The sequence below is a fragment of the Numenius arquata genome, chromosome 8 (genome assembly GCF_964106895.1).
Source record: "Numenius arquata chromosome 8, bNumArq3.hap1.1, whole genome shotgun sequence".
Taxonomy (NCBI): domain Eukaryota; kingdom Metazoa; phylum Chordata; class Aves; order Charadriiformes; family Scolopacidae; genus Numenius; species Numenius arquata.
The window spans coordinates 31,061,454-31,345,191 of record NC_133583.1 but is presented as its reverse complement, the minus strand read 5'-3'; the positions used below and the strand labels follow the sequence as shown (position 1 = coordinate 31,345,191).

Below are 283,738 nucleotides of genomic sequence, written 5' to 3'. Positions count from 1 at the left end.
CTCATTAACTCCCCTAACGCTCGAGTCAGACGCGGCCTCTGGTTAAAAACAGCAACCGCCCTCATGCCTCGCCTGTTTCCTGGGAGCTGGCAGCCAGACAATAACACCGATGGGATCATCTTCATCAGAAGATGTCAGCCCCTCTGTGAAATTTAAGTAACTGGAACTTGGAGTCGGGGGGAAAAAAAAGAAAAAAAAAAAAATGCCGGAAAAAGAAGCAGAAAGGAAAGCTGCTGTTTGGGAGAGGGTGTTGGAGAAGCTGCCTCTCTGCCTGTCCTTCCTGTGGGCTCTTTTGGGCAGGTATGAGCGTCTGCTCTTGGGATTGCAGGTGATGTGAGTTATGTTGCTGCATTTCCCTGCCTTCCCCCCTGCCCAGTTTGTGAAATAAGCATAGACTTTCTGAACCACTCTGATATCTGGGGGTGAAAGTACTCTGTGAGAGAAGGGTGTTAAATTATTCTGTTGGAAACAAAAGTCTCAGCTGAACGTTGTTTTAAAATAGCCAGCCGAGGCCACGTGGTTGCGTGCGGTTTGAAGAGCTTTATTAAGCAGATAAAAACATTGTCTCCTTGCTTGATATTTAAGCATAATGGGGGTTTCCAGAAATGTCTAACATAGACACTGCTCCCTGCAAAGCTGTTAATCTGATTTTGTTTGGCTGCTGGTCCATCCTGGTGGGAATCTGGTGTCAGCCCACCCCCAGCTGCCCAAGGAAGGCACAGCGTGTAAGGAGTAAGGGAGTGCCATGAGCTTGAGTTAGGGTGACACTGCTGACCCCCAACTCCTGCTTGAAATGGCTCCTTGCCCAGGGCCAGCCTTCCCCATGGCACCCGTGGGGGTTTCTCTGTAGGGTTAGGAAAGCTGTCACCCACTGCTTTGGTGTGAGAGGACTTGCATCCTCTTTGGGCACCTGGGATAGGAGGGTCCTAAGCTGCCTGGAGGAAAGTCCTTCAGCTCTTGCTGTCAGGGGAGGTCAGTCTGGTGTTACGTGGCCCTGTGTCTTGGAGTGCTTATTGCTATCATGGCTTCTCTTTCAAGGTCTGTACATTGGTCTTTTTTTTAGTTATTGTAGCTCCTAAGATTGCAATGGAGCTAACATTTGTGCCAGCAGCAGCAGAGGGTATTGGTAGCTGTCTGGGGCCATTATGTAGAAGTTCAGGTTCTGGCCAGTGTGATGAGTCGTAACAATCCCTGGCTGAAGACATGTCCAGGAGATGTCAGGCAAAACTTAAAGTCTTTGTTTTCTGCCTTTTTAAATGTGGAAGCTGCTAGAAGATGCTGTTGTGTGGGCTGTGTGTCCAGGCACGACAGCGTAGCTTTTTCTTCCTGCTTTTCCATCACCTCAGTCTCTGCTTTTTTGTTTGCTGTTGCTGCGTCTGTTTTTGTTTTGCTTTCCTCCCCCCTACTTCATTTCTAGCATAAAAAGTTATTTAGCCTGCGAGTGTGCGGGAGCTTATTGTACGTGGAGAGCAGCAGCACAAAGGATTCCAGAGACAATCTCGTTTCCTCTCGCTAGCGCAAGCCACCCGGCCAGATGATTCAGAAACACAACATCTGTGAGTCTTAAAAGGAGTTATGCTCTGTTTGACTGCAGCTTAAAGCACAGGGAATGGGGGAGAGAGAAGCTGTTCAGGAGCCTGGTGGGTTTTATCAGACCACTCATGGTCCTGTGTCACAGCTGCAGCCCAGCCTGTACAGATATGTTAGTGGATGCCTGTGTTCAAGCTGGGGCTTCAATTTGCAGCTGGTCTGTAGATTAGCGATGGGCAGACTTTCCCCACGAGAAGCCCTGGTTAGCGGGGCATTGAGATGCCTCCCCAGGTAGGCTGCAGCTTTAGCACTGGAACGGCTGCCCTGTTGCTATGTCGGCACTCATTAGTTCTGATACTTAGCAGGGCTCAGAAGTCTGGATGCAGACCCCTTTAATGATGTGGTTCTGCCCTCCCACAATGGCAGCTCTGAATGGCATTGTGCCATAGGGATGGACCTGCTTTCTCAACAGTAGCTACAGATTTTCCAATACTTCCATTGCCCGGAGAAGTGTGAGTAAGTCCTCTTGAGATTGCCTCTGCAGGGACCTTGGGAGGTGTGTTGCAGCCCAGGCACGAGGTGGTTGTCAGGGGGATGAAGCACAAGGCAAGTTGAGGAGACAGTTGGGTCCCTATATCTGCCAGCACTGTGGCAGGTAAGGATGCTTGAATGCTGTCTTGATGCTTGGCGTTCCCCAGCCTCCAGAGCAGGGATGGGAGAAGCTTGGGTTCAGCAGAGCAGTTTGGTCATTGATGCATCTGAGTTTTTCTCTCCAGCTCAGTACAGCTCTGGTCCGACTGGGGCATAAAGGGGTGTTTCAGACTTGCAGCGAAATCCCTTTTCCCTCTCAGGTGGCTACAGTGCATTCTCATCTCTGGATCTGCGCAGAGGGGAGGGTTGGTTAATCCCACTCCGCAAACAATTCCCTCCAGTCTTGCAAGACAAAGCATTTCCAAGCGCATGGATCAACCTCCCAGCTGAGACGCACTCCATGATACATTAGGATTTGGGTGACCTCTTCCATTTCTCCTTGGGTGCTGTTGTAGTTCAGCGCTGCACCAAGTGGGAGAAGAGGAGGTGTTCAAGCAAATGGCAGGGACACGCAGCCATAAACCACACCCCCCCGTGTTTGCAGAGCGCTGTTTCTTTTAACCTTTAAAGTCTCTGCTTTGCTTCCTTTCAAAGCCTTCTGCTTTGATTTCCCGTTCACAGTTGTCATTCTGGCAGCCCCTGGAAGAAAGCAGAGGTGCGTGAGGGTTAAAGAACAGATGCAGGAACATAATTAATGCTTTGCAACATTTCTGAAGGCCTTTAGCACCTTGCCGTGACCCAGCCTGTAACATCTGTGCGTTGGCAGCCGCCAAGCTGTAAAACTTCCCTCCTCCAACTCCTGCACAAAGCAACTGTCGCCTGCCCAAGGCGTGCAATCAGGGCAAAAACTTGATAAATCAGTGCGAAAGGCAGCCTGCAACGCAGATGGCATGTCCTTGGGTGCTGGGATTGGCAGTGGAAAGGGCCTTCCAGCTGCTGATCCTTGTAGGTGTCCAATGGGGGAAGTGGGAAACTGTTGCTTTTGGAGAGATTTGATAGGAGAAATAGGATGTATGCAAATCTGAGCGTAACGCCAATCTTTGCTTGCTCTTATTCTTAGCTGCTGAATGGATCTGGGCAGAAGCCAGTGCCCAGACTCTGCCTGGAGCTGTTGGGACAGCTGTCACATACCCCAAGGGACGCTGAACGTGTCCCCATTTGGATCATGTTTTATCAAGGTCTGTCTTTTGCAGCACTGCTCGCTTTATGTGGCTAAATGGGACCTTCAGGGCTTGCCACCCTCACTTTTATGTGAGCTGTAACTCAGTACAAAGACAACACGTAAGTGACTCCAGTTCCCAAGAGCTCCAGCGAGTGTTTTCCTTTCAGGGCTAGAAAGCAAGTCACAGCTGGAGCTACCTTGGTGACCAAAGAGAAGATAAACAATAATACTTTCTGGTTTTGAAGATTAACTTTTTTCTTCTTCCATATCTCCATTTTCCTCTGTATTTTACTGCAGCCAACCCTGCTGAGTTTCCAACCTTCAAAGCCCATCGTATCCAGCTGGACAAGAGCGAGCTTGCCAAGGGGAAGTGTTTGTCCTTTGCTCTTCTTTGGTTTTCTGAGGCCCATGACTGTAAGGGATGCCAAGCAGCCCTGACCTTCACCTGACTGGAATTCCCAGCTGCTACTGTGTTATTACAGCTTCTCTGCCTGACACAAATTCAGCTTGGTTCTTCCTACCTGGAAATTCTATATGACAAATGGGTCTTATTTTTGATTTTTGTCTCCCTTTGATGGACCAGACTGCTACCTGGGAGAGGTTCTTACATCTGAAAGGCTGGAAGGAAGCATTACATTTCTCTCTTTTGCCTCCTATTAACAGTGTGCCAGAGACACCAACCAGCATTTGAATTTCAGCCAGGTAGCTGGAAGGGACTGTATCTCAGCACCCTCCTCTGATGGACTATCCAGCATTGCTTTTCTTCACGCCATCCCGTGCTTTACTCGCCTTTGGGCAGGAGAGAGGTGTTGCTGCAGAGAGGAACTTTCTTTAAAGAAATCTCTTGCTTCACAAGTCAGATGAGGATGTTTTGCTGCATGTCTGATGAAATTTCTTCCCTTCAGAAGGAAATGTGGTTGGGTTTGCAATTGGCTCCCTCCTGGTAATAAAAACGATGGGGTTACTTCAGGGACAGCACAGCGGCTGGTGAATTAGGGCTGAGTAACATTATATTATAACATCTCAGGCATCTTTGTTTATGCAGCTTAAACAATGCATGAGCCACGATGTCCCTGTAGGCTTGGTGAGCCCTACAAGCTGTACGGGCATCTAGGGCACCTCTGAGACATATCTCTCGTTTTGCAGCATGGTTTGTGTTTGACTCCATGTCTATTGCTACGTGCTTATGTGCTGCTTTCCTTGGTGAAGAGGAATACGAATTACTGCCTCACTGAGATGCAGCTTTGCTATGCTTAGATTTTTGGTGCTGAATTATTTTTCCTTTGGCTGGCATTTGCAAGGAGGCATTGTTTGTTTGGTTTTTTTCTGGTGGTAGTGCCTCAGGGTCCTAATTCATGACCAGCTCCTCGCAAGAGGAGCTATGCTATGCAGTCACTTTTTTGTCACCCTACAATCAGTTTGTTTAAGGGATCTCCAGGAAGCAATAGAACATTATTTTAGTTTGGGAATTGCAGCTGAAAGAAATTGCCTTGCTCTGAGGGTCAGTCCAGTATCATGTGTGTCCAAGTTATGCTAGTTGGAAGGTGGTAAGCAAGTTGCTGCAGGCTGCATGAAGGTGAAAAGAGAGCACAGTGATGGAGGAGCGTATCACCACCACTTGGTTTCTCATCAGGGATCCCCATAGCACTTTATCCAGAAGCAATCTCTTTACGCACAGAAAAAGAATCTGGTCACCCCTCTGACTCTCGGCTGGAGTCCCCCAAGCAGGTAGAAGCTGGAGGAGAGCAAGTTTGCTGCAGCAGCAGGCCAAGGACTGGAATAGCCCTGTTTGTCAACTCACGGCAAGCACCTGTGCCTGGTGACCGCAAATACAATTAGCAGTTGGAGATACGCGCCTGCGGCTGGCTGTGCTGCCCAGGCTGGCAACCGACTATGCCATGGGGCTGCTGCACCATTTAATTCTCCCTGCAGGTCTTTCTGGGCATAGAAAGCCTTTGGATCACGGTGGAGGGCCCAGTCTCCAAACCACCAGAGCAGCTGCTGAAGCACGGGCACAGAAGAGACCTTGTACCCTGCTGAGAGGATTGTGCAAGGAACAGCTAGGCCTGCAGCAACTCTTTTCCAGGTGTGGGACAGGGATGATAGAGGGCCACAATCTTCCCTTGTGTGCGAGCTAAGATCCTCTCACAGATGCATGGCTCATTCTGTGTGAGCTGTTCTCCGTGATGAGCCAGAACAAGGCATGGTGACCAGAGAAAGAAGCTCTGAAAGGAGGATGCTCGTCTGGGAGATGGGAGGGATGTGTGAGCCACCTGGGGCTCCCCCCTCCTGGCTGCCTGGAACAGGAGGGAGCAGCACCCATCGAAAGCAACTTGCAGTACGTGTACCATTGCAGTGACAGACAGCATGTGGCCTGGGAGTGTGAGAGCTCCCCAACCAGTGAGGCTGGGGTCTCGCAGCATCCAAGCAAGGAAGGTTCTTGACTAAGGAAAGAAATAGGATGCAGGAGAAAAAAAAGGCAGTGGATTAATAAATTATACAAACTGGATTGCCATGGCTCCTGTTCTTGGTCTTATCCCCCTCAATTCCAAGACAGTGATTTTTAAAAGAAAATGAATGCCAAGATTGTATGTATATGGAACATACACAAAATCCCAAGTGTTTTATTAGGAAGCTGCTCTCTTCTCCCAAGAATATTCTTTCTCTCTGTGCAAACGCATATGCTCTGGGCAAAGCCCCTTAAAGTTATTTTGTGGTGAAGGCTCTCGAATACTTGTATTTGAAGGCGAACATATTTCATGTTTGCACCAAAATTTCTGCTTGTATGGGGGGAAAAAAAGCCCCACATTTCTAGCCAATTTTCCTGAAGTCAGGAAGCGTTCCTCTCCTCTGCCTCCTATTAACAGTGTTTCTAGTGGCACTGAGCTCCTGTATTTCCGACTGACAGGAGCAGGGACAAGCAGCTCTGAAAATTAGATACATGAGCTTTCCAAAGAGCCCAGCCCCCTGTTTGCTTCCTTGCTATTCCAGTGCATCCTGTGAGACCCGGTGTGTTTGCTATGTATGGGCTTGCCACAGGACCTCCCATCTGCATTATAGCCCTGTGCAGTGAGACACTTAAACCAGCGAGTTGCCGATCAAGCTGGATGATGGGGACCTGACCCAAGCGCTATTGCTTTTGGGTGGTGGTCGTCTCCCTTTGATTGCTGGGCTTAAATCTCCTGGGGGTTACAGGCAGAAATAAATACATCAGCGAGATCCTGGCTGTGGAGTCGGAGCAAGTGTCTGAAGCATCGCTTGTGTGTTTGTTCACAGTCCTGTTGATGTGGCAGGGTGCAAAGGACTAGTTAATCAAACTGGAGAAATTAGGTGCCACCAGGCTGTTTTTCACTTGTCACCTGGTGATCAGACTGAGCAGCTGCTCTGACAGCCCCAAGTACTCAGATGGTGGTGTTTGACAGTGAATTAAACAGCAGGACCATGTTCTCTGCTCCTTCGCTCTTACAAATTGGGACTGAGTCCTCAAAACCACCATTTGCCTGCACGTGGGAGGAGGAAAAACCAGAGTTGTAAAATAAAATAAAACAGACCAGTCAAGTAATTTAATTCTTAAATCTTGTCTCCCTTAGGCTAATCTCCTCCAAGCCATTCTTTGCTCAGGTCAACTGCTTTTAATTAGCAAGCTTCATTGATCAGGGCAGGAGTGGGAGCTTGTGGGTTGCTGTTCAGGTCTTTTTAATTTAGAGGTTTTTCTTTCTTGCTGGAGGGATGGTATTACCCAGAGAGGAACCTGGCAAGAAGACCCTGGAATTGTTTGAAGGAGGCTGACCTGCAATCGCCTTTACTGCATCTCTTCTGGCAGTGTCAGGGATTGGATAGCTTTCAAGTGGAGAAAGGGGGAGGAAAAAAAGAGAATTAGCCTGAGAGCAGGTTGTGGTAACACTGGGAATCACTCTATGGCTATAGTTTCAGGCAGGGGTGTGCGTGTGGTTTTTGTCCTTCCTGGGGAAATGCAAGAAACTCAAGGATCATTGCAGACAGCACCAGTCTCCCCAGCTTGGGAGGATGCTCTCAAATGTGAGAGCCCAGCAACATGAGGAGTACCTTTGCGAGAAGGAGAGGAACTGATATCTGCTCCCTGCCTTGTGAAGGGGTTCTCTGCAGTCTCACAAAGTAGTGATTCTCACTGTGTCTTTTCAGCCTCTTACAGTGGTGCTCTGGGGCATTTCTACTAAGGATGGGGCTCACCATGTTAACTGTGCCTTTGGGCAGGAGTGGTGGTGGTGGTGCTGACTGGCTTCTCTAGCTGGTGTTTCCATATGGAATAAGGCTAAACAATGCACTCCTAGATTCTTCCACCCTCCTGAAGGAAGACACTTTACTCCTTTTCTCTGCAAATGGAAAATAACTGTATACCTGATACTAGTCCTTCTTTACTCCATTACTAGAAGCGGTTGGACCCCTCTGTATTAAGTGTAGGTGTGCACACTTAAAGGATGTGGATGCACCAGCATCTCTGGTCTCTGCCAGGTCCCCTCATGGTATGGTTGTCCTGCCTTTTAGATGAATTCTGGCACAGTTAGTGGGTTGTATGATGACTGTAGATGCAAATCTATGGGTCGTCATTATGTGGTCACTGGGTGATTATGCTCTCTGCCCCCGGACTTCTCTCAATTCATGGTTTAAGGAAAATATGTCTGATAATTAATTATCACAAATTTGCTATTTTATGTATTTGATCAACTAAGCCATGAAAATTCTGAAATGCAGTTAAATCAAACAGAAAGGAAGTGGCTTTGTATCAAACTATTGAATTAATATAATTATCTTATTGATTAAATCATCAAATAAATGTACAGCTCCTTTATCTGCTTTACTTTCCTGTTTGGGAAGGCAACTGCCTGCTTCAGCTCTCAGTCCCTGAAGTGCCAATCTCAATGCCAATGGCTGCCTTTATATTCCAGTCATATAGCTGATCCCGTGGAGGTGATCTCTGGCTGAATCTCCTATGGAGAGCAAGGCTCTGATGTCCATTATAGCTGTCAGCCAAAATTATATATATTTAGGTAAGAGGTGATCTCTCACATGCCCACTCTATCGTGAATCACTGAGCCTGAGCTGGCATTACACAGCTTGTTACATTTCAAATTACAGGATGAAAATGCTGGTGAGCCATAACTTTTCAGGGTTAAACGTGCCACAAGAACATGGGCACCTGCGTTGCAGGCCAAGGGCTACATCAGGGGCTGCTTTTGGAACTGGGGAGGTGCTCTTGAAATGTCTTCTCCAATACATTGGGTGGTTCTTTCTCTGCAATGGGCTTCTTGTTCTTGCATCTTAAGGGCGAAGTGTGCGAGTGGAAAAGTATTAATACTAGTATTACTAGATACTAGTATTAATAAATGCTAACGTGGGCTGGTTTAGGGAGAGGTCCCCAAAGGACTGATGTTCTGCTGCGAGTAATTTTAACCAGTGGTTTTAGTTGTTCAGCTGTTTAATGTATCAGACTGGTTTACTGGCTAGAAATTGCTTTCTTAGACCTATCAGTTACAAGACTCTGCCAGTGGTCCTGCTTCTTGGTGGCAGGCCAAAAGAGAGAGAGAAAACAGCCATGTCAGAAAGAAGGTATGTTAGGTAGAGCCTAGTAGCTGCAATGTGAAGCTGTAATATGTGGGCTTGACTTTAAATCAGGGTCAGCTTCCCATTGGAATAATCCAGATCTTTAACCAGGCAGTCAGCCAAGAGCTGGGTGTGATTATTCAGAGACATTATGATCTGTGAGTCCACCTCCATTGACCCCGCAGGACTCCCAGCTTGAAAACATGAAGAACTTGCCTAAATTTGGTGCCAGAATTGTCATCGAGCCCCCCGGAAGTTTTTCTGCTCCATAGGCAGGTGCAAGAAGCAGTTATTGGCTCTGGAAGCAGATGTTTAACTTGGTTTTGGGCTTTGAAGCAATGCTGAGCTTGCATAGGAATTGGGCAAAAGGTTGGGGCTTTTGAGAACATCCTCGTTTTGAGCTCAGTTTCCTAATGCAAACCTCAGCCCGTCTCGGGGGGTCCTGCAGCCACCTCCCTGCTGGCTCATTACTGATAAGCGATGCAATTTCGTCCTTATCATTCCAGCTGAGAGCAGCAAAGATGACTCATCCCCAGCACTGTTATTGGAGTGTGAGTTTAGCCTCCAATTGTGCTGTGAAAAGAGAAGAAAGAGGACTGGTACCTGAAGAGGGCTATATTGTGCCTTCCAGTTCAGGGTTGCTGGCTTGTGGCTCAGACACTACCAATATTGCCAGTCTCTTTGAAATATTACTGCTAACCTGCCTCAGTAGAGCAGAAGCAGTAAAAACCAAGAGGTGTGATCCAGGTTTGGCTTTGTGCTGTGCTCAGACTTCTCCATGGTTCTTCCTCCTTCAGGAAGCAGTCATTCCAGGTAAGGTGTGAAATGTGTCCACTGAACAAATAGAAAGAGACTCTCTCAGTGAGGGAGGGATTTGAATAACCTTGTGCTTCTGTCAGTTTTTTTTTTTTTGGGGGGGAGGAGGTTTCCAGCCTTCCTCGCATGCAGATTTCCCAGGGGTGATGCTTTTCGTCCTGCATGTGATTTTTGCTTTTGGCAAGCTGCCCTTGGCGTGCTGCGTCTTGCTTGAGATGAAAAGCTGGAGTGAAGCGTGTTCTTAACACTTAGGAAAGCAGCAGCATCGTCAGGCTCACCTTGAAATGCTGGCAAACAGCTTTGCAGGGGCCAGCACCAGTGTTACCCCGCATTGTCTGGGCTTCTGCATTGGCTGCAGTCTGTAGAGGTGAGGAAGACCACGGCCTTACTTCCTGGTGGAGGCAGCAGCAGGAGTTAAGAGTTGACTGAGGACACAAGGGAGGAACAGTTTGGCTTCAGCCTCAATTTCTAGAAATCTGGCTCAGCGTTTGAGATTGCACCCTGTGTGATGTCCCCTCTGTGGCATGCCAGTCATATCTGGGCTGTCCCTGAGCAACACCACCTCTCCTGGTTCTCTCCTGCAGAGCTGTCATGGTCACCTATTGGTGTCAGCTGGTGGGGTCTTTCTGTAATCTGCCAGGAATGGCCTTTCTCTGATGTTGTTTTGACATGCTGGACACCTCCCTGGGCCCTTCTACTATCTACCTTGGGGAGATAGTTTCAAGTTGAATGCCTAATTTCTAGGAACAGGTGGATGGGAACAGCTGAAGAAACATCTTTTGAAAATGTGTGCAGGTCAGGCACTGTCAGAGCATCCTTGGCCTGTGTAACTGGCATTAAGGTCAACATTTCTGTCTCTGTACCTGCAAAGTGATGATGGGTTGTTCATTCCAAGCACCTGCAGGGTGAAGGAGACCTTTCTGCTGGAGCAGGTCTCTCTGTAGTGGGTGTATGACACTCTGCTGGTGCCTGGTGTGGTCCATATGATCAGTCTGGTGCCAGATTTATGATACTGATGGTGCTATGGCAGCCGTGCTGCAGTGTTGTGGGACTCACTGTTCAGAGGTCCCTCCCCTTCTCCTCTGCTGCCTTTCTTGCTTTGCACTGACAAATTTTAGGAACTACTCCTGTAGACTCATGTAAGGTCAGATGCCTCGTCTTCCTCCTCCTCCTCCTTGCAGTATGCCTGAACAGCACGCATCTGACAGGTTGATCTGCCCAAGGAAGACCTCCCGTCTGTTCCCTATTGGGCATCAAATCCTTCCCTCTTTGCTCATATCAACCAGTCAAGGTATGTGACAGGGGAACGCTCTGACCACTGGACCGTGTTGGTGCTCAAGTGTTGCTGGGCTATGCACGAGTTGCAGGCAGGAGGATGTCCCAGGGTGCTTGATGCCTTGGCTTTCCCTGTACATCCAAATATGGCATCTCAGGAGGATGCAATGGGACTTTGCTCCCCTTCCTCATCTGTATTCTCTCACCCAAAAGCAGATGCTTCAACCCAGCATTCGGTGTCAGTGCTGGCATTGCTTGTGATATCGCCTGTGGTATCAGCTCCAAACTGCTTCAGCCCTGCATCTCCTTCCCTTCCTAGCCCTCCTTGGGCTGCCACATGCCCGTACAGGGCCATGGCCATTTGCCCTGTGGAGTATGCTGAGGCTGGACTGCTTTTTTGGCAGAACAAAAATCTATGCTTAGGTCAGCCATAATTTAATCGAGTGGTACAAAGGATTTAGTGTGCCTTGCAGATGGAAATTGCCTTGGGCTGGACAAAAGAAGTACGTATGCCATTCCCTCTTTCTTCTCCCACGATGGCTTAGTCTGTGGTTGTTTTTTTTCCCTTTCTCCTCCCCACTCCGTGACATACAACTCCAAGGTAGTTTGCATCTTAGTGTGTCTCGAAGCATTACGAGGCTTCTTCCCTAGCAATGACGAATTCGGTGTATAAAGCCCAGAACCGTGATTTCCCTCGGGGTCCCTTGTAATAATAATTTCTGTAAATAAAGGCTGGAATCAGGATCTCCGTTGTAATAGGATTTTGTTTGTGCAAGGGCTGGTAGGCCTTGTCCCCATGACGCTGCCCTGTAATAGGATTGTGGGCTGTATCACAGCATTGCAAGTGGGCTGGGGGGGAGGCACTCTTGCAGGGAGGGAGAGGGGTAGAACTCACATTTGGGATGCATTGGGAAGTTTTTTTAGGCTGTGAACCCAGAGCCTATGGGCACCTCTGATGGTCTCTTGAATTGCTGGATCTTGCCAGTCTGGTGAAACGTCTGGTTCGTATTCCTGGTGGGTTGCAGGGCGCTCTGTAAAGACCACATGGCTGAGGTGAAGCCCCTCTTCCCTGTAAGGTGCCAAAGCCTGTGAGGCTGGGAAGAGAGGGAAGAGATTGGGACGATGGGGCCTGAACTGGCTACAGAGTCCTCTTGCTGCTGCTGTAACTGCATTGATCTGCACAGAGAAATGCTGCAACCTCTTCATCCGTCTCTGGATTCCCAGAACTTAACGACTGTGTGTGCTGGCTACTGTGGTGACCCACACCCCGAAGCAGCTGCCTTCCTGCAAAGCTCAGGTCTATAAAATACATACCGTTGCTGAGAGAGCAATTTGGCAGCTTCCCGAATGAAGGGTGCTAGAGAATGGTGTGCTTAATTACACCTGCTTGGGAGAGAAACGGGTGAGGAGGCATGTGTGATTGCAAGCCTTTGGGGCTGTTACATTTTTTTCTCGCCTATTCTAGCAGGAAGAAGTGCACAGGGGAAGCGTGCGTGTGTTTGCACATTCATGCTGCTACCCCTGTCGGGTGCAATAATTCTTCCTCTGATGGTGAACGGAGGCTGACGGAAACTTTTCTTCAGCAGGAGGACCAATAGGTGTGCTGAAAGTGATGGGGATCTTTGTGTCAGGGCTACTGCAGTGCTGCAGACTGTCATCGCCGCAGGATCCTGAGTGGCTGTGGGTGAAGGCAGCATGTTTTGAACAAACACACCTCAGGCACAGTGGTAAATTAAGATTTCTAGCCTTACACTGACTGCGTTTTGTCCCAAAAGCCTCCCTGCCTGAATTGGTCCTATACCCAGAGTAGGTGGACTCAATACCATCTGGTGATGTGAAGAGAGGCCAAACCATTTCTGTGCTATGGAGGTGAGAGGCTTTTCCCCAGGTAATTGTGATGGCAAAGGGCTGGTGCCGGGTTCAGTGTCACGCAGCAGTGAGTTGTGTTATTCTCAAAAATAACCAGGTGCCAAAACTGTTTGTCACTGCTGCTTTGTGGAAGGTGTGCTGGCACTTCACATCCCTCCCTGGCATTGCGGGGAAGGCTCAAGTTAGCTCAAACAAAGCCTGCACACCATTCGCAGTGTAATTAGCACCACAAGTCTTGCTAATTGCTGAGGGTTTTTTCTCCCCCCCCCCCCCCCCCTTTTCTCCAGCATAAATTTTCTCTAGTTATCTTGGGTTATCATCATGGTAGACAGCGTGCTAAGCCTGGATGCTCCTTCTGAGGGCTGGTGTCAGGAATAATTACTGCTGTAGTAAGCTGATCAGCCCTTCATTATTAGCTGCTGTTGTTGTTACCCGACATTGATTAGTAATTTGTAGCTGCCAGTGCTTTCCTCTGCCCTCAAAGGCAAACGTTTGCTGGTGCCGCGGTGCTGTTCTGCCGAGGACAAATGAACATCTCCCCCCTCCCAGTGCTTCTCTATCTGCGCTTTGGTTTTTAAATACACAGTTTGTGGCTGGGAGAGAAGCACCAGCCCTGTCTGAATGCTAACTTTGCAGCTGAAAAATTACTGATGGTCCCAGCTGGCCACGATGATGGAAGATCTTGTGGTGAGTAACCCAGTGGTAGGACAATATTTGTAATTTCAGGCTGAGTGCCTCGCAGTGATGCCCTCAACACCCCTGTCATCCCTGGGTCCTGCCAGCTAGAGAGGGCAGCAGAGGTGCCACCATAAATATTAACTCACTCCAGAGCAGTCCATGATATTTGTAGGTGGCTGCTCACGTGTGTTGATGTCTGGGCTGGTGAGCAGCAGCAAAGGAGAAAATACGGCTCTAGACCCTGTCCCGTTATGAGATGTTCAGGGTTGCTTTAAAGTAAGACCATTTAGTAACTTGAAACTGCAAATACTGGGAGAAGGAGAGATTCCCAGCCATGTCCTGGGATGGCCAGGGGTCCTTTCTCTGCGGAGCCGTGCTGTTTCACTGTGCTGACTCCCTCTGCCCTCTCCCTGTGGCTGGGTCTGTCTCTTACGTGTTTCTTCTGTTCCTCCCCAGCTCTGTGAGCCATGTGCCTGTGCTTGTTTGTCTGATCTGCTGATCTGTGGGCTGGCTGTTCCTGTCAAAGCAGGGTCAGAGAGCAGAAGGCAGGCTCGCAAGCCTGTACTGGGACGGGGAGGGAAGTTTGAGAAAGGGATATTGGGAGGCAAGTGCCTTCCATGTGACCTGCATCCCGGCTGTGTCTCTTCTGCTGGCGCGTTGCTGGCTCTCACGTTGTCTCAGGATCTCAGCAGCAAATCTTTTCAGCGAATCGGGTTGTTCAACATGGTCTGTTTCAGAGCGGCATCCCAGGAGATGGTCTTGTGTTACAAATATCTTCTGCATGCAAACCGTAATCTACCCTGGGCAAGCCTAGCATCGCTGGCAGGGTAGGGGGGGATTAGCTCCTCTCCGTGGAGGGCAGTGGTTGGAGGAGGTCTTGGACTGGCGTGGTGCAGACCAGTCTTCCCACCCGTCTCCGTCAGCTGTGCCACCGCTGCTGAGAGGCAGCATGTGCAATCACGCCAAAGTATGTAAATGTCCGTCTGACACAGCAGGTATAAATCATGCATGGGCAGCCAGAGACGGCAGGGAACACGCCTCCTGTAACCCCTATTCTGACTAGCGTCCTTGTGATGCCAAGGGGGTGGCAAGGGGCAAAGCTTGATGTCACTTCTTGGCACTCCAAGAGGACGTTATTCAAAGAGACGGTGACCTCTTCTGGCATGCAGAGCGCTGCCGGGGACCTCCAGCCCCACGTCTGCGGCAAATCAAATGATGTGCTGTGGGAGAGGAGGGTTGGGACTCAGACATCCATCACCAACCTGCTGACCGTGGAGAAGAGGGAGAAAAAGCTGCCAGGAAGCTTCCCCTCCGTCGATCCTTGGAGGCGCCGGTAGCTTTAATCCTGGGGTGTCTACTTACTCATCCATTAGTGGGTAATAACCGTGGCTCCCTGAGCAAGCACCTTAATGGCTGCCTGGCCTGGACCAGCCGTAATTAAGACTGAAGAGTGGTTTCTTTTCAAAACCTGTGCTCAAATGTGTTTTTCTAGTCTCTCGCCTTCCCAGATGAGATATCCTGGGCTCAGGGTGGGCGTTTTTTTTTTTCTTTTCTTTAGTAGTTCCAGTGATTCACCAGTTTAAAAATGTGAGAGGACTGCGGGACACTCGACCAGACTTTCTTTCTGATCAACACATTCAGGGGATTTTATTATCTTTTCTCTTCCTCCCCAGACAGCTCAAGCTCCGAGGTAGCTCAGGTAGAAAGCTGCAAACTGCAGAAATTAATCTTTGCTGACAAAAGCTTCTCGACTAAGCACTGGTCTGGATTTGAGGACGTGCTTGAAGTTGCAGACCGTGTGTGAGAAGGGCACTTCCAGGTGAGCTTGAAAAGGTGAAGATAGCACCAGGATGTGTCCCACCACCACGGTGGTGGATCGCAGCAGGGTGTGTGCTTGCTGTGGGGCAGAGTTAAGGGTGTCTAGGCCATTTTCTGGGCATGACAATGACTGTGTAGTGGCACAGCCCTTGCTATGGCTGGGAATTGTGGAGGGTGAGACCAGAAGCTGAAATGCCAGCCTGCAGAGATCTGCATCTTGCTTGCAGGCTGCTCTGTAGGGCTGAGGTATCTTCAGCTTGGAGGATATGTGCTCCAGCTCCTGTTCTTTGCTGGTGCAATCCATTCTATTACCACTGATTTCAGTGGGCCAGCCTCAGTTTACCCGAAATGAGAACATTAATTTTGACCTCAGCTGAATTCCCTGGTGCATCCTCTCCCCTGTGGTCTACCCAGGCCCATGCTTTCCTTGCCTTGTTGGCCCCCAGCTTCATGTCCAGCTTGCCCCTGCTGTTAGGGTCACCATCTCAGCCACAGGAGCAATGCTGGGCCTTGGCCACTGGCTGATGTGTCATTGGGAAGGACAGAGACTACCATGCTCTCCCTCTTCCTCGTGCTTGTTTTGGCACCCTTCAGGGCTCGAGAGGGAGCATCTTCTCTGTGTTTGCATGCTCTTTCCTCTCACAGCCTTTGTGACCACCTGCAGACCTTGGTTAGCCCCTCCAGCCTTCTATGCTGTCCTTTAGGTTTCCTTGGTCTGGGATTCCCATGGCTTTTGGTGTAGGTGTGATCCTTGCAGCACTCAGTGTACTAGTGGAGGACGCTGCGGGCAGTCCTGCAGGGGACACTTGTTTGCTGCCTGAACCATACTCCTCTGTGGAGGACCTGCCTCTGTACTGACCAGGAGGTGCTGATTGATGTGCCATTATGTGGCCTGATGTGCCTGTGGTCTTGTGTGGTGGAGACAGAGCAGTGTGTGAGGGACTGTTAACTTGGAGAGGAGTGTGGGCCACAAAGGCATTCTAGAGAATGTCTGTGCTGTGGGCCTGGTCCAAAGTGGGGTCTGCTGGGGTCTGAGCCCACCTTTACAGAGGATGTTGCTGGGTGGTTGGTACTTCCTTGAGTGCAGAAAGGGCTTGAGATCCACAGCTGAGCCAGGTACTTTCACACCTGTCTCCATTTCACAGACTCTCCAGTAAGACTCCACTGGTGTCTCCCCACAGGACAGCTCGGTCACCTCAGGATGGTCTGCACATGGGCGTAGGGAAAACTCTCCAGCTCACGTGTCTCCAAGTGGGTTGCTGAGCGCAAGACAAGCCTTCAAACACACCAAAGCAGGAGGAACAGCTGCCTAAGCTCTGGCCAAGTTCTCCCAAGGAGAAAAGACATTGCAAGTATTGCAACATCCCTTCAAGCTCTCTATCCGATGTTGATTGAAATCTCTTGGAGTCTGGCCCATGCTGCACTCCTAAACCTCTGGTTTCCTGTCCCTGCTATCATCTCTCTCCCACGCAAGTGCCAGGGAAAGGTGGGAATTCCTCCTGAGTTTTCCCAAGCCCTTCCATAAACAAGGCAAGGGGCCTCTAGATGGCAATGTTTCTGTTCAGGACACCAGCAGCTGCTTTTCAGGCAAGCTGTAATGTTCCCATTCGTGCAGAGCTTTGGAGAAGCTCTGAGATTTACGCTGGGCTGAAGTGGACAGCTTAGTACCCTGCTGTCTCTTATCGCTTCCTCAGTGAAAGTAGCTTGGATTTTGTGACCTTAGGGGACCAGTGGTTTTAGCAGACTGGATAGTAGTTTTCTGACTGTCCTTCCCCTCCATGTGATGAAATTGGCTTGGACTTGATTGCTCAGGCAACTGCCTGTTGGTTGGGGAGGTACCAGGGTTTCTGGACGTGGTGGGAGTCCCTTGCTGTGACTGGGAGCTGCTGGTAAAGGGCTCGGTGTTGTTGATACTTGGTTTGTTTCCCATGTGTGCTTGAGAATGCAGACGATGGAGTCTACTCCCTGCAGTGCAGTCAGTGTGTGTGGAGGGCGTGTGTGTGGAAATAGGGCTGAAGAATTGCTGGAAGGTTAGGGAAAGAAAATGTTACTGGTGAGAGGACTGAAATTTCTCCTGCACACTGAGAGCCATCACTTACTACCTCCTCCCTGCACCTAGCTCTGCTTGGTGCCTGAGTGATGGGGAAGCTGGGCACAATACCCTCTGTCTTTCCCAGGGCTTCTGCTGTGATGCTGGATGGAGACTGCTTCTCAGAGGCTGTGCCCGTGTTTATCATCTCTCCCACATGCCAATGCAACAGGTAGTTTCTTTGTTCATCAACATTAAGGGAGAAAGGTTGGAGAGAGGCTTGGAGGCCTACCAGAAAGCTGCTGATCCTCACTGGCTGCACAGGCAGCCTGGGTTCAAGCAAAATTGGAGAATAAATCTTATGAAGAGCGATTGAAGGAGCTGGAACTGTTTAGTTTGAGGAAGAGGAGGCTGAGGGGAGACCTCATCACCCTCTACAACTACTTGAAAGGACATTGTAAAGAGGTTGGTGCTGGTCTCTTCTCACAGGTGATTAGCGATAGAATGAGAGGGAATGGCTTCAAGCTGCAACAGGGTAGGTTTAGACTGGACATTAGGAAAAAATTCTTCACAGAAAGGGTGGTCAGACACTGGAATAGGCTGCCCAGGGAGGTGGTTGAGTTACCATCCCTGAATGTGTTTAAGAGTTGTTTAGATGTGGTGTTGGGGGATATGGTGTAGGGGAGAACTTTGTAGAGTAAGGTTGATGGTTGGACTCAATGATCCCAAGGGTCTTTTCCAACCTGAATGATTCTGTGATACTATGAAAATGTTTCTTGTTTGTACTGCAGAGCCCTCCAAAAGCAGTCTGGGTGATGGGCTGCCTGAGGAGCCAGCTGCCGCAGACCTTTGGCCTCTCTCTGAAGTCCTTGCAGCTCCCAGGGAGACCGAGCTCACTTGGCTTCTCCTGATCGTGTTTTATCACAAGCTCAACCTGGTCAAGAAGAGGAGAAGAAGACATGGAGAGCCAGGGATGTGCTTCCTGGCTCTGGGCACTGTGAAATGCAGCACATGTGGGCTGGGGTCCTGTAACTCTTTCCTCTTACCGTCCTCCTGGGAGCTGGCAAGAAAACGTAGCCCCTTGCCAAGGTCCGCAGAAGAGCCGAGCAGGGTGGACAGCAAGCACCATATTCAGCAAAGGTCTGAGCAAGAGATCAGATGCCCCATTTTTACATGTTGTGGCTCCTTGGAGTTTTATGAATCCAAGTATACCCTCATCTTGGGAGGACTAGGTCTGCTTTGTGGACCAGAAATAGAGGCTAGACCCAGATTTTCCTTGAACTTCTCTGGCATGGTAACAGCTGACCTGGAGTCTGGGGCCGCCTCCTCTTCAGCTTTTGGTGGTGGTTTGAACTAATTCCTGCCACTTCCACCAAGGGAAGCACTGAGGTGTGTACAACAGTGTTTCCTACCCACCTAGCAAGAGTGGGAGTAGCAAGCCCTGCGCCTGAAGCTCTCCCCTTGCTCTCCATCCCTTCTCTCTCCCCTCTGCCTACCTGGCTTGGCTCTCCCAGCCCTGGCCCTTCACCCGGGGCTGCTCTTGCTCCTCTTCGTCAGTGTTTTGGAGGAGGCTGGAGACAGTCCTGGGCAGTGGAATGATGCCGGTGCCGCAGACCATGGAGGGAGTATGGGGTGTGAGGGGCTTGCAGGCGTCGCCCGATCATTTCCTAGCTCTGCCACAGCAGAGGAAAAATTCTTCCTATCCCCCTGTGCTTTGTTTCCTGCTACATAAAACAGAGACAGTGATCCTTTTCTTGGCTCCTTGAATTGATGCCAGAGGGGAGAGACTGGCTCCTCCTTCCTGTTTTTTCCCGTGGCATGCATAATAGTCTCTTTGGAGTTGGCGTGCTCATGCCTGGGCTCTCCAATCCACCGAGAGACCTTGAACCCTGGCTTTACAGGAGCACAGCAGCAGGGGTGAGCTGGCTGCCTCCCAGCCTCTCCATGCACTCAAGGCCGTGCGAGAGTTCGCTCTCGTCTCCAGCCTACGCAGGCGCTTTCTCTGCCAGTCCTGCACCTGCAGCCCTGGGAAGACGGCTATAGTCATGCTGCAGCGGGCATGGACAATTGATTATAAGCGGTCGTAGATTACCTGGAGCAATGCTATTAAATTTAATACAGTTCTCCACTGGCTCTTGGGGCACAGCCTTGGGTTGTGTAACTGACATCTTGTTGCAAAGCATTTTGGGGACATTGCTAGGGGCGTGAGGCAAAGAGATTCAGCTGCAAAGCGGGAGAAGAAGATGAGTTTCTGTTGAGATTTATTTCCTGCCCAATAATTGCCCAGAAAAGCTGTGTAAACCTTCTCTGTTTGTGGAACAAATACTGCAAGAGTTACTACTCTGACCTTTTTTTTCTTTTCCACTGGACAATTGTCTGTGCCCTTGCTATTCAGAAGCCTTGATACGCTGCTGGCAGATTTATGCCATGTTGAAACCCACCTCTTATTGCCTCTGAGTTGATTGGAAGAATGGAAACTTGTTTGCTGAAAAATAAACCCACTGCCGCACGCCCTGCATGCCAAGCTAGGGTTGAAGTTTAAAAGAACAATTTGGAGGACTGACCTCTTTTCCTTGTCATCTCCTTGTCTTCTGTCACCATGTCATCTGTGAAAGATGGGTGACCAGCTCCAAGCAGGATCACCGCTAGATTTAGGCAGGAGTGAGGTACCTTATGGGCAACCCACACTGTGATGGAGCGAGGCCACTGCTCTTTGTGGGCTTGATGCCTCTCGAGGGAAGTGCTGTTCAGTGTACGAGTCCTGCCCTGGCTTAACAACAGCTTGTGGCAAATCCCCATGTGAACGCTCTCACAATGACTCTGCGGCTGCTGAATTTGGAAGTAAATCCACCTTCCTTGGCAGCAATAGTAAATCAGATGAGGCATGTCCAGCGAGGGTTTGGAGTCCATTGAAAATGCACTTAGTTTGTGTGTGGTTCAGGGCTTGCCCATGCTGAAGAGGAGCTCTCTGGAACAAACCTCTGAGTTGAAATCCTGTCCTGGGTGAGATCCCAGCAGTTTGTTAGTGCTTTTTGGGATCTTATTGCTCTGTGAGCCTCTGATAGTGGTGCTAAGTGGGCCTTTCCTCTGTATCAACACAGAGCTGATAAGCCAACAGGGCTGTGTGGTAGCCAGACAGCCTGGAGAGGCTGTATGAGGAAGGCCACTTAGAGTCATTGATCCTCCCCTTGGATGCCGCACAAGAGCAGATGCCACTTGTAAAATAATCCTCAGCTCCTCGTATGTGTTGGGCGGCTGTGCAGGCCCTATGTTTTCTGCACGCCATCACTATTGGGACAGTTTGGAGCCTGCGTCCACCTCCACCCTGCCGGCTCGCTTCCAGAAAGCAGCCCTGTCCAAGCAGAGATGGTTCTGCCTGTAGGTTTTATTCTTGGTAACGTAGGATCTGTGGTAGCTGGTAAATGTCAGCCTTCATTAGGAAATATATATCGTGGGTGTGTTTCTCCTCGCGTCCAAACCTGTTGGAGGCTGCTGGTACTTCACCAAGTGTCTGAGTGGAGAATCAGGCCTGTGTGTGTGTATATGTATGTATGTATGCGTGCATTTCCTCCTGCAGGTGACAGGAGAGTGGAGGGTGTGGGTTTTAATCCGCGTGTGTGTGGGCAGCTCTGCTGATGCTGTTTGTCAGCTGGAATCCCAACACAGGGCTCTGCGGCATCAGCCACGCTTCCTTTTTGCCTTCTGTCACATTTGGAGGGAGGGAAGATGTAGCTGAGTCTTGCAATAGTAGGTCAAAACACACTGCAGCACTAAAGATCAGAGCAAAAGCTTTCTTGTACAAACACATGGTTTTATTCATCCTGTTGTTTTCTTTATCAAATGCTTATGTGCCTTTACAGAGCAGCTTTTAGCCCCAGGGAAAGGAAGCGTCTTGTTGGAAGGAAAGCTGGACTAGTGACTGGAGTGGGTCACAGTTATGGAAGATGGGCGATCTGGACTTTTATTCCTGGCTGTGCTCTGGCCCCTTGTACTCTGTATCTCTGTAAAGACCTTAAGAAATGGAGAACAGGGACTGTCGCTGCATGTGTATGCAGCACATAGCATGGTGGCACACCCCGAGCATCCGTGGCACAACAAGAAATGCTAGTCATGACAATTGCGCTACTATCAAGGATTGTTATGCTACTGAAGTACAGCTGTTTCTGGGTGGGTAGCTGTCTGGTTAGGGTACAACCTGGTTAGAGTGCTGGAGCAAGCTCTGTTAGCCAGACAGAGCTCTGCCTCGGTTTCTTCAACGTCCAGACATGCAGACAGCTTATTTTTAAGGTCTCATTTGAAAGTTGTCAGCTCCCCCTCCCTACTCTTCCCCAGGCAGCGAGAGCAGAAAACTAAATTTATCTGCATTGGGACAAAGAGAGCTGAAGTAAACAAGCCAGGAGCTGCTCCAGACTTGCTGGGTAGAACAACTGGCAGACAGCTGTCTGTCTGTCCGTGTCTGAGATGCTCGGGTGCTGCTGATGCTGGGGTGACAGTGACAACTATACAGCATTTTCCATTCCAGCCCCTGTGTTTCAGAATTTACTGGAAAGTTTGCCTTGTGGGCGTGAGGTTTTGTCTGACTCGGTCACTGGCTTGAATTATTTTTTTACATGTGAGGCAAAGCTGTCCCTCTGCTTTCTGGGAGAAAGGTGAGGAGCTACACTCTTCGACTTCCTTCCCAAGACCTTGTGAGGACCCCAGCGTGGAAATGGTGCCAGAAAAGAGGTTGAAGCACAGCCTACGAAGAGCCCTTGTTGCTCAGGGACTTTTGAATATCCTGTAGGTAGTACACAGGAATGTGAATTGTGAAGGACTCAATATTTTCAATTTAAGCTTAGCTACCCACAGCTCCCTTTTTGGGGGTTGTTGTTGACTGATGCAGATTGGTGGAAGGGAACACAGGACAGATGTTTGAATGGGTGTGTGCTACACTGGCTGCTGTGTGTCTGGATTAAAGAGGAGATTCTTCAAAGTGAGTCCCTTCCTGGGGCTATCTGGGGGATGTGCTTTGTCTGGGGGCATGAGCAGGTGAGGACGGGGTGGGATCTGTTGTTCCTTTTCACCTCCTTTTAAACTGGAGCATCATTCTCTGTTAGACTGCTGCTAATGAGTAAGTTAAACAGCATCTCCTTACTGGAAACTCTTTTCAGTCCAATTAAGATCTTGCAACATGTCAGTTGTGACAATAAAAGTGAATTAAGTCTCATTTCTCCTTTTTTACGATGTTTATTAGAAGATGGGAATGCTCATTTAGAGGAGCTAATAGTGGTTATTTATTTGTCAGTGGTACCAAGAAGCCCCTGCTCAGGCTAGGGACCTGTTGTGCCAGATGCTGTGTGTGCCTGCAGAAGGAATGGGAGTCAGCCCCAGAGAACAGATTGACTACGCAGGGGGAGCCTTGGTGAGGTAGGCAGACTCTCATGGCCATTCAGCCCCAGCTCCAGGACTTGCTGCTGCTTGGAGATGTTTGGGAGCCATTGAAGCCAGTGGAGATGTCTCCACCGTACTGCTCAGCAAAGATTACTCTGAGCCTCTCCTCTGGCCACTTGTCCTTCTTGTTGCAATACCTCTGTCTTCACCAGCTGGTCCCAGAACTAATGGGGAGCATGTGTTGGGGAAGCAGGTGGACAGGCATATTGCACAGCTGTATAGACCTCTTTTCCTGAGAAAGCCAGGGTAGAAGTGAAAACTGAAAGCTTTAACTCTGGAGTACGGTTTGATGGGAAGGGTAAATTAAGGCAAGAGGAGCAGCTGACAGTCCTGTGGGTCCCTTCCGTTTCAGATGGCTCTGTGCCTCACCCCCAGGCCTCTGTTTGCAGGCAGAGGAGAATGCTTAATTCATCTCCCCTCTCAAGCTGTTTTGATTCAGTGGCTTGGCCAAGACTTAAAGCAAGCTCTTCCAGGGGCTTGGGCTGCTAGTCAAGATGCTTTCCAGCACATCTAATGGGGCAAGAGAGTTATTATTTTATTGCCTTGAGGAACCCACGCAGGAGGATGCAATAGAAAAGGCCTGTAGGAAAGTTCAGTGCACCAGCTTGTTTTCAAGGGGAGTTTTGTTTGTGCTTCTCAAAAACAGTTAACTCCATCCTTAACTGATACGCTTAAAGAATCCAGCAACCGGGAGCAGAAATCAAAGGATATGGAGGCACAGGGACTGAGAAGCAGTCCAGGAAGGAGAAAGTTATGTACCAAATTGCTGATCTTCCCCTTCTGTCTGTCCTGCAGAGAGCTGAGTCCAGAGTCAACCCTCAACGCCCGTCCCTGTGAGGGAGACCCCACGCCATTGCTGGAGGAAGGGGTAAAGGTCTGTCCCCCCTGGCCCTGAGGTTTGACAGGGTCATGTGGGTAGGAATGTGCTGCTAACAGACTTTACTGAAGGTAGATTTAGGGGGAGGTGTTCATGACAGCAAGACAAATTGTCCTGTGTGTCGCTGCAGACCCATGACTGAGCTGTTGGCTGCTGGGCTCTGCCCCTATCTCAGGTTTTGGACTTCCAGCCTGGCCCTGCCTGCACTCCTGGAAGTCTGGTGGACTTGGCAGTGTTAGGTTAATGGTTGGACTTGATGATCTTAAAAGTCTTTTCCAACCTAAATGATTCTATGATTCCTGCCTGGCTCCTGGGCTCCTTTGTCAGGACTTTTTGCTTTGCACTGTTGATGCTCCTGAGTGTTACCCAGACTCAGGATCCATCCTTGGCTCTAGCCTCATGTAAATGTGAGTTTGGGTTGCCTGTGAAGGCTAACACATGGAGGACAGAGGTGGGGGCCTTTGAAGATTATATTGGAGGTGAGAATGGGGAGAGTTGGGGGAGGCGAGGCTGGAGCACGATGTGCTGGCTGGCTCCCCAACTCTCTCGGCAGGATCTCCAGGCTGGGGTGAGCCAGCAGCAGCTATACCACAGTCAGGGCTCCTGCTTTACTGCCTTGTGAGTACGACATGCTGAAGCTCTGTTCTGTCCACCAGCCCACCTCACTGCGTTGCAGCGGGCTGAATCGCTGTCTGTATCGGAGAGGAAAGCATCCTTCTTGTTTCTGTCCCACAGCTGTTGATGTTTTGAAGTTAAGACAACATTTAAATGATTAAAAGAAAAAAACACCCAGCCTTGGTTTATCAAGGGAGCTTCTAATGAGCAGAAAGGGAGGGAGAACAGACATAGGAAGGGCAGCAGAGACTAACAGCCTGGCAGAGCACTTGTCATCTTGACAACACAATAAGTTTCAAACTGGGCTCACTCTTGACGTTTGCCTGGAGGTATATTTAACTAGTGCAGGAGACGCTGGAGCAGAAGTGTGCACCTTTGAGCCCAAGGAAGCCTCAGTGGGGGTTAGCCAGGTTTTGGAAGGCGGGAGATGTGCTCCAAATGGAAAACGTGCATCCTTCCCTCCCTCTCTGTCTGTGTGTAGCCAGACTGAAAGGCTGTGCTCGCAGCTTGGTGAGAGAGGATGCTAATGAAGCGTGAACCGGCTGCGCTCAGTGGCGGCTCCTGTGCTATCTGCCACCAGCCTGCCTGCCTGCCCTCTTCTTCTTTTCATTCTTTCTGTATTTGCTTGTTGTGTTCGACGAATGGAAATGTGGGATTCTCTTTGAAGCAAGAGGGATGGCGAACAAGCAGATAGAGTGGGAGCTCAAATTCTCCTTTCCCTGGGGTAGGCTAAAATTTGGAAGAGGTAGAAGGCATCTGGGGGGGATTTGCAGCCTTTGGGACCTTGGGGCTGATTGGAGGAGACCCTGGGTTTTGGAGGTTGTGGGGTGCAAAGAAGGGGTTTTTGAGTAGCTCCTAACTCTGCACAGAAATCCTTACTGGTTTGGTTTTTTTCTTTTCTTTCAGTCCCTGATCATAGGCCCTGACTTGAGGTGCTCCAGGGCTGCTGCTGCTCTGTACATTGTCCTGAGCTCCCGATCCTTCTCACCCCAGAGCTTCCAAAACGCACCTCCCACTTTCCTCAACCCCCCTGCAGCTCTCCTTGCTGGAGCAAGACCTCCTTCTCTATTAGCCCAGGTGCCCCTGCCCTTCTCCCCAATAGCAGCTGGCACTTACCTCCCTTTCTTCTCTCAACATTTCAACGCTTCAGCCAGGCCCTTGCTCACTTTCTGTCACCATACCCTGTGCTGTGGGATTTTGGAAACCAAGATACAAACTGTTTTTCCAGAAATCCTAACGTGGTGCCTACAGATCACAGGCTTCTGTGTTGCGTCCTCATTATATGCACACAGGAGTGAAAAACATACTCTCCCCAAACTCTTCTGCTACCAAAATAGGCCAGGCAGTCACAGGAGAGCAGGACGCTTCATGTCTGGTCCTGTGTCACGAGAAGTTTCTGTGGCAGAGCTTAAGGCTGATGTGTTGACATTGCATGCTGCTGAAAATGAACGCGTTTGGGACTTTTTATAGTGAGTGACTTTTTGGCATTTCTGAGAAACGCACCCCTAATTGGAGGCAGAGCAAGCTGGGCACATGAGATGGGGTCGTGCAATGAGCCAGAGCGTCTGCTGCCTCACAGGGGTCTGAATTGTCCTCCTGTTGCTTTCATCGCATCCCCAGGCATCTCTTGGCACGTCACCTGTGTGCAAAGAAACATCTGGAAGGGTGCAAATGCAAATCTGTATTGGCATTGCAGAACAAAGCCAGCTGCCTTCCAAAATCAGTTACAGCAGGAGGAGATTGAAATACAGTGTTAGAAACTGGAGTGGGGGCCCTGTGCAGGAGTCTTGCCTGGGAACGGGTCCCTGTGGCGGTGTGGGGAATGGGCTAAAATCAGGGATGTTAGTCCACGCTCATCTCTTGTGACAGTGTGGTTTTATCTTCCTTTGCAGATTGGCTTTAAGATATGGGAAAGCATTGACGTTCTTCCCACAGGAGCGATTTGCTGAGATCCTTAGCTGGTACAAATCAATCAAGCTCTAACTCACAAAGCACCCTATAGGGACGCAACTTCGATAGGAACCTTCCCTCTGAAGTTTGATGTGATTTCCTTTTCTTCCAGCCACATATTTGCCTCTTTTCATCACAAAAATAAAAGCTGTGACAAAGACTGGTGTAGCCCAGGAGCTGGTCCTCACCTCCTTTGTCCCAGCCTTTATGCCCTCCATCAGAAATCCATGAGTCATCACCTCTTGGCTCCACCAGCCTTGTAATTTTTTTTCTCTTCCTCATCCCCCCCCACCCCAGCTGGGGTGAAGAAGTGAGAAAGCAAATAGGAATAAATACCTCCAGCCATAAAAGTGAAATAAATCAATACCTCTTCTCTGAAGCCAGAGATGCTTAATAGGCAAGGATCACTGCCAGATTGTAAAAAATGTGTTTAGTGTGCGGCTGGGGCAAGTTTAACCCTTGGACATAAACAGCTGAGCAGCTTCTCTCACCTCTGAATTAAATAACTTTAACTGCGGAGGGCTGTGATTAATAGAGGTGCCTCTGGTTGGGATGCATCAGGTACGTTGTGCCCGTGGATCATCTGGGCAATTGCGTGGAAGGGAGAAGTTGTTGCCAGGTCCCTTCTGCAGGCACAGTGATGCTTTTTTCCTGAGGGGACAGCTCTATTTGTGGGTAAGGTCACTCCTGGGCACTGGGCTGAGCTGGTGAGACTTCAGTTTCCATTCACAGGAATTAAAGACCTTTCCAGCTCTCCACCCTGCCATTCTGTGGTGGGAATGCAAAGGAGTAAAGCTAGGGTGAGGCAACCTGTATTGCCCATGCTGGGGAAGAGCAGATGGAAATCCACGCCTCAGATGCCTGGGGCCTTTGCAGCATGCAGGTGAGAATACCTGAGTGTCACCGTGCTGAGGGAATGAGAAGAACTATCCTGGAGTAATAATCTGTTTCAGGTGGATATGAGAAGTTCAGTTTGTTTTCTTTGCAGGGCCACGTCGAGGTTCTGCTCTGGAAAGGGTTTGGTTATCCTGCACAGCTCTCCAGCATGCGTTTCGTATCTTCGTCTGGCTGATGGAGCTGGAGGGCAGAGTAAACCTCCTGTGTCTCAAAGCTGTGGTGGGCTGGGACTCCAGTCCCAGTCTCTAGGATTTTTAATTTTTTTTTTGTTTGCCTTCTAGGAGAGCCCATCCCAGGATGTTCCTAACTTTCTGGTCAGTTTTCCCGAAAGAGTATGAGGCACCAGGATGATGAGGTGCAGCCATGGTTGGAGTAAATGGTATTGTAGGAAGCCTCAGTGAGGTGTTCCTGATAGACTGGGGGAAGTGTTAGCACTGCAGTCAGCTAGTTTGGTGAGACCCCATCAGGAATGGTGGGGATGCTCTGGCCGCTCTTTCTGAACATCAGTGAAGTCAAATGGGAGCAGGTATGAAGAAGCCTACAGAGAAATCCAGGGACACAAAGATCCCATGATACTTAGAGTTTGGCTTCACAAAAACAAGACTGAGAGGTGATGTGCTGCCTGGATATTGGGGCAGAAATAGTTGTTAGGAAGAAATATTTAGAATAAGCAGATGTTGGCACAAGGACAGCTAATTACGTACTGGCCATGAACCCAGGAGGTTGGTGAGAAGCAGAAGGCTCCTCCATGTTAGGTGCTGGTTGCACTTGCGGTGATCATGGAGTGGGAAGCATCAGGACTGGTTTAAAGCGAAGCTGAGCAGTCGTAATTATTTGATGTGACACCAGCACTGCTCAGAGGCTGGATGCAGGGATGTGGGGTTTCTTAATATTCTTATTTATGATGGTCCGTGTGCCCTTTGTTGAGGCTGGGAGCTCAAAGATAGACAAGGTATTCCAAAGAGGATTAGGGTCAGTTTATGGCAGTCTTCCTGCACCTCTATAAGCTATTTGTTTTCCTGGCACACAGACTCACACTCAGTTAAATCCTGCCTGAATGTTTTCCTGAACTACGTCAGAAACCTTTTTCTGAGAAAAGCTGTGTGATGGAAGTTAACTTTGTATTTAGGAGCTGGTGGCATCTGGTGCAGCTCTGATGAAGCTGGCTGCTTTCTGTGTGAAAGGAAGGCAGGCTGTACTGGTAAAGGCGATCCTGGAAACACTTGCATTTGTTTTGATTTTTCTTCATGCGTAGAGGAAATTACATCTCTTGCTAAAATACTTATGGCAAGCAGAGGTTATGGGAGTTACTAAAGTAGCAATGGAAAAGGCTATTCCAAACGGGCATGATTTTGCTTTCCTCCCATGGACAGTGTGGCCCTTGGTTGGGACAGTACAAACAGGTTGAGGTCATGGTTGGCGTAAAATGGGCAGGATCTGTTCCATCAAATGCACAAGGCATTCTTTTTGAGCAGGAGGGGAGAAGGCCCCCCCTAAAAGGGTATTTTCTGACCCTTAATACAATACCCTGTCTCTACCTTGTTCTGCTGTCTGTCAAGGCTTGGCTTGATTGGCAGCTCCTACTCCTCTCCACCAGATTCTAGGCTTTCCAGTTTGGACCTCAAGGTCCTTGTAGTTAGAGCAGGTGCAGTCACTTGTAGTTCTCCACACTTAAATCTACTTCTTGTTCTCAGCCCCTCAAACCCATCAAATAGATGCAAAGGATGGACAATGTCTGTGAGAGCCTACTGCATTCAAGACCCCAGTTTTTTGGGTGAACTATTATCCTGTGGACAACAGACACCTTCTGCGTGGCTTTGCGTTTGTCATTCCTTCCTTGCGCCTTCCTCTACCTCCAAACTTGGGAGAAAATACTCTTGGTGGTGCCTGGAGAGCTGTTTGTGAAAGTCAGGCCGTGGAAGAGCTGGTGAATTGCTTTTATGCCCAAGGCAAGCAAAGTGCTCCTGGTAGGGTAGTCAATCTTCCTGAGAGCTCCCCCAGCTGAAGGCAATCGCCCTTATTTTATGGAGTGTGTAGTGTCTCCCCTGTAATGGCCATGAGTCCCCCTCCCAGCCAGCAGCATGCAGCAGCTCACCCATGGGGTGGAGAGTGTGTGTCTTTAAAGGTGGTAAATTGCTTTGTGGAGGAAGGCTCTGGCCATTACATGTGCCAACAGAAGAGCTCCCAGCCCTTCAACTTCCTTGGCATAAAATCACAGCAGCGGGTAAATCCTGGGGAAATAAAATGAAGCCAATTGAATTTACTGTGAGGGTGGTGAGACACTGGAACAGGTTGCCCAGAGAAGCTGTGGATGCCCCATCCCTGGAAGTGTTTAAGGCCAGGCTGGGGACAGGGCTTTGAGCAACCTGGTCTAGTGGGAGGTGTCGCTGCCCATGGCAGGGGGGTTGGAACTAGATGATCTTTAAGGTCCCTTCCAACCCAAACCATTTTACAATTCTATAAATTAGCCCAGGACCGTGCGCAGGGGATGGGGAATGTTTTCCCAGTGTTTCATCCTCTTGCGGATGATCAAATCATTGTGGGTAATTTTTCAGCTTGCTGCAGTTCAAATCAGCAAGGGGTCTTCATTGATTAATCCTAATGAGGGAGAGAGGCCAGCCCTTTGATGGTCCAATAATACCATGTTACTCTTGTGTTTCCTGAAATGGTAAGAGGAGGCACTGGCTGTTTTTTTTGGAGTGCCCTTTTGCTTCCTCCTCAGACTTTCTGATGCTGCATCTGAAGACTCAGGGTTTGGGAGAAGGATGCTCCCTAATGTCAGCCGGCATTGGGCTGGGTAGGCTCTGGCTTGACGGCTCCCCCAGGGCAGGAGCCGTCACCCAGGATGGGATTTCTCCAGGGGCTGGGAAGTAGCTGCCAGGCGGGATCTGGGCTGGGGGAAGGGAAAGACTTAGTTTCTTTCAGCATCTGAGGGTGGATTAAGTGGAGCGTTCCTTGTTAGCTAATTGAAACAGTCAAAATGTCAAATGAGGCATTTCAATAATAGTGATGTTAGGAGCTTTACGTTTTTATTTCTTTCCCTCTCTCTTCTGTATTGTGCCTTCAAGACATAGGGACCTAAGTCCCTGCCTCTACAGAAACCCTCTTAAACAGGGGTTTCAGGGGGGATGGGGCAAGGACAGGAGCCATTTTAATCCCCTCCAATTCTAACATTATTGTGTTTCAGCAAATATTTTGCAAAAGGATTTTCAGGCTGAACTTCAAACAGGCAGATGCCTCACTCCAGTGACTCGGGGAGCTTTGCAAATTTAGAAAAGAAAATGAAGATTGTTTTAGCTGACATTTAAACCTCGTCTCTTCTCTTTTCCCAGCCTGTCAGGAAGCTTCATACACTTCGGGTCAGACGCTCTTTCCCTGAAGAAGAAAAGGATATTTATAGCGGTGTAGGACCATAACGGGGAAATCTCCAGGCTGCAGTACCTGTCAGATGAGGTTACTTATGGCCCCAATAGTAACAGCCAACCTGGAATCCACTACAGGGAAGTAAAAAGGTGAGGGTCCAGCGCTGGGACACACAAAGGGGTCTAGCCCAGGTAATTGGGCCTATTTCCTTGAAGGTTAGGGTAGGCTTGGCCAGAGTGTGGTATTTTCTGGACAAATGTTTCCCTTATGTCTCGCTATGCTTTGTTGTCCTTCTGAAACTTGGGGTATGCCGAGGGAAATGATGCAGAGAGATCTTGAGGGGTGGTCTGGATCATTCCTGTCCTTTGGGGAGGCAGGGAAGGAGTTAACCAGTGATGCTGAACCCGAAAAAAAATAGCTTATCACACAGGGAGGCTGTGACTTTCTTGCCTTGGGTGGTTAGGAGTTCCTGAGGGGCTGATGGAGCATCTGGCTGCAGGTCTTGGTTCCTCCTTGCTCCCTCTCAGCCAGGACTGAAGCCAGGCCAGCGACACTGAGCAGTGAGCAGCTGTCTGGGCTGTGGTTGGAGCAATTTACTCCCAGGAATTAGAGTGATTGGGGTTTTTTAAGGTAAAGACAGCTTGCAAAGAAAAAGCAGTGTGTCTGGGGACAGCAGAGCTCTGCCACAACCTGCTTCTTGTGTCAAACAAGCCGTGGGTAAGATTTTTTGTCTGTACATCACCTCTGATCCACCACTGGTCTGGAAGGAGAGGAAGGGGCTGGGCAGCTCTGCTGCAGCCTGTAGGGAGCTCACTGTGTGGGCTGGGGCTGGGGAGTGGGGTTATGGTTGTCTTCCATGACAAGCTGGTGGGGCTGCACTGGAGGTTTTGGCATAAGCATTTCTGCATCCTGAGCCCTGGGGCTTGATCTGAGGCCCCAGGTATGATACTGAGGACATTTTGATGTAGCTGGAAGCTGGCTGAAGGTTGGCATCAAGCTAATGTAGCCCTGGGGCTGCTATTTCTGCGTGGCATTGGCTCATTGGACTATAGTGTGGAATGATGAGCTTAAACTAGACTTGGGAGCATCTCCCATGATGTAGGTCCATGCCTTCTCCTTTTGGCTGTCGTGGACCAATCTCTTTTCCCATCTCTCCCTAAGCTTTAAGGGAAAGAAATCCAGGTGCAGTGCCTGGAGAGGAAGCCATGCTGTTGTGTCCTTGTTCTGGTGGCGATAGGGTTAATTTTCACAAGGAGCTGGGATGGGACGCAGCCAGGATGGCTGACCCAAATTATCCAAAGTGGTACTCGATACCATGTGGTGTCATATTAATATATATCTGGGGGAGCTGGCTGGGGAGGCAGGAATCGCTGCTCGGGAGCGGGCTGGGCATTTCGGGTTCCTGTCGGTGAGCGGTTAAATTGTGTATTAATCATTTTTGAATATTCCTCTATCAGTATTATTACTCTCTTTATCCCAACCAGTGAGTTTTGCCTTATTCTTACGATTGTCCTCGTGTGGTTCTTTGTTGCCAGCTGGGGCTAAACCACGACATGCGGCCTGGCCAAGAGTCCTGGTTTAACCAAAAGCGTGTGTGGACCCATTCTCTGTGGAATGGGGGTGTAGGCACCGTTCCTACTGTGTAGGAGCTGTGTAGGGTGCTGCAGGCACACTTTTCTTGTAGGACGACCTGCCTGGGTGAAGGAATAACACAAACCCTCTTACAGGCCACCTTTCATGGAGATGAGACCCAGAGGGATCTTCCCTGGAGATCGCAGTTGACTCTCAGCTGATGTTGCTCCTCTGGTCTGTCTAGAAGTGGAAGAGCCCAGGGCACTGTGCAGGATGATGTTCTGGGGGACATCAGACTTTCTCTGGCCATGCTACTGGCTCTGCTCCCCTGTCTCTTCTCATACCAGCCCCAGCAGCGTGGTCCTAGAGTGAAGCTGCCCAGGTTTTCATGATCTCCAGAAAGGAAAGCAACAAACCTTGTGTGTGATGAGTTTTCCGCCATGGTTTTCCTGCCATCTGCCCACCTCGGTGGCTGTTAACAAGCTAGTTGATCTAGACCTGCTGTGCCTTGATAGAGAGATTTATTTTTAGGACCTTGATATTTAAAATGATCTGTTATAATTTCATGCTTAAATAACACTAAATAATGTTCCCTGTTTGCACAGTGTAATTGGAAGAGGCGAATAAACCAAACAAACCAGCTATGACTGAGCTTCCTTAGTATTTTCAAAGTGAAACAAACAGTAAAAAATGAGGGCTTGGCCAATTGAACACTTTGGGGGTATTTTCTAGTTGGCATTCCACTTTGTCATTTTCACAGGCCAAGAAACACAAGAGCTTTAAAAAGCCCGTGGCTTCTTGCCAAAGAAAACTCCGTTGGTCTTAGGCTGAGAAAAATAAAGAGAAAAAAAAGAAAAAAAATTTAAAAGTGAACTTATTTGTTTTTTAGGAAATGGCAAGGCTAATGATTCTGGAAGCGCCATGGGATTTTATGTGAGTACAGAAAAGACTTCAAAAATATTCAGCAAGTTCATTTCGGCTCCTTTCATGCTTCTCAAATCCTGAGGCTTCTTTATTGCTGCTTTATGTCAATTTGACACTGCTTGATTTCACTGTCGCTCTTGATATTACTGCGATGGCATTGCCATGCTCGATGTGGAGTGGGTCCTGCGCTGATCAAATCTGTAACATCCCATGTAATCTGCATGGGCTTTTAGGTAATAGAATTAAAACGTCTGGGTTTGGATGACCCTGTTTGGTGATAGGAAGTTCAGGCCAAGCTGATGTTACCTACGTGCAAAGCCACAGGTGTATCATTTAAGTGAAGAGATTCTATGATTAGTCATGAGTGTGTTGTATTCCCTTCTGGAAAACTGCCATCAGAGAGGGAATATAGCTGGGGCTCTTGAAGCTGCTGCACGTCAGCTCATCAGTGTGTCTTTAGCTGGAAGGATCCCGTCTGTTCGAAGGGCGAGAGTAACTTTTCCCTCTGTCCCTATGCTCAGATGTCGCATGGAGCAATGTTCCTGCAGGTTCAGGCTGTGACAGTGACAGTGCTGAGACCCCTTAGCAGCCCTGTGTCCTGCTCTTGGTTCTTCCTTTTCCCTCCAGTGCCCCGTCTTCCCCCTGTCCCACCTCTCCTGGGTGGTGCTGGCTTCCCCCCAGTGTCTCCTCTCCTTCCAGGCTGGAGAAGTCCTCCATCTTCCCCTCCCTCTGCTCCTCCCACCCTTCTGCTCCACACAAGCCTCGGCTCTGTTTGTGCCCACATTAGCATTTCTGCTGACTGCAAGGATTGGTTTAATTTCATGGGTGTCATTTCCTTCAAGAAATCTCTCTCTGAGCAGCAGCCCGACGAATGCCTGATAAAACATATTTTCCTACGGTAATGATTTTATGGACCCATAAGTCATGAATTTATTATGATCTCAGCCCCTGCTGCTGATTGCTGTAAAATGCAAAGTAATTAACAGCAAGCGGTAGCAGCTATTCCCACCTGGTAGCGTGTTCTTGGGTACGCTGATGGTTTTGATTAAAGTAATGGCTAAAGTGTACAGCCCGGCTGTAAAATATTAGCATGATTAATGCAGTATCCTAAATAAGAAACAAAACTAATGGGCATGGTTTAAGGAATTAAAAATATATATATATTCCTCTCCCTCCCTCTAGCTATTGTTCTGGCTCATTTATGCTTTCTTTTCTGTTAAATAATGTATGGGCTTGAGGACCAGGGGGCAGGCTAGAGATGTGTATTGCAGTTTCATAACATCTTAAGTGCTTGTGTTAATTTTTCACTCCTCCCTTCTCTTTCTCTTCAACCTTCCATCTCCCATCGGATAGGGGGAGAAAGATAATCACGTTTCCTGAACTTGGCCTGAAGTCAGATGTGATTTGATTTGGATTGCAGACAGCCCGGGGAAGTGGCTCAGAGGCAACTTGGAGAGTTGGACTCGGTTTCTGGCCTCACGGAAGAGAAACACTGATGCTGTGTTCGCATTCTCATGGCTGGGGGTGATCTCCGGTCTGCCTCAGCAGCCTGGAGCCCGTAAGTTTTTTGCACATGAAGAATAACCACATCTGTCCAGAAGCTGCAGTACTTCCACTGAGAAAAAAATGCTTTTTCTTTTCTTTTTCTGAACAGCTTAAAAGTCAGACAGTGACTGGGGTTGAGTGAAAAATTAGAAAAATAACACTTGAGACACAATAACCCATGTCAGATTTCTCCTGCCCTCCCAAAACCATGATAAATTTGATTTCTAGCATTTTCCAATGGGAAAGATCAGAAATTACTTGGGTTTGGGGATAAGAATAAAATAGAAAATAGGAATTTTTTTTTTTCATGTCAAACACCTAGAGAAATGTATTTGGAAATGGAGAAAATACCTGATTGCCAAAAAAAAAAAAAAAAAAAAAAAGGGCTTTTTTGACCTACACGTTTTGATCAGCTCTTCTCTTCTTATTTCTAAAGGTGCATACACCCATGTCATCTAATTCCCTCTGATCTGCCTCTAACTTTTCAGGTGCATTGATCTGCTCTGGTTTATGAAGGTACCGACTATTGGAAAGAAGTGTTTATAAATAACTACAGAGAAACGGGCTTCCGTATCACAGGAGTTCCAGCAGTGGCGCTTTTGTTTATCGCACAACACACATTTTTTTGAGAACTTTTCTTAGTCGGGAGATTGCAAAAGGGAGCTCAGCGTGCCAATGTCACTGAGAATTGTTGTGTTGTATTGTACTGTGCAAATGGTGTTTTCTCCCTCTTGGGATGGAGAGGTTTCTGGGTTTGTTTTTGTAGATAAGATACAAACTCAGTAGTGGTTCTGCTAGTAAATACAAGTAACCCCAAGCTCCAGAATATGTCTTGTTGGTCCCTCCAGTAATTTGACAAAGTATCGTTCCAGCAGCCTCCTGAAAGTACAAAATGAATAATTTTGTTGATCCTTCAGTACCTGGAGTAGTCATTGTCAAGGTTTAGGCTGCGCTGGCCACTAAATGAACGACAGCGTGTGTCCTTGTCCCTTCCCAGAGGGGAGAGAGAGACGCATGGGTTGAAAAAACCACTAAAACAGCTTTAATGAAATATTAAAAATAAAAAGATAATAATATTAATAACCAAATAATGAAATAGATACAAACATATACAAAACCAATATCGAGCTCTCAGGATGGTGATCATGTCACCAGCAGGCACTGGGACTGGACTCGGCGGCAGATGGGAACAGGATTCAAGTACTGGATTCAGGAACACGTGGATCCTGGATCAAAGGCAGAAGAACGGACACAGTTATCTTCAGACGCTGGCCTTTGAATAAGAAGAGCTGACCCCTTGATCTCTCAGCTTTATACTGAGCATGATGCAGATGGGATGGAATACCCTGTTGGTCAGTTTTGGGTCACCTGTCCTGTCCACTGCAGGTGTGTGACCCCTTTTACACTCTTTGGCTTCCAACCCTCCAACTTGGTAAATAAGAAAGTTAGCTGACCTTGGTTGTTAAGTCTATATAAGTAAGGAAAAGTACAAGAAAGAGGCTCTCTGCATACTATTCCTTAGTATTATCAGGTTATCACTGCTAGAAGCAGACGCTGTCTGAAAAACATACCGTTAATTTCAGAGAGTACAGTCAGTCAGAAGAGACTTAACTGAAAAGAAAAATTACTGAATAGAAGACAAACCAGGACAGTTGTGGCAAAGGGGTGCTGGGCTCCATCAATAACTCTGCATGGAGGCCAGCTCTCTGCCAACATTGGCATGGGATTTAGATGTCTCACCCATGTTCAGTGGTGGTCAAAACAGGAATAGACATGTTACCAGGAGGATGAGAATTATGTTCTCTCTCTCTGAAATTGCCACCACTGGAATTGTGACTGCCTTCTCTTGGGAAGGATGTAGGAAACCTCAAGAAGATAAAGACTGTAATCAAAGGTACAGGGGAGCTTCTGTGCAAGGAGAGATTAAGCAGATTGGAATGTGTTGCTTGAGTAAAGAGGCAGCTGAGAGCCACACACAGTCCAGAACGGAGTAGAAGTGGCACAGATGATTGTTTGCATTGTCTTGTGATTCAAGTTCTGCAGGTTACGTGGTGAACTCATTAAGCAGAAGGTTTCAAGCAAATGAAGGAAAATCCATTTTTCTGAAGTGCATCATTATATATGTGTTTCATTGCCACGTGCTGCATTGGAGTCCAAAAGAGGAGAATAGATGTGAAGCAGGACTAGATCATTATGGAAGTCAGATCCCAGGGGGATGCTGAATATAACCAAAGGGTTTGCAGCAAGAAGAGGGCTGTAGATATCCCATCGCTCATTTGCTTCCTCCCTCCTCCCCTTGGCAAGGCTGTGGCCATGTTCTTCTACCTGCTACATCCCCTTGTCTTGAAATGGGCTCAGAGGCTGAGCACCAGAGGGTGTAGCTGCTGTGGTTTGACTGACAGTGCTTTCTCTCTTTAGGGATGGATCTCCTCAGAGTCTTTTCCCACGATGCCAGACCTTGTGCACTGGATGAGGAAGCACAGGGCAGGTGATGAAATAAGGGCCGTGATCCTACATTGTGGCCCTGAGCAGAAACATCCAGGCTTGGAGAGGTGGAAGACACCACAAGCCCATGAGGCTGAGGCCCGGCAGTGGGCTCAAGAGGTAAGAGCTGAACATGTGAATCGCATCCCGCCTATGAGACGTGATAGTGCCGCAGCAAACACCAGCATGTGAGGATGGTGTATCATGGCTGGGCAGGGGAAGACAGATCCTTTTCATCTCTCGTTTACGTACTGTTGGAGTCGGCTGCCGCAGTCAGCCAGCGTGGCTGCAGGGTCACATTTGGAAGGCTTTCTCAGCAGTGCACACATGTTAATGATGTTTGAGAAGCAGTTTCTGTGGGAGACCTGGGAGCCAGGCAGCTCTGCGAATCAGCCCATTAGTATTTTTAAAAGAAAACCTCCATCCTGTAGGAACTGCTTCTGCCTCTGGAGACATGCCAGAACTGTATCCCAGGCTGCACTGCATCCGCTTCTCCTATTAGATCTTTCCCTCTCTCTTTTTATCCACCCCTTTTCCTTCCCTCCTGGCTAGAGCTTTCTATTGCTATTCTATCCAAAACACAGTTTAGCTATTGCCTTCTGTTCTTCTTTTGCCTGGAAGTTTGCACAAGGATAGGTTGGCGTTGTTTTTTTTTTTTTCCTCCTTTTAGAGCTAATCACCCTGGTGAAATTGAGCTGTAATGCAGTTGGCAGTGGTCAGATTGAGCTGAACGTGTGTGCTCCAGCACATACTCAGATTCTTACATCAATAAAAATGAACACAGACAGCTGCAAAGCAAAAGAGATATCACACGGCCTTGTTTAAAACACACTCGCGCAAAAACGTGAGCAACCTGAACAAAAGCTGCCTGTCTTTTCTTTTGAGGTGGGTGAAAGAAGTTACCGGGCTTGATGTGCACAGCGAAAGGAAAGGACCGTGTTTCCCCACCTCCTCCCTCTGCCATCCACAACTGTGCAGCAGGTAGAGGAGATTGCGTTTGCCGGGGAGGATTTATAGCTGTCGTGAGTCAGTCAGAGTGTCAGGGTAAATCAAGCCTGACGTTTTTAACATCTTCCCCACACAAAGGAGGGGCGAGGGGGAACGGAGGAAGCAATTGTAATTTTATGTCTATATCCTGCTCAGCTAATCAAGGTGAGCAAGAGACATGCCAGCCAGCAGAGATTTTCCTCTTGTTAGCTTGATCGTTTCTTTGCTTTGGCTTTTCCCTTCCTTTCCTGGACTACTATAGCAGTCTCCTCTGTGGGGGAAGAAAGATCCAGCTGATCAGTGCTGGAGGCTGTAGACAAATGGTTCTTGCTCCTCCAGACTGGCTCATGGAGTATGTTTCTAATCAGGTGAGTGAGAACTCAGGGAAAAACACATTTTGGCAGAGGTTTGGCCCTGGCTGCCATCTCCACACTCCTATTCAGACCCCAAATATACTGCTAGCCCTGGGATGGCAGTACTGTGGTGTACCATATCCACCCCTGGTCCCTACCTACCCCTCTCAGCAGCACCCTGCTTGGGATGGGCAGGCCTAAAGGCGAACTACAGAGGGAAGGAATACTGGCATCATGAGGGGAAGCTAATTCCAGGGGATTTCCAGCAGCAGCATGGCTTAGGAGTTGTGCTTGGTATGCCTCTTGTCTTGCCTCAGGCATGTGCTGCTGCAAAGCCTCCCCATGCCTTTTACCTTGCTGCCAGCGCAGGCTGCTTCCTCTCATCCCAGGTAGGCTAATCCCCTTTGGTGAGTAAGGAGAGGCAGGGAGGCAAAATAAATACATAAATAGGTGCCTGTTCCTCACCAGTCCTATGCTACAGTCCAGAGTATTGGTGTAACATATCAAGAGCATTCTGGTTCAAATACTGGGATGAGCAGGGTGCTCTACCTTTTGCTGGAAGCGAAGACCCAGGAGGCTGGGACACCGTGTGGTAGTGGAAGGGCTTGTGCCCCAGAGAAGGACCCTGGCAGCTTCAAAGCAGTCTTTTAGCCTGTGGCATGGAGCGTCCCAAAGGTGAATGAGTGGGAGCCTGCACAGTCCTGAGTTGGAGCTGTTGAGCAGCATTAAAAGCTGCCCGCTGGGTCCAAGTGCCATCAATGCAGGGCAGCATCATTAAAATTCCTTGTGTGCACAAAAGTGGGCTAAATCATCAGCAGAGGGCAGGGAGCTTCTGAGCTCTGTGGGCTCCTGCTGATTTACACCAGCTGGGGAACTGGGCCAAATCTGTCTCATTCAATGAGTGATCATTCAATTTTTCTGTCTGCTATCAAGCCCTTAAACAAAAGCCAATTGAAATCAATGGGAGACTTTCATGATTTTCAGGGTTATAGGCCTAAAAGATTGGATCCCTGGGGAAAAAGCAGGCAGAAGAAGAGAAAGGGAAAGGAAGAAGGAATAAATGCTACTGTAACGTTATGGCTTACAACCTAAACAGATGCGAGTGAGAAATGCTTTAGTTATGATTCTCCAGCAGCCACAATTCAGTGAAGCTGTACATGGAAATGTATACATTGAAGAGCATCCTGCGTTATGTAAACCGCTCTACGGGCGCAAAGGGAGCTCGTCCCTCTGTGAATCTTATCTCTGCATGTCCTGTTTCTATATGTGATTAAGTTCTCTGCTATTCCAGTGCAGTTAGGGTTCTTATTGTGGTAAGCACATGCTCCATGGGATGGCTGTTACACACAGAAATGCAGGAAGAAGTGCCGCCTTCTGCTGCCAGAAACCAGCAGGATTTTTTTGCAGTTGCTGGAAGAGAGGGAGGTTAATATCTTGTCCAGCCTCTGGCTGTATTTTGAGAAAATCCTTTGTCCAATGACTGCAAAGTATTTTGCAAGTACGGCAGGGTAAATCCCCTTCAGACAGGTATTATCTGGCCTGTTTTTACAGCTGAGAATTTGCAGCCTTCAGAGCCATCTAGGCAGTGGCACCGTCTTCACCTTGCAATCTCCTCGGCTGAATGAATATGTCAGGATCGGTCCTTTCAAATCCAGCCCCAGTTCGAACATAGCCCTCCAGTACGTCTGGGTACAGTTAGATCCTTCCTACCTCAGCCTCCCCATCCGTATAACAGGTATGACAATCACTCTTTCCCCTGGGTAAACATTTCATTATGCGATGCTGCTGAAGTACCTTGGAGGGGAGAGGACCTACAGATAAGTCTGCATTCTCATTTTGGCTATATTTGTGTGCGTGTTTTCTGCTTTAACTGCCGTTCTCTTGCTTTGCCTGCTCATTAGTTCTGCCTGAGTGCAGGACCTCTCCAAAAAATGCAGTGTTGGCAGTGGGCATGAATTCTTAACGACTCCTGTCTGTAATGACAGAAACCGGGGCCAGGCAGTCGGTTTGCTTGCTGAGAGCAGGAAAGGCGGACTAGACCGTAGCTCTGTGCGGCTTTCCCTTGTTGTGGGGGTGAGTTTGCAAAATCACAGGAGGATCTGCAAAAATATGCTCAGGTGTTGGCCTGCTTCTCATGCTGCAAGGAGAATTGCTTGGGATGACAGATGCAAAGAGATGCCTCTCGGTCTGTGGAAGGCGTTGAATTTGTTTTTAAAGCTCACTCTTTCACCTCTCTCTGCTGTACTGCCCAAGAGATCAACAACAGATTTTTGCTTTTGAGCCAAAGCTGGAAATCCCGAGCCTTACTTGCCCAGTGCCCTGTTGTGCTCTCCAACTTAATGCAGAGGGAAAATATTAAACTGGTAAACAACCCCAAATGAAACAACACAGCAATCAGTTCAAAGAAAAAAATGCCAAGGGTTCCATTGTACCAAACAGGAGATGGACTTCTTTTAATGCGAAGCTAAAAACTTATTTTTAGTAATGTTTTCCTTGTCTTTCATTTCTATTCTGTGACTTTTTGCAAATGCAATTTTAAATATAAGCTAGCTTTTCTTTTCACAAACTCCATATATTTTGTTTATAAAATAAGGAAGTCTTGGCAAGTTAGAATAGGTGGGAAGGGAAAGGCAGGTGAATCCCACCTGGGTGTCATTGATTCTGTTTCATTTAATGCTAGGGGTAATAAAAAATAAAAAAGCATCAAAAAGTCTTGTCAGGTCTTTGCTTTTTGACTCTTAAAAGCCAAACCTCTTAGTTGTGGTGGTGAAATCATGAATTTTGTTTTGGTGGATTCCTGCTGAAATGTCATTTGGAATTGCTTTGTTTCTGATGAAATCTCAGTATGCACCGAGAAAATTTCAAGTTGATTTTGGGTTGTCCGCTTCCTCTTAGAGCTCTGGTTATTTCTTTGGATTTGTCTTCCTTTCTCCTTTCCACCTCCATCCTTGTTGATGCCTTTCTTCTACTCCTGTTCCGCTAAAATTGCCACCACCAAGATGGTTAAAGTGGCCATGAGGTGTTTCCTTCCTGGATAGACTAATTGGGGTTGAGGTCTTTGTGATTCCCAGATCTGTTGTTTTGGGCTGACCAAGTTGCCTTCATTTCACATGTTGCTGCTGGCAAGTTTTTTTTGTTCAGCTCAGGGTACCTCCCTCCACTCCTTATATATAGAAAGGCAGACTCTGGCACTGGGATATTCCACATGGCCCATGGAGGTTGGTCAGGTAGGCTGGATCTCTACTTGTGTTGACTGGAGAGTCATTCCAGCTTTGCAATAACTGAAGTTCAGCTTCCTTCCTAGCTTTCTGTTCCTCTGTAGCTCAGATCAGTTAAATAAATAAGTAAATAAATTTAAATGGTGGAAGCCATCTGGAGAACCTTTGAAACCACAGGTTGATCTTTGATTTGGAGTAAAGGAAAGACAAAGCTGGGAGGTGTCCTGGTCATGGGTGTACACTTTGGGCTTTGCTTTCTGTCTCAGTCACTTCTGTGCCCATGGACCCAGGTCAATGAACTGGTTCTGATAGACAAGGACATGCTGAAACACCAGCATTTTGCACCTCTATTGCTGGTCTTGGCAGAGTAGTCTGAAAATCAAATGGCCTCTGGAGTCTGGAGCTCTTTTCAGAGCTCTAGGGGAGCTTCTTCTATGGGAAGCCTGTGACATCATCTTGGAGACATGGCCTGCCTCTGTCTCTGCAGACCAGAACTGTCTGCAGAGGAGTGGAGCCGTGACCTTTTGTGGCACCCTGATGCTCTAGATCCTGGCTGAGAAATGGGATGCCTGGCAGTGCTCTCTTACTGTGTTTGTCCATTATCTTCCTTTTGTGTGGTGAGTCTGAGCCACAGATGAAAGTACCTGGCTGTGTCTGTTCCTGGAGCCGGAGATTGGCTTTGGCAGTGTACCACCCAAACGTGTGAGGTGTGGCTGTAGCTCTCAGTGGGGCTTCCAGAACTACTTCAGCTCATCAACCTCATGGCGCCTTTAGGCACAGGCTGAAGTTCGCTTAGACCAATTCCAATCCCTGTCTAATAAGTGTCAGGCTGCCCTGTCCATTGAGAAGCAAAAAGGACACCTTCTGGGAGGAGAACAAGAAGACAGAAGGCTTAGGCAGGATGCTCAGCTACCCCTGGCTGAAATGTTCGGGATCATACTGGAAGTGGCTGGGGTCTGGTGAATGTGCAGTGCACCCCTGGGGTGAAATATCCAATATCCGTTTGTAAGGAGGTCTTTGGGGCTCTCTGCTCCGTGTCTCACTGGCAGGCAGTTCCCTACTTGTCTGTCTGCGTACTTCCAGCCTTGCGAGAAGGCATGTTGATTCCACATTCCACTTGTTCTTGTGGATGGCTTTTGAAATCCTGTTGTAATTATTCACGAGCCATGATTGGAGCCCACGCTCAGAAACGCTATTTGCATCCAGGGAGGATCTGATTATAATTGTCACAGGGAAGTTTGTTTGAAACGGATTCCGTGTCAGCTTGAAATTTCTTGATGATGCTCCTTGGGCAGGAGAACTGTGCAGGAACAAGGTCCAGGGAAGGATAATGAAAGGGACTGAAGGTGTCAGGCTTGGATATGGAAATTGCTTTTTCTTCAGAGTAGGTGAATGCAGTAGGACTGCTTAGCTGGAGAAAAAGCAGAGCTGTAGAAACTAGAATTACCTTACTGACCTTCAGGGTACCACTGTCTTCTCCACCCTGAAGACTTGAGGAAGATGCATGTTTTGTTCAGGGTAGTTGATTTAAATCACCCATTTTAATCATTATTTAAATCAACAAGCAGGAAATCTTGATTTAAAAAACATGTTTTAATCTTGTATTTTAAAGTTCATTTCCTAATGAAACATAGTTTCTCATTGGTTGGTATAATTTGGTACTATTTTTGGCAAAGCAGAAGGGGATGCGACACCCATACATATTTATTGGCGCGACTGTATAGTTTAACATATATCTATTCTGATTTGGAACTTTTACATCTTTTTATTACATTGGAGAAATGGAAAACATGTAATTTCTGATTTATTAGACATGGATTCTTTTTTTACACTTGTCTCAAGCTATATGAGAACAAAAATTAAAATGCAATTAAAAATGCATGAAGAAAAGCATTTTCAAAGTTTGTTGTTGGTATCACAGAGCAGAGGGCTGGAACGAGCCTCTGCAGATAATCTACTCTGTACGCTGGCAGTGAGGCAAGATCAATTACACCTTTCCCCTCTGCACAGGTGTTTGTTTAACCTTTCCGTAGATGTCTCTGGTGAAAAATTCTGCAACTTTCCCGGTATGTGTTCTAGTGAGAAAGCTTTTTTTTTTTTTTTTTTTTTTTTTTAATGTCTAAACTTGAGCTTTCTTTGCTCCAAGTTAAATTATGTCTTCTTCGCCTGCCACTGTGAACACAGAGAACAACCAACTGCCGTCTTAATAACCTGCTAGCTACTGGAAGATTGTTATGCCTCCATGCCTTAGTCTCCTTTCTTTGTTTTTTTTTCTTTTTTTTTTCCTAGGCTGAATGAACCTAGTTCACTTAACCTTTCCTCACCAGTTCTTCTTCCTAAAGCTGGGACGGTTTTATTTCTTCTCCTCCGGACTGCCTCCTGCTTTTTCATCTCCTTCTGCATCTGCAGTGAAATGGCTTTGTGGATGCTTCAAAAGGAGAAATTGCTTGCCACAGTGCGTAGGCAAACTGTGGAACTCATTGCTACGGGATACTGTGGATGCTAAAGATTAAATGGGTTTGAAAGTGTTTAAACAAAGTAATGAAAGATGTTCCCGCACTGTGTGTTGCTGGAAGGCTTTGTGAGGCTGGGGTAAGCCAGATGCTGAGGGAGGTGGGTTAAATGCTACTGCTCACTCCCATGGTGTCATTGCTGTTTGTGAGGTGCTGCTAGCCCTGTTGGGGTCACGGTGCCACCAGTGCACTGCTCTGGGTCTGTGCCGTGCTGTCGCAATGCACCAGGAGCCTGTCCCACTGCTCTGTTTCAGAGAATGCTGGGACATGCCTGTGTCTTCCCCCTGGAGCTCCTCTTTACAGCCTTTCCAGCTTCTGTCCTCCGACTAGCTGTAAAAATGCGGGCCGGCTCTGACTTGAGCACAATGAGAGTCAGAGCCTTGGAAAACCTGGATGGCAGCAGGGGGTGTATGAGTTTGCTGGGATTTGCATGTTAACCAGAGGCTGTTGGAGAAATGTTCTGCTCTTTCCTATGGCAACTACGAGTGTGGGGTGGTGATGGTAACTTTGCTGGAGCACAATGGTGGTTAATGCTATACCAGCCAGGCTGTGCTAGTGCTGTAAACAGCCGTTGGGAAACAAAATCTCTCTCTTCCCCAGAATGTACTAGATTTGACAGCTCTCCTTTTATCTGTTCAGAAAGTGCTGAAGTGTTTCTAGCTGCTCTTCAAAAGCAATTCTGCACTGCCCAGAGGGGGCTGTAATTCACGTGGGGAGCCAGGAGAAAATGATGCTACTCATCTCAGCAGAAGTGTGTAAACCACTTAACTTCTGGCTTCAGCTCCTGAGTGAGATTTAAACATAAGGATGGGAATGTGGTTACAAGGACTCTGTGGGTCACCAGTAGGGTAAAGGTACACTGGGAAGGCATCACTTTTGGAAAGGCAAGGTTTGAGTAGAGCACTGCTTAGTCCTGTGGCATCTTCAATGGTGTTCAAAAAAGGTAATTGCAGTCTTTGGCTTTCCTGTTTGCTGAGACCTCATGATACTCTGTGGTTTTCATGAGAATGCCCTGTTATTGAAGGTCTTTAGAAAACAGTCCCTCTTTGCTCCCATCTGTTCTTGGGCTTCCAGATCCTTTTTTCCTTTTCAGTTCACCTTGTGGAGGGAAGTGCTCCCTAGAAAGACCCTGCCTGGACTCTGCTGAGGCCACTGGAGTGCAGGACGGATGGGGTAGGTCCATCGTTCTTTGGGTGAGAATGAGGCCACTTCAACATCCATGAGGAAAGCTGGTATGTGGCTGCTGGTGGGCTGAAGATGGGCAAAGCAAAAAGTTGCTTGTCCAGCCTTGGAGTCCTCAGCACGAGAAGGACATTGACCTGTCAGAGAGGCTATAGAGGAGAGCCACAAAGATAAGAGGGCTGGAGCACCTATCCTACGAAGACAGGCTGAGAGGGTTGGGGCTGTTCAGCCTGGAGAAGACAAGGCTACGGGGAGGCCTTATAGCGGCCTTCCAGTACCTAAAGGGGGCCTACAAGAAAGCCAGAGAGGGACTTTTTACAAGGACATGTAGTGGTAGGATGAGGGGTAATGGCTTCAAACTGGAAGAGAGTAGATTTAGATTGGATATCAGGAAGAAATTCTTCACTATGAGGGTGGTGAGGCACTGGAACAGGTTGCCCAGAGAAGTTGTGGTTGCCCCGTCCCTGCAGGTGTTCAAGACCAGGCTGGATGGGGCTTTGAGCAACCTGGTCTAGTGGGAGGTGTCCCTGCCCATGGCAGGGAGGTTGGAACTAGGTGGTCTTTAAGGTCGCTTCCAATCTAAATCATGTTATGATTCTATGATCTCCCAAATGATGGTCCCAAGAGGAGGATGGATCTGGAAGGGGCTCATCATAGATGCTGCATCCCTTGCACCTATTGAAAAATATTTGCACTAAGTGATGTCTTTGTTTCAAGATATAATAAAGCTGGGCAGCTTGCAAGCTGTGGGCTTGTGCTTGCCTTCTCCCTGATGTTCATGTGCTTGGCAGTGTCTTTGCTTTTGCTGAAGGAGTGTGGATTTGTTTTTAACTCTTGCTGCTCTGTGAAAGTAGAGAGCAAGCAGAGAAAGAATAGGTTTGCATTTTGCAGGTAGGCAGGGGGTGGGCACCAAAACCCGTTCCTCTTCTTTAATCGTGGGTGCTGAAGGTGATCAGAGTTTTTTATATAGACCTTTATCTCTTGGCAACTTAATTAACTGTGGTCCCAGAAAGCTCTTACAGAACAATTGATTTTATCCACTTCAGTATCGTTATCTCTGTCCTATCAGCACCCAGGCTGTTGCGCAGCCAGTTCTTGGATGGTGAAAGCTGGACGTGGTTTCCTTTCCTGTGGATATATCCATATATCCTATGGATATATGAATAAAACCCCTGTTGATAAAAAACATAGGTTTGGGGATTAGAGATTTAGATTTAGAGAGAAAATAAAATCCTCCCTGTCTGTAGCTGTGTGGGGAACACGTGGCTGCAGCTGTAACAGCCTTAGAGTATGAATGGCACAGGGCAAGGAAAACATGATTAGCATTGTTTCATTGCTGCCTTGCCTCACTGTCTCTGCTCCACACCTGACCTGGGGATACACGTGAGAGCAATACAAGATGTTCGGCCCCTTGTCATGTTGTGTCTTTTCCTTGCCTCTGGCCTGAACCTAGGTCTTTTGGTTGCTAGCTCTTGCAATTTTACTGGTAGCCCTCCTGGTGATACATGTCATGTTGGACTCCTGTGTCGTGGGAGCATGTGACAGAGAGAATCGCAGCCCTTATTTTAATAAAACTTAATTCCCCTGCCTCTATAAAAGCATATATGTAAGAAGACACAGCTGAGCCCTCCGGTCTAGATATGAGAAGGTAGAGGAAAGATCTCTCCACAGGGGGTGTGTGTGTATTTAAGCACTTTCCTAGTGCAGGGATGTGGACTCCTGGGGTCATTGGATTCACTGAGGCTGCTGCAGTGGGGATTGCTGGGGTGAACTGAGGTTTGAAGAGATTTGAAACTGGCTGTGAAAAAAAGTAAACGACCCAAGTCCTTCTCCAACTTCATACTAGGTTAGTTTTTGCATCTTCTTTCCAAGAATAGAAGAAACTAATAATGGCAACTAGGGCCAGAGCAAACAGCTTTAAAGCTTGATGCAGGTCGTCTCCCTATCCCATCCCTTCAGCTTTCCCAGACCCTTGCTTGCTCCCCTTCCACCCATGCAGCACAGAGCCCACCATTAACTCAGCAGCTCATCACCTGACCAATTAAGCACATCCACCTCTGGTGCCTCTGTCTGTCCCCATGCCCTTCCTACAGCATCCATGACCCCATAGGCATCATGGCAGACTCCTTTCTGGAGCTAAGGACAGTTGGGTCAGCCCCTCCTGCATGTGGTGCTGTGTAGCAGAGGGAACTACTTCTCATTTTATTAAAGAGTGATAAAATATGCCAGCACACATGGTGGTGTCTCCATACAGATGAGTTGATGGTCCTTCAGCCCACTTCCCTCCCAGAAGTGAGCTGAACCCTCCTTTCTGCCCCCACAGACCCTGGGCCAATCAAAGTTGACTTTGTCCCATGTTTTACACTGGCTTAGTACCTTAGTGGGTCTTTCTGGACTGCTGGTGGTTAGGGGGATGATGGGTTTTTTTGTTTGAAACCCAGAAAAGGTCATTAAGTCAACCTGTTTGGCTTCCTGCATGGCTAAGTGAGAGAGCCCCAGAAATGTAAAGGGCTGCTCTCATGGGCAACAGCTTATGCTTGATATTTATAGAAAAATGGTGCTTTGAAAAGACTCCATTTTTTGGTCTCTCCTGCTGTTCTCTAGCTAGGGCTGAGTCTTGCTGTTAATAAGGGAAATGCAGACATCTCTTCACAGTAAAGGCAAAAAATAAAACCCCTTTGCTTTCCTTCCCATCTTGTCAGGAGCACCCTGCTGTTCCCCTCTGCTTTCTTCCCATCTCACAAAGGGGGAGTGGATTCTCTCTCTCGGTTGTTCTCCTCACTAGAGGGTTGGTTGCTGAGCGTGTCCATGCGGCCATACTGTATCCCTTCAGTTGGCTTTTAATGGCAAGCAGAAAGGAAAGTGCAATGGTTTGGGAAAGGGTGAGTTTGGAAGACCTGGGGGCTAAGTCTCTGTTGTGCTTTGGAGTCACTGTGTAGCCTTGGAAAAGTAACTTCTGTGGATCTGCTCTCCACCTGTAAGTGTAGCCTCTGCCTGCATCAATACGGTCTGGTCGACTTCTTTAATATTAAATGGTAGTCCTGTGTCACTTTTAACCATATTCCATCCACGGAGGAAAATATGCGGGTGTTGAAATAAGGGTCACTTTGAAGCTGAGCCTCAGATGTTTGTGTTTCTCAGGTGCTTTCAGTAATATGACCCATACTTTATGATACAGGCTGAAAATACTGCAAAAGGCTATTTTGAGCCCTGGTAGCTTTAATTGAGATCCAGGCTCCTACCAGCCCTTGCAAAATGAGCCTGACAGCCTGCACTGTGTTGTTCTGCTGAAAACGTGTTTCTTAAGCTTTTTGGCTGTGCTTTGGATAGACATTTGTGGTCTGAGGTGCACATAACCTCTGTCACCAAAAGAATGTGAGCTCTGTCTCTGCAGGACTTATTGGATGTGTGTCGGAATTCTGCTTTCATTGTCAGCTCTGGAAAATCACTGGCCATGCAAGAATCTCCAATGAGAAAATGCTTGGTTAAAAACTCGGAGGGACACTCCATGGTGAACCTATGGGAGAATCCATTTCCCAAGTCTCCTCCAGTCTGCAGGGGCTATTAGGAGATTCATTTATTCTGCTCGAAGCCTGCAGGTTTATAAAAAAGGGCTCTTTTTTTCAGCTGAGTTGAAAGGAACAACTTCCGTTTGATTTCCTTTGGGACTGGAGCTGGCTGTCTCTATTCCTTAGTTCAGGACTGTGGAAGTGGGGAGAAGAGGGCAGTGGGGAAAGCCAGCAGAGTGCCAAGAGGGTCTTGGTTTGTGCTGAACTAGGAAAACCTGCATTTTGGCAAGGACGGGTAGCAAATCTTGTGATTACGTGCCCAGTAAAACTTGTGCTGCTGCAGCGGCGGTTTCCTGCCGGAAGGATTAGCTCTGTTGGAGCTCTTGCTGCAGCATCCCTAGTGTAGGTGAGAGTATGAGGAAGGGGCCGAGGACATGATTCATCTCATAGGCTTAGGCTGAACTGCTTGACTTTAGAAGGTGAAGTCAAGGGGCAGCTTTTCCTGGGCTGGTGCAACACTCAGAAGAACACGCTGGCATTTCTAGGGCCTCTGAATGCCACCAGTATGTTGAAGGTGGCTTTGGGCTCATGACCGAGAGATACTATGACAAGGAAACCCATAGTGTCTGAGAGTTTGCAGAGCTCATAGCAGGACTGAGATTGGAGAAAACAGGTAGGCTGGCTTCTCTTTCCAGTTTTCTTTTTTTCCTATGTCATACTCGTGAAGATTCAAATACTCCTGGGATCTCTTCAGGTCTGAGGCGTCTTGGTCACTCTCTAGCTCGTGGGGTCACTTTCACCTGCAGAATGGATTGAAAGGCTTTTCACTGGAGCTCCTCACTCTCCTGCACAGGGGTCGAAGGGTTGTGCTCCTTGACTTGTGAGACAGAATGACTGAAGGTGCTGCGAGAAAGCAGGAAATCAACTCTCTAAAGCTGTCCAGAAAGCCTTGAATTCAGGTACAAACCTCATGTTTATAGGAACATAAAAGGAACCATGGAAACTAAATGTGGGTCAGAGCACCTGCAAGTAGAAAAATAGGAGGGATTGCAGAGTTACTCTAATTTCTCTGCCTTTGGATTTGCTGTGGTGGTTTCAAACCTGCCTAGGATCCTAGGCAGGTTTGAAGGAGTCTTTGGGATCCACGTGAGGAAGGAATTTTACTGGGGAAGGCAGCAGGCAAAAAACCTCATCTAAATGCCTGTTCCACAAGGGTCACATGCTCCTCAGTCATACATGAGGTGCTGCTGGCTGTGGTGTTCCTGTTGAGTGCCAAAGGAGGTCAGGTACGTGGAGAGGAGTGAAGAGCTTTACATGTGTCGTTGACCTGGAACTTCAACTTTGCCACCCTCTGCTCCCTTATCCAGAGGATTACCCCGTGCAGCTCTGTGCATGCCCTCCTGGGCCCTTAGCAAGCATTCAGCTGCTCTGCAGTCCCCAGCTTCATCACAGGGAAACTTTTTCACCTAGTTGCTGCCAGCATGCTTTTGGTGACCCTGGGTGTCCCGTCAGCTGTTATAGGCCATTAAAGGATTTGTTTCTCAGTGTATGAAAAGGCTTAATTCAATTCTCATTCTCTTCTGGCATTCCTCGGAGGTGAGTGTGTCCCCTCGGCATGAATCCTCCAATGCCGCTAATTGACTTGAAAGTAGCTCGTGTCTCCTTGGAAATGTCACCCAGCCCTTTTCAAGTGCAATTCCAGGCAATCAGGATCAATATGTTTCTTTAGCTAAGGGTATTAGCACATGACTGACAGCCCTGCGGCATTAGCTTATTCATATGGACTTCCAGATGCTCATTTTTCTTCCCTGTCTCAGCTCTGGTCCCAGGAAGGGGAGACAGAGCTTGGAGTGGAGCCATCCCCTGGGCTGCAGTTGTTCACAGAGCACTGGTGGATACACTGCTGGCTCTCCTGTGCCTGCCCCAAATCTATAGGGTGCTCTCGTCCCCCGTCTCCTGGGTGAAATCTCCCCCTCCACTTGTTCATCACGTCATGGCCTCGAGAATTTTCAGAAAGGCAGGGGCTGAATTTTTCTGCCCATGTTAATCAGCGCGGCACTTCGTTTGATATAAGAAAAGGTGTCAGCATATTTTTACAGTACCTTTGCACAGAGAATATTGTCAGTGTAATTAGCTCTCCTCAAATCCCTACGCCCTCAGCTCCTGGGGAGGCTGCGGTCCACAGCAGAGGACTTCCCTTGCTTTCCTGGTCATGTGGTGATGCTGGGGTGGTCCTGGTGCTGTCCTGAGCCAACATTTGGGGTGTTGATTACCGTCTTTCCCTCCTCCTTTCTTGCCTAAGGAATGTTTGTGAATTTGTCTTCTCAGCAGCCCTGTGTGGAAGGGGAGTGCTGCTCTTTCTGCTTAGAGGTAGCGGGGTGAAAGCACTGGGAAATGAATTTAGAGGAGCTTACAAAAGCACTTGAGGCAGTGCTTCTGTGATTCAATTTGATCTGGGCCCAGGTGCCCTCTGCTTTTCTTGCCTCCCCTCTCTAATAAGGCTGCCACGGCTGACGCACCCACACTGCTCTTCTGGAGAGATCTCACATCCCTTCTGCACCCCAACTGTACCTCTTTCCTTAGGAAGCAGAGGGCACCGATTCAGAGAACTTAGGAGCAACAATTCAGAAGCAGATGAAAGAATATTTCAGCTTTTCAAAGGAAGAAACTGAGGTGCCGAAAGACCAAGAACCATGTCCTAAGCGAGACGATGTTTCTCAGACAGAATTCTTCTGGGTGCCCGTCACCCTGCCTTGCGGCTGGTGGTGCTCCCAGCACTTGAGAAAAGCTGCTCCCTGGCATCGGTACACGTTAAAGCCGTAAGGAAAAAACCTGAAGTTAGCTCCCAAGCATCAAACATTAACATACAGAGGAATGAAGTGTGCTGCACTGTGGTACTGGGAAAACTTTGAGGGCTTCTCTGCCATGCTGTGAATTTGAGCGTCTCCCTTGCAGGGTTGGTGAAGGCATGTCATCTGCTGCCACCTGGGATTTGTAACTGCTACAGAGGCAGAGGTGGGGAATCTGTGTCAGGGAGCTGCTGAGAGCATGTTCCTGAAAGGTGCATAAAAAGATAAACAAGAAATCCTGGAAATTTTAATCCGTGAGGCTGCCCAGATACCTGCAGGTGCCTCTGACTGAATTTTGTGTCCTGAAGTTAGTCAGGAAGGAGTTAACATGCGTGTCCTATAACACAGCCAGAACAAGTGCATCCGAAACTCTGGCAATCAGAGGCAAGCAACAATTATTAACGCCTCGGCATTTAATGTGGCAGATCGTTTACGCCCCCAGTTATATTGTTGTTCAATTCCAGAGCACTCGGAGTTGTCAGTCAGCAGGTCCATAGATCATGGCGACCTTAGCATCATGTCAAGGGGCTTCACTCCATCAGGGATAATGAACATCTCCCACCGGTTTCTTCCCATCATTCATTTGAGATCCAGAAGTTCGTCATGCAAATGACAAACAATGTTAATTTTCTGCAAATAATTCCTCCAGATGTCCACGGGATTCCAGCACTCATTGCCCAGAACAGTAAAATATGTTTGTCTTCCTCCCTATAATTCATCACCAGGCCCACAAATCTCCTCAAACTCTCTTTAAACAAAGCGGGAGACAGAGCGCAGAGGATAATAGTTCACTGCAGATGTGTCTTGCAGTCTCTCCATGATGCAGGCGGAGAAGGGAGTGGTGGAAGATGTCAAGAAGTTTGTTCTCAGGTGAGCTGACTTGGACTGCTCTTAGTCTTGCAAATACAGTGAATGTGATGGTCTGAGCCAAGCCTCACCCAAATGCAAGTCAATGTGGGAGGAGAAACCCACAGGGAACGTTTCTGGGCTTAAAATGTAGGTCTGGCATGCGGGAATGGCTGGATCTGGAGTGAAACCTGCTGCAAACCTTTTCTGCGTCACTAGGGGACTCTCCATCGGTTAGGCTTTATCATGGATCTGTATCAAGCTGTCTTTTCCGATGAGTACCGAGGCAAACGGGCAGAGTTTGGTTTCTCCAAGCATCTCTCAGATCCCTCAGCTCCAGATCCAGCCAAAAATGAAGATGAAAAACTTAAATCCAGGGAGGTTTGGGCCATGGAGCACAAGAAGATTTGGCTTGGACAAATTTGAATATCTGATGTGGGAGTTAGCTCCAGCCAATGTATCTGGAATAGGGCAGGCCCATGATGAGGCAGCCAACAAAAAGGCTGTATTATTTACTTGCACAAGAGGTCAGCAGGCAGCCAGGACAAAAATCCAAGGAGGATGGTGTGAGTCTTGGGCTCCTGCCCATTTTCCAAGGAAAGTAAAGTTCAGGAGAGTTTGGGGGCACCCAGGTTTGCCTCAGGCTTGAAGAGTTTCTGTACTTCTGGTTTATTTGGTTTGATATATAAAAATATATATTTAATTTGATTTGATATGTATAAATAGATGTATTGTTTTATTTGGTTGGACATGAACAAAAATAGGATAGGACGTTGATGGGATAGGATGTTGATAGGAAGAGGGGTAATGGCTTCAAACTGGAAGAGGATAGATTTAGATTGGATATCGGAAAGAAATTCTTCACTATAAGGGTGATGGGACAGTGGAACAGGTTGCTCAGAGAAGTTGTGGATGCCTCGTCCCTGGAAGTATTAAAGGCCAGGTTGGATGGGACTTTAAATAACCTGGTCTAGTGGGAGGTGTCCCTTCCCATGGCAGGGAATCACAGAATCACAGAATCTTAGTGGTTGGAAGGGACCTTTGAGATCATCGAGTCCAACCACATTAAAAAAAAAAAAACCAAAACCACACAAACAAACAAAAAAACACAACACAAAACCAAACAAACAACAACACCCCCCCCCAAAAAAAAAAAAAAAAAAAAAAAAAAGCAGCATCCATCAACTAAACCCCACACCCACAACCTCACACACAACACCCCACCACAAACCAACAATCCCGGGCACTAGAGCATGCCCTGAAGAGCCACGTCTACACGTTTCTTAAATACCTCCAGGGATGGTGACTCCACCACCTCCCTGGGCAGGCTGTTCCAGTGCTTGACCACTCTCTCAGTAAAGTAATTCTTCCTAATATCTAATCTAAACCTCCCTTGCCGCAGCTTCATACCATTTCCTCTGGTCCTGTCGTTATTCCCTTGGGAGAAGAGGCCAACCCCTGCCTCTCTACAGTTTCCTTTCAGGTAGTTGTAGAGGGCAATGAGGTCTCCCCTCAGCCTCCTCTTCTCCAAACTAAACATGCCCAGTTCCCTCAGCCTCTCCTCATAGGACTTGTTCTCCAGACCCCTCACCAGCTTGGTGGCTCTCCTCTGGACACGCTCTAGCACTTCAATGTCTTTCCTGTAGTGAGGGGCCTAAAACTGAACACAGTACTCGAGGTGAGGCCTCACCAGTGCCGAGTACAGAGGCACGATGACTTCCCTGCTCCTGCTGGCCACGCTATTCCTGATACAGGCCAGGATGCCGTTGGCCTTCTTGGCTGCCTGGGCACACTGCTGGCTCATGTTAAGCCGGCTGTCCACTAACACTCCCAGGTCCTTTTCTGCCGGGCAGCTTTCCAGCCACTCTTCCCCAAGCCTGTAGCGTTGCTTGGGGTTGTTGTGGCCGAAATGCAGAACCTGGCACTTGGCCTTATTAAACCTCATCCCATGGGCCTTGGCCCATTGGTCCAACCTGTCCAGGTCCCTCTGTAGAGCCTGCCGACCCTCAAGCAGATCAACACTCCCACCTAGCTTGGTGTCATCCGCAAACTTACTGAGGGTGCACTCAATCCCCTTATCTAGATCATCAATGAAGATATTGAACAAGACTGGCCCCAAAACTGAGCCCTGAGGGACACCACTGATGACCGGCCGCCAACCAGATTTTGCTCCATTAATCACAACTCGCTGAGCACGGCCATCCAGCCAGTTTTTTATCCAGCGGAGGGTACACTTGTCTATGCCATGATTCTCCAGTTTCTCCAGGAGAATGCCGTGAGGGACGGTGTCGAAGGCCTTACCAAAGTCCAGGTAGACAACATCCACAGCCTTCCCCTCATCGAGAAAGTGGGTCACATGGTCATAGAAAGAGATCAAGTTGGTCAGGCAGGACCTCCCTCTCATAAACCCATGCTGGCTGGCCCTGATCCCTTGGCTGCCCTGCACGTGCCTTGAGAGCTCACTCAGGATGATCTGCTCATCTTGGTCTGTTTGCCAGCAGGCCCAGCTTTGCTGTGGCTTTTTCCTCTCCATTCCCCCTGCTCCAGCCAGTCCTCAAAGCACGCATCTGCTCCCTCCCCTCCTGGCCCTTTCACACTGGAAGGGTTTTTAAAGGTCCCTCTAAGCAGCAGCTGCTGTGTGGCTTTTTGTTTTTTTGGTGTTTTTTATGATGAGCTGGCAATTAATTTCTTTTTCACTGGTGTTGGACTATCCGTTCCCCATGTCACAGTGCAGAATGAGCTCGTAACTCTCTTGACTGCCTCGTGCCTGAGTTATAGGGTCTTCTGTAGCTTAGCCCAAAGGGTTTAATTTAACTGTGGATGTTTTGCAGAAAGCAGTGGAGATCACACAACTGTGTAGTGCTTTTGCTGTCCATACATTTGGAAAGTTTTTCGTAATGTTTGACTGAAAGGTTCCTTTTTTAAAATTAAGCTTAGGATTTCTTGTCCTTTCCACAGGTAGGGAAAGGTGTTTGTTTTTTTCCCCCCCCCTTTCCTTTTTGCTTGTATGAAGACTGTAACCATGTCTCCATCTTCTCCAGACCGAACATCACAAATCCTTTCTGTCTCTCCTTGCCAGCCATCTCCTATAGATTTCCAGTCACTGTAGTCTGTCTCCTTTGGACCATCTCCAATTGTTCATACCGTCTTGGAGATCAGCATCCCAAACTGGACAACATGTTCCAGCTGAGATCTTAACGGTGCAGAAGGCATGTGAGGATAATTTGGACTGCTTATGCATGGCATCTTTTTTCTGCTTTGATCCTGGTTGCCCTTGGCATGATCTTGAACCTGTTTTGGGGCAAGTGGGGTGAAGTGTTTCAGTTACTGTCTAGGCCACCTGTTGTTGTCTCCTTGTCACTATACGCAGACACTAATAAGACCATCTGTTGTAGGAACCTGTGTCTCAAATCAGGGATGCTTGGGTGAGCTAATATGAAAGGACAAAAGATGCCGTCTGCTTGCAGGAAGTGAAGCTTGTTAACCCCCCTGCAGATGCTCTCCATAAAGGCTCCTTCGTGAGACTATTTATGGGGTGGTGTAATATGTGTGCAATGCTTATTAATATGCAACCTGTGTTGAGTCCCACCTTAGCTGATTTGCTGTAGCTCTCCCAAGTGTCTTCTTGCAGCAGGATCGATGCCATGTGGGTTGCTTGTCTGGCAAATCTAGAGACTGAAGGAGCCACTGGTGACTTGAATTTAACCCCCCTGCAGGGTTTGGGGTTAGTACCTGGGCATGACACTGGGGCTTTGCTGCCTGTTTAGTGTTCCTTCCATATGGGAAGAAATTGGTGAGGTTGTGTCCAGTGGAACATTCTTCTACTCACAAGAGCTGTGGAGGAGCTGTGTGGAAAGAAACAAAGTTCTTGCTTTTTCCTCATCCCTAGTTCTTTGCCTTTTTGTAATTTCTCCTTACAACCATCACCTGACTGTTTTTTATGCCCAACCCCTCTTTGGTCCCCTTAATGAGTAATAACATCTTAATGACACCGTCCCATGGCTTTGCCCCTGCAGGGCAGCATCTAATCCTGTAGTATTAGCTCAGCTGAACAGTTTTACTGGCCTTGTGTGAAGGACTTGATATGGATCCAAGTGCAGTTCACGTGCTGGGCTATGTCTTGGGCTCTTGCAAGGGGGTGATAATATTTCTTCCAGCTTTGATACACCTTGACTTTGGGGTGTGGAGACCAAAACCAAGACATCGAGTTGTGGAGCAGGATGGCAATAACAGTCATTAGCAGGAGAGGATTTGATCCCAGCCTGCATGCTTGTTAGCTTGTTAGTGAAGGCAGCTGGAGGTAGAAGAGAGGGCAGGTCCAGCCAATAGCTGGAAAAGGTGAGTAGGAAACCTCAGCCTCCTGAGGGAAGGAGGAACTGAGGTCCTCAAGTTGTTCTCCTCCTCCTGTTCAGGACTAGGCCTAAACTAGAGTGTGGTTCTGACAAACCCTGAAGACCTTATGACCTCCTAGCAGTAAGAATAGAAATGCAGATTTACTGCGATACACTGGTGTATCTCCTCGGGTTATGCTTGTGTAGGTACAGGACATGCTGCCTTTGATTTAGCCTCTGTCTCAGTGGAAATGACCAAAGAGAACCTGTAAAATCCCTGTTTTTTTCTGGAGAGTTTACCCCCAAATGTGGAAGTAAATCAGTGCAACTAGCTTGTCTTGCCTTTACCGGAGTCTTGCAGGCAATCATCTATTTCTGGCTTCACTTGGATGCTGTTTGCAGACCAAGTACTGACAAGTTCTGTGGGACAGCCCCCATCTCCACCTCAAACTTGTCTCCTGGAGCCAGGCGATTAGATGAGACTCTCTTTCATCTAAGTGCTTTTTTTCATCTTTCTGATCTGTGGAGGGAAGACGGCAGATGTCATCTTTAAAGGTAAGGAAAATGGAGCCAACATTTTGTATTCCAGAAATCTCATTATTTTCCAACAAATATGCTGATTTAGGATGCTGGGGTTTGGCAGTGACGCAAGGGTCATTGCTGAACAAAGCAGAAGTAGGTTCATCCTGTAGAAGCCTGCATGGGTAAAATAAGGATTTTCTGTACAGGTGGAAAACATGAATTCTCTGGGTCATGTCAAGGAGTGAGGCATTGTGGGTAATTTCCCTTTGACTCCAACTTGATGGTAGCTCTCACAAGAGGAAAAAGTGTGTTTCAAGAAGTTACTTGATACTGATCTGTCCAGAGTAGTTTTCCCAGGCTGGATTTGGGGAGGGATTATCTCAGATTTTCATTTAGTTCTGAAATCCTGGGTATTGGTTTTATAAACTAAAACCCCTTCGCAGCAGGTTGCTTGTTCTTGTCTTGTTGTTTTAGCTTGATGCATAGGAAGGAATTTAAATTTTCTGAAAGGATAGGGCCAGAGCCTCGCCAGGGTAAATCAGCATCGTTCAAATATTTAAAGGCAGATGCATCAATACTGGCAGCTGAGGATCTGGCTTACTTTGATTAAAATCTGATCAAGATTACTCAGCCTTACCAAGGGACTTGGATTACCAGTCTATAAAAAGAAGAGTAGAAGAGGAGAGGACATTAAATACAAAAATAATCCAATGAAGGACGTGAAGCTAAACTCATTGCAAATTGAACAGTAATGAAAACATCCTCCTTAAGCAGGTGGAGGGCAGCAGGGCTTGCAGGTAAACACTGGGCTTGGAGCTAGGTCTGAGGCAGAAATGTTGCTCTTGGGTTTCTTGTGGCCATGGCCCAGTCTTTTAAAGGCAATTTTTTTTCAAAGGAGAGCCTTGCTCATTAGAAAATCCCCAAGGGAGTGTTGCAGGAGGAGGTGTGGGTGACAAATCCTTTGGAAAATCGTTGCCTCTGCTTCCTCAGGAGACCTGGGTTGGTGCCAAATCTCACTAGCAAAGAGGTGATTGAAGCTGAAGAACAGAAAATCAACTCTGTTACAGATTTCAAAATGTGAAATGTGCTTTTGTCTTTAGGGTTTCTTACAATGGTTAAACTTCCCCTGTCCCCTTCCATCGCAGCATTTTTTCTTCCCCTGGTTTTTCGTTTCTTTTAAAATATAAAATGTATATAGGGAATATTATTATGCCATGTGATTAGGCTTGATGGACAGTGACTGATAGGGATGCTGCACCAAGCCCTTTGCTTGCTGGGCGGTCAGCAGAGGTGGCCTTTCTCATGAGTCTGTCAAACTACTCGGCACGTGTCTAGCTTTCCCAAGATTTCTTATGCATATGGTTCTTAAACTCAATAAAATCTGGTCTTGTATCCAAGACAGGCAACAGTGAACAAGATGCACAGTGAGCTAGCTGTCTAGGAGTCTGCCTGGGGTGACTAGAAGATACTTTGACTGCATCAGAGGACTCTGGCAGCCTGGAGCATGGGGCTGAGAGGCCTTAAAAATACTGGTGACTTAAACTGATGCATCTAAGGTTGTTGGAGGAAAGATGAGGATGTTATTGTGGGTCATCCTGGACTGTCCGTATACATGGATGGTCAGCGGTATCGCCTGAATGCCCCAGCAGCTATGCCAGTCTGTCCAGTTTTCTTTAATTGGAATTAGGGTCAGATGAGGATAAGATTGTGTTTTATTAAGTATTTGTTAGCAAGTGCTTTCCCTTCCCCCGCCCCCCTCAATACTCTTAATTTTCCTTGCAATAACACGTGTGTTGTTCAGCTTCTGTTGCTCCATGTGTCATGCTCTGTTAGTCCATCTTGCTCGGAGCCACGGAGCGCAGGGAGTGCTGCCAAGGCTTTTTCTGGGAATTTGCTCTGGTCCTGCTACTTCTCTGGGAGTGCTCAAGTGATGTGTTTTGTTTACAGGGGGAATAAAATGCTCAAATGTCAGCTTCTGAATGGACTATTGGAGACCCAAGGCAAGGACCAACTGCCTCTTTGTGTGTGGGTGCCTACATGCACATAGCCACAGTGAGTTTTGGGTGATGACTTTGAGAGAGAAAAGTTGCTAAGCAATAAATGTGACCTCCTTGCCCTATTCTAAAAGATGTGAGACTTTGCTTAAGGCAGCCTTAGGATAAAGGTTCTTCCCCCTGCCAATCCTTTCCCAGGCGCAAAACCAGGGGCTACAAGTGGCTGTGATACCCTGTGGGAGGGCAATCCTCTCTGTCTGCGATGCAATTGTATTTTCATTTGGGTTGGGTGTGAAACAGTGTTTAAAAACACTGTTAATTGAAATGCATTGGTGAACACATTTTTAAAACACCTTCTTTCTTGTTGGAGACATGATTATACTTACCCAGACTAAACTGCTGCAGGGAAGGTAGAGACGCGGCGCGCTCTGCAGCAGGCTGGGCCGCTCATTTGTTAGCACAGGGTTGGATTTCTGATGACTCAGAAGGGAGCTCGGCTCCCCCTCAGCTATTTGCAGATCCAAAGATCAGTGCTACTGTGGTTATGAACCAGGACTCCGAGTATTGCATTGAGCAGAGCTGGGACCAAAAGCTATCTCGGTCTCAAAGTGCATATAAAAGCAAGCAGCTGAGGGTTCCCAAGTGCCAGGTTTGCACGGGGCACTCGCAGGCAAGTCCCAGAAAAATAATAAGGTGGATGCTAGATATGGGATTCTTGCTGCTTGCCTCAGTTTCTTTCAGGGAGAGTGCAGGGGGAATTAAAAATTTCAAGCCTTTCTTTGAACCGTCTGAAGCAGATTAGGAATGAGAGGTGAATGTTGTGCAAAATCAGGGGCTTTACAACTGCAGGAGCTGGTGATGCTGAGTATCTTATACTTTCTGATTTGTAATTCCTTCCTGATTTGGAGTCTTCTATCAAATACCTTCGTATGCAAAGCCTGAGGAATATTTGATGGGAAAGCCCATTTTCTTGTGGGACACGCCTGCAAGCCTTCTCTACCATGTAACGGGAACTGCAGAGCTCTTGGCCACCAGAGCTGGCCAGAATTACTCAGGCACAGGACTGGTAAGCAGCAGTCAGTAGTTTGTATAGCTCCATGACCCACACCTATGCCTGCAGCACCCTGGGTTGCAGAGACTGTGTGCTCACTCAATGTATTTAACCTCGGTTCTGGGTACAGTAGGTAGCTTCATGCTGTGCTCCGAGTTCCTGTCCTACACGGGTTCCCTTCTTCTGAGGTCTCTAAGAGTTGGACATGTCAGCTGCCCACACCCAGTTGTAATCCCCTTCCTTCTTGCCTTTCATCTTCTTCCCTGAGAAAACAGGGTTAATGTGGTTTTGGCTCCTTTTGCCCACCCCTAATAACTTTCCAGCCTGATGGCTGATTGGAGCTGTTTGTGCCAGAGATCTTAAAGATAATGAGTTCCTACCAGCTTGATATAAATAGATGGCCAAGGAGAAGACTTTATTTCTGCCCCTCTGTGCCAACGGAGTTCAATCCTTATCAGTCCAAGAGCATCTGTGTGTGAGAGAACGGGGAAGAGAGAGATGTTATGAATGGGGAAAACTGTGCTTGGAGCCAATATCCTCCTGCATCCTGGAGAATCCCCCCGTGATGTGTAACTCCATGGAAAATGGAAGTACTGCTGGCTCTGCTACTGGATGAACATTGTGTAAGGCTTTCTTTCACTGCAGCCTTTCATCAGAGGCTGGAAGCAGCGGTGTGCGTTGCTGGCCTGACTCAGAGCAGAGAGCTCAGGAGCAGGAACCTGCACTGGAGCAGAGGGTTGCAGCCTGGAGGTGTTTTAACCTCCAGCTGGTTGATGGGGCAGCTTTTCCCTTTAGCAGCACTTGCTTTCCCTGGGCAATAGTAATTTTTTTCTAGGATGGTCCTCTGGCTCATCACCCAGCTCCTTTCCTGCCCTCTTTCCCTTCTGCAGGAAGCTGTTTAATCAAGGGTGTATCAAAATCCATCTCTCCACACTGGTGTCAACAACTCAGCTTCAGGGACATTTTAAACAATTTTCTTTCCACACCCAGTAATGGATTTCATTACTGAGGGGCTGGAGAGCAGAGCTGCAAAGGTATTTTAATTACATCTGGTTCTGGCATCTTGCAGGCTTGCCCTGTCGGTTTTTCTGGCACAGCACTGTTTAGAGCCCAGCTCAGGCATGGTAGCTGGGGTTTACTGATCACAGAGGAAAATAGTGATATTTCACTCCTGACATCATCTTGGGGCTGTGTTTTCTTTCTCCACCTTGCTTTTGTGGCATCAGCCTCTTCCACATTAGAGGATTTCAGTCCTTCCATATCATGTCACTTAGAAGCAGTAAAAGACTTGGTCACCTGCTGTATTATGTGGGCAGTGCTGAGGTACTTTGCTTGCTCTTTAGAGAACCTGCCTTACTGCGAAGGAGAACCTGCCTTACTGCGAAGGAGAACCTGCCTTACTGCGAAGGAGAACCTGCCTTACTGCGAAGGAGAACCTGCCTTACTGCGAAGGAGAACCTGCCTTACTGCGAAGGAGAACCTGCCTTACTGCGAAGGAGAACCTGCCTTACTGCGAAGGAGAACCTGCCTTACTGCGAAGGAGAACCTGCCTTACTGCGAAGGAGAACCTGCCTTACTGCGAAGGAAATGTTCCTTTGAACTCTTTCCCCAGCTCACATCTTGATTTCATAGCCTGTCAACATAAAAAGGGATTCCTTTTTTCTCAGTCAAGCAGGGGAAGATTGAAATGCTGTCTCCAGCATGACTATTTGGGGGAAGAAGGAGGAGGGAATGAGGCACAGAAAACTACTGGTCTTGCTGGGCTGAAACACCCTAGTCAAACCCATGGGGCTGGATCAGCGAGTGGAGTAAGTCCTGGGACAAGCAGGAGTGCAGCAGGTGCGATAAAGCACATTTTTGGAAGTGCCTGCTCACCAAACAAGAGGAACTGGGTCCATATTGAAATACCAGTAACTATTGTATCTTTACAGGGCTTTAGGTATATTTTCACTAGTGCTCAGGGCTGTGGTATCTGCAATGCTGCCAACATGTTTTCTGGAGCATTCAGCAGGTAGCAGGTCTCAGTGCCCATACTTTGACCTGCATTTTCAAAGTGTTTAACATGCAAAAGGCAGAAACTGAATATATCTTGGAGTTTGGATGAAGCAGAGTACAAGAAGGAAGAGGGCAGAGTTAAGGACATTTTTTTTTTTTGTGTTACTGCTAATACGTGTTTCCATTCTTGCCAAAGCTTTTGGTTCTGATTTAATAGGAAACTTAATCCTCAATATCCATAATTTTTCTATGTTGGAATGTGTTTGTGTTCCTAACAACACTCATCTGTTGTCATTTCCTCCTCTTAATAGGTATAACCTCAGCTGCAGATTAGAGAAGTGTTTTGTTTGTGATTCCTAGGAGCTCTACACTTGATGCATTGTCTTCCTACAGATGCAGGGAAAACTCTGCTCCTCCCTTCTGGCTTGGGTTGCAATGATGGATTAAGTAGGTAAGTAATAGAGTGGTAATGAGATAACCACTGACATCAAGCATTAACGTGGGAATAAATGAAGTTACCATCCAGAACTAATGGCCTGAACTATCACTGGGTTGTAATTAATGAATGTGGTGGCTGAGATTTACAAGGATATTTTAGGATGCTGCTTGCATGCAGCTTTGGGTTTTATGGCTTGGTTGGAGAGAAATCAATTAATGCCAAGAACTTAATGAATGGGCAGAAGCTGTTCTTTGTCAGTTTGTAGTGCCCCTTTTGTGGAAGAGGCTAGACTGGCACTGCCTTTTCTTTACTTTGAGGGTGGTAGGATGGTAGGGTGGTAGGATGCTGTGGCCTTTGGTTCTAGGTCACTCTGTAGTTCTTAGTAGAGATGTTGCAAGGTATCCTGGAGGTCTTGTTTCTTCTGTTTTATTAGGGCAGAGTAGCAGGAGTCTTTGTGGAAACAGTACATCTGAAGTGAGCCCATGTACCAGGCTGACAAATTTGTAGAAGGGATTGATGGTGGTGGGGTTTCTCCAGCCAGGATCTCTGAGCTGAGCAAGGACAAGCTGCCCTGTTTTGCCTTATGAAGGCAGGACATCTAGTTCCTTCTTCAGGTGGTCTTCTCCCTGCAGCTGGTGGCTCTACCCCCTGCATGTCACCCCCATCCTCGCTCTGTGGTCTCACTCTGGTGTCCAATGACTGCCTGCACCTAGTGCATGAGCCTCGTGGAGCAGGAGTTGAGGTGTCCAAACTGCATACATGCCGTGTGCCCAGGCTCAAGGGGCCTTGTCTGGAGAGCTCTCTCTCCCTGCTCCCATAGCTTACTAGGCATGTGACCCCGCTAAACACTTCTGAGATGTGTGAATAACACTTTTGAGGTGGTTGCTAGGCTCTTGCAGAAAACACAGCAGAACAGTCAAAATTCTTCATGTTAATTGGTAGAAATACTCCAGCCATCTAACTGCTGCCTCCCTCATCTTTCCATGGCAACACACTCTCTACAGCAGCCCAGGTGCTTGTGGTTGGATATAGTGGGATTTTTTGAGCCCTCTGTCTTCCAAATCGCCCCTTGGAGCACGGAGGGAACATCTGTACTTTTAAAGTATGGGCATCATGTGATACATCAAATAGCTTCCCTTGGTGTAACCATATTCCTTTTTTTTATGCTGTCAGAGACAGAAAACTTTGGAAACGTGCCTGAATTGAACCCTTGCATTTCTTTGGTGGAAAGAGCTGTTGCCCTATGTTTTTTTTAATGGGGAGAAAAAGGTGCTGAAAGAGTCCTGAGTGTTTCTCTTCCTTCCCATGACCTAAGCCATCACACCTTTGAGCTGGAGAAAGGAGAGGGACCACAGCTCACAGCATCAGGTGAGCAAAGGGAGGAACAATCTCCTTCTCTCCTGCAGAGCCCAGCCTGGACGGAGCTGTGATGTGTCCTTCAGGAAGCCAGTATGGTGGCTGGAAGGAGCTGGAGATGAGAAGAGGGAGAGTGGACAGGAGAGAGAAGAGTGGCTCAGGTATTGCATCATCTTCACTTCTGCTCCCTGCTGTGAATAAAGGTGTGTGGGAAACATGAGACAGCACAAATAGGGGCAGTGCCTGTCGGGCAATGCCCAACTCTGCCAGCGTGGGCAGAGTTGGGCATCCCAGAGCAGAGGACTGGTGTGGAGGACAAGGCGTCCTTTCTTCCGGCTCCCCACCTCTCTGAAACATTCTTCATGTATATTCGTGCTAGAATTACCTCTTTCGTGTTACCTCTTTCAGGACTCATTTTACAGGCATTTTTAATGATTCCAGGGAAAAATGAGATTCAGATGGCCAGTGATGAACCCAGCCCAAATCTGCCCAGACTTGGGGAGGTTGCCACTTTGCCTGAAAGCATTACGGTTCCTTGGTGCAGGCTCAGTAGTTCCCTTCCATGCTGAACAGGAGGAAGAAATTTCCACCCGCTGCATCGGCACAAGCCAAGACCCAAACTGAACAAGGAACGGACAGTGTATTCAGGGATATGTAAATCCTCCTTCCCCAGCCTTGGGAATTTTATTGCCCTCGACAAAGTACACAGTGAGGCTGTCGTTCCTGAGGAGCCCAGACGGGTTGTTATGTGACAAGGGAAAATTACCCAGGCTGTTCTCCAGAAGGCAAGTGAGCAGGAATTTTCCTCCGACCAGTTCAGGACAAAGTTAATGTAGGGAAAGCCATTAAAATTAATGCTGGCAAACAAGGATAAAAACCAGCAGGGTTGTAACAAAATTTGGACCAGATTGGGTTTCGCAGCTGTCGTGCTGCATGCTGTCTTAAAGGCAGCAGGCGAAGGGAGGGGGTAAGCTGAGCTCAGAAAGCTCTTGTTAGAGGGGTTGTGAGCTTGGGGTTGGGGGCATCTAGGCTCCAGTGGCACCAGCTTCGTGGTCCAGCACTTTAATCCACTTGGGTCCACTGTCTTTTTCTGGGAAGCAGTGATGCTGTTTTGTCCGGTGGTCATTACATCTTGTATTTATTCATGTAATGTCTATCTGCTGTCCTCCAGAGGCTGTCCTCAACATTCAAGCCCTGCTCTGTGGCTCTGGGAATGTGCCCACATGCGGTTGCTGGCTGCGGGTGTTTTGTGTGAACGTGTTTGGGAGCAGGTCTTGGGCTGTTGGGGCAGTGACTTGCTCCAAGTAGCTGATCCTGAGTTCAGCTGGCAAAGGTGCAACACCTGGGCAAGAAGAATGTCAGGCACCAATACAGGTTAGGCGTGGACCTGCTGGAGCCAAGCTCCGAAGAGAAAGATCTGGGAGTCCTGGTAGACAGCAAAATGACAATGAGCAAGCAATGTGCTCTTGTGGCCAGGAAGGCCAACGGAATCCTGGGCTGCATAGGGAAGAGCGTGGCTAGTAGGTTGAGGGAAGTCATTCTCCCCCTCTACTCTGCACTGGTGAGGCCACAACTGGAGTATTGCATCCAGTTCTGGGCTCCCCAATTCAAGAGGGATAGGGAACTACTGGAAAGAGTCCAGCGAAGGGCAACAAAGATGATTAGGGGATTGGAGCATCTCCCTTATGAAGAAAGGCTGAGAGAGCTGGGACTCTTTAGTCTGGAGAAGAGAAGGCTGAGGGGAGACCTTATCAATGCCTATAAGTATCTCAAGGGTGGGTTGAAGGAGGAGGGAGCCAGACTCTTTTCAGTGGTTGCCAGTGACAGGACAAGGGGCAACGGGCACAAGTTGGAACATAAGAGGTTCCACTCGAATATGAGAAAGAATTTCTTCACGGTGAGGGTGACAGAGCCCTGGAACAGGCTGCCCAGGGAGGTTGTGGAGTCCCCTTCTTTGGAGATTTTCAAGACCCGCCTGGATGCAGTCCTGAGTAGCATTCTCTAAGCAATCCTGCTTCAGCAGGGGAGTTGGACTAGATGATCTATATGGTCCCTTCCAACTCTAAAAAAATTCAGTGAAATTCAGAGGCACAGTGATACCTTTCTCCATTTCGTGTACTCTGATGTGGATGGGAGCATGCTCAGGCTGAGTAGAGTGAGGGTTTTTTTTGACGGGGGTCAACTGTACTGGGAAGAAGGCTCTGATTTGATGCCTTGTCTCATATTGGTGGTGGCTACAGGCTAAACGGGGCTCAGAGCATCCCAGGAAAAATACCATGGCACCGGAGCTGTGTGTTACTGCACTCTTCTAGGTAAATGTCTTTTTCCAACCCCACAGCATACTAACATAAGCCAGTCAACTTCTCCAAAACTTCTGGCACCAGATATTCAACTGACTTGATGCTTTGGAGTAGGTCAAACTTTTCTCTAGTCGAACTGCCAGCAGGTTGCTGTCTCAGAGGTACTGTAGGTGAGGTGGGCAGACGTGGAGATCTTTATTTTGTTTTACATGAAACATCACCAAAGAATCAGGGTGACAGAATTATTTTTGTGGAAGTGACTATGTGAAATATTTCTTCATTTTGGTTATTTGAAAACCAAAACTGTTCATGGGTTTTAAAATTCATGTCCCCTCCAGCTTGCTTTGTTTTGTTTTGTTTCTTATTCCCTCTCCCTTATTCCTCAGAGGGAACCATCCAAACCTACACAGCGTGTTATTTCTTGAGGAAATGCAATCGTTTTCCAGTCAAACCTAGGCTGGAAATGCCTCTAGTGATTCATTTGTCTGAGAAATTTAAAAAAGCTTGGGTGGAACAGAAACCGGGCTGGTTCGGAGAGAGCTTTCTTGTGTTTGAAGACCCACTTGAGCGGGGGAGTTGTTTCAAAAGCTTTTTACTGGAAAAAGAAATATCTGTAGGCTTTGTTTGGGAGACTTGGGCTCCTGCCATTCTTCTATTGTGCCTTCTTGTATGGTACCAAGATCTGCAGCCTGGCCACCCTGGTCCCAGCTTCCCATGCCTGCTTGCAGAGCTGTGCCACCACCTCTCGGAGTCCTGTGTCTTGAGCCCTTTGTTTCTGCGGGGTGGGATGGAGGTGATGCCATCTTTGCCTTAACTACACTTTGTACCAAAAGTCTTTACCAAGAACAAGGATCATAAGGGTGCAGAGCTGTGTCTTGAGTGCAACGGGGGCCTCTGCTGTCGCACAGTGAGAGGTCCAGATCCTACATTCATCGTTATAGTCTGCTCAAGCTCCTCACCACAAAGAACCTCTTTCTGAGGTTTCCCAACATCCATCGAGGTTCAGAGCCAGGCACCAGAGAAGCAGATGCAGTGGTAGTAACCACCACAAAGTCCTCTGCATCTCTCTCTTTGGCCCCACCTATAAAACATACTTCTTTTAATGGTGTGCTCTTCGAGACATGGCTTTATTTTCATAAAACAAGTTGTGGAAAACCACCAAGCAGTGGCTGAGATCGGATGAGCTGATCTGTCACATCCCAAGAGTAATCCTGGGTTTTGGAGGCTGTTCTTGTCATCTCTGTGGGATGTCCCAGAGCTAGCTTGATTACAGGCAAGGTGCATCATGGAAACAGGACTGTGCTGGAAATGCTTGGAGTATGGGGATGCTTCACCTGGGACGGGAGCTGTGGCAAGTGCATGTGTGTCTGGAAATACAGCAAGAAGTAGGCTGGATAGAGGAGACCACCTACTCCTGTTGCTCCTAGAGCTGGCCAGATCCACAGTGTAACTGCTCATCTCCGGTCCTTGCCTTCTCTGTGCCCCACATGCTGCTTCTCCTATAAATAGCCCAGTGGGAAGCGGAGTACAGAGCCACTGCAAATGGCCCCCAATTCCACGTGCAGTCACTTGTGAGTTCCCAGATAGGGGCTGTCAATTCCTTGCCTCGAGCCACCCATGAAACCTCATTAAAAATGGTGTCCTCTTCCTTAACCCTCATCACCCCCCCTTCCCACTTCAACTTGCCTGCATTCAAGCACCCTTATTAAGCATGCACTTCTAAGCAAGGAGCGCTGACTTCCCCTTAATTGAGGCATAATAATTAGAGCATTAACACATTAGGAGGGTGAGACAGCATGTTTAGCTTTTGTGATTAATTATCTGAGGATTGTAATAAGTTGTTAAGACATTAATTACTCTGGCATGTTTATTGCTCTTTATTGCAGAACAGACACTTGGTAGCAGCAAGTGCTGGTACGTCTGGAAATACAGCAAGAAGCGGGCTGGAGGGAGGAGACCACCTACTCATCCACAAAACAGTGAGCTGCTGGTGGTGGGGACAGGGTGGGCACATCCTCCTGGGTAGGCCTTTGTAACCGAAAAGGTTTATTTCTCTTCCATCTCCAGGAGGCCACAGATGGATAGAAATTGTATCTGAATCCCTTAGGACAATCTAGAATCTGGAAGGTCCTTTCTGATCTTTTCATCTGGATTTTTCTCCTCTTTCAAATGAAGTGTTTCCTTCCTGATGGTTTTAGCTCCCCCTCATTTGGATCTTTTGCGTTTCCAAGTCTGGTCAGTGTGGTTCAGTCTCTGTCTGGGTCTTACCAGGAAAGCTGGCTGTATTAAAGACAGGCTAAAGTTCAGAGTGTCAGCAGTTGTCAAGGAATGAACCAGGACTTCAGCGCCCTCCCTTACTGCTCCATTGGATAAATTTTCTTCTGGAAAATTGGGAAGTAGGTTAGGGAGGGGCATTGCTCCAGTGGCAGGAGAGGTTTGGCCTGCCCTTTACACAACAAGCTGCTCTATGGCCCCTAGACGACTCCGTGCTGGTCAGTTAGATTGGGTCTAATGGCAAAATTCAGGCCTGGAGGTTGAGTACGTCTTATATGCACCTGAAACTCTTGACAAAGAGAAAAGGAAGCCAAATCATCAGGAAGACACAGTGGGCCTGTTCCCAGCGTTCTGCTCTTCCCATGAAATAGGCATGGTGCCAGACCCTGCCCGCAACAACCTTCCTCTGCAGTTATCTGTGCTGGGGAGAACTCAGGAGACATGGTGGCAGCCCCAGCCACTGTCACGGATAAAGAAATTTGGGAAGATGATGAAAGACAAGAAGGTGGGGAAGCTATGGGTGCACTGTGTTAATAGATTTCCATTGGGACCCCTGGACCTGATGTTCCTGGTTTCTGCTGTCCCAAGACACATGCGCTTGTGTCTTGGGACAGCAACTGATGGATGCAAGGGGCAGGAAAGGGGTCTGCCTCTGTTGCCTCTTGGTGGAGTTAAAACACCTAACGATCCTGACCAGTCTTTGTCCTGCCAGGACTGACCCAGCAGTCTCTTTCCCTGTGGCTTCCACCGGCTCGAGCTGGTATCACGGTCACTCAGTTGTCTCGGAGACTGGGGAGGAAAAAACCCTTCCCTGTGTATAAGCTGGCATCTGTCTTGTATCAGCTGAATGAATTCTGCTGCCTTCAGCCCCATGGAGCCCCTGCCTGCCTCTCGCTAGCCCAGCCTGGATTTGGCATTCACTGTCAGGTACCTGCTTTCTGTTTCAGAGTATGGAAAGTGTCAGCCTGGCAGTTCCTGCTCCTAGGGACAAAGCAGGTCATGACTTATGCGTTTTACTATTAAAAAGATAATTTCCTCTAGATGTGTGCAATAAGACAATGGTACTAACCTGTGATCCTGGCATTGCACAGCATTAATGACTTCCCTTTGCAGGTAATAAGCAGCAAATGTACACATTTTGGGGAGATTGAATTATTATTTTTTTTTCCTTTTAAGACTGCTGTCTTCCTAGGCCAGACTTAATTAGCAGACCTCATTATTTCCTCATATGTAACTTGACTTCCATTGAATGAGAATTGTTCAGTGGATGGGGAGCAGCAGAGCGGTGCTGCAATATTCATATTGTTTTAATTGCAACATTAACATTTCATGCCGCTCTTGGCATACTTTCAGGTGCGGCCCTTTAGCTCAGTGCAATGCTGTGAAAGGTTGGATCAGAACAATTAGGATAGAGTGACTAGATTTCCGGATTTTCCTTTTTATTTTTTTTTTTAACAAGTGCAAGCCTGGATTCAATCCCCATCACTCGTTTTGTTGGGCAGAACAGGGAGTTGAGCACTCCTGAAGTGTAAATCTTTCCTTGGAATAAAGGATGTGCTGTAGCACGTGTTCAAATGCTCTTTCTGTGGAGCTGAAATCCTGCTGGTACATGGGATATGTGATCCACTGGGCTGAGGACATATCCTGGGACTTGACCTTTACCAGGTGAATCAGAGAAGTCTCAAAATGTGTCTCACCAGCTGGGCTGTGGTCACACACGAGCTGGAGGGAAAAAAAAAAGGCTATTTCCCACTTCTCAATTACTTCCAGGGATGCCTGAGTTTGGAAATGACCCTATGAATAGATTATGATTGGGCCAGTGCAGATCCTGAATGAGCACAGGGATTACCGTGTTCTGTTCCCAAATTGCAAATGGGGTTTGGCTTTCTTGCAGAGGGGTCAGGCAGCACTGAAACGCTGGGCTCAGCCTTAGCAAGCTCTGGTCACCTTTCGCTGCCTTGTCATGTAACATAATGCTTGCTGCTAATTGTTCCCGTACCAGAGAGCAGTGATGAGTGACGGGAGCTCCCAGCAAGAGCGATTCCAGGTTCTGTCCTGAAACAGCGTAATGAGGGTCTCCTAATTGGGTCACTGAAAGGAGGTGAGCAAGGAAGGCCAGCCAGCAGTTCTAGTAAATGGCTTCTTGGTGGTGTTCTCTGAAGACTGTATCGCACTGCGTGATGTGCACACCGTTAGTTGGCTTCAAAGGAGAACCAAGAGGCTGTTGTGTCCCCTTCAGCCTTTAGGAAAAAGAGGAATGGTCACTGGGACTCCCTCTATCCTGCCGGAGGAAGGCTGAGCTTTGCACCCACACTGCTGCCTGCCAGCTCCGTGCTGGCACCAGCTTGGAGATCTGTACTGAAGCTGGTGAGCGGGTCTGGTCTGCAGCAAGGACCTGTGTGTAGAGGAACAGGCTCCCTCTCACTTACAGTAACAAGTGCCACTAGTCAGCCAACCTGCTAATGGGTAGCCTGATGTGTAAGTGATACAGCTGTGAGCTCCCTGGGTGGCTGCTCGGCCTCTGGGCTGCCTCTGGCATTTGCTGGCAGCAGCCTGTGGATGAAACATCTTGCTGGAAACTGAAATCTCTGTCCGTGTGGTGGAGAGGCAACGTGAGGGTTGTGGGGGTGAGGGAGCTGCTCTGCCCATCGGTGCTCCCCCTTGGAGCTGGGCTTGTCTCTGCCATTTCAGGGAGCATCTGAAATCATCCATAAGTCTGGGATGGCAATTCAGGCTGGAAGTGCAGCGGGACCTTGGTTTGGTCACTGGAAGAACTGCAAGGGAAGAGTGCACAGCCGTTTCCAGAGGCTTTCCAAAGGCTGAAGTGACATTTTAGCTGGCTGGCTCTCCTCTCAGCCAGGCATGCCCCCTAACCTTCTCCCATTAGTATTGTGTGCAGGGGGATCCATGAAGCCTCGTCTTCCTGCAGATATATAGCTTGGGTTTGGATTCTCTGGTGTCTAGTGAGGTGCTTGTGCTGAATGGAGCATCCCCCCTTACCAGGATATTTATAGCAGCTCTCTCTCCCACGCAGATTGTCTAATGTCTAATAAGGGGTGATACACTACAGTTTGGAAGGTGCTAATAATGTCTCTCCTCTGTTTGACAGTCTGTTCCCGTGAAATTTATAGACTCTGACTGTCTCCGAGACCTCGGTCTCTCTGTCAGATCAGGTTGAAATCTGTTCACAGTGTCAGAAGTTGCTGGGGAGTGGGCAGAGGACAGACTGATGCAGTAGGATTGCATATGCTTTGCACTTCTTAGGAAATTAGGCTGAAAATGTGCCTAGCTCTGTTTCCTGCAGATCTGGGGCGAGGGGAGGGCAGCTGTGGCTCAGATCACCAAATTGCGAGTTTGGGAAAGCAAGCTGGTTGTGTGGGAGGAAGGCAATGAGCTCAGAGGCTACCCAGGAGAAGAACTGTTCTGCCCCCAGCCGTCTCGCTTGGGCTCTTCAGGCAGGTTTGAGCTGCCTGGGGCGAGGAGCTCAAGTGCAGAGTGTGGCCTCTTGTGGAAAATGGCCCCTGAGGACGATAAACGAGCAAACCCAGAATCGCCCTGCTAAAGGATAATGAATGCCACAGCAGGAGACAGAGCATTTCTCTGAGGCCATTCATCCCCTTTATCACCCTGCTAACAAGCCCCAGAGCGACTTCAGAGAGACTTCTCTGGAGCAGCACCATCCCTCAGCTGTGCTGATGGCTGGGTGCTGGGGGTCAGGGACACATCGCATGGCAGGAGTGTTTGGAGGGGGAAACCACAGTCCACCGGCCCCCCCAGATAACAGCCCTGAGTTTGGGTGTCAGCAGCAGGGACTGTGCAGTGGCTCTGGTTTTGCTGGCATGGAGAGTGCCCTCCTTCGGGCCATGTGTGGTGCCACCTCAGAGATCTGGACATAAAAGCCAAGCATTCATCTTTTTTAAAGTACTTTTGGGCAGCAAGGGCCCTGCAGCACCCTTAGGAGGATTGCTCTATCCTAACTCCCAGCTTGTCTAAGATTTAAGATTTATAAGATTTATACAAGATCCAGCGGGAGTTTGGGGCCGCCGGCGTGGAGGTAAGTTGGTTCTGCTTCACTTGCAGCACAGCTGAGTCTGTGCATGAGTCTTGTGCGAGGAGGAGAGGGCAGGAGTGATGTGCTCTTCGTAAGAGCTAATAAAAGCTAATTCATCCCTTTGCTCCAAGACAGTAGGAAGAATTAGCGGCTGGCTGAGTGCCTCCTCCACTGCGGCAGCGTGCTGGGTGTCTCTGCCTTCCCCCTGGCTGGGAGCAAAGCATGTCCTCCCATGGAGAGGAAGGCGTCTCTGTCAGCAAGAGCTGTGCTGTCTGTGACTGCATCAACAGGCAGCCCATTGTGCTGTCAGTAGCTGGCATCCCTGCTGGGGAAGGAAAAACAGCCAGATAACCTGGGCAGGTGGGTCTGGGAATGAGGGTGGACATCTCTTGGGCAAATTCCCGTGCTGGGCTCAGCTCCGAGCAAGCGCTTCTGCCCCAGGGCTTGTGCCATACCTTGTGGGAGCAGAGAAGAGCACCGTCCCTAATTTGACTGGGCTACAGGAGGCCCCCAAAAGGGCTGTGGCCATTTGTGCCCAAATAGGTGGCCAAATAGATTGAAATACCTTCAACAAGCATGTGTGCTCTGTGTGTGCAGGTATGTGGTGTCCTACCCTGTGTGCTTACCAACCAGAGTAATTGTGTCTGGGGCATGGTGTGCAGTGAGTGAGCATTAAGTAGAGCTAATTGCCAGTAATTTGAGTCTTTTTTTTCTTTTTCATCCCGTCTGTTTTCTTAATTTTTCCTTCTTCCAGGTTTAGCTGTTGGAGGATGCATTTTGTGTGGTCCATGGCCAGGAGACTTTGTATTGTGCTTGGGTGTCCTCAACAATGTTGGTGGCTTTATAGGGGGGAAAAAAAGGAGGACAAAAGCTGCAAAGCCTTGCAGGTGGAGGGTGCAGAGAGCACTGTGATGAGTAATTGGTTTGTTCCACCAAGGGCAGAAACAGCAGGAGAGCAACAGTTGGTGGGGATGGTCTGGAGCACGTTTGCAGAGCTGTGGCTTTGGAGTAGAGGAGAAAGATTGTTGTGTCATGGAGCCAGACGTCTCATTGAGTGTGAGCAGCACACCAGCAAGAGGATTGTAATCCTATTTTTTTCTCTCCATTCTTTATCGGCAGGTCTCCAAGCACTTTAAAAGGAAGGTAACACTACGGATTGGAAAACTTAACATCTTGAGGCTTCAGAGACTAGTTCAAAGCCAGCCAGAGGAGCCAAGGCCACCACCTGTGAGTGCCAAGCCCTTGTCATTTGCTGTCCTCCCTGGACCCAAGTAGTCTGCACTGCAGACATTGGCCTTTCTCCTAGGTCTCTGCACTGACCAGACTGACTATAGGGAGCTCATTGGAGGCCAGTCATGTCCCACAGGGTGGCTGCTGGACATGTTGCCTCCTGTGGCCATGTGTGATCCGCTGAACTGCCTCTGGGAGAGAGGCAAGCCCTTTGAAGTGGGCTTGCATTTATAGGTGTCTGCTCTGGTCCCAGTCTGTGAGGCCCCTGTTCTTGCCCTGCCCCTCTCTCTGCATTACAGGAGGAGTTCACTTACAATCTGGAAACATCTGGCGCTTTTTCTTCTTTTGCCAGCACCATTAAATGTCGAGTTGAAGGGAAACACAATACATCACCCTCCTTGTGGGCTGCCATTCAGCCAAGAGTAACAGAGATTAGCCTTCAATCACACGGGGGCTGGAGCCCAAGGAAACCTTCCCGAGGACATGCTGGAGAAACATTTTCATTAGCAGAGGAGGACCTGACAGAGATGAAGTGCCCCTTCACCTCAACTGCCGGACCTCTCCCCTGCATGGCGTTAACAGGATGAGGAGATGCTAAGCGAGGAGCTGGTGCCAGCTGCAACACTTTAGGTGCTGTCTGCATCCAGATGTGAGAAACAGCTGTGACACAGTGAAGCAGTGCTTTTATAGCCTGGTGGGGGTGGCTTTGGTTTTTCTAGTGCCTATCAACAAGCACTCACTGCTGGAAGCAAACTGGCTCTGTCCATGCCGTCAGCTGAATGGAGGAGATGGGTGAGTGGTTGTGAGCCATGTACCTGAATGGGTACTCTAGCATGGGCCAGAAAAAGGCGTCCGTAGGTCCGGGAGGAATCACGGGCTCTGCCTCCCGCAACACATTTCGCAAATTTTTACAGGACTGCCTTTGCGGTGGTGGAGACTTTCTCTGCTCCACAGCCCACTGTTGCAGGCATCTGGTCTTACTCTGCATTCCCCCAGGGCAGTCAAGATGCCCAGGATTCACTTCTGCTATTGATGTCTCTGTTGCATTGGAGAAACGCACCCTGCACCCCAGCTGGGTGCCTGGCACAGACCTATCTGTGCCGGTCACTGGGAATTAGCCAGCAGGATCCTTACAGTTGGCATCTGCCATCCCCCACCTCGCCTCCCTGGGGCTGGTGTGCTCCTGACAAAGACGGGCTCTGTCTCTTTTACTCACAGCTGAAGGATGCCTTGCCTGGTCCCATCTTGCAGGTTGGAGGGAAATTGTTTTAATTTGTATGGCACATTCCTTTATGGGGGGGGAAGTAAAAAAAAAAAAAACAGCAGAAACTCTGGCCATTCTGAGTATTTTTAGCTCTTTTCAAAGGATTATTTTTTTCTCTCTCTTTTGCTTTCTCTCTCTTTTTTTTTTTTTTTAACTCTCTGAAGACCATTTTCTCTTTGGGGCTGCCTGTGATACTGCATTAACATCTCATCTCTGTGGTGAAGTTAAGCGGGAGCTCAGCATGCCCCAAAACTCCAGCTCGCAGGGAACCTCATCTCCTCTCCTTACTCTCTGGGTGCCCACCACATGCACAGCCCTCTGAGAAGAGGCTCTCTGCCTGGGAAGGTGACAGGCTCGGAGATGTTCATGTGTTCTGGGATGGATTTTATCAGGAGTGTGCTTTGAGCTTCCTGAGAGGGAAGCAACACAGCCTGGCAGCTAAGGAATTGGTTTAGGACACAAAATCAGGTGCCTTCTGTTTTTGGAACATTCTCAAGTTAAGATACCTCTCACTTCCCCCTCCTCCCTTTCAGAACTGAGAACAGCCAACAGTAGAGGAAAACCTGGCTCCTGAGCATTTTTCCCCCTGATCTCTTCACCTGGCTTGTTTTCCTTTTTCTCCTGCAATCTCAGCTGGCTGAGCTTCAGTGCCAGCCTATTGAAAGCAAAGGCACGTGCTGGCTTACAGAGGGAGAGAGACCTGAGACAGGATAAATCTGGAGGCAATGAGATTGGAGGGAGGCAAGTCAGCTGCTCTGACACTTTTATTATGGAGCCAGGCTGCTTGGGAATGAGTCTTTCTTGAAGCATATGTTGCTGGATGACATTTCTACCAGGTCCCGGTAGTAACCTTCACCAAGCCTCACTGCCCAGCCCTGTGCTCGCCTGTTCCAGGGGCAAGGGGAGCCAACGTCAGCTGGAAATGCCACAGGCAGCACGGCTTGATCGTGCTCCATGCACCTTCTGATGAGTCTGAAAGCACCTGGACTTTTGCACCAGAAACTTTTCAGGCTTTGGTGACTTCAGCTTACAGATGCACATGTTGTTTTGCAAGGGAAGCGTTGGATTCTGCTTGCGTCTCTCATTTCAGAAATGAAGAGGATACAATGAGATCAAAATGAAATTCTCCTCAGAGTTGCCCAGAAGGATGGATAACCGCAATGAACAAATCATAGAATGGCTAGAGTTGGAAGGGACCTTAAAGATCATCTAGTTCCAGCCCCCCTGCCATGGGCAGGGACACCTCCCACCAGACCAGGTTGCTCAAAGCCCCATCCAGCCTGGCCTTGAACACCTCCAGGGATGGGACATCCACAACTTCTCTGGGCAACCTGTTCCAGTGCTTCACCACCCTCACAGTAAAGAATTTCCTCCTAATATCTAATCTAAATCTCCCCTCTTCCAATTTAAAACCATTATCCCTTGTCCTGTCACTACACTTCCTGACGAAGAGTCCCTCTCCGGCTCTCCTGTAGGCTCCCTTCAGATATTGGAAGGCCGCTATGAGGTCTCCCCGGAGCATTCTCTTCTCCAGGCTGAACAACCCCAGCTCTCTCAGCCTGTCTTCATAGGGGAGGTGCTCCATCCCTCTGATCATCTTTGTGGCCCTCCGCTGGACCCATTCCAACAGGTCCATGTCCTTCTTGTGTTGAGGCCTCCAAAGCTGGACATAGTATTCCAGGTGGGGTCTCACGAGCACAAGAGTAGAGGGGTAGAATCACCTCTCTGGATCTGCTGGCCACACTTCTCTTGATGCAGCCCAGGATGTGGTTGGCTTTCTGGGCTGCCAGTGCACATTGCCAGCTCACGTTGATACTCCATGGCTCTGGAAAAGGAACATCTACTTGCTTAGTAACATGGTCATGGGGTACTTGCTCTGCTTCATGCAGAGGCTGGAAGCCAGGGGAGGTTTTGGGTTACAAAGAGGGCTGGGCAGAGTTTGCTGCCCTCTCCGCTCCTTTCCTGTATCACTGTCAACTTAGATTTCACATCAAGGGGGTGATGTTATGGCTGGCGGTGACAATAGCAGAATGTCACTGGTAGAGGTGAAATCTTTCCCTCCGTGAGGGTACTTCTTCCTTTCCTTTTCCCTTGGCTTATACATCAAGAACTGCTGGCTCCCAGTGCCAAGTGAGCCATGCATGCATGCTGCCCAAGGGACAGGGATGCATACTGTGCTGAGCATTGCTTTTCCTTGCCGTGTCGGTAAGCAGCTCTGTGTCACTGATGCCTCTTTGCTGTGTGGTGACCGGGGACAGAGGGCAAACCCTTGTCACTGTCTGAGACAAATCGGGGCCATTGGGAGCTGCTGTGTTAGCCATCATGGGGAGCATTGCATGGAGTGGTCCTTTGTCATACCGGCACCCTTATACCAGCAGGACATCTGCCAGAGATGTCCCTTCAGAGCCCTGGGGGGCCATCTGCATTCGTCGGGGGCCAGGCCTGAACTAAGTCAAGGTCTGAGGGGCAGACAAACATGTGTAAATGGTTAATGTTCTCTGCAGGCTGTCTCTCACCTCCTCTAAGCAGGAGCTAATCTCGTAGAAGAGTGCCTGTGCCCACACTGCTCCAGCAGCCCCTCTGCCAGCCTTCTGTCCTCAAGGGCCAGTTCAGCAAAGCCTTAGTGCTGTTCTGAGTCCAGCTTTCGTTTTCCAGCTGGTTATGGAGGAGAGAATGAAGGTAGCTGCTGCTGCCAGGCCATGCTAGAAAACGGAGGCAGGGGACTGGCCTCTGTGCACTGAAAGATCCAAGAGTTTAATCTGATTCTGGTTCTCTATTAGCCCCGATCCAGTCTTGCATCTTTTCCAGCTGATGCCTGAGCCTGTCTTTGTTTGGTTTGGGTTTTTTGTTTTTTATTTTTCCCTTTTTCCCTCACCTTATGAAAAATGGCTTTGCCATCTGCATCTGTCAGGAGTCCGCCGAGCTGGGCGTACGGCTCAGTGAATATACAAATGTGCGGTTGGATCGTGGCCCCCCCTGACAGGCCGGAGATGAATACCAAACGTGAAGGGAGAAGAGCGCGTTCCCTTCCTTCGTTGCTGCTGCCTCTGATGGTTGTTTTTCTTATCCCAAGGAGGTGTGAGAATCGCCTTTGGGAGCAGTGCTTCCTTCTGTTCCTGTTCTGCCTTGCCAAGGTTCAGTTCTCTGCCATCCATCATCAGACAAGTCCTCTCCTCGCTCCCACATCTCAGCTGCTGATGGGAACGCCAGGGAAGGGGTAACTGTTTTACCCTGTTTTTTTCTACCAACCGTTTCCCTCTCCCTTTTGTATTTCACCTCCCAGGCCCATTACAAGCCAGTTGCCAGGCTGGGGCTTGAGCATGCTTGCCTTTGCTTGCTGGTCCAGGTACTTTTTGAGAGAGGTAAGGATGAGGTAGAGGGGAGGGGATTGTCTGACCTTACCCAAGTGGCTTAAAATGTTATTTTGAATGGAAGTCTTCAGCAGTGTTGTGCGGGACTCCACGTATGAAGTGCTGAAAGCACCCAAGCGCTCCTACCCATCTCAGCCTCACTGCATCCCCTTTCCCTGCTGTAGGTGTGGGGCTCTGCAAGGAGGAATGCACTAGCTATGAGATGCTCAGCTGCTGTAACTCTGCAGTGTCACCCAGGTACCCAAAGGGAGATGGCAACCTGCCTTGACACCCATGGATTTGCTCATCTCATCCTGCTTCTTGGTTTCCTGCAGTCTGGTACACGAGCTGCTTCCCTGGCCTCAATGTACTAAGAAGCTTTCAGCCAGGTGGGCTCAGAGGAGCAGGCAGGCAGAAAATGAAATGAGTCTCTCCATGTTCTTGTCACAGCTATCTGGTCAAGGAGGGGAAGTTTCTGGGAGGGTGGACCCCCGCTTTGGCAGGAGGAGAGAGAGCAGGCAGCTTGAGCTGAGCTGTTTTTTTGACAAGCAGATGGATGTTCAGCGGGGGCCCAAGAAAACCCTCTTGCTTCAGGCTAGCTGCGAGCCCTCCAAACCAACGCATTGTGCTGATGTGAAAAAAGCATCGCTCCATTGATGCTCAGCCTAAATTACCTCTTTCAGGTGCCTGATTTGGGGAGCAGCGACTGTCCCCTCCTGCCACCAGCCCCCAGGAGGAGCCAGCTGCATGCTTGCAACTGGGCAAGGATGCAGCAGGAGCCATTGAGCAGCGAGGAGGAAGGCGAGTGATGGCAGATTCCTCTGGTGTCTCCACACCGCGGGGCTCTTGGCGAGCAAGCGCTCATCTGCTTTGAAAGCTCTTACTGCTGCTGCAGGTGGGAGCCAATTTGTCTGCTTTCCTGCCCAGGTGCCATCTGTTTGTAGGATTGCCTGTGCGGTGGATGAGCACGACGGGGATGGTGAAGGGAAGTGGCTGCTGGGGTGGGAGAGATGAGCCTAAAACTTTTTTTGGGTAACTAACTTCAGTGCTTTTGGCTGCCGTTGCTCCCTCTCCCCTGCATCGCGGCAGGGAAATCACAGCCTGTCATTCGCTCTTCCTGGAGCGTGATAGGGAGCCGAGGCACCACTAATAGCAAGCTATCATTTTAATGCTAATTTCCTACCATTTGCTCAGGCTGGGGGAGGATCAGCCTGGGTGGCGGGTAGCCATTAGCAGATGGAGAAGGGGATTGTTCTGCACCTCCAGAAGGGACTTCCAGAGGGCAGATGATTAACCACCACTGGGAAAACTGGTAGCAGGCACTGGGGTCTGTCTCTAGTGGGTGTGGGAGGGAAGGAGAGGGACACTATGTTCCAAGTCATCTTCCTGTAGGGATTTCTTGAGTGCTTCAGGCTTTGGCTTGAATTTGATGTTTGCTGCTTGTTGCCAGCCCTCAGTGCCTTGTGACCCAGGGGATGCTCAGAGCACTGGCAGGACTGCAGCTGGTGGCATGGTCATCCTTTTAACAAAGGAGCCAAGCAGGGTTCAGTTTAGCTACTGTCTTTTTGTGAGGAGTTCCTCAGTTCAGGAACCTGGATATCCATGATGGGCTATGGTCTTCAACATGGGGAAGTTTTAAAGCCATTCTCAAGATATCCAAGAGCAAAAAAAGAAATTGCCCTTTTGCCATGGGAACGTTGTTGAGCTGCCCCAAGCTGGAGAGCTGGCAGGAGAAACCAGCAGCTGCATTTGGAGTCATGAAGGAAACTGAGCTTTCTCCCTGCCCTTTGCAGAGGCAGAAGTTCCCACATCAAACCTCTTGGTCTGTCTCCTCTAGCCACGCTTACCAAGTGGAAGAGCTTGTGCTGCTCCCCAGGCAGGTGTAGTAGCCTGGGATCTCCTGGGGAGTTTGGATGGAGATGACTGGTTGTGGTGCGAGTATAGGACCTGTTTGGGATTGTGTTGGCAACAGTCAGAAGTTCCTCTACCATTTCTAGACCTACCTACTTGGAAACCTTGAGATTAAAGAGATGTGAGCTTGGATCCTGTGCCTGGCTGGGAAGAAACTGGTTGCCTGCTACTGAGGGATGGCAGTAAGGCAAAGGCCCAGGAGTCTTCTGGTCCTTGGTGTGACCTGCCTCTTGAAGACCCACCAGCCTGTGCTGATCTAGACCATTGGCTTCATCATTTCATATGGAAGCATACATGGATTTTTTTAAGACCACTTTTAAGTGGCCATCTTAAAACTATTTTGCCATCTAGCAGAGAGGCAGTAAAGGGACAAAAGCAGCCATGATAAAGGGAATAGTAAGTGGATAAATGGATGGGAAGCCAGGAGGGCACCATCTTACCAGGAGGACTTAGCACAAGGTTACATTAACACAGTGGCATTGCTTACTGTGGTCATATCTGCCCCGGGGTGGAGCATGACTCACTATTTTTTAAGGGAGCTATTTCCATCTGAAAAAATGGCTTCTATCTTTTCTAGAGCCTCTTCCCCACCTTGGGTGAGGAGAGAAAGGAAAAAGTGAAGGGCTACTTTTTAGCTGAAAAGAATCAAACAAACTTTCCCTCAAGTAGCTGAGCGAGGAAATCAGTGCCTTATGTATTTCCAAGAATAATACAATCAAGTAGTTGGGGGAAAAAAAGTAAAAATAAAATAGCATTGCTTTTCCCAGTTCAGCACTCTGAATAATGAGCCTACATGCTGGAGGGAGAGCTCCCAGGAGAGGCGCCTGTGTGCAGGAGATGGACACAACAAGTGTCTCGGATGGGCCGATATCTGAAACGATCTCTCTCTAATTTTCTACATCAGTGAGAACACAGCGTGGTGCCATCAATCATAGTCAACCTCTCCTCGGAAAGCCACCTCCTGCCTCCCTGTACTGTGGCGTCCCCCCTCTGCTTCTGCCCCCAGCTGGGGACCGCAGGTGTCCCGTCCATCAGCGCCCGCAAGCATGTTCTCTCCCAGGGGGTTTCTTCTCCATTGCGTTTGAGCCTGCTTGTGTTTCTGCCTTTCTCCTTCCTCCACCCCTGGCACCTGTTCCTTGCTGGAGCTTTATTTCCAGACTGTGTCTCCCCTTCCTGGAGTCAGAAAAGACCAAATACTCCTTTTATCCCCAGTAAGGAGAAGGTGTGGTGCTGCGTGTCCTGGGATAACAGCCCTTATCTGCTGCCTGGAGGAGGTATGGGTGGTTTTGGTGCCTGCTTATCTGGGGATGGGGAGGTTGGCTTCTGCTGCTCCCTTGAGGCTGCCCCTGCAGTAATGGTCATCAGGGCATGTTCTGAGGATTGTTGGTTCCTTCACAGCCCCAGCTCTGGGTATGGAGCAGCTAAGGTAGCCACCCCATGCTGGGCTGTGGTGGTACAACGCAGCAGCTCTTGGTCTCTTGTTTTCTCCTTTTGTGAAGCCCACTGCTCCTTCCAGGCCTGGCTATGTTTCTACCAGTCCCAGGGGCACCTCTTTGTCAGCAGCACTGGTGGTGAGCATCCTCCTGAGCAGGCCGAGGCCAAATAAATGGATGGGACCTAAGCTGGTCAGAAGGCTGTGCTTGTGGCATTGTTCTATGGCAGCATGGACACAGCTTCTGTGGCGTTGTTTGATGACTCTTGCCTCTCCATTTCTCTCGTGTGCTAGATTGGGTGCTCTTGTTTGATTGTAGTGGCTCTTGGACCTACCAAAGCCTTTTGGAAGCTGTCATGACACAAAAGTGGTTTGTAGTCCCATATCTAGCTCCATAGGCTCAAGCATCAGCTAGAACAAAGGACTGTGCTTCTTGATTGAGCACAGCCCTAGACAGAAGCATCTTCTGAATAAACCCATGCAATTGCTACCTGCCTCTCAGCCTTTTATACTGGCTTCTCAGAGCTGCCAAGGATCCTTGACCTCTCTTTCAGGCATGGTTTCCTCCATGTATCAACCCTGCTCTGGTGTTGTGGAGCTGTTGCTGGCTTCCATAATAGCTGCTTTGTTTACTTCCCAAATGCCTGCCCTTTCTGTAATGAGCTATAATTCATCCTGGTTTATACAGTGCTTGGAGATACCTAGAGCAAGGAAGGTGTGCCATTAAACCACCTTCGAAGCTGCTCTCTGGGCCAGGGTTGCTGATCTCCTGGATATGTAAAACAGGGAGGACAAGAGGGATGAGATTGAAATGGGGAATAATTACCTAGCAGGGTAAAAGGGGCTGACTGGGTTGGAAACTGCTGGGAGCTGACATGCAGGTTCAGATGAACGGCTACGACAGGCAGGCAGGGTGGAAGGATGAAAGATCGTTTTTTAAAGCATCTGCTTTCTTCTCTTCCTCTGCTTTATAACCTGTTTTTATAGAGACTGCATGAGGAACACATTTTTTTTATTAGCAGCTTGGGAGTAGAGAGTAATAAAGATTAATTTTTTAAATAATTCCTTGCATTATCTTTTAATTTCCTGTGGCAGGGTTTGACTTTTAAATCTGCAGAGTTAACTGCTAACGTGCTCATCAGTTTGGAAGCAGCAGCTAAAGGAGCTGCAGGACTTGGTGAAGGTGGGAGATGCCCCAAAGTTGAGCCTGGAGTCCCAGCCTCTCCTAGGCTGGCCTCAGCCATATCTGTTCCCTGGCCATAAATATCTGTTCAAATCTGCAGAACTGGGCTGTGTCTCTGTCCCAGGAGATCTAATCCATACTGCAGGTCATAGTGTCCATTTTGCTTCCTTCCTTTGATAGTAATTATGAAGCTCCCTTGAAGAGGGAGGGAAATCTGATGGCCCTGCTCTGCTGCCGTGGGCGATGCATCCTTGCTGGCCTCCACGGAGGACAGTGCTACTGGGACCAGGGCTGAGATGCACGGAATACTGGGGCTGTGGGTTGTCCAAACCAACTGGGATCCTCAATGGTCTTGCTGGAGATAAGAGGGAGTGGTCACAGGACTGAGAGGAGATATTAGGAAGAAATAACAATGGAGCAGTTGAAGGAGAAAGGGGAAAGGGGTGAGGTGAGAGGGAGAAGTGACAACACTGGGGATGTGATAGAAAAAAGCTTTCCCTACCCCCTGCATCTGTACTCTCCATCCCAGTCTCCAGGATGCTCTGCTAGGCTTTAACCTGCTCGGTGACTGGATTACAATGCAGCTGGGCTACCTTCACTGGACCGGGTGAGCTCACATGTCCTGAAGTGTACCCACAACAAGGTGGGTACTGAAGCTGGGCAGAAGTGATGCCCAGCATGCAGAGACCCCAGCCCCAGCTGACTTTGGCCACTGACCTTCTTTTCGTAGCTTGTTCTTCACCGTATGACTGTGCTGGCTACTTGAGTTTGCTCTGAACTTCTGATCTCTCTATAGAGCAAGTGGTGGAGGCAGAGAGCAGCCGTTACGGAGAACAGTCAGTGTGGACAGAAGGATTTTGGCTCACACGGGTGTGAAAGCAGCTGTAGCTCAAGTGCCTGGTGTGGGCTTTGGGAAGCTGAGCAAAATGGGGAGCACAGTGGGAGTATTGAATGGGTTCTGAAAAGGCATTTTACTGGACTACATCACTCCTGTGTTGGAAGCAGGACCAGGATAAGGGGTTTTGGAGATGTCTGGGGATGAGGAAGAGCCAAATTGTGCATGGGGAGTGCTCTGACCTAGACAGCTCCTGGCTCCCTCTGACAGATGCCATCTGGAGCAGGCTTTGTGCACACTTGGGTGTCTGTGCTTTGACAGCCCTCTGATGGCCAGCTCTTCTGACCCAGCATGGGAGGACTGTGCTCTCCCTCCTCAGAGTGCTTCTCTACATGGTTGGAAGATCGGCTCTACATCATGGCAGAGGGGCTCCAGGCTCAGCCCAGCCTTGTGGCTGCTCCTACATCTCCCCTTGCTCCCGGGAAGAGGAGAAGCACACCTCCGCCCACCCCCAGGTGCGAAGGTTGGTTGCCCTGTGCCAGGTCATCTGTGTTTGTTGGCATTTTGCCGGGCAAAGCTGTCCTTGATGAGGTCTGGGTTTGCGGGCAGAGTGCAGGGGGATGTGGGTGGTTCTGCTTTTGGAGGCTGTGCGACTGCCTGGCACCAGGCATGCCGCTCGCAGCAATAAATGTGGTCTGGGTTCTGGTTTTGTACTTTGGCAGCAGGCTAAAGGTCTCAATCCTGCTGGCCATCTGACCTAGTCCTCTGGTGTCCGAAGGAGCAACAAAAAGCTTTGGTGCGTGTGGCTCGTGCGTGTTTTGAGCGGGGAAAATGCGTTCCTTAGCTGTCTTTTTAGATTCTCTATGTATTCAAGTCTTGGACAAAAAAACCAGACCCTGCCTTCTGCCAGCAAAATATGACAGAAGTGCCTTATGGATGCTCCTGATCTTAGAGGGGAAACTGAGGCACAAAAAGGTGGCTTGATGCCAGTGCCACTAGTACCTCGGTCACACGTGTATCTGTCCCACTGTGTACGGCTTCCAACTCCAGTGATCCAACGTGCTATGAATAACCACAGCTTTGAGTTATGCTTTTCAGCCAAAAGAAGCATCATTTGCTAAAGCTGCCGGATGTCAGGAAAACTGGGGGGCAGTTCCCAGTTGTCAATGTCTGTCCAAAAGGCAGAAAACTCTCCTGTTGCGGTGGGTTCTTCTTTTTTTTTTTTTTTTTTTTCCTTCTGAAGTCGCGGAGAGAAAAATGGAAATAAAGAGCAGCGGGGAGAGAGCTGTTAAAAAGCTTAAAGCTGTCACAAGGCGTTGGTTAGTTTATGTGCAGTGAAGTATACAAACAAGTTTTCAGTTTGTTGGCTGGAGCCGAGGAGCAGGGTTTTTTTGTGTGATAAATATGTTTTATGGGTCTTTTATGGGATTTTTTAAAATGGCTGTCCCAATAAATTATTTAACAGGGTAATAAAAGATCAAGGAAATTGGTCCAACCGTGTCGCTGAGCATCTAAATCCCAAACTTTTACTGGGGTGGAAGGACCCTCAGAATTCCCGTGGCCTTATAAAAGATGGTCCAGGCATGCTGTTTGTCTACGGTGTTCTTCTGGAGGCCAGGTCCCCAGCCAGCCCCAGCACTCAGCATATCTGCAGGAGGTCCTGGGGGCCTGACACCAGTTTTCAGCCCCTCAGCATCTACTCCTGAAGATGGATAGCATTTCCTTCCACTGCTGGGTCTCACAGCTGAAAATCTCTTGATAGTCTCTGACTCTTTATTTAAGTTTCCAAAAGGTCTCAGAAGCATAATGGTCCTTCCTGGTGTGAAATGGGAGGTAGAAATCACTTAGAAAAAGGCAAGGAGTGTGAAGAACAGCCTTAACCCTGGCAGTGCAGGCTGGAAAGGCTGCCACATAGTCCTGCAGATAATGGGGACCTCCTCCCACCCCAGCTGCCTGGATGGGTATGTTTCTCCTTGCTTGGTATCAATCACTGCGCAAGGGAAGGGCCAGGTTCTGCTTGCTGTTGGTCTGGTTTCCATGGCAGATGAGCCCAAAATAGCCTTTGCGGAGGTGAAATAAAAATTTATGACGTTCCAGCCACGGAGTCTATAAATACATCTTTTGGGCCATTGGACCAGGCTTTAAGAAGTTCGGTTGTTCTACCTCCCTCCTAAAAGGATGGAGGAAGGAGAGGGCTGGGGGTCTTAACAAGGGTCCTTGCATCAGGACAGAGCAAAGACTTCGTCTGCATCCCGGATTTGCTGTAGTAAGTGGGATTAGACTTAACTTCCAGTGTGGTTTAAAAGACATCCAGTTGTTAATGTGGGGGCTTCCGTAAGGACTCTGGTTGAGAAAGATGCATCCCTGTGTGGTAAGCTGCTCATAAATAAATTTAGATGGGATTTTAGAAGCAATTTCTGAGGCTTGAAAGAGAGAACTCTGGAGTGGCCTTCAAAAGGAATGGTGAGTGGGAAGGGACAGCCGCTGCTTCAAGATAGCTCTCAATATTCATGGGAAGGATTATTCATTCAGAGCCTTTCCAGAGGGGAGAATCCTTGGGTATCTGATGTGTTGAAGTGAGACCGGATTGATCTTTGTTCATGCTGTCTTTAGCTTATATTAATCCCATGCCTTAGGGCGTCTGCTGTCCTCCGCAGGGTCCAGGGAGGAATCCTCGTCTCCACTGATGCCTAATTTGGTTCCTGGGTTTGGTGGTGGTCCTGTCTCTCTCTGAAGTGCTGGAGAGTGGCCACAGCTGGAAACACATTTGGGGACAGGGAGGAAGTTTCATGGTCAGCCAGCAGGGACCACAGGGCTTTATTTGGCTTCCTTCTGGTGCCTGGAGGCTTCCTCAGATCTTACAATTTTCTGAAATAATTCCTTTGCTGTTACAAGGCCCAAGGAAATTCATGGAGCCACTAATCTTCCTCATTTGCTTCCTGTCCCACATTACAGTGGTGGCTTGTTGACTGTCCTTCGGTAGGTCCTGCAGCCTGGGTCATGGCTGTGTCTCCAGACCCTTTGGTCTATCATAACTACTGGGATGGAGATCCTGGGCAGCTCCTGGATGTCCCGAGCCACGCTTCTGAGCTGTCCTAAGCCTGGGGAGAGTGCAGGCAGTAAAAAGGGGGCTTGCTCCTCTAATCTGGGAGCTGGGCCAGCAGGAACAGCCCCATTGCATCCATTCCCTAGGCTGGTGGCTGCCAAAGAGTGGGTTCGCTGCACCCCAGAGAATATTGGTGCTGGTGCTCGCTTCTGCGGTGCGTCCCCAGCGAGTGGGCTGAGCCAGGCTGAGGGCTCAAAGCGCATGGGTCGTTAAGGCTCTAGCCTGGGAAAGGTTTAAACTGGAGCTGTGCGTTTTGATGGGTGATGTTTGCTGGGGTCAAGGCTGCGGGGTTTGGCTTTTCAGCTGGCAGCTGGGGAGCTTTCAGAGCAGGCTTTCCACTGGGGAGAGCAGAGGCTGGCACAGTGTCGCATGTTTGGCTTTAAAGAAAAAAAAAAAGGACACATCTCCCCACGTCCCTCTTATTAATTGTAAACACGTCCTGCTAGTTTGGATGCCATAAATTTAAATGAGGATTGAGCCAGCATGGGACAGGCATAAGAAGCCCAGATGATGCGTGTAGGCCAGGCTTAGCATCTCCTCCCGCTCGCTCCAGACTATGCAGCACGACTCCGCTGACTTTGGTGGCATTTCCTCCTGGCTCGCCTCCTCGTGATGGGAATTGGACTGCATGTAATTGAAAAGGATGGGGCGTCTGCCAGCAGCCACGTTCCCCTTGGCAGCTTGAGCTTGTTGGTGGAGGACAGGGGAGACAGGCTGGGGCAGACACCTGCGTCAGGGGGAGGTGAGCCTCAGCATCATGGGGATCCCAAATCCGTCTCCATCTGAACCTCTCTGGATGCGGTTCCCTGTTGTGCAGGGGTTGCCCATGCCCGGAGGGGGACTGATGTCTCCAGCTGCTGCTGCATGAGCAGTAATTTGCTCTCATTCGTGATCACCCCCTCGCTGGCACCAGGACAGACATGTGAATAACTGCTCCTCTGAGCAGCTTTCTGAACTAACGACTTGATCTTGAAAAGCATCCTGTGATCTGGCCGGCTGTTGCTGACCCTGGGCTTTGCATCGCCGTGTCTCCCTGCCAGAGCATCAGTCGAGAGAAGCCGAGGGAGGTAAAAGGCTCTTGGGGTTTGCGCGGTCCCAAACACTAACGAGAGCTCGGCGTACACGGGCGGTATAGCAGGCCTTGGTGTTAAGGCCAGTGATCAAGATGCGAGGGCGTTGTAAATCCAGCACCTACAAAGATGCGGGGAACAAAGCGGGGCAGGATCTGCATTTCAAAGAGCGTTTGTTTTTTTTTTTTTCCTGTAACGGCGGCGCAGGGAGCAGACGTGCCTGCCTGCCTGCCTGCCGGAGAGACGGAGAGCTGTTTGAACTACTGTCTCTGGGAGCCCGTAACCACCAGCTCCACGTTCAGGGCACGGTTAAAGGAAAGCTTTATAACCCTACACTAATTGCACCATGCTGAACCTAGGAGGTGGTGATGCCTGCTGGGCACGGCTCTGCCTAACATGGGCTGCGTCAGATGAAGATGTCTTGAAACCAGGATTTGGTTTCATGTGTACGTGGTCCCTCACCTGGCTACTAATGACAGAAACGTCCCTGCCACTGAATCGAGGCTGGCCATGGCAGCGCTAGGAGATTCTCTTAGGGAGAGCCAGGTCCTACCCCAGTCCAGGCAGAACAGGCAGCCAGGGGAATGGGAGGTGAAAGAAAATCCAGTGGTGATGAAATGACTTGGTTTTGTCTTCCAGTTATAGCAGGGACTGAGTCAGGAACGACTGGACGCAGCCAGAGCTCCAGCCTGGCCATGGTCACTGGACAAGGTGGCCTCTTTCACCACATACAGCTTCTTTAAAACAAAAATTGGCGTTGTTTTTGGCTGTGAATTGGGGTTTTTGTGGTTGGTATTTTCTGGAAGGATAAATTCTAGAGGGTGGGTGGTTTCGGGCAGCGTGGCACAATTTTCATTTCTCTGTGTTGGCCAACTCAGTGGGAGATTGAGCATCTCCTCCCCAGCTCTGCTGGCTGCCGTCACGCTCCCAGGGCAAATGTTTCACTGGGGGAAGAGGGAGCATCTGCAGATCCCAATTTCTGAATGACTCTAGCCTGCCCTGCCTGGTGTGGGGTCATGGCAGGCTCTGTTCATGGGTGTCTCCAGGTGATGGATGAGCAGACCTCTGCATTCCTTGGCAGCCATGCTGACATCCAGACCCTTCAAGCCGAGAGCGGGAGCAGGATCCCGATGCCTGGCTTGTGTTGAAACCTTGGGTGCTTCAAAGGGGCTGGAAGGAGGGGCAGTTACAGGGGAGATGCTTCCTCTAGGAAACAAAATAAAATAGAGCAAGGTGGTGGCTGGATGTAACAAATAAGACAGCTTAACGTGTCCTGTCCCCCCAGCCCCATCACCAAATTGAGTGGGGATCAAGGATGGTTTTTATGAAGAAAACTGTTCCGTGGTTGTCCAGGTCAGTCACCTGTCCGGGTCACTGGTGTACAGTTATTTACATCTCAGAGAGCATCGTCAGGGAAAAAAAAAAAAAACCAAACAAAAACACAAAACAAAAAGAAGAAAAATCCCATCTGTGCTACTCAAAACACCTCAGTTCGCTTGGGTTGTGGTCCAGAAAAGCATTTAAGTGTGCACGAACATCTCCCCGGGCAGCAGAGCGTGGCTTCGCTGCCTGGGGCAGGTCAGCAGGGGCTTTGCCAGGCATCACGGTGAGAAGGCAGGGAGGACCTTGCTCTTGACCCCTGCCTTTGCAGCATCCTCATGAGATGCTCTGCAAGGTAGCCCCTCTCGGCAATTCCTGGTTTGATTGTGACTGAACCTGGGCTGGAAAGTTACTGTATTTTTGTTCCTTAACTAAGTGACCCTGCCTGTGAGAAACTGAAACCTTCCTGGAAAAGAGGACTCATTCCTTCCTCCTGGGCTGACTGGAGGCCTGTAGGATGTCACCCTGAGGCAGGACATCTTTCCTCAGACAAACAGGTACTTTGGGGTCAGCAGGATGTAAAAGCAAAGTCTTTTGGTCACAGGACTGGCTTTAGGCCAGTCTCACTTTCAAGGCTGCATCTAAGCAGTCTTGCTTGTAGATCCATGGAGACCTCAAGCCCAGTTGTCAGCACAGGCTGTGGGACCAGCGCAAGGCTCTCCTGAGTGCGGCAGAGCCCTCTCTTGATGTTCCTTTCCAGAAATGCCCGTGTCAGCAGGAGGGTGGGATGGGATTCTCCTCTGGCTCAGAGGACTCCTACAGAGAGCAGAAGGATGGTGAGCAGCCCTGCGGCTGAGACCAGAGCTGGGTCCAGCATGGTCACCAGTGCTGTGGGCTGAGTCCACCATTGCCAGGCTGTCTTGGTCCGCTGCGACAGGGCGTGGGGCTGAGGACCACTCTGGCCACCACCATGGTGACACAGGGGATCCCACCTCACGCTGGCTGCTGTCCTGCAGGGCGTCACATTATCAGCACGCAATTGTGCATTTGCTGTTTTACAAACCTTGGCTGGGTCATTAACGGAGGAAGGAAATAAAAAAGCCAAGGGCTCCAAATGGATCCCAGAGGGATTCCCTGCAGCAATTAGCTTTATACTTGAAAACATATTTCCAATCTTTACTGCCTGCTCTCTGTATTTGAAATAATTTTCTACCCAATAAACCTTAGTAGCCCCCAAACATAATTTTAGCGATGCATTAATTAACAACAAGGCAACCCGATCGTTCAAAAGCTGAGCGAAACCCCGTGCATGTATTAGGCAGCGAGGCAGTATTTCTGAGATGCTCACCGGGGCAGTGTGCGGATGCAAGTACTTTATAGAGGACGTTACCTAAGGCCCGGCTGGCTGGAGCCGAGGGCAGTCTGGGTTCTCGGCACCTTCTGCGTTGGATAACCGCCCTGGAATTTGAGATGTGTACCTCTTCCTCTTGCAGACCTCTTGTCTTTTTTTTAGTCCTTCATAAAGAATAATTTTGGATATCTGTTAGGCTTAGGAAGGTCTCTAAACCTGGAAAAAAAAAACCAAACAAACCCCACTTAACATTCCTGGTGCTTTGTGGCAGGGAGTTTCAGGGGTTAGACGTGTGCAATATATCCCTTGAGCTGTTGTGCGATCGCCCGCCTTCCCTTTACTTTGATTTACGTCCCTGTGGGTGCATTAACCAGCAGGGCTAGCTGAAAATCCCTGGTGACTCCTTACCCGCAGCGTCCCTTGGCAGTAATTCACGCTGGAGGGAAGCACAAGCCTTGAGGTGCTCGGTTGGGGTGCAAGCCATTCAGTCAGAGCCTGTGAATACTCCTGGGCTGGGGGAGGCATCAGGCGGAGGGGGAATATGGACTCACTGTGCTGTGTGGATCTCATGCACGTAGATCTGGGCTCCCCAAACCCAGTTAACCCAGTCTCAGGTCCCTCTGGGACCCGCTCCCGTCCAGCTTCTGCAGAGCGTGGGCAGGGATGGGGGGAGTGTTGCCAAGGAGATTGGATCTGTTCCCTGTGGTGCTTTACCCAGGCAGGTCTGGAGCCCACAGTGGACTGGTGGTGGTGTGATGCCTTCATCAGGTCTCAGCTGGTCGCCGGGGAAATGGCCAGCTGGTAGTGACCATGACGGTGGGGACCTTGCTGGTTGCCACCATCGTGGAGGCTATGGTAGAGGCAACCGGAGCACCGATCCAGTGCTGCCGGGTCTCTGAGTGCGAGGTAAGCACTTGTAATCTCCTACTTAACAAAAGATGGGCGGTAGCATTACGGGCTGCTGCCGCTATCTGAGTTTTCAGCTGTTGTGGGCTCATCCTGCTTTATCTGTTGCACGTGAAATATACCATGTAAAGCTACGCAAAGCTGCAAAGCTACTGTAATCCTTCCTAAAGCCACCCTGCCCTTCCGTGCGAATATTATAATAGATGATATGCGTATTAAACTCGCTCAACAGAAGTTTTACTTCTAGCCGGTGGTGATAGTCTTGAAATGCCATTACGGTAATAATTATGTCACGTTGCCCTTGATCCAGATTTTGGGTGGTAATTGTTCACACCTGCTGCCAGCTATTTAAGTGATAGTGGATGGAAGGGAAGGGTGGTGTGATCTCAGCTGGGTAACATGCTGGGCGTGGGAGACCTGTGCTGACTTCTTGGGGAAGTTTTGTCACCACTCTTTGCTGTTATGCTAGTCCTGGTCAGAGCACTGTTCCCAAGCCACCCCGGAGCTCCTCCAGCTTCTCCATTAGGATGGTCTGAACAAAGGGGAGAAGGCATAGGGTTATGTGGAGGTGGGACCTGGGACACCGCTCTGGCACCTGCTCTCAGGTGGAGGACCCTCCTGGCCACATGTGAATCGGTGCCTCTGTCTGGGGCTGGATGATGGGTAGGAGGTTCCCTGTCCCACCCTTGCACATCTGGGTTGTCCCCATGCCTTGGAGACAAGGTGGTGCCATTTAACTCCTCTAGTGCCTTGAGTTCTGCCGGTAAACTGAGTGGTGGAAATTTCATGCTCAGAAGAGGAGAAAGGGAAGGGGAGTCTTTGAAATGAGACTGCTGTGGCTCATTCTTCATATCCATGGTATTGTTGGATCCGGGTCCCTCTGATGTGCCTGGTCTATGAAAAGCAGCTTGTTGGCCAAACCCCTGTGCTGGAGGCAAGGGACAGAGCCATGGATGTCACTTTGCTCCTTGCCCCTCTACTGAAATGTCAGGCTAAATTAATTTCAGTTATTTCTATGAAGCTTATATATTATATGGAACTCACTCCTATCAATTCCATGTAAGTCTTTGGAGGGGGGAAAGTTACTATTTAAAATTTAGCAAAATTGCAATAGCAAAATTTTTTGAGTCAAGTGAACTCTATTTATCCTCCAGTCAGATGTAAGTCCACTGCCTATCACTCATCCCGCCCCACTCTGCCACAGCCCTACTGAGATGATGTGTTTATCTTCAAGCCCCGTGAGCCTTGAACCTATTGCTTCCTGGGTTATAATTGGATTTAGCAGAGATGAAAGCTTCCCCTCGCTTTTTTGGTATCGAGTAAGAGCGGAGCACAGCCTGACTTCCTGGTCCAACGGGATTTGTAAGGCTAATGACTCTGAAGACTTGTTGAGGTGTCTCCCCGCACTGCAATGGCCCTTTACTTCTAGTGAAGAAATCAGTTCAGATTTTGCGTGAAATGGGATTGCTCGGAGTGACTTTGTTTGCCGGGCCCAGCTGAAGCCCTCCTTCTGCTTTGGCCTTTGTGAGGTACCAGGTAGTCTGCTAGGCTGTTGGGCAGTTTGGAGAAGGATCCTACCTCTCCTGAACATCTATGGAGGGGGGGGAGCTGTGTGGTAGCACCTGGAGCTATGCAGAGGAGGTTGTGACTCTTCAATGTTAAGAAGGAGACCCAGGAGGTCATGGCAGCCAAACCTGGCTGTACCCCTCCTGTCAAAGACGGGATTTTAGTCTTCTCCCAGAAGCCATGATGTGCTTGTTCAGAGCAGCACTCCACCAAGGCTGAGTCTTGCTCTTGTGCTGTCTTGTGACTGATGCCAGAGTGTAGACATGATTCTGACCACCATTAAGTCAATAAGGATCGTTGTCTCCTTGCTGGGAACTGGATCAGGAAATGAGACACTGGCCAGGGGGTTTGTTGCCCTCCTGAAGAGGGTAAAGCAGGAGTGACAACAAGCCAGGAGAGTTCCTTATGGCTGTAGGATGACGTAGCACTTCACCCCAGAGGTCAATATGAAGTGCTGCATGCCCATTAGCTGGGGTGGGTCTGTGGCAGAAGAAAATGAGCTAGTAATTGATTCTTGGATGCAGCTGTCTGCATGGCCACTGAGATCGTTTAGAGAGCAGTCAGACCACCTTCTAGGTCCTCAAACCTCTCTCGTGCTGGTTGCTGTGCAGCAGGTAAGGATCTCTGACCCCATTGTCAAGGCCAGGTGGAAATGGTGGCACACATCTCTAGGAACCTCTGGGTGTGCCCCAGCTTGGACAAAAGAATTAGGTTTTTGGGCTTCATGCCTTTGCTAATGTGTTCTGCTGCCTCCAAGGCTGAACCACCAGCTGAAGGTGATTACACGTGCTGACACAGGGGTAAACAGATGGACATGCCATGGCCCTAGGCTCCAGTGTTGGGCATCCCCTCCTCTGCCTTTAGCTTCCCACCACTCTGAACCTCTGGAGAGCAAGCTGCTGGCAGATGCCTCCCATCAGTCATGGGTGGGGAGTGATCAGCTGGGTTAGCATGACACTGATGTAAATTTAAATCCTTCTTTTGCTGTCTCCACTAGCAGCCCTGTATTTTCAGGAAGAAAGAGAATGGGAAACAACTTTTTTAATGAAGTAGAGCATTTAAATTCTCTTTATATTTAGTCCTATCTGGAGTTCTTTACCCAAATGAAGCAGAAAGCATTTACAGCTGTATTTTCCATCACACCAACCAAGGAATATATTCATTTGCAGTAACATGGCACTCAATGAACTGGAAAATAAGCTTCCCAAATTGCTCTCCCTATGAAACGGTCTCAATGACTAGGAAAAGCCCGTTTGGATTCCACTGACCAGTCACTTTGGTTATGATAAAAATTAATTTGGTTGAACACCTGAACTGTGGCAGAGTAGGTGCTTGGCCCTGAGATAGCTTTGCTCAGGAACGGGCACGGGGCTGCCTCCTCTGCTGCAGCTCCCACCACTCCTGCTCTTGGTTTCACTTGCCCAGGAGATCTGGCTGAAACCCCGGTGCCTCCAAGGGCTGGCCATCAGCGGCACATGGATGCACAGCAGCTGATGCCCCATGCGTCCTGGTCCACATCTGCCACAGGAGGGGACAATGCCAGCATCGCTGCCCATGGCCACCATGCACAGGCCAGGTGTACAGGAGTCCCCGCGAGCGGCAAGCTACAAAGAGAGGAGACGGAAATGGGTTCCTCCTTCCCTCCGCAGCGACCCGAGGAGGACGTGAGCAGAGCATTAAGCAGGTACCGAGTGAACACCAGCGGAGGGTTCCGCTAATTGCTTGTGATGTCTAGTCCAACTCCATCGGCACAAGCAACAATTGCTACTGGAAATGCAATTAATAATTAAGCACCCGACGCTGGCAGGTGTCAGCAGGAATCTGCGGGGCCTGGCATCCCCCGCGTTGACACCTCCTATGCCTGCACGGAACAGGCAGCGCCAGGCAGGATGCAGCCCTTCGCTGCCTGGATCAATGCTCAGGGAGAAGCAGATTCATGCCTCGAAGAAGTAACTTGCTGGTGGTATTTCCACAGCATGGATGACGGCTGCCTGCTGTCGGGACTGCGGGCAGGGGGATGGGGGCTGAATGCTGCCTGCCCAGCCACCAGGACCTGTATGTAGTCCCCAGTTAGCATTGCAGTGGCACTTCCATGTCTTGATCCATCCCTGCCAAGGGTGTTCTGCAAGCGTTTTCCATCCTTGCTGTACAGACAGAGTGACTTTGGGTGGAAACGACTTGGCAGTGCTTCTCTGCAGCATCGAAGACCAGGAGCATCCCACCCTGGAGCTGGCACACCCACCACAGGGGTGACCAGGGTGGCTGGGCTGTGGGTGTCTGAGTGATGACCAGGGTGGCTGGGCTGTGGGTGTCTGAGCCATGGTGCCCTGTCCCAACGAAAGAGGGGGCTCACTCTGTCCCTGGGCAGCACGTCTCCCATCTGGAGATGATGGCACGCAGCAGAGTCATCCCAGTCCTGGCTGGCAGAAAGCAGCATTGAAAAGTCTTGCTGAGATGTCCTCCTGGCTTAGTGTGGTTGTGGGACCCCCTGCATCCCCATTTGCAGACTCAGCCAGCATCGCTTTCGCTTGCAGCTTTGGCTGCTGCTTGTGATGACTTACAGCCTTTTTCAAGCTGGCTTTTATTTTTAATTACATCTTGCCTCTGAAGATGGTCTGCTTTGGTGGTTCGGTTTTTTTCTCTGCTTTTTTTTTTTTTTTTCTTTTCCCTTCTAAAGGCTGACAGAGTTTAGGCTCCTTGAGAAATTGCTTCAGCTTGTAGGAAGGTGCAGAGCCTTTTCCCTGGGTAGCATAGTGTTGATTTCCTACCACAGGGCTGAGTGATGGTGATTCCCTTATTAAACTGCACTTAGAGGCAACGACTGTCAGGCAGGGATGGAGAGCTTCTCCGATAAGTTGGAGCTATTCATTATTAAATTATCTTCATTCACTTGAACATCTCATTTTCATTGAATTAGATGAAAAGTGCTCAAAGGCAGCTGCTGCGGCTGCTTGGAGGCTGCCAGGAGCAGCATGCAAATGTCACTGCTGGCCTTTCCTCCCACACCGGCCGCATCTGACCCTTTCCATGGGATGGACGGACCTCGCAGCTGGTGTAAATCTGCTGGAGGTATCTAGGGAGTTGCACCAGCTGATGGCCCGACCTTGGAGATCTGGACTCACCAGCTCAGAGAGCTAGAGCTAGCAGGGATTGACTCCAGCAGGGAATAAGGTAGCACAGCCCTGGGGCTGATCTCTGCCAGCTTGGGAGGGGTGACCAAGATGAAAGCCCCCAGTAACTGGGGGCTGGCATGACTGCTTGGGGAGGCCTGCCTCAGTATTTCGAAGGCTGTGTGTCCTGCTGGGGGGGTGTGTGCAGCTGGGCTTGGCCGAGTTACGCTTTAAACTTGGCTTAAAGGACCCTGCAAGGGTGTATGAGCTCACCCAGGGTGACTGGGGAGCTGTGCTGGTGGTGCAGGCAAGAAACTGAGGTAGAACAGGGTGGGCAGCAGGGACTTGGGCATAAAGCGTGTCACAGTGCAGGCAGCAGTGAGCTGGCTTTATCTGTGCCCATCTCAGGGCAGGGATGGTGTGTGGATTAGGGCGAGGGGGGTGTGCGAGTGTGCGTGTTCATCACCTCAGTCACAGCAAAAGGGATGCAGGAGCTGCCCAGGGCTGAGCAGGTCTCACCCTGTCTAGAGGGGCTGCCTCCTGGTGTTGGGTTGTCTGTTGTCTTAACAACAGCAACAACCCTGTCCTTTGTCTGCCACCCAAGTAAGAGCTTTCTCCTCCTGCCATTGCCCGTTCCCCACCTTCACTCCTTTTCTTCACTCCATTTCTTGGGCAGCAGGTAGTGGGCAATCACAAGGCGGGCATAAGGGCATGGCTCTCACTTAAACATGGAGCCAGTCAGAATCTGGATGCTCTTGAGAAACACCAGCGATGGCACCAGCTCCTTGCCTGCGTAACCCTGCAGATGGCTTTACCCCTGGCTCCTGCTGCCCCCTCCCCGCACGGGCAGCAGTGTGTTCCCCCTCAGGGCAGCCACCGGCCACATCAGGCCCAGCTTTAGCTTTAGCCCTCTGTTGCAGATGAGCTGTTGGATATTTTTGTGGGAGGATGCCATCTGGCTGCCTGATCTCTCCGCTTTCACCTTGGCATGAGTAGCTGGCACCCAGCCCCATCGCTCAGCACCGAGCCAGGGGGCTGCTGTCTGGGCTTGCCAGCCTGCAGCTCTTCAAGGGGTTTTGTGGAGCCTGGGCTGGTTTAAAGCTGCCCTCTAGGAACGGGAGGCTTTTGTCACAAGGCAAAAGACCTTGGACACAGCACGCTGTGCCCAGACATCACTGATCTCTCTCCCAGTCGTATGTAAAGCTGCATCTTTTCCCTAGGAGAGCTCAGAAGTAGGACACCTGGCTGCTGCTCAGTCCCAAACGTTTCAGGAGCAGGCAGCATCCCTCTCGCCTATGACAGCCTACAACCTCACCGGTCGGTGAAAATCCCTTCGCTTGCTGCCCTGAGCACCGTGAAGTTCGTCGCACCTCCTACCCACAGCTTCCATCTTGTTCCTGGCGAGGAACCGCCAGCCCCTTGGGCCAGCTCCTCAGCAACTGTTGCTTTTCCTCGCCAATAAATCTCACCCACAGAAGATGCTTTGATCAATGCACTTGAATTTCAGCCTTCAGCCTTGATCGAGGCAGGGGGAGGGACGAGAGCGTGTACTCACAGGCTCTTTGGGGACAGCCTAGAAAACGGAGATCATTCTCAAAGAAAAACCTGCTTCAAAGTAAGAGGCGGTGCTGTCAGAATAAGAGTGAACCAGGTGGGTAGAGGAGGAGGAGGAGGAGGAAGGCTGCTGGGTTCCCAGGGCCCCACCTGGGCTGGGCTGGGTGTGGGTCCAGCGAGAAAAGTGATGGTGGCTTTGCCATGGGGCTGGAGCTGCTGCTGGGTGAGGGCAGGAAACCACAGCTTGGAAGGTAATGTGGGGAGGGGGAACCTTCACCTCCCCCTAAGCTTAATTTTGCTACAAACCTGATTTTCTCTACGCGTTGGCTTTTTGGCCTTTTTTGACCTTCCCCAGCCCTGGGACCTGAGATCAGGAAAGTTTTCTGAGCTGAGCAGGGGCTGTATTTGCTTCCTTGGGTCACTGCTTTTCCTCCCAGTCTCTAACTCGTGGGGATGGTGCTGCAGGTCAAGTGTAATGGACCTGAGGATGGCTGTGGAACAGGAGCAGAGAAGGAAACAGCATCCCCACCTTACCAGCTGTGGTCTGACCGTTACAGCCATAAGCACTTTGTGTTGGAAGGAGGGATGCATAGACACCGCTCTAGGTTTGATCAGATCAGAGCTTCTGGTTAATGGTAGTTAATGGCCAGGAGGAGACCTCCAGGGGCTCACCAGCTTTGTTTCCCCCACTGGTGCACACAGGAATACTGCATCAGCAGCTCTGGTGGGCTTGGGCCGTTCCTCTGTGGGTTGCATTACCCAGAAGGGAGCACAGGACTGAGCAGAGATGCAGAACCTGGAGGTCCTCACAAGCAGGGGAAAGCTCTGGCCAGAAATTGCCCTCCAGCAGTGACCTTCCCTGCTCCGGCAATCCTCCTCCTCTCTTGCTGCTCCTGTTCCCTCTTTTCCCTCTGTCGCCTTCCTCAGGTGTGCACACACGCATGCACTCTCCCCTTTCGTGTCGGCTACAGATGGCAGGCAGAAAAACCAGCCAGCCAGATGTGTTTTTCATAGCTCCCAAGCCAGGCATAACTAAACATTTACATTTATTACCAATTAGAGGGGAAACAGACTGTAGTTTTATGTACTGTATGTGTCTGGATATATTTTGGTTTGTGACCTTACTTACACCCCCCCTCCGCCCCTCAGTAACTTAAAATCTCCCTTGGTTAGGAGCAACCCCCTGGAAAGCATCTGCAGCACCGGATCCCATCCCAGCACCTCATCTCCCGGCAATTAGGAGATGATGTGGATGCTGTAGCAGCACCCGACACTCATTGGGCACTGGCGGCTTTGCAAGCGGCTGCAGAAAGCCTGGCAGGGGTTTGCTCCAGGAGGATGCTGAGCATCCCTAGGGACACCCGCCTGTCACATTCCCCAGGGCAGGGATTGCCATGGTGCCTGGCCTCCGGCAGGAGCCACGTCCATTAACCCCACGTACGGGTTTGCACACAGCACGGCTGTCAATTTATGGCTTGCGAGCGCCCGAAGCCCGCGGCTCTGGAGCCAGCATCACAGCAGCTTTTTAACGATGCTCAAGCCAACAGCAAAATGCAAACAAATCCATAAGCAGACTTTGGGCCTCACTGAAAGCGGGAGAAGGGGTGGAATAAAAAGTGCGTGGTGGAGGTGATGCCCTATGCTCAGTCACTAAGGGACTGATGTCCTAACGAAGACCGGATCCTGGCTAGCAATGGTCCGGTGACCACCACAGTACTGTGCCATTGCACTGCTCCTTGCCCATCTCTGCGAGGCCAGCAGTTTTTAACCAGCGCTGGTTTGAGCTGCAGGTTTGCATGTGACCCACTAGCCTTGGGCAGACTGACAGACTCTTGGTCCTGTGGGGATGAGTACTTACTGGTTCTACGAGGATACTGGGTTTGCTATACTGGGACATTAGCTCTCAATCCTGCCTAGGGGCAATGGTTAAACTGCAACCAAAAAATCTCAGTCCCCTTCTTCAGGCCACCATCTCCTTGGCAAGAGAGGAAAGGAGAAATGTGTGGCAAGGCCAGGGCACGTTGGAGAAGATCGTTCTTTATAATGAGGTTGTCCCACATCCACCCTGACACTAGGAACATGCCCACCCAACACCACCCCTGCAGCAGCCCAGCTGGGATGCGGGATGCCGCAGCCACTGACCCACCTGCTCCACCTGCCCATGCCTCCCCCGGCTCTCCCCCCAGCTCCCTGCAGGTGCTGCAACCATTGATTCAAGCTGCAACATCCTGATTCCTTCCTCGCTCCTGTGTTTTTCCCCAGAGGGTGCCCCGAACCCTCCGGCAATTGTGTCTGAAGCTCACCTCTGGCTGCGCGGCATGGATCCGGGCGCCCACCTCTGCCGTTGCTCAGGCAACAACCTCTGGGTTGGATGCGGGGTTGTATTTCCCTCCTCTCTCCAGGATGCTGCTGCTGGGGAAAGCAGCCCAGGCACGGAGCGAAAGCCAAGGGTCACGCCATACAGCAGTTGCGTCCGTCCCTCTGGCTGCTGCCAGGGACGCCGGAGGGATTTATTCCATTGTGGGGGGTGGGAGCTTTAGAAATGCAATATTTTACTAGAAGCCTATTAAACTGTTCAAACAAGTGATTAAGTGAGGGGTGACGTTGTGGCACAGGGCAGCAGCTGATGCAAACTGAAGCAAGGTGTGGGTGGGTGGATTTCTGATCTGAGCAGGGAGAGCCACGGCCTGGCGTGGCTGGAGGGCCAAGGTCGGCTCTGTGAGGCCAAGATAAGGAATAAATAAAGCTGAGAGGCTGAAGCAGGGGGGTTTGAAGGGCTGCAGTATTTTGGCAGAGCTATTAGAAAGTGGAAGGGACAAGCCCTGAGGTGGAAATGGTCCAACTCCGTCTCAGCCCATGGAGGACCCATTGCTTATGTCCATCGCATGGGGGGCACCATCCTGTCTTCATTTGGACAGGAGGGACCAGGAACAGGCAGGACCGAGGGTGTCACAAGCCTTGGCTACCAGCCTTTGGTCCCTTCTAGAAAAGAGCTGAGATGGGGATGGGGCCGCATGGGGAACCTGTATCCGGCAAGGGCTGGAGAGGAGCAAGATGGGATGTGCAGCATCATGTACAGCTTCACATGTGGATTTGTCCCAACGTCCTGCTAATCCTCAAACACAGGTGATGGTTTAGCTGGAGAGCCAGCTTTAAGGTTAATAATAATTCTTCCCCCCCCCCTCCTTTAACTTTGCTGGAGTGTGATGAGGTGGGAGCTCTTGGCAGCTGGGATGTTAAATGTTTTTCCACATGGTCTCTTGATTATTAATGGATTTTAGTACTTGACAAAGTAGAAATTAGAAGATAAAAGCTATTAGAAACTAATTTGGATAATCACTGATTCTGTTCCCCCAGGAGCCTTTCTAAGAGCACTGCTCCCAACGCCACTGCTGAGGCTCGGGAGAGAAGGAAGTATCTTTTTAACTGAGTTTCATGGGCTTCGGAGGAGCCTCCTGATTTACGGCCGATGAGGAGATGGCTTGGATGTAGCAGGTACGATCCAAACATCACTCTTCTCCCAGCAGCCTCCTGGGATTTATAGTATTTCACATCCCTGGACACTATTTGGGGTGGTTTATATGCTGTATTTTTTTACTGTTATGTTGGTGAAACAACCATAGAAACTAGTTTGGGAAAACAACGTGGGAGATAAATCCTTGGTAGCATGGGCTCTCCCAGCGATGAAATGGGCTACAGGTAGAGAAATAGGTCCCTGAGACCCTTTTCTCCTCCAATTCCCATCTCCCTGAGTGGATCAATAATGCCAGGGGCAAGGAAAGGGCAAGGAATTGTCGCAGGGAGTTATATTAAAGGAAAAGCTGGAAGGTGGTGGCTGATGTAGTAACCACTGCTGATTTTGAGGCAGATTGGCTGGGAGAGTTTGTGTATCCTCATATGGAGCAGAGGCAGCCTGTAGGCTGGGAGAGCACTTTAAAAATAATTTGACTGCTCTCTCTCCTTCTTTCTTTCCACTCAGTCGGGCTCTGCTCCCGGCACACGTAGCGGGAGTGAAAGATCTGGCTCGCAGCTTTGTCTGCACTGGTGGGGTTTTTTTTGCAGATCTTTGCCCTCCAGGGAGAACCCTCCAAAATTCACCAACCGTCTCAACCCCTAGTCCAGGAGCAGAGCCAAGAGGTCCCCTGGGACAGTGCTCCCAGGGGCAGCTGGGCCGAGGGGGGTCAGGGTCCAGCCTGATGAGATAAGTACTCCAGCCAGGCTCCTGGCCGTGAATTAGCGATGCCCCTGGCCCCGGCACTGCTGATTTATGCCACCTGTGATGGCACCCCAGGGCAGGGCACCCGTATTTAATGGATGGGGGTACCACTGCCGGCAGCAGTGGCTGCCAGCCCTGAGATCAGGGAGGAGAAAGCAATTTGCCATCGGCGTCCCCGGTCCCCTGCGAGTTTATCTGCTTGCAGAATGTGATGCTGTGGAGATATGTTGTTTGATGATATCTATAAGAGGTTAAGAGGTCTTCAGGTTCTCCTTGAGAGCTGGAAGCAGCTGGAGGGCACTCACGGAAGTCAAGGGCTGGTGCAGGTGGTGGGGTTGGGTGAGTGTTAATGGGTGAATGAGATTATGATTTTCCATCTTTGCTTAAGGGGGGGTCGGTGGGGAGGGAAGAAGGGAGCTGAGGAAATGGGATTGGAGCCTCCCGAGGTCCCCACCAGCTTGAGTCATCCCAGGTCCTCACTAAGCTCCTGGGGGGGACACAGAAGGGTAGCTGGGACCTCTTCCACATGCCTGGGCTGGCAGCACCCTCCCTCATTTCCTCCCTGCCTGCCATTTGCAGCCTCTCCTGCCTTCTCCAGAGGCTGCAGCAGGAGGCTGAGGAGAAGGAGGAGGGAGGAAAAAGCCGAGGTCGTCATAATTTCAAGACCCTGTTAATCGTCCCCCCATGCTCCCTAAGATGTGGCCATTTACCACAGGCCCTGTAAATCCTCTCTGGAGAGAGAACCCCAGGGAGCGTGGTGTGGGAGGATGAGAGCCCTCGATGGCTTTGAAAGGGATGGCAGAGAGACGGAGCAGAGAGGAAAAAGAGAGGAAAAACCCAGCCCACCATCGGGGAAGGGAGAAAATAGACCGAAATAGAGAGAAACTGAAAATGTGCTGAAGCAGCTGATGACAACCCAAACAGCAGGAGAAGGCTCCTGCCTGCCAATTAATGAGGCTCTGGCGCTAATTTGCCACCCTGACTGCACTTCTGAGCTTGTCAGGAGAAGGGGAAAAGGAAAAAAAAAAAAAAGAAGACAAGGCTAAAAAAGAGGCGGTGAGGTTTCGGCTTGCCTCTTGGCTATGCAGATGTCTCTGGGCTTCAGAGAGGGAAGCAAGGGGGGCTGGTGGCAACACCCCTCCCTGAGCTTGGAGTGGGATGAGGATGATGAGAAGTTTCTGTGGGCTTGGGTTGGCAGAGCAGCTCCAGGCCATGGCACTACCCGATCCCAGGGATCGCATCCCACGGTCTGCTTGGTTAGTTGGGAGTGTAAACGGTGATCCCACGCATGCCCAGGAGCATCTCTGGTACCTGCAGTGAAACCGTGTTTTAAGGAAGAAGCCGGAGCAGCCCCGTGCTGGGGCGGAGAGGTCCACAGGCAGCTTGCCATCGCCTGCCTCCCCCAGAAACTCTGTCAAACAGCAAAACAGCTCTGTTGGCAGCTGCCCGGTGGTTATGTGGGTAACGAAGCCGGAGGAGCCCTGAGCAAAATGCTCGGCATGAAGCCTCCTGCCGAGCGAAACGCCTGATTTCCACTTCTTGCCCATCCTGCAGCCTGAACTAAGACGGCAGAGACCACGGGGATGAATTTCAAGCAAAATCTATACCAGTGTGCTGTTTGCATGCAAAGAAAGAGTATCTGCCAGCGAAGCGTGTTACCTGGAGCCCCCTCAGCCCTCCCTCCTTCCCCAGGGATGTTTTACCCCCTGCACATCCCATGCTCTTCTCCCAGGCTGACACAGCATCAGCTGGGAGCTATGAGGGGGGAAACCGAGGCAGGCTGGAGCAGGGATGCAGACAAGGATGAAGACTTAGCTTCATGGCCTCTCTCCATCCTGGCTCTTCATGGCAAAACTGTCCTTGATATTTCAGCACAGCTGGATGCGGAGATGCTCTTGGTCATGAGGCCAAAGGCACCACCTCATGGCACGCAGGGCTGGAGGCTCAGCTGGTGCTGCAGAAAAGGGGTGAGGGAAAGAAGAGGGGAAAAAAAGAGTGTAGGTTGGATAGCTGGAGCTGTTCGGTTCAAGTGTAGCTGACCACAGCCCATCACTGGCTGTCTCAGGGTTGGGAGATGGAGGTGGGACGACACCGCACCTGGGAGCCATGAGCAGGGATGCTGGGGGAGAGCACTGTGGACAATCCCATCCTGCTGCTGGGACTGGCGGCAAAACAGCCCAGCCTTTCCCCGGCCTCCTTTTCCCTGGCAGAGCTACTAAATAAATGCGTCCAGAGGGAACCAGAGTGCCTGCAGTCAAGCGAGTGAGGAGCTCAGCTTGTTATTTAAGAGTCAGCTTTCTGGCTTTCACGCTGCAGAGAATATTGTGTAAATGCAGGGTTTGCAAACCAGAGCCCAGGTAAGGATATCCCCAAATGCACCAGTTTTTAAAACCTAGTGGGTTTGGGCACTGAATTCCTGGTCTGGGGTGGGGCATGCTGGCTTTTTGCATCCAGAGGCCAGATGCTGCCGGTGCCGCGCGGCAGCGACTCTCCAGCCAGCCCCGCTGGTGTCAGCGTTGTTCTGTGCCGGGGAAAGTGCTGCAAGGTAATCAAATCCTGACCTCCAGTTATTAACCTCGTCTTCTTAATCATCTCCACTGAGTGCTTTAATTGCTGAACAGGGCTGGGAGGACCTGGTTGCTTCCACCCAAGATTAACATGCAGCCTGGCAGTCCCCTCCTCTCCGTCCTGGGGGACATGCTGCTCTGCTCTTTCTCTAACTCGCCCACGTACCCCCCAAAAAAAGGTGGAAGTGGTTCCCTCCCAAAATACAGCAATTTATCAGCAAAATTCAGGGGACCACCCCCATCTTTTCCTCCACTCGGTCACAGAGGTGGTGCAGCCCCATGTTGTGGCTAGTGGCCAGGGATGTGCTCGGCATTGCTGTCACTCATCTGCCGGCCCCTGCGTTGCCTGATGGGGTGCTTTGCTGAGAAGGCACCATGCCGGCTGCTGGGTTGGGAATGCCGTGTGTGGCCTTGTTCCTGACAGGAATCAGTGATTTGGACCAAACTCAGTGCTTTTGGGCAAAACACAATGAAATCTTGCTCGGGGGCTGCAGGGAGGGGAGGGTCCAGCGCCGCTCTGCCTGCCAGCCCAGGGGGCAACCATCAAGGATGCAAAGACTTGATGGCGCATCCCTCCAGCTGCCTACCTGCCTGCCTTTTTTTGCCCCCTTTTTTTTTTTCCATTAAATTCCAAGTTAACTGCCTTCACCTGCCTCCATCCCCGCATGTGGGACCATTACTCTCAGGGAATCACCTGGAGCCAGTACTGAGGTGGAGAAGCTTGGGGTCAGCCCCCTGCCAGACAGAAGCTGCTTCACCACGTTTTGGCTAGTGGCTCCTCAAGATGCTGCCAGATGTCCCAATGGCTCTTGCATTCACGTTCAGGTTGCTTTAGGATGTGTGACAGGTTAAGGGCACCAAAAAGCACAGTAGGAAATGCTCTGTCTGGAGGAGACAGAGGATGGAGCTGAGGAACATTAGCCCAATGCATGGCCCGTGTGACAATGGAGAGAAGTGATGTGATGGCCCAGAAAGATGTGTAGCAGAAGCTGAAATGGTCTTTCTAGCTGGGAAGTCTTCTGGCAGCCCTGACTGCTCAGGAGCAGGCAGCACTGCTGGCCCTCCCGCCTACAGTCTCCTCGTCCCCAGGCAGATGTCTGACGGCTTCCCCTGGGGATCCAGGATGATGGCTTTGACTTCTCGTTTCCTCCTGGTGTGTTTAATTGCCTGATTATTTTTTTTTCCTTTAGGACTGGGAGACAAGATAGGAGACGTGGCCAAAGGAAGACAGATGTATGTAGAAGTCCAGGTGACAGATTGAGGGATGCTATAACCACAATAGCCAGCCTGATGGATTGATAGATTAGACAGGGAATATAAATAGCAAGCATAGTTTATCTACCCCCGTTTTATTTTCCTCTCGCTTATCTCTTTATCTCTCCTGGTGTTATTTTCCTCCTGCTTATCTCTTTATCTGTCCAAAGTGAGGATGAGGGAGAGGGGGGAATAAGCGGGTGACAGAAGCGGGATGGATGAGTTCAGGTTACCATTGCTTTTGCAGCATCCAAGCAGGCAAGTTTTGCCAGCCAGAGAGAATTAGGAAGTGGACTCAGATCTATACACTGACACACTTACACACACACAGAGCCCCTTTTCCCTGCACCCTGCCCATCCCCTCTGCCTGCACTCCCTGCTATGGGGGATGCTGCAGGTCGGAGGGAAAGCCCCTTCCTCTCTCTGGTCTGTCCTTGGCCAAGAAATTAGGGCAGCCGCCGAGGTGGTGAGCTCCGCTTGTCTGGATACCCAGGGTTTCCATCTGACAGCCGGGCAGCACCGCTGCTTGATATTCCGGTCAGGCACAGAGCGCGGCAGCAGCAGCACCGGGGAAGGAGGGAGGGGAGCCCGGCTCCTCCGAGCTGTCAGCTCGCCTGTCCCCGCTGCCCAGCTCTTCGCCCCGGCTCGCTGGGCTGAGCTGAGCGGGTGCTGGAGATGCTGCCAGCTCCCCAGCGGTGGGGCTGCTGGAGGTGCTGGGGCTGTTGGAGATGCTGGTCTCAGAAAAACCCGCTGCCCCTTAACGACTGCGCTGGCTGTAGCAGAGGGAGGTGTCCAGGATGGGTGATGCATGGTTTGGGCCCTTTCAAAGGGGGTGATGAATGAGAAGGCCTTGAGGAGGTCAGTGAGGGTATGAGGATACCAGAAGTACAGAGCAACCTACATACACGGACCAAGCAATGGAGCTAGGACACAGAGATGAATGTCAGACCTGTCTCTACAATTGTAGCTGCCCAGAAAGGGTGGCTGGGGGGTCAAGTATTCCCTGTCTCTTCTCATACCAGAGTTAAGGGACATCAAGTGAACCTCCCAAGGGCCACGCTTGACACACACAAAGAGGTGGTATGTGCCACAGCAGGTGACCGAGCTGCAGCACTGCTCTCCCTGGGGCATGGTGGATGTTTACATGGTACCAGGAGGAGGTTGGACATGAGATGTGGCTGGTGCAATGCAGGTTCTTCACACCAGCTCAGGGATGTGTCACATCTGCTCCACATACCTTGCTGGGAGCAAAAGTGAGAGCAGGGGGAAGCAGGCAGGAGCTGCTGGCTCCAGCTGTGGGCAGGATCCCTCCCTGCCTCCAGGCACTACTGATGGTCTTAATGGGCCACCTCTGAGCCCTGTCCTTCCAAGTTAATGAAGACATGGACAGGAGACAGATGGCATCTCCCCTCCTTGGGAGGCTTGGCCAAAATCCAGAGAGCAGGATGGTGCAGAGACACGGGGGCAGAAACAGTGGCTGGGCACACGCGGGAGCCTCCTCACCATCCCCTCCTGCCACACAGCAAGGGAAACGCCAAGGCCAGAGATGACAGTAACTGTTCTTTTTTTTTTTTTTCTCTCAGTTGTTTTTGGTTGCTCTTTTGCTCAAAAAAGGCATTTTTTAAAAAATATATTAAACAGATACATTTTACTAAGATGTCTCTTGGTGGGAGCCACTGACAAGAAATGACCATCCCCAAATAAATGGGCTTTAAAAAAACCCTCCCAAACAAAAGAAATAAATAAATACATAAATAAAACTTTTTTTTTTTCCTTTTCTTTCTTTCGTTTTAGGTTTCGGGGTGGGGGGGGAGATTTGTTTGCAGCCCAGAGGTCTCTGCCAGTGTCTGTCCCAGCAGCATCCATGGGCCAGGTGCCAGGTCCTTCCCATACAAGGGTGATGATGCCTCGACAGGTACGAGCTGCTCACAGAGGAGCACTGGGAGAGATCCACTGCATCTCAGAGGGCTGCAGCGCGGTCCCTCCGTGCTGTGTGTGAGGGCACTGCCGCAGGAAGGGTCATGGAGGATGTGGAAGTGAAGGCGCCAGTAGAAACCTCTCTTAAAAAGACTACAAAAATTGGGGCGCCTAGGAGACTGCCGCTGGAAGATCCTCACGGTGGGTTTAGCATCTGCTTCAGCAGGGCCAGCAGCTGCCTCTGACTGAGCCGTGTCCCCTCTGGCCATTGGCATGTCCCCCCAGCCACTGACACTTGAGCAAAAGCCATGCCACAGGGTGGCCGTGCTGGCATCATCCCTGTGCTTGGAGCCAGTCTGCGCTGCACAAGTCATCCCTCCTCCGTAGGCCCGCTGGTGTCCTCCATCCACTCAAGCCCTGCGTCTCTTTGGCTGGTCGCTGGGTGTACCATGGAAGCACGCGGTTGGCACTAAGGTAAGGCCTTGATTTAATTTTTTAGGGTGGTTATTTTTTCCCCGACTCTGAGGAGTCCTTTCTCCTGGCCCCCTTGCTCCAAGATCTGAGCAGCCCCAGCCGTTAGCTGCACAGTTTCCCTGTCTCCTGCTCTACCGCGTTGGGCAGCTTGGCATTGAAGGCCCTCAAGGAGGACTGGATCCTGGCCACCTCATTATTGGCCAACTTAAGCCTGTGGCGAAGCAAGCAAGTGAAGAGGTCAAGGCGGGTTTTGCCAGGGGGTGATAACCTGTTCACCCGGTCCCTGATCTCCAACAGCTGGAGCATGGCTGAGTCCTGGGAGCCCTGGGTATAGGGGTAGTCCAGCTGAAGGATCAGGTCACGAATAGCATCTGATTCAAAGGGTAGGCTGTAGCCAAAGACTTGCAAGCTGTTGATTTTCATGTATCCCAGGTTCTTGGAGGGATCTGCCATTTCCAGGGGTTCATAGTAGATTGTCTCATTGGAGCTGTCATCCAGAGACTTGATGCGGCTCCGCAAGTAGACATGGACTGTTTCAAAGAAGGTCTTCCACTTGTTGCCCAAGGTGAGCGTCCAGTTTTGGCACTGGGCAGAGGCATCTACGTTAGTCCTTTCCCAGTCTGGGAAGCTGCCCTCGTTGACGGGCATGAACCAGCTCTCCGAGTGGCTTCCCCCAAAGGGGTTGACATAGATGGCCATGACAGGCTCCAGCGTGCTGTTCTTGGTGAGGCAGATCTGCAGGGAGAGGGCCAACATTACGTGAACCAGCCCAGGCTTGTATTTGTTGCTCTTCAGGGTCAAGAGCATGCGTTTCCTCCAGGAGGGGTCAAACCAGCTCCCCAGGCGCATGTCGTTGCTGATGAAGATGGAGTGCACCTCAATACGGCTGTCCCGTTTCTGCAGAAGGTACTTCAGCTCCAAGTCCTGCAGGTCTGTCTCCAACCCCAGGTAGTGCTCCAGCGAGTCAGCCACCTCAGGGCGGCAGAAGCCCTGGCTGAGCACGTAGCCATGGTTGCAGGTCCCGCAGCGGGTGCTGTTGTCCTCAGCACAGCTGGCGCAGGCTGGCCCCTCGCCCAAGGCACATGGTATGGACCCCTGGCAGGAGGGCTGGTCAGAGGGACACGTGCAGCTGTGACTTTCTTCCAGGAAGGTCCCAGGCACAGTGGTCTCGCTGCAGTACAGGAGTGACTGTGCGCGACCCCACCAGTAAGGGAGGGACCTGGTGGAGAAGAGACACGGGAGGAGAGATGCTTATGTGGCATCTTTAGGGGCGTGACCAATTTTCCCTAGGCATGGAAGAGCTGCCCACCTTGCGTTCATTTTTCTGTACCGCTGGTGGCGTTCCATGAACCAAGCCCCATTTTCCACGTCCATGCTTGGACCCAACCACTCAAGACCACATCCCGGGGTGGGACAGCTGTCCCTGCTGCCTGCTCACCGCTAGGCAGCCCTCCAGCAAGGCAGGAGCTCCTCCACTCCCAGCCATGGGGAGGTGGACTGTGGGTCTGAGCCCCCCTCGGGGCTCTGAGCAGTGTCCCTGGCATGGGACAGGGATGCCGTGACATCTTACCTCTCCTTCGGCAGTGTGAAGCGAGGTTGCCGATGGCAGCGTTTGCTGAGATTGAAGAGCCGCCGGATGAGTCGGTGGGTTTTCCTGGAGAGCAGCTTCAGGCTGGTGCCCAGCTGCTGGTAGCGATGCTGGATGTCCAGGTCCATGGCCCAGAAGTGGGAGATGGCCGTCCTGTTCAGGAAACGGTCCCCGGGGAGCCTTTTCACCAGGGCCTGAAACTCCTCTGCGGGAGGAAAAAGATGGCATTGGCAAACCCAAGAGAGCAAGAGGTGAAGGTAGGGCTGGAGCCAAATTCCCTCCAACTGGGCTCTTGGGTCTTCACATAGAATCATAGAATCGTCCAGGTTGGAAGAGACCCTTGGGATCATCGAGTCCAACCATCTACCCTACACTACAAAGTTCTCCCCTATATCATATCCCCCAACACCACATCTAAACGGCTCTTAAACACATCCAGGGATGGTGACTCAACCACCTCCCTGGGCAGCCTATTCCAATGCCCGACCACTCTTTCTGTGAAAAATTCTTTCCTAATGTTCAGTCTAAACCTACCCTGTTGGAGCTTGAAGCCATTCCCTCTCGTTCTGTCATTAGTTACCTGTGTGAAGAGACCAGCACCAACCTCTCTACAGTGTCCTTTCAAGTAGTTGAAGAGAGTGATGAGGTCTCCCCTCAGCCTCCTCTTCCTCATACTAAACAGTCCCAGCTCCTTCAACCGCTCTTCATATGATTTGTTTTCCAAATCCACATTTCCACAGGGAGATGACAACCCTGGATCGTGTCCTGGAGCCCCACCACCCAGCCTGGGCTGCTCCCAGAAGAGGGATGGCAGGGAGGGAGATGCTTGGTGGGGTCTCCCCAGCCTCACCTGACTCCTCGAACTGGCCGTGGTGGCTCTCCCAGGCTCGCCGGAGCTGGGCCAGGTTGCCCTCCAGTGCCTGGACGTCGGCCTCGGGGCAGTTGCAGCGGGGGAAGGTGGGCTGGCACTGGCAGCGGCAGTCGCTCCGGCGGCACACCAGCTCCCCGGCCGAGCTGCAGGCGATGTAGCTGAGGGCGGCCGCCACGAACCGCTCCCGCAGGTAGGAGGGGAGCACCGTCTGCAGCCCTGCGAGCGGGAGGCAGCCCCGAGAGCATCAGAGCATGCACGGAGCCTCTCGAAAACATCGCCCGGGCGAGAAGGGAATGAGCCTCCCCTCTCCCCAGGCTCCCACCCTCACGTGATCTTCATATCAACTTGCTGTGGAGCCGCTTGTCTGGGCTCTGCATTGATCTCGGCTCCTCTTGGCAGACGAGCAACAACCTCATCCTGCCCAGCTTTGATTATTTTCATCCTCCCTCCTCCCCAGTCCTTAAATTAAAAGCAGCATCTCAAGCCAGCATCCGCCCCTGCAGTCCCCTGCGCGCCCACAAGCATCCCACGGTGGCACTCGTCTGTCGCCACGTCCCCACCAGCCTGGTCCTACCTTGGAGCTGCACTTTGTTCTCAGGGCTCTGCACCAGAACTGAGCTCACTGAATCCAGGTTGTCGTAGTTGCTGCAGCCGAGTGGCCCCGTCCGTGTTTCAGTCACCTAAGACGGGGACCCGCATGAGGTCAGGGACACAGGAGGGGACCCGGGGCACGTGCCTCCCCATCAAAAGTGCTGCCAATAACCCCTGACCAAGTGCTTGCCATGCCCCCACTCCGTGTAGCGACGCTTGGAGAAGAGAACTAATTGCCTGCTAATTGGCTTGTTGACAGGCGGCAGCCCTGCCTGCAGCCCGCTGAAAAATGTGCCTTCGTTAGCGTGCCCAATTTCCCATAAGTAACGTGGATGTGCTAACTTCACCTGCTCTCCCCCTCCATCTCCCCTCCCCGGGGTGTGATGCAGCTTTCGGGTCTCAGCCAGCTTTGAGGGGCTGCTGGCAAGGCCCGGGGCCACTCTCTCCCTTCGCTGCCCTCCCCCTTCCACGCTCGCCTACCTTGATGGCGGCTGTGGCGATCTGGATGTGGTGGAGCCGGCGCAGTGTGCTCTCCCGGTCAATGAAGTAGGAGGCTGCTAGCTGGTGCAGGGTCTCCAGCGAGACCCCCGAGCTGTTCCCAGCCGCCCCCAAGGGCTCTGCCCTCCGGCTCAGCTTGCGCTTGTCCACAAAAATGGTCAGGGACTCCTCTCCTGGGGGGGACACGCAACGCTTTCAGGGGGCTGCTGGGCTACCCCCATTCCCCTTCTTGGCCGTATTTCTTCTGCGGTACTTCTTTTCTCACCCTCCCTCCTTTGCACCGCTGCCTTGCGCAAGGGGAGCGAGCAGGGGGCGAGCAGCCACCAGCACTCACCTCCCAGCGTGGCAGCGAGCAAGAAGTGGGTCCCATACTTTTTGATGAGGCTGTCGGTGATCTGCTGGGGGCTGGGCCGGCGTCCCAGCAGACGGATGTTGCGGATGAATTCAGGGGCCAGGGGAAGTGGCAGGCTGAAGAAGTCTTTCCTCTCCAAGGCCAAATTATTCACTTTCCAGCGAGCGAACTCTCTGCAGGAGGAGAGCAGCAGTGGGGAGAGGGCTCGAAGCCAGTCTGTCCGTGACATATGCACGCTGCCCTCTCCACTGTCCCCAACGTCACCTCGGAGCAGGGGATCAGTAGGTGGAAAAACTCCTCTTGGGACCATCCCAACCTGCCCGTTGCTATGTCAGAGGTGAAGGACCTGCTGTGTGCGCTTACCAGCTATAGATCCAGTCGGAACGAAAGCATCATCCCTCCCTAAGCCATTGATGGCAATAACGAGCTACAAGGAGCGGAGATGCCTGACATTGATTAATTAGGCACCTCCAATGGGCATTAATCACAGCCCAGGGCAGGGCCAGAGCCTTTTCCAGCCTTCTGGGCTGGATGGACCTCATCCATCCTCCATCCCTACAGATCTGGGTGAAAACCCAACATCTACAGGTTTCATGGTTTTAAGTATCAGCAGCGTTCTGTAGACAGCTGGAAGTGTTGGGATGTGGTGAAGTCGGTGGTGGGTCCCCTTGTAGCCCTGGAGGCTGTGAACATGCTCCCCCATTGCCCCACCAGCCCCCCTGGCATCGCCTGGCCCCCATGGGGGAGCCACCAGCCTGCTGCTCCCTCAAACTACCAACGGCCCCGTAAACAACCAGCGGCTGATTTCAGCCTAATCTTTGGCATTTTGCTCTAATTAAAACCAGGCGGCGGCTTTCAGACAGTTTAATTAGGGCTGCTTGGGAAAGGAAGAAGGGTGGGGGGGAGGAGGAAGAAGGGGTGGATGGGCACAAAGCAGCCGAGAGGCTCAGAGGGTGTCAGTGGCCTCCCATTATGATTTTTGGGTCCAGAAAGTGGGATGTTGGGGACAGGAGCAGAGCTGGGGGTGATGGAGGGAGTATGCTGCCTCACCCCTTGCAGGCACACTCCCTGGGTGCTGGGGCACGTGGAGCTGGGGAGTCAGAAGCCCTGCACCTGGTCCACCCCATCCCACAGGCAAAGCAAGCCCTGAAGGCTTTTAGTGGGTTCTCCATCTCAGAGGAGGCGTGAGCCAGCTTCTGTCCCTTTGGCTGCTCCTTCTTGTCCTGCTGCCGTCACTGGCAGCATCACCAGAGGACATGGGTCCCTCGATATGGCAGCATCAGCGTGTAGGAAAGGGGCGAGGGGGGAGAGGAGCTCTCTGGGGGTGCTGGGCCGCATAACAACGCTGCCATCCCATCACCCACGTCAGCTCCCTCAGGACGGAGCGGCTGGGCTTTGCTCCGCTGCTGGAAACCCTTGAGGCTTGGCACCAACAAGGAGAGGAAGAGAAAAGGGCTTGTTAGCAGGATGTGACAGCTGCAATTAGTGCCAGGAGGCAATGGAGTGGGTTTCCCATGCTGGCTGTTGTGGGCTGGCCCTTTGCTGGGATCAGTGGATGCCACTGTTGCCAAGCCTGGTTCTCTACCAGCAAAAACCCCCTTCCAGCATTGGCACCTATGCATGTAGCATCCCACTGCTACAGTCTATGGGGTGATGGCACTGGGGACATGTCAGGGGATCAGTCAGGGTGGCTTTTCGCAAGCTCCAGAAGCATCCCAGCCCCAGATGGCTGAGAGTCCAGGCAGGCTCAGTAATTCGGCACAGAGATGTCTTTGTGCATGGCAAAAGGACAAAGGAGCATCCTTCTGTGCCTTGCACCATAAGGGCTGATCCCATCTCAACCTGCACACCAAACCACTCCCGTCTCGGGGCAAATCCTGCCCAGAGCCCATCCCAGCCATGTCATGAGCATCTTGGGGGGCTGCTGTTATATTACTCAGGAGAGCAGCATCTCACATACACCCACCCGCCATCTCTCTAGATGGGCAGCCTCCTGCACACAAGGATCTGCTTCGCTGTGCCCCCTGCAGCCCCCTACACTGCAGCCCCCTTCCCAGGGTCCCTGCCGAAAGGCTGGCCCCCGGCACTGCCGCTCACCTGTAGATCCTGTACCTGGTGGTGAAACCCTGGCGGTAGCGCTCCATGAAGTCCACATACTCCTGGGCTCGGTAGAAGGGTCCCCGGTCGGTGAGGAGCCAGTCGAGGGGTGCCCGGCCCGAGGAAGAGGAGGATGATGAAGACGAAGGGGTCGCAGGGGCGGCATGCTGCTGGGGCACCGTGCCACCTGCCCCGCCGGCCACCCCCCAGCGGCAGCACGCGCTCAGGACCAGGAGGGCCAGCAGCCACGGGAGCATCGGCGGGGGCCCGTCAGCGTGCGGGAGGTCCTGCTGCCCCATCCTGCTGCCGTCCGGCCAGCTTCTTCATTCTCTCACCCCGCGGCGATCCTCTGGGACAGCCCTGCCCTGCAACGGCACCGCACAAAGCAAGGAGACCATGAGGCCGGTGGCACGAGGTGAGGTGGGGCCAATTTGGCATGGATATAAACCAGATGCAACCTCAAGCTAAGGGAAGGTAGGGTTTGCTCTGGGATGCTGATGAAGAGAAACCCGTGCTCCAGGGAGCGCCACGCACCGGGCACAGAGGAGTTGTACCACAGGAGGTAAGAGTTTATGGGGTTAGGGGTGCTGGCTGCTGCTGAAGTTAAATGAAAACCTGGCTAGTGCCTGTTTGAGAAATTTCTGGCTTTTTTTTGTAAGTTTTTCTCTGCTGTGCATCAGCCCAGTGAGCCAAGCTTGCTCCAAAGGGGTACCCATGTGGTGAGGATGGTGGGCTGCCTCTACACCTTGCATTTTGGGGAGGCCCATCACAAGCAGGTGCAGCTTGTTGTAGAAGGGCTAGAAAACAGTAAGCACAGAATACTGGAAAAAATTAGCTTTTCTAGGCATGGGTTGAGCCGCACGTGGTTGATGTTAGACTTTTCTTTGCATCCTGCAAGTAGCCGAGATGATGGATGGATGTCCACCCCAAGGCTAGGTGGGCTGATCACAGTGGTGGTTTGAACTCAATCAGCATTTATCTCAAGACAAGACTTCTCTAGTCTCAGCTCAGTGTGGCACTATCTGTGGGAGCACAAAGGGAGCTTTGTTGGGAGCCCTGGAGCCAGAGCCTGAATTTACAAATGAAAGTGGGAGATGGGGAGCTGCAAGGTCTGACAGAGCTGGGGTGAGGCAAGGTGAGGTGTCCTGCCAGGCAGCAAGAACTGTGTCCCTAAAAATAGCCCCCACCCCCCCCGCAGTGCTTCTAGGGGAGGTGATTTTATTCACCCAGGCTGTGAGGAAGGTGGCTGGTGGGGGCTGGGAGCCCAAACGCTCACCCCTGCTGAGCGCACACCAGCCCCACGCTCTCCCAAACAGGGCTTTGCCAGATGAATCATCGCGCTTTAACATGTATTATTATTTTGAAAATTTTTTTTTCCCCTCTCTTCTATTTTTAAAACCTTAAGGGTGTGCTTTGATTACGTTTTCTCAGCTTCTTGCTCAGCCCTCAAGGCCAGGGCCCTGTTAATTTTAAACAAAAGCTGAGATTTTCACGTCACCAGATTTGGGGTGCCAGGGCAGCGGGGCGGGCAGGAGCAGCAGGCAGGTTTTTTTCTGTTTCTTCTGCACTGATGACATGTTTTCCACGTATCATCCTGGTTTCTCCCAACCTTGCAGGCAGCTGCATAATGCCCTGGTCGTTGCCTCCTGTTCCTGGCACGTGGAGTCCCCAGTGCCCATGACCTGGCCAAATCCTGGCCCGAACGAATGGGCAGGGGTTTTGGGACCAGCAACATCAGGCTGGTTTCCTTGTTCTACACCTTGAGGTTTGGAGGGGGCGTCCTCCCCTGAGGTTTGGCAGGACCCGATGGCAGCTGCTCACAGAGATGCTCGTGCTCTGCCGCGTGTGGGTGATGGCTGAGCAGCCGAGGCACTTCAGCTGCTCTGAAATCCTCCTTGCCTCCTTCCCTGCCTGCAACCAAAGCCAGGCCAGGGTGAAGCAGGCAGCCAGGATGCCTGTCTGAAGCAGGCTGTCCAAAGCAGGCAAGCACCTTGCTCTCCTCCCCAGGAATATCTGCAGATGCAGTTAAAACTGAGGTGGCCTAGGGACCGAAGGAGCATGTGAGGCTCCGTATTAAACCCTGCAGGTGTGGGTCCTGCTGCTGTGCTGTGCAGGGTGACCTGCGGAGCTGGGACAAGCTGCCGTGCCCAGGAGGGCATGGTGGGAGCCAGGGCTTGGCAGCAAATCCTACGGATGGTTTAGATGCTGACTACAGGCTAAGCCCTCCCTGACAGGGAGGAAAGCAGTGCCTCTGAGGTGAGAACACTCCATTGAGCAGCATCTTTCTAAATGCTGCTCATGGAAACACTCTGCTTGTAGCATTAAAAATGGCTGTGCCAGCAAAACACCTTGCTTAAATAGCCGGTGTGCTGGGTGGCCTGCCTGTTGCACCACAAACGTGCGCGGCACTGCCAGTCTCCTTGGCCTCTGTCATTGTCTGTGGCTTTTAGATGGCTCCTGACCACCCCAGCCGAGATGGAGCCTGGGCCAGGAAGAGGGGCTGCTCCCTGGCTGGCCCCTCTCACCTCTCCCTCCACCCAGGTTTGTACAGCCAAAGAGATGCTTTTCCACGAGCATCGTGGGAGACCAGCCTCATCCATCACCACTTCACACCACCACAGGCTGGTATGGACGGTCTCACACCAGTCACCTCGCTGCCCTCACTGAGGCTTTCCTGATGTAAATCAGGAGGATGTGGGAGCATCCTTCCTTTGATTCAAAGCACTGAGGGTTTTTTTTTGGGAGGGGGGAACCAGGCAGAGCACTGTTTCTTTCAGCAAACCATGCTGGGTGCTAGCAGCTTCTCGCCAGCACTGACTACCCAGTTTGCCACCACCACCACCATGGGGCGCACCCCCATGTGCCTTCCCTGAGAGGGGCTCCCTGTGCTGCCCTTCCCCTCCAAACCCTCTCTCCCACCTCCCCTCCCAGCACCGCAGCTCAAGGCAACAAACCTCTTCTGGGTGACCATCATGGGGACAGATATCAGGGATGGAGCCACCTTGGGTCACCTCTTCCCTTGGGCTGCTGTCCCCAGACCAGCTAGAAACCATTTCAGCCTGCGCTGCTGCCTTATTCTGAGATTCATGGCTGAACATGAAACATTTTCTTATGGCCACCTCACGTTTTACTGCAGGGTGATAAACATAGAATTGGGTATTTCCAGTGCTTGGCTGGTGCAAATCCAGGAAAGGTCCCCTCCTGGCGTGGAGAGTCCCTTAAAGTAACAAACTTTCCAGGCTTGCTAAATGAGCTCATATTTACACCTGCCTCTTATTTACACCGTGAGTGCTGGCACCTCTGAGCCGGGCTCTTGCCTGGGGACAGGCGCTGACGCACGCCAGCATCCTTGCCAACGGAACCTTGAAGCCCCAAGTCAGGCAGGAATGGGCAAGGCACTGCGGGCAGGAGAGCCTGCACGGGGGCTGCGCTGAGTTACGCAGCGAGCTCGTCCCCAAGGAGCAGCTTTCCTGCACCGTCGTTAGCTGGGCTAATTTATTTGCTTGTATCGATCAGGGGTTATATAAAATAAGTACATGCAGAAATTGTTATAGCTGCATATAGTCCTTAGTCCACACAGTTGGGGAGGGGTGGGTGGGGGCACTCTGGTTTTGCCGAGGGGCTGCTCCCGCTGCTCTGCAGGGTTGGGGGCAATGCTTATTGGGGTGTACCTCCACCTGCTCACACCAGCATCCTCCTGGGATGCTGCGGAGAGCAAAGCTCTTTGGAAACGAGTAACCCCCTTGACCTTATTACTAGAGCTGGAAATAACTTTCTAATCACTTTTCCTTGATCCAAAAGAATGAAGATTTGATGAGAAGCATCTGACTACTCTTTTTTTTTTTTTTTTATTTAGGATTTTGCATCACAAAAAATTGGAAAACTTCCAGCAGCTTGTTAATTTTTTTTTTTCCTTCCCCCTTCTATAAAAACCTTAAAGCGAAGGAAGAAGACTGCCAATGCAAATATTCTTGGCAAACTTTCCCAGGCCCACAACCTCCTTCCTGGCCAAGTCTTCCTGATCTTGTTGCGTCCCTCCGCATCCCTGTTGCCTGCAGCAGAATGCCCCAGTGTCCCTCCGGTGATAGCCGATGCACAGCCCAGGCTGTCGCTCATCACAAGCTGCATCTTAAAAATAGCTTGTTGCAATTTCTAGAGGTGCCCTCCCAGCCTTGAGATGGCAACGGGATTGCTTCTGCAGTGGGTATACTCATCCAAAATGGCTCAAGAGACCAAGGCAGGATGGCGTGAGGTGTGGACGGGGATGCTTGAGTGCCCAGCGAGCAGCTCAAGCGAGCTGCAAAAGCCTTTCACTAGCACCCTTGACGCTGATGGTGACAGCGGCAACATCCTGCAGAGTTATGCCGAGGTCCTGCTTGCTTCCACGCTGACGGCATCTCCGGAGCCACACGCTCCACCACTAATCAGGCCAAGTTTGATAATTAAGACGTTAGCTAATTGTCAGGGACGTTAACATTGATTTCTGCCCTTTCATGCTGCAGGAGCGGATCTAGAGATACATGAAGTGTGAGGAGTGCACTGGGGAAAGGCTGTGGTGGTATTTGCTGGGTGCCCTGAGGAAGCACGGGACTCCGGACAGACTCTGGCACTACCCCCTGTAAAGGCTGAGCTGAAACCCAGAGCAAAAGCAGCACTTGATGTCTGTGCCAGGCAGAGCGATACCTGTTGGTGGCAGAGCTGTGGGACATGCCCAGCCACGGGGGACTGGTCCCTGGGGCACAGTGGGAGCAAAGGCACATCCGTGTGGGAGCAGGAAGCGATGGGGACAGGTCTGCAGCTCCCTGCAGATGCCTTTTAGTGGGAATGAACGTCAAACTTAGCAACTGAGTCACCTTCTTGTTAAACGTGGGAAAGCTTTATCAAATTAAGGCCACTTAAAAGAGTCTGGGCAGAGGCTAAGTGCAGTTTAGTTTCTGAAGTGGATTGACTCAGCTGAGCCGTGCCTATGTGAATTCACACAGGCGCCCAGGGCACCTCGTGCTCTGCTGCTTGCATCCCCCAGGACAGACAATTCCGAAGGGCTCCATCCTGCAGGATGCTCAGCCCCTTGCTCCAGAACCACCACCTCACTTGAGGCTTCATGGGACACAGCTCCCTTGCACCCAACCCTGCCTTTTCCGCTGTCCCCTCTGCCCTGTCACGGTTTGCAATGAGCAGCTCTCAGCTCGGTGCAGCGTGCCGCCGGGCTCGCATCCGCACGCTCCCAAGGAAGCGCCGGTGCCTCATTGATCTGCCGGGGTAATTAAGAGAGCGAGCCAGGCACTGCCAGAGCGACAGCAGCACGGTAATCACTGGCAAAGTGGGCATGGCGGGGTGCTGTCAGCCACCTGGCACCCGGCCTGTGGAGACATGGCTCTGGGCAGCAAGCATGGGGACAGCCACCTCAAAGCCTGCCATCCCTGCCCAAGCAGCAATGTTAAAGATCACAGTGGTGGCTGTGAACCAATTCTCACTAGGCTCCTACTAGCAGTAGTCCATTCAGTCACTATTGCTAAGTGACTTTAAGTCACTGCCTTCCCCCCAGCTTATGAGACTGGTTTAAAAACCTGCAAGACTTGATGACTTGGGTTCCTTTTATTAGCTTTTCTTCACATCCTTAAGAGCAAGGCACTTGAAGATGAGGGTAAAGGAAAATAGCAGGAAATCCCAGGACTCAGGGAGCTAAGGATTTGCATAAGACATCAAATGAGATGAAGCCTGGGCTGCCATCAGGGGAGATAGCAGCTACGTGCACCGCGTCGCACCAGTGCCATGTGTTCTGCCCTCTGGCTTTGCTCACTTGAGACTTTCACACCCACAGGCAGAAAGACTCTTAAAAGAGTAATGTGCAAAATACAACTCCCCCCAGCACGGCAACGATGGCAGCAGCAGCGGCTTCCCCCGCCTTCTGCTGAGCTCCCAGCCCAAAGTGTCCCTGAAGACAGGTCTCTGGAGCCGGGCAAGAGCATCCCTGCACACAAGAGCTGGGGAAGAGCATCCTGCAGCCCCCTCCCTGGAGAGGATGGCTCCTTCCCCACCGATGGGCCCTGCTGTCAGAGCAAGCCGAGTACCAGTCTCATGCAGGAGCTTGGAGGCAGTGCAAGGTAAGGACCGCTCCCTCCCAACCCTCCCTTGCCTTCACACTGGTGACAAGTGTCACGGGTGGGCAGTGATGCACGGCAGTAGCTCAGCGTTACTGACACAGGGTAAATAAGGTGGTGGGTGGCTGGTGCTAGGCAGAGAACTAGGAGGAGATTTGGGGTGCCAGCCCCCTTCCCAGCACCCTGCTGCTCCCTGGGCGTCAAAACTGTTGCTGAACCCCCACCAAAGTAAGCTCTGCTTGGAAAAAAAAAGTGCAGGGGGCTCATTGCAACATCTCCGGGGCTGGTAAGGACCCTCCCGGTTGCTGACAGAGAGGGGGACACTGACATCTGCCGGCAGGTCCCACCCGGCCCCGCAGCACCCAAGCTCACCCTGCCCGGCCCCGGGACCATAGCGGGGGCAGCCCTGGTAGCCCCCAGCCCTGCCTAGGAAGGCAGCAGGCGTGCGGGTCTCCCTAGGAAGGGGCAGGACAGGGTGGACACCACTGTGCTGAGAGCTGATGCTCTCGAGCTCGGTGCTTTAAAGATGTGGAGTTTTGTTTCCTACTGAAAAACAAACAAACAAACAAATTTAAAAAATTAGTGTTTAGCGAAGGGAATTGAGCCTCGCAGCCGGGGATGCCCCTCTCCCAGAGCTGCCGGTACTGGAGGTTACCCCGCTGGTAACCGCACGCAGCGTCCGAGGCAAGGAAACCATCTCCCCACAGGTCACCCGCTGCTCGCCTCGGCCCGGTGCTCCAGTGGGAGAGCCGGTGGCGGCGGGGCCCCGCATGGGGGATAGGAGACCTCTCCTGTTGATTTATAGATGCCCAACAGTAAAGTGTGCGTTTGAGCATTTGAGGGGGCATCTCCCTCAGTTCCTGCGGCCCTGGGGCATCTCCCACCAGCATCTCTCTTGGAACAGGGCACCCTACGCAAGCAGCAGCGGGTTTCCTGCCTCCCGGGCATCTTGTTTACCCCGGCTGCCTGCCAGCACCCGGTTCCACCGGGCCGGTCGCAGCCCCCCGGACCTGCTGGGGCCCGCACTCGGGCACCGGGGTGGCTCCCGCCCGTGAAGGGCCGGTTGCCTTCCTCTGCCCGCGCCCTCACCGGGGCGGCTGCGAAGCGAGCACGGAGCAGGGAGGCAACTTGGCCAAGGTCACCGAACGAGCCGGCGGCGGCCGAGTCGCGTCTCCATCGTCGCGTACGGCGGTACCCGGGATCTCCGCCGTACGGGGGCCGCGGCTCCCCCCGCGGCTCTCCTTCCCCTTCCCGCCCGCCATCGCACCCACGAGAGGCGGGGTCCTCACGCCGGCTCACTCCGCCTTGTCCCCCGACCCCGCAAGACTTACCCCAGTCTCCCGCTCAGCGCCGGCGGGGCACCGGCCGCCTCTCCGTCCCGTCCCGTGCCGCTCCGCTCCGCCTCAGCCGCCCCGGCCCCTTCCCCGCCGCCGTCTCCCGGCCCCCCCGCGCCGCCCCATCGCCGGGCGGGCAGGCGGCCCCCGGCGGCCCCGCCAGCATCCCGCCACCGGGCTCCCGGCTGCCGCTCCCGGCCCCGCACCGGGTCCCGCCGCGCGCCGCCGCCGCCGCCCGATAATATATGCAGGGGCGGCAGCCAATAAAAGGCGCCGTCGGCCTTCCCGCGCCTTCCCATTGGTGGTGCCGCGTTCGGCGCGGGGCGGGGCGGATCGGAGCGGCGGGGGACACGCGTGGAGCGGCGCGGGGGTCGCAGCCCGCGGGGGCCCAGCCCGGTCACCGGCCCCCCTCCACCTCCCCCCCCCCAGCCGCGGAGCGGGGGGTGGGTTGCGAGCCCCGCCGGCCTTTCCCCTCCCTCCTTCCCGGGAGAAGGGGCGGGGGTGTCTTGTCCCCCCACGGTGGCAGCTCCAGGGAGGGGTCGCTGCCTCGAGGCCCCGGTAACGCGCGGGCACTGTCTTCGTCCGGCCTTTAAAGGAATCCTGGTTGTGCCAAATTACACCATTAATACCAGTAAGTGATTAACGAGGTTCAGAACGGCAGGCGTGGGGTGTTACCGGCGACCGGCAGCAGGACACCACCAGTGATGCCGGATCTGCCATTTTCTGCCTTTTTCTTGTTTAATGTTTTATTTACCTGTAAGTATTATCCACACCTCCTGCCGAGCCCCTTCTTTGCCCCTATTCTCGTGGTGTTAGGCAGTAGCGGGGTATCACTCTCAGGGATACACCCCGTTTCCAAACCAGGGCTGAAAGGACCTTCTTGGTGACCCCTTCTGAATAATGCAATTGGGTTTTTTGGGTTGGTTTTTTTGTTTGTTTTGTTTTTTTTTTTTTTCAGGGAAACTCCTCCTTCAAATGAGTTTGTGTCCCCTGGTGAAAGAACAGCAGTGAAAGGGCCTGGCAGATGCCCCCCAAAGGGATTTCCCTGTGCCCCCCCAAAGGGAGGGCTATGCCACATCCTACAAGCCACCACTGCTCATTTTTCCTGATTTTTTAATTTTTTTCTGTTGGCAGCTGCAACTGACTGGTGCTGGCAGGGGACAGCACTGCTGAAACACCTTCCCAACTAGCTGACTTCTGAAAACACCCTCACCGTTATATGTTTGGTGCTCGGCTCTGATTGTTAACGAGGCTGGTGTTGAAAATGGGTAATTTCTGGTAAGCATAGCTTTTCCTCCACAAAATGTCATGGGTAACTGGGAGGGTTATTATAACTCAGAAACAGGTGTGGGGAAAGGCACCCGCAGTGGCTCCTCTGCTCGGTGTGTTTGGGGCTCAGCAGTGTCCCCTCATGGTGCCCACGCTGGGGGGCTTCATGGCTGGCACCAGTGGAGGAGAAATTTGAGGAAATCCCTGCAGCTGTTGCATGGTTAGGTAGAAATCTCCGGGGGAAGGGGAGAAGAAAGATTTTTTTTAAAAGAAAAAAAACACATATCTTCTGTCTGTGGTTTCCTTTGGAGGCATGAGGCAGGATGGAGCTGTGCCCCCCAACAAGGAGCCAGCATGGAGCTGGTGGGATGGAAGCTCCGCTTCCAGGGCAGTGATGCCTCCGCACCCCTCTGCTCTGTGGGTGTCAGCTGGCAGGAGCCTCCAAGTGTGAAAATCAAAGTGGCGTGCCCGTGGCCATGTGTTGCTGGTGGGGTAGGGCCTGGACCTTTCATTCTGCACTGGCAAATTTACTGTCAGAGCATTTTGGCTGCAAGAACCACAGGTGTCTGCAGGAAGGTCTGGTGACTAGGCAAGCTGTAAGTGCTGCTTTGAGTTCACTTAGACGAAAAGTCGAAAGCATCCACTGCAAAAAGAACCAGCAAGCTTGGGGTTGGCCCTTATGCTCCCTATGTATATATACTTTTTTTTTTTTTTTTCCAAAACACACAAGCTTGGGGGCTTTGGAGGTCTATGACTTCTTCTGGGGTTTTAGAGGTCTGTCATTTTGGAGGTCTGGGACTTCTCGTGGGATTTTGGAGGTCAGGGGAGGCCCATGACTTCTCTTGAGATTTTTGAGGTCTGGGATTTTTGGATGTCTGTGTTTTCTCCTGGGGCTTTGGAGGTCCATGACTTCTGTTGGGATTCTGGAGGTCTGGAATTTTGAAGGCCCGTGACTTCTGATGGGATTTTGAAGGTCTGGGACTTCAGAAGTCCGCCATTTCTCCTTGGGGGAGGGGGTATCTGTAAGTTATTCTCAGTGCAGAAGGAGGCAAAGGCAGCCGGGCCGGGCGGCACCGCCACCGCACCGCTCCGCAGCTCTCCCGGTTACCCAGGGATGCGGGGAAAAAAAATGGGGGAAGCGGAGGAGGGGGGAGGCGCGGGGCCTGGGTAACCGAGCCTCCCCGTGCCGTGCCGTGCCGTGCCGAGCCGAGCCGAGCCGCACGGGGAGGTGCCGGGCCCCGCGTCCCCGCCCCTCGCCGCCGCCGCCGCCGCCCGCCCGCCCGCCCGCCCGGCCGGCGCTGGGAGCGCGGCGCGGGGCTCCAAGATGGCTTTAGCCGGGCTGTGCGCCCTGCTCGCCGGCTGCTGCCTGGCGGCGGGCAGCGGCCCCGCCGAGGCGGCGGCGGAGGCGGCGGCCAAGGAGCTGGAGTGTAAGCTGAAGAGCATCACGGTGTCGGCGCTGCCTTTCCTGCGGGAGAACGACCTCAGCATCATGCACGGCCCCTCGGCCGCCGAGCCCAAGCTGCTCTTCTCCGTCCGCAACGATTTCCCCGGCGAGATGGTGGTGGTGGATGACCTGGAGAACACGGAGCTGCCTTACTTCGTGCTGGGTGAGCCTCCGGGCGTGCCTGCCGGCAGCGCCGGTACGCGGCGGGTTCCCTCCCCTCCCGGCAGCGGGCCCCGAGCATCCCCGGCCGCGGGGCTCCTCCCTGCGGCACCGGCGTGGGGGTACCCTGCAGCATCTCTGCCCCGGTGCCGGTTCACCCCGCTGCAGCATGTCGGCCCCGGTGCCCGTTCACCTCGCTGCAGCGTCTCGGTACTGGCTGCGGCACCGGGGTGGATGCTGTGGAGGTGCTGCAGGCCTGGGGTGCTCGGTGCATCCCTGGGTTGTCATCCCTGGGGCTTATCTCCAGCTCGGAGCAGGGTCCCCAGCGGCTTGTGCCAGCAGGAGGCCCACAGCCTGCTTCCAGCGTGGCTGGCTGGAGGTGAGGGTTTCTGCTTTGTCTGTCCGTGAGCAGAGCCACCTTTCCTGCAGCCTGGTGAAAAAAATACTTCGGTGCCAGCGTTTCCCATCCTGCTTGTGTGTGCTGTCTCCAGTACTCCTGCCCCCAGGTTTAGGCTTTGGCCTGCTCACATGGTCCAAGTGCTTCCCGCTCTAGCCAGGCCTCTGTGCTTCACCCACTGTGTGAGGCACATCTGCCCAAATCCGATGGGCTCCTGCAGCTTTCATCCACCGAAAAAAGCCAACGATTTGCTCCTTTGTTCATGTTGGGATCAGAGCAAGGCCTCCGCCGCTTGTACGCAGGGACTTGCTTCCCTCCACACCACCTGGAACAAGTCACTGAGATTTTTAATTTTTAGTGATATTTGTGCAGGATACCAGTTTCCTACCACCACCCGCATCTAACCCCCCTGCCCCGGGCAAACGCCACTGTCGCTTTCCTAGCAGTCCCGTGGGGGCTGTGCACACCTCCTGCAAACCTTGTCCACCCATTGCTGCTCCAGCAGCACCTTGGCTACCTGTGAAGTTTTTAAAAAGCCACCCATGTCTGGATGTTGTCCCAAAAATGAAGCTCTGGCATGTTGCTCTCCATGGCATTGCCCCTCTGTGCCACCCTTGTGCACGGGCAGAGGGTAGAGGTGACCACAGACTGGGTTTTCTCCCCAGCGCTTCATCACCTCCATAACCCCTTAAACCCCTCTGCGTGGAAAAAAGCCCCTGGTTCTGGGTGCTGCACTGGCTCGGGGCAGTACTTGCTGCTGCATGGGCATCCCCCTTCTCCCATGGGAAAGGCAGAGGCAGGTGGGGGGCTGTTGATACCATGGTGTGCGCGTGTGTGTGTGTGTGTGCGCGTGCAGAACACCTAGGGATGATTTGCTCGAGGCTGGGGGCCATGCGAGGAGAGGGCAGCGGGCTATCAGTGCCCCCCCCGGGTCTGCCTGTCCAAGCCCTGTGCTGCGGGATGCTGCGGCGGAGGCCGGAGAGTGTTGCTGTGGCAACAGGGCGGCAGCGCGGCAGATGCAGGGGGACGTGCAAGCATGGCCGCTGGTCCTGCGCCGCCTTGACACCCCAAAGGCCACCTGGGCACCTGTCCCCTGCCCCCCTTGGACCCGCTCCCAGGGAGCTAGGCCCCAGTGGGCCTCAGGGCCTGAGATGCTGCCAGCGGGGAGCATCTGGGCGGGGATGGTTGGCTTTGATGGGGCAGGGGTCCCCAGGCATGGCCCCTGGCTGGTACTGTGGGGATTCCACCCGGGATTTTTCAAATCCACGAGGTGCCATATGCTGGGTAGCACAGGAAAGGACCCACCCACCCTGACAGACCCCGCTGCACCCAGGGTTTGCACTGATGATGCCAGGCAGGGTTTTGCTTTCAACTCCTGCTTATGGCCACCAGACAAATATGAGGATGACTGGCCCCATGTCAGCGCATCCTGATGTTCTGGTGGTGTCCAGGTTCTCCTGGGCATTATTGCCTGGGACATTGGTTGCACGGGGCTGTGCACCCCAGCAACTAGGGGTTTGGGCTGTAGAGACACTGAGGTGGTTCTAGTACAGGTCTCCCCACCAGGGATGCTGGTGCTGGACTGACAGGAGGGGGTACCTCGTAGGCCTGCTGTTTGCCAGAGTTTTGGCTTGGTGACTCCTGGGAGATGCCATGTTACATCTCCCTCCTTCCTGCGAGAGAAGGACTTGCTTTGAATCTGGCATGGCCACCTTGCTCTGTGTGGGTATTATTATTGTTGTTGTTGTGCTGCTTTGCCATGTGTGTGGACTATTGTTGTTATTGTTGTTATTATTATTATTGTTACTATTAGCCTGAACACTTCTCTTGCATGGCAGAAGCCCTGAAGTGCATAGAGTTTGCAAGACCCAGACTTAGTAACTCAGAGGCTGCATCCTCTGCAGCTGGAGAGCCCCCAGCCAAAGAAACCCATGGGGAGAGAGCGTCACTCTTGGCACTGCGCACTCGGTGGGGATGTGGCCATGTTGGGTTGATGTGCGGAACCAGTGTTAGTGGCTGTGTTTCCACAAGGCTTGTGTGTGGCTGGAGGGTGTATTTGAGCATCCTTCCAGGAGCCTGGCTTCACACAGTGCTGATTGCACTGTCCCTGGCAAACCCCGGACAATTAATTGTGCACAAGCACCTTTGTGCCTCTGAGCCAGGTCTGGTTTAGGGAGTCTTTACTGGGGAGGGAGCTGGGTGAATTCTCCTTTTCCTCTTGGTGGTTTTTTGGATCCAGGACCTGTGTACAGGGAACAGGTCCTGAGGAGGAGCTGCCCCTCCGGCTGGCAGGGCCTTGGGCCGAACCCCAGGGTGCTGCCCCCAGGCCAGGGAGGACCTGGGTTTGGGCTTCGAGCACCATGAAGGGCAAGCGGTGTTGCATGGGTGCTCCTGGAAGTGTCTGTCACTCACCTTGGCTCTGCCACGTGGCATCTTGAGCAACTCCCTCAAGGTTGCTCCGAGTCTCAGTTCCCCCATTGTTGTGGTTTGGGCTGGGCTGGCCACTAAAACAAATGACAGATGGATGCTCTCTTTAACTTCTCTCCCAAGGGAGAGAAGAATGAGATAGACTTATGGATTGAAAAGAAAACTAAAACTACTTTAATGAAATATTATTATTAAAAAGAAAATATAATAATATATTAAAAAAAGAAAATAATGAAATATATACAATATACACAAAACCGGTAACAAGCTCCCAGGATGGTGATCACATCACTGGCAGGCACTGGGAAAGTCCCAGACTGGACTTAGCAATGGATGAGAGCTGAACTCAGGATCTGGATTCAGGAATGCATGGATTGGGATCAAAGGCAGACGAACAGACAGAGTCTCCCTCAGACACCACCCACTGAAGAAAGAGGCTGACCTCTTTGATCCCTCAGCTTTTATACTGAGCATGATGCAGATGGGATGGAATACCCAGTTGGTCAGTTTTGGGTCACCTGTCCTGTCCACTCCTCCCCACAGGTCCTACCCCTCTACACTTTTCCACTTCCAACCCTCCAACTTGGTGCATAACAAAATTAGCTGACCTTGGTGGTTGTACTTAGCAGTAGCCTCTCTGCATACTAACCCTTGATATTCACAATAAACACCAGACCTTATCTGCTAGAAGCAGGCACTGTCTGAAAAATATGCCCTTAATTTCAGAGAGTTAGAAGAGGCTTAACTGAAATGTAAAATTACTGAAAAGATAATTGGTTCTGTTTTACCTCAAACCAGGACACCCATGAAGATGGCAGGAGTGTTCAGGGAGGTGGCTGTGGCAGGGTGGGACTGCGGCAGGGCAAGGGGAGCAGCCAGGAAAGGGTCAGGATTGGGGAGCCCAAGGGTATTCAGGTGTCATCCCCCTTCGGCCCTGGCTGTCCCCCTCAAAACCCCCCTGAATAGTTCAAGAGCTTTCAAGCTTGGCTGGTGTTCGTGGAGACTGGCGTGTGTGGCTTCCCTTGCCTTTGTGGTACCTCCCTGCCATGGTGGCCAAGCCGGGCATCCCACCAACGGGCACGTGGGTCAAAGTTTTTTCTCCAGCTAGAGATGTGTTGGGTCTTTGGAGAGCCACATATGCTGCTTGCTAAAAATAGGGTGCTGGGGGTGTGTGTGTATTAAACTGGGCACCCCAAAAATGGCTCTCACTCCCCACCCCTGATGAGATGCTCTGGTAACATAATCAACTTAATGATGAGCGTGGAGGTTGCAGGCATCCCCTCGCTGCTGGTGGGTGGTGTGGCAGGGACTTTGATTGACCCCCCCCATCAAGAGCCAGGCTCTGCCAGGGCTCTTCTGTGCCAGTGGGGGTGATGGGGAGCCAGGGGCTGTCTGCCCAACCTCAGGGTCTGCAGGGGGTGGTGGGAAAGTCATATGTGGATACTGACATCCGTCCCCTTCATGCATTTGCTTCTCCCTGCTGCCAGTAGTGGTGACCTGTGGGGGGCTCAGAGAGGGGCTTGGGGGGACATGTTTGTTTTGGCTTGCTTTGATCCACTGCCCTGTGGCTTTAGATTCATATTTATCTTTACCCAAGAGGGTGAAGCATTGCTTCTGCATGCACCATTTTTGGGTCTCATCCCCTCTCGGGGCTGTCCCAGTGCCGGAGTTGGATGTGTCGAATGCGTTAGTGCTCAGCCCTCCCAAATGTGGGGACTCTGTGCCTGCCTCCAGGTTCCTCCAAAAGCAGAGGGATAGTTTTGGGAATTATTTCCCTGGTTTATGGTGAGGGGAGGCACTCGGGCAGGGCTTTCAGCTGCTTTGTACCTCCCTTTGCTAACAAAAGGAGTGTGTTTAAATTGTGCTGGGCACCTTCTTGTGCACGTGCTGCCTTGCTGCCCGCGTTTGCTCGGGAGCAGCTCGGTGGCACACCATTCCCACGTGCAGCACCTTCCTTCCGTGCTCATACCCATCAAAATGCACACGGCTTTACATGCATGACCTCAAAAGGACTCCAACACTATCCCCTCTGTTTTGCTGTGGGTTTTTTTCCCACCTCCTAAATTTTCGGGAAGCGTCAAGGGCGTGGGAGTAGGGATGGGGCTGCTCGCTGGTGTGCACCAGGCTGCCTGGATTTAAAAGCACCCAGTTTCATCCTGCTTTAAATCAAGGAAACCTCCATTTGCAATGGTCGCCTTTGATCTCGTTTCGTGTTTGTTGCATTAGTTGTATTTTTTTTCCTGAAGGGAGGCTGAGTCTCACTGGTTTGTGGCCATTAAGAAATGCTAATTAGCAGCTCAATATTCCCTGTCCGCTAACCTTCACACCCCCTTCTTTCTTGCTGCTTGGCTCGGCAGCATCCAGCCGCATTTGATATGTCATTAACTGGATTCACACTCCTGCGGGCTGCTAATTTTTTGGGCCCCATCCTTCACAGGTTACAAACTGGCGAGCGGGGTATTTATTAGCATCCTAGCTTCCTGTGGCCCCTTGGGCTCAGTGTAGATTTGCAATGCAATTAAAAACTGAGCGAAAGATGGTGTCTTTGACTCCCTCACCCATGTAATGCGCTAGATAGTTGAAAAGTGAAGTCTTGAAATGCAGTTTTGTGCATAAAATGGACTTGAGGAATGAGAAAGCGGAGCTGATGGGTTGAACCCGTGCTTTCTGAGTACCAGATAATTCAAGATCTTGAAATACCAGATAGTTACTCGTGTCCTGTGGTTTTTTTCCCCTGAGCACAGAGGAGCTGGAGGAACTTTTTCTGCCTCCCCGGTTTCCAGCCCAGCTGTCATGCCCTGAAATGGGGGCAGCACAGTCCCTCACACCCCGACATCCCCTGCTCCTCATCGCCCTCACAGGAGCCTTGGCAACAGAGGATGGGAGACGGTTCTTAACTTCAATGACTTTAATAGATTATCATAAACTCAGGCCTTAATACAAGCTGTCATGATTTCAAATTATCTTACTTTTAAATTAAATAGATTCCTTTTTAAATACAAAATCAATTCTAATTTTTTAGAGGGGTGAGATTTTTCAAAGGCACCGATGAGTTGGGCATATTTAACTGCTCTTGATCATCTCCCCAAAATATCTAATCAATTTTTTTTGTTAAATCTCTGCTAAGCTCTTGCCTGTGCTGGTGGATGCTCTGGCCATGACTTCCTTGGCTTAATTATGGGTGGATAGCACAGGGGGTCGTGGGGGCCATGAGATGGACTGCTGTGGGGATGCAGGCTGCCACTAATCGGGCTGACGGGCGGCTGGCATGCCTGCCTGCCCTGGCTCTCCTTTCAGGGTGTGTGGGGAGGTGTTGAGATGTGACACCCGTCATCTCTCATCCACATCCCATGCACCTCCACGCTGCCGTGGACTGCAGGAGGTGGTGTCGTCCCCACCATCTACCCTCACCCCTGGCTCCTAAATGGCCCCAGAGGAGGGAAGCAGGAGGCAAGGGGCTTCAGGTTGCATTATCCCTTTTTTTTGTTTTTCACTTCCATGTCAGGTGGGAAGAGCATCCCACTGGATTTTGGTTAGGGGTTGCTTGGCCCTACTCCTCTCGCCTGGGTCTGGGTGCCAGAGGTGAGTCCCAAAGCTGGTGGCATGCAGAGCAGGTCTTTGGTCCTGGCTCTCTGTGTTGGGAAAGCGGGTCTTGGGGTGTTGTGGTTCATTTCCAAGGGAGGCGAGGGCACCCCAGTATCACCATTGGAGCTCCCCTTCCCCATCACACATCCCCATCCTGCGAGACCAGGGTATGGCAGAGGTCGGCAGTGGGGCTGGTCCCACTGCTGGACCCACAGCATCGCTCTGGTATGAACCTTGCACCTGGAAATAGGTGTAATGGTAAAATAATGGACCAAATATTAAGAAATTCTTAAGTACCTAGAGAATAACCGAGTTAAATTATACCAGAAGAGCTCAATTGCCTTGCTTAGATTGATTGAATTACTAAATGAGCCTGACTAATGGAATGGAGTGGATATATCGGACTTTTACTCAAGATCCTGAAATAATTTCTCTAATAAGATTGTGAGCCATTAATTGAACTTGGCTTTGATCCTGGACACTGTCGCATGCACTGAAACCCAGCAGTATGATCTATGCTCCTGCGTGCTTGGCCAAGGGGGCAGCCGCCAGCACCTCCCTGCCAGGCAGCTTGGAGGGTGGCCAGGGGGTTCACTGGGGGATCCCAACCCACCCACGCAAGGACCTGCGGGGAAGGGACCCCGAAACACCCCATCTCAGCAACCCTCCTGCCTGCTGGCAAAACAGCTGGGGACATCCTGATATCCGCCCTGGGCATGGGATGTGCTTTATTCCCTTCTGCTGCCAGCAGCTGATTGCCTGGCCGTGGTCCTAACCCCTGTTTCCATCGCTGTGGGGTTACTTTGAGATGGATGCTTTGGGATTTACATCTCCAGATCCAGGGGTGCCACCTTCTTCCTATGCCCTCCTGGAGTGGTTGGTGCTAGTGGTGGGACGCTGTCCATGGCATCCAGAGCACCGCCAGATGCCCAGTCTGTGGTGTGGGATGCGTCCCTCCCCATTGTTTGCCTCCTACTTTTTCCTCCATCCAAATTGGCCGATCACTGAGACCTCGGTGCTGATGCACCTGCTTCCCCCTCTGATGCTTTAGTCCTTGCTTTTTGCACTGTAGTTGTCCTCTTGGGTGCTGACAGCAGAGGCCAGTGTGCCCCAAAGGGTGCCGCCAAGGCTTGGGGGGCTTGCAGAGCTTCCAGCAAAGCAGAGAGGGACCAGCCAAGGGCATGCATCTTGCCCTGGACCTGCTCTGGAGCACCTGGTAGGACAGGACAGGTTTGGGTACAAACTGCTAGTAGGACCTCATTCCTGCCCTTGCTCTTGGCCGTACAATGTAAACCTGACCTCTCCACATCCCTTTTCTAGCTGAAGGATGGGGCCAGAGTGGGCGAGGTGACCTGCTCAGAGCCGCTGAAGCACCAAGCGCACCCTCATGCCTTGTCGCTCACCTTCTTTCAGGTGATGGAGCTCAACACCAACCTCAGCTATGAGCAGGGGCAGCACTTAAATCCCAGTACCCAGGGTGGATAATGCTGCAGGAAAGTGGGCAGCATCCCTGTGAGGAACACAGGCCAAACTGAGGGTGACCAAGGCTCAGGAGGGAGGCACAGGGTGCGCATTCCCATCCCCCATGTTCTGCCCATCACCAACCCACTCTCTTACTGGGAGCGGAGGTTTCGGTAGCACAGCGGATGTAGAGGGCCTCTTGTATATTTTTTTCTTAACCAAGGAAAAAAAAAATAAGAAATAGGGATTTTGTCTCTGGGAACCCGTTGCCACAGCAACCACTCATCCAGCCGGCTCCAGCGGCAGCAGGGCTGGGAGGGAATCTGGCTGACCCAGAAAGCAGTGGGGGGAGCAGGTTGTGGGGCCGTTTGGCTTTTCACCGGTGGGTATCAGGGTCTGGCAGCGCCTGGCAGGACAGGCAGAGGACCGAAGTGTCTGTGGGGGGCCAGGCCCCCTGTTTTGGCTGAATGTGCAGAGCAATACTCCTGGCTCCCTTTAATCACTCCGAGCCTTAATTTCTCAGACTGCATCCTGGCAGGGATGCTCAGGCTCACTCCCATTCCTGCCCTGAGAACTGTCCCACTTTTGAGGGCCAGGCTGCCTGTGTGGGCACTTCTTAAAGACCCCCAAAGCTTTGTGGCATGTTTTACCCCAGGAACTAGCTCTGGTCCACACAGTGGTGGAGATCCTTGGGCAGCTGCACTTCTCCCTGACACTATCTTGCCTCTGCCCTTCTCTCCCCACACTGGTGGCATTTGCATCTGGGCCACATCCCATTTCCTACCATTTTATTTTATTTTATTTTATTTTATTTTATATTTTATTTTATTTTATTTTATTTTATCTTATTATTTTTTCAATGGTTGCTTAACCAGCTAAATGGAGGGTCTGATATCATCTCCCTTTGAGTCTTGCTGCAAAGCAGTCCTTCAAATGAAGGAATTTTTTGCCTGGTGGGATTAAGGCAGCATCTGGATGGTGATGGCTCTGTAATTTAAGACTCGTTGTCCTTTTACTTGCAAATTGCCAGGCTCTGGCTTCTCTGCAGCCAGCCTGGCTGTGGCCGGCGGCTCACCCTGAGCAGCAGCGGTCTGGAGGCTGTGGGATTTGTCTAGATAAGGGAAGATTTTTGATTGCCAGGTTCTGGCCACCCCACTACGGCTTAATGCTGTGAACGTGCCCAGAGGAAAGCATCCTTCACTCCTGTGCGCTGTGTTGATATTTCTGATCCTGTTTTGCTGCCCTGAGGCCAGGGGATGCTCAGGATGGATGCTCACCCTGGCCTGCTGGCACTGGGCTCTTTGGGGTCTAAGTTCACTTCACGCTTTGCTTTGCTGCAGGGCCTCATTTGCGTTTGCCAGTGACAGGCACAGGCAGGGGTCTGAGCCTGTCCCCTCAGCCATGTCCTGTCTGCAGAGCCTGAGATCTGCTGGGGAACGTGCAGCTGCCTTTTTCACCATTTATAACTGAAGGGAGGGTAAAAGATCCTTGAGGAACCCTCTAGCTAGTGGTGGCACATCGGTCACAGAAGTTCGGGGTCCACAGCCCTGATGCAAGAGGAGATACAGTGTCTTTCCTAGCTGGCTCTGAGACATTTCAGTAATTAGGATGACTAACGAGCGTAGCAGAGCAAGCAGCTATGGGGGATGCAGAGAGCTGGCTTTGCTCCCACGGGGAGCTGATCCAGCTGAAAACTAACCTGGTGGAGGAAGGAACTTGGAGAAAGGTTGGAGAAGGTGGCAGCAAATGTTAAGGAAACCCTTAAGGGTCTCCCTTAAGGAGACCCAACACGCTTGTGCCCTTGCATGGACAGATTGCTGCTGCTTGGCCCAGCAGGGGTTGTGTTGCCTCAGGAGTGCTCCCCAAATCTGGTCTGTGGTCCAGGTGAAATAATCACCTGGCTGCCAGAGCCCTTTGGGATGGTGGTCTGCCTGATGGGCAGGGGAAATGGGGTACAGGCAGGACCTTGACCTTGGTTTCTGGGAGCGGCACCTCCTGTTCCTCTCTCCTACACCCTCCTCCCCTGCCAAAAAACCCGGCCACGATGTCACCGTCACAACACAGTGACTGCCTGGGAAAGCAGATATTAGCAACCCCGAAATATCCCGGGGACAGGCTCTTATGTGATGGGAGACAGTTACCATGGAAACCTCCTTCAAATAAAAAAAAAAAAGAAATAACCCTGAAATTTAAAGCAGCCCTTGTAGCTCAGAGGAACCGTAGACCTTATTACAGGTTTTGGCAACCCCCCTTTTTTCTTTTATTTGTTCCAGCTAAAAGCTCCAGGAGACAAGGCAATTAATTTGAGCATCCCAAAGGGAGTGAGAGAGGGAGGGCATGGTGCTGGGAACCTGCTGCCCAGGCCGGTGGGCTCCTGGTGCTTCCCAGTGCCACTGCACTGCAGCTAGCAAATGCCCTGCTGTAATGGGGTTTCTCCAACACGGATGAAGAAGCAGGGTGGTTTTTTAGAAGAGTTGTCTCAAGGCTTAAAAAAACCCCTTCCTAGCTCTCTAGGTGGAGGGTTTGGGGTGGGGTGGTGGTGCAAGTGAAGGGTTCAGGGTGCTGCAGGAGGAGTGAGGATATGGGAAACAACTACAGAGTACATCTCCAGCATGGGGGTGGGCTGCTCAGAGCAGGTCGGGGGTGATTTGTCTTTATGTGTGTGGCATGAGGAGGTGGTGCTCTTTCTCCTGCTGAGAAAGGCAGTGTCCTGGCAGGGGTGCTTCTGTGGGGAAGCAATTGAACTGGCTGGCTTCGGTGGGGAAGGGGAGATGCCTGGGAGACATCGTGCTCCCAAATTTCCTTGCCAGGTTCAACTTTGCAGCTGTGGCCACAGCGTCCCAGGGGGGTAGTAAGTCCAGCTCAGTGCAGACTTTAAATTGCTGTGGTGCTTTCAGCATGTCCGCTCCCCTAATGGTGTCCCGAGTGTCCGCAGCTGCTGGGAAATCTGGAAACATCAGGTTTGGACCCAAGCTCCTCTGGGTGCTGCTTTCCTGGTGGCAGTCATGCTGGTGAGGAGCTGTTTTCCCATCCCAGAGCTGCATCTCCCCAACCCTTCCTTTATTTCAGCCAGAAATAGCTGAGCTCTGGCTTTCACTGCTTTGGGAGAGCTCTTGAGAGGAGCAGTGATGGGACTCAAGAACCATCATGCTGCCATGGAATTGCTGGCTTTCTTGCCAGCAAAAGGGACAAGCCAGGGAGTTTGTCTTAGCAGACATGCCACATATGGCCTGGGAATTTGGAGGGTATTACGAAAGTCTCTGCTGGCTCGTGAGTGGGGAGCTGCAGGCATCCCATCCCAGCTCACGCCAAGGTGCAGTTTTAGCTGGGCTGGGATGGACGTCTAAGCATCCACAAGCAAGACAGTGCCTGAAACATCCTTTCAGGGAAAAATCAAACCAATGTTGTTAGCTCTTCAGCAAGAGCTGCTCTCTTCCTAGGTGTGCCATGTTCCTGGTGGACAGGAGAAATAGCGCAGCCCCCTTGGTAGATGGTGGAAACACCAGTGAGCCAGGGAGGGGAGTGTATCATGTGCATCGAGCCTGCTTAGTCAACCTTGGACCTGGCCTGGCTTCCACATATTTTTATTATCACATTTAGGCCTTTTCTTGCTTGTTGAGTACGGCACATTGCTGGTTAACAGCCAGAGGACTCAACCTTAAGGTGCTGGCTCCAAGCATCCCCTCCCAAGTCCCCCTACGCCGGCCAGCACAAACTGGGGTGACGGGGTGTCCTGTGGGCACTGGGGCTGGGGGATGAATGAGGGATGCGGAGGTTCCCCAGGTGGACGTGGTACACATCTCCCCACGGGACAGTGGTGGCATGGTCAGCCTGGGCTGGATCCAGATGCCTTCTTGTAATTAAAGCTCAGCAGCAGGGAAGAAGGGCTTTTCACGTACCACAGGATGAAAGGCAGCATGCCTGTGAAATGTAGCTGTGCTGGCAACGGAAAAGTGTCTGGATGATGGAGTGAGGGCAGGAAAGGAAGGACCACGAGGTGGGAGGAGAGGCACGATGGCAGGAGGTAGTAAATAACTGGAGGGACCATGTGAAAACCAAAGGGTGTTAGGGACAGTGATGGAGGGTATGGGCAGAGCTGCTCATTGTGGGTATGAACCATGGCATCCCTGGTTGCTTCCTGAAGCCACCGTGCATGGACCCCAGTAAAGTGCCCTTTGGAGTTAATCACCACAGGAATTAATGGATAGTTTCACATTGGGTGGCAGACACATCTGTGTCCTGAGAATAGCACTGCAGAGGCCATGGCCGTGTATTCGGTGAGTTTCTGGCCAACGAAGGGAGGAAGTGACAGGCTCAGCCTCCAAGCCCCGGTCTCAGCAACAGCCAGAGCCCACAGGGATAAAGCAAAGATGTGGCTGTAAATGCAGGAGTTTGCAGCTACCTGTTTCTCAGTGTCTGTAAGGGCTCTTCACTCTAGAGATACCAAAAATGCAGCTCACTCCTCACCTTGATTTAATTTTGTTTCCTTATAGAAATGCTGCTTATTTGCTAAAATGGGATGCTGCTTCCCTTTGATGCAGGAGGAGCAAGCAGCAGCAGCCCCTTACTCAGAAACCCTCTGGTCACAGGGATGTTGCCCCGGCCAGGGTGATCCTTGGCACTTGGCTGGGTTGGAGTATCCTGGCTCCATCCCTTTTTTTTTTTTTTGCAATCCCAGATTTCAGCACAGGACTAAGAAAAGAAGTAGATTTTCCTCTGTTGTGTTTGTTTTTTTTTTTCCCCCCATGCGAACATGAGGGAACTTTCTGCCTGTGTTTATGACATTGGTGTTTCCTTTCCCTTGCCAAGGGCATAAGCCCTTCCTGAGAAGACAGGCAGGTTAATACAGGCAGGGCCATACTGATGTGCAATAGCATTACAGCTGATGGGAGCTGAAACCAAAGAGTTACATAATTTGGACTGCAATGCAGAAGCGCTTGCTTAATTTTTAATTATCCAATTTCCGCACGTATGTAGCCCTCAACCTGGGAAGCGGGGTTGGCCCATGGGCACATGCAAGGGCGCCTGGCTGGCAAAGGTGATGGGAAATCCTTCCCTCATGTTCCCGTCCCTCCTGGCATGGCAAGAAGAAATGTGTCCCCGTGGCACCAGCACTCATGGAAGGAGCGGGGCTGAGCCACGGAGGCTGGAAAGGATGCTCTGTAGCCACGCTGGGGACTAAGGAGTGTCCCGTTGAGTGGTGGGAGAAGGGATGCAGGTCTGCAAAGGTCTTGGAGGTTTTTCTGCGTCGCAGTGTTAGATAAACAGAAGACACAGTGGTTGCTTTGCATCCAGATTTCCTGTAGCTGCTGGTAAAAGTGCCCCGAGTGCCTCCCGGGGTGGTTTTGTTGGGGTGTGGGAGAAACGGTGAAGGAGCTGCCGTAGACCTCAGCTGTGAAGCACCATTTTTTCCCTCCCTCTTTCTCCCCCTCTTTCAAATCCCCGCTCTGCACTTTCTGTCCTTCCTACAAAGGCAGCCACCTCGGAGCAGCTTAGGCTTCAAAGTTCCCAAAATAACAGAGGTTAAAATAAAATAAAAAAGAAAAAGTCACTACAAGATAAAGCCAGTGCCCCACTTGCACCTGGGCTCAGAGCTTCAAAGTCACTGCAAAGAGCCCCCCATGGCATCCATGGTTGGGCATCTGAATGCTTGTGGTCCCGTCTTCATCCTCCTGAAGTCATAGGAAATTTGGCAGTAGCCAGGATGACACCATGGGTAATTGCATCCATTGAAAGGGACAGGGTGGTGTCCTGCTGCTTATGCTGCCCGTGGGGGCAATCCATAGGAGATCTGTCCCAGGGGAGAGGGTTCTGGTGGCTGCAGTGATGGGCAGGTCTGTGTGGGTGAGATGGGTGTCCCCAGGGCTGTGTTCTGTGCCCACCAGCCCTCTCCCCTGGCCGGGCAGGTGGGCAAATGGCTCCTGGCGAGGAGGATCCATGCTCAACATGGCGCTTTGTGCCTGTGCTGGCTCCGCTGATTTATATAGATCATCAATATGACAATTATATACACCTGCAGATTTAATTACCTCCATTTTCGTCAGGCAGCAACAGATTTATGCCTCTATTCAGTTCCTGTAAATCTGAAACAAGCTTGACTAGACCCAAAAGTCCTCCCATTGATCACCGCACACTGGCTGGTCTCTGGCCCTCTTGACAAGCTCTTCTTTCAGGAGTGATAAATTCAAGACGCACAGTCAACTTTTTCCCCTTCTACATCTTTCTTCCTTCCTTTTTTTTTCTTTTTTTTTATTCCTTCTCCCCACTATCTTTCAAAGCCTCTCCACAAACCTGAAAATGGAGTTGAAATCAAGTAAGAGCTACTAAGCACTGAAGAACTTATGACATTAAGCTGCACTTGGCAGTAGCCCATGCCTGCCTTCTCCCTCCTGGTATGGGGCCACCTGTGAGGATTTGTCCTGCCCCCAAGACCAGCATCGGTCCCTCCAGAGGAGGTGAGAGGATGAAGAGGACCACTTCTTGGAAAAACTCTTGGCCCTGCTGTTGGCAGGAGAACAGACAGGGTTATTTTGATCCTATTTCACCCCCTAGGAGGGCCACCTCGTCTCTCCCATGTCCCAGAAGGCAGACAGGTCCCGGCTTTGCCCCCAGGAGATGAGGAACGAGCGGCTGTGCTCGTTTCCTGTGCTGAGCATGAAGACGCCAAAATAATGTTTAATTTGCCTGACCTCTTGGCCTTGGTGCAGTGAGCACTTAAACAAATTAGTCTGCAGGAGCATGCTGAAGTTTACCCTTGAAGTGAAGTCCATGTCATCGCTGTAATGCATCCCCCTGCTTCCCCCGCCTGTCCCACCACCGCCGCTGCCTGACCTCGCCTGTACGATATGCTCCGATGTCTTGCTAAGTGCCTGGCAGATGGGCTGGAGTGGCCGGCCATTACCTTCCCTGCCAGCCCGCGATGGATATAAATAGCCCTTTGCCTCCCTGTGAAAATTGCTGGCTGGCTTGGAAAGCTGAAGGCAATCTTGGCAGGCGTCTTGGGTCAGTAGGGTCTGACGGCGCACAGGGCTGGGGTTTGGAGGCAGGGAGTTGCTGGTTGGGTGGCAAGAGGCTGTCTCAATGGAAGTGAGCTGCCTTGGGGTCTCCTTCCCCAGCAAGGCAGTGCCTGGAAGAGCAGAGGGTCTCAGCCACTCCTGAAGGGACACATTGGGGTGGGATGCATGCCCTCAAAGGGTGGCCTGGGTAGCACCTAGCTGGCTTTGCAGGCACTTTCCAACCCCAAGACACTGGGCAGTGTGGGGTTTGTGGTCCCTCAGCATCTCCAACCATCCAACCATGGCAAGTAGCTGATACTTGGGGAGAAAAAATGTTAAAACCACATCATATATATATCTTGGTCCTTTTCCTACTTCTGAGGTCTGTGCTGCAGGGATTTCTCGAGCTGATATTTGCCTCTAGGCTATCTGGCTTGATAGCTTTGTCTTCCCTGAATTTGGTTCCCTTCTCAGTGCTTTCCTACTTTATGGTGGATGAAACACAGCCTTTTGTTAGTTTTTACACTCCTAATTTTTGCAAAGTGAGATATAGTGAATAAGCATTGCCTTTCCCATTTCTCCTCTGGCTTCATGATTTTACAGGCTTTTATCATGTCCCTGCTCAGTTCTTTGTTTTCTTTGCTGAGGGATCCTAACACAGTTAGTTTCTCCTCTCCACAAGGCTGTTTGACACATCTCATATTCCTTGTACATCCCCTCCCCCCCCCCCCCCCCGCTAAACCTTCCTAGCTCTGCCTCCTCCATTACGAGATGTCTGACCTGAATACTGCTTGCGAGATTCGAGATCAGCTTGCTTTCACCAAAGTTGAATTTCACCTGCCCACTTCCTTGCCCACTTTGCTCCAGCACTTCGCAGCTTTAACTTTGTGGAGACTAAATTTAGCGTTGGTGACCAACTTTGTCATTCAGCTCCTCTTCCAGAGCATTTCTGAGCAGCCGAGGTCCTGACAAAGATCTCCATGGGGTTTCTTGGTAACCTCCTTTCATTGTGAAAACTAACCTCCTATTCCTCCCCCACCTGGTGGGCTTCAAGAGGACTATCCCTCTTATCCCAAACCCACTCTGGTGCTTTGGGAAACTTTGAGGGTGGATTTTGACAAGGACTCTTTGAAACAAGTCCATCAAATTGAATCACCCTTATCTACTGGCTTACAGTGTTGAGTGACCCATATTAACCCACTCACCTACCGGTTCCTCTAGCAAACTGTCCAGGGCAGAAGCAGGATTTACTGGTCTATAATTTCCATGATGCACAAGAGCTTTTTTAAGAGATTGGTATCTCCTCTGCCAAGTTTTTCTCCTCCGGTTGCTCACCTTTCTGAGCAATACCTGGTGTGTTGGTGGAGTTCAGTAGCTGTCCTTCTCCCATGCTCATAGGTGAGGACCATCTGGGCTGAGGGGTCCATGCTCTCCATCTCACCAATTTGCCAGGAGGTGATTTAGCTAGGGCAGTAATTTTCCATGGCTGATTGAGAGCTTCTTCATCATTTGGGCTCTTTCCATGGAGACCTGAGCTTCCCTCTGGAAGAGGTGATGTGATGGCATTGAAGGGTGGGATATCAATTACAAACGTGATCTCCTTTCTGGGGTTTAAAATCAACCTCGCATCTCATAAGTTGTCACACATCCTCTTGATTTTGCTTTTGCTAACTGTTGTGGTGTGGGGCTTTATTTTTTTATTTTCACATGAACATGTCTCCCGAGTGTTGGTCTAGGAGGTGGATTTGTCTCTCTTCCCACACCTCCTCTGTAGTTCATGGTTACGGTAGATGGGACCAAGCTGACAAAACAGGAGTGAAAATCAAACACCAGCAAATGTCCCAGCCTGCTCATTGTTTTTCCCAGCTTTTGGTCAAAATTGACAAAGGCAGTGGAAAAATAGCCTCAGAGGCAATGTTGCACAGGTGCAGCTGGGCGTATCCTTGGGTCTGCAGGGAAGAGCGGGGCAATGGGGCACATCGCGTTGTAAGGTCAGCAGCTGCAGAGCAAACTGGTCGACTCAGACCCATTAATGATGAATCAGTGTCCTTCGCTCTGCAAACGGCCGTGCGCCACAATGTCACTCCCAGAGTGATGGAGGGTTTTGTTGTTAAAGAAAGGGACAAATTATGGCTGTGGCATACTCGGAACAAAAATCCCAGTTCAAGGCTAAAGAGTGGCTACAGCTTTGAAATGAACTCCTTGATGACCTTCCCAAAAGCAAATGCACCCTACGTTTCAAAGAGAAACCTGGTTAGCTGTCAGCCTTGCTATGACAGCTAATGGCTTCACATGTACCAGCCCCACGTGCAGACGTTGTGGTGGGGTGATCTATCTGACCTAGCCAGAGAGTGGCTCCAAATACAGCAGGTGCTTTTTCCTTGAAACTTTAGGTTCTCCCATGTCTATGGGTCTTTTGGAAATTCAGCCCAAGATGCCCTCTCCTGTGAAGCAGGTTCCTAATAGATAAAATGAGGTTTGTGTCTCCTGCTATGGAAAAGCTGGCTTGTCTTGAAAAGGCAGAATGACCTACAGAATGAGCTGGTTTTCCTATCTGAGATTTGAGACGGGAAAAAAAAAACGCAAATGAAATATAGACAGTCAGTGATGGATGTGATTTTTTTAAATAGGTGCATAAAAACATGAATATTATCATGTGAAAGATGTGTCACTAAGATCTCGGAAGTAAGAACAGGTTAAATATCAGGATGTGTTTTGACATCTGGATTGAAAGGAATCAAGTCCTGAGGTCCCTACACAGAGTGCGAGTAGCTCATGGTGGGAAGGTCTCCTGAGTTACTTCAGATGTTGGAGACCCTTGGAGGAGTGCAAGGCGAGGGCTTGCTTTCGTTGCGTTAGAGCCTTTTAAAGGACGTGCGAGGTTTAGACATGGAGCAAAAGCCTTAGCTAATAGGGAACTTAATAAAAACACAGTCAGGTTCCGGATGGAAAATAAGCCAGGTTTAAATGTTAACGAGGAAATATAAGTCCAAGTCAAAATCTGCGCTCTGCTGTATGAAATGAGTCTGCAGAGACTGGCATTATGGCAGAGTTCATTTGACTAATCGGAGGCGTCTATTAGTGCAAAATGCTTGCAAATGGAAAGGAAAATTTTTTTGTCGTTTGTTTTTTTTCATCAAAACGTTGGCATGTGTTTTTAAGGAGAGTTGCTCTCTTTGTGTGCTTTCCCTCCTGCCACTATGCCAAGTCTCGGTGGGGGGATGAGGAGATGTGAACGGGTCCATGCCGGTGTTGGGCTCATGGGCTGCGACTTCCATGTTGCACAAGCTCGGATGCAAAATTAGGCTGCAATGGAGGTGTTGCCTACCAAAACTGGGACATGCAGAGGTGTTGCCTCCAGAAGGACCGGGTTTGCTTTGGGTTGGATGGCTGTCCCCAGGGAAATGGGGTTATTCAGGATGATTGATAATGAAGCAGGTATAAACCCACCCACCTTCAGCAACTTCATCTGGACTTTCCTCTTCTCCTCTCCTCGGTTTGATCCTCTACAACCTTTCATTTTCCCTTCCCTCCCCTTGCAGATGGTCTGGGAGGGGAGCAGCCGCGGCCGTTATGTTGAAAGCATCAGCCAGGGTCTTTGGAGGCTGCTGCTCCTGTAGATATGAAGGACCTGGGCCACGTTTGATACCAGGCGAACGAGGCACAGCCTAATTAGTGGTCTCCTACTGTTATTAACCCCTGACTCAGGCAGGCTATTTTTTAACAGAGGTGCAAGAAGTTAATACTAGCGCTAATGGCTTCATATCCAAGGACTTAATGAAAGCCATGCAGGGACCAGGCCTATCATCAATATCTTTCAAACTTTGAACTTGAAATTATCCTCTCCCCCCTGCCCTTTTTTTCTTTTTTGCCTTACTACCTACTTTCCCACCTCATCTGGGGTCTCTTGGCTCCACGGTACGAGCTGGCTGGCAGGTTTGGCACCCACCAGCCCCATAGCAGAGCTGAACCCCATGGCACCGAGATAAATGGCCCCAGTTGGCTACATGGGTCATTGTGGCATCTCCCACCAGGGGATGAGATGCCTGCTTGGAGAGCAAAACAAAAGTAAGAGTGGAACATATTGGACTGGGAGAAAAGAAAGCAAGGAGATGCTGTGTTAGGAAGGAAGCTTGGTCTTGGTCTTGCTTGAACCAAACTCCTGGAGAACTTCACATGTACAGAGAAGCATTTATATTTATAATTTAGTCAAGTAGAAATGGAGGTGGATAGGAGCAACTGGAGTGTTGCTAAGACTCTCGAGGAGAGGAGGAGGAGGTCCAAGGATAAAGCTCTCTCATCTGGGTGCTGCCTCAAGAGGCTTTGCCCAGGGCAGGACCAGAGGTGGCAGAGCAGCCTTGTCCTGCAGTGTGATGGACGGGTCATAGCCTACCAATTTGGGGCAATGTGGGTTGATTTTTGGGGTGTTTTCCTCTGTTTCTAGCACTTTGGACTTGAGTGTGATGCCGCCTCAGAGTCGTGTCGTGATGTCTGGTGGGAGAGGATAATGCACTTGGGCTCCATGGCTGGATTGCGCTCTTTTAAAACAAGAATCCATTTTTTATCGAAATATATTTTTCACTTTAAAAATAAGCCTGTTTAAATAAATTTGAAATTATGACAACCTATTTTAAGGCTTAAATTTACTATAATCTATTAATCATTTAAATAACTTCCATCAAGGAGTCCTCCTCAAATATTAATGAGCTGAAGGGTGCTGCTTTTTCAGTGATATGTCAGATCAGGGGAAAACATCTTTAACTCTAGCTTTCTAAATGTCACAATGTCATATACTTAGTATCTATTATTTTCACTCTTTACAATGGAGCAAATGCTGGTATTTACATTTTTCCAAATGTCAGTACGTCGAGTTCCTGTTGTGCATAAAAGCTCTTGCCTTAATTACTCCTAATTTCACGTTAGCAGGCAGGTGCGGGGAGAATATTTTCTTCCATTTGAGCTAGTTCATTTGAAGTTGAGAAGCCGTGGGGAGTTGGGGAAGCAGGAAAGCTTGTTTTCCCCTTTCAGCCCATGAATAAAGACCAGGTGGGAGAGATCTGCTATTTCAAACCCTCCCGGCTCCCAGGACCAGCTTTTCAAAGGGGATCTGTGTGCCTAAACATGCAGCTCAGCGGTTAGAGGGAATTTCAAAAGTGCTTCTGGCTTCCTAGATGCTTTAACTCCTCTCGGTTTTGCTTCCCGGTGGCATCGAGGAGAGCTCAGCATCCCTCTGCTCGGGACACTCGAAGCGCACTGATTACTGCCAGAAATATGGCCCATGCTGAGCAGAAACAATCTGCCAATTCGCTCGCTGCGGCTAATGTTTCTTTTGATTAATCAAATCAGTTTGGGAGGATGAACCAGGTTCCTGATGCAGATTGCCCCCATCCCACCCCACCACTCCCCCGCCCCGGTAACTAGCTCACTTAAGACAACCTAATGAAATTAATTAACAGAAAATTTAAAATGTTGGTTTTCGGCACTGTAATTGAATTCCAGTTTTCATTTGAAGGCAGCATGAAACAAGCAAAATAAAGATGACAATTTGCAAAGTGAGCCAGGCTCTTTCCCGTTGCCATCAAAATGCATAGCTACAAATGGGATGGAGTGAAAAGGTCTGGCTGGACCGTTCCCATGGGGCAGAGACAGGAGGGAAAGCTGCGTCTCACTGGGAAGCTCATCACATTTTTAATGGTAATTCCAACCAATGCAATCGAAGCTTATATTTTCAGGAAAAATAACTAGCGGGCAAATGGCAGGCTCGAGCTGATGGCTGAGATCAAGGTGATCTGAGATGGTAATCAAGGAGACCTGGTCTGAGGTGGAGGTGGTAGTTAAAACAGTGCCCATCTCTCCTAGGGATGTTGCTGGTGTCACCTTCCCTTTTGCTAAGATCCAGCCATAGGATGTCCCTGAAATTTTGGAGTCATCCAGGTGAATTTGGTTTGATTTGGCATTTAGTGTCCTGCCGCATGTGTTGTGTCCCTGTCCTCAGTTGCTCCTCCTGTTTGGGTGTTCTCTGATGCTGGCACTCCTCAGCCCAGCTCTGTCCATCTGTCCCACTGCCCCCAAACCCTGAAGTTAAAGGTACTTAGGGAAAGTCGGGGTGTTTGGGCAGAAGGTGCAGTTACATCTGCGAATCTCAGGGATAAGTCTTGTGTGGGGAGCTGTAAAAAATGTTTGAAGACTGAAAACCTCGGAATCAACCTCAATCAGAGCCAGAGCTGAAGGTGTAATCGCAGCCACATGCATATTTCTCCATTCACAAAGGATGGGAAATATTTTTGTCTGTAATAATTTGCTACGTGGTTCCAATGATCCCATTAGCGCTGCTGAGAAAATGTCCTGTATCCTCTGCTCCCCACAGCTGGAGCTGTGTTTAACATGAAGCACATGGGTGAAAACCATCTAAAATAGGGCTGGAAGGATGCTGCCAGGCTCCCCAGCTCTGGCCCCAAGAATCTGTCAGTAAGTGCTCCGGCCCTGTACCACATATGGATTTTTGGAGGGGCCCACATCTGGTTTTTATCCAGAAATATATTTTTACTCTGCTTTAACCCTTCAGATTGTGCGTAATGTAGGGGCAGCCATGGTGCTGGCAGGAGGGGACTGGAGGGATCTTGCTGGTGCGTGGTACTTGGTCCCTCCATCCATTTTTTTGGAAGAGGTGAATGTCCCCCATCACCCTTCTCCTTCACATTTCTTGTGTGACCAGCTTTGCTTTTGCAGAGATCTCGGGCAACACGGATGACATCCCGCTGGTGCGCTGGCGGCAGCAGTGGCTGGAGAACGGCACGTTGCTCTTCCACATCCACCACCAAGACGGGGCACCCAACCTGCCTGGCTTTGACCCCACGGATGAGCCCCAGACTGAGTCGGCAGAAGAAGAGCTGAGGATCCTCCACATCTCTGTCATGGTACGTGATGGGAAGGCAGCCCTTGTTTAGGTGTTCAGAAACCTGTAGAAAATATAGGGGCTTTTGAAAAGCCATATATTTCCCATCTGGCTCCAGCCGTCCTGGAATGGGGAGCTGAGCTCACTTTTGGGAGCCGGTTAAGATGCCCAGACGATGTTGTATGCAGGGTGCTTTCACATTGGACTGCTTTAATTCTCTCCCTTGGGTTGCATCGCTTTGCAAATATGTTTGCAAGGGTGCCTTTATTCCTGGGAAGTGCTGGACTTTGAAGGTCTCAACCACCTTAACCCAAGGTTCATTTACATTAACTTTGTCTGGAGCCCTTTGCCTGGTGGATGGTGCCTGGCGCCCGCTGTTCCAGTGCGTGGCGGGTGTCACGGTGCCACTGGGCACTGTCACCACTGCTTTTATCAGCTTGGCAGCCCCGTGGCTGTGGTTTCGCAGTGTGCAGTAGGCAAGAGCATCCCATGCGCGGAGGCTGCACAGCTCTTGTCCTCCCTGTGCAAACACGGGGACGGGGTTTTGATGGCAGAGAAAGGAGGGCGAGACAGAGATCTGTGTGCTGGAGGTGGATCTGTGGGTTTTTTTGTTTTGTTGAGTTTTTGTTTTTTTTTTTTTTACGCTGGAAGAAATCTGAAGAATCTGACAATTTTTGTGCCACTGGAAGATAATTAGCCGGAGACAATGTGTTGCCGAGGCTGCAAACAGGCTGTTTAATGGTGCCTACCCTAATGAGAGCGTCAATAGCTCTTCCAGATTGCAGCCCCAGGCCAGGCTTCTCCTCCATCATTTGTGCTTGATTAGTCTCGAGAAAAAAAAAAAAAATCACTGTCAAAGCCACTCCCAAAAAACCTTTTGGACGGTTTCCTTTCTTTTTTATTGTCCATTCTCAGCTGCTCCCAAGAGGGTGCATCACCTCTAGCGAGGGTGGCCACCATGGTCTTGGGTTTCATAGGCACCACTGAATACCAAGCTGGAGCCACTAGTGCCTGAAGAAAGATTTATTATTGAGCTGATGAAAACGATGTCTGCAACTCATAGCTCTCATACCAAAATGCATAAATACGGATTGACTCCTCCCTCTCCCCCTTTTTCCCCATCACTCTCAGCTCCGCTCCGGCGGCATCCTTACACCCTGACAAATAGAGGTTGGCTTTTGTGCCAGGAGTCAGGATCGCGTAGAGTTTTCAAGGCTGATTTTCTTTCTTCCCCATGTGGTTGCCAAGAGAAGTGTGAGCGAGGGACTGTATGCGTTGTGACAGCGGTCCGCACATGGGCCGTGCGAGAAGTGCTCCCGCGCCCATCCAGCGCAGGGCTCCTCTCACAGCCATTATATGACTGCCAGGGGGTGGGGTGGGGGGGGATGAAGGCAGAATGGGATTTCTGTGCTCTGAGGTGACCTCCTCCAATGAGCAGTGGGCAGGAGGGGACTCCAGCACTGGTTTTCGTCCTCCTTTTCAGAGCCTCTTGAAACCTTAAGTGGCCACAGGCTGCTTTTCCTCAGGGATAGTTTAGGCTCTCAGACTATCATGGCAGAAGAAATTCAGTTTTAATTAAATAACAGGTCTTTTTTGAGAATCCACAGCTGCAGTCCTCAGCAAATGGGCGTCCACCTGACTTAAGCTACAGTGTGGTCTCCCTTGTTTACCAGCACAGGTGTATGGCAGAGCTCTGTGATGTTTGGGGGATATAAAGTGCATACAGGAAAGGAATTCCCTGGTATTACTTCCACCTCCTTGTCACCCCATCTCCTTCCTAGGGGTGATGGAGAGCCATAATACGGAAGGCCATCTCTGGTGGGGATGGGGATAGTCCCCACTTATTTACGGATCAGAGGAACTCAAAGGGATTTGAATGTGGTAGAGAATTGGGCCCAGACTTTACCACTAAAAAACTCAGGTTGACCGTGGCCAGGCATGAATCCAGTGCCAGTTTTCAGCCCTGGCAAGAGATTTCCTGTCCTCACGGCTGCAGGCTCCTTGGCCAGAGAGACGCCATGTGCCAGCCAGCCCCCCCTCCTCTGCTGGACTGCTTGTCTCCTTGATCACTGGAGTTTCTTTGTTTTTTTCTTCTTTTTTTTTTCAAAGAAAGTTTGGAAGGAGGCTGGGAGGGTGCATCACAGCTCCATTATCTTGGGAATGAAAGAGGATTAAACCGTAATGGCCATTAGAGCTCCTTTTCCAGCTGCCTCTCTTACTTCTCATTCAATAATTCCCTTAATGTTTTGTCCTAATGGAGCAGATTATTACTATTATTTTATTTTATCAAGATCACCTATTGCATAGAAAAGAGGAGGGGGACCAGAGCCACGGATGGACAGAGCTCTTAGCTGGCTCTGCATGCTTCTTTATTATATTACTACTATCATTATTATTATTATTATTATTATTATTATTTTTATTATACTGGGTGTAAAGGGCCAACTTGGGCTTTCATCTCACCGACTCTATCTGTGTGCAGTGACGATGTCTCTGCAGGAGGGTGACCTTGGGGACAGTGACAAGGTGGCAGGGCTGGGTGCAGTTTTGGGGTCTGTCCCCATGGGGCAGGAGCTTTTTCAGTCTCTTTGCTCAGGCGTTCCCCAAACAATGCTTCAGCCATCCGGCTGTCTCAAGCTTTGATCTTCTTTAATGTGTGCTGCAATTTCTGCAGGATACCCTGGGAAAATCTCCCAAGATCGAGAGTGACAGCACTGAAACCGATTGGAAATGGGTCAGAAAAAAGTTGCCCGTAGGAGCGTTTGCCTGGAATAAATCTGTTCTTTGCTTTCAAAGATGTGTTGTGGGAGAGTGAAACAAAACACGCTCTGCTTTAAATGCTGCTTTTTTTATGCCTTGGTGGTGACTTCAAAGCCAGTCCAGCTTGAGGCAGGCTTCAGCTGGGAGCACTTGGCCAGCACCGGGCACTCCCTTTGCCAGCGCCCTCTTACCGGCACGATAAGAGGCCTTTGCTTTGGCCACCCTGGAGCATACCCGGGGCGTTTGCATCCCCAGGGTGGCCGGCGCTGGTCACCAGCTGAGCCCCACTTGCATTTGTGCCTGCAGGGAGGGATGATTGCCCTGCTGCTGTCCATCCTCTGCCTGGTGATGATCCTCTACACCCGCCGGCGGTGGTGCAAGCGGCGGCGGGTACCACAGCCCCAGAAGAGTGCCAGTGCAGAGGCAGCCAACGAGATCCACTACATCCCCTCGGTGCTGATCGGGGGCCACGGGCGGGAGAGCCTGCGCAACGCCCGCGTGCAGGGCCACAACTCCAGCGGGACGCTCAGCATCCGCGAGACCCCCATCCTGGATGGCTACGAGTATGACATCACCGACCTGCGGCACCACCTCCAGCGCGAGTGCATGAATGGCGGGGAGGACTTCGCCAGCCAGGTCACCCGCACCCTGGACTCCCTGCAGGGCTGCAATGAGAAGGCCAGCATGGACCTCACACCAGGTGGGGATACGACAGGGGTGCGTGGGCTGATCTGGGTCCTCTCCAACTTGTCTTTTCTCCATCATTCTATACACGTTTCCCCTTGAGCATTTTTCCTGTTTCTCTGGAGTTTTGCTGCCTGTGGGGTGTTGGTGGCACTCTAAAGGTGCTTCCATTGCTGGGAGACCTTCCAGCCAGTAGAGAGCAGTCCCTGCTGAGCGGGACGTGGCTGGGACAACGCAGGATGGAACTTTGAGGGGAAAGGCTGCAGTTCTTGTGGCCTGTTGGAGAACCAGAATGGTGTGCCCTCCGAGCTGCCTCATGGTGACCCCCAAAATTCCCTTCTATATTCCAGAATTTCTGGTGTCTTTTTCAGCTGAGGTTTTTAGTAGCAAAATTACACTTGCCATCAGTATGATTCAGAGTTAACACTGTCTTCTGATCACCAGCAGGGATTCTTCGAGGCCTGTGACACACTTGCTTGTTGGCCATATTACCAACTGAGCCATCCAACTGGAGCCTTCTGAACAGAGACATAGTTTGGGAAGACCATGGTGTGGTTCCTAAAGCTCTCCAGGGATTTTCTTTACAGACCTGGGTATGCAGAAGTGCCCTGAGAAGCTGAATGTTAAAACTCAGCTTTTGGCTAGCTTTGTGGAGGTGCTAGTCCCCTTCAGGCTTTGAGGAGCTCACGAGTATGCATTCGGGGCAGCTCAGCCCATTGGCCACAGCACCCTGGTCACCTCATGCAGATGCTGGAGGTGGATACAAGGAAATCTCTCTCCTTCTCACTCCCTTTCTTTTTTTAAGTCTTTGTCCCTGAAAGATTTTGCCTTCAATTCTTCCTGCTCAGGGAGCGATAACGCCAAGCTGTCCCTGATGAACAAGTACAAGGACAACATCATCGCCACCAGTCCCGTGGACTCGAACCACCAGCAAGCCACACTGCTGTCCCACACCTCCAGCAGCCAGCGCAAGCGCATCAACAACAAAGCGCGAGGTAGGGGATCCCCAGGGTGGAGAGGGTGCTCTGGGCTTCCACCCACACTCCAGCAACTCACCGTCTCCTGGGATGGAGAAATAGGGCCAGCATTGGGCAAGAGCATGGGAAGGAGGGTTTGGGTGGGAGGAAGCAGAAAAAGTGGTGTCTGTAAGGATGCAAATGATGTTGGGTTGGTTGGTTGCAAAGATGCAGAGGGTGTTGGCCATGGTAAATATTTTATGATACTGTCACAGCCATGGGGAAAAGTTGCAAGATTACCTTACTCCTGGGTACCAGCTCCTGGGAGCTGTGGCAGGAGACATGGCTGTGTGGGGCGGGAAGGGGAGAAAATGCTGTCCCTGCTGTCCCCTGTAGACGGGGCTCCCGGTCTTCAAGGCAATGCTTGCCTTCAAGGGGTGATGTAGGATGCAGCAGCTTGGGGTGGCACGGTGCCAGCCCCGCTGTGACCACACTCGGTGTCCCCTGCAGCTGGCTCAGCATTTCTTAATCCTGAGGGGGACTCGGGGACAGAGGCGGACACCGATCCCCAACTGACCTTCTACACGGACCCCTCGCGGAGCCGGAGGCGCAGCCGAGGTGGGTGCAGGCGTGGAGGTGGGCAGCGAGCTGTGGCCCCTCTTGCCTTGTTTGCCATCTACTTTCTATGTTCAGAGACTTTCCATCGGCAGAAGATGGAAACTCAGGCATGATCCGGGCTGCTGGGGGCAGGCGCCGGTCCCTGGTCCTGCAGCAGGCTGCTGTTACTCTCTGGTGGAGTGTCTCAGCAGAGGATGAAATATATTCTGATTTTTGGCTGAAGGCTTCTGCCAGGCTCTAGTATGTATTAATGAGTAACATGCTTCAAAGGCTGGCCCGTGAGCTTCCCTGCCGCTGCTCAGCACGGTGCTGCTGTGGGTTCACTCTGGCACCATGCATGTATAATCTGTATGTGCATTGGAGCATGGAGACAGGCTTGGTCTCTGGGCAGGGGTCTCTCCCCACTGCCCTGCACCATCCCTCCGGGAGGTTTCCTGTCTGGGGAGGACAGTTTCTGTCTGTTTTCCCTCCTTCTTTGGACGGTGCCTTGTTTTTCTAGGAGTGGTGGTCCTGAGAGTTGTCTCCTTCACCCCCAGTGCCCATGCTGGGTGCTGGGAGGCCAGTTCAGGCTTTGTCTCCATGGGGTATAGCTCAGCCCCCAGCCAGCTTTTTCTGCTCAGCTTCTTCAGCTAAGAGATAAAAAGTCAAAGACCTGTGTGCCTTGAACAGTTAGGGGTCTCCAGTGCTTTTTCAAAGGCATCCAGGAGGCTGTTGTCATGGCAAAATTAACCCAAGAGAAGTGCCGAGAAGGAGGGGGGGAAAAAATGGATATTGCATTTGGCTTTCTTTTCCTCAGTAACTCTGCTCTGCTTTAAAGTCCTGCTGCTGCAAAGGTCTTGGTGTGCGGCAGTGCAGGGGTGCGGGAGAGCCCAGGCTGTGGGTGCTCAGGGTGACTCCAGCCACAGCAGGCAGGATAGAAAGGCTGCTGTGGCAAAGGCTGCTTCGTGCTCTTGAAAATCCAAAGCGACTCCACTTGATTGGATTGATGCTGTATTTCCAGGGAGCTGAGCAGGGTCTCTGCACCTTGAGATCCTCTGGCTGCACCCCAAGATCTTCCTGGATCCCTTGGGTCTCAGGTTTGACTGTGCTTTTGTGTTTTGCAGTGGGTTCCCCCCGAAGCCCTGTGAACAAGACCACGCTGACCCTCATCAGTGTGACGAGCTGTGTCATCAGCTTGGTGTGCTCCTCCCACATGAGCTGCCCCCTTGTTGTCAAGATCACACTCCATGTCCCCGAGCATCTCATCGCTGACGGTGAGTGTCCTGTAGTCCTACCCCCACCGTCCTCCCCCCTCCTGCCCTGCTCTGCGAGCTATAATGGAGAAGAGGAAGGAATGATGGAGAGGACAGAGGTGAGACAGGTGCAGGACAGAGGGGACAGGTATAGGATGGAGGGTACCAGAGCAGAACATAGGGGATAGGCGCAGGATAGAGGGGATGAGCACAGGACAGAGGGGACAGGCACAAGATGGAGATCGTTATCGCAGGATGGAGGGGATGGGCGTGGGATGGAGGGCATGGGCGTAGGACAGAGGGGGTCATTGTGGGATGGAGGTGACTGTCATGAGTTGGAGGACACCAGCACAGGACGAAGGGGAGAGGTGTGGGAATGAGGAGACAGGTGTGGGATGGAGGTGGCTGTTGTGGGATGGAGGTGGCTGTTGTGGGATGGAGGGGACAGGCACGGGATGGGGGGGGCTGTCATGGGATGGAGGAGATAGGCACAGGATGGAAGGGGCCATCACAAGGTAAAGGGGATGGGCACGGGACATAGGGGTTCATTGTGGAACAGAGGGGGCTGTTGCAGGACAGAGGGCACTGTCTCAGGATGAAGGGGATGGGCATGGGATGGAGGGATCCACCACAGGGTGGAGGGGAGAGCAGCAGGTCACTGGCGCTGACTCCTTCTTGGTGGCAGGGAGCCGATTCATTCTGCTGGAGGGGAGCCAGCTGGATGCCAGTGACTGGCTGAACCCAGCGCAGGTCGTCCTCTTCTCCCAGCAAAACTCCAGCGGGCCCTGGGCCCTGGACCTCTGTGCCCGGCGCCTCCTCGACCCCTGTGAACACCAGTGTGACCCTGAGACTGGTAGGTGGTCAGGCGGTTGGGGTGGGTTTGGGAGCTCTTCTCTGCCTGCTCAACCCAGCTTTGGTGGGAAGATGCTTTCTCACCTTGTTCTGCATGTGAGAACGGAGCTGCTGGCTGCCCTGGGTGGCTGTAGGCTGGGTTTGACAGGGACGCACATGGAAAGCCTTGTCCTCCTATGTCCCTCACGTCACCCCCTCTCTCCATAGGTGAGTGTCTCTGCTACGAAGGTTACATGAAGGACCCTGTGCATAAGCACCTCTGCATCCGTAATGAGTGGGGAACAAACCAGGGGTAAGTGTGCCCGCCACAGTGTGCCCAGGCTTGGACTGTCCTCGCACCAGTTGCTGGGCTTCAGCAGCAGCGTAATAGGGCTGGGACAAATGCTCTTGGGCAAAAGAGTTAGTGGCATCTCAGTCAACTATAAGGTCAGCGTGTGGCTGGGCTCTGCAGCAGATCTGCAGGAGGTAAGGAATTCAATTTGAAATAATCAGAGGTGATGTAGAAGAGGCTATTGTTCGGTTTCAGAGTAAACACCCCCCAGGGAGGATCAAAGGTGCGCCTCTTCCCCTTGTGGGCACTCTCCTTGTCATCCTGCACTTCATGGGGTTTTCAGTTTGGGAGTGTGAGGCGTTGAGAGGAGGGCTGAGGTTGGACTGCCATCCCCAGCAGAGGAGGGAGGCTGCAGGGTGGGGACACCCCATTGAAAATTGGGCAAATCGGATGCTTCAATGCCATGAACTGAGGGAACAGAGCAGTTGTTGTTTGCTCCACAAGCTTTGCACCCTGGGAAATTTTTCTGATGTTTCTGCAGCAATTTGGTGGAGATTCCCAAACATTCCCATCTCTCTGTGGCGTTCGGGGGAGGCTCCATCTGGTTCTTAATGCTCATGGGTCTCTGACGTGCAGATGGGGACTTCCAGGGATGGCCGGAGGTAGTGTGCAGAAAGCCAAGACGCTCCCAAAAACTAGAGGCCCCATGTGCACCGGCACCTCCAACCCCCTTTTTCCTCCACTCATCTCATTGTACCACAGCTGGATCCGTGGTGTCGGCGTCCCCACGTGTGGCAGGATGTCCTCTCTGAAGTCATTAGTCTTCACAGCGGGAAGAGAAAATCATCAAAGACTGGGCTTGGCAGCACCCCGCTGTGCCGGAGGACGGCAGCTACGGGGTGCTGCCTGTGCTGGCTGGCCCCGGCGGTGTCCCTTTGAACTGGGGTCTGGGGAGAGCACTGCTACTCTGTCTCCAGCCTCCTCTCTGTTTTTTTTTTTTTTTTTTCCATTTTAAAAGCAATTTAGCAATTAAGCCCAGTGTGGCTGCGGGAGATAAGGGTGGCTATCATTGTGGGTGCTCTGAGCCAGGCTGGGGACAGGAGAATGCTCATGAGACATGTGGCCCCGTACTGGGGATGTGCTGAGTGTTGTGGTCAGGGTCCCCAAACCACTGTGAGGTACCACTGCCGGGGTGGGAAAATACAGGCAGAAATACAGCTCCCTGCCCTGTTCTTCCCCAGGGGACAAGTGTCCAACAGGGATGTCCCCAGCTCCTCTGTGCCCATGTAATAAGAGGCACAGAATGATGGGGACTGGGGCACGGGAGTGGGTATTCCCCCTGCCAGGGACTTGCCCATTTTGGGATGTGTTTGGTTTAGGACTGTCTCACACTGTGTTGGTAAGAGCCCACAGCCACTCATGACCACACATGACCACAGGCTTTGATGCCAGCCTGTGCCTCAGTCAGAGCTACCAGCAGCGTGCTGGACCCACAAATGGGTCCAGCAAAAAGCAAGAAGACAAATGACTTTGTCCATTGAGGCAGGTAGTAAAAATTGATAAGGACAGGTGGAGAAGCATTTGCTTCCTTCTCCCTGCTTTTCCTTTGCTCCTGGGTGTGGGACTGCAGCTTCACACTTTTCCTCCCACGCACATTGCTCTTCTCTAGCTTCTTCCTGATCTAGCTGCTCCAGCATCTAAAGGGAAAGCAGCTTTCAGGTGAATTGGTTAAAAAATACAGACAATAAAAAGCATGAGGGAAGCCAAGGCAGGAAGGACAAATCCATTCCGGCAGCCCTCTGGTCCTGTTCACAGCTCCAGACAAAGCTTTAGCCTCAGCAATGCCAACCCAAAAGGTGCTCAGGACCCACTTCATTCCTCTGGGGGATTTGGGGACACTTTTCTGACCCAGCTCCATCCCAATGGCCCCACAGGAGCCTTCTGCTTCCTCATGTTTGAGTCCCTGCCTTTACTCCTGCAACGGTGTTCATACCTGGCCAGGATACATGTTGTCTCGGGTCTCTTCTTATATACCAAAGTTGGCTATGACAAATTATACACAGCATTTCCAACATACTTTTCTGTTTGGGGCAGAGAAACCTAGCAGATCTCTTTTTCCCCACAGTGCAACACAGCCTTAGACCATAGTGGGGCTGTCAAAGTCCTTCTGCCCTTGTCTGGATTCTCAAGAGGCTCTGATGCTTGCAGTGTCGGGGCTTTTTCAACGCTGCCCTTTGAGAGCTCCTCTCTCGAGCTTTTTGAAACCTGGGTCATTTTGTGTTACTTCCTTGAACTTATCTGATTTTTGTTTCAGAAAATGGTGGCAGCTGAAACCACACTTAACCATCCCTGCCTGCACCTTCCACGCTTTATAGGGGGTTTTGAAAGCCTGTCCACACTAGCTGTCGTAATGCTGAGGCCAGCTTGGTATTTAATGAGGACTTTTTCCCATGCTGCGATCTGTTCCTGATGTCTAGGTGCTGTTTGGTACAGCTCTGCCTGCAGGCTTGTGATGGTGGAGGTCTCTTCTACTTGTCCAAGGTGTTCCCTGTGAACCCTTGGCCTCCACGGGGTCATGTCTGTGGAGGCCAACTCTCTTCGGTCCAGCAGAAACATCTTACCATAGCCCATTCAACTCAATAACTTCTAACATAAACCTGGTATCTATGTTTTTTGGGGTGAAGGTTGAGCTGCCAGGCCACACTGCCTTTTGTCACATTCATCAGCTCACTACCAGCTCTAGCCTAACTTGCCCAGAGCCTCATCTGCAAGAGATGTCTGCAAATCCTCTACCCTCTCCCCCAATCCCAAGGCGAGATCAACTGTCCCTGACTCATTTCTGACCATTGTTTGCCTAATATGCTGCTAACCCTTCCAATATTGGAGCGATGTACTGCAGCCATGGGTAGCACAAGCCAGGCGGCGAGTCAGTCCCCAGAGAAGCCATGTTGGCTCTTAGCAAAGGGGAAGTCAGCAAAGCAGGACATGGGGACTCTGCCAAATCCCTCGGCATGCTTGGGGGAGATGTGGTCTGACTGTGACCTCTTTTGTTTCCCTAGGGTGGCGTTTTTATCTGAAAATTAGTTTCAACCCTTTGGATTAGATAGGTTTGCCGTTGGTTTGGTTTTATTTACAGTGATTGTGGGTTGACTCGGTGTCTGTTCACTCAGTAGCGTCTAATTTTGCTCAGGAGGGCAAGCTCATCTTTGAACTTTATTGGTGATGGCAGCAAGGCTTTGTGTGTTGTGTGTGTTTTGGGTACCATGCTGAGATCCATGCCTCTGCGGTACATCTTTTACCCAACACATCCGGTCCCTAAATCTTCATCAGTTTTTAAAAAATAAGATCTTTTTGATCACGGGTAGCATATATATTTGATCAGCTGCTTTTTTTGTGCTGCTCTTCAGCTGTTTTAAACAAATCTGGCTGCTGCTGTTTGTGTGTTCACAGTCTGTCTTCCTACTTTGATATGCATTGTTAATTAGCTGCTTTTCGGCTCTTACTCTAACGTTTCCTGGGAAGGATGCAGTTCCAGCAATCCAACCAACCCTACCTCGTCTTTGCTCATCAAACCAAATTCCTGCGGTTACTTCGTGGTATGACTCGACCAAAAGTCAAATCAGCTCATTCTGCCTTTAGTTAATAAACTGCTACCTGCCCGCTTTTGTACTTCTTCATCTCAGCTCGTAGATCATCATGCAATGGGCCATGGCTTTCCCATCCCCACGTGCCCCTTTCAGACACCCTGATGAGATTTAAGATGGTCTGCATTTAAGGGGTCTTTATCAATGTGCCCTTTCAACTTGTAATGGGCTTCACCCCAGCATGGGGAGGTTTTAGGCCAGTTTAAGGCAATTTGGCGACCGTGTCTTGCTGGGCGCTCTCATCCTCTTCTAGCATTTGGCAAGCAGGGGCCACCCTACCCCCTCTCTCCCATGCAGGGCAAGTTACCCATTTCTTCACCCCACAGCCTTGCAGCCATTTTTTTCAGCACAGGACCCGAATTAGTGAAACAGCCTGTGCCCTGCTCTCCCGCTTCCTTTTCTCTCCCAATGGTACCTCTTCACGCAGTTATTCCCCTCCCTGGCCATGCACTTGATCCTCCTGTCCCGTCCCCGTGCACCATCCACTCCCCACGCCACAGAGGAGCTGGGGACATGCTGAAGTGACAAGGACAGCATTTTTCCTGCTTAAAGTATCTTTTTCTCTTTTTTTTCCCCACCTCTTTTTCTGTCTCCCCCCCCCCCGCCTCTCTCTATCCCCTGCAGTGTGCCTCGGCTTTGCGAGCTTGAAGGACGGCCAGATAAAAAGCTCCTCTTTCTTTCAGATCCTTTCACCAAACCACCCATCCGCCTCCTCCTCCCGCCCCATTCTCCTCGCAGATTTACAGGCAGACCAGGGAGAAAGTGCCGGCATTAGCATTTTTAATAAAGAGCTGCTTGGAAAGGATGGCAGGGGGTGGGGAGGTAGGAAGGGGAGAGGCATCGGCAGCTGAAGCCCAGGCAAAGCTGTTGCAAAGCAAAACGAAGTTGGGGAGGAGACAGAATGGGTGTTGACAGCAGGAGAAGTTAGCAGCTCAGTGCTGGTGTTATATCTGCTCTCTGCTTGCAATCAGGGCAGCGTTTGGTCTTCATGGGTCCCCAGTGTGGTCATCATGGGGAGTAGGTCCTGGGGCTGCAGGAGGGGTGTGGGTGCTGCAGGAATGCTTCTGAGCTGCTCACCCTGGCCTTGAACTCCTGAGCCATCAACGAAGGGATGCGGTGAGCACCTTGGTCCACACCGCTCACTTCCAGCACATACTTGGGGCTGGTGCTTTGCTGCCATGATGGGCTTCAGAATGGCCACCCTTGTGCCACCCTCTGAGTGGAAGCCCCCAGAACCATTTGGGGTCAGGGAACCAGGCATCAGGTCACATATTTCAATGCATAACAGCCAACTACCTTCTTCTTCAGTGGTGTTTCAGCCACGCTCATATGCAGTGCCTTCTGCAGAGACTCTCTCCTGCAGCCCCTTTGACCTCTCTGTCAGCTCCCCTCAAACCAGCTGCTCTGGCTTACCTCATCATGACCATATCCTGTGAGCACCAGGCTTTGATTCCTCATCCCACCCATCTTGCCCAGAAGAGCTTTGCAGGGAGTGAGAAGTGGGAGGAACACTGTTCTTGATGCTGGGAGTCAGTCTGGCTTCATCCTCTTGGGGTTACAATTCGAGTGTGACCTGGATCTTTTTGGGGTGGGTCAGGGCATCACCAGAAGCAGCAGGTCTGGAGGGCTTAGCTGGTGTTTCGAGAGCTTCTGCTCAAACCTAGATGGGGAGCAAAGTGTAGCTGATGGCCCAGCTGGAAAAAGCAAACAGACCTGAAGATTGTCCTGGGGATGCACTGGCAACACTTTGACTGTGGGAACTTGCTGACTGAGTGTGGGGAGTTTGCTGGTTCTCAGCTGCCCTGGTGATCCCCTGTTCTGTTGTTTCAGATGCCTACCTGAGTGCCAAGGCTTGCAGGGAGCCAAAAGCTGTCCTTTCTGACCCATTTAATCCAGCCTAATTGGGCACAGAGCTGCTTCTGATCAGTCCTGCTTTCCTTTGTGAGCTCTGAAGACCATGCAAGCAAAGCACCTGCCAAGAGCAACAAAAATCAGAGCAGCGAGGTGCCTCCAGTGACCACAGAAAACAGGGAGGGAGACAGCCATTTGGGCACATGCTTGTGTGCACAGGAGAGGAAGGAGGGTGTGAAAGAGCAGCAGAGGCACAGGGAGCAAAAGGCAGCGATGGAGGAGGTGAGGTGTGCCTGGGGGAGGAGATCGCAACCCGTCCTCTGCAGCAGAAGGCACAAGTCAGCAAGGGTCTGTGGGTGGAAATGTTGGTGCTGGGCTCCTGGAGAGCTTCCTCAGAGATGAGGATGCATAAGTGCCTCTTGTTGAGCTGGAGGTCTTATATGGAGACCGTCCCAGGACTTCCCTGCAAAAGGTACCATATCCTTGCAGACTCAGTGGTGCCTGGCAGCAGTGGTTGTCCCCTGCCACATAAGCACATAGCTAAAGGCTGAACCTTCCTTTTAACAGGCTGATTTTGTCCCTGAGTAGAGGCAAAGTAAGGCAGGCTAAGGAAATGTTACACTGTCCCTTCCTGGGGCATGGAAACCTCTTCCCGCCTCAAAGTCACCATCACAGGAATTTTAGCCACAGTTGGAAATTGCACCGTGGATGCATGCAACCTGGCATGGACACTGACTTTCATCTCCCAAGGAGGTCCAACCCCACTGGCTACATGTCCTGGGTGTATCGGCATCTATGGGTCCGGCAGCCACAGCTCCTCCTTAGCGCTTGCCCTGGGGCTGAGCTCCGCTGCAAGCCAAGAGCAGCTCTTCACACCTGCTTTTCCACCTCAGCCGATGGGGAACAATACCTTGCCTCTGCTTTTGTTCCCTGCCTGGCGTGCTCCTGAGAAGGAAGAATAAAACCCATCTGCGGGAGCTGTGGAAGGCAGAGGCGCGAAGCATTCAAGGTGTCGGCAAGACGCAAGGAGCACATCACTTCCAGGCCGAAGCTGACCTCATTCAGGGCAATCCGATCTGCGTGCTGAATGTAATCCCCTGCTCCCAGCCAGCCGGACGGGAAAGTGGCATTGTATCCCAGCAAGGAAATGAGACAGCGCACTGTAATCCTGCAATCAGAAATTTTTTTTGGTGCTTTTTTTTTTTTTTTTTTTTTTTGTCCTTGCTGAAATAACTTCAGATTAGAAATTAAAGTGCTTGTGCAGGAGAGCTGTAATTGCCTCTGGAGAAAATCCCTGGGCTTGTCAGCAGCACCCGATGCTCTCACCCTGAATTTTAACAGCAGCAATGCGACGGGATGGAAAATCTCTTTCTCTCTCCAGCTCTGAGCTCTTGCAAAGGGGATTTTGAGCTTTAGAGTTTGGGAGCAGGGTTCTTGTTGCCTGATTCAAAGCCCACTATGTTTGGGTCTCTGTGCCTCCCCTTGCTCTGCTTTATCAGCCTCACCCTGCAAGTGATGCTCTGCCAGCTGGGCCACGCTGAGAGGATTGCACAGCCCAGGGTGTTGTTGTCACGGGCATCCCACTGAAGGGCACCAGCCACCAAGCCATGGTTGCACATCACCCTGTGCTACCAAGGGCAGCAGGGATGGAGGAGGTGGGGCCACCAGCTCTTCAGCCTCCCTCTTAGCTCCAAGCTTCCAACTTGTCTTCCAGAACCCTTTACAAAGTCCTGCGAGGGCTGAGACTTCCTGAGATCCCCTCCTGAAACAGTGATACCCAAGGGGAATAAGGCAGGTGGTGAAGCTGTGGCCCCAGACCTGATGTGTTCCCTTGAAAAAGCCTTGCAGAGAGAGGGTTCAGCTGTGTTTTGGGTGACACTTGCAGATGCCGGGTGGACAGGGGAGACTGGAGCAGGTCATACCCCAAAATTAAGGATGCGATACACCACTGACCCATTGGCAGGTTGGCTCTAGGGTGGGGATCTGATGTTGTAGGAACTCCAAAACGAAGGTATTGGATGTGGGGCTATTTTACCGCCTTGTCCTGGCGTGGTTTGAGCTGTCTTATTCCAGGATCTCTCTGCACGTAAGTTAGGAGCTAAGCGGGGGAAGCATTTTGCGCTGTTAGAGGTGGTGGGGATGTGATTCTCTTGGGTTTCTCTTCCAGGCCTTGGCCGTACACCATCTTCCAGCGTGGCTTTGACTTGGTGCTGGGGGAGCAGCCATCCGACAAGATTTTTCGGTAAGGGGTAAAGGCAACCTGGTCAGCACATTTTGGGGCTCAAAAATATGAATCAGGGCATACGGGCAGTCTGGTCCTCCCAGCTGGCAGGGCTGAGGACAGCTGTCCTGTGCCACCTCCTGGGGACCTGTGAGCATAGCTGGGAAGGTTCTACCACAGCTGCCATGTGGGATGCTGGATGCCCAGCAGCCAGTTCCTCCAAAGGGAAGTTCCTCTTTTTTTTTTTTTTTTAATTACCTACATTACGTGTGCTTTTTGGGAGTCATTTGGGTGCATTCGGAGGAGCCACCCCACTTGACCCTGCCCATCTGCCTGTGCTCAGACTGGCATCTCTGTGGAGTAAGGGGGAGGTTCAAGGACTTGGTTTTGGGCAGGGCTCTGGGCTTGGTGTTTTCCTCCATGCCAGCCCTCGCTGCTCGGCTTGGCAGGTTCACCTACACCCTGGGAGAAGGCATGTGGCTGCCACTGAGCAAGAGCTTCGTCATCCCACCAGCCGAGCTGGCCATCAACCCCTCAGCCAAGTGCAAGACCGACATGACGGTGATGGAGGATGCGGTGGAGGTCAGGTAGGTGCGATGGTGGGGTGAAGGCGTTTAGGAGGCGTTTCAGCAAATACACTGGTGATGCATCCTAGAAGCGAGGGAACTAACCCAAAGCATGGATGAGAGCTGGGACCCCCACCCCACATTTTTCAGATGGAGATTAGGATGTCCATTAACCTGCCCCTCTTTATTTTCTGCAAAATTGAGGCTTCAGAGGTAGCTTTCATCTAAGTAGCTCCCGCATCCCTCTAAAAGCTTGGTTTCCATTCAGTTCTCTGTCAGCCTGAGGGAAACCTGAGCTCTGGAAAAGCCCACGCAGCAGCCACAGTCGTGCACGCGTTCACACCATCTAATCAGAGCAGTGACACACCTCCTCCTCCTCGCAGGGAAGAGCTGATGACCTCCTCCTCCTTCGACAGCCTGGAGGTCCTCCTTGACTCCTTTGGGCCTGTCCGTGACTGTTCCCAGGACAACGGGGGCTGCAGCAAGAACTTTCGCTGCATCTCGGACCGCAAGCTGGACTCGACGGGCTGCGTGGTGCGTGGCCTCCCAGCGACCTGCAAATCTCCTTCGGTGTGAGCAGGAGGGGGAGAGTGAAGGGGGAAGGGCTGCACCCTTCCTCCTTTCCTATCACCTCGGGATGGATATTTTGGGGTTGGTTTTGCAGTGGGAAGAGATGTTTTCATGCTGGCAGGTCCTCCGTCCCTGCCCTTGCTGCACACACGCACAAGAGAGCCCATCTACTTGCTGGCCCTCGAGGAGGTCCTGTGTCACTCACACGTGTCCCCTGTCACTGTCACAGCTGCGTTGCTGTGGGGAGGGAAAGGGGTGTGCCCCCAGGCATTGCTCAGCTTACGATTTCCGATAGAGAGCAGCACTGAAGTCCTCCCTTCCATCTCACCCCCTGGACCAGATTTCTTCCGCAGGGACTTCACTGCTTGCTTCTTCTTCCACCAGTGCCCAACAGGACTGAGCCCCATGAAGGATGGCACAGGCTGCTACGACCGTCATGTTGGCGTGGACTGCTCGGATGGCTTCAATGGGGGCTGTGAGCAGCTGTGCCTGCAGCAGATGGTGCCCCTGCCTGAGGACCCCCTGCTCTACAACATCCTGATGTTCTGTGGGTGAGCACCCCATCAGCTCCCTGGCTGCAGGGACACCCTCAGGGTGCTGCTGTACCTTGCTGCTGCCACCCTGAGCTCGTAGGGTTGGGAGGGGGGGCCTCCTATGTTCCCAGCGTCTCTGCTGGGATGGCCTGGTGGCCCCAGTCCCCACCGGTGGGGGCTGCAGCTGATGGTGGACCCTGTGCTGGCTTCCTAGGTGCATCGAGGACTACAAGCTGGGCACGGATGGGCGGTCGTGCCAGCTCATCTCAGAGTCATGCCCCGAGGCAGGGGACTGCGGTGAGCCCCGTGAGCTGCCTATGAACCAAACACTCTTTGGGGAGATCTTCTATGGCTACAACAACCACTCCAAGGAGGTGGCCGCAGGGCAAGTGCTCAAAGGGACGTTCAGGTGAGTTGGTGATATGGGAAGGTGAACCCAGCAGAGTCAGACCTTGCTGTTCTTGCCAAGTAGGCGGCATGGGAAGCAGCCTGGCGCTGGACCATAACAGACTGCCTAGTCCATCCATATCTGGCCAAGCTTTGCAGGAGATGGAGGAGCTGGTGGGGAGGGTTCATCTGAAGCTTTCCATTGTAATCTGTGCGCAAAGGAAAGGCTTGGTGCTGGGTATTTTTTTGGGATGGGTCATCAGCTGGTGGGGATGATCCCAAGCAGATCCTCTGTCCTCCAGCCCTGCCCTTCTCTCTGCAATTAACTTCCAGGCAGAACAATTTTGCCCGGGGCCTGGAGCAGCAGCTGCCAGATGGGCTGGTGGTGGCCACAGTGCCCCTGGAGAACCAATGCCAAGAGGAGCTCTCTGAACCTACACCCGACCCTGACTTCCTCACCGGTGAGTGAGCCCAGCCGGACCTATGCCTTTCCCAATAGGGCAGCTGCTGTCGTGCCCAGCTCTGGCATCTACCCCTCCCAGGGTATATATCTTCTGCAGGATATATCTGGTCTAGCATCCCATGATCACCTGCAGCAGCAGAAGCAGTAAGAGGAAGGCATTAAAAATGAAGGAGAGAGAGAGAGGCTGTAAATTGATTGTGGTGTAAAAGCTCAAGCATCCATTGGATACTTGGGATATTTGCAAAAAGGATTATCCCTTTTTTCAAGGCAAAAAAAGGTTTACAAACGCCTTTCATTTGATTTCCAAAACAGAAACCCTTTGCTGGTGTAACAAAGCATTGAAAACCCGACACAACCAAACCAAAATATTTCACTTTGTCCTGCCAGAGGATCGCGAGCCATGAGCAATAGGGTTATCATGGATTCTTAGACAACCTTCAAGGATTTACCTTTCTTCCACCAAGTTGCCAGCACCCCTAAATAGCCTTTGTTTCCTTCCTGCTTGTTGCTGTTGGCTTAAATGGGCGAGGGCACTGAGCAGGTACTAAGTGGGGGATGTGGGTAGTAAGGTGTTTTGGAAGGTGTCTGCAGGGTGGTCTCTTATGGGACCTTGTGCATTCACCCTATTGGGCAGAGCTCCCAGGAGAGTTTTGGGGAGCACCCGTGGGTTGCACCCAGGGTCCAATGGGTGCTGGTTGCCCTTACAGGGTACATGGCAATGCAGGTGTACGTGCAGGCAGATGCAGGCAGGCAGGAGACTGCCACTGGGCCCCTGGCAGCACCGAGCTGCCCTGAGAGAGCTGTGTCAGCAGGTCACCCCTGCAGTCATGGGGATGCTAAGCCTTGCCTGGAAGCGCTGGAGGACACCTGCCCTTGACATAGTTACATGGATATAAAGAAGGCACCACAGCCTCAGCATCACGGCAGGGTCAGTGAGACTGGGAGTCTGTTGGCAATTATGCCAGAGAGGCAGAAGCCAGTAAATTATCCTATTCATTTCCCACTGCTCTGCTGGCTCTTTGTGGCTGATTAAGTTAAAAAAAAAAAAAAAAAAGTAAAATCTCTGCTTGTCAGTAAGCAGATCTGGATATTGCTGTGAATACATGAGAGGCAGAGCTGCTGACTAAGGAAGGGCTGGTTTTGCATAAACACTTTGCAGGGAAGAGCAAGGCTTTGAAGCTGTTGGTAGCAGCCAGCACTGAAGGGAGAGGCACTGGAAGGCAAATGATCTTATCCTCCTTATCCTCCACCTTCATTTCTTGTTACAGAGAGGGGGATGTCTGTTGTTATCCTCCTGAACTCCTGCTCTGTGGCTGCTTAGCAGCAGAGTTTGCCACTTCGCTGCCGAGTGGAGGTGTGCCACAGTGGCTGTACATCAGCGGCGCTGCAAGGGAGGAGGTGGCTGTGCCTCAGCATCCTGCTGCTGCACACCGAGGGATGCTCCAGTCACCAAAATCAGAGCCATGAGCATCCTTCAGTTGACTTTCTGGGGCTTTGTCCAGGCATGGCTTGGCTCATGCCTTGGGCAAGATGAAGTGGCCACCCAGTCCTTGTGTCTATGAATTTCTGATTCATGTAACTCATAGTTAAATGACTGGAGAACGGGATGTCTTTGCCTGAAGAGGGAGAAACCCCAGGTCCTGCTCAACTCCAGTGTTGCCATAATGTCCTGAGGGAGTGGGAGCATCAGCAGGCATGTGGTTTCTCCCATACACGTGAGTCCCGCTTGGCTCAGTCCTGGCTGAAGGGGACCCCAGGGCCTCCCAGTTAGCTGCACCCAGACATATGTGGTGTGACGGTGACCGTTCCTAGGCCTGCAAACAGCTCATTAAAAAACGCAACTCTCATTAGTGAAATAATTAGCACACCTGGGCATGTCTTGGGAGCAGGCACCAGGAAGGAAGCAGGAGGGGATGCAGGAGGAGGCTCGTTATCTTCCAACACAGAGCCCCACACGGCAGAATGAAATGAGCCCACGTGTTTTCTTTCAAAGCCATGATTTTAATTGCTGGGGAGCAGCTGACCCTCAGCTCCAAATGCCTTGCTGCTTCCCTGGGGGGACATAGTCTGTGCACAGTGCCCTTGCCCCTCCCAACCCAGGCATGGCATGAGAAGCTGTGGTCACCCTGGTGTCCCCATGGCAAGGTGTCCCTGGGCAGTGGCACTGAGACTCTGTGTCCTCTTTCCAACAGGGATGGTGAATTTCAGTGAAGTGTCCGGGTACCCCCTCTTGCAGCACTGGAAGGTGCAGTCTGTCATGTACCATGTCCGGCTCAACCAGCTGACCATCTCCCAGTGTAAGCATGCAGGGCTGGGAGGAAGAAGGGAAAAAGGGGTGGCAAGAGGACATACAGCCGCCTTCTGGCAGGTGATGGGCTCAGAGATTGGTTGCCCATCACAAGAGGTGGCAAGGGCTTGGGGTCCTCTGGGATCTGAGCATCTCCTCTCATCTCCTACCCAGCCTTCAGCAATGCGCTCCACTCTCTGGATGGGGCCACCTCCCGTGGAGATTTCGTAGCGCTGCTGGACCAGTTTGGCAACCACTACATCCAAGAGGCAGTGTATGGCTTTGAGGAGTCCTGCTCCATCTGGTATCCCAACAGGCAGGTTCAGCGGCAGCTCTGGCTGGAGTATGAGGACATCAGCAAAGGTAGGAGCCCCACTCGTCCCCAGGAAGGGTCCCCACAGCCACCCCATAGGAGCAGGAAGCTGGATTTGCTTTTGGCATAGCAGGGAAAGTGCCCAGCCCGCGTCAGGGCTGCGTCCCATCTCATCTTCTTATTTACACCCTGCTCTCGCACCCTTTGAAGCCAGCTGAAGGACTCCCATGGACTGCAGCAGGCATTAGTCTGGGCCAGAAAGGAAGATAAATACCCTCATCCCCAGGGAGATGAAAGACAAATGCACTAATCCCACCAAGCCATCCTGCCTGATTCTGGACTTAACTGTTATTTGTCTTTAATCCTGTTCCTTCCTTCCTTTTGTCTCCACCATATCTGCTCTCTTCCACTTGCATCCCGCGGCCAGACTTTTCTCCCTCTAATGTGCTTTCTTCTCCTAGGCTGTCAGTGCTGTGCTTTTAATGTCTGGAAACCAGTTATGAACTGGGAGGTTCACCAGGGTGCAGAGGGCATCCAACACTGCTGTATACCCTCTGGAGCCCTCACTGCAGTGAGATGTGACAACTGCCCTGTGGAAGGGGTTTGCAGGCAAGCGATGGCTGAATTGGACATGAGCTTTCCAAAAGCAGAGGGATCCTAATGCCTACCTGCTGCTGGCTGTCACCAGGACCACGGCATCTTCTCATGTCCTGGCCTTTACAAAGATGCCTGCGGGTGTTTTGCTGCCTGTGCAGGGGAGGTTGGGTTGCACCACCCAGGCTTGGGCAGCAAGCAAGAACCAGCTCCCAAGTTCAGACACGGGATGCTGAGCAGAGCTGCTGCTTTTTAGGTGGCCTTGGTTTTCTGCCTCCTGCCCAGGAGCTCCTGGATGCAGCAACGTGAGCTTGGAGCTCACAGGCGCTGTGACCACCATATCATTTCCATCATGAAACTTCATAATTCTCAGTATTGGCACCAGCCTACGGTGCTGTTCTTGCTGTGCCCCAGCTGCGAAGACATTTATTTTCTCTCCAAGCCTTTTACGTGGAAAAGGCTCCTTTCTGAGCCCGAGTCTGGATCCTACAGGGTTCAGACCTTCTGGAGCCTGGACTTCTTCCCAAGCCCACCTGCGAGAGTACAGACCCATTGCTGTTTTGCTGTAGGCTGTCTCCAGATGTAGCATCTTTTGATTGCAAGTCCTTTTTTTTTTTTCTCCTGCAATTTCCTCCTCTTTGATTTTCCTGCTTGGAGGCTTTTCAGGTCTGGCAGTCTCTTTCCACCCACAATATCACATTTCAGTTTCGCTCTGGCACCTGTCTCTTTCCCTCCTTTGCTTTTTGTTTGCAAACGTCAGGAGCTGGATATTGATTGAGAAATTGCAAGAGACAAATCATTCCCTGGCTCCTCTGCTTTCCCTCAGTGCCTGCTAAGCTGCAATTCACAGCCAGCCCAAAGCGATCCATTTCCAGCTCACTGGGGGAGCGGAGCAATGCTCTTGTATCCTGGGTTTTGTTTAACAGCCTTGTTTTCTTTGCAGGAGTCTCGAGGATAGGCTATATCGCTGGCCCATTTCTCAGCAAATCCTTGCAATAGGAAGATATTCCTATTGAGCCGTGGACATGCTCTCCAGCAGCTCCCCACAGCAGCCAGCCCATACTAAGCCACTGCCGACAATGCCCTGAGCCTGTCCCAGGGGCGAGGCTTTACCTGGGCATCCTTTGGCTTCCTCCATCCCCACTGGCCCGCCTTTACCATCATCAGTGGTCCCTCTTTGCCCCTCGTTCTTTGGAGCAGAGCCAGGGACATCCTGTGGTAGCACTTTCAGGTGAAAAACATCGTTCCCCTGCATGGCAAGGCTCACAGCAGTGGGGCGATGCTAGCCAGGGCACAGCAGTGATGGGCAGATCCTACCTTCTTGACTGCTGTGCCAGGACTTTTCCCCTTGTGTCAAAATATTTCCTTCTGTGGGAGGGCTGGAGAAAAGTCTACCAAGCACAGGGTCTGGCTTGCTGCCCCGTGCAGTGGGGACACAGTGGCACCCAGCATCAGGCACCTTTGCGCAAAGAGGGGGAAAATGTAGCCCATGGCAATGTTTCCCAGCTGCAAATTTTCTTCCCGAGCCTGCCGGGTTGCAGGGTTGCCTGAGGGTTGGCAGGGTAGGACCTGCAGATATCCCCCTATGTGCACGGGGAAGAGGGTAAACAAGCCTTCAGCCTCATCACAGTCTGGCTGGAAGTCTGTGGTCCTAATGAATGTATCTGCCTCCATCTCACCGTTTTCTTTTGCTTTGTGATGGTGCTTTGTAAGCTAAGCCCGTAGGGAGAGACCCTGTTTCCTTGCCCAGCTGCAAATGAACAGGAGGAGCCAGGTTTGAGCCAGCTCCCAAAAGCGAACTGCTCCCCACCTCCCTTCCCCTGTGTGGGCACTGAACGCGGGAGAGGTGGAGGGGCTGAAGAGGGTCTTGGTGGCTTTGTAGTATCTCAGGGGCTTTCTGGGCATCGTGAGATAAGTCTTCCCTCCTCATTCTGAGCTCTTTGGTGCTGCTGGTTGCAGACCTTTGGGCAGTGTGGAGGGCACACTGAGTCAGCATCATTGCTGTGCACCCTGGTCTGACACTCCTCCCTGGTCTCCAACATGCTCTGTCACATCAGCTTTGATGGGGGCCCTTGGACACAAAGGGAGTCGAGCAAAGAAATCAGATGTTGGGCCAGGAGGGATTTTGCAGCAGAATGGCTTGTCAGGGAGCTTTGGAGGGGGTTTCAGCATGGGGTGAAGAAGCCCAGAGAGGTCCTTCATGAGCTTGCAGCCACAAGAAGGAGGCTCGGTCTAGTGGGGACCTGCTGCAAGGGTGGCCCATCCTAGTGCCAGGCAAAGGGCTGGAACTGGAGAAACTGAGGCACGGGAGACAAAAGGACCTGCAATGATAGAAGCCAGGGTGGAATTTCCAGTCCTGATTCCCACTGTCAAGACCAGTGACCATTTCATCCCTACAGTGCAAGCGGGGAGCTCCTAAGGATATGGGGGGGGGGGCACCTGGACACACAGCAGGGCTCTAAGTCCCTTACATCCCCTTTTCCATGGCTCAGAGCCCACCCTGATGTCCCCTTTTTCCCCTCTTCCCCAGGAAACTCCCCGTCAGATGAGTCAGAGGAGCGTGAGCGGGACCCCAAGGTGCTCACATTCCCCGAGTACATCGCCAGCCTCTCCGAGTCAGGCACCAAGCGCATGGCAGCCGGTGTGCGGATGGAGTGCCAGAGCCGCGGGCGCTGCCCCTCCTCCTGCCCACTCTGCCATGTTACCTCTGGTCCTGATGTGCCGGCTGAACCCATCCTGCTGGAGGTCACCAAAGCGGCCCCCATCTACGAGCTGGTCACCAACAACCAGACCCAGCGGGTGAGGAGCTGCTGGCTGGGGGTGGTCAGGCTGGGCATGGGAGGAAGCAGAACATCATCAGGATGGTCTTTGCAGGCAGATTTCCCTGGTGGCATCATCTCAAGCCATGTCAGCCCTTGTCTGTTGGCTGGCCCTGCTCTCCAGGGTGGATGAACTGTGCTGAATCTACTGGGGAATGGATGAGCGCTGATTTGAGTGGCAGCAGGATAGCAGCTCACCCGCCCGGTGCTGACTGCCTTCTCCTCTCTCCCAGCTCTTGCAGGAGGCCACCATGAGTTCGCTGTGGTGCTCAGGCAGTGGGGACGTCATCGAGGACTGGTGCCGCTGTGACTCGAGTGCCTTTGGGGCTGATGGGCTGCCCACCTGTGCACCTCTCCCACACCCCATGTAAGTCTCCACAGGTGCCTAGCCTGGCCTCTTCGTGTGATGGGTCTGGGAGGAGGTGGCAGTGGGGAACCGCATGGTGGCAGGAGGTGGTGGGGCTGGGGTGGCTTTATGGGACAGGTTTGCAAGTGGATGGGGGACTTGGAAATCAGGCAGAGGATGCAAAGATGCAGTGTCTTTTCTAAATTCAGATGAAGATTGGGGAGCTGGTTTCGAATCCATCCTGGTAGAGCAAAACCCCATGGAAGGAGTCCTTGGGATCAGCATGCCCAGAGCCGGGAGGGGTAGGAGAGGGGGAGTCACTTCTGTCCTGAGCTTGCTCTCTCATGGGCTAATGGATTTGAAGTCCTTTTGCTGTGAGACAATCATGCAAAAACTGTCCTTAGGTACTACCAGCTCATTTCAGGTGCATGTGCATGTGACCTGCACAGCAGAGTAAGTGGAACTGGCAAACATGGGCAGGACACACTCATGCTGTCTTCTGCACCAGCCATGGGGACCAGCTGGAGTGGTTGTCCTCAGTAACTCTCCCCCACCTCAGCCTGGTGGTTTGGCTGCCTTTTTTTGGCACAGAGGAGCAGCAAGATAGTGATAGACACAGGTGAGGGTGACTGTGGGTGGGCAGTGTGGGTGGGCAGTGGACCTTGCCCTCTTGAGATACTGACCAGCTGGCATTGTTCCCCAGCCTGCGGCTCTCTACCGTGCACGAGCCCAGCAGCACACTGGTGGTGCTGGAGTGGGGCCACTCGGAGCCTCCCATTGGGGTACAGATTGTTGACTACCTCCTCCGTCAAGAGAAAGTCACCGACAGGATGGACCACTCCAAGGTGGAGACAGGTGAGTGGGAACTCTACTGGTTCTCTTGGGGAAGGGTGGGATGGAGATGTTGGAGGAGAGCCTCTGTCTCCCTCTCTGCAAGGGAATACTGCAACATATTCAGTACCCTGTGGAAGAGAAAGCAGCCCCTTTCCTCCCCACCATGCTGCAGAAGTGGCAGCTCCACGCCATGGTGATGAGCCTTGCTGGAAAAGCAATGAGTCCATCTCTGCACCAACCTCATGCATGAACCTTGGTTCCCCTTGGCACCAGGCAGTGTGGTAGTGGGCACAGACCTCAGCGCCTCTCCACAGCCCCAGGGACACCTGCATCATCACCTGCAGTGTGTCTTCCCCTCTCTCCCTAGAGACAGTACTGAGCTTCGTGGATGACATCATCTCTGGCGCCAAGTCACCCTGCGCCATGCCAGCCCAAGTGCCTGACAGGCTCTCTTCCACCATCTCCCTCATCGTTCGCTGCCTGGAGCCTGACACCACCTACATGTGAGTCACCTGCCTTGTGCCATGCCCATAGCAGCGCCATCGCCCTGAGCGTGGTGCTCTTGCCTGATGCCACCTGTCTTTGCGTGAGGGCTTGCGAGTCCAGAGCTTCACCTTTTTCCTTCTCGGTCAGGTTCACACTGTGGGGAGTTGATAACACAGGAAGACGCTCCAGGTCCAGTGATGTGACAGTCAAGACTCCCTGCCCTGTGGTAGATGATGTGAAAGCTCAAGGTGAGATGGAGGGAGCTGCTGGACTGTGGTGGTTGGGACCAGCAACAGGGAGTTCCCCTTTCCAGCACATCCCCACACACGTCTTGTGTCCTCGCTGTAACATCTCCTTCACCTGTGGTGGCCCAGGTGCTGCCATGTGGGGTTGAGGGTTGGTATGGAGCACAGCAGGAGGGACATATCCTCTCTGCAATCAAACACAGAGGCACTCTGAGCTCATGGGAGGGTGGGCAGAGGGGCAAGCCCTCAGGACATACTGAAATAAACAAGAAGACCTGCCTGTCCTGCCCAGAAAGCAACTGATAGCCTAGGTGGTGTCTGTGCTCAAGAACCCTGAGTTGTGTGCCTTCTTGTAAATAAATGATAGTTCACTAACAATACCTGATGACACCACCTGTTTCTTTTCCTAATTTGACCAAACTATGGGAACCTAACTTGGACTAAGTCTGGGGAATGCCGACTACTCCTTGCTCCTCCATTGGCACCTTGTCTTGATCTTGATATGACATAAATCATAACTTAGGAAATAAATCTTGGCTCTGGTCTTGATTTCCCTAGAGCTGAGCTTTAGCCTGGTGGACTTTGTTCATGTTTTTTATTGCACCTCACTGAATACCCCCTGTCCTTCTACCCAGAAATAGCAGACAAGATCTACAACCTCTTCAACGGCTATACCAGTGGAAAGGAGCAGCAAACAGCCTACAACACTCTGCTGGACCTGGGTTCCCCCAGCCTGCACCGAGTCCTTTACCACTACAACCAGCACTATGAGAGCTTTGGGGAGTTCACTTGGCGCTGTGAAGATGAGCTGGGACCCAGGTAGGCTCAGGAGCTGGGTTGGCTAGGAAGACAGGCCTGCCCACCAACATGCTTAGCCCTCATAGATACTGGTCACCAGGAACATAGCTCTCTGGCAAATTTCATTAATTTTTTTGATGGTAGAACTTAGAGTCTCGCAGTGGGCTTTCTGTTTTGCTGGATGCTGTGCATATGTTTAGGGTCCAGCCATCTTCCTTGAAGGACCATAAACATTGGACAAGGTGAAAGGTGGTAAACCATTGTCGACCCATTGTCCTTGTCCATCTCACAAGCCCAATACCATCTCTGGAGGTTTGTCTAGTCCTTTCTTGCCATGCAGAATAAGAAGGGGACAGGGATGGGATTCTCTTTTTCCCTCAGTAGCTGCTGCCACAGGCAAAAGGGCAGAAGGTCTCAGAAAAATAGTGCACCTTTGAGGAATGGACGTTGTTGCTGGTGAGAAGCAAGGGAGTGTGGTTGAAGCATTTTGCTACAGAAGGACTCTGGGCATTAATAGAGGGGAGAAGGTGCAAGAAGGTGGTTGTACCTTCACGCCTACTGGAGAAGGTGACACTGAAGAGCTCAGTTGTTGAAGCTGCTTGATGAAGTTGTGCATGCAAATACACAGATAAGTGCTGGGCTGTGCCAAGATCAGACTCAGCTTTCCTCCTTTTCCTGGGCTTTGGCTTGAGTTGAATGCATCTCTGTGTGTTGAACTCACTGTCCCTTGTCTTCCAAAGCAGGCAGTGTATTGACCTTGGCCCTGAATTGAACATGTTCCCTTCCTTTTGATCCATGTCTGTGGTCGTATGAGGTGATCTTAGGCCCATGAGTATTTTTGGTGCCCAGGAAGTGCTGAGCTTCCATGGCAGGTTATGGAGAAGGTTGCCCTGTCCTTCCCAGCTGATACAGTTCCTTCATGCCTCAGTGAGCACTATGTCCTCTCCTTGGGCTTCTCCAGGTCACTGCAGCCCCTCCAGCTGTCTGAGGATGGGGGTGCCTCAAGCCACAGGCTTGTGGAGGCAGCCAGATGTTCCCTTCTCCCCATGTCCTTTGACATCCGCTTTTGTCTGTGTGGTTTCCCAGTAACGTGGATGTTTCCCGTCAGTTTATCAGGCTAGTCTGGGAAATTGTGTGGGCTGCAGTGGTGTTTCATAGCATCTGGCCTCCAAAGAACCAGAGCCTTGAGCCCATCTGGAAATTAGGATGACTTAAAATGTACATCAGCAACAGCTCCTATCTATGAAATGCATGGCCTCCACCTTACCCCCTACCCCACACCTCCTCTTGCTTGTCTCACCACTAGCTGTCTTCCAGCCCTGCTTCTCCAGGTGGATTTCTAGGAGAGGATTGGAGATGCTCCGTGTACCTTCTCTGTCCTACAAACCTCTGCTGGGGGGTCAGAAACACTCAGCAAATAAGCTGGTGGCTGTCCTGAATTTAGTGTCTCTAAAGCATGTCTCCTTATTCAGAAACTCCCAGGAGATCCTCCACTCCTTGGAGCAAAGCTGGGGTCTCTCCTCTTTTCCCTTTTCCCATTTATGTTCTAAGAAATTTAAACTCTTTGAGGCAGAGCCTCAAAACTCAGTAGCGACATCTCAGTGCGTGGACTCTTGTTAAAGCTGAGGTTCCCACCAGGCTCCTCTGCCCAGGGTTGCTTCATTCTCATGACACCGACTGGGACCAGCAGGCTTGGACTTACATCTCACCTTCATCTTGAGTCCAGCTGCGGTGATGCCGCTCTGTCTCCATTTCCAGATGTGAAATTTCCAGACCCGGTTTGCACAGACCAACTGACATCTGTTGTGATGGTTTGCGTGAGGACTGCATAAAATTCCCTATGCGACAGACTGGAGTCATCACACAGCCACTGCCAGCACTGAGGCTGAGCATTGCCATCACTGCTCGTTGCCTCAGCAAGGAGACCAAGGGCCATCCAGAACATGGGGTGGAAGCTGCCTCCTTGAGCCTCACAAGGCAGAGATACATTGGCATGGAGCAGCCAGAAATGCCACTGAATTGCCCAAATGTTACCGTTTGCTGTATAAATCTACGAGCCAGAGGGTTAATTCCACCCTCTGGAAAAGCTGGAGTGCTTAGGATGGGATGACGCAAGTTGCTGATGAAGTGTTTGTAGCTCGCACTACTTGGAAAGAGACATTTAGGCAGCTGCAGTGGGTTCTGGTGATGACAAATCTTGGAAAGCAGACCTCCTGTTTGATCGTCTGCGAGGGCGAAGTATCCAGACTGGTAGTGACAGGACAAATCACTTGCAGATGACATTATTTAGCCAGCAGAGAGAGTGTTTGTTTGACTGTTGCCGATGCTCCTTTGAAGTCCTGGATGTGGACCCACGCGACTGACTCTACCATGTCCCTCCTCCTCCACGTGGCCACGCCGCCTTCTGTCGCTGCTTGCTTGGGGCATGCTTGCCTCCCTTCTCAGTGACACTGGCTGCGGGACTGAAGGAAACAAGGGTGCGTGCAGATAATTTGTCTGGGGTTACAAATGCGTGTCATTCCCTCCCAGTATGAGAAGGGCTGCAGGTAGGCCTGGACTTTACATCAGGAGAAGAAATGGAGGGAAAGACAAGTCATTTTCTAGCAAGTACTAAGTGAAAGTAGAATTTGATGCAAAGACTGGTCAAGTCTGGTGGTGTCTAAGGGCTTTGGGACAAAATCTGTAGTATCATAGTCAACGTTCCTGTTAGGGTACCTATGGTGCTGGAGAAAGAGAAGCAATCACAGCACCTCGCTTAGGTGTCTAGGTGTGTGGACCAAGAGGATTGACAGGTCTGCTACCTTCCAACAGCTGGAAGACCTGGGCAGCTTGGATGGCTATTTCCCGAGTGTCAGCACTCTGCTAAGCACCTGCACCTCTCTTCTGTGGTCTGGATGTGAGCCCCAGGGCTGCAAGGCTCACAAGGCTGCAGAGCTGCACAACCTCTTGGTGGCTCCAGACTGGCCCCTCAGAGCTGTAGCCATCTGAAGCTGGCTAGCAAGGGGTGAGCTGTACATGACCATCTGCACTGTGGTGGACCTCTTGAAGATTTTCTTTCCAGGAAAGCCAAGGTTGGCTCTGGCTTGGCCTGGGCTAAATTTGCTCCTCTCTGAGCAGCTCTCTCTAGGTGGACCTGGCCTACAGAAAGGTGTGGAGGAACTGTGAATGTTACTCTATGGTTGGTACACACACCCTTTAGCTATCAAACCAGCCACAACACAACCGTGTGCTCCACACGCAACCCCTGCTTATCCAAGCAAGAGTGTGACAAAGAGGGTTTTTTTTCCCCAGCATCATGATTCGTGCCTCCACTGCCTGCTCTGTGCTGAATAGATGCTGAATTACAGCTACCAAGGGGATGTATCTTCTCTTCCCTGTGTCTACCAACCCACAGACTGACCTTGAAACTGGCTAGGAAACAGCCCAGCTCCTGAGATGCTTTTGTCTGGGTTTCCAGGCACATACAATACCTGCAAGGCACTTCATTTGAACCCATTACCTTCACATTTGCCAGATTCCCTGGAGATCACCCAAAGTGCTAGACGAGTTTAAAATGAACATAATGTATTTTATCTGAACAAACTGTTTTTCTTGATAAAAGCACTAGAAGCACAATTTTAAGAGGAAAAATGTGAAAACAAGAAAACACAATTGAGGTCATATTTGGCCAGGATCCTCTGCGCTCTTCCAATATCTCATCCAACACAAGGGGCTGGGAATTGAGCACTTTCTCACTACCAGAACAAGCCCACACTAAGGCTGTGTTGCCCTGGGAGTGCTGCATGTCTGTCTTCTGCTGAAGATGGCTTTCTCCTGGACCTCCTCTCCCTCTGTCACTCGATCGTCTCTCGTGGCTTCCTTGTCTGGGCTGTGGCTCTTTACCAAACACTATTACCATGACTTGCCTTTCCTCATTTTGCTCTCTGCAATTGGAAGGTGCAAAATGCACGTGCAAAGAACTGGGGAGCTCCACCACATCCCCTGCTCTCTCAGAGCTTTTTTTGATCAAACCTATGCTGTGTGCCTCAGTATATTCCTTCTAGTTTGCAACTTGCTTTTCGAGACATGTTTCTTAAACTGCTAGTAACCATTGCAGGTCATGCATCAGGAGTGTCATTCCTTGTACTTGTATCTTATGATATTGCATCTTGTGAGGGTCATGTTTATCTGACCTTCAGCCTTCCACGCAGACCCCAGCAAGCCAGACTAATACAGATGACAGGCATGATATTTTTAGTGGGTTGTGTTTGGTTGGGTTTTTTTTTTATTCCCTAAACCTCCTTCTCCTTCCTTGCCTTCTTTTGGGCAGCCCTACTACCACACCACACCACACTGGTTTGGCAGCTGCTGTCTAACTCATCCCATGCTCCCCTTTGCATTCTGCATGTCATTTGGAGCGCAGCTTGAAGATAACATGTACTTGTGTTCAGAAATGGCTCTGAGTGCTGGTCCTCAAGCCCACACATTTCCTCTCCATCACGTCCCACTCAGCCAAGTGACAGCAAGGGAGCAAGGCTCCCAGCATGACCACCTTTTCTGTGCCCTGTGATGTCAATGTAAGTATCCTATATGAAGCCACGAGGGACCATCGCAGTTCCCAGACATGCAACACATGCACTTCATGGAGAGAACACACGTGGTGACGCTGCCCTGGGCTGGCCATACGTGAAGCCATACCTTCTAGCATTTCTCCCCACTGCCTGTAGTGCTGTTTGCTTCCACTTTCCCATCCTGTTATATTTGGGGTCCAGTAGCTGCAGCAGTGACTGGTGATGCAATTTGAGTCATTCATGATGTCCATCCCAAAGGGTGTAGGGGGTTTCAGAGCTACACCTGTGACTGTCCCCTCACTAAACCCTCAGCAAACCTGGCCTTGTGTGGATGATATGGGGTGGAAGAAGAAGGGGGGACAGGGCAGGAAAGTGTAAGGCGAGTCTCAAGACCAGTGCAGCAGGTCCAGCACCACTGTGGTGGTGCGGGCACCTGGTAAAATGCAGCTCCTGCATGCATTTAGACTTGCAGTGCTACCATGGGGCCAGTGTGTCCCCCCAGCCCACCATCCCTTCTCATCCCAGCAGGGTCAAGCTCTGCTCTTCTCCTCTATTCACTGCCCAACTCTCACATTGTCTCTTCTCCAACCAGGAGCTTCTGTGGCATCCTTAACTGTCTTTGCTTTTCTCTCCTCATACTCTCCCGCTCTTCCCACCTTCCCCCTATGTTGTCTCCATTTCTCCGGCTGCCCCCTCGCTGTCCATCTCCCCTGGCATCTCCCCCTGCCTGCCCTTGCTGCAGGAAAGCCGGCCTCATCCTCTCACAGCTGGGGGACCTCAGCAGCTGGTGTAACAGCCTCCTGCAAGAGCCCAAGATCAGCCTCCAGCGCTCATCCCTCAAGTACCTTGCCTGCCGCTACAGTGAGATCAAGCCCTATGGGCTCGACTGGTCAGAGCTCAGCCGGGACCTCAAGAAGACGTGCGAGGAGCAGACACTGAGTGTCCTTTACAATGACTATGGTGACAAGGACTACTGAGGGTTGCGGGCGCCCACTCTCACATTGGCCTTCCCATGGGCGTTTGTGAGGGTTTTATACATGGACCCATGGCGGGGGGAGGGTATCACTGATGTTTCTGGAGGCAAAAATTTGGACTGGGGAGTGAAACTGGCTGCTCTGTGCAGGACTGACTCAGTATTAGTTTCTTCTTCGACTTGGCCAAAAGCCTTTCTAGTTAGAAGTCTTGTGGGACCCAGTTTTCTTGGTTTTGTTTTATTCATTTTGCCAAGAGGTTCTTCAGCATCAGTGAAGAGGGCAGGTTGGAAGGGAACAGCCTTCTCTGCCTGCCCCATCCCTGACCTGGTTGTGGGGACCATTCCCAAGGGTGGGGAGACACCAGTCATGGGAGAAACACGGTGACACGGGCATGAAAGGACAGCAAGTGATGCAGGGTTGGGAAAATAGAGGCAGAGCATGCAGGTCAGGTTGAGATGCTAATGGTTATGGCTGAGGAAAACAGCTACCAGGCAGCCAAGAGGGCTGGGTTGGTTTTTTGCAATTGTAAAGCCTGAGGACTGGATGAGACCTGACTAAGCGACAGTGCCATTGCAGGGCAGGACTGGGGCACCATCAGCTGGGGCAAGGAGAGAGGGGCATTGGTGACCCCATCTCCTCAAGTTCTTCTGTGATGTTCAAAGCCCACGTTTGCTCCAAGACGCAAAGTCCTCCAGAGCAAAGGCAGCTTGGCCTCAGGTCAGCTGGACATTGTGATCTTTCTTCTTGGGACCAAATTCCTTGGACGTCAACTTAAAAATCCCTTCCATTTTTTTTTTTTTACCCACCACAGTAAAGACTTCAAAGCAATGTCAAACTATTGCTCAGAAGAGCCCCAGTCAAGACAGCAGCACCCAGACGGCACAGCTGAGGCTGCCTTCTGCACCAGCTGCCCTGTAGCCATGGTGTAGCCCAGGCTCTGCGTGGCAAGGGGAGTGGGTTGTAGCATACCCGGACACGGCAGTGGAGGATGGTCCCAGAGATCCTGGTCCCAGAGAGGGCTCAGTGACATGGCATGATGGGCAGGGTTCTGGGGGCGTTGCTTGCCTGTGTTTAGTCTCACATCTGCAGGTCTCACTGGTGACATTTTTTTTAAAAAAAACAAAGAAATTAGGTTGTCCTGGGACACTGGGCTGAGTTCAGAGCAAACTGTTCCCAAAAACCCTGTTAGCACCGATGGTGTTGGAGGCAGCAAACAGCTTCCTTTTAGCTTCAGTTTCCAGCCTTGTTTGCAGAGGAGGCATCTCTGGACTTGCCAGCTGTGCACCTTTGATCTGGACAAGCTAGGAGCCCTGCAGTGGGATTTTTATGATGCCTCTTCAGAAAGAAATTTCCTTTTCATTTTTCTCAGGCTTGGCAGGAGGAATCTTCAGCCAGTCTCTTACAATTTTCTGCCTCATTCCTCCTGCCACCTGCCAAGGACACAGCTCGAATGTTTGTGTGGTGCTGAGAGGGAGGCAGCTGTAATCTGCAGCCGGTCACGGTGGACAGTGCTGCATCACAGTATTTGCACAACAGCAGTTCAGTATCTTCCTGCAGGACCACACAGTGCTTTGCTCTTCCCTTCTCCCAGGCAGACCTCTCCTCCAGGGGTGGCTGGCCTGTACCAGGGAGCTGCTGGGAGCAGCCGCCAGCAGTCAGTATTACCTGTGTGTCCCAGTGTTGTTTCTGTAAGGAATGTGTCTGGCAGGGGTCTTTGGGGGAACACCTGCTCTTTGCAAGAAGGAGGTCTACTGGATCTGTTTGGCTTTTTCTCACATGTTTCTCCTTATATTTTGATGTGCCTGATGCTGCCAAGGGCTTGGGGCTCAGAGCAAGACCAGCACCACCTCCGTGCACAGACATGCGTTGACAGGTGATCCATACTGAGCTGTTGCTCCTTTTCCTTTCAGCCACTGGCAATCTTGGCCAAGATGCTTTGGTTTATCCTCTTGCTTCTCCCAGCGGACGCTGAGACAACTTTTAACTTCCAGCCGGGCAGCCATCCAGGGATGGGCAAAGGGCACCTCCGCTCAACACCTCGGAGGGATGTTTGAACGAAGGCTGCTCTGGCCCAGAGGCAAGTTGGTTGCTCGCCAAGTAATACCGCTTACGTGGCCTTTATATGAAACGCAGACTGTTTTCCTTTGGGTAGCAGACTCCTCTCTTTTATTGCTTATTAGGTACAGCAGCAGGGACAAGAGCAGTGCAGTCTGCCAGCCACTCACTGCGATGCTGCCAGGAAAACCCCGGATGCCCCACGCGTTCACACCTGCCTAGGTTACTTTTTCATCCGGCCCCAAGATTTGCACTGGGGCTCTGCAGATACTTCTGCTTCTGCACTCGCATTTCAAAGCCCTTGCATAGTCAACCAGAACCCTGCAGCGTTATCAGCCAGCCGGGCTGGACTCTTCTCCCTCAGACCCAGCTTCCCCCTGGGCTGGGAGAAGGACCACCCCAGAGGGCGAGGGGAAAGCCACCAATCCAAGGTCCTTCAGCAGCACCATTGCACAGTCAGACATGATTCAGGTCCCCATCCCGTGATGGACCGTGCAGTCTGCTGGTGGGGCTGTGTTCCATCTGGTTGACTGCCACGGTGTTGCTGCACCAGCTGTGCCAGCAGGTCCTGCCAGCATGGCACATCTGTGGGACCATTTTCATGATGGCCATGGCTTTGTGAAGACTTCCTTCTTAGTTTCCTCACTCTAGCTTTGGAACTCAGAATTTTGCTCAAACTTGGATTTTTCTTGCCAAACCCCTCAATTAACACGAGCCCATCTCAGACAAGGTCCAACAGCCTGCCATGGGGGCCCAGACCAGAGGAGGGGGGTTGCACCATGGCTGCAGACCTGGCCTTGGTGAGATGTGTTGCGTGGGGCTTGCTCACTCACAACAGCCGTGGGTAAGCCCCAAGGCATGCCCTTCCCTGCAGAGCTGACACCATCCACATCTGCCATGGGGTCCTACGCAGTATTTTCTGTCTTGGACTCCTGGTTCTTCCCATGCTGCCAACCACATGAAAGCTGGAGAAGACACTGTTTTCCATACATTTCTGCAACCTTCTTCGCCCCCCTGCCCTCTTTTCTTGTTTTATTTCTGAATTAATTGAGCTATCGTTCACCTGAGATGAACCTCTGGGCCATTGTTTTTTCTTTGCTGCACCTGTACCCTTGTAGTAGCATTACTGCCTTTTACTTGTTGTGGAGTTATTTAACATATAAAGATGTTTTGGTCCTTTTTTCTTTACAAAGATGGCTACAATTCATGTTCCTTGATGTTCTATTAAAACTCTAATGTGATGTTTTACTATGGTAGATTGAAAGTAGGGTGCTTTAGGGGGAGATAGCCACGTGGCAAGAAACACAAAACCCTTCCGGATTACTTAAAAAATAATTAAAAAAAAAGTCTTAAACAACAGCAACAAAAAAAGTCATTGTAACACTATGTAAAACTCCAGATGATAATTCAACTGACTATTAAACGGAGCTGTTAGTAATCCGTGGCTCTGGCAAACTGGAGTGTTTGTTTATAGTTTTGGTCCAGTTGATGTCATCTTTTGGTAGCGGATGAAACACTCCCAGCCTTTGAACTCGGGTGCGTCTTCACACAAGTTTAGCATTAGCCTGTCTGCCCACTGGGTTAGTGAGGTCCCGAACCACTCAGTATGCATGGCCAGAGCTGTGTCTTGCACCTCACCTCGCCTACCTGCTCTGCTGGGCACGGGAAAGTGGGTATGCTTGCAGGAACCTTCGGATTTTGGGGAGAAGACTGCATTTACATACCCTCCATAAGGGGGGGGTCTTAGTTCTTGCTTTGCAAACTTCCATGGATGTTGGGAATTTGGGAGCAGAATCAAAAAAAGCTCCTTTTAGACTTTTTTTAGGGTATAAGGTGGATGGGATGCTGCTGTCTGGTGGTCAACCATCCACTGAGAACTTCCTGGTCCATCTGGCAGACTTTTGACAGAAGACTAGCAGTTTTAAGAATATTAATATCCTACGAATGATGCAAAAATCAGTGCCTGAGCAGAGATAAGACGCAAAGGATGCCTTACAGAGAGCAGTGTTGTGTCCAGTGCTCAGGCCATCAGCACTTCTAGTGGCTGGCCCCTTGGCCAAGCCCAGTGTGTATTGCCACCTGCCGTGCCAGATGGGTGGGAGACGCAGGGAGAGCTGGGGATTACTGTGGGCAGGCAGACAGGATGCCTGGGAGGCCACGGGAGAGAGAGGATTTAGGGGCTATAGCGCATGAATCCATAGGAAACCAGACTTCATTATGTCTCATGGAACAACTTGATTTTTATTTTTTTTCTCTTCCCACTGCTAAATTGCAGGAAAATAAGCTAAAAATACACTCGATACTTTCCTTCTGCTATTTTCCGTGCAGTTAAGTGCTGTGGCTGCCACTGGCTCATTGCACAACAACCCGTGGCTGTGGAATGAGACGTGAGGAGGAGGAGGAGAAAGAGAAGGAGGAAGAGGAGAGGGGCTGTGTGGCAGCAAGGCACGCAGTTACAAGCCTGAGCTGCTGTGTAAGAAGGTGTCGGCACAGTTGGGTCATCAGACCTTCGTCAGAGCAAAATCTCCTTAGGTGTCATCTGGCTTGCAAGTGATTGGGGCTTGGAGAAAGCTATACCCAAAAGGAAGTGGACTGTAAAAGATGCATCACCAGCTGACACAAAATGACAGCTTTTTAGGAAGGGTTTGGTAATATGTGTCTATGTTGGAAGGGTTGCCATTGGCCAGCGGTTCCTGTTCATCCTCAGGTAGGTACCAGCAGGGATTTCTGCATTTCAGTGCATGCATGAATGATGTGGCACTGACCCTGACACAAAGCACTGTGTCCCCTCCTTGGTCATGGTGGTTGCCCTGTTTCTTAATGACTGACTATGTGGTCTCCTCCATAGTAATGGCTCACAAAGCTTTTCAGACCCAGTTTGCTGCTGAAAGAGCCACCACCCTGCTCAACTGCATGTCCTTCTCATCTTGGGGGCACAGGGGTTGGCATCTCTTGGCCTTGAAGCTGTGTGTTTGGTGGAAAGGAGGGATGGGATGGGAAAACAGCTCGTCACTTGGCTATTGCCACAGACAACTGCCCTTTTTGATTTAAAAATGGTTGCTTTGGGCTGTGGAGCCCCTTCATGTGCTGTCCTCTGTGAGAGCCCCAGTGGAAGGGCATGATTTCAGGAGCTTTGCCCCAGAGAGGACATCTGATGTCACCAGTAGATGCTGTTCCTCCTCCAGGAAGCAACGAGAGAGTCCGTGCCAAGACCAGAAGTGAAGGAGACGCTGGTGCATAGCAAGGGGAGGTACATGGCCATCAGAGATGGCTGGAAGGAAGGGAGCAGGGTTTAAAGACATGAGGAAGCGGTCCAGCAGCCCCCTGAACCCCAATCCACTGCAAGCGCTTGTGTTTTTCAGTCCTTTCTAATCTTTCCGCTTGCTCAGCCATGACTCATCTTATCCATTGCTTGCAAGTGAGGTACATGGTGAAAGAGAGAGAAATACCTCCTAGCACAGCTTTTGCCTTTTCGAACCCTGTGCTGAGCTGTGAACCAGCAAAGGGGTTCCTTGAGGAACCATCTTGCCCCTGTCTAATGAGAAGAGAGGCTTGAAATGTCCCCGGAATGGGTCCATTGGAAATGCAGCCTGGATTTTATTATCTGCCATTTGTGCTTGCTTGTTCAGCTCTTGGAAACCAAGACTTTTTTCAGGGCCATTTTATTTGCTCAGTTGAAACTGTCTTTAAGAAGGAGGAAAAAAATACCCATAAAGTATATACCACAAAAACCTGAACAGTGGAAAAGGTAGCAGTGGGAAGAAGAAAAACCCTGCAATCCTGTTTCCCCAAAGTCTTTAAAAAGCAGTATCTCCTCCCAGTAAACCACCCTGCAGGCCCTGAGAGAGCAACCACAGGGCAGGCTGGTCCTGTTGCAGATGTCGCCACCAGCTGTGGCCACTGCAGACCATTGTGGCTTGGTGGCTCTATACCCGCCACCATGGGAGACCTGGCTGGTTGGGGGCCACTGGGAATTGGGAATAGCAACAGGGAAAGACTCCTAGGGGGAGAAGCCCCACGCTGTCCCTCCTCATGCCACTAGTATGATAGCCTTCCAGCATAAGGGGTGTTGGGACTTTCAAACCTGCCCCAGATGCTCCAGGTGCCTCTGGTTTGGAGGGGATGCACAGGTATGGCCAGGGACACACAGGACTGTGGTTGTAGCAGGTTCCACAGGACAGACCACTTCATTGAATGCTGCAAATACCATTTTCCAGAGCACCAGAAACACTGATTTGGCCACCTGGGCAGAGTAGAGCAGCTGTGGGCATCTTTGAAGTGAATTCCTAACCCACGAGTGCCCCCTGGATGTCCCCTGCCTTGGTAACACAGGATGTTTGTGGGATTTAGGGCTGTCCATGGGTGGGGATTCAGCTGGTACTATGGCATCAGCTTGCCCTGGTCCCTCTCATGCTTCGTGCTGGTGGTGCACTGAAGCAGAGATGGGTGCCTTGGGCTCACCACCATCTGATGGGGAAGCTGGCGATGGCTGCCTGGACACCATGGGCTGCCACCTACTTGTGTTTCCCAGTGCGTATGTACAAAGCTTACCTGGTTACTTAAAAAAAAAATAAATTCCCAAAATCTTTAAGCAACTTTTTTGACTGTCTGTGGTTTTAACTCTCTTGCCAGGATGCCACTTGACATGTATCTCTGGCTCCGGCATGAGCCACCCTGTGCTCCCTCTCCCCAGGGAGGTGGGATGTGAACACACACACACACACATTTCCTACTTTTAAGGTGTGTTAATTACAAAAGGTGATTGGCAGTGGACTAGTTTGTGGCATAAGCAGCAGAAGACCATCTGCAAAAGTGTCCTCACAGTTGGTGGCACAGTTTGCTGGGTGGCAGCAATTAACCAGGGAGGGCATTGGGGGTGGGTGGGAAGCTGGGTGCCCCCAACCCGAAATCCAAAGGAGGTCTCCCACTGGGCTGGGACAACCTATAGTTTGGGTCAGAGGAGGGTGTGTGGGACCGAGGGTGCTGGGTGCAGCCAAACCACCTCCCTCCCCCAGCCTGGCCCCTCCTTGGGTGAAGCAAGGAGGCAAAAGAGATGGAGGATGAGAAGACTATTTATTTTTCATAGATTTTTATAAAAAATAATTATCAAATACAAAAAAATAAAAATAGCAGCAGCCTCCGTTGTGAATAAAACCCTAAAGGGTACAAAAACCGCTCAGTGTCGCTATAGAAGAACAATATTTCGGTACACAGAAGCTATCTGTTCATGAGAAGCACAAATCTCTGACAGCCAAGCCAGCGCCTCCAGCCCCCCCAGTTGCCTTATGCATGGGGCATGGCCCCTTCCCTGTACCCCCTGGTGAGCAGGGATGAGCCATTGCTGAGACAAGGGTTTTCACACCAAAAGGGTGAAAATTTGGCATCTAAACACATAGGCATCTAGGTAACACTAACACCAGGCAAGGAAGGGTTTGTCATTGCAAAATGCCAGGACTTGAAATTCTCCTATCTCCCTCTGCGTGTCACCCTCATACTATGTCCCCATCATCCCTCTGACATGCCCCCTGCTCCTTCTGTGCCAAGACCCCCGAATTTCTCCTTCTCTGCACTGGTGGAGCAGGACAAGCTGCCCAAGTTGCACCTTCTGGGGGGGCACAGGGACCAGAAGAGTCTCAAAGGGCTTTTTTAAAAATTTCCTTGGTTTTTTGGTGGTGGTGTTGGGGTTTGTTTTTTTGATTGAAAAATAGATCGCTGTCATCTCTGCCAAAATGACAGTGCATTTGTGTGAAAACCCTGGGTGTTGTCACCTGTGCATGATGGGAACAGAAATGTCAGTGCATCCCTGCTGCAAGAGATGGGGGCCATCGTGCTCCCCTCTCTCCCCCCACCCAGATCCTTGCCTAGGCCAGGGCAGGTAGGAGGTGACCTGGAAGATGGTCATACTTGGGATCAGGAAAGGGCTTGGAGAAGGACAAGGCATCTCCTGCCTGGACACTAGTGGGATGTCCAGGCACCTCTGCTCCTAACTCCTGTCCTCTAGCCAAATATAGCTTTAAGAGATGCCTGACAAAAAGTGTGTGTGTGTGGGCGGGGGGGGGGGAACTAGCGAAAGCCAAAAGATGCCTTGAAAATCCCCGGTCTCTCCACACTGTGTCACTCTCTCTCCATCGCTCTTGCGCTGGAGAAACCCTGGCTTGGAGCCTGGCTCCACTGGCACAGGCCATGCAGGGAGAACGCAGCCAGGCAGCCTTGGGTTTCTTGGTCCCAGCCTGGAGGCACACCGGGGTGTCCATGCTCCTACTCTGTAGTCCTTTCTCTGCTCTCTTCTTTCTATCCCTTTTCTCTGCCTCTTTGCAGCAAAAAAACATCTGCAATAACCCCAGCCGGAGCCAGGCACCTTCCCTACCTGCTGACTCTATGGGGCTGTGTCCAAGATACCAAGCTGAGCTTCTGGGAATCAGCTATGGGGGGCAAAATTTCTAGCTGGGCTTCTTTGGGGCTAGGAGTGAATCTGAAGATTTTCACTAAGTGCCTACAGGAGCAAGAGAATCGTGAAAGTCAGCAACTGACTGTATGTCCACTGTGATGGGCTTGGCCACAGAGATCGTAATAAGGAAAAGTCTCCTGACAGGTCATTCAGGTCCTGTCTCTCCTTCCATTACAGGGTCTGGTCTCCTCCGAGAACTGCTGGTAACACTATTGAAGCTCATGTTTGGAAAGGAGACATGGTTAAATAAAAGAAGGACCACCTCATTGTCCTTCATTCAAAGCATCACAAGCTACTCTGGGTTGCCCGCTATATCCCTCATCTAGTTGGGCATGCAGTGGCCAGGGTGAGAAAGGCAGAGAGGGACCATTGGATATCTTTGGTCCTACTGACCGCGCGGTGATCCCCATGGACACAAAACCCTTCCAAGAGGGCTCTGAAATAATGGGTGACGGGCAGCTGTGACACCCTTTGGGGCAGCAGCGCTCACCAAATCTGCCATGCTCATTGGGGTGATGCAAGAGCACAGCAGCATTTCTTCTCAACCCCAAAATCCTTACCCTGAGCAGAGCAAGGAAAATCCCAAGGGCAAAACTTGGTGCCTGCACGATGCTGAGAGCACCTTGAGGTCACAACCTTCACGCTGCCTGCCTGGGGAGCTCTCTCCTGACATGGCCTGTGTGTTTGGCTTCTCTCTCTGTCCTCCTTCCAGCTCCTTCTCAGCAAGGAAGAAGAAATTTCCTGTTCCTCCTGCCCCAACCTGTGCTTTTCCCAATGGTTTGTACTTCACAGCAGCATGGGTGTGTGACAAAGGATATCCTTTCTCAGCTTCATCAAGAGCAAAGAAAATATAATATATATTTATATATATTATATATAAGTATATATATATATAATATTAAGTTTAAATATTTGCAGAGAGATCACAACTACCTCGACCTTGCTAAAAGAAGCCTGTACAGCAGAGGGGGGTAAATAGTGACAAAATCCAGAGCAAAGACAGACACCCAGATGCTAGACCAGGATAAACATCCATGGCAGTGTCTGAGCTCTCGGCATGGAGCCCAGCCCAGCGCATGGCCAAGGCGGCACTGGACCCCTGGCTGAGCCCCTTGAGTGTGCACCGGGACCCCGTATCCCGTCTGGGTTCAGGATGGGGCAGCGATGGGGAGGGGACCGACACGCACCTGCCCTTCCACACTGCAGCCCACTGGCTACTCGGTGGCCTTGACCCATCCCCTCTGTGCGCAGTCACCATCCCCTGCCTGGCTCTTCCTTACACCTCCTGCCCCCTCACACCCCACCGTTCCCCAGTGGCCCCCATTGCTGCCCCTTTGCTTCCCCGGCGCTCGCCTGACCGAGAGAGGCTCTTCGTGGTGCCACTACTGGTTCTCCTCAGCCGCCGGGTCGCGGCACGTGCATTCATCCTGATCACAGTCAGCAGCAAACGGGATCACCTGAGGGGACAAAAGGGAGATGTGAGCCTCTGCTTTGAGCTCACTGGCCCGCCAACACCCCAATGCCTCTGCAAGCCCTCTCCACCCTGATGGAGACAGACAGATGCTTTGGGCTGCACCCTGATGTCTTTAGCATTGTGGAGACTGCCAAGCTCCACACTTGCTAAGAAATGGGCTCTGATATGGGGTGTCCCTGGCTGAGTTTTATTCTTAGTGGTTTCCTTATTGTTAACTTGTGTTTCAAATTTTGCAACCAAGAGTCAGCTACAGTCTTGTGCCCCAAATGTCAAACCCTAGGGAGAAACCCCTGGTGGGTGTGAGCTGTTTGCCCTAGGGTTGGCGGTGGTGAGGCACCTCTAGATTTCCATTTTACTTTGGTCCCTGTTAGAAAGCCCACCTTGTCCATTTCTGAGCCCATGGACCTGTCCTTCATGCTACTTCTGTGTCCCGGTTTGAAGTAAAACCGAACCAATTTTCTGTTCTGTAACTTTACATCCTAGTTAGGCCTCCTCTAATTCTCTGAAATTAACGGTATATTGTGGAGAAAACTGCTCGTTCTCAGAATGATAAGACCAATGTTTGTGCTCCATGCCAAGGAATGGTATGCAGGGAGGCCCTTGCTTATACTTATTGCTATAACAACCAAGGTCAGCCAATTTTGTTATTTGCCCCCTTAGAGGGTCGGAAATGGAAAAAACGTAGGGGGGTCACATCGGTGGGGAGGAGCGGACAGGACAGGTGACCCAAACCTGACCAACTCGGGTATTCCATCCCATCTGCCCCATGCTCAGTATAAAGGCTGAGGGATCAAAGGGTCAACCCCTTTCCTGCGATGGCTGACGTCCAGAGAGGACTCTGTCTGTTCATCTGCCTTTGATCCCGATCCATGTGTTCCTGACTCCAGAGCTGGAATCCAGTTCCCATTCGTCACTGAGTCCAGTCTGGGACTTCCCCAGTGCCTGCCGGTGACGTGACTGTCATCCTGGGAGCTTGATACGGTTTTGTATATATTGTATCTATTTCATTATTTTCTTCTTTATTTTTATTTTAATATTAATTCTTCATTAAAGTAGTTTAGTTCATTCTAAACTTCTGAATCTCCTTATCTCTTTCTCCTCCTCTCTCCTCTTTTGGGGGGGGGGGAAGGGGGGGAAGGGCCATCTGCCAGTCCGGTTTTGGTAAATTCAGCCAAAACCACGACATTCTGTCTCTTCCAGGCTCAGCAAATCATGAAGGTAGCATAGCCTCGTCTTCTGCACCTCTCGGAGGAACTCCACTAAGCTCCCAGCTGCAAAGTGTGGTCTCAGTACTACCCGATGAAGGAGCCAGGGTAGATGCATACAGTTCTTTTGCATTTTGGATTAAGAAAACCCAGACAGGCTGGACGTTACGTGAGCAGGAATGCTCTTTAGTGGGGCAGGAGTGAATCTGTCTAGGGTCACCCACAAGCAGTGCTGCTTTGAGACACCCCATGCAGGTAGACAGGCTCATTGCACATTGCTTTCTCTACAACAACTGAATTCGGCTGAGCAAGCTTATGTCACCTTAACTGGTGGCAGCAGAACAAGCTGGGAGAGCATCATCAGAGCATCTGACTCCTGGTTGACAGTTGCCCAGTCATAGGCTATGGGAGCTGAGGAAACCGTTTCCACCAGAGGTTTTACACAAACTAGGCTCAGAGCCAGGAGTTTTCCTTATTGTAGAATCACATTTGATTTTTCACAACCTGGGCCAGTGAGAGGTTGGATCCTATTTGGTGTTTGAACCCCATATTCCTGCATCTGCCTTAACAGCAAAGCACTGGAGGTTTATGCCACAGGAGATCTGGGACCTGTGGGGGATGTGAGCTAAGGCTGGGTCTCCTGAGAGCCATGGGACTGAATTCCCCCATCTTACACTGCAAACCTGTCCTTTATTTTGGCCAGAGATACAGTTGTCTCAGACCTCCTGTTTCAGACCTCAGATCTTAGATCTCAGAGCCATGCCTTGCTCCGAGATGTCATGATATCGCTGTGGAGGTTTCACTCATCACTTGGGTGTAAAGCCTTTTCTCTCCTATCTCAACTGGATCTTCCCAGGATTTTATTTTTCCTTTTCTTTCTGTGTGTATGCGTGATGAAAGGAAAAATGATTCAAGCTCCACAACAAAGATGAGAAGATCCAAATTCACATATTTTTGCAGTGAGAAATTATCTCATGCCCTATGATTTGTTTTGCTGTTGGATACGCTTAGGAAGGATGGGCTGTGAGTGCTGGATAGCAAGTTAGGTGGGAAGGGAGGTTGTGCTGGGAGATGGAGAAGGGTCTGTGCGACCCCAGCACCAAGTTGCTCCCTCTACCCTATTCCTCCCTCCTTTCCTCCCCGGGAGAATTGGGAGGGAAGGACAGCCCATAACAGATGCTGATGGACCATACCAAAAATCCCCTGAGATTGCTCGATTATACAACAAGGTGACTTCTGACTCACCACAGCTAGCGCTACATCCTATGGAAGTCATTTCTTTGGGACTTGTTTCCCAAAACAAGAGGGAATCCCGTGAACCTCAGTGGGAGCTGGGCTGAGCTCTCCATCCTGCTGGCCCCCTTCCAAACCCTGCTGTAATCAGTGGGATGAGGTCTATCAGCTTCAGCTGGCTTTGGTTTAAAATAATGGGTTTGTTCTCTGTTCGTGGGAGAATTGCATTGCAGGCTTGGTTCCACAGCCAGCAAAGCCAAAGAGAATAGCTAGCAGTCACCACTTAATCCTAAATCCTGGCCAATGCCACAGAAGATGCTCACTTACCTTCCTGGAGGACAGTGTGGAGGAGCAGCAGTCACCCCCATCATACTGGCAATATGCCCGGTTGTTGATGGTGTCACACCAGCCGTCTGCTTGGAAGGGCTAGGCAGAGAAATGAGACATTGCTGAAAGGTTTATTCAAAAGTGCAAGGTTCCCCCAAAAGCAGAGATCCCAGGCCCTCAGCAAGGCCCTTGTGCACCTCTGATAAGGTTCAAGGCCCAGCTCCACCCTACACAACCTCCTCTTCAAGGCCAAAAGGCACCAGAAAACTGGTATCCCAGCTGATGTGTATAGAGGAGTGGGTGCTTGGAGGGCCACAGCTGTAGCTCAAGGATCAGGGAACTGTGCCAGGAAGTGAGAAAACAAATCCACATTTCTAGAGACAGCCCCAACCTGAATGTCACAAGTCCCGATCCCCATCCCACTGTGCTTCTTCACAGAGTCCAGTGCCACCCAACTAGCAGTGAGTTCACCACTTCATCTGCTTGCCCACCTTCTCATACCACTCTCACGTGTCTCCACTGTAATCCAGCTCTCTGCATGTTCAAAGCTGGGGCAGGGTTCTATAAGAAGCTGATCCAACTCTTCAACACCCCTCCTCTCAAAGAGCTTAGCTCTGAAGTTGAGCTTGGTGACCTGGCTTGGGCAGCTAAGTGCAGAGAGGCTGTTACAAGGATCGATAGAGCATCCTGCTAGAGGATCAATCTCAGGAAGGCAGGTGCTTTATCTCCCTTGGACTACAAGAAAGGTTCAGCAAGGTCAGGAGTCTCCCAGAAGTACTTGCACTCAAGCCAAGCCAAGCATTGGCAAGCACTGGTTGCAGGGATTATTGCCTGTTACAGAATACTCTTGGTCTGGCTCTGACCCCGAGGAATATGTTTCCAAATTCCTCCAGACTCTCCACTGGAGACTCTAGCCCTGTCCACAGCACATGGCTCCATCAAATCTTGCCAGGTTGGACTACAAGGCTACTTATCTCATGGCCAACTGGGACAAACAGAACGGATATTCATTAAGCACTAGCTCCTTGCAGGCAAAATCTAACTCTGGATTGAGTAGAGAGGGCACCAGCCTACTGGTAACCAGAAATATTGGCAACGTGGCCCCATTCCAGCTTCAGTCTTGCCCCATCTTCCTCCTCATTTATCTTCTTCATGGCCCAAATCCCACCCTCTGCAAGGAAATCATATAGTTGAGTGGTGGGGGATTTTGCATTGCCAAAATTATGGTGGCTCCTCTTTGCAAGGCACAGCCCAGTGCCCTCTCCTGCACTGTTGTGTCTGCCTGGACAACTGGGAATTTGCAGAGCCCAGATAGCATCGCTGCAGCTGAGATAAATGCTCCATCATTAACAAGCTTTCTTTACTTTCAGCTCAGACATGGAAACAGAAAGTTATCACAGCAGAATAGCTATCTGTCCAGAAATGTTAAATGGCACAAGCAGCCATTCAGAAATCCATTTTATTGTTGTTTAGTTACATGAGTCATCTGATCAGAGAATAGAAACAAGCAACTAGGGCTGAGAAACAGCCAACTAGGGCTGAGAAGCAATGCTGTGTGACTGGTGCAACCAAACAACGTGCATGTGAAGCACTTGCAATGAACTGTCAGGGACAATCTGCAGCCGAGGTTTATTTATCACAGATACACATCAGCACTGCCAAGCAACAACCGAATGTGCTAACAGAATGGAGAGGCCATTCATTAACCAAGTGATTAGTAATGAAATGCTTCTCCCACTCCAGGCTCTGTGATGGTAGCTACTGGCCCAACAACCATGGCCAACCTCCAGGATGACTGCTGTCATCAGAAGGGGCTCTTCCTGGCCGTCACTTCGCTCATGGAAGCAGACAACTCGTTTCACTGGATCTCGTGGTCCCAAAAGACAACTGGGCTTCAGAAAATACCTAGACACAGCTTTTGATGGACACTAGCTCGTAGCACCCCTAAACCAAATGATAGCCAGCTGAAAAATGTCACTGCACTGTGACAGCCCTGCATCCACTGTGCCGAAGCCAATATGTGGGACTGATGATAATGCCAGTAATTCACTTGAAAAAGCCATGCCAAAACCAGGGAACTGATGTGGCTTTTTGTCTTCGTGACTCACAAAGAACAGAAATGGGCTCAATGCAGGCTAATGTCAATTTAGGAAGTAGCAGCAGGGATTATGACCAACCACTGAGTGTGTGCTCTCAGTAACACAGTCCCTGGGGAAATCCAGGCAGTCACAGAGAGACTGCATTTGCCTGGAAGATCTTGCAAGAGAAGACAGAGCACACATTCCTACAGCTGGGAAATTGAGGCATAAACAGGTTAGGTAGCTCACTTGAAAACAAAAAGGGATTTGGCTCCCATTATTGCTGTTGCAAACCACATCCAGAGGAGACCAGGGTGCAATTTCACAAAGGCAATAGGGTTAACACTCCTTTTCAATTGAAAAGCATCAGTGGGTCTTAAATTATGGTGATCAAAGAAAGTCTCTGAGCTACAAAGCAACTTTGAGCACCGAGAGGGCCAGGGCAGGGATGCAGACAGGGGACCGGCCGGGGTTGCTGGCAGAGAAGAGCTCTTCTGGGTGTGATTTGCTTTCGCAGACTTCCATGCGGTGGAGTTTTTCCTTGAGCTTTGCTCCATATGTCATGACTCACTGGCAAAACAACACCCGCCACTTCGGTAGTTTCCATACAATTATGGGGGGGGTTTGCTCATCCCGGCTGCACAGGTCTGAAACGATTTCCAGATATTGTGTGCAAGGTGGGGGGAGGACAGAGACGGGGACAGTATGGGGAAGGAGAGGCTCTCAGTTTCTCTCTACACCTATTAGGGCTAATTGCCCCCTCATCTTAACCTGCTGGAGCCTGTACCCCACCCTAAACAAATACAGGCTCCTATAGCAACACTTGTTGGGGAAACTTAACAACTCATGCTCCAAATTACATTGGAAAAACATATGAGGGGAAAATAAAAAATGACTAATTGGACTCAAGGCTCAAGAGACTCAGGCGCAGGGTTCAGGGACTGCTGTCCCTTGCCCAGCGCCTGGAGAACACGGTGACTTCCATTGCTTCGCCTTGTCAAGAGTCTCCAGCTGGTTTCATCTTTGCAAGCAGAAAGAGCAAAGTAAGGTGCTGGTGGGTCACCCTTGAGGGCACAGGCACCCTTGTACTTGAATCAGTCTCATTTCTGGTCTTGCAAGAGTTGTGTTAAGGGAGGACACGGCCAATGCAATGTACTAAGAGCATGTGATGTGAGAGAGGAAAACCCATACAGACTCTGCTCAGCCAGTGCTTGAGCCATGTGGCTCTACAAAAAGCAATGCCAGCAGTGGGAGAAGCGAGATTTGCCCATGTTGGTGACCCGCACAAATACCTGACGATGTTTTAAGGTGCTGGCAGGGAAAGAGAACACCCCAATGCCCAGCCGTGCCATGCAAAGGCAATGGATGTGATCCAGGGAAATGGCCAGCTGAGTTTCAGTCGCCAGAATGTGCATCCTCCAGCACGGCGGAAAAAAGGGCTGGTTCAGATGGCTCAGATAAACTGGGAAAAAGTGAATAAGGTAATTGCTGCAACCGCTTCATGTCACGTTAAGTGATGGGGAGCTGCTCGGCTAGGCAGTACGCCACCGAGGCAGCGAGCGAGTCGGGCTGTGTCAGCGAATCTCCCCACTCCCGCCATCCGTCTTCCTTGTTTATTCAGACAGGAGCTTCAGTGGGGCATGCGTTAGCACGTGGAGGTGCAGCATATCTGGCACCGCCGGGCCCAAGCCCTGTGCTGCCGGCATAAAAATAGTAACCGCGAATCAAGTGCTTGGCAATTTAAATAGGCTAAAAAAACACATGCTCTCAAAGCCAGAATAGGCACGAATAAAAAGAGAAAAAATTAAGTTTAAAAAAAGAGGGAAAAATATTGCTGGCAAAGGAGGGGTTTGAGAAAGGACTACTTAGGTCCTGCTGCATCCAGGGCAGAAGCATCTCAGGGGGCTCAGAGGTGATGTTCCTCTCGAGGCTGCTGGGACATGCTGTGCAGGGAGCAGTGTCTGCACACAACATTTTTCCACCATCCTTGCAGAGTCCCCAGGGCCAGGGCTGACCTGGCTGGCTCCCTCCCTGGAGCTGGTGTCCTGCCTGGCAAGGAGCCCCCAGTGCCATCGGGAAGGTGGGCAGAGTCCAGATACTTTTCTTCAAATCCACTTTATATGTAGGTTGATTCAGTGCGAAAGAGTGTGAAAGAGTGCAACACAGCAAGGGAAAGATGAAGCATGAAGAATAAATCACAGATGCCATCAGCATTGTACATATTTTGCTGCTGTGTCATGGGTGCTTGATGAACACTATTTCCCAGGAATGCAGGTTTTGCTCTGGTCGAGCAGACCTGAGGGCCCGGTACCTTGCTTTTGGCAATGACCCGTTCCAGATGCTTCAAAGGAAGGTGGAAAAAAGAAAAAAAAAATTCAGAGTGCACCTGGCCAATTGTGTAACCGAAGAGCTGAAAGTCTCTCCTGCGCTGCCGCTGGATGGAAAGTGCTTGCTATTTCCATCTGCCCATAGCTAGAGAAAGCCCAGATCCCAGTTTCAGAGGATCAAGTCCAGCCTTAACAAGCAAAATGTTTCCCCCAGCCTTCAGAAGGCTGCATGAGTCCTGGGCTTTGCAATCGTGCTGATCCCATCCAAGGAGGGTCCATAGTTTGCTTTCATGCCGCTTCTAAATCAGCACAAATTTTGCTGTCCTTTCACCCTTCCCTTTGGGCATCGACTTGGGGCCCTTTGTATGCTGAGATGACCACGTGCGACCCTTCAGCTGAGGAAGTACAGGTGTCTTTGTCCTCAGCTGTCGCTCTCAAAGCAGCCCCAGAGGAACAGGGGAACCACCGTTTCAGCAGGGGAGACAGGCAGGGACCAGCCCTGGAAAAGCCGCTGTGCTGTCAGACCCACGCCTCGTGCATCAGCTTCACCACTGTTAACTCTTCTTTTGCAATAGATGAGTCATTAGTGATGGAAAGATTAGTTGAGGGAGATGGTGTGGCAGAGAGATAGGGACAGGACTGGGTGACAAACCTCTGCTGGAGAAACTTCTCCCCTCACTGTGCACATGGTCTTCCAGGAGCCACCACCTTGCAGGGCCTTCAAGAGCAAGCCCCCAGGGGCATCAGTGTGTGCTCAGCACTAGAAACAAGAAAGCAGCAGTAGCCAGGGCCAGGCTCTCACCTAGCACAGCTGGAAACCCCTGCCCATTTGGCAGCAGAGGGATGTCAGCCCACACCAGGGCTCACAGAACCATACCTTGAGCTTCCCCAGGGCTGGAGACTGCTTCAGCTTCAGGGATCTAAGACCTGCAAGAGAAGTCATGTCCCAGGCAAAAGCCGCTGCACACGGCAGGGGGGAGCTGGCAGTGGTGTGTGGGGAAAGGAAAGTGCAAATTGGCTGCAGCAGCCCTTGGCCAGGTATGGGCAGAGGGCAGCTTCTCCCTGTCAGATGCCTTTCCTTCCTTCCCAACTCAGCCACCAGCCAAGATGGTTCAGAAAGCTCTGGGAGGTCTCAGGGAGGGCTTGAAGAGTGCTGAAAGACTTGTCGAAAGTTTGGTTCACTTAAAGCCCCTAAGCATACATCACCCCAGCTTGGGTGCCTGGAAATTCCCCCTCCCATCCCTGTCCACATTCCTCCAACATCGCTCCAAACCACTGTTTCCCTACAGAAACCCAGGGCTGGTGTCAGTCCCTTCAGCCTCAGACGTGGCAGGAGTTAGTTAAAGCGGTGCTGTAGCAGTGTCCCCACACTCACGCTGGTGAGGCAGAGAGCCCGGCCATTCTTGGCTCCCCCAGCTTGCCCAGGGAAGTTGACTGGGAATGCAGACTGTGGGAGGAAACGACAATGTTCATTGTTTGGATTAAATATTTTTCTTGGCCCTCTCTCTGTTGCAGTGTGCCTTTTATTTTATTATTATTTTTTTCTCCCCCCCCTCGACACCCCAAGCACATTCACTTTCCCTCTCTCCTTCCTGAGGCTCTCCAGCACGCAAGGAGGAAATCAGCTCTAAAAAACACAGAGAGGGACAGAGAGGGAACAGGGCTGGCTTCTGCTCAAAAAGCTTTTTGGGATGCCTTGCTGCCCAGAGCCATTCTGAGCAGCAAGCAAGCGCTACCTGGCCCATCACAGCCAGGGAGGCAGGGCGAGCACAGCCTAGAGGAAGACAGCGCTTGAAATTTGGCAAGAGGCACCTGGGACCAAGTGTCCTGAAGAAAAGAGAAACAAATTCCTACAAACACAGCACTTCATCCACCATTTTAATTTCTCCTAGTTGGTGTTCCCTGAGCTGTTTCTGTACTCCTTTTGAACCATGGTGGCTGTCCCCTGGAGACACATGCCTGCAGGATGGCTTGCTAAGAGACATCATGGAGCTGCCCCATCACCCCAAACATGGCTAGAAAGCAAAACGGAGACATGCCAGTTGTTTCCAAGCTTGCTGGTGTCCCTGAGACACTTGCTCATCAGCTCAGCATGCGGACTGCTTTCATCACATTTCAGGTCTTCAGGAACATCTGCTCCAGCTCCAATATCCTTCTCCCCAGGCCTCACTAAGAAAACGGAGGCTTGTTGCTTGAGAAAGTATTCTGCATACTCTAAGGAATGTTTCAAGGAAGCGGTAACAGGCTGGAAGGTGGCGTCCTGCTGTCTGGTTTCAGCCTATGTGCCATCACTTGTACTGCCATGCCCAAGGCAAGCAACAGCTCAGCTCCCAGCAATCTCGGTATGCGGCTCTAGGTGTTCTTCAGGACAAAGGGGGTCCTTTGGATGTGGGTTTCCTGCAAACATCTCGGCCCTATCTGAATCAGCCTGTTGTCTGAAGAGCGCGGAGGTTAGATTGCTGCTTGGTGTCCAGCCTGAACACTGCTGTAGATGGCCATACTGGGAGAGCAGGTCCTCGCCTTCATGGTGTCTGAAAGTGCTTCTGTGTCCCAGGCCAAGATCTGATTTGAAAACACTTTTGCTGCAGAAATGCGTATGTGGCATTTTGGGCTACTGGATAGGGATGCATTTCTTCTCCCCCATCCTTCTCTGTGCCTTGTTCCTTGTCTGAGCAGACAGTGAGCTGGAAAAGGCTTTGCACAGTCCACAGGGATGAGAGTGAAGAAAGGGATGGAAAGCTGGTGTAGATGAACACCACATCAGAGCACGTCTTTGCTTGCATAAAAACATTTCTGTCCATGATCTATTCACGGTGGGATCCTTAGCCTTATCCTTTTTGCACCCCAATCTCAGTGCTAACAGGAGAAGAAAAACAGAAGCAGGAAAGAACAAGCAGAGGGGAGCACAGGAAGATGTGACATGTTGATAGTGCTCCTGGCAAGAACAATGGCTCCCAGAGTGGGTCCCCATCCCTGACCATTCCCAGGGCTGCTGCTGCACACACGAGAAAGCCAGGACTTCCCATACCACGAGCACCAGCCTGTGATCCTGCCCTCAGCAGCTTGCCTGCTGCCATGGATTAGATCTCCTGCCAAGCCGTTTGTGCAAAATATGTTGCAGGATAGAACGGGTTATGGAAAACAAGCCCTGAAAACCACAAGGGCCTCCTGACCCACTTGTATCTGGTTTCTGCCAAGTTCTTGTTACAGATCTTAAACAGAAAGAAAAACAACGTATGAGGGATGAAGGAGCTGAAGAGGAATGAACATTCGTGGTGGAAGAGGAGTTGGCTGAGCTGTGCTTGGGGATGTTTGTTTATTATCAGAAGCGACTCATTGATTTTTATTTCAGCGGGTGCTCTCAGTGGCTTCCTGCTCCCTCTGTCTGTGTCACTGGCTGCGTGACTGTGACCACTGGGAAAGGGGAAAGTGGGACATGGACAGGGATGTAGGGGTGGCACCTGAGCTGAAGAGGGCAGAGAAGCAGCCATAGGTTGAGGCAACCCAAGTGCAGGCCAGCCTCCACAGCTATCTGTTGGGGGAGCTGAGGCTGTTTCCACCTCTTTGGTGAAAGGTTGGATTCTGTGGTCCTACCAACGCCAAAAGGCTCCTGTCTTTTGGGGCTCTCTAAGCCTGTCCCTGCAGGCCTGTCCTTGCACCATGCTGGTGTGTGATCATTTTTCTTCCCTCCATTTGCTTTATGTCTTAAGAAAATGAGGTTTCTACAATCGTGCTCCACATATGCGCAGAGATCTTGTCCCAGATTAGGAAAAGTATGCCTCAATGGAGATTTTTGGAAGAGGAATAAATTTATTCAGTCTTGTCCCCTGAAAGGCTTTATCCCACGCTAAGCAACCCATGCTGCTCATGCCAAGAGCAGCATGAAAATGTACCCAGCAGGTATGTATAGAGCTCCTCATCTTGCCTTCCACCTCTCCGGCAGATACTAGAAAGAAACTCTTTACTGTGAGGGTGGTGAGACACTGGTCTAGTGGGAGGTGTCCCTGCCCATGGCAGGGCGGTTAGAACTCGATGATCTTTAAGGTCCCTTCCAACTCTAACCATTCTATGATTCTATGATAATGATGATGTGAGCATCACAAGGGGGTGACTTTAAATTCTGGCCATGCTGAGATACCTAGTTGCTCTCGTTGGAGAGAGTCTCCTTGGAGAAGCTGTGTGCCTATAGTCTTCATTTTCTTTAAGTCCCAGGAGAGCAGAAGAGAATCTCTTTCCCAGAGCGGAACATCCCACCAGCATAATGTTTCTGCCTGGTTTCTTACAAAGCAGAGCTTTGCCATGGTACAAATTCAGAGCTCCCAGGTCTGGGAGGAGGGACAATCAGGGGCCTTAGACCCATTAATGGTGAGGAGCAGAGCCGGCTGCTTGCAGCTGGACTCTGGTTGCAGTGTTTTCCCCAGGGAGCGAGTTGCACCCTGTCTCCCATCACAGCAGGATCCAGATTTTAGACGAGACCTCCCATCGTCCCTATTGCATATGCCTTCAAAGGAGTTAAATCTGGCTGATAAACTCTGGACACAAGCCACAGACGTGCCGAGCGAGGGTTTTGTGCATGCTGGTGGGAAGAGCCAAGGATCCATCAGGGTCCTTGACTACCTGTTGGATCAAGAGGCTGGAGAACAACTTGCAACCACAAACACACTTCAATCCCTATCTCATCATTTCCATTGTAATACCTCAGGAAAACCACAAAACAGGGAACAGATTAGTGTTTTACGATCGTGATAACATGACCAGCAGCACACGCAAGGGCAGCAAGACCTTGTCCTCATGTGGGGAAGACCTGAGAAATTCCCAGCAGCTCACGCTCACGACAGCTTTCTGGTATGGCCCATCTTCACCCAGGGCATGAAGCAAAGACCTCAAGGCAAAGTTTCTGCTTGTTCCCCCAGAATGCAGGCGGGGCTGCTCAGAGCAAAGCACAGCAAAGCCAGCCACAACCAGAGAAAGGCACCGAGTCACATCAGGAAGGAATTGCTACCCTACGAGGCAGATCGTAGCTGGAGTAGCACTTGTCCAACTCCTACCATACCAGTTTGAAGCTCTGCCTACTGGTGGTCTGGCCAAAGCATGCTGCCTTAAATCCCTTGCAATTAACCCTTTTCTACCTGCATGCAATGGTGAAACAGGGCTGGAGGCGGGGGCAAGGTCAGCATGTTGCACAACTGTGGAAGATAGAGGGGTGCAGAGCTGGTTATTTGCGCAGACTAGGAGGTGCTCTATAGCAGCCAGTGTTGCCTACACTCATGCACGGACTGTTTTGGACCATGGTAGGAATAGTCCAAGGAAGCAGCCTGGCTCACTGTACATGATGTCTTCTCCTCTGAAGCCAACAGCCTCACTTGCTTTTGGGCACAGGAGGAGGATAGCTGAGAGCTGGTCGCCTTGGGACAAACCTGCCCCAGATGCTGCAAACACGTCCCTCCTAGAAGCTGAGCACACCACCAGGACCGCAAGCATCTCCTCCCAAACCACAGCCGGGAGGAGGGGTTTCTCTCCTACACTACTCCCCTCTCCACCCAGCCCCAAGCTCCCCCGTCTCCCCTCCCTCCACCGGCGCTGCCATCTGTTTTTCTACTGATGGCAGAGGATGAGATGTTCCGCTGGCCCTTGAGAGACGAAGCACGCTCAGTGCTAACTCGTATTCCTGACGGGCTCCTGGAAGGGTTTGCATCCCTCCCTCCCTCGCCCACTGAACTACGTGCCTCCACGCTCCGAGGATGGGGAACTTGGCAAGGCGCAGCAAGAGACCGGGAGGCAGATGGACAATCAGATTAATGGAAAGGGAAGGGAGGTGGAGAGAGGAGTGAGAAGGATGAGCAGGCAGGCTGATCCGCTGCCAGCACACGATAAAGATGAGCGAGAATTGCTCTAACGCCATTGTGCGACGACCTAACTTTCCAATGTGAGGCAGGGCTCCAGCTGAGGCTGCAGAGGTTGAGGCTTGGCTACTGCTGCCATGCCCCAGCCTGAAGTGACTCCACCGATGGTTCGAGCAGCCAGGTGTCCTGGATTTCTCTTACATAGGGTTGTTTCCCTCACTGAGGCATCCAGATGAGAAAGCTTCCTCATCCAACACGCGCTCGGTAGTCAATGGAGAGACTACAGCATCTCTGAGGGGTGACTCAGACCCGAGGTGACCTGAACAGTCCTCTGGAACAGCATTTCACTGCCCAGTGGAGAGCAGAGGCTGGGCTCCTAAAGGGAGTGCCTCCAGTGAGGGATCACTGTGAGATGAGGAGGAACCTAGGACTAAGATATCCACAGACATGGCAAGTCAAGCTGAACCACCTCAGACCCAGCAGGGGCTGTGTTCTGCAGGGGCAGAGGAATAGGAATGAAGGTGGAAGCCAGCACAGGATGAGGTGGAAACAACATTCAGGGCATTTTCTGTGGTCAGATGAGGGGACTGGTAACATCTCCCTTCTTCCCAGTGCTGAGCAATGCTTTGAATGAGACGCTTTTGGTAAGAGTTATACTTTATGGCAAGACAATGACTACTATAAAACACATGTGAAAAAGTGTTATCTAGGCAGACTTGGCGTATCAGTCCAACCTTAACAATGTGCAGCATCGTAGAAGAAAACACGATGAAAATAATAATCAAAGACACATATGTGAAAAGTGAGGAGGAGGAGGAGAACAGGGAGGAGGCGGCTGTGAGCTGTATCAAAAAGGAGAGCATCAGGGTGAAAGAAACTATCTGAGGATGAATCTTCATTAGTATTACAGTGAGTGTCTGTGACCTTAAAAATAGGTCTGCACTGACAAAGCTGCTAACGAGGAAGAAGGCATTGTTCCACAGAGGAGGATCAGGATATCTGACAAATAGTTAGATGACCCGAAGCACTAGAGAGAGAAACAGGATGACATTCACTTGTATAAAATTGAAGGGCAAAGCTCTTGTACTGATGGTAAAACATCTGCTGTTAGCTTGGAGCTCAGCAGTTGGAAACAAAGGAGATAGAGAAAGATCTGGGTGTACTTGCTGACCTCAGGATATCTCTGAGCTGCCAGACAGATGCAACTGCAGATATAACAGATATAGTCCTGGGTCCTATCAAAAGAGACATTTTCGGCACAAGGAAACTTTGTGCAGGGCTTTGGTGAGAAGTCAGCGGGAAGAGTATGTACTGCTCAGTTGCTTCTGATGAAAGATTAATTGAAAGCAGAAAAGGCATTTAAAAGTCTACAACGGTGATTAAGAGCATGGACTCTCCATCTTCTGGTAGGACACTGCAAGTTTTTGGCTTGCTTAACCTACTGTATGCTAAGACTGCTGTCTAGGATTGCTTTCTAAGAGTAAAGGGGGATGACAAGCATCCAGGAACAGAAAGCGGTCATGTTGGCCATGAGCATGTTTGGTTAGCCAATGACAAGACAGTGACTGTTACTGGGAGATGCTGGGACTTCAGGTAGTTGGTCCCTGTCTCTCTCTCACACACACACATGCACACACACAAATAAGCTGGCATTTTTCATCATCCCCTACAGGATCTCTTGCCGAAGACACAGACCCAAGGGGAGGTGCAGGAACCATACAGGAGGAAAGGCTGTGGTCAGTCTGGTGTACCTGAGCCTAAAGGAGCATCCTCATACCTGTGTCGGCTTTCTCTAAACGTGAGCTTCACAGGAAGTGAAGGAGGAGCACCTCATACCCCATTTACTTCTTTTTTTGGAAGGTTCAACTCCTAAGGAGCACAAGGACTGGTTCTCCCTTGCTAGCAGGAGAACCACAGATAGGATCATCATAACCATCTGGACTGCTCTTCCACATAAGCGCATCCTACTTCAAATATATTGCCCCAGAGCTGAGCTAAAAGACATGGTTTAGAAAGACCTGAAGCTCTCAAAATACTGGAGGATCAGTACTCAACCATCAAACACCTCTCTAGCACACAGCACCTCATTCACCTTGCTTGCAGCCCATGCCTTGCAGTAGAGACACACAACACAACCATCAAGTTTGGGAAATAACTGCTGCACCTTCTGTTGACCATAACATTTCCTTCCTGGGGACGTGCCCCCTGCAACATTGCCCTTTCTCCCACACTTCAGCTGACAAAGAGCTGAGCTAGGCAGAATCGATAAGCAAAAGCGATCATTTGCATTGAAATGAGAATATAAAAAAAAAAAAAAAGGAAATCAGCAAAACCCAAAGCTATTTTTGGTGTACAAATTTCATTTACATTTTCCTTTTGGTAAAAATCCCAAATTTTCAGCATACAACATTCCAAAATACCCCACCACTTTTTCCTTTCATCTTCAATCATAATAACAACTATTGCTTGACAAAGACTGCCTATTTTTAATTTCCTTTGCAAACTGACTCCAGGCTGACTATGATTTTCTCCTGCCTGGTCCTTATTCAAGGCAAAATGAGCAGCAAACTTATTTCTGCAAGGAATTCTTTGTCTGCAGATTCTTCAGGAGCGGTTTGTTTTGCATGTACGAGGCTGGAAATCCTAGTTGTTTTGGTTGGACATGTGAGTCACACAGGGCTTTTCTGGATCCACGTTACTCTAGAACTGCGGTTCTGGTTAAGGAAATATTCAGGCTTGGAGTCAGCACAGGCTTTTTGGGGATACCCCTTGCCAGTGAAATCCTTCTGCTAGAACATTCTTCCTGGGCTGGCCAAGAAGAAGCAGGCAAGGAAGGAAATGGGTTATTCTGCAGCTCTCTTTCCCCAGCATCACCCTGGCTGTGGGGAACCATACCCAAAGATGCTTGCTCTGGTGTCTCCGCTGAGCCAGCAAGCCTTGGCCCAGCTCAAAGCAAACATAAAGTCAAAGCCATCCAGCTTTGTGCTGGAGTGATTCTTCATTGCCAGAAGCTCTCCTGCAAAGAGCAGGCGGCTCGTGCTGAGGACAGAGGGGCTTACCTCGCATGACTGGATGCAGTGAATGACAGAGGGGTCTGGGTACCACCGCAGCCTGCCCGTGCACACAATATGCTGAGGAGGAAAGGAGAAGAGAGCTGTTAGGCAAGGCAGCAGAGGGAGGGCAACAGCCACCAACACTCTCTGAAGGTACAGGGTCTTCCACAACACTGCATTGCTCATCACGGTGCAGAACAGCAGTGGCACCCTCAAGACCCTCCCTGCACCTCTACCCAGAGGGAAACCCTTTGAAGCCCATCAAACCCAAGGCAGCTGCATCTGGTTCACCCACAAACCAGGGTACATCGTTCAAGGCAGAGGCTAGATAGACATGCATGTGTGTATACGTAGATGTATATGGATGCACAACCGAGAGAGGACAAAAGGAGATGGCAGGGACCACCAAAGAAGTGGGTTTGGCTGGCAGTGCCACCTCACAGTGGCTGACTCGGCCACAAGCTGCTGCTGGGAGGAAACCACCCTGGGGCCACAACAGGCTAAGTCTGCCACCACTTCTCTGCATGATGCTGGATTCACCAGCTCCTCACTTGTATGGGATAGGGAGCTCAGCCTGTCACCACTCAATGCCTGCGTTAATTTGCTCATTGACCTCCGTTCAGGCTCTGAGAACTGTGTCCCGGGAGGACTCACCTCCCCAGACCTGGCCTAAAGCAGATACACCAGACTCACGTTCATTCGTGGGGCTGAGGTTATCAGTGGTATTTACGAGGCTCAAACTCAGCTGTTACAGCCAACTGGACACAAGAGCGAGATGTGAAGGGCTCAGTTTCACCGTGCTGGAACATGTTGTCCCACTCATTCAGCGGGGGTTTGTGGGGAGCACTCATGATTACACGGAGGGAAGAAAAGCCCCACCGCACATGCAATTTCCTCCTTGTAAAGCTCAGGCAGACTTTGAAATCCGAGGCCCCATAAAATGATGGCTGGACTGTGAAAGTGTCCTAGGATGCCCTTCACAGCAGTGGAGTCGCACAAAGGGGCACGTATGTTTTCTCCTAGCCTCCCATTCGAAATGTGTAGCAGCAGGCTGACCGACTCCAGCATTCCCGGGTGGCATGGCAGCTGGGGATGGGGCAGCTCTGCCCGTGCAGACCTGCTGCAGGTGCTTCTACTGCATGTTCAGTCAAGACCATTATGGGGTTGGGACAGTATGAGGTCCTGGCCATCCTCAGCCAGTGCAAGGAAGGCAGACCCAGAGGGTGCTGCCGTCAGATGGGGCAGAGGCTGGGGATACTGGCTGAGCTAGCCAATTCCTGCTCAGCCCAGAGGATGTTTGCATCCGAACCCTACTGGGATGTTTCATACGTGGTTGTTGAACAACTTGAATGGCATTTTAGCATATTCATATTAGTATACTCATATTCCAGGCTTGGAAATAAAGGACAAACGTGCAACCAGAGCTGAAAGTAAAACAGGGCCATGCCATCCCCGAGTGGCCTCTGCAGCTCCCTGTGTGGTTCACCCCATCCTCTCCATCAGCTCACAAACATGGAAACTCCTGGGAATGGAAAGCTGTTGGAGGCTTGGAGGAGCAAAGTAGGGAGCAGAGGAAGGAGCCGGGGCAGAGAGGAAAACAAGACAGTCCAGGGAGAGAGGTCCTGGCAAGGGGGAGAGCCACTTCTTAAAATAACGCCTTCCCTCCCTCCTCCTCCTCCTCTCTGCAAAATGCCTCCCTTGCACAAGAGCCCACAGTGGTGGTGAAAGGGAAGCTGAACGCCACTGCCTCAACGGGCCAAGCCATTCGATCCCTCAAAGGCAAGGACTCCTTCCAAGGCTCGTGCTTAACCATCCCACACACCCCGGGCGTCCTCACCCCCCCGGCAGTGATCTGTCGTGGGTCTGATTCAAGGCGACGTACAGTAGTATCCACAGGCACGATGCTGGGCCTCCTGCGGGTTCCCAGGAGGAAGGGAAAGCATTTGGATGGGAGCACTGGCTCCTGGGAAGATTGTTTGCTTTTCTTTGTTCCATCTCCTTCCTTATGCATCTCGTTTTTATTTTAAGAAATATTACCCAGGCAGAGATGCTTTTTGGGAAAGTCGTGCCGTGAGGATCCAAACTATTTGAGCTATTTGAGCTGTTTTGCCTACAAAATGAGTAAGAGATGGGGAGGGAAAGGCTCCCCCGTTCCAGCAGCAGAGGCAACTGGCCGGCCAGTGGGTCCTGGCAGCTGGAGACACCTTTCAGCTGACAGTACCCTGCTTCCTCCCTGGCAGGGAGATGCCTGCCTGGGGTTGCATCTCTGCTGCCAGGTAGTCAGGGACCCAGACTCATGCTGTGCCAGGGGTGCTTTTGCTCTCCCAGAACACTGGCTGACAATAACAGTAGCTTAGCAGGTTTAGGCATGCAGCACATCCTGAAAAATCAGCGGGATTCCTCCACTTAACTTCATTCATTGTGGTATCTTGCAAGTCCTTGAAAGCTGGCTTGGGAGCTGATAGCTTATGCTGAACTTTGGTACGGGAGGGCAGGAGGCTCTGCAGTAGCGTCCACAGGGGAGGGAAGAGGAGGAAGAAGTGGTAGGAGAGAGGAGGACCTTGGCACTGGAAGCTGGTTATGGGGAACAGCAGACACCTCCAGAGCATGCAGCCTGGGCAGCTCCTTGGAGAGGGTCAGCCAGCCCCAAGCTCACTTATGCTGCTTGTCTTTCTGAGTCTTACCTTCTTCACCCAAGGCAAAGAGATTTTGGTTTTTAAAAAAAAAAGAAGAAACAGATAGAGAGGAGGGGGGCTCCCCTCTATGCTGCCAGCAACCCCCCTGGTGTTTACCTGGACTCTGGTGGGCTGCAGACGGTGATCCATAGTCTCAGCAGTTACGTTTTCGGGCAGTATGACAGGGTCGCTGGGAGGTATGATACAGGAAGGTACGCACACAGCACCTGCCGGAGGAGAGAGAGCCTTGAGGACTTCAGTGAGGCAATGGTGTTTTACAGGAGGGCACCAGACCCAAGCATGTGGGCTCCTCACCGAGGGTAGAGGTGGACATAGAGAAGACCCTTTTCCTCCCAACCTGGGATGACAACTCCTTCCCAAAATCCTTAATTATGCAACATCCTGTAGGAATGGTGGCCAATTCTTTTGTCCCAGGTAAGAGGAAAATTGAACATGCCTTAAGAGGCATCAAGCCAGCCCTGATGGCAGGACATGGGATCCAGCATGTAAATAAGTCTGATCTAGATGTCATGGAATGTTTGTTGACATGTTAGAAAGCATCTTTCATAGTTTTTCTACCATGCTGAATTCCCACTGCCTTCCTACCACCTAGGAAGAAAAAAAGTTGCAAAAAACACCTTGGAAATCCCAGCCCTAGCCCCAGACTCACATCAGGTTTGTCCAAATCTTAACCTTAGCAGGCCCTGCACTTAGACTTTCCTTGGCCTATTTTGATCAGACCTGGATGTCTGGTGTGTTTGCTTCAGTGATACGGGCTTCGCTCAAGCATCCTGTCCAGCGCCAGACAAGATGCAATGACTGTCACTGAGCATTGCAGCTTTTCCTGAAAGCACAAAGTGACCAAGTCCTGGAGAAAGAAATGGATGATGTGGTCCCTCATCTGGTGAAAGTGCCCTGTTACACACTATTGTCGCTGTGGCTTTTGTCTAGGACTTGCCACGTTGACCCTGCAAATATCAGCAGTAGTAACAAGTGGAGAGACCTCAGGGGAATCAGAGGGCTGGAGATTAGGAAAATTACTGCAAAGGGCTGGGTTTGCCCTATAGACAAGTCCCCGCTCCTTCTGAAAAGAGAGATGCTTACACTGGAGTCAGCTTTAGCTTTGAGTCTCACCCATGAGTACAACCAGGGCACGGTCAAGACTAATGCTGTCCCTGGCTCTATGTTTAGAAAGAGAATGGAAGAGAAAACGGGAGTTTCTTCATAGATTTAGTGGGGATTAGTACAAGAAGAGTCATCATGACCTTCAGCTTTCTGGGAGAGCTGAGTCAACGTAAGGTTTGGTTTTCTGTTTAGGGTTCATCTGCCCTCACCTATGCCATGTCCCTGCTCGCACTTGTACTCCAATAAATTCAGCTCCGGGGGTGGCGGGCAGGTGCCCCGTAAGCTCTCGCACAGTTTGAACTCCTCTGTCCATAAACCCTCCTTGGTGCAGATGATGGGAACCTGCAAAGCAGAGGGAGAGCAGCCAGCGTTACTACCGGCAGTGGCATGGCTCACACTGCCTGGCCACTGCCCGGCTCTGGGTGGATCAAAATGCAGGGAGCCCCCTCCTGCCAGTGAAGTCCAGAGGGAAGTTTTCCAAGGCAGCTGGGTGGCAGCCACCTCGTCCAGCCTATGTGTGCTTTGCACTACTGACCAGAAAGCAAATTGTTTTCCAGCTGCTGCTGGACCCCACCAGAAGGAATCAATTGAACTTCTTTTGACAAGACCCTTCCAGCAGGTTGGATGTGAAACCTGGGAGGAAGAGCCTGGCAGAAGCCTCCATCCCCAGGCAAGCCTCTTGGTTAGCAAGCCTGCTGCAGCAAGGTTGCCCGTCATCGCAGGTGAATACATTCACAGCAGCTTCCAAAACCCTCTGGAAATCCTCTGCTTTTGCTTTCCAACCCTTTCCACTCAAGACAAGCAGGATTACTTAGGACCACTGCTTTTTGAAAGGGTCACCAGGGAGCAGGAGAGTATTCCCAGGCAGTGGTGCACTCTGTGCCATGAGTGGTATCCAGCAAGAAAAGCTTTGGGTTTGCAGGGCACCTGCTGTTTGGTAGTACATGGGTATTTGGCCCTGGGGATGGCCAAGCTGCCACAGGGCCCCTCTGCACAGTGGGGCACAGGGAACCTTGCTGTTTTCAGGGACAATGAATCACAACACTTGGCCAATCTCCACCTCTCCTCCAAGTCACTCACCTGTTGTCCCTGTGGCTCACAGTTGAGGACGCACTGGCTGTCCAGCTCAAAGCCCTGGGTGCAGTTGTACATGCCCTCAAAGACAGGAGGGGGTGGCTCACACACCACAGGGATGCAGTGGCCCTCTTCCCACTGCCCAGTCTCCAGGCACTGGACCTTCAGGAACTTCCTGGGGAAACACAGATGCCAGACTGGGCTGCAGCACCCCAAACAAACCCCACCTTGGTTGTATCAAGCATCCTATAGAAGCAGGAGCAGTCTAGCTCTCCTGAAGCACAACCAAGCCCCTGTGTGCGGCTCTCCCATGCCATCCCACCCCTCACCACGGGCAGGCACTCCTGAAGGGACAGCCCATGCTCAACCCAAGACCTTTTCTTCCTCTCACTTGGGGGATCGCAATGATTTAGGGGCACTGGATGCTTTTGCCTTGCACTCACCACCTCATTGCTCCCGACCTCTCGTGATCCCCCTAAATCATGCCCCTCTGCCCCACAGCCCCCGCGGGTCCTGGGCTGCTTTGTCCCACCGCCAGTAGCTACATACTTTGCTGGATGGAGTGAGCCTCCACCAGTAAATCCTGCTGGCCTGCACCCAACTACTCCTGAGCCTCCTCTTTGTACTCTAGCCAGATCTGTCAATCCTGCTCTCGCCGAGGGGCTGTCGTACCGCAGCAGACCAATACCATCCTGTGCTGCTAAAACAGCACAGTCGCAGACTACTTTGCCAAAAAAATGATGAAAAAAAGAAAGGAAGAAAAAGTCCAGGAGCAGAGCCCACCCGCTTTTCAGTCTCCTGCCCTTTGCAGCGACAGAGAGACACCGCACCTTTTACGTAGAGGCATCAAAACCCCACAAGGCATCGGGCTGGCTGGGGACTGCTCTCCCAGAAGAAGATATGTCACCGCGACCTCAGACTTTGACACATCGGTTTTGACAGTGCTGATGAGCCTTACCTGAGCCAGTGCTGATTGCTCCATCCTTACTGAGACTTTTTTCCCCCCACCTCCTGTCCTTCTTTACTAGACAGCCTGCTCCAGCTGCTTGCCCCTGCCCTCTCCCACCACCGGTGCCAGCAGGCAGGGCTTCAGGCACTGCATTATGGAGTTTATAGCATGCCACAGGTATGTGGAGGGGAGGTTAACTAGGTTTGAGAAACCCCTGGGGGAAGGCACTAAATTGCCCCTTGTTCTGAGCAGCAGCAGACATTGCATAGGGCCACCTGGCTGCCCTCCAACACACAGTGCAGGGTCATGCAGCCTGGAGAGGCAAGGGGACCCTATCTGCACCCCACTGCCAGACCTGGGGCAAGAGCTAGTGGCCGTTCCCATTATATTTCTGCTGGGAACTCCTGGATGAGAAATTTGAGAGGTTTTTGAAACATCCTCATCTTTTAAAATATTTGCAACTCTTGGAGATTCCCGTTCTCCCTTCAGAAATGAAGGAACTGTTTTTCCTAAAGACTGTATAAGTGGAATAGTGGGTTCCTGCTGTGGTGAACTCAGAGTACAGCAGGTAATCTGGAGGCAGGCAGGGAAGTGGATGGAACTGGATGTGACAGGTGCCCCAGCACAGAGCTCTGCACAGATCTTCCCACCAGACGACAGTGGGAGTGTGGGTGGCCACAGTGTGAGCACCTGAGCAGCAAGTGATGCTGCAAAATCATCTGAAGAGCAGTAGCCTTGAATTGACTGAAGAGAACTGCGACTACATACTATTTTGCAAGGGTGTTGAGGAGGAGCAACTCTGGATCCCATTGTGAGCTTCTGTGGTTTTAGCCCACCCCTAATTTAACTGTTTTGGTTGCTCACCCTTTCCACTGGGATGATGGTCACTGCCTTTTGAAGATGTCCCTATCAGACCCTGCCTCCTCCCACATCTGTTTGATCACTCTGCCCACATTTAAAGGCAAGGGAAGGTGCATGCCGGGAGATACTGATCCATGTGGGATGTCCAGGTCCTCAGGCAGCATTTTCCCCTTCTTGAATTGCCTGGCATGCAGGCTGTGATCCAGCTGTACGACTTGAAAGGGGTAAATCACTGGGGGTTAAGCTGGTGGCATTACAGCAACAGGAGCAAACTGGTGGTGCAAAGCCTCACTGCAAAAGCAATGCCTCAGGCACTGAGAAAATTCCTTTACAGACCAGGAGCACCCCAGCTACATGCTACTTCTCACTCCCCTGCTGGCCACTGGCTTATAACCGATGCAGCCACTGCACCTCCCTGTTGCTCCCCCGAATCATAGCAGAGGCCCTTTGCCCAGGAGCTGCGGGAAGACTTTGGGAGAGGGGCTGAGCATGGAGAGGACACGCCACAGGAGCTGCAGTTTGCACAGGTGCACACCGTGGTTCAGATCCCCATCATCTTCCCCAGGCCTCCTTGTCTTGATGTGGTGCTGTAGTGACCCCAGTGCGGGGTCAGCGGGGTGCACAGTCTCTCCCATCTCTCCCCAGACCTGCACCCCCCCTAGACCTGGGGGAAGAAACCACCTCTCTCTGGAGGCTCACCCCATCGCCAACATCTGTGCTGGAGAACTTCAAACAGGGCTAGCCTGGGCTGACCCCATGGTAGAAGGTGGCATGTGGACCACTGCTGCACGTATGAAGTGAGCAGTTTATATTAAGGCAAGGAGAAAGGAAGGGAGAGGTTTTTTTTAAAAAAAACCATATGTCTATATATGAAAAAACACAACCTCATAGCAGCTTGAAATTTCCAGACCCCGCTCCCTGACTTCTTCTGATCTGGGTTAGCGGCATTTCTCGAGGATTAACAAGGAAGCCAGGAAAATCAGAGTCAAAGCTTCCCCCTCCAACCGGGCAAGCGGATGCCTAACGGGTAGAGGAGGCAGGGGAGACTTCTGAGGCCAGTGAGGGCTGCTTCTGACATGAAGGCATGAGCATTAACCCAGCTCCAGGAGCTGAGCACGCAGGAGCCTGGCCAGGATCCAGCTGTGTACTGGGGTGGCCAGCTTGAGGGAACTGGGTTTGCTGCACAGGAACTGTGATAAATGAGCCTAAAGCCTCATCTCCCATCCAGGAGACTGACAGCTTCAAAAAGAATAGGGAGGGGAAAGCAAGGAGATTTGCCAGTAAATTGAAAGAAAGCAACATCAGCTTTGTAGGACCTCCGCTGCTGCACTCCAAACAGCCTGGGCAACCTGGGCTGTAAATCTTCATCAGAGACCTTAGGGGTGGAAGTGACACAGGAGTCCAGTTGACAGCCTGTGTTTTCTTTACCTGGCTGCTTGGCTCCCTCAGCTGCACGTGTGTTTGCCTTTTATCTGGAAGGGGCCAGATGTGGGCAGAAGCAGTGAGACCCCCATGCCTTTGCACCCACCACAAATATACAGTGGCCCGGTGCCCTGCTAAACTCTGATGCTCCTGGGTTAGACTGTCCTGCTTTGCCACTGCAACATTTCTGATTTGTTTCCAGCCCCCAGTCTGCTAACTCCTTCCAGCCTGTTTTCTCCTCCACATTCTCCTACCTCCTTTCCCTCTTTCATAGTCTCCATAGTCTTTCAGCAGGAAGAAGTGGCAAAGGGGCTGACATCTCCATGGAAGTTCATCAGGGGGCTTGGCTGTCTCATAGCTCCCATGATCTCTGGTCAAAATGCAGGTATGAGACTTTCAAAGTTGCCTGAAAAGACCTGGATGCCTGGTTCATCTTCACTACATTCCCTTGAGCTAGCAGAAGGGGCTCAACCCCTCACAAAAGTAGCTTTGAGATCTCAAGATCTCTTCTCTCCAAGGAATCATCCCGCATTGGGTAAGTGAAATAACTGTTCTGCAGGGTCTGACCTGTTTGGTCCCCAAACCGAGAGCATGCACCCGGCATCACAGTGCTCCTCTAAAGGATGTCCTAGATATTCCTGTTGGAAAGTTGCTTAAGATAGCACTTTGTGGTGGAAGCAACAGCAGGGACCACTGCAGAGGTGATGCCCATTTTCCCTGAAGTAGCCAACCTCTGACTTTCAGGCCGGCTCATTTCAATGCTGCAGCCCTGGATGATGCCAAACATTGCTCCTTGGCAGTTCATTGCTTTGTGCAATCCAGGCAAGTGAGTTGGTGCTGCCATTGGACAGAAGTTGCCCAAAACCAGAGACTTCCCATCAAAAAGCATGAATGCACATGTTAAGTTCCCCTTGTCAACTGTTACTTTGGGGTTAGATGTGAAATAGCTTGGCAGCTGAAAACCAGGCTGTTATGTGGGGTCTCCAGGCTGAAAACAGATTTCTTTTAGGAAGAGTCAAAGAAGATTTACCCTTCATGTCAACATCGTCAGTCAGATGATCCTGCCAGCAGAAAGGCAAGAAATCTCTGGCAGGATCTTGATTACACAATCAACATTTCCTCTAGGATCCCTTGTTGACAAGCAGCGATTTCTGAAGGGCCTTTCCCACTCATGTTAATAGATAAAAGTATCTTCTCTGAGACGACAAATGCTTATGCTATGGGAAATTATTTTCAACTAAGATTGCAGGAGCCTTCTAAGTAACCTTACTGCTCCTGCAGTAAAATTCAACTAAGGAAACAGAAGTGAGGGAATCATATGAACATCTGTGTCCAAGAGCATCTTGTCTTAGACAGAGACAGCTGGATCCCAGCCATGGCTCAAGCCTGCATAAAGTGGGCACCGTAGCCTTGCCATGTGAGGAACAAAGCCCCAGGGGTTGGGTCCCCAATCCAGCCATGGTGTCTTAAGAGGTACATGAGAGAGGAATGCACTGCAGAAGGCTGATCAAAAAACCAGCTAGACAGGAGATGATGCTGACCCCTGGCTAGGTTGGGTTTCTACTCGCTCACATTACAGCTTAACTTGTTCCTGTCCAAGGGTGATCTAGAGCCATCCCTGAAGGAAGGTGCCTATAAGCAGCCCTTGAAGGAAATGACCAAGCTTCTTATAAGAGTGCTGTGAGAAGATGAGCATGTCTTTCACATAATAGCAGAGTGGGCTGACCCCTTAGGAACCCACCGATACCTAAAGACGTCTCTACACCTTCCCTGGAGAAGCAGAGCCCAATAGCTGTTGGCGAGGCTGGCTGAGGGTTACATTCCTTCTATCATTCCCCTCTAAAAAGTTATGATTGCTAGAGCTAGAAGAATAATTTGAAGGGATCCTGACTATTTCCAAGGTTGGGCTAGTTAGCTGCCATGGGAAGTCTTCAGTGTCAGTTGTGGATCATGCCTGACTTTTGTCCAATATCTAGTACACATAAAAAGTCTTGCTTTGTTATTCCCATCAACATCTGTATGACACTAATCCTTTAGCAAGGCTGGTGCTTGCAGGGCTGATGGACAACAAGGAGACAACAGATCAAGAACTCAGTTTGCTGAACCCAGAAAGAACCCAGAAATATATCAGAAGACCCCAAAACCTGATGTCTGAGTCATCAGCTGAGACTCTGCTCCCTCACCAGCACATCAGCAACCTGCACCCCACCAGTGCTGACCCCCTCCAGAGTTCTCCACTGTCTTCTTCAACAACTTGCTTTCTCCAAAACTGTCCTGAACAAAGAAAGCAACCTCTCACTCTGGCAGCCTTCATCCTGTGCCTTCCAGGGCTGAAACACCAGAAGGATTTCCATTAATCAACTGGCCCATTTACTGGCTAGTATCTGCTGCCCACTACAACATGCCGAGGGGTTTGCACTCATGCTGAGTATACACGCAGAGCTCCAGACAAGATGGTACACTGGCGTTTACACTTCCAAGGAAAGGCTTTTGCTTTGAATCAGGCCACTCATGTAGCAGTTAATGTGGTATGATAAGAAAACAATGAAGTTTCTGCCTCTGTTAATGTTTTTTTTGCTTACTGTAACAGGATCATACTCTACCATCAAAGATATTAGGCAAATTAGTAGTAATGATAACAGCAAAAGTGAAAATACTATGTCAACATGCATTGCTATGAAAACATAAACCATTTTGCATGATTTTTCTTGACTTGTTTCACAGGCTGTTCAGACCCATAGGGAAGTTACACACACATCAGAGGAGCCTCGGGAACTCCCAGAGGGCATCCTTCTTACCAGCAGTTGCTGCAGCATGACTGAGATGGCCTAACTTTGCAAGCTGCACTGATCTGGTTGCACATCCAGTGCCTGAAATGCCACAGGCACGCAAGCTGCTCCGCAGTTTGCAAAGCAGTCTATGTGATCGTGGCCATAATCATGATTTGCTTAGCTCCCCTTGGCCCAAGAAATGCTCCTAACACTGCGAAAAGCTGTTTACAGAAACCACTTCCTTCATTACGAGGCAAGAAATTTGGCAACTGCTTCCCAGTGCACAACAACCCTACCCCAGAGCAAAGTAGAGATGAAGTCTGCATCCAATTAAAACTGGAAGGGGGCATTAAAAAATTAGCACATAATTACCTGATTTGGGCTAGCATCAGGACTCTGGGGAGGACCCTGCCAGTGCCAGGGAATCTTTAGTGACCATACCCAATGGGGACTTCAGCTGGAGGCATCACAGACAAAAATGCTTCTTACCCCCCAGCGTCAAGATATTGGCTGAGCACAGGGCTAGTGAATCACCAGGAATTTTTCCCCAAAGCGTCGGGAAAAATCTTCTCCAATTGAAATGCCAATGCTTAAGATTAAATTTAGCCAAGACATGCAGGGGGTAAAATGTTAACCATGATGAAAGGCAGTCATTTATTCTTAAAACCCTCAGTATCTTGGTTTATGTTTTATCACTTTTCGGAAAGACAGTAGCTCCAGGAATCTACCAACATCTTATTACATCTAATCACCTGAGAGTCCACAAACACTTCTGCACTTGCTTAATTTTCAGCAACTGACAAGTACATTGAGGTGTATGGGAAAATTCGCATGCTTTAGGTTAAGGCACTTACCGTACACATGAATGCATCAGCAGCTTCCACCTTGTTCCCACCTGCTTTCACCTAAACCAGGGGAATACCTCTCATATCTTAAGAAATCTGCATCACCAGAGCAAGCTGCTCTGCCTTGTACCTATCAACTCAGCTCTTTGAGACTGCCAGCATACCATCACCTCTCCTTCTTGTTCACATTGGGAGAAGAGGAAAAAAGGAAATCTGCCACAGACTTACTTCTTAGGCTTGCCCACTGTGTTCTCAGCCACATGGTATCCAGGCTTGCACTTGTAGCGACAGACCGAGCCCACATCGTGGTTCCCCTGCAGGCACCGCGGGACCAGGAGCTTGGCGTTGGCCACAGCAGGAGGTGCATCGCACTCCAGCTTGCAGTAGGCTTCAGGGAGTGACCAGAGACCATCCTCCAGGCACATCAGCCACTGGTTTGATCCTGACCCCAAAAGAGAAGCAGTGTTTGAGGTTATAGCTGACCTGGGGATACAGTCCTGCTGAGGGAAGCTCAGAGCAATCAGCAGAAGTCCTCTTGTTAGAGTGGATACTGATGCCAAGGGAGACAACAAATATGAAGACCATGGACTCCATTGCATGGTTGGTCAGGCTGGGGCAGAAACCAAATTCCTCGAATGCAGACAGAAGTGGGGAACAGCCAACTTCTAGGGAACTGAGAAAGGATCTTTTTTTTGCAAATCTCCCCAAAACTTTCCCTTAAACCTCCCCTCTCTGGTGATGTCTCAGGACAGCCTTCAGTGGGCTGGGGGCTTTTGTGTATGACAGCTATCTGTCATATTTAGCTCAGCTTGTCTCCATTCTCCCCAGGTGCTTTTTGCAGCTTGCCTTACAAGCTGTCAAACACTGTGCTACACACACTCCACAAGTTGGAAAGTGCCAGCAGGACAGATGTGGGAACCTTAAGTGGTGTGTCTGGGAATTCAAACCACCCATTACTAGAGGCTTGGTTGACTATTACAGCCTGTTGTAATACATCTCTGTAATGTCTCTGTCTCTGTAAGACATCTCTGTTGTCCCCCTAGAGAAAAGGGGGTTGGGTTGACCCAACTAATGGGTGGCCGAAACTGCACAGCTCTGGGTGCCTGCAGTGAGTGTCCAGGACTCCATCAGCCACATGGTGTAGATGATGGATGGTTCACTGGGAACTGCTGAGCAAGAAAAAGAAGCTGCCCTGGAGTGAATGGGACTCTTTTTACCGAGGGGTTTGGATCAGCAGGTTCCTGGTGTGACCAGACTGCCTCCATGCTCCCTTTGAATATCTCTTTCTTTTTATGGGATCTCTGCTCTGCCTACAACTGCTGTTGGACCAGGGACAAGACCAGGCCTCCACACAGCGCCTGCGTTCCCAGCAGGTTGGCACTGCTGAGGGTCTCTCCCCACCACCGAGCACCATGCAGCCCTGTCATCCTTTCCTGGCCTATTCTTAGCATTTATTAGCCTTGAGAGCCTGCCCGCAAGGATGCGAGCCTTCAGGGAGAACAAGCATCAGGCACGTCCCTGCATCGACAGCTCAGCCGAGTCAGCTGGACCTCTGCGAGTTTACCCATGTGGCTCGGCAGCCTTGGCTGAGCACCACCAGCCATCGTGTCAGCCGCTGGAAGTCACCCAGGGCGCTCCATCAAGGGGACGCCTTCCACCAAAGGAGCCCATGGCAAACCTCCCGTTGACTTCAGCGGGAACAAGAGGTGGCTGTGAGTAAAAGATCAGATTAAAGCCCTGCCCTCAGGTGACCCACCTAAGGCAACAGGCATCGGTTCTTGCAGAATTTGGGCTGTCGAGTCGTCATTCACATGCTACCCTTTGATCAGCTCACGCTGGGGATCTGCTGGCATTCCCCCCACCCCATCATGAAATGAGACCTTAATTCCCTGCAGTTTTTGCTCCTTAGATTTAACTTTAAAAAAAAAAAAAAAAAGTAAAGGATTTTCATACGTTTCAGCTATAAATGTCTCCATAAAATAGGGCACCCATTAAAATGATTTGTTGTATGTGATTGTTCAGAGCAAAGGCGCTGGTGGAAACTCACATAAAGTCCCAATGCTTGAAGCTGTCAAGGTAATTAGCCCCGAAATCTCATCCAGCTCAGCCTTCTATAGACAGGAACAGTAGCTCTCTTTCTCCGGCTTGGCTTAAAAACATTCCTGTGGCTATTGATGGAGTCGGCAGAATGAAAGCCAGGCCATGGCGTGTCTGGGGAACTGCTGTGCGTCTGGGTAGTGAACATCTCCCAGACTGCTCTGCAGCTGTGGGCATCAGTCTCTGCAGCTTTATGCAGCCCCAGGACTCCTGAACCACACATTTTCCCCACAGCCACCAGGCACTGAGCCACTTTTGGCTCTCTGAAGTCCTCTCTGTCTGTCCGCACTGGCTGCCTGCACACTTCCTGCCTCCCTCGTCACCATAATGCTGGAGGCTGCCAGACCTCACCAGCTATCAGGAGAAGACATCCCTACACCCTGAAGTGGATGGATAATGGCTGCCAGCCCAGGGATGGGAGTCAGAGGGAATTATCCCCACACTATGGTGTCCTTGTTCAAAGGGGATGGAGGCCCACCATTTTGGGAGGTCTCTCAAGGGCCCAGCTGGCTGGGAGAAGCCAGGATAACCGGGAAATTCAAAGTTGCAATGCTCTGTTTGAACAGTTTGGGACAGGAGTGTAAAGGTGGCATCAAACAAGGAGAGTTAAATCCCTCAGTACTCCAGACCATACCTTGAAGCTTGGCTGGATGGATGCAGGAGAAAGAGCATCTGTGCAGGTAGGTGGTCCCCTCGGGGCAGGAGAACTCAGCGTAGTACACGTGGGACTGGTCAGGGACACCACAGTCGACGGGATCACAAGTTACAGATCTGTCCCACTGCCCCGAGCTGCATGTCAGCACCACCTCTTGCTGCAGAGAAAGCAAGACTCCATCAGATCCCCTCAAGTGAGCATTAATCTACTGGTTTGCCACCACAGCAGAAAGGACTGAACTAGGTTTCAGGACAAGGAGAGCTTTTCCCCATTTTTTCTCCCCCTGTTTGCCCTTTCTCCCCACTCTGGACACTGGGTCACAAAGCCCCTACCTGTTCATGGGGTGATGTTTGGGGTTTGAAAGCAGTGAATGGCCCTTCAGGTAACAGGCAAGCCATTTGCACAAGAGATGTTCTAATGCTTGGTCTGTAAGTGCTTCCCTCCAGAAAACACGAGGTTCATGCACACTGTCTGAGTAGTGCCAGATCACATTAAGGGAGAAAAAAAAAATCACTTCAAGATACACTACAACTTCCTGAGCTACAAGTTATTCCCAGTTCTGTATGCTGCTATTTTCTCACCTAAAAGATCAAGTCTTACTTCAGCTGTTGACGAGCAGATCTCCTGTTAATTGTTTTTCCCTAAACGTGCTGATTCTCTCATGCCTCAGCCCACAGACCCCACTGAAATCAGAGGTTCATATAACCTCATTTACAAATCCTGATTACACATCCCCTCTTACACAGCTAGGGGCCTGCATGAAAATCTAACCTCCTGTGGTCCCACCACTAAACATGATCAACATGTGCCACAGACTTCATCAAAACAGAGTCATGGATGATGGTGTGCCATGAGCAACCTGTTCTAGTGAAACCTGTTCTAGTGCCATGGCAGGAGGGTTGGACTAGATGATCTTTCAAAGGTCCCTTCCAACTCAAACTGTTCTATGATTACCACTCCCAGGCCACTAACCCCAGCCCAGTAGTCCTCGGGCAGGGGCTGCAGATCAAAGAGGTGTCTTTCAACTGTTCCTGACGTCTCTTCACTGGCTGAATACAACCACACTGCTCATCCTCACAGCCAGCTAACATGTGACCTGTCCTCCCAGCCAACGGGTTTTGATTGAACCTGGTTGTGGTGGCTCTGGAGGACATCACTAAATTTGAATCTGGTACTCTTGGGTGTGCAGCAGGATCATGGTGTAGCTGAACCAGGTGGAGAGGATGCTCAGGGGAGACCTCTATACGTTTTTCCAAAATGCCTCAAGATGTGTAGGGTCACACAGCCAAACCAGAAACATCACTTGGGGGCTTAGGGCATGGCACCTGCTAGCTGCCATCTGCTGTGCCAGCCACATAATGAAGCTCTGTCTAGAAGTTTCCCATCTCGCTGCCATATGCAGGAAAACCATCACAAGAAGCAGATTTATTTTGCACAGTTTCATTTCAGAGGAGAATGGAAACATTTCATTTCCCCTGGGCATGCCTTCGCCCACAGAGCCATGTAGCCCTGTAATTAATAACGTCCCTGATGATGAGGGGCTGAGCGGTGCATCCCCAGCTGGCCCATTGCACTTTCCAGTGCCCACCACTCCTTCAGCACGGGAAACCTGCCTGCATCACAAACACTTGCAACTCTCCAAGGATGAGAGGTCCATCCTGCCTGACTCATCTCCATCTGTCTCCACACCATGCAAGTTCACGCTCTTGCTCAGGCTGGCATGGGGACCAGCTCAGCCCTAGTGACTCCTGTTTGCCCTCCAGGAAAGGGCTAAGGATGGGACATGCTGTGTCCACAACCCTACCAAGGTGACTGCCCAGACCCAAGGCAGCTCAGCTCCCCTGGACACATCAGTTCCGGGTCTCCTCGGTCAATGGCTAAGAGCTGTGCTGGCTCGTGGCTTTTACGAGGCATCCCCCAGCCCTCTGGAAAGCAGGACAAACTCTTTCATGGTGGCCTCTGTGCTGCACCACTGGCATGGGCAGCTTTATTGCAACACAACACAAAGGAAAAAAAGCTCTTGACACTGTCAGCTGCTTCTAAATATAGTTATTCTGCAATGACTTCATTTTTTCCTGAGCCACTAACTTCAGCTTTAAGAGAGAAAGTGTCCCAGGGATGCTTAACTCTCCCAGCAATGCCAATCTGGAGAAGATAAATGTATACCTTCTCCTCTGTGGAAGTTCATCACCCTGGCTTGAGGCATTCCCTGCAGTGGCTTTATGCCCACCAGCAGAGCTGTGGTCTGCAGGCAGCTAGGAGGACTGCAGCAAGGAAAGAAGAGAGGTCCCCAGAGCAAGACCACCAGCCATTGGCACGGAGGTCCAGCACCAGAGCCTCCATTGGGCTGAGGTTCGTTGGAAGAGCAGCGAGGAGTTTGGGGCTGGAGGTCAAGGTGTCCTGAGGTTACTCCAACCACCCCAGGGTGTTTAAACATTTCTTAACTAGGACTCCGTCCAACAGGCCATGAGGTCAACCCCACACCCTGAGGTCCACTCACCTGCATGGAGCCCAGGCTCTTCCCATTGCCAGAGCGGACGACAAAGCCCTTTTCACAGGTGACGGTACATGCCATGTGCCTCGGGCCGTCAGAGGTGCAGTTGAAGGTGGCAGCATGAGCAAGCATCGGCCGCGTGCAGCTTCCTGATCCTGCACAGGCACCATGGACACAGCTATGGAGAAGAGGGAAGGAATCAGCAAGCAGGTCCAAGGGCTTATGCAGCAAGGAGGGGCTCTGTCTGGCTGACACCTGCATGGGATGCTCAGTGGGTCTCAGATACTTACAGAGATGCACACCTATCCCCCAGTCCCAGCTTATTCCAGGCTTGAAGTCTCCTAACAATGATGCCAGGAGGGTACTTTTTCCCAGCTCTGCCTTGGCTGGACCTCAGCCCGACCCCAGCCCACACCTTTCCACAGACCATCATGTCCTTTGAAGCTGACGAAAGGAGGCATGGCCCAACAATGCTTCTTCCAAAACCCGTGCTCTCTGGTGGGGCTCCTCCAGCTCCTCTGTCCCAGGGTGCACAGGCTTCATTGCGCAGAGCCTACGCACAGCCTGGGACCAAAGGGGCTGGTGGTGCTCAGTGTAGGTGGACCAAGGGAGCAAGAGGAAAGATATCATGGGGAGAGGGCAGTCAGGTGACATATCCAGTATGGCCAGAACTCCAGGCCAAAGTGATAGAGATGGTCCTATCAAGCAGCACTCCTGAATGCACAAGGAATAAAGAACAGTAATGCAGCATCTTCCTGAGAGTGCTGCAGCTTATCCGGCAGCAACGTGGTCTCTACCACATGGAAATTTCTCATCTCCAACATGCTCAAATCATACTGTACACCAGGGAACTTGTGGCAAGAGACCTCCTGAAGCTGCTCTGCGGTGCCTTAGGGAGTACACCATTAGACTCACACGTAATTGTAGCCACTCACATGTGTTCTCCCATGCATACTCTGCTCACAGATGTGTCCCAGACACAAGTGTGTGGGGACAGACAGTGGACAGCAAGAGAACTGCACTTTCCAAAGGCAACAAAGCCAACAGTAACATTGGGTGTTTCTCCTTCCTGGTGACTTTTAAATCCACACCGCAGTTTCACGCAGCACAAATAAGACAAGATTTGCAGTAGCAGATGGTCAGGGAAGAAAAAGATGAAGAGGCCTTTTTAAAGCCTGTGTTGATAGAAGGGTGACAGGTATGTCAAACCCTGTATTAGACATCAGAGAATCCACAGAGGACTCTCCAAGGGCAAGCAAAAGCTTAGCTAGAGAAGGAACCTCTTCAGATACTAGGGAACCATCCATTACATGTTATTCAAACTACACAAAGTATCCCCCAGATCTGGCAGCAGAGTTGCCCGAGCTTCGTGTCCACAGAGCCTGTGGTGGAAGGGAGAAGCTGAACATGCTGCAGCTGTCTCCTCCACCCAACTCCGGTCACCTTTCCACTCTGCTTTGATGGTCTTTAGCAACTCTGCTCTTTCCACAGGCTTACACAACATTTCAAGCCTGTGCATGCTGACAGCAGGCTCTTTGGGATCAAGATCATCTCAACATACACCTGTCCAGCTTTAGAGACTCAGCTGTGGCCACCAAGGTGTGATGCAGCTAAAAGGGGAAATTACCCTCCCCTGTGCACCACGCTCAAGTTACAAGAGTGTCCCGGTAAAGGTTACCTGTCCCTGGGAAAGAAGCAACCCCCTCCTCACCACACCAGCTTCCCACCAAGGACCAGCCATTTGGTCCTGATTAATTAAGCATCACAAATAGTCCCACAGTGAAGAGGAGTGCTAGCCAGGGGGCTGTGGTCTCCACCAGTGAAATGCAGCCAGTACATTAATTACCTGGGATGGAATGGAGCCAAGACACAGAATTGACACAACAGCTCCCACAAGAAAATGCCCCGGCTATCTGGTGGTCAGGCTTTATCTTTTACCCGGTGGTACCAGTGCAAAAAAAGCGACAGCAGCCCTCCTGAAGGAGGGGCAGAGGTGCTGCGGCTGCAGGTGGTAAGTGGGAGAGGAGGGAGCGAGGTGTACCCGAATGCCTCCCCTCCGCTCCCTGCTTTGCACAGGGCTGCTGGCAGTTTTTGTGCGCTGCCTTTCACCCAGGGGAGGCAGAGGCAGCCTTTGACTCTTGAGTTTGCCCAACCTCTCCAGCCAAGGATGCACAGCTAGAAATCCCACAAACGACACAAAAAAAAAAAAATAAAAAAAAATCAGTGCTGACATGGACGTTAAGGGAACGCAATGTGCTGTTGACTCTGGACAAGTCCACCAAGCCAAAGACACGGTGGAAACCTGCAGGCCACAGCCCTGAAAGAGCCGGTGGGCACGGGAGGGGACCACAAAGGAGAAAAAGAAGAAAGGGGCTGTTTTTTCAATGCAGACCTGTTTATGAAGTGAGAAATGGTTTCAGGGCAGCTGCTGCAAATTCTTTCACTAGCTTATATTTCCATTTGCTTCCTTTTTAAAGAATTTGTTTTATGAGCACAGTGTTTGTCAGTTCATTAGCTTCTGAGGGCATCTGGTACCAATTGTAGCCCTCTCCCCTCCCCTCCCACAGTCACCTTCTTCGTGCGGTTGCTTTGCTCCCTGTCTGTGCCCCCGGTGCACGCACACACACACACACACTCTCCCATCCCTGACTCCACCTCCCCATAGCGGAGCCACGGTCCTAAACTTCCTTGCGTGCGTGTCTCCGCACATGCATGTATGAAAGGGGAAGAGCTTCTCCACCTTCCAGCCTTGCTCTTGCTCCCCATCCCCTTTGTCACCAGTCATGGACACGCAGGGAGCTGCAGCTGGTGCACAGCATCCCTCCTAACATTGTGCTTGGTGCTACATCAACACACTGCAGCAAGAAAGCCCTTCTCCCCATGGGCCTCCGGACACATGGGGATTATCCAGCCAAGTCACAGCCCACATGTTGGAAAGCAGGGCTAGGAGATGAGTGGTGGGTTTACCAAGTGGCTGTAGGCTACAGGCCAGCTAGGTGGCCATAGCAGGATGCCAAGACACCGAACTTCATCTGCTCATGAAGTTGTGTTGAGTCACGGAGTGTGCGCTTGTCGCAGCACTGGTTTGGAAAGGGTGGTGGCACCTCTGGACACATCCAGCCAGGCCAAGTGCTTGGCTGGAGCAGCTCCACTGGTGCTGGTAGAGTGATGGCGCATTGTCTGGGGCAGCCTCAACAGTCGGGACCCACTCTGTTATTACATAACAAGTAACGAAGCAGTGATCCTTTTCAGCACTTCTGGACACATTTTGGTTTTCCATCGGTTCAGAAACATAGCTGTCAATGCTGGTATAAAGTAGAGCAAGAGATCTGCAAGTTTCTTACTATATTATTATATATGCAAAAAGTTATCTAGATTAGTTATGCATAAGGGATTGATGATTATAATATCAAAATCTTTCTTTTTATATACGCCACACATACACACTCATGCACACATTCTGTACGTGCATACAGATATATTTTAGAAATAATTAGCTTTCTCTTTGTCCCAAAAGATGACTAACATCCCCATTTTCTCTGTGACTAATGACACACCCCTATCCCACAAATACCCACTAGGTTTTATTTTGGAAATGATCCGAGACCTGCAACTCAGGTTCTGAGAAGCTGTTCTCATCCTACATGTAGCTTTGAAGTCTGGTGCTGCTATTCCAGACCTGAAGAGGGGCTTGTGTCACTGAAAGCTGTCTAATTTTCTCAAATATATCAGTAAGCTTAAAAAAAACCCATATATATCACCTCTACCTACAAACTTTGCCTTGATCACTGCCTTTATCATTATCAGCATCATCATGACTACCACTGCAATGCTCTGGGCCAGGACACCCTTGAGCCTGATGCTGTACAAGTGCAGGACAGAAAAAAAAATAAGAAAAAAATAAACAGCCATGTGGCCTGGCCCCATCGTGATCCACATGCCTTACCAGGGTTCGGGTAACATGATGGGATAAATCATTGCTCCCAGCTGCTGGAACACCCTAACGAAGGCTGGATGAGGAAATGGTGTAGTTAGCCCAGTTCTGATCTCAGCATGAAGGAGCTCTTTCTCCTTTTGATGATAAATGAAATTCCTGTATCGCAGCTGCAAACTCCTGACATTTGGCCATTTCTGATTCAGGCCATATAAGACGTGGGACGAGCCAGTATTATTTTTCTTTTTCTGCATGAAACATCCAAAAAAATTTCCATTTTTATCCCAGCATCTTTTGAAGCTCAAACTAATGATTTGTCAACATTTTCACAAAATACCAAGATTTTTCTCCTAACTTATCCCACATCGGCACGAGCCTGCATGATTTTCTGGGCTCACCGACTCTCATAACTCCTATATCAAAGAAAGCTTCAGATCTGGAAATCTGTGAAATTCTGCCTAGCAATGGCCCTAACTACTCTGTAATGATAAGAGCTTTGTTCTGAAATGAGACCGATTCTATAAACCGGAGCAAAACTTTTCCTTTGGGATCCTTCATCTTTCTATAATAAAAGCAGGAGGCAACTGCCAGCAACAGAGCACATTAAGCCAGTGGTAACACTGCTTGTAGGGAGACATCATTTTATTGTGACAAAACCCAAATCCTGAAAAGCTGGAATTTCCCATTTTACAACAATTATTTCACGGAACCCAGAAAATACTGATGGACTTACCCAAGTCAAGCAAAGCCAAGCCAAATACAATGCAGCTGCCTAAAGTATAATAAATCATCCATAAATTGCTGTAGCGTCTACCCAAGCTTTCAACCCAAAGATTGCTGCTGAAAAAGCCCTTATCATCAAGCACCAATTCTAACAGAGGAAAATTATTCTAAGAAGTTCATGTCAGGGTGCAAATTTTTTGGGAGAGGGGGCTATACGGGGTGCTGGTGGAAAGGTAAAGGCTTCAGCCAAATCTCCTGAAGTTAAAAGTAGTCACTGCATGTACTCTGGTGGAGTCTGGATTGCAGCACTGCACATCAGTGAGATAAAAGATGTTTACCCCAATGTGGTCTAGCAAAAGAAAATAGCTAGGAAATGAGAAAAGGTGTTTTGGAAATACTTGGGAATTTCTCCCTTCAGGCATGTTTCTTGTGAAGGGGAAAGGTCTCACTTTTCCAGTAAATCTGATGGCAACCATCCTTGTGGGAGCAGGCTACATGTACAGACCAAACGGTGGTGATGCTTCTTGATTACGATCTTCATTGAGGTTGCCACCTCAAGAAAAGATATTTGCTTCTGTACGTGACTCCCAAAGAAACTTGGCAAAAAAATAACATCCCTGTGAGTCATCCACTGTCGTCCACCTCACAGATAGAGAAAAGGCACAGCAAGATGTCAAATGACTTGTTGGCCCCTCTGAAGCCACAGTGACAAAGGCAGGAAAAGAGGGAAGACCAGATCAACCTTAATATATTTCTAGGCAGTTCCTTTCCATGTTTTTTTGTTGCTTACTATACCACAACGGATTTACAGAAGCACAGAAAGTGAAGCTTTGGTCAACTTTGGTCTAGTCAGCTTCGCAACCTGAGGCAGGACGGACTGCACATTCGTCACTCCTGAGAGAAGTTGGCCTGACTCTTTCCTGAAAGCAGATGGCTTACCTGCCCATCATGAGAGCAGACCGTAGGTAGGATTTATCTGCCAGTAGTCCTCAAGGGTGCATATTCATCTGTCCCAAAGTCCACCTTTATTCCACATCCGATCCCCACAGCAACATGCTGCACTTTATTTCTGCCACTTCCTCTCTTGGTCAGAGGAACTCACTTCTGATCCACATCCACCACCAAGAAGGACGTAAAAATAGTGGAGGGATTTCAAAAGGGAGCTGCAAGCAGAAGCCATAGCTAGACTGCAAGACTTAGGCTATGAGATATAAGAAGGAAAAAATATTTATCACGACAGAGGAGACAGCAAGAAGATCTGATCACTCTGTACAGACACATACACGCAGAAAAGAAGTCTTCTGGCAGGAGGCATTTAGACCTTTCTGACAAGGATGAAGCAAAAGCAACAACTTTCATCTTGAAATCAGAGGCAGCGTTTCAGCAGAGAGGATCACTGGATATAAGAATAGCTCTGCAGGGGAGACGGTGGACTCATCAGCTCCTGCAGCCTGGAGCATGAGGTAAGAGAGGCTACTAAAGGACATGTTTGATTCAGTTTCTGTGAAAAATGCAAGTATCTGTATGTGACATTAGGGAGAGCAGAAGAGGGGCAGACTGGCTGTACTGGTACACTGAGGGCTCTGCAGGCAAACTCCCAGCGCTTGTTCCCTTCCTCACTGGACACGGGAAGGACACATAATGTCCACACTGGTAAGAGAATAATAGAATTGGGATCAAGCTTCAGGGTTTCACTATGAGCTCTGCCGGGGTCAGGAATGAAACGTGCCTTCACTACGCAGCTGCTCTGTGTTGTAATTTACCTTCCCTCGATGTATCAGGGGTTGGCCATGCTTGGAGCAAGTCTGGATGGCCATTTCCATGAGGTAACACCAAGCACCCTCTTTCTAAGCTGTTCATCTGCTGTGTTTGACTCAAAATCAAATTGCTGCTGGGAGCCATTGTTCTCTAAGTGAGACTGGCTAGTCTCAAGAAAAGGCAGAAGGTGCCTTGAGTATCCTAAAAAAAGCCCATATAAAGCATTAAATATAAGAAGCTGACTAGGCTTCAGAGAGCAAATGGAATGGGGAAGCCCATGAAAATGGTCCTTGCACCTTCAAGAGTTTCCCTTGCCACCTTACAACTGAACAGTGAAGCCACCAGTTGTAGTGAATGATCAAGTCCTACAGTAGAGCCTTGGCCACCACTGCCTATCAGCCAGTCAGGGATCCACAAGCGAAATGCCACAGGTCAACAGGCTTTGGTGCCAGAGGAGAGGAACCTTGAGAGGTCTCCCGGGTTTGGTTCTTGAGAGGTTTTTTTTCCTCCAGATCAAGGATAGAAGACGTGCATGGTGCAGTACAGACACAACCTCCTCTGATGGGCCTCATGCTGCATCCAGGAGGCTGCATTTGCCTGGGAGAGGCAGGGAACAGACATCCAGGCAATATGTGCTCCTCATGGCAGACAACTTAATGCCAGCTGAGCATGCCAGAAGAGCCTGAGCAGACACTAGCTGAGAGGACAGAGTGGGAATGGAAGTATATCTTGACTTAAGCATGTCTCAGCCCATCAGGGGTGACCTTGGGATTCCAATATAATCATCTACCCGCTTTGTCCATGGTCCCTGACCATGGGGCACCCTAGGCCAGAGAGAAGGAAAGGAAACACCAGCAACTCTATCTAGGGTGCCCACAAATTTTCTCACCAGCACAGATGCAGTTCATAAATTGACCCTGCATAAATTTGGTGCCTGGAAGAAAGAAACCAAACCAAACCAAACCTGCTTGGGAAATGGCCCTTTTCTCTTTGCAGAATAAAGTTTAGCAATTGAAAATATGTAAACAACCCCCTCCTCCATTTGATTTTCTCTCCCTGACACCTACTTTCTGTATAAAAGGAATCCAAACCAGACTCCCCTTAATGCATTAAACCCACTTTTGGGGGAGCAGAGGACGGCATTCACAACAGAAATAAAAACACAATGGAGATTGCATTCTGTAGCACCTTTCCTGTTAACTCTCCAAGGCATTTCCCAGCTAACATAAAATAAAACACACTAAAAATAAAACCAAGCTAAAAATAAACATAATGGAGGAAATGAACTATGTTCCCCTGGTTCGGTATATAGCCTGTACCAAGGAAAACAGGAGGGACTGTGGCTCAGTTTTAAAATACAAAGAAAAGGATGAAAGCTGAAGAGTTTGAGTTTACTGCGTGAAAACTTGCTAAAAGTCTGGTTTGTGCTTGACCTCATAAGTTTGTGATTGGGTACAGAAAGAAAAGAAGAGCCCTAAGCTGCTGGCAGAGACAGTAGAAAGGGGTTCCTAGTGCTGGTAGCAAGGTGCGAGGGAAGGACACCATTCTGCTTTGCTCTTCAATTTCTCTTCCAACCTTCAGTGCCTCAAGCAGGTCTGAAAGCAGAAGGCAACTCTCTTTTCAAAACAAGGATGTACTTCCCTAGCACCAAATGCCTGCTGCATCCTGACCTGGAGGTGGCTGCATTCCATCAGCAAAACCATGATCTCTTTGTTTTCCCCAGCCTGCAAATCACTTCGAGATCCTTCAAGATGAGAGACGATACAGAAGTACCAAGCCATCATATATTTACTATTTTGGCAATAAGCATTTCTAGACTGAAGTCAGGAAACCATGTTTCTTTCTTGCTTTTGTTACTGTCCCTTTTTTGGGTTATTTCAGGAAAGCACTCACATGCACGTACTGTGTATATAAGGCTGAGTGTGTGCAAAGGGTCAATTGAATTCTTTACAGGAATAACACAGATCTTTTGTGATCGTTTACGTAAGATTTTATATTCCTGGATTTTTATAGGGGATTTTTTTTCCCCATACTCCACCTGCCTTATATGAAATGAATTCTTAGCCCTTAAAAATATGGATACTGCTGTTTTGCAGATGAAATAGATTTGTAAAATGTAATAAGGGGGGGGATACTTGGATGTTTCCTGGCTTAACAGAGGCAGATCCTTTGCTACTAGTGAGACTGCTGCAGACTGTAAGCCTAACCTCACTCTTAAATATTCGAGCCTTTTGTCCAGGAAAGCAATACTATAAATACCATTTCCTACTCCGAAAAATCTGGGGATCTGATTTACTTGAGTGTTTGCTAAGGGTACGTGTGTAACCTGGAATTCCACATACTGCAGCTAAGCCAAGGCCAAGGGGGGCCTGCAGGACGACAGCGAGCGGAGGAAGAGAAGATGTGAGGATCCTGCTGGGTCCTGCCGTGCCCACGCAAAGGGGACAGCACGCAGCTCTGTGTGCTTTGGCGATATGGGAACTGGCTTGCGCTTCAGCTATAATGAGACTTTAAAGAGAAAAACATCTACTTTTCTCTCTGTTTGTCCCTGTATGAGCTTCTCCCCATCCATAGGCGATGCTTAGCTGTGTCCAGTCAGTCTATTCCTCCTCGCAGTCACTTCGGAGGGGGAGGGGGAACCTCTCAAGCAATGAGAGTACAAAATTATTTTAAAGGATGAGAAAATGTAATTGAAAAACCACATCAGTTGGCTGAGGTCTTAGAAGCATGTGTGTACATAGCTGTAACGGCTACCAGGAGGAAACAGACTGCATTTCAGGTGGACACTGATCCTTTAATGTAAGGCTGAGAATAATATTTATATGCTGACTCACTAAGATTTATGTTTCTGTATAAATCACACATGCACTTAAAAAAAAAAAAAAAAGAAAGTAAAAAGCAACTGCAGGATATTCATGGCTTCCAGAACTCTACATAAATCAATTGTACCATGATTCCACAAGCTTTTAAACAAACATGAGCAAACTCATTCATTATCAGGGATGTTCATCCATCCAGGGCCATCAACAGAAGAAAAATGACAGTAGCAGCAATGTGATGACCCTAACAAAACCTAACTCTTAACAACCCCACAGGCCCAGCAAAGCTTGGACCCAAAATCAGTATTCCCAGTGGGGCAGTTTGAGTAACAGGCTGAACCAGAGCCCTGGATCGGCATGCTTGTAACTTCAGGGAGCCCGAGATCCGAAAGCAAAGACAGACTTGGCAGGTCTGGCTGCCATCAGCCCCACTACCCCTCCAAGACAGAGCTGAGCACCACCCTTTCATTCCTTCATGGACCCATGCCTCTGCTCGGCACGCTCTTTCTGCCTTGTTTCTTTAGTCTATCTTGGATGATGGTCCTTCCCCATCCCTTTGCCAGCACAACCAGCTTGTAGAGCAGCAGCCATTTTGCAAATGCTGCCTCTCATTTGCTGCTTTATGAAGACAGGCAGACACCTGCGAGCTCCTGATATCAATAAATGAAAGCACCATTGCTACTATTTTTCTTATTAGCATGTTACGAAGGGAGTAGCGTGAGACTTCGTGAGGACCCTGGGATAGACAGGGAGCCAGCACAGAGAGGAGGAGGACGAGAGATCTTCATCCTCATCTCCTGCAGTGTGGGGAAAACTGGAATGGATGGAGATGGAGCTTGCAAACCACATGCTGAAGAAGCCTGCATTCCAGCTTCAACAGCAACCCTCACCAATAACTTCTTAGCAGAGGGAGCTTCGTTTTCCCAGCAGAGAACTGTCCTTTAATGCAGTTCTGTGCAGATGCACAGATCACGCACAAAATCTATTTTCCTGCCTTCCCCTCAACAGTGAAATAAGCAAATCAAGTCTCATTACACTGGATTTTCCAACAGCACCTCAAAAGCCACTTGAGAAGAGTCACAAAATACTCAGTGAGTAGATAAAAACTCCAAAACTGAATCACAAAGCCCCAGAGGAGAGAGATACTCTGGGTGCCCATCAGGAAATGCCCTGAGGAGACCATACCTGTAGCACTGGTGGCCATATCCCTCCTCATGTTGTAGGAGACAGGTGGTGGGGTCAGAGCCAGACTGAGCTGATGTTCGCAAGGCCACAGCTGCGATGCCCACAAGCGGGGAGGAAAAGTTGAGCAGCACCGAAGCAACCCAGTGGGATGGGTCCTCCCGGTCATAGGTCACATTGATGACAAGTGGGTTGTGCTGGCATGACAGCTCGTACATCCCTGCAAGATGAGGCAAAGAAAGAAGCTGCTAGCTCAGTTCTAGGATATTTCCTCTGCTTTTGATTTGCCTCTTCTTCTCCCCCACACATCCCAACAGACCAGCTTGAGAAGCAGCAGATGCTGCAAGGGGGAACAAGGGACACCAGCATCCAACTCAATGAGAGATTGTAGCAACAGTGAGGGCTCCTGGTGTGTAAGCCCATAGGATGCTCACCCAAAGAGTGGTTCAGTCCATCTATGCTGCTTAGCTGGACGGTTACCCTTAGCTTGTGCTGGATGCTTGGGACGGTGCTGTCAGAGGCCAGGAAGATCAGGAGGGAAGTGGGCACCACAGGTCTCTCAAAGCACACCTGGGCAAGACGGCAAGAGAGACCCTGAGAGCGTGCAGACCAAATAGAGCCTTTATGATCCCATGTATGCAAGAGGAAGAGAAAGAGGGAGCGTGGGGAGAGAGAGGGAGCAGGGTGAAGGGTTCAAAGACTGCAATTGTGCAGGGCAGCAAATAGGTGGGAAGAGAGAGAGAGGAGGGAAGGAAGGATGCAGGAGCACAGTCCTTTCCCTCCTAATTCCCCTTCTCTTTCACTAGTCTTCCCCACGTGTATCAGTCCTGTCTTGCCATAAATTTATGGCATTTTCCCATCTTCCACATTTGCTGCCCTTAAAACTGAGTGAGACCTGGATAACCCCTTTTCTGCCCTCCCTTCCCTGGGCTCTGACTCCCAGCCTGCACAGTGCTAGTCAGGCAAGCAAGGTGCCCAGAGAGCAGAGCTACCAGCCCTGCCACCAAAATATTTCCATAAATAAAAAATAAAAATCAAACCCAAAGAACAGCCCCGGTACCCAGAGTGACTGTAAACAGTCCGTCAGCCAACACACAGAAAGATTTGTGGGAAAAAGTCCTGCCTCCTAGGAGAGCTGACAGCTCCCCACTTGCCTACAGCCCCGAAGGCTACAGGAGGCAGCCGGGAAACTCACGGCATCAATCATGGCAGGGCAGATGTTCTTTGGAAGTAAGAGGATAGAAATGTTTTTCTCCCCCACCCTGGTGCCCCCCACCCAGTGCCGAGATGTGTTTTGATCAAGACCCACCCTTACGGAGTGTTTTTGTTGAATGGCGGCGTGGAGGGAGCCCAGAAATGCAAGGCAAAGGTGTATTTCAGAGGACAAGTCCTGGCTGGCCAGGCACAGCCCAAGGAGTAGACTGAGGGAGCAGAGGGGACAACCACCCGGTTCGTGATGGCAGCCCAGCCTCGGGGTGGTTTGTGCCACGCCAGGCATTGCTCACACGCGGGAGTGGGAGAAAACCTTGGGCTTCATCCCAGGGATCCCACCCTGCAGGGAAGTTCTCAGCAGCAAACATCCCATGAATGAGCCCCCAGTGCAGCCTGTACGCTCCCTTGGCCAGGGCTTGCTCTTTCACAGGGCTGGCCCTGCTGCAAGGAGTGGACCAGGAGGCTGAAGCTACCCTCCTTTCATTTTTGTTTTTGGATTTGTTTGGTGTATCCTCGCTGTCTCCACACCCGAGCTCAGAAGCTAGTAAGAAAAGAAAGCAAGGAGGGAAGAAAGACAAAGATGAGCTAGCAGTTCTCAGAGCCTGCTCCAGGGAGCCCTCGGGACAGAGCTGCAGCCAGGAAGCCCCAAGGAGCCAGCCAATTTTAACCCAGCCATTTGCTGCCCACTCCCTCCAAGCATGGCTCCTCAGGAGGAGAGATGGTTGGAGAAGTCAGGTGAGGCTTTCCCTGGACTATGCAGCTTAAGGGGGAGCGTTCAGTCTTTCCCTTCCTACAGTGCATCTAATTGGAGGTGAAGGACGTTGGCCCCAAGTTAGACCAACAGCAGCTGACTTGACTAACATCTCAATTTTTTATTTTTTTTTTTAGTATGCATGATGTGCCTGGACACAACAGGCTATCTTCTTATTTTTTCTCCCTCCCTCTCTCCCTTTCTGTTTAATTTCCTGCATATTACACATCCTGATTTGCTTACAAGTGATTTTGATTTCTCTCCTCAACTGATGTGTTAGAAACTAAGAATAAAGCATGGCCAGAGATCTGCAAATCAAAACTGCAGACAGGCCCAAGGTGCATGGTAGATGCTTTGTTAGGTGGCCCACTCTTGCCTCCAGCCTCAGTCCTCTTGCGGCATAACCCAACCTTTCCCTTGCTCATTGGTGCCACCTCTTGAGAAACACTGTAGGAAGCAATTCCTACCACCCGATGAGTTTTGTGTTGTGGCTCTAACCTGGGTGATGCAGGTGCAACAGCTTTAAAATGGCCATGGGAGTTGGTGGCCATGAAACACCATGTGCACGTGGGTACACATGTGCATGAACAGAACCATTCCTGTCTGGGCAGGTGGGTGTGCTAGGCAAATTGTCAACAAGAAGCTGTCTTTCCTAACACAATGTGTTACCAATCAGGCAAACTCTATTAAAAAAGGGAAAAAAAAAATGAAAAAGAAAAAGGGCATATTTATTACTAGTCCATAAATAATTTTATGGGCGGAAAATAATAGCACTCCTAAAGAGAGCACGGAGAAGCAGTAATGAAAGTCTTTAATATAAACATCCATAGAGGAAGAGAACTGACCACAAGCTCCAATAAAACTGGAACACGCTTTAACCCCTGCTGAGAAGTGGAAAGCAAGCTTTCATCTAGGTAGGGCAGAGAGGGAGATTGCTGCTTTCTTGCTAGCAAAGGAAGAAAGGAGAACATTTGTCATGGCCAGAGACTGAAGTCGGAAAGTAGGTTGTGAGCACACAGACAAGGCAAAAAGGGGGAAAAAAAGCTGTTAAAGGAAGTTTTTAGAGAGACAGAGGATTCTCAGGGGCAATAGCAATGTTTGCTGGCTTGGGTTTGGTGATTCGTCAAGTTGTCTGAGAGTCTTGGGAAGAGGCTCCTGCTAGACAACCTTGAGCAACGCAGGGCAAGGTGCCCCTCAAACTGCAGAGGAAGCAGCCCGCCAGAGCCCAGCTTTCCAGTAACACCAGGCAACAGCCACAAAACCTCTAAACCATGGCTGCGGTCAGAAAATCAACCCTGTAAAAATTGCTTTGACCTAACACTCGGCTTTCTTCTGTCCTGCTCCTCTGCCTGCCGGGACAGAGAGGTTTGACCCTTCAGGTACCCTCCCAAAGGCAGCCCCCAGCCATGGAGGCAGCCCCCATGCCCCCATTGGGTTGCAGGACCAGAAGCTCGGGCACAGAAGTGCCTCCTTTGGTCTGGAGTCACTGGAGGGCAGGAGGACCTGCATGCCACCGCTGATTGCTGTGGGTTCATGGTGCTCAGTAGCAACCCGGAGCGCTCAGGACCTCTCAGGATGGCAGCAAATATTCAGCTACTCTCTGTTTCTCTTCATGGCTGTGGGGAGCAAAGGTAATTAGGACTTTAAACGCAGCTGGTGTGCACCCTTTGCAGGTGTAGTGGCACAGCTTGACTGCATGGAACAGTCAGGACCAGGTTGTTTCTCAGCCTCAACACATTTCTGTGGGCTCCTGGTTTCAGGTACAGCCCTTCTCCTGGCAATCTGCCCCAGGATGGGTTTGCTGTTCACAGCGGGAATGGGGCAACTACATAAGACCCAGCCACAGGCATTTGGGGTTGACAAAGAGTTCAGTAGGATATGAAGTCCTATCCGAGCAGCTTGAGTGTTTGTCACCAAAATGCTGGGGAAAAGACAAGCAAATCCATCTGTGCCTGACCACACATCCTCACTTACCTTGAGCCAAACTCCCTCATTGCCCAAGGGCATCCTCTCCTCATCTGGATCCTGAGTGTTGTCTTGGCTGGGAGTGCAGGGGAACCAAGCAGCCAGGGAGAGGTCCTTTGGCACACCATGAAGGTGGGATTTACATACCTGAAAGAAGAGATTTATTTCAACCCAAAAAAGAAGCAAGGAAAGTGAGAGAAAGAAAGAAAGAAATGGCAACTACAAAACCTCAAGGAAGACTCAACATGTTGAGAACAATCCCAAATCAGTTCATAGCATGAAGACAACATGGGTTCCTAAGCAAGAGTGACATCTCACCACTCACATGCCTGTACAGGAGGCCTTTGCCCTTTTGAGATACTGCAAATATGCTGCACCACAATATACCTTGTGGTGTCTGTGGGGCTGAGTAAGGAAAAATGAGCCAGGCTGTGAGATGGTAGAGAAGACCACAACCTCCAGCTTTTGACTGGGCTGATGAGATCCTAAGGTGCAATTCATTTTCCTGAATACCAGCCTTCTGTGCCATTTGATGCCCTATGGTAACCCAGACATCCCCATAGGCCTGGCAGCCTGGGAGATTTGTGAGTTCTTCTAGAGGAGCAGACACCTGAGCCCACAGCATCCCATAGACATGTGTATCTAGACAATTTAATCATGTTGTGGGTCTCAAGATGATGGTTCCTTACATGAGGTCAATAGAAATGCACACATAAAGGGCTAAATAGGACCTCTCTACATATTTCTTCCACTTCTTCAGCTTGCTAAGAAAGAACATACACACCCCACATTAACACTGATCAGGCAAAATCCCGTCCTAGACCTCCAGGCCTGCTCCAAAGCCCATATGAAAGATGGGAATTCTCCCATTGATTTTTTGTTGGCTTCAGATCAGAGAACTTGAGAGCAGTGCAGATGCTGATGTATGTGTGATTTTATCCTTTCAGGCTCTGACCTTATAAGGTATTAGATTTAAGGGATTTTTTTTTTTCTTAAACCAACACAGTGGTACTACTCTACATGCTCAAAGTTGTGCATTTAGCTGATGGGATGGGGGTAGTCACTGTTCAGCAAACTGCGTGGTCAGGGGAGGTGCTCCCTGCCTTGATGAAACACCCTCCCACATATTACAGTTCCTGGGCTGAGGGACTACTGAAAGAGGGGTGCGAGAAATGCCTGGGTCCTCTGTTGGCTCGCTGCATGGGAACACTCAATAGACACTTCCAGACTGGAAGTGTCTATTGTGGCTTTGCTTCAGTACACTCTTGCAGCAGTGACTTCCCCAGCTTTACTGCATGGGCTTTGTTAGAAAAGTCTGTTTTTCTTGTGGCCCTGCCTTCACTCACCTTCACAACAGGCTCTCCAGTGACCAAGGAAGCAGGGCAGGACTTCGCATCCTGATGGGAGGCATAGGCCTTCACTGCCCACAGATCCACGTATCCATCGGGTGTGTAGGGACCACAGTCCAGGACACTGCTTGTCTTCTCGAATGGCTCACACACACCATCCCCCTCATGGACATAGCACAGGCTTGGTTCCCCTGGAAGGAGACCAGGGATAACCTTTTTACAAACCAGGCTCCAAGCACATACATCTCCTCCTGTCCCAGGAGGCATGCTGGCCATTTAGCCCTAGTATTTCCCACCACAAGGGGCTGACAAGCTCCATGGATCATTCCACCTGTAGATCTGTATTTTATTGTGATGAGGTGCATCAACCCCTGCTCTGAGGAGCAGTGTGAATAACATACAGTTTTGACTCCTGCCTCAAAAAGATGTCTCAATTCATTTGGACTCACCGACACAGTTGAAGCCTTTTTCCTTTTTACACTTCCTGGAACAGCCATCTCCATCCAGCAGGTCCCCATCATCACATTCCTCCTCCAGGCTCCTAAGTGGACAACAACCAGACACGTTAACACCATATCCTTGACTCAACACTCTTGTGCTTCCACCCAATCATGAGCAGGAAGCCCATGTCTTGGTTCCATTTCCAGAGAAGCAGGGAGAAGAGGAAGAATGCCATGTGGAGTAAGGTAGATGAGGGAAAACACCATATCTTTCCAGGGGTTAAAAAGACGTTGAAGACACAGCATATGGGAGAAGGCATGACTACACCATGATTTTCTTGTAGGACCTGAGGCAAGAACTGTGGGAGAAAATGAAGCTATATACAATGGAGGAAGTAGAGAACCAAGCATCAGGAACTTGCTGCTGGATAAAGCAAGTGTTGAAGAGGTCAGGAGGTTATGAGATGGGGCTGGTGTTTCAGTGGGAGCTGGAAAAGGGGAGGCAAAAGGGAGAGAGAGAGAAGGTTAGCCCAAGACGAGACAAAAATCAGCTGACATGCATGGCACCTTATGAAGAAAAAAAGCCCAGGCAGTTTCCTTGAAGAGGTTCTGCCCCCATATTGCAGAAAATAGACCTGATGGGAAAAGGTGGCAGAAATGCCTCAATTTGAACCTATTCCTTTGTGCACAGAGTTACGCATCCCAAAACACAAGGAGCGAAAAAACTTCAGATACACATCTTGTGATGCTCACCCACCTCGACCCTCATCTAACATGAAAGATTTAGTGTCCCATATTCCCACTTTTGATTTACTGTTCCACACATGATACAAAGGAAAAAACTTTCACAGGCAAAGCTTCCTGCCTGACATTCCCCACAACAGCTCACGATCAGGAAAGCCTGCCAAAAATCTCGGCTGCTATCTGGTCATTTCTGTTCCTCTCACTTTTCCATCGACTTTGATAACAGAGCCCAATGTGGTCATTTGCTCTCCCTGGACCAAGTCTTTATCAAGTATGAATTCATGCTGAAACCATACCAGATTACACCACTTTAGCAGCTAGCCCTGCTGTAAGCCTCTTTGCCTTGATGGCTCTTATACAGTACCACAATCCCTCCTGCACTTGCTTCAATTGTACACTTTCCTCACACTGTTTTCAAAGGAAAGTCATTCTGAGTAACTTGGAAGTTGAAGGCAGAAAAAGCCAAAATATGGCAATTATCCCCATATGGAGCAGGTGAACCACTGGAGTCTCTCAATGTAGAACTGGTGCACCCCTCATCATTTGGAATCTTTAAGAATTGACCAGACAGCTCTCTAAAGACACCGCACTGTGTGGGACTACACTTGCTGCAGAACCTAATCCTGCAGGTCCACCGCCATGTGCCCTGTGCAAAAGGTTATATGGCTAGTCCCAAAGGTAGATCCTTTTGGGGTCAGACTCCACAACAGTTTGCTGAGATGGGCCAGAATCTAAGCACTGCAGTCAAGGATGGAGGATGTTCAGGTTTGACCCTTCATCCAGATCCTGCTTCTCAAAAAGACCGTCTCCATGGCATTTTACAACGCAAGCTCTATAGTCTAGCCTGGGGGAGGGATTCAGTGCAGCATCTTCAGACAAGTACCCATGGGTGGAGGACCAACCCTGTGCTTCCCTTTGGGACAGGATGATTTGATAGCTTAAAGAACCTCAGCTGAGAGCTTGGGTTTCTTGACTTACGTGGTCACCTTCCCATCCCCACAGTAGGGTGCTCCGTGGACATGAACAAGTGGTGGGGAGGCTTCTCCTGACGTTGTCCCAGAGACTGCCTGCACCTGGTAGCGGTACACCTGCCCAGGCATGACTTCCCTGCAGGAACAGAGAGGACTTGAACAAAGAGTAGGAGGGAACAACCCATACATCTGCAACAGATTTGCTCACCACAGCTATAGAAATCACATGTTTGTGCTCAGGCAATATCACAGTTTGACATATGTCTTCATACTCTAAACTGCCGGAGGCAGAGACTGTGGGAAAAGGGTCTCTGCCAGGTCATGCAGAGGGGCCTGCCACTTATTTCCCTAGGGTCTGAGCTGGGGAGAAGCTGCATTAACTCGAATGATCATTTTACTGGTTGTGTTGATGGGAAAAATGTTTCTGGGTTTAATGAGCTCCTTCTAGTTATCCTGGGCTTGCGTTGTGCTAACATGATGGATTTGCAGCAAGCTTCCCTGATGCTGAATAGGTTAGTTGTTCATGGCTTTGAACGTGGTAATTCCCACAGGGAAAAAAAAAAAAAAACCAAAAACAACAAACCACTAGCAAAACAATCCAGGGTTTCCCCAGGGAAATTCCATCCAGGGATTCAAAGGCATGTCCTGAGGAAGTCATCAGAACTTCCCCAGCCACCCACCCAGCCCGTGACGGAGCAGCCTCATCACTCACGTGTCGACAAACTGGCGATGTGCCTGTGCTGGGGCAGCAGGGGAACCACTTGCAAATGGGGGGTTGCGGAGGACTCGGTACTGGATCAGCTTGCAGGCAGAGCAGAGAGAGCTGTGGGGCATGGAGGTCAGCAGGGCTGTGTCTATCTCCATCCTCTCGTCGAAGGTGTAGATTTTGACTCCAGACACCTTTTTAGGGATGTTGAGCTTCACAGTAAAGGGGACATCACAGAAGGTGTCCAGGGGGCCCAGATGGATGGACTCCCCCTGCTCTGTCAAGACTTCGATGTCAGACAGAGCCTTGGGAGAGCCCGTGGAGAGGTACGTGGTCCAGAGGGTGAGGGAATCAGGGTAGACAGGGTGCAGGAAGCGCAGCTCCAGGATGCAGCCATCTGGCTGGGGGCATGGTACCGTCATGTTCATGTGGTACAGGTGGAGCTCTGGACTCCAGGCCTGCAGGCTGGGCTCACAGGGCTGATCCACGTCCGGGGGCCCTGGGCAGGAGGAATGAGGAGGAGGCTGATGAGAACCAGGTGACAGCTGACCTCACAGGGGACCCAGAGAGGCAAGCCTCCCTGCAGGTACCCTATGGTGGCATGTGTGCACCTATGTGCTGTAGCTGCACACCCATGCGGTTTTGCACCAATTACAGGCACGTGCCTGAGCTGGTGGCATCTGCCCTAACCTCCTAGAAAGCAATAAGCACCACTTTTCTCCCAGCTCCAGGGTATGCATACAAGCACAAGACTTGGCAGATCTGGTGTCTCACAGCCCTCTAAAACAGGGGCAAGGGTCTCTGCGCTGCAGCTGGTCGCAGTGCTACCAGCAGCTCTAGAGACAGTCGGTGGACACGGAGCTTGCTCTGTGGTCTCATGGGCACAGGAGGCTTGCCAAGGGCACCTGAACTCCGAGTACCTGTGGCTCCATGGGTTTGAACAGTGGCTAAGCAAAGCAAAGAAACCAAAACTTTCCACAGGCACGTGATGGAACAGGTCACAGGCAGGAAGGGACCAGGTCCAAAGCATGCCATGGAAGCAGCTCTGGAAGGCTGTTACTTCACCGGGACAGTGCCCAGGCTGACCTGAGGTCCCCAGCCTACCTCCCCTGGTGGCAGATTAGCACTCAGCAAGAAAAACGTGGTGCTGGGATTTCAGACTCAGAAAGCATCACTAGAATTCATCATCCTGTAGTAGAAATACCGTTGTCGTCAACCACCACCGCCAGGATTTCTAAGGACCCAGCCACAATTCAAAGCCTCCATCCATTTAATATTAGTCTTCTAAAAACCATAAAACCTGTCTCTTTTTCACCAGAGCAAACGTGCACTTGTGACAATTGCAGGTCATGCATAGGAGAAAACAACATCCAGTAATTCCAGAAGCAGTTTTAATTTGACAGTGAATCAGAAAGGCCGGGGAAACAGGAACGACTGACAATAAATGAGCTAAGCTTTTATTTGCTTGGTACCACTGAATAAGCACATATTTGATTATTTCTTTGAGTTGACTCCCCTCTGCCCTCAATTTGCAAAGCTAGTGAGAGATACTTAAAGAGTTTTCTGATGCAGAATCTCAGCTGCACCCTGACACTCCTGTTCTCGAAGTGTGGGCTACATCCCAAAGGTGTAATAATGTCCAAACTGCGCTGTCTCAGCAGTCACCCTAGCACATTTTCAGTTGATCCCAGTGGCTCAAACCTGTAGATGCACAGAACTAACAAATCCTCTGGCTCCACGTGGTTCAGCAGCAGCATGTGCATTACATACAGCCCACGGGATCATTTCACCTGCTCTCCTGCCTCCTCTGCTTTGCTCTTAGAGGAGTTGCGGCAGCATGAAAAGCCCAACAGCTCCTATGGCAACTGCATAACCCTGAAAGCCACCATCATGGCCACAAGGTGGGTCTCAGCACACAAGAAGTTGTGACACCCTGCTGTTCACCTTGCCAATGAGGAATTGAGTCCAAACCAGATTGCCCAGGACTTGGTACAGACTCAGTGGGACTGAGCAAGGAGGTCCTCTTGTTCCCTTTGGACAAGGCTGCATCAAAGCCTGTGAATGCCCTTGACTTTTTGAATGAGGTTCCCAAGATCTATGTTGTAAGACTTATTTCAGTGAAATGCCCCTCCTTTTGACCAGCATCTCTCTTTAACACCTCTCTGGGCAATGATTTGGGTTAATATTGGTGTGTTGATTTATTTGTCCCAAGCCAGCTGGAAGTTACCACATATCTCCTGAGCACCTAGAATTCCTTCCGGTACTAAAGAGCCTCCCCAAAGAGGAGACAACTCATTTTCTAAAAGAAAAAAAAGCTTCTGTTTCTTTTCCCAACAAGATCTCATCTCCGCCCAGGGGATTCACAACCAGGGAAAAAGAGGAGGTGTTTACCTTCTGCTTCTTCTGGGGTCCAGTAGCCAGAGGAATCACAGACCCGAGGGGAAGAGGCCTTATGCACATACTGACGGAAGGTGCCATCCTCTGCACAGTCGTCACAGAGTGTGTCCTGCTCCCTGCAGACAAAAGACAAAGGCACTGACATGTCTAATCATGACCAGTTAATTTTCCATTCGTGTTTGTCCAGGCAGGATAGGATGGGAAGTTGGAAAAGCAAACCTAAGCTCTCAGGAAGCCCCTGGGCATATCATCCTGCCTGGAATAAGCTCCTTCAAAGACAGGAAAATAAGAGTGACGGTGAGACAAGCTGGGTTTAATCCCTCCTCTTCTACAGGCTCTCTGGGTAGTCTTGGATGAGCAATTCAATTGCCTGTTCCCTATCAATGAAGTAGAGCTAACAGACTTCATGCTTCCCAGGGAAATACCTCTGCAGTTGGGTGGGTACACTTGGGTCTCTCTCTGCTAAACCCCAGAATCAAGTTTTGGCTTTCATCGCTACTGTAATACAAAATGGTCACAATAATGTCAAATAAAAGAGGTCCCACTGTGTTCACCAGGGGAAAAAAAAAAAAAGCCACTTTTCCTTCACCAGTTCATCCCAGGGGATGCAGGATCCCCACCCTGGACCAGCTCCTGAGCCAGCTATCAGCAAGAGCAGGGAATGGATCCAAAGACCCAGCACCTGCCTCCTAGACCCATGTTTTCCTGCTCCTAAACGGCTCATTCCCCACCAAAGCAGTTTGTTTGGATGACTCAAGGCCACCCAGCACTCAGAAGCTCTAGGTGTTAGGTGTCTGGAGGCTCTAGGCACTCAGAGGGTGACAGGCACATGCTGCTGTTATCCCTGGGTGAAAGGCCCATTGTGGAGAGCACCAGTTCTTTGAAAAGACAGCAAACACTGATGCAAGAGTGTCCCAGCTGCCATCAAACATCACTTTTCTTTTAATTGCAAGTGACAGTTTTGTGAAGCAGCTTTAAAACAAATTCAAGAGCTCTTTAACATGTGCTTATCATCCCATAATAAAGCTGTAGACCTAAAAACCAGTGGAAACCAAAATGTTTTAGTAAGAGGGGCTGCTGAATAGAGGTATTGGTGATATAACCAGGCCTTGGTGACTCCCTGATATTGGGGAGAAGGAAGACAGCCACCCGGTACTCAGGGTCATGCACTGCTCATCAGCCAAACAACTCTGGTTCCTCAGCGTCGTTTCTCTGGCTTAAAAAGTTTCCTGACTTACCCTCAGTTAGTTACACTGTGAGATCGTGACAGCACTGGGAATGAAACCCAGCTCTTGTGGTTCCAGCTCCCTGCCTTAACCACAAGGCTGCATTTCCTCCTGGTAAATAGTTATTTTATACAATAAGTGCTAAATGAAGCTCATTTTACATTCCGTGATTGCACTCTGGGGTTTAAGAATTGGCATTGCCTCCCGACGCTCTTTGGCTTCCCCTCCCAGCACCCCGACAGCAGAAAGCTTGCGGGAGAGCCCATGTGCCAGCAGGGCCATTGCAGCAGCCTGGCTTTTGTGTCTGAGGGCTCTGCTGGAGATGACCAAGTGGGAAAGGGGATAAGGGGGATCTGCACCATAGAAAATCCCTTGTCCTTTCTAGCAGGCTCCTGTGTAAGCCCAAGACCATCGCAACAGCAGATCCCTTACCTCTCATGAATGACACCACTGATGGGAGGCAGCCAGTAGATGCTGAGGGAGTCTTGTGTCTGCCCCGTGACCATGGGAGGGATTGGAATGGGGGCAGGCTTCTTGCTCTGGCCCCAGCGCTGGTATACCAAGTCCAGGTAGCAATGCATCCGGGCCACTTGGTTGGGTGTGAAGGTATTGGTGCAATCATCATCTGGGGAAAGACAGGTAGCAGGGATTGGTCAGCGGGACATGACAATGTGCACCCTTCCTGATCTCCAAACCCTGTTTTGTGGACCTCTGGGAAGACCTGGGAGACATCAGTGCATGGTTGCTCTCCGTCCAGGACACACTGGTGTCATGTGTCCCCAAAGCCACAAGATGGCACTGCCACAGCAGCTCCACATCCCTGCAGCTCCGGACTGCAGTGCCCTCAACACCAGCGCCTCGCACCAGCTCTAACATCTGGGCAGTGCCACCGTCCTCGTGGGACTCGCAGTGGGTCAGCAGAGGGTGACAGAATTGCTCTACGGGCTTTGGTCCTCCTGGGCCGCCAGGAGGTGCACCAGCCCTCCACAGCATGCCTTTGGAAACCAAACCAAAAGGGCTCAACTTAAAGGTCCAAAACTATACCAGCAGTAGTAATAATAATAATAAATAATAGTAATAATAAAGTTCAGGACTGGAGAATAAAGGCACACCACCATGCAGACAAGAATGGACTTGTTTAATCTCCAATGACCTACAGACTGGAATGGAGGGAGAGGTGGAAACATCCTGCAGCAAGAAAGGGGTTAAGAAACTACTGCAAGCACAGGCTGCAGCCTGCCACATCCCTGCCCACCGTGAGAGACGGTATCAGTTGGGAAACGAGGGAAGGTACTATCGATGGAGGCAGAAGGGAGAGAAACCCAACTTTCTAGGGAAGGTGATCCCTTACAATTTCTAATGACTATTGCTCATTACCTGTGTAACTCATGTAGTTGTTGAAGGGTGTTCCCGTGAAATGCGTCTGGCCGCAGGTGTCATTGGTAGGGTCTGGATCCCGACAGAGTTTACTCTTTGGGGTGGGGGCAGTGTCAGCACAGAGGTCTCCCGTCTCCATAGACGGAGTTGTCTCCCTGCAGGGATCGTCACAAGATTCACGCTCGCTCACTCCCTTAAACACATGGTACAGCCCCAGGATATGTCCCACTTCGTGGATCATGGTGTTCGTGTGGCCATGCATACCATAATAAGCAGGGTTGAGGACAACTCCACCTAGAATTGCAAGTAGAGAACATCACCCAGAGAGAGACAGTGGGCAGCTGCTGTTACTTACCTGTGCTAGATAGAATTCCTCTTACTGTGCTTTCAGGTCACAAATGAGGTGCCAAATGGAGACCTGAAGATGGACATATTCACCCTCTTATAGACGGGGAGAGAGCTCCTTTTCCCTCTTGGAGTGGAACAGGATGGATGGTTTTTCTTCCCCTTCTGATCACACCACTCCCCCCAATGTCTTCAATCTTTTTGGCTACCATTTCCCTCTGTGTCTTTTTGCATGCTTATAATTTGGTTCACACAACTCCAAATGAGGTTTGAAACCAAGGCACCAAACTGAGACATGCTGTGGGTTTACAGGAATAGTCTTTTAGACCAGAGGAAAGAAGACCTTCCTTAGCCTAGACATGTGGCTAAAGCATAGCAGTACACGTGGCAGGTGAGAACGAGGTGTCTGGCAAAATCCTGATTCACTCGGCTGTGCCAACTAGAAGCCACCCTCAGCACAAGTCCATATGAAGATTCAAGTGCACCGCTTCTGGCCCCTACTGAGACAGCATCAATGGTCTACTGTAAACCAGACTCTAAGGAGTAAATTTAGACTCATATCAGATGCTGTTGCAATCCACTAAGATTCTACCACAAACTCAACTCAAATTCATTTGATTGTGTTTTGGAGTGAGATTTTCCAAAATGCAGCTTCTGAAGATCCCTTCCTCTCCTTCAGAGGGGTTTGTGTGTGGGCAAGGTGCACCAAGTGAACCAGGTGAGAACCCCTCACCCATCGCAGTTCTACTCCTCTTCATTGGGGCACCCCAGCCCCTTGGCTCAAGGGGGCATAAAGGGGGCAGTTCATTTCCAAGCCAGTTTGGTGCAGGCTCAACTGTCAAAGATGCTGGAGCATGGGTACAGACTAAGTCCTCCAGAAACTGTTCAAAGCTGTCGCCTCATACTGACAGCAACAGCACAGAGCTGGATAGGACCCTTAGCTGCAGGACAAGGTGCTTTCCTTTCCTGCCCACCCACTGGTGATGGGAAGAGCAAGGAGCAATGATGCTGAGGAAAACCAAGCGGAGCAGAGCCTTCCCTTTGTTCACTGCCAGCATCTCTGACTCTTGACCTGGGATGCACACCCTGTACCAATAACTGTGTACCACATCTGCTGGGAAACCGTCCATGGAGAATACTCAAGAACAAAACTTACCTCTCCTCTCTTGCTTACTTTTATTTTGCCCAAATGAAAATATCTTCGGAAACCCTACATCTTTTCTCCTTGTTTTGAGGCTTTTCAGTGGCCATTTCCTTCCCCCTCTCTTCATCTCGCTTCCTTGCTCCATCCACTTTTCCATGCTGCCTTACAGTAGAGTGAGTGCTGGGGAATATCAGCAAGATGAAGGCGCAAAAAGCAGACCCCAGCATGTGCCCAGGCTGACTCCATGACTGTTTTTACCCAACTACTTTTAACCTAGACAGTTTGGATGGCAGCGTGGCGAATAGTTGGCTCCAGCACAGCTTGCTGCCTCCTTTGCAGGCCCCTGGAGTATTTACTGTGCCAGCTACCTCACAGCAGAGCCTCTGCTACTGCATCTCTGCTGATGATTGCTGCCTCTGCCAGCAAAGTTAAAATTGGCAGAGGGCCACCGTGTGATCCTGTCTCCAGCCACAGCATAGACTGCTTGAAATCTGCTCCTGGATCAGCTCCGTGCGCTACCAGACTACCTCATGTCCTCAAGTACAGGGCACTCCTTCCAAGAGAGGGCTTTCTTCAGATCACTGTGTCCCTGGCAGGACACCAGCAGGACTGTGACTCCTCTGGTGGAACCATGCTGGGTGAACACTGGGTTAGGGGTGGAAAGGGGCCTTCAGAGATGCCCAACAGGGTTGCAGGAGGGTGACCTGTCAAGTGGCACTGCTTCTTCGCTAAAAATTCATGTTTGCTGTTCTTCTTCCCCAGACTGTGGATCTTATGCCCAGAGCAGCTTGGCTTGAGGCAAAGGACGGGTCACAAAGTAGCTGCATTCCCTTTATCCCCAGCTGAAAACACCAGAGCAGAGGACCTTGCATCCCATCAGTCAGCTCTTGACCCTTTTGTTGACTGGAGATGGGCCACAAGAAGGTACAGAGGTTGAAAAATCCATTTGGGACCTTCATGTTGTGTCCTTCCAATTGTTAGGTTTTTGCAAGCCACCCCCCTCTCAATTACCAGGCCGGTAAATGCTATGGATAGTAAACAGCATACCTGTGATGGAGAACCCAGCGGGCACAAAAAAAAAAGCTGCTTCTCATTTTAATCAAAACAGGGCATGAGAGAAGACAGAACAGAAAGAAAAGGCATCTCTGCAGCCAAACCCAAGCCTGAACAAGGCAGGAGGCTGCCTGCCCAAAGGTCCGAAGGGAGGAATGCACACACAGAAAGAAAATAGTGTTCATAAACAAATAAATTAGATGTGAAAGCCCTGCACGCATCCTGCTACACTAACCACAAAGAACGGGTCTGAGCACCAGGGGCACGGGAGGCCCTGTGACCAAGCAGCCCTCCTCCCAGCAGAAACCCAATGCTCTTCCCATGTGGGGGAATAAATGGGATTCCAGTACAGGGAGGGAGAAAACTGTCACAGGGGACGGATGCCAAGGCTGGGATACCCTGTCCCTCCCTCCTCTCTGCTGGCTTTCCCTATCCCATTCCTCCCCCACACTCCACAAGGATGGTCATATTTTTATTACGGTTTTTTACAGCAAATTAGATGGAAGGACTAGAAACAGCATGAGAACTCTTCCAGAACATCCCTGTCCCTCCATTCCCTGTCCCCACAGCTCCCTGATGAGCTGGGAGACCTCCCAGCTTTGGACCAGGAAGTTGTATTTCCCCCCTGCAGGGTCCTGGCTGTAAAGGCAAGATGTGGAAGTGTTCGTAACATCCCAACAAGATCATTCTCCCCTCTCCTTCATGTGCAGATCAGGCTTTCCTTCTCACCTCTGCCTCCTCCTGCCCTGGAAGACGGACTAAATTGAGTTTTAAGTGAACTTTCCTTTTCATGCCTGAGAACCAGATGAAGGAAGCTCCCAAAGTCAGCATTTAATCAACCAAGCTGAAAACTTCAATGTCATCTCAAGGGGGTCCAGCACTTCAAGGCAGGTGAAGCAGAGTCTTCTTTGGACTTGCCCACCAAACTGAGGCCAGGCAGCTGGAAACTGCAGGGCTGGTCTTGCCACATCCTCTCCCTCCAGACCAGACCTACCAGCTACAGCTGCAGAGCTAGTAAGATCCCCAAGGCCAAGCCTCAGCTCTGTGCGAGCAGCAGGAGATGCCCCGTCCATCAGTACAGTGATTTGCACTGGTGTGGAGACCACTTCACCTTCACTCACACATCCCTCGAAAGGTCCCAGGATGTTACTGTGCTTCTAGCCACGATCAATGGCAATGATGGACTCTGGTTCAAGACAGCCCCCAAGAAGCCAACCTGTCCTGGGTCAGGGCTGTCGCAAAGGACGCAGGCTCAAGCAAGCGCTGGCTGGATCTTTTAACAGCAAACCACAAAGCCGAACGCGTATCATAGGGCCAGTCTTCCCCAAACACTGAGTCACAGCAATTAATGGAACAAACGCATGACGGTTAGTCAGACAGGAAGATGGCCATTGCTTAAGGTACCTTTGATGGAACGGCTGGCCCTCCTTCAGGATCCACTGACCTCAGCCAGATATATGAGCTGGCCTCAGCTTATATAACTACAGAAAGTATTTATAACATCAAATATTCACAATTGCCTTGCCTTTCGACCATGTTTATGCAAATACAGTTCACATGCAGCTACACATGAAGTTTAAAGCATCTGCATTATTACATTGCTAGGGTTTTTGAGGCAAGGCTTTCCACTGTGGAAAGCTAAGGTTTTTTTATAGGACAGGAGTTCTTTGACTCTTTGTGTTTTGTAGTTGAAAAGATTTACTTCTAAGTTCTCAGAAAATTCATTCCAGACTCCAAGCAAGAACTCTGAATTTGAGAGGAACTCACTGTGATTGTGGTGGAAAGACTGACATAGACAGCATGGTTAGGAGTGGTGCAAACAGAACTGAGATCTTCTGCTGCTAGCTGGCTGCAAGTTGTCTCTGTCTAAGAGCTCCACAGCAGCTGAAATACTGCCTATAGAAGTGTCATGGACCATCTCACCCTCTCCAAGTCAGTAATTATCTCCTACGCTTCAATGAATGTAGTTGCTATTGGTAGTATTAGTACTAGTCTAAAATGGTAAACCGTCCCTAAGCTTTCAGAAAGGCATTTCTGCTCCACAGGAGCAGACAGTGGCACGGGGGGAGCAGAGTCTGTGTGCTGACCTTAAAATATTAAGGTCAGGATAGACAGGTGATTGGTAAGATTGAGTGCAAGAGAAGGAGTCTGTCTTCTTGGAGACAGGCCTCTCTCTTGTGTAAAGACCTGTCTCCACCGCTGGTCACTGTTACATCCTTAAATAAAGCTCGGAAAATTTTCTTGAACTACTTATTCACTCCTCCCAAGGTTTTCCTTGCTCTTTCCTCACTGCTTTACCTTCACATCAACTCAGATTCTCCAGTAGCGTCTTGTGAGAGGTTTTGACAAAAGCCATAAATTCACAACCTGCTCAGTCCTAAGTTTCTTCTATGCTGGACAATAATATACATTGTGCATGGTACAAAACACTTGATGATGTGGTGGAAACTACTGTTTACAGAGAACAGAGTCCACCACCCGCCCTCCCAAGCTCATTAAATCTAAAACTAAGGACAACCTTGAACCAAAGTCTTCAGTCTGTGCCAGAGCCTCAAAGAAGTTCAGATCCAGCTTCATACTTCACAGCTCTGGCACAAGAGCCAAGACAACACCCCTTTTCCCCTTAACCTCCAGGGTAAAACCCTGATCCAACATTTCCAGATGGTGCCACCTTTTGTGTCCCTGGCTGGACACAAACTCTGAGACTGGAGTTAAATGCAAGCTTTTGATGAAACCAGTCACCCTGATTACCCTTCCGTACAACTCTTTGTGAGCCATTGGGAGGGGTCTGAAGAGAACATGTGTGGCTGAAGCACTTGCTGTAGTAAGATGATTGTCAAGCTGAGCCTTGGAAGTGATTTCTGGAAGCTGAAGGAATAAATTTCATGGATATCTGCCTTCCTCAACAAGCAACTGTAGCAATAGGCTATTGAAAAAACAGTCCTGAAACTCATTGAGGGAGGGAAGCTGGCAAAAAAGAACTTTAAAACAGGTCTTTAACAGCAGTGTAAAACTTTTAAGGGTTGAACATCACGCACTTGTAAAAGCAGAAGGTCTAGGCCTGCTGTGCAGGTGTCAGGAGTAATTATTTCCAGTTACTTATTGAGAAACACTTTAGATGTTTTGACTGCAAAGTGTAAAGGGCTTTGCCAGAAAACTCCGACATTGAAGAAGTGGAGGGAGAGGCAGGAAAAAGAGAGACAGCAGAAATATGAGAAAACACACAATACATTTACATTCTAGTGATGCAGTTGCCGTTTTGACTATCTTGTAGCCTGCCAGCACTGATGACCTTAAGCATCTGCCTTGAATTCACTGAAGCCAAGGAGAACCTTGCCTGCAGCAGTTAGTAAGCCAAGTTATAAAAGCATGGTTTAATTTGATAGTCATCCTCACATTTTCAGCTCGATTCGGAAGTGGACAGTGTTCTCTGCCTGGTCAGCTCTGGAGTCACTCAAGTCTCGACTCTAAAATCACTGACACTCCTGGTTTACCTGTTTGTCATTACATGCTGCAGAGTGAAGTTCACCATTTCCAGAATCCATATCCAGAACATAGACCTGGAAGGCCCCAGAGAAGACAAATGCATGTCTAAACCCCTCTCCAGAGCCTGCACTGATGGTTAACCTGCATCTCTCCCCAAGCTTTCTGTCCAACTGTCTCACTGCCTTCACCATTAAAACTTTCTGATATCAGCCTGGAAGTCCTTGGTCACGCTGTAACCCCACCACCTTCTCCACACGGACACAGGGAACAGGCAGCTCCTTTCCTTAGAGCAGTAGCTGTTGGTACACCCAAAGCCTGTTATCACAACCTTCTTAAACATTCTCAATGTTGAGCCAAATCACGGCTGCCTCTTTTTGCCAAGTCAATCAAGAGAGAGAAAAAACAACAACTCTCAGACCCCCTGAGTGGGGTAGCTTACTTACCAAGGTGGCTAAGGGCCTCTTTATCCCACGGCCAAGTGGCAGCACCAGCTAACTCTTCCCTCACCGAACTGGCAAAGTAAACATTGAGGAAGTGGGTGCTGTTCAGCTGCAGTGCCTCCTTCAGCTCCTTCACACTCACATAGGCTCTGCAAGGACAAGGGAGAGAAACAGGCTTCAATGGAGCAAAGAGGAAAAGCAGGAGCCACCGTAGATACCCTGGAAAGGGTACAGCAGACATGGAGACCCCATCCTCATCCCTCTGAAACCAACAGCGTTTAGGAAAGTGTGGCAAAATTCAGCAAATTTCAGGAGTGCCCTATGACAGTATTAATTCTGCTCTGTGAGGTGCGTGGGGTTTGTGAGGGAGGCAGTCAGGCAAATCTGAAGAACTTTTTCCAATTACAGTAGCTTTGTTGATGAGTTCTACTCTTAAAGAAAGTTATCCAACAACAGGGACAGAAGAGACTCCACAGAATAGCATAAAAGACAAAATGGGAGGAGAAATAATGGGAGAAGAAAGGAAGTGCAGAAGTCAGTCCTGCTAGGGAAAAGAGAAGGGATTTGGCATCAGGAAAGTGGAATTTGAGGAAAAAAAATGTTTTTTCCTCAACGTGTGAGGGGAGAGAAAGGAATCCAGAACTTCAGCTGGTTCCAACAAGGGGTTGTCCCTGATGCAGGTGAGGGCAGGAATGGACATCAAACCTTATTCTTGGGAGCAGAGAAGGTTTGCCAGCCAGGGCCAAGCAATCTCTTCTCCAGCTTCTCTAGCCTGTCTGGAGAAGTTCAGAACCATGGTTCTCGCCTCTGTCTTTTTCCCCAGAATAACCAGTGTGCTAGAGGCGGCAAGCACAAGGGATCCTGCAGAGCACAGGCACATAACACATCAAGAAGCATGCTACCTCACATGCATCCCTGTGTGTTGTATAAGGAAAAGCATGAGGAAAAGGTATCTCAGAATTTGCTCTGAGACGTCCCTCTTGCAGCTCTGCTCAAAAAGGACCTTGGAGAAGAGTGCTGCCTTGGTTCCCCCAGTGTGAGCCAGCAGCAAGGCCCTCTTCAACAAATCTGTCTCTGTATGTGATCCAAATCCCTTCTGAGAGGAAATCTGGGATGTCTGCAGGGAAGCACAAAAGGTCCCAAAATAAGCTTAATGGGGAGAGAGCGACATCCATGGAAACAGCTCCATCAAAGGGCAGGTTTAGTAGGGAAAGCTTCCTGACAATACTCCTGGCTGTCCCTCCTTCCATGTCCAGAGCTGGGAATAAAGAGCTGCAGCAGTGGAAACTATACTGGAATGGGGATATCAAAGACATCCATTTCTAAAGGACACAGAAAGGTAGCAGGCTGGGAGAGATGGGTAAGCAATAGGTATTGCAGCACAGCAGTAACAGCCATGGGTATGTCTGGGTGTCCACAAAACTATCTTCACGATGTGGCATGTTTCTAAGCACTTTAGGTTTCACTCTCCCCTCTAGTACTTCAACAGTCCCAGCGTTGATCTTCAGGGAGTTAGTGTCCTCAATTGCGTAAAATGATCAGGATCTAACATAATAATTCCAATAATAATAGCAGTGGGATTGTAGGTCTTTGGGCTGTGCTGCAAACGCCAGATACTCTTTTAAATCAAGTACTACCATTTCCACCATCAGTGCCATTAACCTCGAGGGCTGAGACAGCATTAGGACGGGTAGCCCTAGAAGACATTGCGTCCAAGTCTTCAAAAGCTGAGGACCCTGACCTGCAGTTTTTTGAAGCCATTAATTTAAGATATTCTAAGCAGGGAAAAACTCATGGAAAAGCTTCAAATACATCACTGTGGAATGATGATGGAAATGCACCATTGTGGAAATATGTCATAAGAATGACTAAACCTGCAGCATAAGGCCAACAGCAACATTAAGGTGGTGGAAAGCATTTCACTTATTCCCATGCTTCAAGGACAATTGGCATCTTTCAGCTGCATGGAGAGATTATGAAGGGAACGTGGCCATTTCTTTACAGTGAACCAGCCATGAAGGCACACCAGCTCTATTTGAACGAGCAGCTTCTGTAAATGCTGCATCTACTAGTGCATTCCTCACGTCACTGAATTATGGAAGGAAGGACAAAAAGCTGAGCATGGGCTAAGGGGAAAAAGGCACACCCTCACCCAAGATTTGAAATGAGAAGGGAAACCAGCGAGAGATGTGCAAACACACTGTTTGAGATGGCAAGATCCCTAGCCAAGTTATTATACCAACAGACCTGTTTAGAAAGAGAGAGGTTGCTACAGCAAATGAAAAAGGAGAAAAAAGTGCAGAAAAACTAAAGAAACAGGATTCCAGAAGCAGACTAGAGCAGGATGGCATATGGAATATAGCTTGGTAAACCCGAGGGTGGCTACTTCCCTGGATCTGAAGTAGCCGAAAGACTTTCAGAAGCCATTACTGACTTAGGAAGTGTCAGAGAACCAGGATCTGCTGACTACTTCTCCCTTACCATCAGTCCCGATAGGCCATACTGGACTGGAGATGTCTCACTCACCTTGCCAGTGACAAAGCATCTCCAAAACTTCAGTCACTTCAGAAAATCTTGGCTGGATGATATGGCAACAATTAACGGTGAGATGGGATGACCAGTTTCTCTTCACCAGGCCCCGAGATCTCCCACCACAAAGCAGCATTCCCAGAACACTTTCCCTGGCCACATCAGCTTGCGGAGAGAAAACTCTCCCAACCGGAAACAGCAAATTAGGAGAACATGATCTCTTCTGTGTGATGCCTTGCCTGAGCATCCCAGACACGCGCCACGCTGACGCCATCCCTTCAATCCAACCAAGATGGGAGCAGGCCGGGAGGAATAGATAGGGAGAAGAATAAATAAACCTGAAGGACATATTTGTGGCATGACTTGGAAGGAAGAGAAGCAAAATTTTCATAGAAATAGAGCGTAAAGAAGGGAGAAGGGGGAGAGAAAGTCTCCTTCACGCACCAGAGCTGCTCGGGGGACGCAGACCTAAAAATAACATTGATTCCTGACCTATGATATCTTGGAAAAATAGCCCCAAACACTTTCAGGCTGTCCAAATTCCGAGAGCTGACGTCAGCCCTATTCAGAGGGATATTCCCGCCGCCCCTCTTCTGGAGACATGATGTTTTTCTGGCTGTCGCCTGCCATTCCCTTGACACTAGCAACATTTTTTGTCAACCCTTAATTATAAATAACTGTAATTTCCTCCATTGAGAGATCTGGATGGTTCAGGGCTGTGTCAAGGGTAGGGGGAGCGGCTCCAGTACAGAGAGATGCTCAGATGAATGGAGGAGGAAAGGAAAGGACCCCGATTTCAACCACTAGGGCATGGAAAGCATAAATATCCTCCTGCTGGCATCCTCAAAGACACAACTAAGACCTAAACAACTCTAGAATGGGAAACTCCAATTCCCCTCAATCCACATTTCCCACTGGCATCCTTAGCTTAGACAAGGAGCATATAACTGGCGTCTTCGCCTGTTGATTACTGCCAAGGTCATGCTCTCCCTCTTCTTCGGCACTTCTGTGATTTTCCCAAGGGGAAGGCAGAGCAGCCTTTGGTCTCCACAAACAGCTTAAATGACAGACCTCTTCTCTGCTCCCCAAATAGCTTCAACGCCTACAAGACTGGAGTATTCCAAACTAGATGGTATTTACAGCAGGGTGGGCACTGCAAGTCAACACATAAACACAAGGAAGGCCAGAGGAAGGCCAGAAGGACACATGAAGGCACAGATATCAGCTAAGCAGCTAAAAAACCCTACCCCAAAGAATAGGGCGGAGGACAGAAAAGAGACAGAGAAGAGCCATTAGGTTTTACAGATCCAAAGCAAATGTTTTTCCAAGAGCATCCAGAACTCATCAGTGAGCAGCTAGCTGCATGATAATATCACACTGACCTGGGGAGTAGTTGCAACCCCGGGAGAGTCGAGCTTGCAAGAAGAGCATATGCAACAGTAGAGAAAGATTAGGGATGGGAAGGCTACAGTCTGCCATTATTAGAAATGAGCATGGTCATGAACACCATCTGAAATTATGGTATTTGAGGGAACAAGTCCAGATATGAGGGTCTCCCTCATGACAGGTGCTCACTTGTGGTATTGTTGACTTAAAGTTCTGCTGAATGACACTAACTGACAATGTGACTCCAAGGCAGGCTTAGGTACCACACTGCATATGGTTTCACTTGTGGGACTCGTGGTTGGCAGAAGGCAGATGGAGAGAAAGCCTGGACTTTGTTTTGCTCTACAGCAGAACAGTGGATCTACACTGATGTTTGTGTGGTTCTTGTGCTGGATCAGAAGCACTTGGCTCTCTATGGGACATAATGATGTGCTCTCATTGTGTGACATTTCAGGCTATCGAAAAAAGGAAAGGAAGATGAAGTCCAGCAGCTTCAGTGACTATGTCACCGTAGAACAGCGGAATCACAGACTCATAACTGTGGATGAAGAGGACCTCCACAGGTCATCTAGTCTGATTCTTTTGTTCAAAACAGGTCTAATTAAATCAGGCTGCTCAAGGCCATGTCCAGCTGAGACCCGAACAGCTTTGAAGACAGAGGTTTCACAATTTCTCCTGGCAACCTATTCCAGTATTTAACCAACCTCATGGTAAAAAAATTCTGAGTGTTTCATCCAAATTTCTCATGTTCCAACTTGTCTCCATTGTTCTGTGTCCTATCATCATGCACCTCTTCTCAGAGCCTTGCTCTACATTCTCTGTGTCACCCCATCACATCAAATGGGAAAGCTATTAAATGACTCCAGCTTTGCATGGAAAACTATTACTGCACTAGACCTTACCACACTAAGGTATAAGGACCCAAAGCTTCTTTTCTGATCAGTTGAAAAATCATGCTCCATCCATGATCCCAGACATCCCTGGAGAGCCCTCATATCCCTTTCTCTTTGTTTTCCCTTGGACAATTTTGTCCTAGCCCAAGGGGCAGACAGCATCTTTCTACTCGTGAATGTAAATCAAGCTCTGGGCTGGTTTGGTCAAAGGACAAGACTTGACATACCCTGGACAGACAGAGCTATTGCTGCTTTTCCAGGCAGCAATTTCTGCAGCAACAACAGGACCACAGCTGGTGCCCAGGTGGGAGAGAGGAGAGGATCTGCTAATCTATGGGTCAGTAGAATGGACAATAAAGCTGCAACACAAGCCTGATGTGGTTTAAGGTAGGAAAAGAGTAGCAAGAGTGGCACTTAGTGACAGCTATATCATAACAGCAAGTCTTGGGGCTGTGAAAGTGGCCAATACCACTGATAGGTAAAAGGTGGCACTTCCGAATGAAAAGCAAGGCCAGCACATACCCCATGCAGTACCATAAATCAAACTGAATTCTCTGGGTACTGCAAAGGATGCAGTGTGTAATGCCACAGGAATTCCACTGCAATTCAAAAATAGGAGTCTTTTCCCTGTAGACATTTCAGAGGGGATGTGGGAGTGGGGTTGGGTGGAAGATATCCAAGTGCCCTCCATGGACAGCTGGAAAATACTTGAGACCCAGCCAGCTCCAGCTAACCATATAGCCTAATGAAGTCACAAGGGATTCCTGGCTCTTCTTTCATGTCCTTCACCCACAACAAAGAAATTCCTCTTTCTACTCCCGCCAAGCTAGGAGGCTCCCTTTTTCCCCAAACCTCTGCTTGACAAATGAGGAATCCCTCAGACTTCCCAGGAACAAGCACCAGCCCGCCAGTAACGTTTTTGGTGCATGGACAACATATTCCCCCAAGGCTGAAAAGGGTTAAAGCAACACGCAGCAACAAGCCCAAGAGCCACAACTCAACCCATGAAGACAGGTGCTGAATCAAGTGGCATGAATATTTTCAGTGAGCACACTCTCTAAACTCACCATATCATCAGTGAAGAGAGATGCTCCTCCAGATGTTGAGCTAAAGTGAACATCTTCTGATTCACCCCACCAAAGGAATCCTCTCCATGGTGACTCTTCAGGAGGGGTCCAAAGAGATAATCCTCCAAACTTGGGCTCTCTCCTTACATACACAAACCCTCCTTGCTAGAATTTGTGAACCTTCGTTCCAGGTGAGGCTCAGCCTTGCCTACTTTCTGCTTTGCTGCAGGCAAAGCCCACTACCACAACATAAACAAGACATGGTACCATCTTGGCACAGCACACAGGCCAAGGTAGGTTACTTGGTCTGCCTCCAGACTAGATTGACGGTGGTTCTCATGGATTTACCTGCCCTGAAATTTCTGGTGTTAATGCAGCTGGGGGGATGCTCTATTTTTAGGAAAAAGCTTAAGTCCTATACTTGTTAAAACCAGTTGCATCCCCGTGACCATGGTCTAAGAGCTCTGACTCCAGTCCAGCAGTATGCTGGTATGCCACAAACATCGTTGCCAGGGTCATAACAACTTGACAAGGCAGTAACATTCAAATGACCCTTATCTGGACAGGCTTTGGTAACACAGCCAGATACAAAACACATGCAAGAGGTGAAGGGAAGGCTGAGGAAGAGCCAGGCATTGCCCTGGGATCACAGGAGGCACAACACTGCTGGAATAATACCCTCTATAGTCCTCAGGAGTCTCTCATCACCTTCACTGGGTGTTGGACTCCAGCCAAAGAGCATTTGGGTACACAACTGATGAGGTCATTAGACACCCTTGAACATGCCTGAAAAAACCCACCTCTGAGGTGCTGAAGCATGAGTAGAACAAAAGCATAGGAAGCAGCCATCACTGGCAGCACCACTTAAGAGACAGTTTAAAATTTGCATGAGTGGCTGATTACCAAGATGTCAGAGAGGGCAAAACACTCCTACATGAGGGCTGTCAGGATCAGAGGTTTCCCTGTATGCATGAGCAATTCCTGTTGCATTCAGAGGTAATCCTCAATCTCCATGTGGGAGGTGGAATGTGGCTATGGGACTGAAGCAGTAACAGATATTGCAGGGTCAGAATGGTGCACTGGCAATGCTGTGGACGGGATCAAAAAGACAAGTTGTGGTTCAAGGCTGTAACCCTTCCATAGAGATTTACTGGGAAGGCCAAGAAGGCTGCAGCCAAGAAGGCTGCAGATCACTAGCACACAGCAGGGAAGCTCCCAGTGACATCAAATGGTAGCACACAACTTCCTGAGGTCAGATTTGGGAAAGACAGACAATAACACTAGTGTTAGACCAGAAAGCCCTGCAGGGCATTTTGTCCTGAGATAGGCTGAAGAGTAAGTGCTTCTAACAATGGCATGGCCCAGCTATTCCTGGAAGTGTTTGCTGAAAATTTATTCATCACTGAACCAGCCAAAGGCAATGCTATTTTAGCCCCGGTTTTGGTGAGCAGTGTAGAAATTATGGAAGGGCTGATGAGAGAAAAAAAACTTGGCCTGAACAAATAATAAATTGATTCAGATTATCTTTAAATGGAAGTATGAACACAGGTCTTGAACTAAGAATTGAAAACCAGGACTGACCAGCAGTCACCACTGCACCCGAGATGCCAGGGAGAACAGGGTGAAATGGGAATTCCTTGAAATCAAGCTGACTCCAGTGAAAACAGAGAGTAAAAGGGCCTTTTAGAAATAAAAAGAGCAAACAAAGGAAGGAGCAGATCTGCTGAGCAGGGAAGATGGAGGTGAAGCTCAGCGTGATTGAGATGCATCCCTCAACAAAATTAATGTATTGTCTCCACATTTATTCAGGATTATGAGAAAGAATTCAAGTTCCCTTCCAGTGGGGTACAAGATTAAAAGCATCGTACTGGAGCAGATCTCAAGATAAAGGATAAAAAGGTGGTGGCAGTTGGATGGGGGCTGAAGTTGGACTGGGTGGGAGGGAAGATGAACTGCTGGGAGGTGGCAACAAGTCCCAACTCTGAAAGAGGTGGGATGTAGGAATACAGAACAAAGGGCAAAAAGCAGGAGGGAAGAGTGCAGAAATAGAAATATTCATAGATAAACAAGTCTCAGTGGATGTAACACATTTGCAGCAGGAGCCCAGGGAAATGCCACCCTGAAGCCACAAGGACTGACCATGGGGCAGCTGGAAAACAGCTACTATGATACGCCCAGTGATGTCTACAGGGGTGAACAAAGATCATAATGAGACAGGCTGATCTGGTTGTCCTCTCTCTGACAGACCTTAAATCCACCTGCAAATTTCAGCAGGCTTTCAGGTATAAAGGATTCCATGTTACTACTTTCACCCTCCTACCCCATCTTTCAAAAAAAATAATGGAAGTGCTCAAACACAGGGACTGATGTCAATATGATCATCTGCAGGTCAGTGAAGGACATGCAATGCCCTCTCTGGGCAAACTCTGAATACACTGCCAAGGACGCCAAATTTTTAACTAGCTGCCTACACTGACCGATCCCAGGCACTGCCAACGTGAATGAAGGCAAAGGTGTGCTGCACTTGCTGGCCTTTCTCTTGGGAAGCCAGTCAGGCATCAAGGACTTGTCTTTGCCTCTGACACCATGCCAGGGCACCTGACTTTAGGAAACCCATGCTAATTCCTCCCACCATCCTGCTTAAAGACTGTTTGCTTTTCTGCCACATGCTGGTTTCCTCTCTGCATCTTGTTATAGCTCTGTTGACAGCTTATGTGCAGGGGGAGGGAGCGGGGACCAGTTTTAAGGCTGGTTGCACGTGGCACACTAGTACTCATGTTTTGGGATGATCCCCTACTTGTGTTGAATACATGAGAATAAGCCTGAGGAGAGGTTTACCCCTAGCCATGCTCTCACAGCATGGTGGGCACCCTCAGGACACCCATGCCGATGGGTGCACACCCCCTAGCACATCTTCTGACTTCCCCTTCCAATGTTGTCTTCAGATACAGCCTCTTCTTGCAGCTTCTCACTGGAGGCTTTGCCAGATTTGAGACTTTTCTTGGAGGATGCTAAAGCACCTGCACCACCAGCCCCCAGCCCTTAGGATTTCTGACCAGCTGTCCTGGTTTCATCAAGGAAAGAGTTAATTCTCTTTCCAGTGATTGCAAGGAATCTCAACAATACATATTGTTTAAGTTGTTGCTCAGCAATGTTTATGCTTTTCAAGGACTCTTTTCAGCTTCCCACAGAAGCTGAGAAGGAATATAGACAGAACAACAGAATGACCAATAAAATATTCTGTACCATAAACATCATGTTCAATATATATATATATATATGGGATTAGCTGGGATGGAGGGTCCTGCAATCATTGCTCCAGACAGTGCCAATTCCCCATCATAATAATAGTAATTCCCCCAATAATAATAATAATTATTATTGTTGTTGTTAATTTCCTTTTGTGATCTCGTTCTACTAAACTGTCTTTATCTCAACCCATGAGGTTTTTTCTTTCCACTCCTTTTCTCCCTCTTCTCCCTACCCTTCTTGCAGGGGGGGGAAAGGGGAAGTGAGCAAGTGGCTGCATGGTCCTAGTGGCTGGCTATAGTTAAACCACCAGCACTGCAGGAGTGGGGAGTTCCCTTCAGTGCCCCTCTGAAGGGACAGGGATTTTCAGTGGCTCTTCCTTCAGCACAGATTAATCACATGTGCATCAGATGCTTGGATCATTGAAAAACACTGGTTTCATGATGTTTGTGCCCTCCGGACAAAGCTGACATGCTGCTTCACTCAGCCATTAGTTGCCATGCAGATGATGTGCGCCACAGCCTGTCTGGGGGCCTCTTGGGATGGCTCTGCTGAGAATCCCAGCACATCTTCGTGCGCCTGTGTAGGTTTCCTGGCTATAACTGAAGTATCACCAGTTCTAGGATATCTTAGGAGGAGGTAAGATTTTTGAGAACCACTCATTTGGACCCAGGCACCCATGTTTTGTCCAAGTTGCATTTCAGTTTAAAAAAAAAAATTCCAATGGTTGTGGCTACCTGATAGACCTCTAGTCTCTCCTGAACTCCAGGAGGAGTAAATCCTGCGCTGCAGAAAGCATCAAGACCAAACACCAACAATCCCAAATGGTCAAGCGATCCTGGTACCTGACACTGAAGCCATTACATTATGATCCCAGGAGAAAGTTCCACAACACTTGCTCTAGGAATAGATGTCTACACTCTCCCCAGGCACAAGAAATCACATGTTCCCCTTTGCCTGCCTCAAATTAAAATCCCTTAAGAAGGTAAGGACCAATCCACCCACCAATTGCCTCCTCCATTCCCATCACAAATACCATCCGACATCACCACATTGCTGGAGGGGGAAGGGGCATCTTTTCACAGTGGCCTCATGGAAGAGGTATCTAGACATGCCTCATAGCATCATCCCCCAGCAAGAAAGGGCTCAGAGGGGTGACAGGGCAGTGGGAAGAGGAGTGTTGGGTCAGGATCAGGCACACACAGAAGAGAAATCCAGGGCTGCAGGAGGGAGTAGAGGGCTGCGGTGAAGCTGATTGAGGGAGGCATGAAGGGAGACAAACAAAGGAAGCTGGCCTCTGGCTCGGCAGGGACTACCTGACCTCTCCTCCAAGGGGGCACAGCAGCTTTCAGCTGGTGCTGGCAGCCCGTGTCCTGAGAGTTGTTGCTGTCTGGCAGAGACAGTAAGCAGCAAAGCCCTAATCGGAAAGGACAGCTGGATTGCAAAGCTCTCTCCTATGCTTCTCTGCTGAGCCAAGACATGGGAGCTGAGGCCAGGACTCCTTCCTGAACTGCTGTTCCTTCATCCCCCAGCCAGCACTGATGGGTCCCAGCCCTTTGGGTCACCTCCTGAGGTAGACCTGCCAGAGCTGTAACCCTCCATCACCAGTGCTCATTAGGGACACACTGGTTCCCTCTGCTCCACAGTACGTTTTAGGACTGGCACAGTTTTCACCTCCCACACGTGGAAAGAGCCACCAGCAATGTTGCAGTGGGGACGCCTACTCTTCCCTTCCCTTCTCCCCCACATTGCCAAGCTCCTGGTCACTAGTCTTTCATCTTTTGAGCTACTTCTCAGCCAGAGGCAACCTTCAAGGATTCCCTGTAGTCCCATCACATTCACACCCCTGCAGCCTGTCTAAGGGTCCACCACAACACCAGCAGCCCCAAAGGGCTTCCTTCTCAGGGCAGAGAGAAAAGGACCTAATCTTTGCAAGGTCATCTTCCAGCAGCTCTCCTCATACAACCTCAGAGGTGCAACATCCCTGTATAATTCAACATGGAAAACCCTGTGCCACCAAGAAGAGACTCACAAATTCAGCGTTTCTTACAGCATTTCAGCCCTAAAGCATCATTTGGTTCTGCCAAACAACCAAAGCCTGTACACACTTGAAAGTTAATACAAAATATGCCAAACGTTTCCAAAAAAGCTCCCACAGGAGGCTGGCTTAAATCTTGTGTTAGCACTACTGATTCAGCCCATGAACCTTATTTTTTACCCCCTCAGGGAGGACAAATCCATGCAAGTCCCATAAACTTCCTGGCTTATGTGACAATTCTTGTGTTGCTTAAGCATAATGGGCCATCAACTTTCCCTTGGGATAAATTTGTCCCGGCAATCTGCATTTTAGTGCTCTACATCTTGGGGGAGTTGATAGCATTTGGGGTTTATTTTAATGGAAGTTGGTAGCCATGATCAATTGTAAAAGCTCTATTTCCACGGAAATGGGTATTTAATAGATTTTAAAAATGGTGGTTATTGACCCAATGGGCCTTAATGGCTTAAAAACCATCTGATTGTTGTATGTAAGAGTAAATGCATATGATTTTCAAATGCATACTGGAATAGGTAGTAAAAACCCTTTTAAATTGCAAGGACCTGGTCAATAGGGAGTTTCCATTTGCTTGTTTGGCCTTTCTATTTCTATCAGAGTGAATCACAACCATCTCTTCCTCAGAGAGGCTTACCATTTCCTCACGGGTGAGATCATCTTAAAACACGCGACCCATCTGAGACCCATCAAGGCATGGGGATGTCTTTCATTAGACCAGGCGGCAATGCAGAGTCAGGCTTTCAGAGAGGCTGGGATCCCAGCTGCTCCTCGTGGTGGGAGCTGAAGACACATGGGCCATCTCTCATCTTCCGTGGACCGTGGCACCCCCATTGCTCCCAGGGAGAGCTCCTCGGGAGCTAAAAAGCCACATGTGCCGCAGACTCCTGGGTTTAAACTTAACTTACAGGCTCCCAGTTGATGATCCTACAGTGAAATTCCCAGGCAGAAATCTTGGTTTATCTGGGGTTAACACATACCAGAAACATCAATAGGAGCGAACTCCAAAGGAATGTAGTAATTACTAAGAAGTAGTTCTGCAAGCAACGAACAGAATAAAGTCTGATATTTATTTCATGGTGTCTACGAACACTGACTGAAGCCTCTCCCCCAGCTAAGGCATGTATCTGGGGTTTTCAACCCCACCAGCTCTCCAAGATCTACAAAGGCTCAGTACAGACTGCAGTTACTCCCCACCTTTGCCCATCACAGGGGCAGCTCCCCTCTCCTGGCTGCCGTTTTTGTGAGCCTGCAGGAACACAGATGCCCAAGATGTACCAGCCTGTGGTTTCAGCCATTGCAAAGAGGACAGTCCAAGCCATGCATACACAGGATAGCAGGGCTGGGTACGTGTCACCTCTATAGAACAGGCCAGACAAAACCCCAGGACCTGAAAACTCCCAAATTTCAAAGGGACCTCTGTCCTCCTGCTCCGTCTTACTTCCCCTTGAAAAACCCAAGGAAGCAGGAATTAAAGAGTTCAGAGCCACAGCCTGTTGCTTCTCCTCCTCATCAGTGGGATAAGTAAAAGAGACAAATATTGCAGATCACAGCCTAGTAAGGTGTATCCCAGTGCCACCCCCAAGTAGGTCCATAACGCAGCATCCCACCTGCTTGCAGCAACACTCACCTCCACCCCCTGGACCCCAAGAGCATGCAAGGAAGGAGCCATGCTGCTGACCAGGTGCAGACCCTGGATGCAAACCCCCAGGTTTGCAGGTGCCTGGGTGATTGGATCCCCACTGGACTGGGCTATCCACCAGCGCTCAGCACTGATCATCACTCTCAGCCGCATTAAAGGAGGTTCAGACCATCGTGGTGGCCTCTGAAACTCCATCGCCATTTCCCCAGAGCACATGCCTGGCCACCTGTGAAAGCACAGACCTAACAGTGTACCTAGCAGGTCAGGAAGCTACTGCACATTTGTGGGGGCTGTAAGGAGGAGAGGGAAGCTGTATTCATGAGACATCATCCCTGAAAACAGGGAAACAGCAGTGGGTGGGTGGAATTAATCAGAAGAATTCCAAAGAAACAGAGTTAAAGATCCAGTTTTGAACTGTTTAGGGGAAGAAAAAGAGCCCTACCAGGGAGAAAGGTAGAGAAGCATCAGCTTGGGGAAGGAGGGGAGCCAAGCATTGCCCTGGGTGGCTGGGCTCCAAAGCCTGGCACAGGCAGCATCCCCGCTCCAGCACATACTGACGTGCTTTGGAGAGACTCGCTATCCACTGTGCGGGGTAAGCACTCGCCTTCTTTTGATAATGTTGATGCTGGCTGGCAAGACACTGGCGTTATACAGAACGTGTGTGAAAGAGGGCAAGCGAGAATCGCTGGGAGAAACAGAGAAGAATGTTTGCAGCCCTTTGCGGTTTTGCAAGGCAGAACTTAACAGTGGCAAGTTATTCTAGAGCAGGCTCCAAGCTAAACAAAGCCAGGTATGGTTTACTTTCTGCCTGGATTATTTGTTTCAAAGAAAAATAAAAAACTTCCCAGGCCAGGACTAAGCACTTTTTGCCTGTCTAAGGCTGCACAGATAAGCCCTGTCCCATCTAACCCAGAAGAGTACATTTAGTGTAAATCAGCTTTCTCTTACTTTTTGCCTGCACCAAAAATACAAAGCAACGTTCAAGGTTTAGGGAGGTCCTAAGATCTCTGCAAGCAGATCAATGTCCCCAGGAGCCCAAATTTCAAGGCCAATTTTTACAGCGCAGTTCACAATCTGCTGAGAGAAGGCAGAGGGGATAACACAGGTCGGTGCAATGTCCCTGGTCTCCCTCAGCGCTGTGTGGGCTTCAGGGGGCTGAGCAGGGAAGCTCCTGGGCATGGAGAGGAGAAGGACCCTTTAACGGGGCTGACAACAGTGGATGAATTTGCTGAGCAGGGATGATGATCCCAGGAGCATTAAGCTAAAAGCTCTCAGTTTCTCTAGAAGGGGAACCACACAGCCCTGTCATCAATAAACCACCTTCAGGCACTCTTCACCATGACGGTAGTGCCCAGTTTTGCTAAAAGATCCAAAACTTTGCTACATTCACCATAAACTTCTTACTGAAGGGCAAAACTTGCAGCCTTGATATTGGTCAGGAAAGGGACTGAGACAGAGAAAAAGAGGAAAAGAAATATCTTCAAGTCAAACAACTCCCCCCTGGTTTTTATATTATTAAAAGAAAAAAAAAAAAAAAAAAAAAAAAAAAAGAAAAAAGGGAAAAACCTAGTCCCAAGCCTCCAACTTATTTTTAGGTCCAGGCAATTGGGTGTCCCAGCCGGAGCACGGCGTGTGCAAGCCAGCATTCTAAAAATGCCTTCCTCGTGGATATAAAAAGGACTCAAGATAATTTATTGTGGAAGTTTTGTAATGTAATGATCGTATGTTAACCACAAACAAAAAAAATCCGAGGCTCTCTCTGGTACCCAGCACAGGCCTTGGCAGGCAAGAGTCGCACAGGCTCAGCATCCTTGCCCTCCCCAGAGCCTCCCAGCAAAGTCTTCTGCCTTGTGCCATCTTGGTGGGTTTGGGCTCTGCCAGACCCATTCCCTCTTGCCCCATCACTCTCTGCAAAGGGGCAACTGAATTTCCTAAATAATGGTGGCGGCTGGGCCAAGAAAAACTAAAAGCTGTATGTCCGCTTAACAACTCCAATGGCTGCGGCTCAGTGTGCCAACCCAAACGCAGGATAAATCATCCCAGAGACCCCATCAATGCCGAGGTAATGGAGTCCCACTGCACAGCTGCCGAGCTCCTCGCCGGCCTGCTGTTTCAGTTCCTGGGGTCTCACTAGCCTGGCCAGGGTCTTGGCTGAGGTCCTGTGCCTGCGGGCAAGGGTACAGTCAGACAAAGAGGAGCCCTGGGGAGGGCTGAACATCAGGACAAAGAGTGACACCCCCCCCAGCCCTCAGACACATGCTGTTCCTTCACAATTGCCATCTTGATACAATCAGCCTCCGGGACAGTGGGGTTTGCTAGAACAATAGCTCACATCTGGGGCAGCTGTTTTCCCCAAAAGCACCCAGGCTGCCTAGAGCCACTGGGCAGGGATCTTCTCCCCTCACTCACATGCAGGTTCCTCAAGGAACATTGCCTAGCAGCTCCATGCTTGCAGAAAGGCTTTCAGGATTGATCAAGACCCATTCTCCAGCAGAGGCTTATTGGAAATTAACCCTCGAGCCTTCAACCTCGGGAACAAAAGGAGTGAGCTGCTGTAGATTTTATTTCCTACCTGTAGCACCCCAAAATGCATGGAAGAAGATATAGGGACATCAGCAGTACGCTGCCATACATGCAAGCTGTTTTGGCTAGTGCCAAAACCAGGGGCTGGGAAGAAGCCCTTGGACCCAGACACCTCTACACCTTTGTGTTCCTCTTCTAGCCCCACTAGTCTGCTTCCCTGGGGTAACACAACAGAGCTCTGGTCCTAGTGAGATATGGAACCCTCTGCTTTTGACCAGCGTCCCCGAGACCTTGCACAGTCCTGCCAGACAGCTGTACCTGAGTACCACCTTCCCCTGGGAAGAGGTCATACCTGCAGTCCCACTGACCTGATAGCACGCAGATCACACACTTCTCCATCTGTCCTTCAAGTGACAGACCACCACAAGCAGTGAGTGAACTACCGTCTCCAGTTGAAACTATGCTCCACAACAGTGTTGGTGGCCTCAGGTTGTTTCCCAATTAATTAATTAATTTTATTTTAAAATAACATTGCACATATTTGCCCTCTTTCACTATGAGAAAGACCTGCTAAGGGCTCCTGTAATAAGGGAAAGTGGAGGGGAAGTGAGCGGCTAATTTGAATGTTGTCTTACCATCAGGCTGGGATTAAGGTCTGGGCAGGTCAGGTGTTGCCCCAAGATGCCACCATTGCCTCACCTGCTCTCAATTTTACACCTTTTATGCTGTAAGTCCAACCACATTCAGCTGAACATCTGACAAGGGGCTGCTCAGGTGACAGAGAATAACTCTGAGTGATTTGTTCGTCCTCGAGGGCTTGTCTATGAGAGACATGGATAATCTGGATAAATTTTTGAAGACACCACTTAAAAAGCGAGAGGCTCCCAAGCCACCTTTACCCAATTAAGCATCCTTCCCTTAGGAGAGGAGGCCAGCTAAGCTTGCATTAAAGCTCATCAAGTGTCCTGTTAATCAGGTACACTTTAATATCACAGCTGTGGTCATCCCAGTTGAGGCCACCAAGAGGCTGGAGATGCCTCATCATTTTTCACCTTCTTTTGTCACTTCACTTATTTCTGCCATTACTTTGGGTAGTGAGATGAAAGACCCAGCAGCTCTGCCCTTACCCACTTTGCTCTCCATACTCCCTTCCAGTTTTTCTTTTCACATTAACTGTGTCACACACCAGACTCTCATTCACTAGCTGCCCGAGGGGGACCCTCACTGAGTGTTAATTGCTGTTAATGAACTGTTGCTGCTTTTCTTCCAAGAGCACCAATTACAACAGCACTCAGGAACGAGAGAAGATGCGTGTCTGCAGCAAATCAAGGCAAATTTTACTCCAGATGCTGGCATTTGCACTGCCAGCAACTCCTGGAAAATGCTTTAAATCAGGAGAAGACTGGATGACAACAGCCAGCCCTCCTGCCATTGTCTGTCCCTTTTTTCTCCATATGGTGGGTGAAGGTGAATGAGAAGTCTCTGACTTGCTTCCTATGGCTCCTGTGGTGGTGCCTTGTAGCAATGTCTCCACTCAGATGTTCACCTGAGCTCTCACTCAAGTTTCCCTCCAGGCACAAGCACACAGTCCCATCAGTGGGTTTTACGCACGGGTGGTGGCCCAGCTGGCTCAGATCACAGCGGGACTTGTCTTGTCCCTACTAGAGGAGGGGCAGGAAAGACTTGGCCTGATGGCCTGGCCTTGTGCACAGCAACACTGCCATCATTGCAGCATCATCCCCTACCTCAGAGCTGGGGGCAGCTCCTACCTCAGCTACAGCATGTTCCATCCCCACCAGAGCTTTATAATCCCTCTTTCCAAAACTCATTTCCTTCCCCTGCTAAGCATGAGTGAGAGTACATGCTAGCAGTAAGTGTGACCCTGCAAGTATACTGAGATGTCTACCAGCTAAGAAGCTCTAGAGATACCACTGTTCTCCCTCTGATTTGCCTTTCTCAAAGCTGCAGCGCAAGGAAAGGAGGTTTTAAACAAGGGATGTGCTAAGATGCTAAAAGCTTTTGCATGAGTGCTTAAGGTCATGCAAGTCAAGACAAGGTATCAAGACCCTTCACCAAAATAGACTGAATCTGTCTACAATGCTGCTAAGAAATTGCCCAGTGTCTCACTCCGACTTTCTCATTTGGGTTATTTTTGGCCGCACTAAGAAACATTCACATCTGAACCGCTCTTTGTGAGAGCCCTGAAATGAAATGCAGCAGATACTATTTACTCCATGAAAAAAATCCCAAAATTTTTGTTTTGCCACCTTGATCTGAAAGGAGATTTGATCAGAAAGCACCACCTGCAGCAGGGTTTCCCTCTCTTCCAGCTCTCCCGAACCTGCAGCTCCCTCCTGGGCTCTAGCACGGGGTTCTCCAGCAGGTACGTGAAAGCGCAGGTTCTTGGCAGAGCAGCAGCCAGCTCACTCGCTCGCTTCTTCCCCTCCAGTTACAGTCAGAGAGCTGTTGTTCACATCGAAGTAACTGGCTCCTATTGTGCCACCCTTACACAGTTTGTAAAAATTTTATTTTGCGTCATTTCTCCCGTTTTGGCTTCCACCCTAAAAATCCTTCAGTAAGTTCCCCAGCTGCTCCGCTCCTCATAGAGGTTCGTTTAAGTATAAGACCTTACAAGCAAACCTAGAGGTACTTGCTTAGCAGGAGCTCTGCGTGAACAAAACCCCTTGGGCTAAGGTCGCCTGCTCACGTATCTTGGGATTCATCCAACAACTTTGGTGGAAAAAACACCCAACTGGCCATGCCCTTGGATGACCTCAAGCTTGCCTTGGTTTTTCCCAAAGCCACGCTACCAATTTCTCAACGGTTTTCCCCCAAACATACACTTTCTTCCCCAGAAGCCAGGGGTATCTGGTTGGGATGAGCCCAGGGAGGGTGGGTGTCCACCAGCATCTCTGAAGAAGCCGGCAAAAGGCTGCTCAGAAGAGCTCAGCAGCAGCGGAATTCAACTCATGCCCCCACACTTCCCAAATGCCAGGCACACCAGTTTTGTTTTTCAGAGCTTAGCCTACAATCAATCTTGTCTTCTGTGCAGACCAATGAGGTCTGCGGAAAGAAAATTGCAAAAGATTTGTTATTTCCCTAGTGTTCCCACTTTCCCATTCCTTTCCCACAGAAGCAAGGTTTTTGTTTTGTTTTGTTTTGTTTTTTTTCTTTCCCAACTTTCAGGGGAAAATCCTGACAAATGGAAGCCCTGATTCATACCAGCAAAAATTTGGCCTTTTTTAATTTAAGGTGGAGCCCTTCTTGTCTGAGGATGAAAACATTTCTCTAACGGCACACAGAGGCCAAGGACTGAGCCTTTTCGCTGCCGAAGCAAAGGCCGAGTGGCATTGGGTGCTCATGGCCACCATGAGCGGAGAGACATTGTGCAAGCAGGAGAGCCATTGTGCAGGCAGGAGAGCTGCTCATCTCCCCTGTGCTCAGGAAAGCACTGCCCATGATCGCTCACAGGGATGGGAAACAAGGGGACAGGCAGGCACAGGATGGTGATGGTGGCTGTCACCAAAGAGACTTCCAGGGGCGGGAAAACACCTTCTGGGGGGGTGCTTGGGCAGAGGCACAGTGTGAGGCTCCATGGCTGGAGGGATGCATTGGGAGAAAGGCTCCCCATCCTCCTCACATGTTTTCTCAGATGACTGAAGGACATATGAAAACGGGTCAGGAAGGGAGGAAGGGAAGCGCTGCTCGTCTCCCATCACAACTGCCCAAGCAGAGAGACACCTGCTTCCCTCCTCCCTCCGTGTCCCACTTGGGAAGCAGCAGAAAGAAGAAGTTGGCTTGGGAAAAAAGAATTTATGGCCACAGCCTACCTGCTCCCACAACCCAGGGGAAAAAAAAGTGAAGGAGAAAGAAGACAATTGAAGGAGCAATGTGTCCCTAAACTCTCCCTTGCAGCTTTTCTGCCCAGATGCTGCCATCCATGCTGCACCGCTCCTGCTCCGATGGGCATCTCTGCCGATTGCTGGGAGCCAGCAGCAGGGAATGAGCAATTTTCTCTGACACCGAGGCAGAAACGGCTTAAAAAAAAAGGAAAAGCCATGACTTTTTTTTCCCTTCCCTGTCTCCAGCCAGAAAGCACATTTGGCAGAGCTGCTAGCACTGGAAGCCATCAGCGGGGCTGCCGGCACTTCAGAGGCTCCAGGGAGGAGGGCAGGCATGCACAAACCACCAACCACACCAAGGCCACTGACCACACTGCTACAGGGTCACCCATCCTGTGGAGGGGGTCCCCCTCTCCATCCCACCTCCAAAGGGCCCCAGGGAAAGCAGGGGTCCCCTCATGGCATGTGTTAGTGCTCCACAGAGCTACGTGTGTTTTGCAGGGCATTTTGCACCTGCGGCATGTGGTAAAGGCACACATCCTCCTCCGGCACCGAGCTGCCTCCTCGTGCCTTTGCCTGAAGAGGGGGATTTGCTCCAAAACCACCATTTGGCTTTGAGGTGCAGGGTTTGATCAGACCCTGCTTGTGCCCAGCCAAGGGCATCTCCCCACGGGCATAACTCCCCAGGGCGAGATTTGGGGAGGCTCATGCATGCCAACCTACACCTTACCAAATCCTGCCCCTCACACCTAACAGCACTGACTCCTTCTCACCCCAGTACTCAGGAAAAGGCATTTTGAATAAAATATAAGAAATTAGGTTTTAAACATATCCAGAGAAGGTGGGGAAGAGGCAGCAATATCCCCCTCTGCATCCCATGAAGGAGGGTCAGGGCATCTTGCACCCTTTGCATGGGGGCGCTCTGCCCACCCCAGGGGTGCCTGTGGTCCCGCTGGCATGTCACTGGAGACCACCAGCTCTGCACTGAGAATCCCCTCAGGGGGTTTCCCCATCACACCCTGTTCATTTTGGACGAGAAAAACAATTAATGTCAGGGCATCACAGAGGGGTGCCATTCCACATCATAGGATTTACTTGCCCTCAATGCCCACATCTCTTGTCCCCATGGGAAAACACTCCTCCACCTTCCCATGCTGGAAAGTGGATGGTCAGAAGCATCCAGGCACAGAGCGAGTGTCAGGGGAAGGGTGCACCCCATCCCTTGATGCGCCACCTCCCCCCCATAAGCCCTGCACCTACCGCTGGGGTGAGTCGGGATCGAAACAGGTCCTGGCCACGTCGGTGGCCCACGGGTCACAGCAGTCACCGTCATCGAAGTCATCCAACATGTTGTTGCACTCCATGTGGCAGACGCCATCGCGGCGCTTCCAGGAGAAGCAGCGGCCAGACCGGCGGCAGTCCCCGCCATCATAGCCAGTCAGAGGATGCTCGCACTCGGGGTCGCAGCGCTCATTGCCCACCTTGCTGGGCTCACAGCCCAGGAGGACAGCGCGGCCACGCAGCGAGGAGTTGCGTACCTCCAGCAAGCTGAGTTGCCAGGAGATGTTGTAGGGTCGGAAAGCGTCGCTCAGTGCCCGGTGCTGCCTCCAAACCTGCTCCCGGCTGACTGTCGGCCGCCCGCCACCATCTTCCACCAGGTTCACCACCCGGTACCGCACCACCTTCCCGCTCCGCAGCGGCCAGTGCCGGTTGTAGTGGGAGACCAGCTCCACATTATCGCAGGCAGTCTGCCCACAGGCAGGGGGGCCCAGGGGCCGCAGGACAGGGGATGGAGGGAATGGCAGCACCCGCTGCTGGGGAAAGGCACCCTCCCGAAAAGGCGCCCAGCGCTCCTCTGGGGTGGCGAAGCTGGCGGCCAGAGCCAGCCCAGCCACCCCCCCGGCCACCCCCTCTAGGAAGGCACGCTGGAGATGGGATTGGGACAGGGCGCTCCGCCACAGGGCCAGCCTGGCCAAGTGTCCCCGGAAAGCATGCGCAGTCCCCCAGACGTCCCCCCCCAGCAGTAGCGTGCGGCAGGAGGCCATGAAGGTGCTGTGCAGGGGCCCCCCCTGCCCACCAGCACGGCCCACCCGTGTTCCATCCACATAGAGGGTCATCCACTGCCCATCATAGCTGGCGGCCAGGTGAGTCCATGCCTCAGGGCGGTAGCGGTGGTAGCTGGTCACCTCGGTGGCAGCAGCTGCCCGGTCCGTGCGGAGGGAGAAGAAGAAGCGGGCATCCTTCTTGCCGCCAAGCTGCAGGGCGCGGATGCCCAGTGCCCAACCCTTATCACTGGCTGTGTGCGAGCAGTTGTCAAAGACGCCTGCAGCAGGGATGGGGACAGGGATGGAGAGAGAAGAGAGCTGGTGAGGACCAGAGAGCACTGCCACTCCCCCCCAGAGCACAAGCTGGGTCCTCAGCAGTGGGACAGCTCTTGGCAGGGCTGCAGGGAGGCTCCTGCTGCCACTGCCATGGGTAAATGAAGGTGGCCAGACGCTGGGCAATGGGTTCTGCACCGGGGGAGACAACCCAGCCCCTGTTCAAAATCTTTGGATGAGCAGGAGGAGTAGCCAGGAGGTATGGCAGAGAGATGGAGAGGCAGGATAGAGAGGGGAGGAAGAGCACAGACAGGAGGTGAAGCTGAAGAGCAAGGAGTTTCTGAACTGTTTTCAATAGCAGCTCTCCTGTGGGACAGGATTAGAGGCTAAGCTTTTTATCTGTGGGCCAAAGCTTTTAAGAATTAGAGCACAGCAACCCAAAGCAAAACAGCCTCCTCTAGGGACTGCTTCCCCAACAGCTTCCAGGCAGATTTACAGCTCTCCTTTATGCTCCAGTTTTCCTCCCAGTCATGCATCCAGCATGGGCAGGCGAGGGAGACAGAGGGATGCGCTGCCTCCAGCCGGGTGAGTGCACACCTCAGTCCCTGAAGCTCTCCTGAGCTTAAATCCATCCCCAAGAATAGCTTCAGGGTCAGTCTCTCCCTGTGTACCCAAGCATGTTGCAAACCTGTGTTTTAGGCTGGGAAAGACCTAGAGCTTTGCTGACTTTCCCCAAAACTCAGGCTGCTGAGTGCCCACAGCCAAGAGCCAGAAGTTTGGAGGCACTGAATGCCCTTGGGAATCAGTGGCCACAAAGGCACTTAAATACTGGTAAGGGCAAATGGACCCACCCACTGCCTGGAAAAAAATGTTTCTGGGCTCCTACATCACCACAACCAGGATGTTCATGGGGACATCAGCCGGGGCAAGCAAACTTGAAGGTACGCTTTGAGCCCTACCAGTGGCATCTTCTGGGAGCACCCTTCTCTCCCACTCCAAAAATTGCTTCCAGATGCAACAGTACCCCGATACTGGTGAAACCTGCTGCCGTGCCCAGAGGCCCTTTTCATGCTCCTGCTGCCATATTTGTTATGCTCCAGCCCGTTGCTCTCTGTGTCTGCACCCTGCCGCATGGGTTCTCCTGCCCCTCACTGTGCTGCTCCCATCACATGCACCGTCTGCCCATCTCCATGGTGTCAGGGCATCACGGGCCAAAACAAGGCACTCCTGCCACATCCTGCTGCCTTTCCTGGGGATGCTCAGCATGATGGTCTGGGGAAACTCTACCTGCTGCCGGGATTGCAAAGAGGCAAGCGGGGAGAGGCAGAGGCTTTCATCCAGGGGATGTGCCTGAGGCCAGGTTACCATGACCCCACCTCTCCCCCGCCAGCCCTCATAGCTGGCAAATGTCACGTCAAGCCCTGCTGCACCTCAGGAAGCAACACCCCTCCCTCCATCCATTCCTTTCACCAAGGGTGAGATGGGTGGCGGCCTCTTGGCCATCCCAAGGTTGTTACCACCCTGGGCGTGGATCCCTGCTACCGCTCACTACAAAGGCAGCCACGCACAAAGCCTCCGTGGGTGGATGGGCTTTGGCCAACTCTTGTTTTCTGGTGGATTGTGAAAGGGAAGCAGAAAGACCAGGGGAAGCCGAGACGGAGAGAAGCCAAAAAGCAGAAGGCAGTCAAAGGAGACTTGCAGGCGTGGGAAGGCAAAGCTGGAGAGTACTTTTGGGCTGAGTGCTGGTGGAAAGGTGCTTAGATCTGCACATTCAAAAGCCATCTTCTCGTATTTGGTCCTCACTGGGGTTGAGGAAACAGGGCTTGGTATCTTCTCTCTTAGGAAAACTCATGCATTTGACCTTGAAATGATTTACAGTGCCCAAATTTGATTAAACACTGAGGAAAAAACAGGGCAAACAGCATCAGGCGTGGAACAGCTTTCTGGAGTCAGTGTGAGCTAGCATCCTTGCAAACCCATGCTGGAGCCAAGCCAAGCATGGAAGTGCCTGACAAGTTCAAAACTGGCTAAAAGAACCTTTAGCAAGCTTAAAACCTGGTCTGGAGACTTCATCAAGGGATGTAAGTAAGGCCAAGGTCAGCTCTACAACAGGGGCTGGAAAGCCACTACAGCAGCAGCTGATGCTTCCTAGACGTGACCAGGGGTGTCATCTCTGGTGCACTGGCAGCCACAGGGCATGCAGGCAGAGCAGCGCGTCCCACAGCCAGGAGCCACAGCAGAATGGTGAAGCAGAGCCACCCAGCACCAGGTCCTGACATCTCCCAAGGGCCTCCACAAGAAAGAACCAGGGGACGAGTTTCAAGACCCTGGAATTTTCCAAAGAACTTGGTATTTTGTCTTGGGGCAACCCACTAAGAAGGGAAAGAGCTGTTTGCAGAGGAGGTGCAAGGAAATCTCAACACCTGTAAGTGCAACTCTGCCTCTGATCCGTCAGGTGGGAAAGGGGAGCTCTAACCTGGTTTGTGATGTTAGGGTGATGACTTTGGGGTTTAGAACAAGAGTTGTTGGCAACAGTGCAAAAAAATGAAGAGAAAGGTGTTTGCCAGGAAAGATGCCTGTTGGAGAAAAAGCCTCCAAAGAGATGAAGTGCACAAGTTGGTAAGGACAACACTCAAAGCAGCATCTCCTCCCACTGGGGCCAGGAGCTTTTCAGCACAAGGAATAGTTCAGCCATGCTTTAAGACTCAGATACCAGGGGGAAATTAGCTGCTAAAGCTCTGGAGGGTCTGACACAGGCCCTAGCTGTGCCATAAGAGCAGCTGGTCCGAAAGCTTGCTCACCCCTCGGAGCGCGCAGTGGTGAGCAGCTCAGGGACCCATGGAGGAGACCTGAACTTAGACACAGCAGAGGTCTGGGGCTGCATCTGTTGAGGGATCTTCTGACCATAAAACCATCTTTGATCCAAGTAAAAACAAACCCTGCCTGGCACAAAGGGACACCCCCTTGGGGTTTACCAGAAGCAGAGCAGGCATGGAGGGGAGACAAAAAAGGTGGAAAAAGAAATGACATCACATGAAAGGACTCTCGTCTGCTGCCCAAAATGAGGACATGGAAGAGGGACCACTTTCCTTCCCTAGTGGTGGCTGTGGCAGGGCACTAGGGTTATACCCCAGCAGAAATCCCCCCATGCAAGAGGGGCTAAGAGAGATGAACCATCCAGGGTGGCTCTAAGGCAAAATGTGACATCTACAAGCACAAAACCCCAACTCCTGAGCCTTCAATCCAGACAGCAGTCATACCAGCCAACAGCACAGCTTGCTTTGTTCAGACAGAGCTGCTCAACCTCGCCTTATTTCCCAGGTAATGATGCTGGAAGACACTCAGCTCTGCCCTGCTTTCCTCCTGCCTTCCCTTGCACATGGACACCTGGAGCATCTCCAGGTCCTCCACAGCTTTGAACCACCTCAGGGCTCAATCCCCTCTACCGACAGAGCAGGAGCAGCAGCTCAGAGGCAGGCTCAGCACCTGCTGAAGGGCTGGCAGCTGTCTGCATCACCTGCTCGCACGGGACACCAGCAGCACTGGCCTGTCCCACTTTTCCACCCGCACCCGGGGCCCCGCAGTCCCAGCTGCAGGGAGAGGGTGGGAAGCGGACAGTGACTCAGACAGCCGAAGGTTCCCAGGGCTGACTCAAACCCTGGAGCACAGAGGCTGGGGGATATTACCCAAGTGAGTGCCAGCGCTCACGGGCGGCATTTTCAGCACTAACAACTGTCCCACCCTCCGCAAGGAAATTAAGAAAGAAAGAAAAAAAAAAAATTAAAAACAAACCCCTGCTGGCTAGCTGGGAAAAGTAAAACCCAACACCTGCAGGCCAGACCTCCAGATGTAAACAGCTGTGCTACCCGTGCGATGGCTGGGAAGTGTGCTTCACGCATCCTGAGCCGCTGCCTGCCGGCAAGGAGGCAGCAAGAGCCCCTGTGGGAAGGCAGAGTGAGGTGAACACCAGGTAGTTTTCCTGTACACAGCTGATTTCCGCCTCTGCCACCCGGCCTCTAGCCTGTCCCTCCTCCCTTTTCTGCACGGCTATCACCCTGACGAGCCAGGGAGATAAATTAATGAAAGAGGCCAGTCAGTGAGAAAAGCAGACAGGGGTTCAGTGCAGATATTGCAAGTGGAGGAAAAGTTAGGATAGAGGGAAGGTTTCCCCAACAAGCCGTCTTGGCCGGGGCAGCACAGAAACACAGCAGCCCCCATGCTGTCCCGAGAGGGACCCCAGACATCCCATGGGAGTAGTACATCTTGGCGCTGCCACCCACTCCCAGCCCTGCCCGGCATCACTGTGCTGTCCTGCCAGGCTTGTACCCTGCCACAAACGCCTGTCCTGGCACAACCGCATGAACTACCACTGCAGGAGGTGACATCTGCTCCGCTCTGTGCCCATGTGACAGTCCCCTCTATCTCCTCAGGCTCTCCATCACCTGCCTGTTTCTTAGCTAGGTGGGGTGAAGGAGTAATTCCCGGTAGAAAAACCTTCCTCTCCGGGAGCCGCTGTGCAGAGCCCTCGGAACCGGGAGCCCGTGGGGAGAGGATGCCGGGCCCGGCGCCGTGCGTGCGGCGCGGCTGCCACCGTGCGGCCGCCCGCCCCGGGGACTCGCCGGGAGCCCGGCCAGGGCGGGCGGGGAGAGCGGGGAGCCACGGCCGCTTAGCCCGACGGGGAGCCCCGGAAAGCCACCGACGTGCCCGCGGCCCCGGGGAAGGAGGAATGGGGAAAGTAGGGAGGGGTCGGGCGGAGCGTCTCCCCCAAAGGGATCTTCCAGCTCCCGGCGGGGGGAGAGGGAGAAACTAGATAGGAACCCCGGGGAAGGGGGGGAAAAGGGGGGGGAGAGGGAGGGGGGCGCGGGGGCCGGGCTGGAAGGACGGGGCGGGGGGGAAAGAGAGGGGAGGGGAAGTTTTAGGGCTTGGTCTCAAGGGAAGGAGGAATATTTCACGCCTGGGGTTCTGAAGACATGGGTGGGGGCGCGGGGTTTCACCTGCCACAGCAGAGAAGGGAGGCGAGCCCTGCACGGAGGTGTTTTGGGGTTTTTTTTGGGGGGGGAGTCGCGGGGGGTCGGGTCCCCATCCCTCCCTGCCTGCCCGCCGGCGGGACGAGGTTTACCTGCGATGATGGCCGGGTTGCTCTGTCCGCCCTCCGCCTTCACCCACACCTCCAGGGTGAACTCCTCCCGCGGGATGTCGGGCAGCGCCTCCGGCCGCGCCGCCAGCTGCTCCCGGCCGCCGGAGAAGTACAGAGCGGGCAGCAGCCGCTCCCGGGGGGCACTCAGCACCTGCGGCTCCCGGCCCCGTAGCCTCTCCCTCCGGACCTGGCCGTCCGCCTCGCCCCCCGGCTCCTCTCCGCCTACCCCGGCTCCCCGCGGTCTCCGGCCCCGCGGCCGCCCGGAGCCCGGCGGGGCCGCAGCGCCGAGCACCCCGTGCACGCCGGGACCCTGCGGGTACAGCCCGTAAGGGTGATGCGGGGGGGCGGCACGGCGTCTCGGCGCCTCCATCCCGCAACCGGAGACCGGCGAGGGGTCGGGGGGCCTGGGGTCCCCGCGGGCCAGGCTGAGCGCCGCCAGCAGCAGCGCGGCCAGGGGGGCCCCGCCGCGCAGCATCCTCTTTGGGGACGAAGGCGGGGGAGGGTGGCCCTGGGGAAGGGGGCGCTCAGGGGGGCGGCGGGCGGCAGCGCCGGGGCATCCTCCCCCGGCCCCCGCCGCTGCCGCTGCCCCCAACTTTTCCCCGGCACCGCTCTCCTCCCCTCTGCTCCTGCGGGAGGAGGAGGAAGAGGAGGAGGAGGAGAAGGAGGGCGAGAGCACCGCGGCGGGGACCCCCCCTTCTGCCTGCAGCCGGGGTTCCCAGGGCACGGCGGCCCCTGCGCGGCTCTCTGCGCTGCCCGGCTCTGCCTGCGGGAGCGGGTGATGCGTTAGACGCCCTTATCTAGAAAGCCCCGAGGCGCTCCGCTCCCCCCCCCCCCCCCCCAAGGAGGGGTGTGGAGGGGGGGCTGCCTTATTTAAAGATGATTATGTCCAATCTAATAAACCCCGAGCGGAGCATCGCCCTCCCTTCCCTCCGCCCTCCCAGGCTCTGCCCAGGATGCTGGCGGGGAGGGGATGCGGAGGGGGACCCAACGCCCGGAGAGAGCCCCCGGGGCTTTGGGAAAGCACCGGCAGCACCTGCCCCTGTCCCGGGCTGCTCTTAGCTTGGTCCATCAACCTTCCTCGCAGCCCCGCTCGCTGCCTCTCTCATTCCTCCGCTTGGCAGTCCCGCACTTGGTTTCTTTTCCTCTTTTTTTTTTATTGGTGTTTGGTTTTTTTTTCTTTCTCAGTTGAAACGTGCCCGTGTTTTTTCTTGTTGTAGCTCAGGGCGTGATATCTGTCTGCTCTCCTCACCTCCATCCTCCATCTCCATCCCCTAGGAGAAAAGAAAGAAAGACGAAAGGAGGGGATACACACACAGAGCACTCCCTTGGCAAGGGGAGAGGTGATCTCCAGCTCACCGTGTGTGGAGAGACCCGGGGTCCCCTCTCAGCCAGAGATTTTGCTGATTTTTCTCTCTCTTTTTTTTTTTTCCCCTTCTCCATCTGCTTGACACATGCAGAAAGGTGGGCTGGAGGCACCTTATCTGGGCAAGAGGGAAAAAGCCACATCCAAATGCAAACAAAACCCCAAACCCATTGATGAACCAAGGGAGAGGGCAGCAGCGGGAGATGCATCTCACCCACCATCCTGTGAGAGGGTACAGCACCGGTGCTGCCAGGGGAGAGCTGCTCAAAGCACATGGGTGAGAAAACAAGCCCCCAGAGTTTCCTCTTGGTTCCTGAGACACTGTTGCACCAGCACGTGGCGTGGGAGACTAGGAAAACTTCAGCAATGAGATATTTTTTTTTCCCTTTTCATTATTATTATTTTATATATTTTTTTTTCACTCCTAAACCCTATCTGTGGCGGTCAGTCTGAAGCAGGGTTGCCAGCTAAAGCTGGGAGGCCCCTTGCAGGGTACAGGCTTTCAAACCAGCAAGGCAAGAGGGAAGGGATTTAAGAACAAACAGCAGGAGCTGCTGCATGGGGTTGGGGTTGGGTTTTTTTGTCTTCTCAAGGTGTGAGGGTGATGGGAGGAGGTGTGGGGGGTGGTGCTTTAGTGTAGGGAGACAGAAGAAAAATAGTGTTGGAAAAAACTTGAGGGTAAGGAGGGGTGAGCACAGTGCTTTGCCGACCCCCTGGGAAGGAAGAAGGTAGGTGTAAGCACGTGGAGAGGTAAGGGCACGGTGAGGCTGGGCTAGAGGTGCCTGGAGAGGAAGGGAGGATATGCAGGGGATGAACAAGACCAGGCAGAGCAGGAATGGCTCATGCAAAGGAGCTCGAGCGGCTCCCAAGGACCTTTGGGTCATGAACAACATCCAAGCACAACACAAGCACCCATCACTCATGGGGAGGAGGCAAGAAGAGCTTTGCATCTCTCCTACCTCCACCAAACACCCTGGTGTCCCTCCACTGGCAGTGGGGATATTGAGATAACCCAGCTTGGCGCTTGACACTGCTGAGGTGGCCCAGCAAGAGTGTTGTCCTGGGGCCAAGGCCAGCAAGCGTTTCTTATAATGCGTATTCATTCAGGAATGAACCGAGCTCCTGATAGCCCTGTCTACCAGAGCCTGATAAGACAGTATCCCATGGGATGGCTTATTTTGAATGGTGGTGACCTTATCAAGCAGTTATTAATCTTCTTGCCACACAACACCCTGCCCTACCCAGTCATCAGACCGGTTACTCCAAAAAAGCAAGACCACAACATCCTTCAGCAGCGTGTGCTACCATCCAAGAGGTTCGGCAGCGCTGTCTCCTTGGGGACAGCCTGGCTGGGATGAATCCAGCATCAGAGCAATAAAACCCTCCAAAAATGCACCCAGTTAAGGCCTCTATATATAGGCTCTGGCCTGGGCTAAGCCACTCGTTTGATAAAGCTACACCCTCCAATAAATAACTCTGCTGTCTGTTAGGCTGGTGTGGAGAGGGAGCTGCAAAGCAGAAGGAGCCCCTTTTTGGAGGGGAGATGGGTGAGAGCAGAGGAAAGCTCCCCACTATGCCAAGTCCCTGGCTCCCCCTGCCCTGCCTGCCCAAGCCCGAGCCTGAGTCTGGCCGGATTCAGGGAACCACCCAAGCAGGCAGCCGAGTGCATTAATCATTACCCCTTGCTGGCTCCAGCACGCTCTCCATCCACATGCAGGCAGGTTCCTCTCACAGCCACTGCCAAGGTGGGGCTCAGAGGAGGCTGGTGAGGATGATGAGGGCAGGACAATGGGGGCACCTCACTGAGCTGGGTCAGCATATGGGGAGCAGAAATGCCAGGATACTGTTCCCATTTCCAGCACCACTGCAGGCTACAGAGTAAATCCCTATCGTTTGGGTAGCTTTCCTCTGTTTTCCCCCCAAAAAGGGCAATTAGCTTGACCATTGTGACAATTTCACCACATGTAAAGTAAAGACTGGACCTGGGGATAGGGAAAAGGACTTGAAGATGTCAGGCTGGTGGCAATGCACCCTCAGCAGATTTTCTGTCTCTCCGGGAAGTAAGGAGGGCATCTGTTAGACATCCCAGATCAGAGCCAGGCTGCCTTGGCTGGGGAATACAACAGCCCTGCATCTTCCAGGGATCCTTGCATGCAGCATCTGGATGGAGATGTTCATCCCAGGCAGGGTCCAGCTGCAGTTCAAATCTACTGATGCTCAGGACTAAGAGAAAGCATACTGGATGGGAGGCAGGAGGAGGACAAAGTGGTGGCAGAGCATAGGCTTGGCTGGATATTCTTCATCCCTTCCCCACTGGGTGTCCTTCCTGGCATGTCCCCACCCTTTGGACCCTCTGGGCTGCAGGTCTCTGTGGCTGGGGTTATTTGTGGGGGGATGACACAGACAACTGAATCAGGCAGCTGCCGGAACTGGGCAGGAGCAGGAGGCCCATGTTGAGCCCCTGGCCAGAAGCCTCTGGCAAGAGGCAGGGGAAAGGGGCAGGGGGAGAAGGGAGGAGGCACGTGCTCATCAAAGCAAGGCAGGGCTGTGGGGTGACCCCAACACAGAAGCGGGGTTCCCAGTGAAGGCTCAGCCCATGCCAGGGGAAGGTGAGAAGCAGCATTTTAGCTGGAGCAGAGGCTGAGCTGTGCTTTTCCCCACGCCTGTCAAAAGCCATCAACAAAAGCCTTCCTTTCCCTCCACTCCTCAGGAAGCCACCAGTGATCTCAACATGGGAATAAGGGCTCTGGGAGAATCCAGCTTTTTTGTTTGTGGCCAGGCAGCCAAATCCTGCAAGCCCAAGACGGCAAGCCTCAGCAATCAAAGCCGCAAGCGACAGCGACCCAGCTCAGGGCACAGCCCCAGCCCTCCCTCCTCTCCCTCCCGAGTTTGCCTACTGTTCCCAAGCAGATTAGGAGCCTGTTCAAACGCGCAGGACCCCCGGAGGTCAGAGACGCTGGCCTCCTGCACCAGAGGTTTGCTTGGGAACTCGCTGAGTTTCCTGCTTCTGGTAGGTCTGGAGATAAGCCCTGGTGTGCGGCTGCCGCCGGTGCCAGCGCCGGCAGGAGTCCGCAGCCGCACACTGAAAATCCAGCAGCAAAACTTCTGGAGCCTTGTCTCTTGTGTGTTTGTGCCTTGCAGTTGGGCACGTCTCATAAAGGACAAGAGACAACAAGGGAGCACTCCCACAGGGTGTCTCGCCTGGATTCTCTAAGGTCTGATAGAAAGGCTCCTCTCCCCAGCCCTCAACGCTATTAGGGGGTTTCCCCACGGTGTTTGGTCACATGAGTTTGGTGACAACAGTTTCTCCAAGCCCCTTTGCTGAATTTGACTATACCCGCCTCAAGAATTCAATAAGCCATGTACATAACCCTGACTGCTTTGGCAACAGAGCCAAGGAATGAACTTTAAATAACAGCGAAGGACAATCAGCCAAGGATATGTCTGCTCCATCATCCTCACACCTCACATCTGCCTCCCCACCTTTCCTCTGAGCCACACAGCCTGCAGACAGTGGGTGGCACCCCCATGGTAGGAGGGATGGTAGGAGCCCATGGAGAAAGCCAGCTAGCCAGGCACTCATCAGGGCATCAGCTAAGGCACTTTGGAGCTGGTTTGGTGTATCGTCATCAGGTGCAGCTATTTCAGAGCAGCCTTGATTGTCATACTGGAGCCCCGAGCTGCAGCTGTGCTTTGAAAGGCCCTTGCAAGCCTCCACCAAAAACAATTTACTTCCAGTTGGAAGGTGAGGACAATGCAGATGCTCAGCAGCACACTCAGATCTCTACAGAGGGAAGATGTTCCCTAGACAATAGCCTCCAGGGGTCTTTCTGCACCCCAGAGTTTTGCACTTCACCAAGAACTTGCAGGTGCTAAATTAAGACCATCCAGAGAACAGAGCATGACCTTTGCCAGATGGGGTGTCTCAGATATTGAAAATTATTCCAACTGCTCACAAAAGTCAGAGACTTATGTGCCTTTACGTAATGTGGCTCTTCCAGCAGCCATGGAGGAAAAGCATATAAGAAAAAGCAGAGGGCGAAACGGAATCAGCCTTTCCCTTCCATTCTGCTCCTGTCGTTGGGAAGTTTCAGCCCCATTAAGTCAGGATTGTTCAAGTGCATCTCCCTATCCCAGCTGAGTGGGGAGCATCTGCCAAAGAAGAGAGAGGCACTGGCTCCCGTGCCAGTGGCAGAGGCAGGATCCTAGAGGGGGATGTGAGCTCCACAGGCACCTGCAGGAGGAACATATTGATACAAACACAGCAGGGACTGGCTCAGTTTTCCAAAATCTCACCCCAGCAGAGCCAAGGTCTGCTGGCCGGAGCTCCCAGAGAGCACCGTGCTTGTGGCAGCTCCACTGGTAAATCCAGGTGGAATAATTACATCACCTTGCTG

At 50.7% G+C, this 283,738-nt stretch overlaps 3 protein-coding genes across 3 annotated transcripts; 1 reads left to right on the top strand and 2 right to left on the bottom strand.

Moving 5' to 3' along the window:
* Positions 1–108,493: 108,493 nt before the first annotated feature.
* On the bottom strand, positions 108,494–114,687 carry BRINP2 (BMP/retinoic acid inducible neural specific 2). Its single transcript, XM_074152200.1, has 7 exons — positions 114,389–114,687; positions 112,274–112,464; positions 111,922–112,112; positions 111,425–111,530; positions 110,830–111,066; positions 109,962–110,184; positions 108,494–109,610 (listed from the first exon to the last, which is right to left on the bottom strand). Exons 1-7 carry the CDS (start codon positions 114,685–114,687, stop codon positions 108,494–108,496), a joined length of 2,364 nt encoding a protein of 787 aa, XP_074008301.1.
* Positions 114,688–124,416: 9,729 nt separating this feature from the next.
* Positions 124,417–178,312, top strand: ASTN1 (astrotactin 1). The gene is made up of 23 exons (XM_074152678.1): positions 124,417–124,699; positions 146,290–146,477; positions 149,522–149,915; positions 150,748–150,894; positions 151,366–151,473; positions 152,577–152,726; positions 153,391–153,558; positions 153,765–153,849; positions 161,491–161,565; positions 161,994–162,131; positions 162,494–162,644; positions 163,065–163,231; positions 163,428–163,622; positions 163,934–164,061; positions 166,256–166,360; positions 166,525–166,713; positions 169,788–170,056; positions 170,310–170,443; positions 171,126–171,277; positions 171,624–171,759; positions 171,890–171,990; positions 172,623–172,806; positions 178,078–178,312. Exons 1-23 carry the CDS (start codon positions 124,417–124,419, stop codon positions 178,310–178,312), a joined length of 3,882 nt encoding a protein of 1,293 aa, XP_074008779.1.
* A 9,882-nt stretch (positions 178,313–188,194) lies between these two features.
* Positions 188,195–278,453, bottom strand: PAPPA2 (pappalysin 2). Its single transcript, XM_074152677.1, has 22 exons — positions 277,961–278,453; positions 271,784–272,846; positions 251,346–251,491; positions 244,875–245,168; positions 243,930–244,122; positions 242,266–242,387; positions 239,881–240,373; positions 239,176–239,304; positions 237,463–237,554; positions 237,011–237,204; positions 235,674–235,811; positions 232,171–232,306; positions 231,740–231,956; positions 221,327–221,498; positions 218,806–218,983; positions 216,303–216,516; positions 209,233–209,401; positions 208,362–208,494; positions 207,145–207,254; positions 204,359–204,430; positions 191,052–191,150; positions 188,195–188,269 (listed from the first exon to the last, which is right to left on the bottom strand). Exons 1-22 carry the CDS (start codon positions 278,451–278,453, stop codon positions 188,195–188,197), a joined length of 4,932 nt encoding a protein of 1,643 aa, XP_074008778.1.
* Positions 278,454–283,738: the final 5,285 nt, after the last annotated feature.

Coding starts and splice junctions, on each gene's coding strand:
- BRINP2 (XM_074152200.1), bottom strand. CDS start 114,687: ATGGGGCAGCAGGACCTCCCGCACGCTGACGGGCCCCCGCCGATGCTC. Junction 112,465..114,388: donor ACCAGGTACAGGATCTACAG/GTGAGCGGCAGT, acceptor CTCCTCCTGCAG/AGAGTTCGCTCGCTGGAAAG. Junction 112,113..112,273: donor GCTCGCTGCCACGCTGGGAG/GTGAGTGCTGGT, acceptor TGTCCCCCCCAG/GAGAGGAGTCCCTGACCATT.
- ASTN1 (XM_074152678.1), top strand. CDS start 124,417: ATGGCTTTAGCCGGGCTGTGCGCCCTGCTCGCCGGCTGCTGCCTGGCG. Junction 124,700..146,289: donor GCTGCCTTACTTCGTGCTGG/GTGAGCCTCCGG, acceptor TTGCTTTTGCAG/AGATCTCGGGCAACACGGAT. Junction 171,991..172,622: donor AGATGATGTGAAAGCTCAAG/GTGAGATGGAGG, acceptor CCTTCTACCCAG/AAATAGCAGACAAGATCTAC.
- PAPPA2 (XM_074152677.1), bottom strand. CDS start 278,453: ATGCTGCGCGGCGGGGCCCCCCTGGCCGCGCTGCTGCTGGCGGCGCTC. Junction 272,847..277,960: donor CAACCCGGCCATCATCGCAG/GTAAACCTCGTC, acceptor TCCCTGCTGCAG/GCGTCTTTGACAACTGCTCG. Junction 237,205..237,462: donor AAAAGGCTTCAACTGTGTCG/GTGAGTCCAAAT, acceptor GTCTCCTTCCAG/GGGAACCAAGCCTGTGCTAT.